Source organism: Larus michahellis, chromosome 13, assembly GCF_964199755.1.
Source record: "Larus michahellis chromosome 13, bLarMic1.1, whole genome shotgun sequence".
NCBI classification, from domain to species: Eukaryota; Metazoa; Chordata; class Aves; order Charadriiformes; family Laridae; genus Larus; species Larus michahellis.
The window spans coordinates 714,558-987,545 of record NC_133908.1 but is presented as its reverse complement, the minus strand read 5'-3'; the positions used below and the strand labels follow the sequence as shown (position 1 = coordinate 987,545).

At 58.8% G+C, this 272,988-nt stretch overlaps 10 protein-coding genes across 29 annotated transcripts in view; 7 read left to right on the top strand and 3 right to left on the bottom strand.

The window, feature by feature from the left end:
- The first annotated feature begins 37,038 nt into the window (after positions 1–37,038).
- PRODH (proline dehydrogenase 1) lies at positions 37,039–50,031 on the top strand. The gene is made up of 14 exons (XM_074606105.1): positions 37,039–37,354; positions 37,882–38,090; positions 44,233–44,267; positions 44,599–44,748; positions 44,892–44,956; positions 45,352–45,468; positions 45,621–45,700; positions 45,973–46,054; positions 46,357–46,449; positions 46,549–46,695; positions 46,854–47,029; positions 47,115–47,213; positions 47,609–47,697; positions 49,014–50,031. Exons 2-14 carry the CDS (start codon positions 37,933–37,935, stop codon positions 49,199–49,201), a joined length of 1,479 nt encoding a protein of 492 aa, XP_074462206.1. The 5' UTR covers positions 37,039–37,354; positions 37,882–37,932; the 3' UTR covers positions 49,202–50,031.
- Positions 50,032–55,186: 5,155 nt separating this feature from the next.
- Positions 55,187–76,790, top strand: SCARF2 (scavenger receptor class F member 2). Of its 3 annotated transcripts, XM_074606555.1 has the most exons (12): positions 55,194–55,395; positions 61,298–61,356; positions 62,462–62,504; positions 63,229–63,330; positions 63,643–64,162; positions 64,279–64,497; positions 64,903–65,031; positions 68,352–68,455; positions 68,538–68,655; positions 70,161–70,282; positions 74,246–74,398; positions 74,767–76,790. In XM_074606555.1, exons 5-12 carry the CDS (start codon positions 63,681–63,683, stop codon positions 75,972–75,974), a joined length of 2,535 nt encoding a protein of 844 aa, XP_074462656.1. In that variant the 5' UTR covers positions 55,194–55,395; positions 61,298–61,356; positions 62,462–62,504; positions 63,229–63,330; positions 63,643–63,680; the 3' UTR covers positions 75,975–76,790. The 3 variants fall into 3 exon arrangements, with proteins under 3 accessions (XP_074462655.1, XP_074462656.1, XP_074462657.1); XM_074606554.1 differs by lacking the exon at positions 62,462–62,504 and having other exon boundaries at positions 55,187–55,395; XM_074606556.1 differs by lacking the exons at positions 55,194–55,395; positions 61,298–61,356 and adding an exon at positions 62,143–62,217.
- An 11,942-nt stretch (positions 76,791–88,732) lies between these two features.
- On the top strand, positions 88,733–96,322 carry LOC141750872 (protein DGCR6). 7 transcript variants are annotated; one of them, XR_012589811.1, is made up of 6 exons: positions 88,733–88,895; positions 88,986–89,146; positions 89,841–89,941; positions 93,412–93,552; positions 93,644–95,020; positions 95,438–96,322. XR_012589811.1 is itself a non-coding variant. In XM_074606774.1 (5 exons), exons 1-5 carry the CDS (start codon positions 88,765–88,767, stop codon positions 95,519–95,521), a joined length of 618 nt encoding a protein of 205 aa, XP_074462875.1. In that variant the 5' UTR covers positions 88,733–88,764; the 3' UTR covers positions 95,522–96,322. The 7 variants fall into 7 exon arrangements, 5 of the variants coding, with proteins under 5 accessions (XP_074462875.1, XP_074462874.1, XP_074462878.1 ...); XR_012589810.1 differs by having other exon boundaries at positions 88,745–88,895; positions 88,986–89,158; XM_074606774.1 differs by lacking the exon at positions 93,644–95,020.
- A 3,542-nt stretch (positions 96,323–99,864) lies between these two features.
- SLC7A4 (solute carrier family 7 member 4) lies at positions 99,865–106,130 on the top strand. The gene is made up of 5 exons (XM_074606354.1): positions 99,865–99,996; positions 101,178–102,228; positions 102,338–103,014; positions 103,747–103,855; positions 104,379–106,130. The coding sequence occupies exons 2-5, from the start codon at positions 101,247–101,249 to the stop codon at positions 104,570–104,572; spliced, it is 1,962 nt and encodes a 653-aa protein (XP_074462455.1). The 5' UTR covers positions 99,865–99,996; positions 101,178–101,246; the 3' UTR covers positions 104,573–106,130.
- Positions 106,131–110,872: 4,742 nt separating this feature from the next.
- On the bottom strand, positions 110,873–123,522 carry LRRC74B (leucine rich repeat containing 74B). 4 transcript variants are annotated; one of them, XM_074606358.1, is made up of 10 exons: positions 123,430–123,522; positions 123,052–123,194; positions 121,471–121,603; positions 119,920–120,126; positions 117,794–117,903; positions 117,107–117,222; positions 116,268–116,346; positions 114,157–114,252; positions 112,882–113,025; positions 110,873–110,935 (listed from the first exon to the last, which is right to left on the bottom strand). In XM_074606358.1, exons 1-10 carry the CDS (start codon positions 123,488–123,490, stop codon positions 110,927–110,929), a joined length of 1,098 nt encoding a protein of 365 aa, XP_074462459.1. In that variant the 5' UTR covers positions 123,491–123,522; the 3' UTR covers positions 110,873–110,926. The 4 variants fall into 4 exon arrangements, with proteins under 4 accessions (XP_074462459.1, XP_074462457.1, XP_074462458.1 ...); XM_074606356.1 differs by lacking the exon at positions 110,873–110,935 and adding an exon at positions 110,976–112,680; XM_074606357.1 differs by lacking the exon at positions 110,873–110,935 and adding an exon at positions 111,250–111,765.
- A 777-nt stretch (positions 123,523–124,299) lies between these two features.
- On the top strand, positions 124,300–134,957 carry P2RX6 (purinergic receptor P2X 6). Of its 5 annotated transcripts, none has more exons than XR_012589764.1 (13): positions 124,304–124,479; positions 124,590–124,734; positions 124,931–125,002; positions 129,136–129,211; positions 129,913–130,006; positions 130,284–130,364; positions 131,140–131,281; positions 131,483–131,592; positions 132,083–132,176; positions 132,341–132,475; positions 133,197–133,262; positions 133,940–134,017; positions 134,528–134,957. XR_012589764.1 is itself a non-coding variant. In XM_074606367.1 (12 exons), exons 1-12 carry the CDS (start codon positions 124,343–124,345, stop codon positions 134,564–134,566), a joined length of 1,134 nt encoding a protein of 377 aa, XP_074462468.1. In that variant the 5' UTR covers positions 124,300–124,342; the 3' UTR covers positions 134,567–134,957. The 5 variants fall into 5 exon arrangements, 3 of the variants coding, with proteins under 3 accessions (XP_074462468.1, XP_074462467.1, XP_074462466.1); XR_012589763.1 differs by having other exon boundaries at positions 132,273–132,475; XM_074606367.1 differs by lacking the exon at positions 132,341–132,475 and having other exon boundaries at positions 124,300–124,479.
- A 5,453-nt stretch (positions 134,958–140,410) lies between these two features.
- AIFM3 (AIF family member 3) lies at positions 140,411–191,911 on the bottom strand. Of its 2 annotated transcripts, XM_074606802.1 has the most exons (21): positions 191,786–191,911; positions 179,758–179,904; positions 172,055–172,268; positions 166,860–166,969; positions 164,736–164,845; positions 163,326–163,370; positions 161,958–162,054; positions 159,716–159,828; positions 157,157–157,243; positions 156,511–156,602; positions 153,969–154,099; positions 152,793–152,908; positions 152,373–152,444; positions 151,995–152,058; positions 150,988–151,064; positions 150,123–150,240; positions 148,964–149,062; positions 148,484–148,559; positions 143,113–143,217; positions 142,283–142,303; positions 140,411–141,682 (listed from the first exon to the last, which is right to left on the bottom strand). In XM_074606802.1, the coding sequence occupies exons 2-21, from the start codon at positions 179,786–179,788 to the stop codon at positions 141,643–141,645; spliced, it is 1,818 nt and encodes a 605-aa protein (XP_074462903.1). In that variant the 5' UTR covers positions 179,789–179,904; positions 191,786–191,911; the 3' UTR covers positions 140,411–141,642. The 2 variants fall into 2 exon arrangements, with proteins under 2 accessions (XP_074462903.1, XP_074462904.1); XM_074606803.1 differs by lacking the exon at positions 142,283–142,303 and having other exon boundaries at positions 140,412–141,682.
- Positions 191,912–194,070: 2,159 nt separating this feature from the next.
- Positions 194,071–206,419, top strand: LOC141750804 (NACHT, LRR and PYD domains-containing protein 1a allele 5-like). Of its 3 annotated transcripts, none has more exons than XM_074606543.1 (10): positions 194,071–194,191; positions 194,477–194,531; positions 194,940–195,018; positions 195,929–195,990; positions 196,074–196,294; positions 197,606–197,865; positions 198,443–198,568; positions 200,608–200,752; positions 201,923–201,964; positions 202,470–203,569. In XM_074606543.1, the coding sequence occupies exons 1-10, from the start codon at positions 194,149–194,151 to the stop codon at positions 202,790–202,792; spliced, it is 1,356 nt and encodes a 451-aa protein (XP_074462644.1). In that variant the 5' UTR covers positions 194,071–194,148; the 3' UTR covers positions 202,793–203,569. The 3 variants fall into 3 exon arrangements, with proteins under 3 accessions (XP_074462644.1, XP_074462646.1, XP_074462645.1); XM_074606545.1 differs by lacking the exon at positions 202,470–203,569 and adding an exon at positions 203,591–206,419 and having other exon boundaries at positions 194,079–194,191; positions 194,477–194,526; positions 194,935–195,018; XM_074606544.1 differs by lacking the exon at positions 202,470–203,569 and adding an exon at positions 203,591–206,419 and having other exon boundaries at positions 194,080–194,191.
- A 660-nt stretch (positions 206,420–207,079) lies between these two features.
- Positions 207,080–242,080, top strand: POLE (DNA polymerase epsilon, catalytic subunit). Its single transcript, XM_074606883.1, has 49 exons — positions 207,080–207,175; positions 207,887–207,973; positions 208,320–208,400; positions 208,481–208,525; positions 208,675–208,767; positions 209,303–209,457; positions 210,376–210,517; positions 210,847–210,927; positions 211,177–211,284; positions 211,687–211,797; positions 212,071–212,156; positions 212,716–212,835; positions 213,623–213,755; positions 214,424–214,537; positions 215,466–215,678; positions 216,905–217,012; positions 217,781–217,909; positions 218,270–218,372; positions 219,308–219,454; positions 220,097–220,242; positions 221,142–221,290; positions 221,673–221,765; positions 222,024–222,168; positions 222,688–222,845; positions 224,341–224,536; positions 225,257–225,471; positions 225,764–225,866; positions 226,051–226,131; positions 226,205–226,327; positions 226,415–226,633; positions 226,958–227,167; positions 228,410–228,553; positions 228,913–229,053; positions 234,293–234,446; positions 234,533–234,639; positions 235,922–236,098; positions 236,482–236,705; positions 236,855–237,075; positions 237,615–237,819; positions 238,358–238,531; positions 238,818–238,943; positions 239,470–239,602; positions 239,715–239,898; positions 240,016–240,147; positions 240,255–240,448; positions 240,660–240,860; positions 241,148–241,273; positions 241,400–241,489; positions 241,702–242,080. Exons 1-49 carry the CDS (start codon positions 207,080–207,082, stop codon positions 241,813–241,815), a joined length of 6,837 nt encoding a protein of 2,278 aa, XP_074462984.1. The 3' UTR covers positions 241,816–242,080.
- Positions 242,081–265,581: 23,501 nt separating this feature from the next.
- The window catches only part of LOC141750813 (uncharacterized), a 13,487-nt gene continuing 6,080 nt past the window's right edge, over positions 265,582–272,988 (bottom strand). The window contains exons 5-11 of one of the 2 annotated variants that reach the window (XR_012589797.1): positions 272,524–272,555; positions 271,619–271,728; positions 269,364–269,418; positions 267,341–267,413; positions 266,785–266,929; positions 265,844–265,940; positions 265,582–265,704 (exon numbers count right to left, since the gene is read on the bottom strand). Coding sequence is in view for 1 of the 2 variants with exons in the window: in XM_074606557.1 (XP_074462658.1) it covers positions 265,895–265,940; positions 266,785–266,929; positions 267,341–267,413; positions 269,364–269,418; positions 271,619–271,728; positions 272,524–272,555 (461 nt within the window). In the remaining variant the exon portion in view is untranslated. Of the gene's footprint in view, positions 265,941–266,784; positions 266,930–267,340; positions 267,414–269,363; positions 269,419–271,618; positions 271,729–272,523; positions 272,556–272,988 lie in introns of both variants that reach the window. The other variant, XM_074606557.1, reaches the window with a different exon arrangement.

The window sequence follows — 272,988 nt, the reverse complement described above, 5'->3', positions numbered from 1 at the left end:
GTGGTTCTCTGCTAAGCTCTCCCCTGGGGGAGAGCATGGGCACTGCGCGGCCCGTGGAGCCCGTGCTGCTTCTCTCCTGAATGCAGTCACAGGTTTCCTCCCACCTTCCTGCGCCCTTCCCCGACAGATAACGAATTCACGCTCAGAGCAGTTATCGCCATCCTGTGTCTTTATTCAAAAGCAAAAGATCAAGAGAACATCTCATTGCCAGCGTGGAGAGATTAGTGCTGCCATGCTCTAAGCAAAGGCATTAGGCAATCAGTATGCTCCTACATAACAGGTGTCGTGAATTGGTTTTAATTTCTGTATTCACTTATTGTCATTTATTTCAGAAGGGAAATAATTGTGTTACTTGACTAGGGAGGCACAGGACAGCAAACCCATGCCTGCCATGACCATGAGACAGCCGTGGCACTGACAAGCAGTGCCTGATCCTAACTGCTTTTAACAAAGCTATTACTTTTAAAACTCAGCCAGCCTATTCATGTAATTCCCTATTATGCTCAAAGAGCTGACACTGTAAACACTTCCAGGCTTGGATGATGTCCACCTGCCTATTCAGCAATTGTTTTTTGCAATTATCGGGAGGATAGGAAAGTTTTGGTGTGGCCTTTGGGGTGAGCAGCTTGCCCTCCCCGCCTTCCCCAGACCCCTGGCATCAGGACCTCCGCGCCCAGGGACGTTCAGAGCAGTGATTCACCGCACGCTCTGGAGGTTTGTTCATTACCTTCTTCCAGCCCCTTGAATCACTTGTTCCCAGAAGGTCATTTTCCTGCTCTCAGTCTGTGGTTTTTAAACCAGAGGCAATGTTCATTGTGGACACAGAGATCCAGACAAGGGGCTCCAGTAGCCTTTTCTAGTCCGTGCCCTCCACAGTCTGCAGAAGAACCTCCATCTTCGCTCTCCACACAAACATCCCCACCACTGGGGTATGGCACAGAGCAGAGCAGAGCCAGCCCCGCTCCGCCAGCAGCTCCCTGCCGGCAGCCAACAGGCACAGCTTGGGGACGCTCGAAGGATGGCAGCTCTTGGAAGAAACTGGAGACAGGAGGAATGGCTTTTGTTGAGATGCAAGCAATTAGTCTAACCCCAAAGTCATTACCATGGCAGTCCTGGACGTGCAGGGTGGCGTTTGAAGGCTAGATCAGCCACATGGGAGAATAACTGCAAAAGAAAGGAATGGAAACTGCAAAAGAAAGGAAAGGAACTGCCTGTGCTTTAGCTTCAGAGAGACCTGGATCTGCAGAAGAGGTGGGCGTTTGCTACTTGGAAAAGATGCGGAATGTCCCTAAGAGAGGGACAGAGGCAGAGCCCGAACTAGAAAACACGTGGGACAGCCAAGCCGGGGTCGCAGAGTGGCAGAAGTAACCCCGTGAGCTGTGCACCCAAGCCAAGCCAGCTCCCACCTGCCCACAGCACCCTGCAGGATGGGTGCCCGCAGACAAGCACATGCCAAGCCCAGAGGATCCCTCATTCCAACGAAGCAGAACCAGGGCACATGGTGGAAACCAACCCCAGCCACGTCAGGGTTAGAAATGGGAGGCTTCAACAGAGGACTTCAGGAGCGCTGAGGCTCCAGCCCCAGCTGCATGCTGGACCCACGGGTAATTTGGAGGGGAGATGATGTGCCGGGCTCGTACACAATCATATGTCCTCCTCCTGCTACCCAAAGTCCCTGAACCTCTTCCACTAGCCCCATGAAGTGGACCATGTTGTCCTCGCCGCGCTGAAGGCTGTGCCATGCAGCTGAGTGTGGCCGAGGGGCTGCTAGCCGAACTTCTGACAAGTGATTTCTGCTGCTGCCCAATTCTTTCTCTGCCAGTGACCCCAACCTTCCTCCTCCCGCTTCCTTTTGGGCCGGTGAAATGGAGCTGCCCCACTGCCGTTTCTTTCTTTCTGCAGCTGGGTAATTGCCAACGACACTTTTTAAATCACTTCGGGGAGGTTTGATGAAACAAACTAGATGGAAATCAAATTTCAAGTAACTGGTAGGAAATTGAAAAGAAAAATGTTTATGGAACAATTTTCTTTGGTTCCTCGAATGGTGGAAATTGTTACTGTCACTCATAAATTATTAATTTCAATTTGCCCTGTTCTCTTTTCAGGGTTGCGGGCTCTCGAGGAGCAGGGGCTCTCGCTGGAGGCGTGCCCAGAAGTGCTCTGGCCTCCTGGAGATGGGCAGCAATTCTCCCCGGCACCAGCACAGGCTGCCTCTGCCTTTTGGAGGGGGTCAGTCCTTCCACGTCAGTCCCAAGGGGCTTTTATCTGGACATTGTGAGGTAGTCAGTCCTGCGAAAAGCAAACTGCATCTACTGATAGGAAAAACACATGCAAGGTGGGGACAGGTTGGTTGTGGGACCTGTAGTGATGGGAAATCCACCTCTGGAGTGGTTAACTTGGCTGGGAGGTACGCAGCAGGAAGGTGGTAGGGAAAGTAATTACCAGAGTGAAAGTGGCTCAAGGACTCCTGTAATTACCGTAATAGTAGAATTACTGGACACGGAGCTAGAAGGGACCCTGGAGAAGCAGAGAGACCCACGCTTCTCCCCAGTGCTGGGGCAGACAGAAGGACCCACAACCACAAGTGGATCGTCTGGTGTTACAGAAGGAGAACATCCCCAGCAGGGAGGTGAACTGCAAGAAGAAATGAGTGGGAAGGATGAAAAATTGACAGAAAAATGGGAGCAAAACCAGAGATTTTTTCCTTAGAGGGCAAGAGCCATAATTCCATAATCAAGTACGTAGACATGTTTGGCCAGCTGCCCATCCTCTTCAGTGATGAAGTGGAGGCAGCTATTAGAAATAAAAAAAAGCAATATATAACAAAATGGAGTGTAGAGGGGAAAATAGATAACCATTGATTTTGAATTAGAAGTTATGAAGTACAGAAAATTGATAAAAGAAGCTACACCCATCAGTTAAAAATGCATGGCTTAGGGAATGAATGGCAGTGAGAAGGCAATTGAAATGCTCTGTGAACAAAAAAAAAGTAATGCGGGGGTTTTCTTTATAGAGCTGACCAAACTCTTGATAGGGCAAAAATGCAATAAATGTTTCTGGGCTGCCTTTGTGTCAGTATCCCAAGAGGATGGTGAAAAACTCACCAGCATTTTTAAGATCAAGGATGGTGTTAAACAGCACGGAATGGGCAGGTCTGGAGAAGGTTGGTCAGGAGCATCGCCGGTTAACCCCGGAGCACTGGGGGAGCTGCAGCAGACCATCCCAAAGGAGAAAGCAGCCGGGTGAGTCTGAGCATCAGACATGGGCAAAGGCAGGGGAAAGCGATGCAGGAGCCAGTTGAAAGGAAGCTGGAGAATTAAGTCCAATCAATATGGTTTTATGGAAAACAGGTCTTGTCAGCCTTCATTTCATTCACAGAGGAGATTACATGTGTGGTTGATAAAAGCAACTGAATAGATGTGATATACTTCAGCTTGGGGAATGCGCCTGACTTAGTGCTGCACGGCTGATTAAAAATGAGCACTCGACTGCGTCAGGGAGAAACACGTGAGACAGACTGAGACTCGGTTAAGAGCTCAGACAGCAGTCGCTGATGGGGATCTGTCATTAAATCTGTGTTTCTCACAATGTTTTGTAGCAGCAGGCTTAAAGGAGTCAATATTTTCATCAATGATTCGAACATACATATTAAAAACTCATTCATAAAAAATTTGTGGCTGACGCAAAGAATGGCGAGATTGATAAATCACATCGGGCTCTCGGCAGGGTCGGAGAGAGACTGGGATCCTTCCCCATCAGAGTTGTGTTTATGGCCAAGTGCTTCGTTAAAGGGTTCTGCAGGTCTGCACACGGGGCTCTGCAGACCACCCGCGGGTCGCTGTGAGCGCCTGCAGGACCCTCCGTGCAGCTCTTGGCGGGGGCTGGGGGGCGGAGAGGGGAGGGCACTGATTTCACCCCTAAGCACAGCACAGGCAGAAGTGATGTGCATGCTGCATCCAGCCCGCCTGTGCAGACCGGAGGCTAGTCAGTGATGAGATGGATGGGGAAATGCAGGACTTGAAAGAGCTCAACACATCTGTCTTGACAAATAAGAAGTCTGCAGGCTGACTTAATCATCCCACATAAGCACCTTCCTGTGGAGAAAATACTTTGTGCTGGAAGGTGCTTTAACTAGCAGAGAAATGCCCTAGCGAGCGGGCAGGGGAGGCAGGCGGTGGGATCCCCACGGGGAACACTGCCTTCCTCAGGTCTACACGTCTCCTGGACCGGGATGCTGCCCTGAGGGTGCTGGAAATGACAACACTGGACTTCTCTCCGTACAAGGGCTGAGTGACTGAAATGTGATCAGCTGTGACGTGCTGGAGACTGGAGACCAGGTAGCCGCAAGGATCCGTGCTTGAACTTTTCCATCACTGGTTTCTTCTTCCCTGCTTGGAGCACCTGCTACAAGGATCTTCGCCCAGCAAAGCTTCCCCGCTCCTTGGGGAAGCCCTGACATCCCCTAAAGAAAGGATCTTTCATCACAGGATAGAGGCCAAAGGATTGTTGTTCATAATTACATCTTTCTCCGAGAAAACAAGACATCTTGTGCAGTGACACCCACTCAGGCAAATCTACCAGCGAGTAGATGCGCAGCCTCTTTCTTCGCTTGCTGAGGGCAGTGACAGCTGAGAAAGGAGCTGCTGCAGAGCAGAGGGTTTATCACCCCACACTCTCTCCCTACAGACGGGCTGGCCCCCTACTCAGAGCTTCTGAAGGTGGGAACTTGTCTCCAGAGCCTGCTGCAGCCCAGCTGCCACCAGAAACCTCAATCTATAAAATGCATTCACCAGAGTACAGCAAAACTTAATGTTCCCATCACTGGATGTGGCATCAGTGAGAAACCGCCTCTGGAGCCAGGCTGCAGATGAAAGGCTGGGTCAGGGACCTATCAGGTCAAAAGCGATACCTGGAGAGACTGGTCTGGAGAGCTCCAGAGCAGCAGGACTTCTGGGACCGGCACAGCTCTCTGCAAGCCACTCAACATCCTGCAGGTCCATCACATGAGACACCAGTTTGACTAACGGTAGGGCAGGAGAAACAGCCTGAGACAGGTGAGAGGGAGCATGGGATGTGCCTCTGGGAACAGCTCTTCCCACAGCTGGGCTGATGCTGGAGAAGAGTCATTTGAAGCAAAGCTTGAACAAGGAGTAGGGTAGACCTTAGGGGTCTCATAATGGGACATCAGCCTGGGTGCCCCCATGCTCTGCATGCCTTACCATGCCCTGGGCTCCTGGGCACCCCCCTGCTCCCAGAGCCCTCCTCCTTGACCAGCCTGGACCTCCACCACAGCAAACAGACACTGGTAGATGTCCCTGTCCCCAGAGAGACCATGAGGATAGTCCATGGGGCATTGCTGCATCCCAGCTCCTGCTTGTGCTCCTGGCCAGGAGGGTACAGGGAACTTTCCATCTCTTGTGATTGGCACTGCTGGGTCAGCCCCAGGCTGGGTCAAGACCAAAATGTATGTGAGCTGAGGAAATGAGCTTGCGATTGAAAACAGCTCCAGATGGAGATGACAAACAGAATTTCCCTGACAACCTGGAAAACAAACTCTCCATTGCGGACAGAGCACGCTGGTGGTCTCTGTTCAGAGGGAGTCAAATGCGCTCACCAAATATTTGCAGAAAGCACTGCTATCAGAGCGCTCGCGGCAGCCTTATCTCCCACAGCAAACAACGAGCATTCAGGAAAATAGCTCTGCTACAGCCTTTTCCAGATAACAGGCCCGGCGTGCAACAAGTCTCCCTGCCCTTCATGGACCCAGGTTTCCCAGTGAGGGTCCCCACCTCCCCATAAAGCAGCATGTCTGGCAGCATCCACCCTGGAGGTCTGTCCAGGGCCATCTCTAGCTTTTGTTCAACAGACCTCACCTGCTCACCAACCTCATCTGCTGGGAAAAATCCCTGTCCACGACCATCTCTGAATGTTGCACTGAAACCCTGGGTGAGGTTGACCCATAGAAGCAGACTCCAGGTTGACTTGGACAGGAGGAAATGACACAACAGATTTAGGCACACTCGGTGCTTGTATCACCTCTTGTGATGGCACACTGATGGAGTGGAAGAGATGTGTGGCCTTTAGACAAACGCATTCAGAAAGACGTCCTGTGGGAAGGGCACTTGCCATGATGGAAACCATACGTGATGCCCCTCCACAGTGTGATAGCAAATGTGGATGGTTGAAAATTTCAGTTTCTGCTGATGTCGTGGCTTAAACCAGGCAAATGGAGCCTCTAGAAGAAAGCGTTAGGGCTGAACTCCTCCTGGAGAAGGTCAGGCTGAGACAAGAGCAGGAGCCCAGCTGGAGCAGCTCAGCTGTGAAGAGAGGTCAGACAGCCTGGGGGTGCTTTTTCAGAGAAGGAACAGGTAAGAGGGGCACGATGATATGATAAATGATCTAGAAAAGAGCAATTGGCAGCATCTGTTCTCCCTGCCTCATAATCCAAGGACACCCAGTGGAACTGGAAAGCAGCAGCTCCCACGGGCAGAGGCACACCTTCTTGCAGGAGGTGCCTGTGGGCCTCCCCAGTACCAGAAGACAGTTTGGTCTTGGAATCTAGCAAGAGTGAAGCACGTCTTGTGCATTTACGCAGATAACGAGATTATTCACGTGCTGCTGAGCACAGCAGTGATTCTGGCAGAGCCTCTTTGGGAGGAAGCCAGTCTCTAGCTCTCAGAAACCAGAATTACCCCACACCTGCAACCCCTGGTGCTGGACCTTCTACTGCAACATCTAGTCGTGTCCCCACCAGCCCTGGAGCTGATGGGGCCTGGCAGGTCCATGCTCTGACACATGCAGTGACCTGCAGTCAACACGGTGACCACCTACCTACAGCATCTCCAGCATGGCGGGGGTCCTGTCTGCCATAGAGCACCCTGAGCCTGCCTCTGGGTCCAAGCTCACACCAGATTTTGGGCCAAAGGCTCCATCCAGGTGAAGGATTTGAGAGTAGAAACTTGGAAGTGAATGATGGAACTCGAACCTTTGGCAGTAAGAGAGCTGTGTGGCACCAGAGATGAACCCCTTGGTAGATGGCCTCTGCTCACAACGCCCAGCAGCTTCTGCTAAGGTCCCTTCAGCCCTGCAGCAGGACCACATGCCTCCCGCCTGCCTCACTGAGTGTCCCCATCACACATGAGCAATTTCTACCCTCTGACGGGAGATGTCCACCCCGGCAGCAGGACTGCTCCTGCCCTGGGAAGGCCCGTTTAATGAAGTGCTCCCTGTTCTAACTCTCCCCGCTGCTCCCTCCATGGCTTAGAAAGTGCCACTGGGATGCAAAAGTGCTTCTAGACATCAGAGTTTTGCAGAAAGCTGCCAACAAGTGCCCCTAATTAATTAATCACCCGCTAGGCCACCTTCCTAACATGCGTGTGGAGGACGGGCACTGCCAACCTGATCCCTCCCAAAGACGCAGTCCCCTGGGTCTGTCGCATCCCACCCACAGGCGCTGAGCCTCCAGGGTTTGCTCCGGGCTGGCCCGGAGAAGCAGGAGGAGCACGTAACCGTCAGCAGCATCTCCCGAGCGCTGGATCACGAGCACCACAGTGATTGCTCCCAGACTGTGACAAACAAGTCAATAAACTCAAATTAAATTACAAAGCCGTAACAAACGGCAGGGTCAGTGGCTCCTCTCACAGGCACTGGGCGAGTTAATGGAGGTTCCCCTCCCCGAGCCCTGCAGCGAGGAGACCTGCCACCAACCAGCATTACCTTTCAGAAAGAAAGGGGAGAGGCAAATCCAACGCACCACGGGCTGCAGCACAGGGCACTGAAATGTCCTTCAGGCTTCTGAGGGGCAGAGATGGCATTTGCAGGGGGGGGATGCTCGAAGCCTTGTCACACAGAGCAGGCTGGAGCTGGGGAGCACCTACAGTCCCCATAACCTCCCCTGCCAGGGCTGACCGCAGGCAGGGCATTGCCAAGAGCTCAGGGCACTCCAGAAGAGGGGATGGAGAACAGTCACCCTATTTCTGCTCCATTCCCGTCTCATCCGCAGAGACCAGGGAGGCTCTTGGGTAAAAAAACTTCTTTTCTGAGGAAATGGCACTTTACTGCTTCACCTGGACATTTTTTATTTTTTTTTTGGTAATCTTTGGCTTAAAGATTTGGTTTTCTGGTCACTTCTGGATAAAAAAGTTTGTTCTTGATCCTGAACAATCTCATTTTTCCCTGCTAGCGTTAAGCCCCCCAGCAGCAGTGGTCAGGTGGCCGCTGGTGATATCTGATTCCCCGCGTTGGTCTGTGCCCAAGGTTATATTTGTGCCTGCTGATGTCCAGTTTGAGGAGTTCCCGAGTCCAGTGGGGCTCCTGGGAATCAGCTGACCTGTGTCTGCACAGCCCCAGCTCCAAGGCAGGTTTCCCAGCCAGGCTGGACTGTGACAATCCAGAAGTCTCCAGCCCTGGGGGTGACCCCTTGGTGGGATGGTCCAGACCATCGCTGTGTCCAGTCCTATGGGACAAAGTGGCCATTTCATCAGTCTGTCTGCCTGTGGTTATGGCTCTCAGGGTCAGGTTTATCGAACACTTCAGGATCCTTGCCCCCTCCGCCTCCTATATGCGTTTCTCCTGCTCCTCCCTGGCCTCCAGCCCAGCTCCACCATCATCTTCAGCATCTCTGTCAGTCCCATTTTTGCCATCCTGTACTTTCTCCCTTTCTCACTCCTTTCTGCTCCTCATCTCTCACGTAGTTCTGGAGCTGCATTTAGGCAATCCAATGTCAGTAATCATCCTGGCCTGGCAGGTCACAGGTATACCACCGGAGCCAAACCCAGCACACCCAAAAGCTGTTGAGACCAAGGCGCACTCATGTGCTGTGCAACCTGCTCTCTCGGATTGTTGCTCAGACTCTCTTGGACTGCGGGTAGGTTTTGTTTCACAGTTCAGTACCATCTAATGCACATATCTTCTCCTCCCAGGTGTAACCTCATTGCCTGCTGCGTGGTAATTTCCAGGCCGATGCATGGGCACACACGTAGGTACCTCACGGCCTGCGACCCAGCTTTGGCCGTCAGGCATTTCGCTTGTGTCTCTCTGGTTCAAGAGCAAGGAGAGGAATTTTCTCCCAGGCTTGGGGCTAGTTTAAGCTACACCCTACTTGAGGCTGTGAAGTCCACACCATGCCTGCATCACACCTCTGCACCACGGACCTCCCGCACACCCCCCTCCTCACTGTGTGAATAATTCGTCACATGCACCAGTCCTCCTCTCCTTCTGTTCTCAAATTAGCTACAAGCAGATTGCGGCTTTCTTGAATGAATTTGTTACTTGAACAATTCTCAGGCTGTAGCTCCTTCGCAAGCAGTAAATAGCTACAAGCACGGCTGCCGCTTCGCTGGCCCCACCGCACTTGCTCCGGCTCCGAGGCTGCGGTGGAGGGGCATCACATCTTCCCACCCTTAGGATGCTGTCCCAGGAGATGCTGCTCCTGCTCCTGCCCCTCGGGCTCGGCGCGGTGCTGGGGACTCGCAGAGATGAACATCCCCCACAGTAACGCTGCGCTTTCAGTGGAAGGATCGCAGGCAGCGTAAACCCGCTAACGAGCCTCCAAACACTGTGCCAGTTTCACAGGCCTTCTCAGCCCACTCCCAGGCAGGCACCTTCAGGGAAAGGGCAAGGAATGAGGTGCCGGTGCATCCTGTGGGATGCAGAGCGATGGGAGAGGATGTCCAGAGGTGCTGCTCAACGGTGCTTCCCAGGCTTCCCTTGCCTGGGAAGTGCCTGAACACAGCAGACGTCATAAAAGATCTCAGGTAGGCTCATCGCTGGTGAAGTGGGGCTTCATTCTTTCCTCCCCGTGCACCAAGTAACAGCAGCTGCACCTTCTGCAAAAGTTGGGGGAAAAGGAATATCCACTTGCTCGCCCACATCCACCCATGCCTTTTCACAAGCAGGCTTTGCTGACCGCACCTGAGCCCCAGGCAATGGTGTCCTTCATGATGGCAGGCTGGAGGTGAAGCCACTCTGGAGAGCTGAGGACAAGAGGCTCCCAGGCTGTCTGCAGGCTGCTGCTGAGCACGATTTGTGGCTACGTACCCTCTGCTCCACCAGTGGGTGATAAAATTAATCTTTTCTTAATAAAACATGTTTTCTTCATGACTCACTAAAGGACCAAAACCCATCATCATAATAATGCACTAACCTGTATATTTATTTCCAATATCTGACCTATCAGGCAACTGCTGAATTACTTCTCTAATTAGTTTTCCCATTCGTGAAGGATATGACCTTCCTCCCCAGAGAGAAACATACAAATGAGAAACTATTTCTTGAAGGCAATACTATGAAAGCAGCAGTCATATCAAGGATAAGCAGGGATACAAAGTTCTGCTATTATAGCAGAAATGAAAACATTTTCCTTCAAGACTTAACAAATTTTCTCCATTTCCAAAATGGCAAAAGAATACGAATATAGTCCGCTCTTACTCCCAGTCTGGGTGGTGTGGTCAAGAGGGAGTATTTGACTTCAACTTCTTTTACAAATGTGGTTATTAACTCTTAAGAAATCCCCAAATCGAATGCCCCACTCATATCTTCCTGCTTGCAGAAGCTGTTCGTGCTCAGCCATGTGGCAGGGCCATGCCAGCACCAGCAGTTGTCCCCAGACCAACAGCCATCCTCCTCCTGCTGCTCCTGGCCACGCCACTTGCGGTGGTGGCTGCTGTGGCTGACCTTCAGGGACAACCAGAAAAGCCTCTCGAGGGCCAAGACTCACCCAGACTGCTTTTCTCTTCCTCAGCATTGAACGTCTTGCCTTCCAGGCCTGCTGAGCATCCATATCTTGTGTCACTAGGTCTTCTGCTCTGCAGACAGGCTGAAGCATCTCTTGTGCGTGAGGGAGACCTGGTTGACATCATTCCCTGGGTCCTGCACCAGCAGAGGTACCACATGTGACAAAGAAGAACTTCTTCCACCCCTTCCCTTGAACAATCCTCGTATGAGACATTTTGTGTAGGGTAGCAAAGCACTGTGGTGGGAATGGCTGTGCACCTGGGAGGATGGACACCAGGATACCACGTCTGTGTCCTATGAATATTCAGGTATTTGCTGCTTTTTCACGTAGCTTTATCTGAACAGACTCCATCCCATCTCTTACCCAAGCTGTCCTGTAGCACCGAGCATTCTTGAAACTGGGAGCAGGAAGCATTGCCCCCACAGCCCCCAGCTGCTGCCTGAGACCTGGTCTCACACAGCCCCAAGAGCTCAGGATGTTTCTAGAGGTACAAAAAGCCTCTGCTCCCACCAGAGGACATGGAGGGGACTGACTCAGCATTAGGAGGGGGGGCCGGAGTCTTCCGGGAGGGTGGCATGTCAATCTCCCTTCTCCACACTGAGGAAATAACCCCTTTGCTAAAAAGAGAGGAGAAAATCATTCTCCAAGAGGGTTGTCCCCTCACTCCTCCCAGCAAGGATGCCTGTGGCACCCATGGCCACCAGCAGCGAAAGGCATTCACTGCCAGCTTTGAGACACAGCCAGCACCGCTGTGGGGGTGAATCTGTGTTTCCATGGGAGCTGGACACCACAGGAAAACATCTCTGGAGAAGAGGCAGGAATAGGCTCTCCTCGGTTGCGCCTGACAGCAGGCTCATTGCCAAGGCATGGGGTCAATCAGTGGGGTGGGGGATTTAGCCTGCTTCTGCCCCAGATGAAGGGCTCCATCCCTTAATGGTGTAGGGAGATCTCGATGTCGTGCCTCTTCCAGGAAAGCCCCATGGGAGCACAGTGGATGCTCCCACCCAGGTCTGTCCATTTTGCTTTGCATTCCTTCTGCCAGCCAGGAAATTTCCCAGAAAGTGGATAGTCTCTTGCTGGGCCTTGCAGAGAAACAAAAAGCAACTTTTCCCAGATGCTTCTCAGGATGCAACGAGACACAGCTGGAACCAGCAGCCACGGCACTGCCGCAAGAGCCCCCAGCCCCTCTCTGTGGGCCATCCCCTGTGTCAAAGACACCCCCATCAGCTCACAGCCTGACACCCTCTGACAGCTCCAGCAGACAAACGTCACCAGCAGGGAAACGTGGCTTCAGCACAGCCCCACAGCAAGTCGTTCCGAAGGGGCTGAGGGTGCTGTAAGGACGTGGTCACCTGCCTTTATCTCTCCTGTGCCTGCCCAGTCCTATCCCTCGTGGCATGTGTGCTTACAGTGTTTAGATTCACCTTCCCGAGGGCCTGCAGGGATCTATGGAGGCACTTTGGTGGGAGGATGTTCTCCAGGTAAAGCCCCGCACTCAGCATAGTTGAAGAACCTCACACCTGCTCTCATCTCCTGCCCAGACGCGTGTCCAGGCATGCCTACATGTCTGATTCGTGCCGTGTCATGTCATGTCACGTGTCTCCCATGTCAAGAGCAAAGGTACCGAGACATCTGTCACTGGGACAACCTGCAGGGACTGCAGGAGACGAGGACCCTCTCCTACCTGGTGGCCATCATAGCAACGGTCCCAGGGCCCCTCACGGGTTCCCCAGGCTCCTTTACTCCCCTGGCATCCCAGTACCACCCAGCTCAGCACCTCTCCTCACCCCGCTGCCCACACCGCCACAAGCCCCTTCTGAAGGACCAGGATCCCATGCGTGAGACCAAGACCCAGAGAGCTGCCACGTCCCCGCTCCTCCTCCTGCCCAGCAATCTGCACGCCCCCGGGATCTGCCAGGAGTAGGGGCTGGCGGGATGCTCCGCACAGCTCCCCAGAGACCAAAACACCAGGTGTGGGCTGAGCACGGAGGGCACGGACCAGGAGTCTGACACGAAAGGGGGAGCAGTGGGGTGAGCAGATGGGCACCGTCAGCATGATGGAGGGCGGCTGGGCAGAGCGGAGGTGCAAAGGAGCCGGCCCCGCTCCGATCTGTGCAGCTCGCTGCGCCCACTGCTTTCATGAGCTCTGACATCACTCCTGGATAGCTTTTTATTAAGATGTAAATAAAACCATCCCTGCAGCCTGGAGACATGGTTGTTTTGATACCACCTTTGAACCTTTCTTAGTGGCATGGCCTGTTACTATTGGGAAGATATCGTGCAGACTGGAACATGTTCCAAGCACTGTAATTGCCCAATAAAACCATGTTTCTTCACCATCCAGTTGAATTAGTGTCTGCAATATGTTTGAAAGCTTTATAGCCCAGTTAATTGTAAGGCAGTAACAGGAAGGGGCATTATGGCTTTAGAGAACACAAGTTGCATCTGTATTTAATGATATTAAACCATAAGAAGCCTCCATTCGAATAAAGCAATGACTGCTGTAGTCCCCATAAAAGCGACGATCTCCGCATTCAGCAGAGACGTTGAGCCAGGGTGCAGCAGGAGTGGGGACACTGGTGCCTGGGGCAAGGACATCGTGCAGTTCCTGTGGCCATTCCCGGAGCGTGCGGCTGAGAGCACACCTCCCTGCGCCCCAAAGACCTACCGGGCGATGCTGCACCTCATGCCTGCTCCAGCAGCCTGTTTCACACACAGGCTGTTATCCCACGCTCCCCGAGCCAAAGGTGTCCCACGTCCCTTTGAAGGGAAGAACCACCACCCCCATCCTGGCCGCTAGAGAGGTCCCACCTTCCCTGCAGGTTCTCGCCGTCACCCTGCCCATCCAGGGAACTGGAACCTGCCCATCCAGGGACATCCTCTCACGTCCTGGTGTTGGTGGACAAGCTGCCCTGGCAGTGGGAACCAAGGCATGAGTATTCATGAGTGACATGTGTGCTCTTTGCTTTCGTTAGGAGGACACGGATTTAGGGCTGCAGAGGGTCCAGGACAGCAGAGTACAGCTCATGGTGTTTCTCATGGGCTCAGTAAGGTCCTTGCTCAGCACCTGCAGACAGTGCTTCTTGGAAACCTCTTCTTTCTCCAGTCACATTTCAGCTAAAGCCAGGAGGATCTGGGATAACCCCTGGATGAAGAAACTGGGGATCCCAGTTGGGGATGAAGAAACATCTTCTGAAGCCAGCATCAGAGAACATGAGGGTATTGAGGGGCAGGGGCTGCATGGCATCTCCCATACCTCAAAGGCTGTTTGGAGAAACTTCTCTGCTGGCAGGAGAGGATTTCAGTTGCATTGTGGATCCTTCCATGTCCTGGATCCCTGCCCCAGGGAGTTCAGTTCACCAGGGAGGTCCACTGACCCAGCATGGCTCCTGATGACAAGGACATCATCTGGATGTGGCACTTCATGGCATGCTGTAGTGGCAGAGATTGTAGGTTGTTTCGTTGGACTCGATGATCTCAAAGGTCCTTTCCAACCATGAAGATTCTGTGATTCTGTGACAGCCCTGGTCAGGGGCAGGTGGGGCGGAAGGACCCACCAAGCAGGGCAATAGTGGCTGTGGTTGATGGCAGACAAGCTGCGGTCACTTCATTGGGTCTTCACAGTCCATCCCACCCTTCTGTACGCTCCTGGGCATGTGCACCCACCTGTCCAGCCACTGTGCACCTCTGCACTTGGACATGCAGGGGTACCACCAGGGCAGGAGGGCCTGGAAGCTCACTAAGGACCAGTGCCGGCCATGGAGCTACAGCACCATGGTGAAGCACAGAAGAGAAATTCAGGGACACAGAGAAGGTCCTGGGCAGAGGCACTTCTTCCTTCCAACCAAGCAAAGAGCAATCCTGGTCCTTTAGAGGCTCGACCGTCCCTGGAGCAGGCATGAGGCCATGGACACCAGCAGGTTGCTGTGGTGGGACACCAGGTCCCAGAGACCCACACCCACTGACGGTGGCTGTTTGTGACAAGCCTGGAATGCCTGGCATGAATTATGAGCTTTCTTCCAACAGGGCTTCAACGAGCAGAGGACCAAGAGCCAAGGTCGGGACAGGAGCACTGGCTGAATGGAAACCCATGAAAGCACCAGCCCCTGCAGAGCAAGAGCATTGGCCCTTTTTTTGGGTGCAAAGGGTGAGGATTCAGCACTTGCATAAATGGGTGGCACGCAGGTGACAAGCCTGTGACCCCGTCAGCTTTTGTGTTTGCAAGGATGTCGACTGTTGAGATTAATTCAACGTGCAGGTAGGGAAGTGAGGTGCCAGGGACTTCGTTTAGAATTAGATATGCAATCAATGGAAAATTAATACAATTAAGTTTCAAATTGTCATTTAATAAAACACGTTTTTGCAAGCGGAATATTAAGTGGGAATAAAGGCTGAGACGCTGCTCGAATGTGCTGCTTTCAGCCTGGGAGGCGTTTGTGCCGGGAACCGTGCACGCACACACCCCCTCCGCCGCTGTAATTCGTTCGACAGACTCTAATTATATATTTATAGTTTACAGAAGTTTCAGCTAATTGCATGATGCCTCTCGGAAGCCTGCTGCAAGGCCTTGCTTGCTGTTAATGGGCCATTGGTTATTACCGAATTACTCGTAGCTGTGTTTCAGAGACCATTTAGTGGATCTGCTGAGGAGCACAAGCCTCAAATCTCCTCGCCTGACACGTTAATCGCACGCAGGGACGTTTCCAGTTACAGCGCAGCCAGAGAGCGGAATGGAAAAGACCCCGATTGCTGGTTCATGTCATGGATTTGGAGAGAAAGTGCTCTGGTTTTCCAAAGCGATGTGCACAGGCTGAGCCTGGAGCTCAGCCATGAGAGGACAGTGATGGGGACACCACCATCTGCTCCCAAAACAGCTACATGACCCATTCCCAGAGGGCTTCCTTGGGCCGTGGGGTGAGCGCTGGTATTTGGGGTGAGCAGGAGGTGCACGGGGGCATGCGGCTCCAAGGGGACAAGGACACAGGTGCAGGCAAGGGAAGGGGACGTGGAGGAACGGCTGCAGCCCCAGCAGTCCCAGCACACCCCAAACCTACAGGGTTTGTCTCAGACCATCTCTCAGCCTGTCTCCCCGCCGACCTGGAAGCACTGATGCAGCGGGGCAGAGACCCAAGGCTCCCTGGCAGCTCCCCGGGAGAAGATTGTCAGCGACACCAAAGCTGACAGATCCTTAGTTGAGCTGTTCATGCTCTTTTTTTTATTTCTGGTCTGACTCATCCTGGTGGCTGTTCCCACCCGCTGGCTCTTCTCCGCCTGCTGTCCTGCTCATCCCAATACCTGTCTCTTTCCAGCACCGTTCTCCCAAAGTGACGAGTTCTGCGCTGCAGGCAGGTCACCTTAGAATCACAGAATCGTAGAATTGCCTGGGCTGGAAGGGGCCTTTAGGATCACCAAGTCCAACCATCAACCTAACACTCACAAACCCACCACTGACCCATGTCCCTCAGCACCACGTCTGCCCGGCTTTTAAATACCTCCAGGGATGGTGACTCCACCACTGCCCTGGGCAGCCTGTTCCAATGATAACCCTTTCGTTGAACAAATTTTTCCTAATATCCATCCTAAACCTCCCCTGGGGCTACTTGAGGCCGTTTCCTCTTGTCGCATCATTGTTCCTTGGGAGAAGAGCCCGATCCCCCCTGGCTGCCCCCTCCTTTCAGGGAGCTGCAGAGAGCGAGAAGGTCTCCCCTCGGCCTCCCTTTCTCCAGACAAAGGTAGGACCTTGCGACTTGCCCCCTCACCTCCCAGGGTAATTAATACAATTAAGTTTCAAATTGTCATTTAATGAAACACGTTTTTTCAGGTGGAATATTAAGTGGGAATAAGCACGTTTTCCAGTCACTCTGCCCTTCCTGCAGCTCTTTTGCCATCATCTTCCAACTTGTCAACACCCGTGCCAAAGTGGGGGTGCCATCCGCGGCTGGAGGATCCAGTCGCCGACGCATTACAGCAGAGTACGGCCGCCCACGGTGACGGACTTTGCATGAAGCCGGACAGTTGCACCATGAGGAAGTGAAGTTAATGACCAGCAATCGCTCGCTTGGAAAAAACGCAATATTGAACATGAGTTGCGCAGGCTGCGCGCAGCCCTGAGCTGGCAGGAAGGCACCTTGGAGTGTGGGAGTGGGAGAATAAACCCACGCGGGTCCCGGCAGAGGGGGATCGGCACCGTAATGCATCTAGTGTTTCTGAGATCAGTGATTCAGAGCCTGGCTTGGAGCCCGTCTGTGCAACACACACCCCCGGCCCCGGTGCCTGCCGTGGGACACAACGGCAGCGGGACCCGGGCCCTCGGCACCTTCCAGAAAGGCAATAAAAATAGAACCTGAGACGCGGGGACGCATCACCGTTGCTGTGGGTTTATTGCACAAATCCCAGAAAGAGATGCAGATAAACACGTTATTAGGTTAAATAAAAATACAATGCATTCTAGAAAATGTTTTGAAGTTTATCGCATAATTAAGCTATTAATTTAATGGTCTTTATTATTTGTGTTGGAAACTCACGTGGGTCCTCATCTCATTCCCTTTACTGAACAACGAGCCCATCATACACAGTCATTATGCATTTTCATAAACATTTGATGAACAATAACTGTGAGAAACATAAAATATTGTTTTTGTCCTTCAACTGTAATGACCATATGGAGACGCGTTTTGCATTGGAGTCAGCAGTTGCGGTACATCCCCGTTAATAACAGCTCTTGCTATTTTTACGGTTTACAGCACAAATGCAGCCCTTTATGGGGGGGAAGAAGGATTTAATCCGCAGGGCCTTTGCGATGATTTGTAAGAGAGATGCTGTGCCCACATTCCTCTGTGATTCAGTGCGAGCTATAATTACTCAGTATTCTGGACAGCTCTCTTACAAGATGTCAATTTATGTGTAATTGGAGCGAACGCGGTGGCTGGGGACGTCTCAGGCCTCTCCCCCTGCACACACACGCACGCTTTCCTTAGGTTTGCAAAGAAAATATTTTACAAGGCGATGGAGCGAGGTCTCGCCCTGGAAGCAGGGCTGATGGAGGGCCGGTGGCCAAGCCAGCACGCGGCCTCGTTGGTGGCCGAGGCATCCTTGAGGCAAACTGCCAGCTTGCACGGGCACCTCGTCCTGCTTGTGCTCACCAGGATGGGGATGGAGCCATTCCCTTGGCCTCCCCTCACTTCAGCTGCCCCGTCTTTATTCTCCCTCCTCGGCTGATATGGAAAGGACCCTGATACTGCACCGGTGAGGACAGGAGCCTTGGTCATGGTGGGTGATTGCCTTCACGCAGCAAGGCTGATGCACATACAGGATGCTCGGGGATGGCTTTCGGCCGCCAGGGAGATGGCTGGCGGTGGTTTCTGCCGGCAGCAGGCTCAGCTCAGGGTCACACCGGGCTGAGCAGACCCACAGACGGCTGCTAGAGCCAGCGCCGGGGGCTGACAGGGTCCGTCCCCGCCCCTGCCGCCTCCTCCGCTCCACTGCTGCCGTTCAGCTCCCACTGCCCCGGGAGGTCCCAGCAGTGCCCAAGGACCGGAGCTGGGACACTGCTCTGCTGCTGTAGCACCCTCCCCTCAGGATGGATTTTACCGCAAGCCTGAAGCACAGAGCTGGGAGCCTTCTCCAGCGGGTTCCTATGGCAGCAGTGCCTGGACACTATCTGCAGAAGCACTGGTAGAGTGACCTCTCAGAGAGATCCCTCAAACCACAGCCATCTCGCAAAGGGGTTTTTCCCCGTGGTCCAGAGCATCCCAGGCTCTGAGGCAGAGCAGCTTCATCTAGGGGACAAGCGGTTCTGCACAGGAGACGAGGCTGGACCTAATTCCACCATTCCCTTCCCAGTCCCAGGAGGGACGCAGTTTGCACCAGGGCAGCTCCACAAAGCAGGGGAGGCAAGAGGGTAACTGAAATTACAGCAAAATGTGCCACTGCCTGTCCCCGCTCCCAAAAAAACACCCAGCTCTCCTGTGCAAAGAAGGTTCAGGAGCAGAAAATCACCTGGCAGGAGCGCCGGGCTGTGGCAGGAGCCGGCAGGAGAGCCTGCAAAATCCGGAGATGAATGTCCCAGGGCTTGGATGCGTCTGGTTCACCAAGCGAAGCATTAATAAAGTTTCTCCCAGGGCAAGACACAGATTCAGACACAACATTTCCCCTTCAGTGCCGAGTCCCAGGCCGGTGTCGGCCCCACGCGGATTTATGGCTCCCTGCGCTCGTAAATGTCGGCATGGCCGGTGATGGATGCAGGAGCTGGGAAGCGCTCCCCCCCAACTTCGGGAGATTTCTTTATTTTTCTCTGATCTTTTACAACAGCCATAAACCAACTGCTGATTAGTGACGGGTCTTAAAACTTTAGGCAAAAGCTGTTGAAATCAGCTTTAAGTGCTAAGCTTCTCCGCAAGCAGAGCGGCTTAGCGTTTCCCTTTTGAGGTCACATCTGTGACGTGTGGCTCTCCAAGCTGCGGACGTTCCAACGCGGCCCTCTGGGTCAAGGCAGCCCTCGCAGCCCCCCGGGTCAAGGACCGACCCTGCCCTGTGCTGTTCTCCCTGGTGGCACAAGCAGCAGATATCCCCAAACAGGGCCATGCCTGTGGCCCCGGGTCCCACATTGCCCGGACTGTGCCAGGCAAAGGGCAGAGCCCACGCTCCTTTCGGACCTGGGGAGAGATGTGAGGGGCAGGACAGCACGGATTGACGGGCATCACCACCTCTCCCAGGAGGGCAGAGGGTCACCCCGTCACTCTGGGCTGGCACGATCCCCGTGGAGACTGGACATTGTTCCCAGCCCTGATCCCAGATGATGGGCAGCATCAACAAGGATGTGGGGTGAAAAAGGAAGTGCTGGGAGGACCTTCCCATCAGGACAGTCCTCATTGCCCCAGGGATGTGGCAGGACTGGTGGTGGCTGTTGTTTCTCGCGAGTGGGCTACTCCCGTCGTGTTTCCTCATGAGTTGATTGAGTATTGTTGACTGCAGTCTTTGTTTTCTGTTGATGCAGAACATGGCTTCACATTTTGGGACAGGAAATTGTCTTCTGGTGCCTCTGACTCCTCACCATTCCTGGCTCCTTCCATCTTCCAGCCCCAGGGTGAGTCCATGTCCTTGTCCTTGTCCTTGTCCTTGTCCTTGTCCTCCATCCCAGCCTCCACTCACCAGTGCTGACCTTTTCCTGGCTGCTAGCATGGGGCTGCACCCAGCCTTGGCCAGGCTACCACAGCACCTTCAGACCTGCCTGGCTTTGGGCACCAAGGGGATTTTGCAGAATATATGGTCCCTTTTCCCACATCACATTGTTAAAGGTAGCAGATGCACGGCTGGATGAATGGGTGACGGACAGACAGAGGGAGTGTTGGAGGGATGGGTGGCCTGGTTTCAGCTGTTCTTTTGCTAGAGAGCAAGTGTGGCATTTTGGGCACATTTCCTCTAGGTGAAAACCGGTCTTCGACCCACCCACCTCTCTCGCATTTCCCGCGTCCCCTTCCCATCACGCTTTGGGGCTGAGCAGACCCCGGGGAAGGTGTCCGTGCTCAGAGCCGGCAGGTCCCACCAGCGGGGAGGAGGCTCCGTTCCTGCAGCATCGCTGCCGGGACCATCTGTCCCGCACCGGGGCCGGGCACGTTCCCTCCCTGTCTGCTGCTTCTCTCAGGAACAGAAGTTAGTGAAGATTTATCATAGCACTAAACCTCAAATTGAGCACATTTGAAAGAAGAACAATTTATTCATCAAAAATATAGCTTCATTTTATCTGCAATTATTCTCAAGTTAAGGCCTCATTCAGCAAGCAGTTGGCTGAATAAACAGCAACTTTTTATGTCTAAACCACCTCATTTTGACATTCCATCACAAAACAAATGCAGGAGGATGTAGCCTACCCGGACAATGTTTGGAAAGTTCCCTGGCCATTTTTTCTTTTCCAAAGTGCCGGGACTGGGGAGGTAGAGTGGGAGCAGCTCATCCCATCTTGCTTCTTGACCAGTATGGGAGGACCAGTTGGGCATCATGTGGGGGACAGCAATCACAAACAGCGTGGTTCGTTGCTTTTGACATTAAAAGAAAGAAAGCATCCAAAAAAAAAGAGAGTTGGCTGCACAAACATGAACTTAAGGAGCTCATGGGGGTGCTTTACCACCAGCAAGAGTCCCTCGGGAGGGCATCCGAAGGAGAAAAAGAAATACAGGACGGCGGGAAGTTACTAAAAGAGAGTATATTAGGTGCACAGCAGCTAAACATCCTGATGCAGAGGAACCACAGGACAACAGTAAAAGACCAATATTGCTGCATCAGGAGCACTTTAGTGTCCTGAAAATCAAAAAGGAATCCTATAAAAACAGGAATGAGGGTATAAGGATGCACGTAAAGGGAAAGTTCAAGCGCATGGGGGTAGAACGAGAAAGGCTAAGGAGCCAAGTGAGTTACAGCCAGCGAGGAGCATAAAAAGCAACAAAAGGAGGTCCAGAAATACATGGACGTTGTAACGGAGAGAAAAGAGTCGGCACTCGTGTCTTGTGATGGGGAGAAGCAGCGAAGAGTTTATAGAGAGAGGTAAACAACGCCTTCCTCACCGTGCTTTTCACAGTATAAGGCTGTAACCAGCACCCAGGGCAATTGCCGTCAGCAGGGGGATAGGAGCTGAGGTCAGCGTCAGGACGGAAGCCGTTACAGGATGCCGAGATAAGCTCAATGTATACGAGTCGTCAGGCATCAAGAGAAATTACCCTGGAGTTTTTAAGCAGTCTCTGAATGATTAGCAGTAGTTTGTGACAAATTTTAAAGGCTTGAAAGACCTCAGAGAGAGGCGCGGAAGTCTATCCGTAAAAAAGAAAAAAAAAAAAAGGAGATGAAGAAGTTGGGGAGTTAGAGATCATCCAGCCTGGCTTCAGTTCCTGGAAAAATTTTGGAGCAAATTATTGAATGATCCATTTGTAAACACCTAGAGGACAATAACGCGATAAAAATGAAGAATAAAAGCCAGCCAACATGGCTTTATTGAGAACGAATCGTGTCAGGGCGATCTAATTTCCCTCTTTGCCGGGGTAATTGGTCTCGTGGAGGCGGAGGCGGCAGTGGATGTGATACATCTTAGGCGAAGCCTCTGGTGCTGTCCTGCGTGGCCTTCTCATAAACCAGGCAGGGAAACACAATCTGAGTGAAAACCTGGGAGATGGGTAAAACCGATGGCGACCTGGTGCTCAAAGCGGAGCCAGCCGCGCTCGGCTGGGGTCCCTCCCGGGGCGGGCTGGGTGCCTTTCCTCTCCTGCAGCACGTCAAACGTGGGGGGAGACACCTGGGTGCGTCCCCAAAGCCACCGGGGATCCCCGGTGCCGCGGCAGACTCTCAGTGGCGACAAGTTTCCCCGGGGAAGGGGGACAGGGCCCGGGTGGGCAGCAGCAGTGGGGTGACGGCAAATCCTCCTGGCAGGCGGCTGATGGAGCCGCCGGCAAGGGCTGGGGTGGGACACCCACCGGCGGAGAGACCGGGGCTGGGGACACCCAGCACTGGATCTTTGGAGAGACGCAGCAAGCGGGAAAGTGCGGTGGAAGGTCCCGGGAGGGCTGCGACCGGCCCTGCTGTCTCCCGCTCAGCCCTGAGCGCCTCCCGTCTCTCCCGGCACCGAACCCCCTCGGGAGGGCGGACAGCCTCCTCCAGCCCCTTCAAAACGTCCGCAAACTGAAGCAATTCCTCTTAACTGGGCACGGCCAGCGGGGCAAGGAGGGGGTGCTGCCCCTTTGCGCCGCTCTGGGGAGTCCCCACCTGGAGTACAGCGTCCAGCTCTGGAGTCCTCGGCACAAGAAGGATGTGGAGCTGTTGGAGCGGGGCCAGAGGAGGCCCCGGAGATGCTGGGAGGGCTGGAGCCCCTCTGCTGGGAGGACAGGCTGAGAGAGCTGGGGGGGTTCAGCCTGGAGAAGAGAAGGCTCCGGGGAGACCTTCCAGCCCCTTCTAGTCCCTAAAGGGGCTCCGGGAAAGGTGGGGAGGGACTCTGGATCAGGGAGGGGAGCCACAGGATGAGGGCTAATGGTTTTAAACTGGAAGAGGGGAGACTGAGATGAGATGTGAGGAAGCAATTCTTTGCTGTGAGGGTGGTGAGCCCCTGGCGCAGGTTGCCCAGAGAAGCTGTGGCTGCCCCATCCCTGGAGGGGTTCAAGGCCAGGTTGGACGGGGCTTGGAGCGACCTGAGCTGGTGGGAGGTGTCCCTGCCCAGGGCAGGGGGGTGGAACGAGATGATCTTTAAGGTCCCTTCCAACCCAAACCATTCCATGATTCTATGATTTCAGGTGATGGGAAGTGCGTGGATTTGGGCAAAGCCCTGTTAAATATAGATAGAGATATGCACATATTCTGATTAAAAGGGTCTATTATTTTTTTTTAATTATGGTTCATGCACTAAATTAAAAATTCAATTCTTCCTCCAGCCCCACTCTTGAGCCTCCCAGCTTTTAAGCAACGAGCAGCGACAGCCCGGGCTCCGGCTGCCAGCTCAGCCCCCGGCAGCCCTGGTGCCGCAAGCCCCAGGGAGCCGCCACGCTGCAAAGCGGGGAGATGCCGCCTGACGGAGCTCCCAGTTTAAACCAGTCTGGCACAAAACAACAGGAAACCGTCCACCGCCCTGCAGAGCAGAGGGGTGAGCTCCAGCCCCACGTGGGCGAACAGCTTCCAGGCAGGGCCCCCAAAAACTCCTCTCTGGGCAGCCCTGACCAAGGAGAAGTGTTTGAGTCCACCCTGCGACCTCTGTTTCCCTCCACCGCCACTGAGACAGGAGAAAAAAAAAACAAAACCCGCGCTCAGAACGAAATATTGCAGAAAACCAAAACGCCACAATCCGGGAGTTCAGCGTCGCGCATGCAGCCCCGGCGCCTGGAGAGGCTTGGCGGTTTGGATCGGGAGGAAGGTGTGATGCTGCAGTGTTTCTTTGGGGGGGGGGGTGGAGAAAAGGAAAAAAAAAAAAGAAAAAAAGGACGGCTTTTATTTTTAGAAGTTTTAGCAGCCAAATTGTTGTCAGGCCGTCTGTGCTCTGCTGAGCAACACACAGCGTTGGGCACAGCCGAGAAGAGTTTTCTCACAGAGCAAAATGTCAGGTTAAAAACAGGTTTAATCAGAATCCCAGCACCCTTCACATTAAAAAAATGTCAAATTTTGGACAATTTGTGTATTGTTTGTCATCTTTTTTGTTACTGCAATCCAGTAACAGGTGGAGAAATGTGGCACTGGGTCTGAACTGTCGTTTTCTTTGGGAACATGCCACGCTCCCCATTGATACCCTCTGGTGATGCTGAACAGACAAAAAGAGGTCTGGGGTGAACTTCTTTTCCGTCCCCCACCACCACCCAGCTTGACCCTTCATTGCCGTCCACCCTCTGCAACTGGAGACGCTTCCAAAAAAAACCGAGGAAGGGTGTGGATTGTCTTCTTATTTCTCTTTGTTTCCTGGTCTTGGCTATTTGCCCCGACTTTCCAGGGCTCAACGATCTCATTACAAACTCACCGAACTGCTGAGGTTGGAGGAACGCCTGGAGATGGTCTAGTGCAACCCCCTGCCCGGGCAGGGTCACCTAGAGCAGGCTGCCCAGGGCCATCGGCCTGGTGGGTTTCAGATATCTCCGAGCATGGAGGGCACTGCTTCTCTCATGGCAAGATCCAATGGCTTAATCGTCTTCACAGCTCCTCGTTGGACTCGGTCCAGCACGCCAACCTCTGTCTTGTACTGGGAAGCCCACAGCTGGGCGCAGCAATCCAGATGCCGCCTCGCTTGTCTTTACGACAAAATTAGTTCTCCAATAATCGTTTGCCTGAGAGGGCCGGGCTGTGGGAGATGTGCCCGTCCTGGGGAGAAGCTCGTCACCACGGCTGTCCCTACCGCTGCCCGGCCGGGCTGGCGGGCTGGCACGCTGCAGCGTGGCGAGGGGACACTTGAGCCTGGGAAAGGGCAGCACCCTCAGCCCGGGACAAGCCCAAGGTGGCCCTGCGGGCACCGGGAGGGAGCGGGCAACAAGCACGGGCTCTGCAGCACCGGCTGGCCGCCGCCGTGGGGACACACGGGTGCCTGTGGAGGTTTTGCCAAGCCCGTCCTTGACACTGACTCCCAGGCATGTCCCAGGGAGAATTTATTGCTTCAGATCCCTCATGAATGCCGAGTCTGTGCGTGATGGATGGGCTGGGAGCTCCTCCCAGGATGTTCTCCGCAGCAGCTCCAGCGACTGTCCCCAGGAGTAGCAATAAAATGCCATTGCTGTTCTGAGCAGGGCAAGGCACACGGAGCAGGGCCTGGAAAGGGGCTTTTTGGGGGCAGCTCTGCATCAGCCGGGCACCCCGGAGCCAGAGCAGCACATCCCCAGGGACAGGGCTGAGAGACCCACCTTCGTCTTGCCGGGCATTGCTCCACACACGCACCCCCCTGCCTCCTCCAGCCCTCCGCCAGGCGTGCTCCCCGATAAACAGACATCATCTTGTGTGAGCATCCCTCACACACACACACTCTCACAGACACGCACACACACGCGTGTGTGTGACACACACGCTCCTGTGCACAGTCCTGTGCTCACACCTGCACCCCCCAGACCCCCACGCCTTCACCCCACGCCACGTAGAGGCACGGGTGGAGCTGGCTGACAAGGTGCTCGGGAGGAAGGCTTGTTCAGAGAGCTGCCACATCCCCTCTATGGGGACGGATCCAGGTGTCCTGAACCCCCCCGGCACTCGCCCAGCACCCTGCAGGAGCCCCGCATGCTGCCAGGCGGGGAAGAGCGGGTGGGGAGTAGATGCAGCCACCCAAGAGCACCCTGGCGTCTCAGTGCCACCTGGTACACCTACACCAGGGCTCCGCGGGGTGCTTGCCAAGTCCTTGCCATCCCACGATGGCAGGCTGGAGTGAAAGCAGAATTTTTGCCTACGGGAGGGCGGAACGCACCTTGCTCCCCCGCACCCCGCTGCCTGCAGGGCCCAGGCAGCCGGGCAGCGCGGTGTCTCAGGCTGGGGCACGGGGGACGGGGACACCTTGGCCGTTGCACAGCTGGAGCGCAGATAACTTGAGTTTTTGAAGAAAATTGAAGGGCCCGCGGTGCTGTGCTGGGGGAGGCCGGGGGAGGCCGGGCAGGGGCTGGGGGAGCCCGAGGGTCTGCGGCGGGATGGATTCAAGCCAGCAACCACTGCAAGAGCTGCCCAGCCCTTGGGCCGGGGCATGGAGGCAGCCAAGAGATGGTGGAAGGGAAAGCGGGACGAGCTCCTCGGTGGCCGCCGGAGCGCGGCATGGCAGCCGGTCCTTGCTGACCGAGCCCCAGCAGCCTCCCTCGGCGAAACCTCCCCAGCAAGGGCCGCCCTCCCGGCGGGGGTCAGCCGGCGGGGAAAGCGGAGAGGGACCGCAGAGCACCGGCGGCTGTGCGGGACCCTGCCCGGCTGCAGAGAGACGGGTGCTTGGGGGGGAGCCGGGCAGCGCTGCCGCAACCCCAGCCACCCCCCGGTGCTGGTACCGGTACCGGCACCACCGGCATCACCACCACCGGCATCACCACCACCGGCACCACCGGCACCGGCATCACCGGCACCGGCACCACCGGCATCAGCAGCCCCGGCCCCGGCCCCGGCGCGGGTGCGGCGGGCGGAGCCGCAGCGCCACCCAGCGGCGGCGAGGCGCTACCGCCGCCCCCCTCATCCTTCCCCGCTCCCGCCGGCACCCAGCACCCCTTGCCCAGCACCAGCACCCCCCTGCCTGCCCTCCTGCCTACCCCCTGCCTGCCCACTGCCTGCCCCCCTGTCTGCCCTCCTGCCTGCCCACTGCCTGCCCCCCTGCCTGCCCTCCTGCCTGACCCCTGCCTGACCACTGCCTGCCCCCCTCCCTGCCCCCCTGCCTGCCCCCCTACCTGACCACTGCCTGCCCCCCTCCCTGCCCCCCTGCCTGCCCCCCTACCTGACCACTGCCTGCCCCCCTCCCTGCCCCCCTGCCTGCTCCCTGCCTGCTCTCCTGCCTTCCCTCTGCCTGCCCTCCTGTCTACCCCCTGTCTGCCCCCTGCCTGCCCTCATGCCTGCTCCCTGCCTGCCCCCTGCCTGCTCCCTGCCTGCCCCCCGCCTGCCCCCTGCCTGCCCTCCTGCCTGCCCTCCTGCCTGCACCTCTGTCTGCCCTCTGCCTGCTCCCTGCCTGCCCCCCTGCCTGCCCCCTGCCTGCCCTCCTGCCTGCCCCCCTGCCTGCACCTCTGTCTGCCCTCTGCCTGCCCACTGCCTGCCCCCCTGTCTGCCCTCCTGCCTGCCCACTGCCTGCCCCCCTGCCTGCCCCCCTGCCTGACCACTGCCTGCCCCCCTCCCTGCCCCCCTGCCTGCTCCCTGCCTGCCCTCCTGCCTTCCCTCTGCCTGTCCCCCTGCCTGCCCACTGCCTGCACCCGTGCCTACCCCCCTGCCTGCACCCGTCTGCCCTCTGCCTGCTCCCTGCCTGCCCTCCTGCCTGCCCCCTGCTTGCCCTCTGCCTGCCCCCCTGCCTGCCCCCCTGCCTGCCCTCATGCCTGCTCCCTGCCTGCCCCCTGCCTGCTCCCTGCCTGCCCTCCTGCCTGCCCTCCTGCCTGCCCTCCTGCCTGCACCTCTGTCTGCCCTCTGCCTGCTCCCTGCCTGCCCCCCTGCCTGCCCCCCTGCCTGCTCCCTGCCTGCCCCCTCAATCCAGGAGCCCCGCCGGCTGGGAACCGCTGCCATCACTGTGTTCTACCCCAAAACTGTGTCCAAAGGGCGCTGCTGGTTCAGGTGGATGGTGTGACCCAAGGAGCGGCAGGAACACCTGAAGATCACCTCTGCATGGTGGTGGTCTGCCCTTCTCCGCGCCCTGGCGCAGGTGCATTCCCCTCCCGAGGGATGAGCAGCCCCTTCCCGACCCCTGCCCGGGTCCTGGTGCAGCTTTGGCCGCTGGTCATCCCCTGGATGAAAGAACCTGATCAGTGGAGGGGGCGACAAAAGACCTTCACGGGCACCAGCTCTCACAGCTAGGGTGCTTTGTTGGAACTATATTTCTGTTTCTGGGTAAGCAACACAAATCTGCTCTCCCAAAATGGAGGGGAAAAAAGGTGCCAGGGTGCTCCCTGGAGGGAAGGAGCCGAGAGCAATCCCACATGAGGTGCGGTGATGGCAACCCTGAACTCACCTCGGAGCAGGTTCATCTCTCACCTCCAGCCTCCTTTTTTCTCACCTTGAACTAGCTGTCTTGCACTTAAGGGAAAAAGAAAAAAACAAACAACATAAAGATACCTTTTTAGGAACGCAAAGAAGGTTGAAATGCTTGGCACGATTCAGATCCAGTTTCCCTGTAGAGCTCTTTGGGGGTGAATTTGGTCTCCTTTGGCCCCAGCCCCTGGGGGCTTCCTGGAGGAGTGACTCAGTCGCCGCGGAGTGCTGTGGGGTCCCTCCTGCTGCAGGGGAGCTCAGGACTCAGCACAGCCCATGAAGGTCCTTCTGCAGAGCTCCTCAAGCCTTGCAGGGGTGGGCTAACATCCTCCTGGCAAGACCCGACCGCAAGAATTCACAGGACGGAGATGGAGTCACACCAGTTTTCCCCCACGTTCCCTGTTAAAAGCAACCCGGGGGTTGGAGGTTGGCCTAGATGACCATTAAAGGTCCCTTCCAACCCAACACATTCTGTGATTCTATGATTCACGTGCATGCAAGAGCCAGCCTGCAATGCGCGGACGCGTTGAGTAGCAGTTTGCTTTTGGTCGCCCCTAACCAGAGCTTGCAATAAGATCCCAGCAGCTCATTTCCACCAGATGGTTTATCTGAGCCATGTTAGGGTCGTTCTGGTGTGGCCATGGATGCACAGCATCCGCTGTGCACAAGCTGCCAGAGGAGCAAAGCCCTCCGGCCACCGCCGGGCTGGCAAGGGAGCGGGATGGGGTGATGGGACAGCCACCCCCACAAGATGCGAGGCCACTGCAGTGTCTGCTTCCGGAATATCCACAACTCCAGAGACAAGAAAACTTGGGAAATCCCAGAGAAGGTCATCTGTCGTGGTGGTAACCTCATCTCTTACACCGGCAGAACATGACCGGGCTGGAGCAGAGCTGCAGAGTGGCTGTCGAAAGCACAAAAGCAAAAATGTCAGCAAGAGGAACAACCTTTGTTGGGTCTGTCTGCCAAGTTCTGCCTGGATTTTCTCCAACTTTACCCTTTCGGCTTGAAATTTTCCATCCCAGAATCTTTTTCTTTCCAAGTTTGAGTGCAAACAGTCACAGGCAGAGGGAGAAGGAGCGCTGCAGCTGGGGCAGCCAAACGCCCAGCGGTCTGCTGGGGGGGGACGGTGCCCTTCGTCGGAGCAGCAGATGAGCTTTCAGAGAGCGAGCTCACTTTTTCCAGCTGTATCAGCAGCTCTAATGAGAGAAAATGACTTTGTTTGGCCCGCATTAAGAGAAAAAAAAAAAAAAAAAAAGAAAAAAAAAAATCAGTCACTCCAGCGGAAAGCTGTCACATCGCCAGCTCGTGGAACAGGGACTTGGAGTGTTGCCTTCTCCTGTCCCCAGGAAAATCTGCAGAAATTTCTCTGGTGACGTTGACAAATGAGTTCTCATACAGTCAGGGCGTGAGTTTTGGTGGCGGCTGCCGGCGCCGCTGTCCCGCACCCGGCGTCCTCTCACTGTCCCCGGTAGGAGCACCCGTTCCTGGGGTCTCCCCGTCCTGGGCTCTCCCCCGTGGGCCCGGGGTGGCTGTCACCGCCCTGCGACAGCAGGAACGGGGCTCAGGGATGGCAGAGCCGTGGGGGACTCTGGCTTCTGCAGGTCAGGGCTCCCCCGTGGAGGAGCACTAGATCAAGCCGTGGCTTGAATCCCTCTGAGGAGGGATGTTCCCTTTGATACTTCCTCAGGAAAAGAATTAAGAAATTGCACATAAAAACCCAAGCAGAAGGAACTTTGAAGGTGCGAAATGAAGCTACGCAGCCACCAGAGTGAAAGATGGGATTCCGCCTTGAAAAAAATCAGAATTTATGGGCAGTAAAATGCATCTTGAAGTGACGCCGCTCACACGGTCTGTTTTTCGCAGGCCATCTTCATCACGCGGGACGGGGAGAGCTGGGGGACGTCAGGCTTGGGAGGAAGGATGCCACCACCTGCGTGCCCAGCTCCGTCTGGTGCCGAAACCCGAAGCGGGGCCGCGAGTGCTGCTGCGAGAGAAAGGGACAGTGAAATGTCACCCCTGAGCAACACCCCAGCTCTGCCCTCACTCTCCACGGGGCCGCGAAAGCGAATTGCAAAGCCCTCACCTGGGGAAAGGGGAATATGCCAGAAACGCCCGTGGGGAAGCAGAGAGCTGGTTTGGAGGGGTGGGGGGCACAGCTACACAGAAGGTATAAAGGCCAGGGGGGGGAAATAAGAGTAGTTCAGCAAAGATCTGCAGCCCGTGGGGTGAGTGAGGACGCGTGGGTTTGGAGGCGCAGCTCCTAATGCCTGGGGATGGTGGAGAGGCCAAAGTGGAAGAACCCTCTTTGTGCATCCCCGGGCCCCGCGGCGCCGGCTGGGATGGCAGGGCAGGGCCTGGGGGGAGACGGGGGAGGAGGGGGGGACGGATACGGCGCCTGGAGAGAGCAGATGGAGACGAGCGCGGTGCCCAGCTGAGCTGTCAGATGAGGGATGGCTCTCCTCTCACGCTGCCGCTGGCTGGGGCGGGAGGCAGGCACGGCCAGCGCTGGCAGCCAGCAGCCTCAGTCATTTTTCCCTTTTTCTCCTTAATTTGGCCCAGTCCTGCCCTTCTCGGGCTGTGCCTGGCTGTTGGAGAGGTCGCTGGTGGGAGGACGGGGGACAACAGGACCCTCGAGCAACCCCTTCTCCAGCTCCGGGACCTGGCAAGACACCTGCTCCCAGCACGGAAGGCTGAGCCCAAAGAGGTGAAACGACCCCAGAAAAGTCAATCTACTTTAAATTCTATTTTCTTTTTTTTTTTTTTTTCCTGTTTTCAGGCTTTGTGGGAACTTGCGCTTGGCGGGGAGCATCCAGCCCTTTCCCTGGGCGCTCTCCCTTTGGGGAGAAGCTCGGTGCTTCCCTGGGACAGGAGAATAAGGGAAAATCATGAAGTTTCCTACAAAGTATTTGCCTGTGAAAAGGAGGAAGGCGGGAAAACGACACAAAAAATACAGCAAACAAACCAGCTTTTCCCCTTTCCCTACGGACTTCTCAGGAGCGCAAGGGGAAAAGGGAACATTTTTTCCTTCCGTTTTGTCCCACTGGAAGAGAGTCCAAGTGCCGCTCAGTGCTACCCGCTCTCAATTAAATACAAGGCAAGTTAAGAAGCAAAAATAAGTGGCACTTGGGAACAGGCGAGTATCGATCGGCTGCCGCGAGCTGAGAATCAACCCGCACCCTCAACCAGACCAAACCACCCCCGCCGAGAGGAGCCGTCTCTGGGCAGTGGCCATTAGGGCTCTGCGACCAAAGGGGCCTTGCCGGGGCTGCACCAGCCCTCAAATGGACGAGGTTTTGCTGCGAGACATCCCTGCTTCCCCAGGCACAGTAATTAACAGCGTATTTTTAGAAAAATGAGCCACCGCATCAATCAATAGGGAACAGCCGGGTTCTCAAGGGTAAGGGTGGCTTGAGTTAATCTACAGCCTTGAGAGCGCCGCTCATCCCGAGCCCGACGGTGTCCCCGGATTGCTGCAGGGAGCCCTGCCCCGAGCCCCCGGCACGCCGGGCTCCTGCACCCGCACCTGGGGGGCGTTCTGTGTCTTGGCTGGGCACAGGGAGCCGCCGGGGGATGCTCATTGCAGGCGAGGGCTCCTTGGTAGCATGACCTGGGAGGAAGCTGGGAGATTTGGGAAGGCGCTTGCTGGCCAGCCGTCCTTGGAGGCAACTGGCCCCAGTGACTGCCAGCCCCAGGCACACACCTCGCTGGGTTCACCTCTCAGCAGCAGCTCCTGATGGGGGCAGGAGGGGGCACAGACAGCCCCCCGGCAAACCCTCCTGCTGTCCCTGCCCAGGGCTGGCCCCTTCCGCCTCCCGCCCACCTCCCAGGGACCCTCCGCCGGGGAAGCGGAGCCCGGCAGCCCCCTTCCCTCCGGCCAGCCCTGCCTCTGCCCCCAAGCTCTCCTCTCCCTCGCCTTCCCCTCCCCGCCGCTTTCCCGGGAATGCTCCCCCAGCACGAGGTGTTTAAACCATTCACGAAGGGCTGAAATAGAGCTGGCTCCCTTCCAGGTGCTCTGGCATCCAGGCTCCATAAACAACCCACCCGCCAAGGGAGTCAGCTTGGAAAAAAGGCTTTTTATGCCTATTCCCCAGACCCCACTTCCACAAAAACCTTCCAGCGGGATCCTTTCTCAGCTCTAAGTGCGGCAAAATTGTTTCAGGCATTCGCTGACCTTCCTTTTCCCCCAGGCAGACGCGTGGACATCCAGCACAACCCACTTCTACCTGCAGATGGAAAACCAGAGGGACCGTCAGCAAAAAAAACAACTCAATTGCCTGATGTGGGAAGTCTGATGCACCTTTCCCTGCCTTGGATATTTCCTAGGCGCCCTTTCAGAGGCAACTTCGTTTTACTTTTGTATAGCTTTGACCTTTCTGGAGATAGGAATTCACCCGGGTATCTTCTCGTGGCCACTGAGCCACACCAGACCCGCAGGAACTCAGAGGGAGAATCAAGAAAACGTTTGTTTCTTAGGCTGCAAATGACTCACCAAGAATCGTTGGGATGCACGTGGAAAATGCCAGGGATCGGAGACCAGCCCAGCTTCCCAAATCCCAACCGTGCTGGGGGAGCAAGGTTCAAGACGGCTGGGGGATCAGCTGCAAGAGGAGCCCCCCCAGCATCTCTTTCCACCGGCAGCATCTGTGGCAGCTCCCGGCTGCTCTCGCCGGGGCTCCTGACCCACAGAAACACCCCAGGAGCTGGATCCCCCACCCCGACTCCCCAGGTGACCGCCACCAAGTCCCCAAAACTCCCTCCTCCGGTCCCATAGAGGCAGGACCGGAGTGCTGCAGCCTCACCCTGCCTGGGCAGCGCGGGCATGGGGCTCACTGCTGCCCTCCGTTCAACGTCCAGGGGCCTCTTTAGCAGCAGGAGGAAGGGGATGGACACAGTTCCCTGCTCCCCCGGCTGCGGGAGGACGAGCTGCCGCCTCCACCCCACTGCCGTGCTCCATTTGCCACGGTCTGTGCTGCGGCCCGAGCCAGAGCCACCCCCAGGGAGGGTGACAGGGAGGGTGACAGGGCTGCTTGGAGGGGTCAAGGTGAACCAACTCATCATCTAAATACACCCTGTCCTAGCGCTGGGAGCCCCTGTGCACCCCGCAGGGGTTTTGTTCCCATCAGTGTGGATATTAGTGGGGCTGGGGGGCTCCCTGAAGAGCGGCGCGGCAGGAGGGGAAGAAAAATAACCCTCAACCAGACGATGCGCCACACGCCATTGCAAACTGGGGAGCGCCATCCCCACCGCCGCCTTCTCCGGGGTTTTGCCAGTGGGTCCAAGGCAGACAGTTGCCCCTGACCCGTGCCAGGGAAGGGCTGCAGCTTCTGGCCGCTCCACCACATCCTGCTCCATGGGGGACATTTAACGGAGCTAGATGCCGGCTGAGGATCCGCACTGTTCCCCACACCCCTGCCTGCTTGCTGACGGGGTGTAGATGTCCCTCCCGGCACGTTGGCCCCGGGTGGAAGCGGTTTGGCAGTGCTGGTGCTGGGCACGAGTCAGGCATGTGATCGGCGCAAGAAATACCCGGTGGAGGAGGATCTGAATCAGCATTCTCCAGGGAAACCGTAGAGGATGGATGCCGGGAGCACGGCGTGCCCAGCGCGGCCAGGAGCAGGCAGGGCTCGAGGGCTGGCAGAGCTACAAGACAGCCAGGATCGAGCCCCAGTCCCAAGGACGGGGCAGGATTGCCCCTACCCCAGCACTGGGCTGGAGGGAAGACGACGGTGAGGAAGGCTGACCCCTGCGCCCCGGCGATACGGCAGAGCTCGGCAGCCCCCTGGTCGTGCGCTCATGCCTGCTTTGGACGAAAGGCAGGAGGAGCGATTTTCACCCCACAGCTCTCTGGCCGGGTCCCCGAGCGGCCGCTGGTACTTGTTGCCAGCTGCTATTTTCGCGGTGTCAAAAACACCTCTGCCGAGCAGCGGCCCATGAAATACGCCTGCCATGGCCTCCTCCTTTCCAAACTGCCATCTCCTCCCACCTAAATCCCCTTCCTGCCTGTTTGTCTTGCATTCGCATTTGCTTCTTTACACCTTATGGCATCTCAAGGGATCAGTAGCGGCCTCTCCCCGGCTCAGTGCCGTCACTGGGGCAGCCGAAGGTGCGTGCTGAAGGACCCACGTGCGTGTTATCGGGCCTGGGGCGCGTTCCCCGTGCAGGACACGACAGCGTGGTCGCGTTCGTGATGTGGGTTCCTGTGCCGTGGGCTGGACCGGGCTTCCCACACCACACACGGGCCAGCTGCAGCCACCACGCCAGTGGGAGAGGGCTGGAGCGCGCACCGTCCCCCTCTGTGCCAGCAGCGTCTGCCTGGACACGGTGGGATATGGGGACAGTGGCCTGAAGGACATAAAGTCCCAGCTGAGGGGAGCCATGGGTCGGTGCTCTGCAGGGACATGGTGCGGTGACCCGCAGGGTCTTGGCACGGTCCCCACGGCAGCCTTGAGCATCCCTTGTCGGTCTCCCAGCCACCGGCCAGCTCAGGGATCCCCCCTGCTTCGGGAGCAGCCACCCCGAGATAAACACCATTGGGTTCCGCTTCCACCACAATGTGGCTTTTTTACATTTTACCTTTGTGTCTGGATCTGAGACTAAAGTTTCTCTGGAAACTCAGACCTGGTCGTGCACCATAAATCCCCCGCCCTGGCCTGGAAGCTCCGCCGACGCCGCCGGGCTGGCAGCTCTGCCGGCAAGCTCCCTGCCCCAGCAGGAGGGTCTGGTTGCGGCTGTTGGTCAACAGGGAGTCATGGCTCGGCCTGGCACCACTGAGGCTAGAAAAGGAGTAAAAATTATAGCTGATTACAAGTTTTTAATTGGAGCGGTAGTATCTGCTCCTCAGCCTTTAATGCAGCTTGGTGTAAACCAAGGGCTGCAGGGCTACCAAGATGCTGAGGGGACTGGAACATCTCTCTTGTGAAGAAAGGCTGAGGGATTTGGGTCTGTTTAGTCTGGAAAAAGGGCGACTGAGGGGGGACCTTATCAACGCTTATAAATACTGCAAGGGGGGGTGTCAGGAGGATGGGGCCAGGCTCTTCTCAGTGGTGCCTGGAGACAGGACAAGGGGTAACGGGCACAAACTTGACCATGGGAAGTTCCACCTAAACACGAGGAGGAACTTCTTTGCTGTGAGGGTGGCAGAGCCCTGGCACAGGCTGCCCAGAGAGGTGGGGGAGTCTCCGTCTCTGGAGACATTCCAGCCCCGCCTGGAGGCGTTCCTGTGCCACCTGCTGTGGGTGACCCTGCTCTGGCAGGGGTTTGGACTGGGTGATCTCCAGAGGCCCCTTCCAACCTCCATCATTCTGTGATTCTGCAATTCTGTGACTGTTGCTTTTTTTTTTTCTTCAACGGGAGTTTGAGCTGCAGCCTGAGACTTCACAGGCACAAGCTCGTCGCGGCAAGGAACTTCAGGTGAGTCATTTCGCTCTACATGGCACGAAAGAGTTAGGGCAGCACAGGAAATATTTGGAAAGAAATGAGCTCTTTTTCCCAGCTGGCTTTTCACCCAGCTCTGTTAGGGGGCAACGCCACTGTCTGGCTCCCACCATGGAAGGATGGGACATCCCAAAAGGAAACCTTGCAGATGAGCTGAAGGAACCTCCGTGGTTTCACTGCTAATTACAGCGATGCCAGTTCCGGGGCGTGAAGGAAAAAACATTTGCTGTAACTGATTTTTCCTGCCCGCGCTGGCCCTGGGGCAGCTGGGCCTCACCCAGACAGGGCCAGACTTTTACGGTGGTTTCAGTTTGCTGGGCTGGGGGGTGCTTTGGAAAAGAAAAGTTTTGCACCGCAGCTGCCAGAGCCTTCTCAAAGCATCGGGCTCTTCCTGTCAACCCCACGCAGGACGTGATTTCCCACCCTGGCAAACCTGACCGGCCTGCTGCTGCCCGCTCCTGCCCGCTCCTGCCTGCTCCTGCCTGCGCTGAGCATCCCCAGGCACAAGATGTCACCGAGGAGCTGGGTTTGGGCAGGTCTGCACAAGCCCGGAGTCATCCTCCTAGAGCCGCTGCGAAATTGGGGCTGGGAAAGTGGGCATGGAGAGGGGACACGACCACAGAGAGGGGACATGGGCACAGAGAGGGGACGCGGCTGCGATACTTGATGCTGTGAAACCTCCAAATGGAAGGGAGGTCCCTGCTCTCTGCTCTCCGGGCCAAGAGTCGGGAACGTATCTGGCCACAAGGGTGCCAGGAGGTGCTGGATGATCTCTGGAGTTCAGCACTGGGTGTGCCTGGCAGGAACAGCTCAGGAAAACGCCTGCCAGGAGCGGCAGGGACACTCAGCCCTGCCTTTGAACCTCCCAAGGCCCTGCCAGCTCTCTCCACGGTGGGGCTCCATGGGCCAGGCAAAGCCCAGCTGCCCCAGACCACGCCAAGGGAACGGTCTGCTGGCTCCAGCCACCCCAAGCACCGACCAAACCCCGACCAAATGAACGAGGATTCACCTGAAACCCACAAACTGTTCACGCACAGACCAGGAGGACCCAGCACAGGGGCTTGCAGTGACATCTTTCCCATGACGGGTCCCCTGGCTCTGAGATACCCTCCCCAAGGGCCTCCCAGCTGGACATGCTACAGCCAGCCCCAGGGCTTGCCATGAGGGGACAGGGACCCTTTTGGGGCACCCTTTGACCCTCCCTGGGGCTGCTCTAAGGAGTCAGCAGCCCCTTGGCCCTGCGGGGTTGGCCCCGGTGCTCCCCTCCGGTGGGATGGGGACCACTTCAGGGCTACCTTGGGACGACCAGAGCTCTCCCTGGGGCTCCTCCAAGGGCATGGGGCTCCCTTTGCCTCCCTGGGGCTCCTCAGAGGGGATGCGAGCCCCCCTCGGAGGAGGGGCTCCTCCTCCACCCCCTTTGCCCCCACCCCCGGCCCTCCCCAACGCTGCTCCAAGGGGACTGGCCTCCCTTCAGCCCCACCCGGGGCTCCCCTCGGGCCACCCCTGCCCTTCCACGCCCTCCCCGGTGCCCCTCGGAAGGGATGCGCCCCCGAGGGGCTGGGAACGGAGAAGGCACCGGGCAGGGCGGCTCCGGGGCGGAGGGGGGGGGGGGGGGGGGCGGCAGAGACGGGCGGCGGGGCGGAGCGGCGGCCCCGTCGGCGGGGAGCCCCGGGGGCGGCGCCGGGCGGGCGGTACTTAAGGCGGCGGCGCGGAGCGGGCGGCCCCGCCGTGCCCATGGCTCTGCCGCCCGCCGCCAGGGCGCTCTGCGCCACCGCCCCCCGCCTGGCCGCCCCCCGCCGGCCCCGCACCGCGCCCGCCGCCGCGCCCCGCGGGGCCGCTCCGCCGCCGGCTGCGGGCAGGGGGACCCGGCCGGTGCAGCAGCGGCAGCCGCCGCCGGCTGCCCCTCCGCGGGGCGGGGAGCGGGGGCCGCCGCCCGCCGTGGATTTCGGGGACGCGCGGGAGGCGTTCCGCAGCAAGAGCAGCGCGGAGCTGCTCCGCGGGCTGCTGGTGCTGGGGCTCTGCGCCGTCGAGCCGCTGGTGGAGCACAACCGGCAGGTGGGGGGGGGGGCTGCCGCTGCGGGGCGGGGTGCCGGTCCCGGGCAGGGGGGCTCCCACGGCGGGAGGGTGCAGGGCCTGGGGGGCTGCCCGCTCCGGGAGAGATGCCGGTATCCACCCGGGTTGCGGGGGGGGGGGGGGGCTGCCGGTTCTCGACTGGGGGGAGCTGCCTTCTCCGGGGGGGGGGTGCCCTCGTTCCTGGGGCGTGCCGGGGGGCGGGGAGGCTTGCCGGTCCCGGACCGGTGGGGGGCTGCCCGCTCCGGGGATTGCCTGTTCCTGGTCTGGGGGGATCTCCTTCTGGGGACGTGCCCGTTCCGGGAGGACGGTGCCGGGGATGGGAGCGGGGAGGGGGGCTGTCGGCTCTGAACCGAGGGGCACTGCCTGCCTCGGGGGTTGCCTGTCCCGGGTCTGGGGGGTTGCCGGTCCCCGGCCGGTTTGGGGCTGCCCCCTCCGGAGGGGTGGTGCCGATCCCGGCTCTGGGGGGGCTCTCGTTCCGGGGGGGACGCTGAGCTTCCGTTTTCCCGCAGCTGCTGCAGGTGTGCCAGCGGGTTCTGGGGCAGGCGCTGTTCGAGCGGCTGATGAAGATGACCTTCTACGGGCAGTTCGTGGCCGGGGAGGACCAGGAGGCCATCAAACCGCTCATCCGGCGGAACCAGGCCTTCGGCGTGGGCGCCGTGCTGGATTACAGCGTGGAGGAGGACCTGAGCTCCGAGGAAGCCGAGCGCAAGGAGCTGGAGTGAGTGCGGAGCGCGGCGGGGCCGTGCGGGGCCGGGGGCGGGGCGGGGAGGGGAGTGCGCCGGGCGCGGGACTTGGCCGCTCTGCTATTGGCTGCGCCCGCCCATCCCCCCCGCTCCCATTGGCTGCGGGGCCGGGGTTGCCGTGCGTCACGGCCCCGCCTCCCTCCCGCCCGGCCGCTGCCGCCGCCCCCCGCCAAGGCGCTGGGGTGCGGCCCCCCCGGACGCACAAGGGGGCTGCCGTCCCAACCCCCCCCACTGGGAGACAACCCCCCCCCGGACACACAAGGGTACAAGGGGGCTGCCATCCCGACCCCCCCCCGTACACACAAGGGGGCTGCCGTCCCAACCCCCCCCACTGGGAGACAACCACCCCCCGGACACACAAGGGCACAAGGGGGCTGCCGTCCCAACCCCCCCCCACTGGGAGACGACCCCCCCCCGGACACACAAGGGCACAAGGGGGCTGCCGTCCCAACCCCCCCACTGGGAGACACACCACCCCCCCTCACCCACCTGCATATACCAGGGGGGTGTCTGTCCCCCTCTACCCCCCATCCCTCTGCACCCATTGGGGCGCTGCCCCCCCCCATTCCTCCCCCACTGGGGTGGTGCTCCTCTGCCCCCCGGGCTGCTGCACCCCCTCTGTGCCCTTCTGTTCCCCCTGCACACACTGGGGTGCTGCTCTGCTTCGGCCCCCCACCCCCGGGGTGCTGTTCCCCCCCCGCCATCCTGCACACCCTGAGGTGCTCCCCGCCTATAGGGAATAGTCCCACCCCACCCTCTTTGGGGTGCTGCCCCCCCTCCACTCCCCCTCATACACCGGGGTTAGCCCCCCCATTCCCACTGGGGTGCTGCCCCCCACCGCTTCCACCCGCCTCAAACCTGGGGTGGTGGTGCCCCCCCCACCCTCCCCACCCACCAGGTCACACCCTCTTCCCGCAGTGCCCCCCCATCCCGGGCAGCATTCCCTGCCTCCCGCCCTCTGCCAAGGGCAGGCACCGGCCAAAAGCTGCTGGTAACTTTCCACTATTCGGGCTCCGGTTCCAGGCGGCTCCGCTCACCGGATCGATGGGCCCTGGCCGGCACCCCACGGTCACCGGGGGGGCAGCGGCCCCCTCACCCATGACAAGGGTGGCCGTGCCGGAGGGCGCAGGCTGGGGGTGCAGGGCGGGCTCCAAAAGCCCCCTGTCCCCCTTTGCAGCCGGGGACGCAGGCCAGCTGCCACACGGCGCTAAAAATACAGAGGAAACGGCTATTTGGGGGGGTTTCGGGTCGGGGCGGCGATGCAGGTGCTGCCGCTGGGCTCCTCCCCGCCGGCGCTGGGAGCCTTATCTCTGCTCCCCACCCGGGGTGCTGCTTATCGGGAACCCTCCTCCACTTGCCATGGGGGGGGGTGACACTGCCGTTGGCCACCATTGCCTAAAATTCCCATTGGTGCCAAGGTCCTGCGGCTTGTGAGGGCAGCGCTGGCGTGGGGGCTGCATGGGGGGGAGGCAGGGCTGTGCCCACCCCAGCCCGTTGCGGACTCAGCTGCAAACTGCATTTTTTTTTTTTTAATATATAAAACCTTCAAAATACCCTGAGCGGGGGGGGGAATGGCTCTTTTGAAGGCGCGGAGCCAGCGGTGTTTTCAGGGAGCGGCTGGTTTCTTCCCCAGGCACCCAGCCGTGGTCCGGGCACGTTGCTCAGCATCCCCATGGGGCCAGGCTGGCATCGCTGCCCTCCTGGCTCTGGCTGTGCCTGTGCCTGGCGCGTTCCTGCGGTTGCCCACCAAAGGCTTTGGCAGGCAGGCGCTGCCTGCACCTGTATCCCGCCTGCTCATGGCGGGGGGGGGCGGCGGCGGTGCTGTTTAAGCCATCTGTGCTGTGCTGGTCCCCATCCCCCCTGCCCGGAGCAGATTTGGGGGTTGCATGCGTGGATGAGCTCTGTGCTGCAAGGGTCGTTCCCACCCAAGTGAGCCCGGCAAAGCCGCATGCTGGACCCCATTCCCCGTGCCACCCCCCCACCCCGATGCCACCCTGCCTGAGCTCCAGCGGGATTTGCTCCCACGAATGGGCAGAGGTGGGGGAGAAAATGCCATCCTAGAGATCACCCAGGGATGTCACGGAGCAGGGACAAAGCCCAGGGGGAGCATCAGAAGGGCTGTGTCACACCCTGGCCCGTGCCAAGCACCGCTCCGGCTCAGTTCGGCGGCAAAACCCCAAATGACCAGTGTTTCTGCCAGGGATGGAGCCGAGCTGGGCTGTGTGGGGTTGAGAAGAGTGAGTGGTCCAGGGCTGCACTCGGGCGCCGCGTCCTTGCCTCCTGTGAGCACTTCAGGGCTTTGCCCCGCTGCCAGCCGGGAAGCAGAGCTACAAACCAGATGCAGCCAGCGGGTTTTTTTTGGCCTCCTGGTGCCATCTGCTGTTGTTTTCCCTGCCCCAGGCAGAGCTCCTGCAGGCAGAGCCGTGCTGGGCTTACCCGTGCAGCATGTTCTTCTGGAGCGAACTGGAGATAACAGCAGGAAAATGCCCTTTCCTCCCCAGCGATGGGCCCTGGCCGCTCCTTGTCACCCACTTGCTAGTTGGGAACACCCATGAACACAGGCAGGCACCGGCTTATCCTGCCGGCTGCGGGCTCTGCCCTGCCTGGGCTGGCATCCAGCACTCTGCCCGCTTGTCCCAGGAGTCCTTGGCCACATGCTGAAGGCTGCTGCCAGGTCACGGTGACATGGCTGGAGAAGGGTGTCCCTGCAGGGCGGGTGCTGCTCCGCTCCCAGGGCAGCACCTGGGCTGGGGGCTTCGGGATGGGTGGGTGGGGTGTGGAGAGACACCGCCGCGGCTGGGCAGGGGCTTCTGCTCCCTGAGGAGTGAAACAAGGCACCCCCCCGCCCCCATAGCGGAGGTGGTTGTGGTCCCCTTGCAGCCTTGGGGCCATTGCTGGCCCATGGGCATCCCAAGGCAGGAGATGGGTTGGGGTTGTGCTAACATGGGGAAGGACAATCCTGTCCCCGACACCCTGGACGGCTCTGACACGCAGCTCCTGGGCTTTGCTTCCTCTAGAGGCTTCTTGCATAGACACCCGATTCCTGCTGCAGCGTGGGATTACGACCCGGCCTGGCCAGTCAGCCCCCCAGAGCCACCTCCTCCCCTTCTCCTCCTGCTCCCGGTGCCGCTGCCACCCGTGCCCGGTGCTCTGCCTGGGGGTGCTGTGGGTCCCCGAGTTCACAGGGTGGTTTCTCTTTAGCTTGAAGCTGCACAAGCAGGTCCTGCCGTGGTCCTGGGCCGGTGCCTGACGGCAACTCGTGCATGGGGCAGGCTTGAGAGACTCTTCTGCCAAGAGCTTTGCTTTATTCCTACCTGCAGGGTTTTAAGCATCACCCTTAGCTACAGTTTGGGCTTCACGCGACCAGGAGTTTATCCTTGGACGTGGTAATTCAGGGACAACTTCTCCCTGGTGTTCCTTCATCCCCTTTGCCAGACCCATTTGCCGCCAAGCAAAGCGAATGTGCTGTGCTCGTGGCGCCCTCCTGATAACCCTCCGGGGCGAAATGGGTTATTGCCTACTTATTTCTTGACAAGGGGACCTTTGTGCTTCTCTCGAGACGGTTTATTTGAGCCTGATCAAAAACTTCCTGAGAGCCCGAGTCTGCTGTGCCAGCTGGATTACCCTTCCCAGCAACCCGGTGGGCTGCCTCGAGTCTTCGTAACCTGCTTTGCGGTGCTTGGAGGGGCTGGTTTGGGCACGCTTTGGGGGAGCGCGAACCCCCCCCGCCCCCCGGGGCCCTCAGCATGCCTCGCAGGTGGCTCCTTTCTGGTCACAGCTCGCCAGAAGCACTTGGGCGGCACCTGGAGATGTGTCCTGCCGGGGGAGACCTGCAGAAGGGATGGCCGGGTAGAAGCTGGGTTAAGTGGCACTTGGTTGGCGTAGGAACGGCTTTGCTGGCCAAGACTAATATTGCAAAGAAAGCAGATGATATGCAGGAAGAGCTATTTCTTCAGCGGGAAGGAGCTTCCTTTATTTTCCTTGATGCAGAACAACGAAGCGAGCGCCATGGCACCGCTTTGAATGCCCCCCTCGGGGAGGAAGGGCTGGGTGCAGTCACGCAGCAGGAACGCTGCCTGGAAAGGGTGTGTTTGTCTTCAGGAACACAAAACGCTTCCAATTCGAGGGTGCTGTTGGCTGATGGAGCTGTGTGCGTTCCCCCCTTGGTAGGCCAGGGGAGGCTTTGCGCCCTGCCGCTCGTCCCCGGCACCTCCCACGTCGGAGGCAGGTTGTGCTGGACCCATCTCTCCCAATGTGTCCTCAGGGTCCCAGCAGCGTCTCCAGCCTTCCCCTGTGCGGCGCTGCCTGCTCCGAGGGGACCTTCCAGCCACCGTGGGCTTTGCTGTCGCATCCCATCCCTGGGTGTGTGATGTCTCCTCCTTCCTTCCCTCTGCCCTCTGTAATCAGGAGCAGAAAACTTCTTGACCTGTCCTCAGGTTAGCAAAATCATAGAATTGCCTGGGTTGGAAGGGACCTTTCGCATCACCGAGTCCAGCCATCAACCGAACTCTGACAAAAACCCGTCACTAAACCGTCTCTCTAAGCACCACGTCTGCCCGTCTTCTAAATCCCCCCAGGGATGGAGACTCAGCCATCCTGGGCAGCCTGTTCCGATGATTGACAACCCTTTCGGTGAAGAAATTTTTCCTAATATCCATCCTAAACCTCCCCTGGGGCTACTTGAGGCCGTTTCCTCTTGTCCCATCGCCTGTTCCTTGGGAGAAGAGCCCAACCCCCCCTGGCTGCCCCCTCCTTTCAGGGAGCTGCAGAGAGCGAGGTGGTCTCCCCTCAGCCCCCTTTTCTCCAGGCTGAGCACCCCCAGCTCCCTCAGCCGCTCCTCACAGGACTTGTGCTCCAGACCCCTCACCAGCTCCATCGCCCTTCTCTGGACGCGCTCCAGCACCTCAATGTCTGTCTGGTAGCGAGGGGCCCCAAAACTGCACGCCGTATTCGAGGTGGGGCCTCACCAGTGCTCAGTACAGGGGCACCATTGCTGCCCCAGTCCCACGCGCCACGCTCACGGAGCAGAGCCCCCCAGAGGTGCCTGCTCCATGAGCTCCGGCGGCTCCTGCCCCGGTTCACACCAGGCTTTGCTGGGCTTTGAGCAACGCGGGGCTGGTGCTGGCGCCGGGACGCAGGAGGGAAGGGCTTGTCTCCGCTTGTTTATGCTTCCAGCAGCTCCTAATCCCTGTCACAGGGTTTCCGTGTGGGAGAATATGTTCTGGGACCATGCCACGTGCACCTCCGCTCTCTTGTGTGAGTCCTCTGGCTCTGTGCTGCTTGGCTGACCGCGTGCTTCCCCACTGCTGGGCACAGCCAGTTTTGGGACGGTGACTCCAAGGCAGATATCTCCTGGAGGAGATGACTCTGTTGTCACTCAGGGCTGCTCTCCAAGGACTGGCAGTGTTCCTGGGTGAGACCTTGGGTCTACGGGCTGGATTTAGGCTTCTTGAGCTTGAGGAGGATCTCATGACTTGGCCCGTGTCCGCCTGGGCTGTCACAGCCCTGTTATCTCTGTGGCAAAGAGCTTGGGATTGAAATTACATCTGAGGTCAGCGGGAGTTGAAGCTGAGACCTTGTTTGTGAGCTGTTGGCTAACGCCAAGGCGCAGAGGAGCACGGGGCAGCTGAGCAGTGTCCTGCTGCTTGATGCACCATGGGTCTGAAGGAGCTCCTCGCTTCACGGTCTGGCTGCTGGTGCCTGCAAGGTGGGGAGGCGTTGGGTTGAGGTTTGGTGCCACCAAAGTGAGGACCATGGGCTGGCATGGCTGGAGACAGGGGACCCAGCCCCACCAGGGCTGGCCTTGTCCTTGCCGTGGGGTGGGCTGGTCGAGAGCAGCTCTGGACCCTGGGGCAGAGCATCCTCCCTGTGCTGCCTCCAGGTAACGCTTGCTGGGACGTTGAAACCCCGTTGCCTTCCATGAGTGGGTTTGGGACGTCTGACCTGCCAGCGGAGCTCACGCTGAGCGGTTTGATCCGTTGGCCATGGGTTGGCGAGGGAAGAGCAGGGTCCGGCGCCAGGCTGGCAGCAGGGGAGCCTCAGAGCTGCCCCGACCATCAGCGGTGGGGTTTGGGGGGTTGCTGACCTGGCCCTTACCTTCCCTGTTTCTCTTCTTAGCTCCTGCACCTCCGCAGCCGAGAAGGAGACGGGAGGTGAGTGTCCCAGCCTCTCCTGCTGACAGGAGACAGCCTGAAGGTCCAGCTGATCTGGGCGCTGCGGGCCTGGCACGGGGGAAAGACGCAGCTCCCGCAGCCTCAAATCGTGAGCTGGATGATGACCGTCTCGGTTCTTGGCCACCCCTGCTTCTCTGCAAAGGCTCAGCCCCTGCTCGGGCGGCACAGCAGGCCGGGCGCGTTGCAGCCCTCGAGGGGCTCTTTTGAGGTCGAAGCCAGAGCCCCTCTCCCCTGCGCCCACGGCAGGAGCTCCCAGGGAGGTTGCGCTCAGCAGGGCTGCGTGGCCCATCTCCATCCTCTTCCACCCCAGGAGCAGAGCGAAGGGAGAAGCAATACCGAGCCCATCGGGGCTTTGGGGATCGCCGCGGCGGGGTCATCAGCGCCCGCACGTATTTCTATGCTGACGAGGCCAAGTGTGACCAGCACATGGAGACTTTCCTCCGCTGCATCGACGCCTCAAGTAAGCGCTCCACGTGTCCTGAGCAGCCCCACTGTGCCTGGGGCCTGCGGGGACCCTGCAGCCCCCCGCCATCTCTCGGGTATCTCCCTTCTACCCGAGCACCCTGCCTGTCAGGCCAGCTCTGTCTTTGTGGCTCCATCCAGGTGGCAGCTCGGTGGACGGCTTCTCGGCCATCAAGCTGACGGCGCTGGGCAGACCTCAGTTCCTGGTGAGTGCCAGGGCTGTGACCAGGGCAAGGTGGGTCAGAACCGGGGCCACGGATGATGCGTTTGAGGGGGCAGGTGCTTCGGGGTGCCAGGCTTGCTGCGGTGGCATCTCCGCTGACGGCAGAGAGGAGTGGGCGCCAACAGGCTGTCCCCTGTGTGCCCAGCGCCACCCTGGAGACCCTGCCTCAACTTCTGGGGGTAAACAAAGAGCTCAGTTTAGAGGTCCCAACATGGTGCGGGGGGGTCTGTACTTGGCCCCTGCTTGGCCACGGTCCTCTGCTAAAGGGTCAGAGTCTGCCACAGGCTGGGTGTGATCTTGCAAAGCCCTGCCATGACAGGAGGTTCCAAGCCGGCTGGACTCCAGCCTGGGTGTCTCACCTCGAACCTGTCCCCGCAGCTGCAGTTCTCGGAGGTGCTGGTGAAGTGGCGGAGATTCTTCAACCAAATGGCCGCGGAGCAGGGCCAGGCTGGGCGGGCAGCACTGGAGATGAAGCTGGAGGCGGAGAAGCTGCAGGTGAGGCGGGTGATGTCTGAGGGAAGAGGCTGCGCTGCCGGGGATGCGCTGCCGGAGGTGGCCGTGGAGGTCCCGGAGCAGCCCTGACCTGTGACACCTCTGAGCCTGGAGCGGGAAAACCCCCTTGGCACTGATGCTCCTTTTGGTGGCAGGAGGCCCTGGCCAACCTCGGCATCGCGACCAAGGCGGAGAGCCAGCACTGGTTCACGGGCGAGAACCTGGGTGTGAGCGGGTAAGCTGCCTGCGCCCCGGGGGGTGCTGCGGGATGGGGGCGCCCCTCTTCCTGGGGCAGTGGGGCGGCAGCAAGGGGAGGTCTCCAAAGGCCGGCACTGGCTCGGCACAGTGACCAAGCATAGAGGAGGTTTGGGTGGAGGTGACAAGACAGGTCGGGGTGGCACGTGCCGTGCACCTTGCGTGCTGGTGGGGATCAGGAAGCTGGCAGAGACACCCCCCCCCACCCCGCCCCTGCAAGACACCGGTAAGAACCTGGCTCTCCGCTCCCAGCACTGTGGACCTGCTGGACTGGAACAGCCTGATTGACAGCCGCACCAAGCTCTCCAAGCTGCTGCTCGTCCCCAACATGCAGGTGGGTACCCATCTGCGCTACCCCCGGAGCGACCCCACAGGGAGGGCACTGGGACTTTGCAGGAGCGGGGTGCGGGTCCGCTGCCCCCAGGCCCTGACCGGTAGCTCACTGGTGGCAGTGGTGCTGGCTGGCACCCGTGCTGTGATCCACCGTGTGCAGCCACCGCGCTGTGCTGGCCAGCGGGGGCTGGGAAGCTGGGGGTGGGCAGCAGCCCCTGGGGATGGGCTTCCCTCGGGAGTGTTTCTGTCTCCCGTGGGCAAGGGCTGGCCGCAGCAAGGTGCCACGAGCTGTTCTCGTTTCAGACTGGGCAGCTGGAGCCTCTGCTCTCGCGCTTCACTGAGGAGGAGGATCTGCAGATGAAGTGGATGCTGCAGCGGATGGACACCCTTGCCAAGGTGAGGAGCCATGGGAGCTGGGCACGGGTGCTGCTGCAGAGAGGGAGACGTGTAGCAGGAGGCCCCGTGAACCCAACTGGCATGTCATTCACCCCGCAGAGAGCCACGGAGAAGGGCGTGAGGCTGATGGTGGATGCAGAGCAGAGCTACTTCCAGCCGGCCATCAGCCGCCTCACCCTGGAGATGCAGCGCCGCTTCAACAGGGATCAGGCGATCATCTTCAACACCTACCAGTGCTACCTGAAGGTGAGGTCCGGCAGGAGGCTGGGCAGGAAGGACCTCCTGGAGCAGCTGGATGGAGACCTTGGCTCCTGAAGTGATGGCGATGCAACGGCACAACAAGGCCCAGGGCAGACGCAGCACTGGTGCGATGACCTTGTGCCATCTTTTCCATCTGGTACCAGGAGGCTTATGACAATGTGACGGTGGATGTGGAGCTGTCACGCCGGGAGGGCTGGCACTTTGGTGCTAAGCTGGTCCGTGGGGCCTACATGGAGCAGGAGAGAGAGAGGGCGGCCCAGATTGGCTATGAGGATCCCATCAACCCCACCTACGAGAAGACCAACGAGATGTACCACAGGTAGGGGACAGCCACGCTCCTCCCACCTGCCCCACTGGGCATGGGCTTGAGTGGCCTCACCACGCCACCCCGTGGTACCCTGCAGGTGCCTGGACTACATCCTGGAGGAGATCAAGCACAGCCGGAAAGCCAACGTGATGGTGGCGTCTCACAATGAGGACACGGTGAAGTTCACCCTGCGCAGGTGGGTGCTGGGGAGCCAGCGTGTCGTGGTAAGGACCGGGGGGCTTGAGGGATATGAGGGCCCAGCAGAGCTGCAGTGAGATGTGATGTGGCTTGTCAGGTCCTCGCTGCGCTCTGCCGGTGGGATCCTAGCACCGGATTCTGGTGCTCAGGTTGGGGCTTGGAGCTGGAGCGCAGCATGGTGGCTCACAGTGGCTGCCGAGCTGGCCCCATGGCCCAGCCCAGAGGCTGTTTTAAAAACAAATCCCTCGAGTCCTTGCATCCCAGCATCCCTCTGGGATGTGGTCAGTGCCCTGCTATCGTGCTTGGAGATGATCCCCACTCCTCTGGTGGGATGCGCTGCCCCTGTGTGTTCTGCTGTCTCCGCTCTTCCCTGATGCGAGGCTTGGTTTGCAGGATGATGGAGCTTGGGATCCATCCCTCGGAGAAGAAGGTGTGCTTTGGGCAGCTGCTGGGCATGTGTGACCAGATCACCTTCCCTCTGGGTGAGTGCTGGGAGCAGGGCGGATTGGCAGACGTGCTCCTGCCCTACCTTGACCCCTGAGGTCTCCCTGAGGAGCTGTTGTGGGGTCTGAAGCTGGTGGAGCTTCAGGGTGGAGCTGGGCTATGGGTCTGAGAGCAGGACGGGATGAGGACGACGGTGCCTTGTTGCCTCTTCCCCGTCTGTGTGGAGCGCTGTGACACCTGCATAGGGTTTGGGAAAGATGTAGGTGAGGATGTAGATGGAGAATCATATCTGTCTCCTGGAGGCCCCGTGAGACTGTGAAGGCTGGGCAAGGAGATTCCTGCTTTGGACTCCGAGTTGAGATCGGGGTACCCCTAGATGGGTCAGAGACAGGTCCTGGCCACAGCAAACCCCTCTTGTACCTCCTTGGTCTGGGAGTGTCACTTTGCTGGGCTGGAGGGACACCCCGAGCCCTGGGCTCTCCGCTAGCCGGCTGGCAACAGGCTCTTGCGTGACCTTGTCCTCTCCCCTGCTGCTGGCCCAGGCAGCGGAGCAGAACTCCCAGGGGCCCGGCCAGAGGGACATGCAAGGGGCCGGGCCAGCCCAGCAAGGGTCGGGGACTGAGCCCGCTGCCCACACCGGTGTCCGGAGCGGAGCCCCGAGGCCAGGAGAGCAGCGGGAGGCAGACCGGGCAGATGTCCAGCCTGGACGCTGCTCTGTCCTGGAGTTCCCCTCGCTAGCGGGGTTTGGCTGCCTGTCTGCAACCTCTTCTGGTCATGCTGGAAAAATGTGTTAACTTGATGTTTCTGGTTGAACGCTTCTTGAATTGGCCGGGCCCTGGCTGCCGACATTCCCAGGGCTCCCGGTGACCTTGGCCCGCTCCCCCCAGGCGCGTTCCCAAGCTCCCCGTGCTGAGCCGGGGAGGGATGTGCCGCCGCTCCCCCTGCCCGGTGCTCAACCCCAGCCTCCGGCCGCTGCACCCCTCCGACCCGCCATCCCTCACCCATGGGCACGGCAGAGCTGGGGGCTGAGGGAGGCTTTTCCTGTGCTCCTTTTTTTTTTCTCTTTCTCTCCTTTTTTTTTTCTCCTTTTCTCCTTTTTTTTCTCCTTTTCTCCTTTTTTTTCTCCTTTTCTCCTTTTTTTCTCTTTTCTCCTTTTTTCTTGTTTTATTCCTTTTTTTTTATTCATTTTTTTCTTGTTTTTTTCCTTGATGTTTTCCCCCCTCTTTCCCCCACCCTCTTTTTTTTTTTTTTTATTTCCCCCACCACGATTTTTCCTTTTTTTTTTTTTTTTTAATTTTTTTTCCTCTTTTTCTTGGTGCTTCCCTGACCAGCCTCTCTCCCTCTCTCCCTCCAGGTCAGGCCGGTTTCCCTGTCTACAAGTACGTGCCCTACGGCCCGGTGAACGAGGTGCTGCCCTACCTGTCCCGGCGGGCGCAGGAGAACAGGGGCTTCATGCAGAGGGCGAACCGGGAGCGGGACCTTCTCTGGAGGGAGTTCAAGAGGCGGCTCCTCGCGGGCAGCTTCTTCAGCCCCAACCACTAACCCCAACCGTGGCATCCAGCCCGGGCTCTCTTGTGCCTTCACCTGTAACCACTATTCCCCGCCCAAGTTCTGCTGCAGTTTTTCCCCCCCCCCGCCCCCGGCCAGCACCCTTTGCCCTGGGGAGGGGGGGGACGTGTCCTTGCTGCTTTTTGAACCACAGCCGCCTTCTGGAGGTCGCCGCTGTAGGGCTGCCCCCAGGGATGTCCCTCTGCCATCCCAGGGGGCTCTGGAGCTGCGCTTGCCTGGGCTGTCTCAGGGGAGACGTCAGCCCCCCTGCCTCGGTGAACGCTCCCCCGGGGTTTTCCCCTTTGGGGATTGCACAGGGAGTTTTGGCCGCCTGCTTCGTGCCACGGGCTCGGGTCCAGGGTGGGCTGGGTGGCTCGGGGACAAGCTGGCCTTGGCCAGGGGCTTGGTCTCTTCCAGCTCCCTGGAGGCAGATGCAGAAGCAGAGGGCAGAGCGAGCGGGGGCAGGAGAAGTCCCTGCTGCCTGTCCCAGGGCGGCCGCTACCTGGCTGCTCACCAGCTTTGCACAGACGGGGCAGGACCAGGTTCTCCCCCCCCACATCCCCCTGGGGCTGAGCAGAGCCAAGCCGGGGCTGGCCGGTCCTCAGGCCCACATCCAGCGGGGCAGGAGGGGCGAGGGGAGCTGGCTGGCCCATCCCTGCCCTGCTCTTGCCCTGCCTGCGGGCCCTGGCTCCCCAGCAGGACCGGGTCTGCGCGGTGGGCAGGGGTGGTGGCCCCGCGGGAGCCCCAGGAGCCGGCCTGCGGCTCAGCTCTGCCGTACACTGGATTTGCAGAGAATGGTGATGATTAAATCACGACTGTTCTTGCCCCTGTCTCTCTCTTGGAGTTACTTTGGGCAGCCATCTGTCCCCGGGCTCTGCTTGGTCTCAAAGCGGGGGTTACTGCCTTCTCAGCCCCCCCCCCACAGCTGCATGCCTTGGCCTGAGCCGGGAAAGGAGGGGGAGACGGGCTGTACTGAGTGAGGCCAAACTTCCCCGAGGATGGGAAGGGAGAAGTTTTGGAGCTGTCTGTGATGGGGCTGGGGGGGAGCTGGGAGCCCCGGAGCATCCTCCCACCTGTGGCGGGGGGATGGCGGCGGTGGCAGACCCTCTCCCCACCCTGAGCCTCCGCTTTTGGGGGAGAGAAGCATCCTTCAGGCTTCCACTGCCTCAAATTAAGGGTAGTTTTTCCTGGGCTCGTTTTGGGCTCTGTGGGACCACAAGCATCTCTGGGCTTCCCTGCCCAGCAGCTGAGGCAGCATCTCCTTTTTTCCCAAGGGTCAGTCCCTCTGCGTCTGGGGAGCCCGCCCCCAAGCCAAAGGGGTAAAGTTCAGGTTCTCCAGAGATGTTCACCTCTTGCTTTTTTTCCAGCTGAGACTCCCATGCCTTAAAAAACCTGGAGGAGCAGGGAGCATGGCTGGAGGCGGGGGCTGCTGGTATTTAAAAGCAGTGCTGGTGCAGGCAGTAGCTGGGCTCCTGGAATTTGGGGGAGGCGAGCAGATGTGCTCCCGGCAGCGGGCTGGCTCTCCGGCCCCGGGCGGGATGCTGCAGCGATGGCACGAACGGCACCATTGCCCCAGGAGCGGGTCTCTGCCAGTGCGGCTGGTCCCAGGTCTGGCTGGATGCCGGAGCGACTGTCACCCACCACAGGCTTCCTCAAAGACCCCCCCCCGGGCACCTGTAGGAGATGTCGCAGCCACTGTGCCAGCAGCTTCGTGCATCTGTATCTTGCCCCCTCTCTTTTGGAGGTAACCCCCTCCCCAGCCCTCTTTCCAAGACGGAAAGGACTGGAGCACCTCCAGGCGGCTCCGCAGCACAGCTCCGGGGGTGACGTGCCGGTGTTTGCAGGGGCTGGGTATGGCGTGAGGGTGCAGGGTGCTGCCTCCTGTCTACCCAAGGCACCCAATGCCCTTGAAACCCCCTCTCCTGCAAATCCCTGTGTTCCCAGCAACCTTTACCCGTGGCTCAGCCGGAAAACAGCAACCGCTCCTTTTATTTCTGGGACCGTTGACCCGACCAAACCCTCCCTGTATCTCAGGCTTTTCCCCACCCCGCTCAGTTTTAGCTCTTGCTGCTGGAAGCTGCTTTCTGCTTCTCCCGAAGGGAGAAGAGGCGTGAAACGGTGGCGGGTACGCCGGTAGCCCGTGCTGCGAGCGCGCCGGCTCGCGAGGATGCTGCCTACAGCGGCAGGGGGAGTTGCAAGGGGAAAGAACCCGTATCCTTGCAGCAACCATCTCGGCCGCCTCGCCGTGAGCAGCCGGAGCGCAGACGTGAGCGGGGGGCTCCTTCCAAGGAGCAGAGCCCGGCTGTGTCCCGACAGGACGGTGACGGGCGCCTCGTCTCGTGTGACTCCCTGCTGCCGACCGTCGGGCAGTCCTGCCCGCTGAAAGAGCCGCGGGGATTTTTGAACTGTCGACAAAACAACTTTTTTTTTTTTTTTTTTTTCCCTCCTTAGTTTTGCGTTCGGCAATACTATAGTGCCAGTGGTGGGTTTTTTGTTTTTTTTTTTTTTTTTTTTTTTCCTCTGACGTTTTCCAAAACACAGTTCAACAGGAGGCAAGCACCTGGCGGGGCGTTTCCAGCCTGAAGTCTGAAAAAGGAACTGCAAACGGCGTTGTAATGGAAAGCATCCAGGCGCGCTCGCGGGGCCCTGGCGCGGGCAGCAGCCTCACTGGGAGCAGAGGGAGAGGCCCCGGAGGGTGGCCGGTACCCCGGGGCCGTGCAATCCCCCAGCCCCGGCAGCACCGACCAGCCCAGACCATGCCACCCCCCTGAGCACCCGAAATCCTCCCTCCGCCTCCTCCCCGCAGCGTCCTCAGCAGCTTCTCCAGCCTCTGGCTACCAGCCGGCAGCATCTTCCAAGGGACCGGCTTATCTCCCCTGCCCCGGCACGGGTCAGATCTGGTGGAAACGGGGCACCACGGGATCTGCTGCCTGCAGGAAGAGAAGAGCGAGCTGTTCACTAAAGCCGGAAAACAGCCAAAATCAAACGCATCTTTGCCCAAAGCGACAGCGTGAGCCCACCCTGGCACAGCAGGGAGGTAGGTGATGGGAGAGGAGGTAGGAAGGGAATCCCGGTTATGGAAACAGCTGGAGTGAGGATGAAGCTCCAGGTGGACGGGGCTGCCAGGGGAGGCATGGGGGTGCGACTGCCGAGCCGGGCTCCCTGCCTAACGTCGGAGTTAACCCCTTCCCCAGCTCACTTTCCCGGACAGAAAGGGATGCTGAGCCCAACCCGGGGCTGAGTCATCCCGAGGGAACTCCTCGTGCCTCGACGCAGCCGGGTCACCACAGTCTTGGCATTCATGCCCTGGCCATGGGGGCCAAGCAGGACCGCCCGTGTGTTTCTGGGCACCCTCCAGACAGGTCCTGCGAGCAGAACTGGGAGACAGGGATGCGGAGGCAGGGGAAGCCAGGCAAGGGATGCTGTTTGCCGAATGTGTGGAAGGGGACTGCGGGCACGTGAAGGTGCTGGGGCTGCAGAGGGGAGGGAGGGGGGTACCCAACAGTCACAAACCCGTTTGAGAGCTCAGGGCTGGAAAGGAAAGTCGGTGGGTTATACTGGGTAAACCGTCAGACCTTTCTGCTGCACCGAGGATGCTGCCACAAGGATGTCGGCCACAACATGCCGATACACCCGTGGCACAGGGAATGGGGGAAGGGCAATCACAGGCATGGTCACTGCCATCCGAGTCCCAGCCGGTGGTCCGATGCCAGTGTCACTCAGTGGGAAGGAGGAACGTGCTCGGCTTTGCCTTCCCAGCTTCACGTCACGGAGGGTCGGGGCTGCTCCCTGCTGCGGCATCGCACACGCAAAGGCTGCGGGCGCCTGGGCTGGCTGCACTCTGCTAGACAAGGCGCCGGACCAAAATGTTACAAATCCAAAATCGCAGGTTCTCGATGGCTTCTGGGGCAGTCTCTGAAAGCCAATGCAAAGAACGGACGTTTGCAGGGGACAGTCCTGTAGATTTGAATCTGTCTGTGCACTTTGCACAAGCTACCGCCCGTGGCCGGGCGTTGGGAGGTCAGCGAGACTCTTGCAGGCACATTTATTGGCGCGTAACTGCAAAAAAGAATAATTCCCACCAGCAAGACCGCCAGAGACTTCCCCATTGGGAAGCTCTCGTCTGAGCGGGAGAGAAACCTTCCCCGCACATCAGCAGTACTGCAAACACCGAAGGACGGTGGTGGTGAGAACCCACCAAACTCATTTACTCTTTGCTCGGTGAAGGGACCCCAGGGCTGGGAAGGTGCTCAGGACACCACCAGGACTCCCTAATCCTCTCCAGAAGGATGCTGCCCAACTCATGCCTAGTGTGATGGAGGCTCCGCGTCCGCAGGACCCCCCCCCCTCCAGCACTCACACCCAGCTCTGCAGGAGATGCCCACTCTCCATAGACCCTTCCACAGCGCCTTGGATGCAGGCAGCACTCAGCAGGAGACGGATGGCTGCAGCTATTTAGCTGCATTTGTGCTACCACATGGGAGGTGGCTGGCGTGTCCTCCCTCCGTGCTTTCACCATACAGCTATCGGATGTCCCTGGATCTCGGACAAGCTTGAGCCGTCTCTTGCCGTGACCATTAAACTGAAAAGCCAGCTGGCTCGGGGCGGCGGCCAGGGGAGCCCCGGCTCATTCAGTGCTGCTGTGCTGTCAGGCTGAGGGAGCTTATTGAGCAGGCTGCCCCACCGGGCCAGGGGTGCCCAGTGTGTCCCCAAAATTCCCAGCTGTGTCCTTACGGTGGGTTAACCAGTGGCTCCCCTGGAGCCCTTCTGTCCCTGTTCAGGGCTGTGCTCCCTTGGCCCTGTCACTGCAGGCACCACTTGGCTCCCGCGGGTCCCTGCCTGGCTCCCAGCAGACTGGTCCAGGGGCTGTTGGACCCCCGGGACTGCCAGACACATGGAGATGCCAGACCACCAGGACAGCTGGACCACCAGGATAGCTAGACCCCGGGACTGGGGCTGTCGGACCCCCATGACAGACAGACCCCGGGGCTGTCAGGCACCTGGAGTTGCTGGATCCCCAGGTCACACGGATACTGGCACTGCCGGACCCCTAGGACAGCTGCATCCGTCATGTTGCACACCGGGGGCTGCCAGATCCCCAGGACAGATGGACCCTGGGGCTGTTGGGCACCTGAGGCTGCCAGACCCCTAGGACAGCTGGACCCCGGGGCTCTTGGGCACCCAGGGCTGTTGGATCCCTGGAGCTGCTGGATCCCCAGGTCAAACGGATCCCAGGGCTGTTGCGCATCTGGGGCTGCCAGATCCCAGGGACAGCTGGAACCTGGGGCTCCCGGACTCCCAGGGACTCCTGGGCACCTGGAGCTGCCAGACCATGAGGACAGCCGGACCCCGGGCTGTTGGCCGCAGGCCGCCGGACCCCTGGGACAGCCAGACCCCGGGGTTCTTGGACGCGCAGGGCTGTCGGACCCCTGGAGCTGCTGGATCCCCGGGACAGCCAGACCCCGGGGCTGCCAGATTCCCACGGGCTCCCGGGGACCTGGACCTGCCAAACCACCATGACAGCCGAACCCCGGTGCTGCCGGCCCCCGGAGCCACTGGACTCCCGGGAGCTACCGGCCCCCCGGGCTGAACTGGAAGCCAGGACTCCGCAACTTCTCCCCATCCTCGGGAAACCCGCCGGTTCCGCGGGGCTGCCCTACCGGGGAGAGACCCCGGGGACCGTCGGGGCGGCGCTGCCCCGCGGCTGGTGGCGGGGGCGGGGTCGGGGGGAGCGGCGGCCGGCGGCCCCCGGAGCCTGGCCCGCCGTCAGGGGAACCAATGCGGAATTTCCTGGCTGGCGGCGGGGCCCCTCCCGCCGCTGCCGAGAGGGGCGCGGGGGAGGCGGCGGCGGCGGCGGAGCAGCGCTCGCAACTGCGGCTTCCGCCCGCCGAGCGGCCGCCGGGGCAGGGCGGGTACCGGGCACGGCGGAGCCGGGGCGGGGGAGGGAGGGTGGGTGGGGGGGTGGGAGAGCGCCCGGCCCCGTATGGGATGGGCCGGGTCAAGCCGGGCCCCGCCGCTCCGACGGTCATGGCGGCCGGTGGGTTGCGACCGCCCCGCCGCGCCCGAGCCGGGGCCGCCGCGCTGCTGCCGCCGCTGCTGCCGCCGCTGCTGTTGCTGCTGTTGCTGTTGAGCCGCGGAGCCGCCCAGGAGCTGAGCCCCCGCGGCAGGAACGTCTGCAGGGCCGGCGGGTAGGAGCGGCGGGGCGGGCAGGTGTGGCGGGGTGTGCGGCGGGACCCCCGACCCGCGGCCCGGGGCTGGCGGGGGGGGGACGGACGGACGGACGGGGACCCGCCGCTCCCCTCCCCCGGGCCGGCCGCGGCGCTGGGCGCCTTCCAAGACAAAGTCCGGCTTATGCGGGGCTGGGGCGGGGGGAACCGGGCACCGGGGAAGGGGGCGAGGAGCTCAGCCCCGGCGGGGCCGGGAGCGGGGGGTGGGCGGTGCTGGTCCCCGGGAGTGCTGCGGGGAGCCGGTCCTGAGCGTCCCGGGGCCGGTCCTGCCTCCCCGTGGGTCCGTGCTGTTGTGGGGAGCTGGTCTTGGGTGCCTCTGGGGATCGAGTCGTGCTGGGAGGGCGGCGGGGGGCGGGGGGGGCGCAATCCTGCATCCCCGGGGCCGGTCCTGTTGTGGGGAGAGGGTCCTGGGTGCCTCCGGCGATTGGGTTGGACTGGGGGGGGGCCGGTCCTGCACCCCCCGGGACGGTCCCACTGCTGGCAGGATGCAGGATGCTCTGGGTGTCCTGGTGGAGCTGCCCTGGGCTGCTTGGGATGGTGGAGTTGGCAGTTCCAGGACCCTCGGGTTTGACTTTCGGGAAGTGGGTGCTGGCACTGCCTGGCTGTCCCCGGGGCTCGCATCCTGCCTGCCTGGCTGGCGGCAGGGGCCCAGGAGCTGGCACTGCCTTGTCCCCGCTCCCAGTGCTCTCCATGTGCCATGGGTCGCTTTGCAGAGCATCATCTCGGGCCAAGCTTCTCCGCAGCGCCCGGGCTTGGTGCTCTCCGGGCTCCTGGGTCAGGCTGGCCCCAAGCAAAGGAGGGGGAGCGCCCACAGCCGCTCCCTCCCAGCGGGGAGAGTAAGATCCCCTGCCCTTGATGGGGGGCCCGGGCCATAAATGCACCTTTACATCTCACCCGTGAGGTCAGACGAGTCCACAAGGAAAACATGTGCTGCCAGCGAGAGGGGCCGCATAATGGCTCCATTCAGCAGGGCCGCAGGGCGCTGGTGCCCCCTCCTCAAATTACAGCCTGAGTTTCCGAAGGAGGTATTTCAGGAGCCAGAGCGGCCGCAGCTCCGGGCCCTGTGCTGTTCCTCGGCAGGGGAGGATGCGGGGAGCCGTCCCTCCCTGCCTGCCCGGGACCTGCCCAGCTGATTCCCAGCAAAACTGCTACCGCATCCCGGGGGTGACAGAGGGAACGTGAGCAGGGCCACCCCCCTGGGGCCCCGTTCCTGGCATCCCACCCCACATGCTAGGGATGGGGTGCCTGGGTGGTCCCCCTTGCACAGGGACACACACACACACCCCCCAATCCCTGATGGACGGAGGTGGGGGAGGTGCTGCACCCAGCGCCGCAGGGCTCAGGCTCGCTCTCTGTGCACCCATGGGTGCCATGGAGTGCACAAGAGGCAACCGCTGGCGAGCAGGGGATGGGCAGGGGATGATGTCCGTCCTCCCATGGCAGATGGGGCCTGAAGGCAGCCTAGGAGCCAGACAAAGTGGGGAGGGGACAGTCCCTAGGAAGCTGAGATGATGTCTGCGTCATTTCCCACCCCTCACCCTTCTGCAAACCCTTCTTCCCTCCCCACCCACACACCTGGCACGCACACACACACACACACCCCCGACTTCACTGTGCTGCTCCCCTCCACATGGAGGACACCCCACGTGTCACCATCCAAACCCACCTTGGTGGCCCCAAGAACCCGAGGCAGGTCCTGCCCTGTGCCTGGGGCTGGTGGCAGCTGGGCTGGAGGTGGCTCGGGGAGGAGGTCCCGGCGTCCCCTGCCCGAGCGTGGTAAAGCTGCTGGTTGGACTCTTGGCCGCGTGGCTCTGCCGAGCACACCCAGGCATCCCTCGGAGATGCCGGCTGCGGGTTTCAGAGGATGATTCTGCTTCAGCCCCTCCCGTGACCTCCTGAGAGCCGGCCAGCGAGGAACTAGTTAGGGCAGCAGAAAAGGGCATATTTGGGAGCCATTTGGTGTTCAGGTTTTGTGTACTAGATGCAACTTGCTCCTGAATTTGAAGCTCTTTTATAATCAGCTACAAGTTGGCGCAACCCTCTCCGGAGCTGCCGTTTGGGATGCAGGCTGATGAGAGCCTGCGCGAGTGGGCATTGCTTTGTCCCCGGCCCGCTCTCGCTAACGCTCTCTTTTGGTAATCTTGGGGGTTTTTTTAACTTCTTTTTCTTTTCTTTCTCTGCCTTGAAGGGTTTCCCTTTGCGCACGGGGACCTACTCCTGCCTGCACCAGGGGGTCTGTCTGCCCGCGCCCCGAGGCTGGGTTCAGCTCGGGGGGGATGCTGCTGCCTGGGACGCAAGAGCCCTGTGTGCCGCACGGGGGGAGCTGGGTGGCACCGAGCGATGGGTGACATGGAGAAAGAAGGAGCTCAGCACCGGGGTGACGCTTGGGAGGAGGCGCGGGGTGGGAAGCACCGGGGGTGGCCACGTGGCTGGGGCAGGTGACAGCAACGCTGTGGGCTTTGGGGACACGCTGTGCGCCCTCAGGGCTCCTCTGCAGCTCTGCCTGGGGGGCTGAGAGCACGGGGGGGGTCTCGCGGGCGACCACGGGCAGCAGCTCCCACCTGAGCCCCCGGGTCTCTCTCCTGCTTCCAGGGGTGTGAGCCCACTCCTCATTCTTCGGGGGGGAAGGAGGGGCTGTGTTGGATAAGGAGCCGCCCCCCCTGCCTCAGGAGCCCTCTCCGTAGCCATAGGGAAAGGGGATATGCGGGATATTAATCCGCAAGGAAAATATTCTGCCTCTTTAGAAACTCCCGGAGCACTTGTGGACATCCCGCTGATGCTCGGCGTGAGCGGGACGTGGCCACGTTGCCAGGGCCAACGCTGGCATCGAGCGCTTGTCCCTGCAGGTCGCGGCTCCAGGTCTGCTCACATCCCCGCTCCTCCTCCTCCGCGCCAGCAAAGCTCCCGAGCCCCAGCAAAGTCTCAGAGGCTACTTTTCCTTCTTCTTTTTCCCGGCGTTTGTAAGTGCTTCGAAGAAAAGAAAAAAGGAATAGAAAACGTGTTTGTGCTGCGCACGTCTGCGGTGGCACGTCCACGTGCATCGGGAGCGAGCTTTTAAAACAGATCTCCCAGTTATCCCGGTTCCAGTGGTCACGGGGCACACAGAGCGAGCCCTTTTTGTAGGAGCTGAGACCACGGGAGGTGTTTCAGACCCGATGGGCGCCCGTCACCTCTGCAGCCAGCGCCGACCCTACCGGGGGCTCGCCGCGCTCGGGGACCAGTCCGTGTGCCCTACTGGGAGCACCAGTTACCCAGTGCCGCATCCCAGCTGCCTCTCCTTGCGACGGGAGCAAGTTCATTTGCTGTCAAAGCCGCTGATAAAGGAGGCGGGGGCTGAGCGGAGGGGCGTGGGACGCCATCGGTGGGCACGGGGAAGGAGAGATTAGCTATCAGTGGAAAGATAAGCCCGGATCCCGCGTCCGGCGAGGCGGTGGGTGGGCTGGGCTCCCTGCCGGTGGTGGTCGCGGTCAGGAGAAGGGGTTTTCCCTCCTGCCGCCGTGTTTCAGCAGGCGGTCGGCGTGGGGCTTTCGGCCACGGTTGATGCTTTTTGGCGCATCCCCCGCGATGCCCGTTTTGGTGGCCAGGCAGGCTCGAGGGAGGAGGTTTCCCAAGCGGAGGAGTTTCCCCTCGCAAACCTGCGACGGTTTCATCTAAAAACCCACCCAACACCGAATTGCGAAAGGGTGGAGCGGTGAAAGCGAGCCCAGGTGGGACGAGCGGGTACTTTGGCTGTGCCGCGGGACCGTGGGGTGGGGGGGTCAGGGCACTGCGGACCCTTCCCCGCCTGCGCCCGAGCATCCCGGCACAGCCGGTGAATCTTTTCAGGGAGGGCAGCCTGAAGCTTTTTGCAGGGAAGAACCGTTGTCTCCGGCCCAGCCGCTCCTCAGGGAGGTGGTTTGATGGTCGGCCCCCCCCTTGGCCATTAACACCCGGCATCCCCTTGCGTGCTTGGCGGGAGCAGAGCCCCCCACTCAAGCCCCGGGGTCCCCGCACCGGGCGGGGACGGGGGGGGGGGGTGGGTACGCGCCGGCTGCCGTCGCAGCGTCTTGCGAACGCTTCGGCAGGCTGAATAGATGGAGCTATTTTGGGCTCCAGCTGCAAGGCATTTTTTCCAGGCCTTGAATCATTTTTGTGGTTCTTTTCTGCCTCCTTTCCAATTTTTCACCGTCCGCCGCAAAAAAGGGGGACGCGATGCTCCCGGCTCGGCCATGCGGGTGCTGCCCGCCGAGGGGCCGGGGGTGGGAGCTGCGTCCAGCTGCGCGCCCCCCCCCCCATTCCCCCCCCCAGCGCCCGCGTTTGGCCGGGGGGGGGGCTGCTGGCAGCTCCCTCCCCGGCCCCAGGACAAGGCGGTCTGGCAGCCAGACGCGGTCCTGTGACTGCGCTGGGTTTCGAGCGAATACTTCCTCGCTGTCTCCTCCTCCTCTTCTGCATTTGTTACATAGAAAGAGGAAAAGGGAAAGAAAAAAAAGGAAAAAAAAAAAAAAAAAAAAAAAGGCAAAACGCATTCCAGGCTGCGCCGCCGGACCAGCCTGGGTGAAGTTTTCCTTGACTGCCGCGTCCACTCGGATCGTGTCTAACCCTCCAGCATCACTCCCGGTGCCGGTGGGGGCCAGGCGGTGCGGGGCACCCTGGGGATGAGCAGATTTCCCTGCCGGGGGGGGGGGTTCCTGCAGTGTCACGGTGCGGGGAGCTGGGTTGCAGCACCGTGAGCCCCCAGCCGTTCGCTTTTGGGGGGGGTGGGGGACATTGAAGTGTGGGTGAGGTGTCCCTGCTTGGTCCCCATGTCTCCCTGAGCCTCCCAGGGGGTCTGAGACCCCCCCCATCCTGGCGTTGGCCGGGGTCAAGCTTGTGCCAAAAACGCTTTGGCTGATGATCCCGGGCAGGGTGCTCCCCGCAGGTGGTGGCACTCCAGGACAGCCAAGGGCTCAGGGACACGTCCCAGCCGCCTGCGGTCGGCATCGCCCGGTTCGTACGTGGGGGACATGCCCTGGGAGCTGGTGGTGCTCCAGCCATCCTGGCAGGGAGGTGCCAGCCTGCCTTTGGGGTGCCGTCCCCCCCCGGCCACCGCGCAGTGAGCCTGGGGTTTAGGTCATGTTCGGTCTTTCTGCGGCAGCCAGTCAGCGCCGAGTGGAAATACGGGTCCCTTGAGCCCAGGGGGGACTTGCTGCCCCTGTGCCCGTGGCAGGGGGGGTTGCAGGGGTCCTTCCCGGTCTGCTCCTGGCCCCCGCGGGCTCCTGGCACAGAGGGTGCGGGCAGGCAGGGGAGGGCAGGGGGCTTCATGCAGGCAGGGGAGGGCAGGATGGGGACAGGCGCTGCTGACCCCCCGTCACCGCAGTGTCCTCCTGAGCCGGAGGATCCAGCACCCATGGGAGACGTGCCGGGTGTCTGGCTGCAGGTACCGAGCCGTCCCGTCCCGGGAGCAAGCTGCTTTGCCAGGCCTTCAGGGGCAGAGCCGTTGGTTTTCTCCTGGGACATTTAGAGCCGTCCCTTTTTTCCCCAGCTTTTGAGGGTCTTTGGGGTATTTTTTTTTTTTTTTACAGTAATGGTTGGAAACGCGGCTTTTGTTGTTTCATCGCTCCTGATTAATGGGAGGGACTGGTCCCGTCCTCGCTCCCGGCCTCAGCTCGGCTGGCTGGTGGGGCATCTCAAGCTGGCGCCCATGGGAGCCCCCCAGCAGATCCGTGCTCCCTGCGTGGTGGAGGAAGAGCCAACAGCTCTCCTTGGCCCCCAGGGGTGCAGCAACCACTCACTGGGGGTGGAACCTCTCACCATCATGGCGTTGATGCTCCCAGTGGATTTTTTGGGAAGGAGCAAGATGTTCTGAGGGTCGTAACCATTTGTGGTGCTTTTCTTTCTCCTGCAGCTCCTCGGTGCTCGTGTGCTGCCCGGGATGGAGGCAACAAGGAAGCGAGTGTTTAATAGGTAAGGACTGGCATTTTGCTTCGTTTGGGCGCTGCTCATCTGCCCATCCTTTGCTGAGCCCTCCTGGTCTCACCGTGGCTGTTCAGGGGACACCCTGCTGTGCCCCGTGGCGAGGGACCCCTGCCTGCAGCTGGGCTCCCCGGGGCTGCTGGAGGCTGCCCAGCCTCCCCGCCGCGCTCGGAGCCAGCAGCGCGTGGATGGAACGGGTGCTCAGCCCCGGTGCTGGTCACAGAGCCAGGCCCTGGGGTCCCCCCTGCCCCCACAGCGATGCCCTGAGGTGCCCCAGTCCCCAGTGGACTCCTCCGCAAGGAGCGTCACCTCCGCTCCCAGGCTGGGGGGTTTCCCTCCGTGCCGGCCAGCTTCAGGTCTAAGGACTTGGGGGAGCTGCTCTGGGACCCAAGGGACAGCGAGGTGTCCCCCGGGGTGAAGCGTGGGGACAGGGAAGGTGTGGCTGCAGGGATGGGACCCAGAGCAGTTCCACCGGTGCTGCAGCAGCGTGAGGAGCCGAGCTGGAGCCGCCGACGGAGGAGAAGCTGCCGCGGCCAGGCACGCGTCCATGGTGGCCCCGCTGGGGAGAGGCTGCCAGGGCAGGCAGGGCCACCAAGCCTGCAGGCAGGGCAACCCCAGCTGGGTCAGGCGTTACAGCTCTTAGCGGGGGCCATGGCGAGCTGGCACAGATGCTCAGCATGAAGCCCCGGGAGCTCTCACCCCCTGCACGATGCAGGCAGCTATTTTGGGGTTCCTGTGCTCCTCCCCGCAGTCTCAGCTGGCCGCGGGGCTCGCCTTGCCCCAGGAGAGCCGGAGGAAACCCTGCGCGCCAGCCCGGGCCGTCAGCGGTTTGCAGCCGGCGGCGAAGACCACGTAACCAACTAACCCACCGTGCATGAGCCCTCGTAACCGCTCGCTGCATGCGTTGGGTGTCCGTGCGCCGGGAACAGGACGCGGTCCCTTCGGCGTGCCGGCAGGGAGGGAGAAGGACAGGGTCTGCCAGGACAGTGGGGGGAGGATGGTCCCACCAGCGAGCTTGTCCCCATCTCCTCACCCCCCCAGCCTGCTCTAACCGTTAGACTCACTGCTCCTAACCTGTGTAATCTGTCTATTTTAGGGGTTTCTATAGTATCCATCACCGTAGGTCTAAGAACTCCCAGGTAAGGTGGATGGGATGGGTGGGCTGCTCTCCCTCTCCCGGTGGCTGCAGAGGCTTGTCCAGGGCCATGCGGGACCTGCCTGTGCCTCCCTGCACCGCGGTGCTGCCTGTCCCACGTCCTGCGCCCGCCCTGCTCCGGGCATCGGGCCCTGGCGCAAGGTCCCCTCGGCAGGAGAGGGGCTGGTGGCCCTGCGTGGGCAAGGTGGTGGTGGGGGTGGCAGTGACAGCGCTGCGGTCCGTAAGGAGTGCAGGGAAGGGGACAGGGGGACCGTGCTCGTGGCTGCCCGCAATCCCCCCACCCATGTCCCCGTTCTCCCGGCCGGCCATACGGAGCTGAGCGAGGGATGCTGCTGGTGGCTGCAGCCGGTGACAGGGACAGGGCTGGGCCGGGTGGCAGGAGGCTGGTGGTGGTGATGCTGTTGAGCTGGGTGGCAGGAGGCTGGTAGCCAGGACGGAGCTGAGCTGGGTGGCAGGAGGCTGGTGACAGGGACGGGGCTGAGCTGGGTGGCAGGAGGCTGGTGGCATTTTCCTGCTGAGGGTCCCATCCAGCCTGCCTGGCTGCTTGCCAGGACGGCCACAGTGCCACAGCTCAGCAGCAGCCAGAGTGCCACCGCGCACCCCTTCCCCTGCTCTGCAGGACCGGGGACCGGGGGGGGTTGGGGGAGCAGGGACGAGCCCGGTGGCACTCAGGCTCATGCCTGCTGTCTGTCTGTCCGTCCGTCCAGCCGTGTGCGAGGGGAACTTCACCTGCAAGGAGAACGAGGTGTGCGTCAGGCCTGGCGAGTGCCGCTGCCGCCACGGCTACTTCGGCGCCAACTGCGACACCAGTGAGTACCGGCGGGCGGCCACGTGTCCACGGCGGGGTTCACCGGGGTGGCCCTGGGGTCACTTTCCAGAGCGGAGCCATCGGGGTTGGGGCTGCGGATGCTCTTGCTCTGCCGTTGCCTGTCCCGCTGGCGTTGTCCCCAGGGTATATCGTCCCTTTGGAGGGGTCTCCTCTGAGATCCAGCACACGGGGAGGTTGCTGGGGCGGGGGGGGACTGTGGTCAAGAGTTCCTGTTGGGACTGGGGGTCTCCACTGGTGGCCTCTGGTGGGGTTGTCCCACGGGCAGCGCCAGGGCTGACGGCTCTGCCCGCAGAGTGTCCCCGGCAGTTCTGGGGTCCCGACTGCAAGGAGATGTGCAGCTGCCACCCCAACGGGCAGTGCGAGGACGTGACGGGCCAGTGCACCTGCAACCCCAACCGCTGGGGGCCCAAATGCGAGAACGTCTGCCTCTGCAAGCACGGCAAGTGCGACCAGAAGACGGGCAAATGCACCTGCGAGCCCAACTGGTGGGGACCCCAGTGCTCCAGCTCCTGCTATTGCAGCCACAACTCCCAGTGCGACCAGCAGACGGGCAACTGCCTGTGCCAGCCCGGCTGGTGGGGCCGCGGCTGCAACAACCAGTGCTCCTGCAACAACTCGCCCTGCGAGCAGTTCACGGGGCGCTGCCAGTGCCGGGAGCGGACCTTCGGGCCCCGCTGTGACCGCTACTGCCAGTGCTACAAGGGCAAGTGCAACCAGGTGGATGGGACCTGCACGTGCGAGCCGGGCTACCGGGGCAAGTACTGCCGCGAGCCGTGCCCAGCTGGCTTCTACGGCCAAGGCTGCAGGAGGCGGTGAGTGGCCGGACCCTGTTGGGCCTGAAGCGGCACCGTGGGCTCGGTGGGAGGTGGCAGCAGGAGGTTTTGGGGGATGCGGCGCCGGGTGATGGGTCCTTCCTCGGCTGTTGCAGGTGCGGGCAGTGCAAGAGCCTGCAGCCGTGCACGGTGGCGGACGGGCGCTGCCTGACCTGCGAGGCGGGCTGGAACGGCACCAAGTGCGACCAGCCCTGCTCGCCCGGCTTCTACGGAGAGGGCTGCGAGAAGCTCTGTCCCCCCTGCAAGGACGGCCACACCTGCAACCACATCAACGGCAAGTGCTCCCATTGCAACCCGGGCTGGATCGGAGACCGGTGAGTGCGGCTGGACGCGGAGTCGGGCCCCGGCGCAGCGACCCCCAGCCTTCCCTGCTGCTCCCTGCCCGGGGAGCGGGGGGTGACTGCGGGTTTCCACAGCCAGGAGGGGAGGGCAGGGGTGGGCTGAGCCCGCTGCCGCGGCCATGGGAGCAGAGGCAGGCTACGACACCCCCGCCCCACGGTCCCGGGTAATGGTGGGGCTCAGCTCTCACACCGGGGTGCTTTCCCGCCCCCTCTTGTGCCCAAGGTTGGGTGCGGGGCTTCGCAGCACCCAAATGGGGCTGACAATGCGCAGCCCCGTCTCCCTGCCCGCAGGCGGGAGGGCCCAGGGGCCGGGGGGGGGGATGCCAGAGGTCCCAGGAGCCGTGGGTGCTCCAGCCACCTGCCCTCATCCCTCCCCAGGTGCGAAACCAAGTGCCGGAACGGGACGTACGGGGAGAACTGCGCCTTCGTCTGCAGCGACTGCGTCAACGGCCAGTGCCACTTCGAGACCGGTCGGTGCCTCTGCCGCCCCGGCTCCCACGGCATCTAGTAAGTGAGGCGCGGTGGGCACGCTCCGGGCTGTGCCCCAGGGCACAGTTGGTTCTCGGGCACCTCTTGCCCCCTTGGGTCCTACGTTGTTCCCAGCCGAGAGGTTTGCTGTGGTGGAAGCGCTCGCGGGCAATAATTTGGATGATTTTTTTTGGAGCGGAAGGGAAAGGACAGGCTTGCGGAGCCGTTAGCTGCAAGGTAACACTGCCAGGGAGGGATTTTGCTTTAGGAAATGCCTATTTGGCGCAAAAACAAATGCCGTCGACAAAATGGTGGTTGGTTGTTTGTTTTGTTTTTAAGTCCAGGCTGGAATTTCTAGCCAAAAAGGGAGAGAAAACCACATCCCAGAATAGCAAATAGCCTCACGGGCATGGAATCCACGGGGTGCTGCTGCTGCAAGCTGCCGCTCCGGCCGGGGTCTTCCTCATCCCTGGGAAGAGCCCCCTGGCCCTCTCCCCTTCCCAAGGAAGGGGCACAAGGCATATCAGTCCCCCGGTGGTGTTTTTCCAGTGTGGGACTGAAATGCTGTTTGAAAAGGCGAGGAAAGCGTTTTTCCACCCGGCCGGGGCAAACCAGCTCCCCCCAGGTCCTGCCAGGTGTTGCTTGGATTTTCCCGGGAATTAACCGTGAGGCTGGCGGAGGCAGCAAGGATTTGGGAGCAGCATTCCGCCTGCGCTGGCATTTCTCTCTGGGTTTGGAAACAGGGAGCATTTGGATTTAGGGTGGGATTTTGGGGCTTCGCCGTCCGATTGTGCTGCGGGCAGAGCTGCGGAGGTGAGCAGGGAGGCAGCCTTGGCCGGGCACCGCTGCCAGCTCGGGATGCTCATCCCGGGCATCGCTGCCACCTTCGTTAGCAAAGGGGGGGCAGCGCGGGAATTACATTGTTCCGAGGCCCTGGCGCAGCACTGGGGATGTGGGGACCGGGGGTGCTCGGGATGCAGGGACTCGGGATGCGGGGACTGGGGCTGCTCGGGATGGAGGAATCGGGACTGCTCAGGATGCAGGGACTCAGGATGCAGGCACCGGAGGTGCTCGGGATGCGGGGACTGGGGATGCTCAGGATGCAGGGACTCGGGATGCAGGGACTGGGGATGCTCAGGATGCGGGGACCAGGGGTGCTCGGGATGCAGGGACTCAGGATGCGGGGACCGGGGCTGCTCGGGATGCGGGGACTGGGAGTGCTCGGGATGTGGGGACCAGGGATGCTTGGGATGCAGGGACTCGGGATGCGGGGACCGGGGGTGCTCGGGATGCAGGGGCTCAGAATGCGGGGACCAGGGATGCGGGGACGGGGGGTGCTTAGGATGCAGGGACCGGGGATGCGGGGACTGGGGATGCTTGGGATGCAGGGGCTCGGGATGGAGGGACGGGGGATGCTCAGGATGCAGGGACTCAGGATGCGGGGACCGAGGGTGCTCGGGATGCAGGGACTCAGGATGCGGGGACCGGGGGTGCTTGGGATGTGGGGACTGGGGATGGTCGGAATGCAGGGACTCGGGATGCAAGGACTGGGGATGCTCGGGATGTGGGGACCGGGGTGCTTGGGATGCAGGGACTCAGGATGTGGGGACTGGGGGTGCTTGGCATGCGGGCACTGGGGATGCTCAGGATGCAGGGACTCATGATGCAGGGACCGGGGATGCTCAGGATGCGGGGGACCGGGGATGCTCAGGATGCAGGGACTCGGAATGCAGGGACTGGGGATGCTCAGGATACAGGGACTGGGGGTGCTTGGGATGTGGGGACTGGGGATGCTCGGGATGCAGGGACTCAGGATGCGGGGACCAGGGGTGCTCGGGATGTGGGGACTGGCGTTGCTCGGGATGCAGCCCCAGCCGCAGCACCATCCCGGAGCTGTAACCGCGGGCTGAGCAGTGCCATACGGTGCACGCCGGGCAGGCTCAGGGACTTTCTTGGTGCTCAGGCGGATCCCTGTGACTATGTGCAAACTAGTGGTTTGGGCAGCAGCATATAATTTTGCTGAAAAGGGGATGATTTTTGCAAGGAAGGCAGAAAGGGATGTCCTTGTCATGCAGGGGTGTCCTCTCAGCTCTACGTTGTGAGGATGCTGAAGGAAAAGCTGCTAAAAGATTGGTGGTGTGCACAGAGCAGTTTATCTCCTCCACATCGTTCCCAGAGGCGTGGGGGGGAAAAAATCACCCTCCTGTGCTCTCCCAAAATCTCAGCCTGGGACAGAAATATGGGTCCAAGTGGTGGGGGGAGGGGTTTTGGGTTGCTGGGGAAATATCCCAGCCCCTGTCCTGCAGCCCTTGCTGACCCAGTGCAGCTGCTGGGAGCGGCCACGGGCGCTCAGCGCCCGTCCCGGCGTCAGCCGGCGCCTGGCGGGCACGAGGCTCGGCTGGGACGGTGCTTTGCAAGTGGTGGGAGCGTGAAATGGGCTGAGCCGCCTCCGGGCATGGCGCCCAGGGCCGGGGGGGCAGCTGCATCCCCCGGGGGAGCAGGTTTGGGCTGGAGCCCGCTGGCTCCTTACGGCTGCAGCAGCTCCAGCCCGGGACGCTGCCGCCACTGAGCAGCTGGCAGAGGGCTTGGTGCCCGGCAGCACCGCCGGCATAACCCGAATCCATCTGCGTCCTGCGCCACGGTGCCTGTCCCACCGCCGGGGTGGCAGCTGGTGTCAGTCCCGCTGACACCGGGAGCCCTGGGTGGCTTGGCGTGTGCCTGACGCACGTTTTCTGTGCTCAAGCCGTTGATGCTCGAGGGTCAGTGCCCGTTCGTGCGTGTCCCCATCACCTCGGTGACGCTGTCAGGGAGGTCGTTTTACCAGCGGTGGGGATTTGAGCCCCTGCTCAGCCGAACCGGGAGGGTCCACCCTGATGGAGCAGGCGCCTGAGGGCTGCTCAGTTGTTTTTTTTTCTTCTTGGAGGCCAAAAAAATAAAAACAAAATCAATCTGGGTGCTTTCCCGGCTCGTGGCCGCTGTGGCTCTGCCCATTTCGGTGTGGGGGAGTCCGGGGGTGCCACAGCCGCGTCACCACCGAGCTGAGCTGGAAACCCTGTGGGCGACGCCGGGTTGTCTTTAGCTGCGACTGCTGGGTGAGCAACCTTTCGTGATTGCTGTGCCGAATTGCGAAGCCCCGCGCAGGAGCAGCAAGGGTGACGAGCAAAGCCCCCGAGCGATGGGTGACGCCACTGGGTGGGCGATGGGCTCCTGCTCCTTGGGGGTTACGGGGCCGGGGGAGGGTGGGCTGTGCCGGAGCAGCCTGGAGAGGTGGCCCCTGCTTTTCCCCAGAGCAACGGAGGGTTTGGGGGGGAGGCGGCAGCCGGGGTGGCAATGGCTCTCACCCGACCCCTTCCCTCCAGCTGTAACCTGACTTGCCCACCCGGCCGCTACGGAGCCAACTGTGCTGAAGCCTGCAGCTGCCACGACGGCGCCTGCGACCCGCTGACGGGCGCCTGCCACATGGGTGAGTGCCGGGGGCACGGGCCGGGATGCCGGGCTCTGCCGCGGGGCCGTCACGGGGCTGAGCCGCCGGTTGTGTCTTGCAGAGGCCAACCAGCGGATGGGGGTGATCGGGGCAGGAGCCCTCCTGGCGCTGCTGCTCATCCTCCTGCTCTCCCTGCTCTGCTGCTGCTGCGTCTGCCGCAAGAAGGACGAAGCCCGCGGGTGAGTGTCGGGGCCGGGCGGGCTCTCGCCGGGTTCTGCCACGAAGCCTGAGCCCCCTGGGAGGAGGGGGGACCCACGGGTCTGGGGACGGCTGGGGGACATCGGTGCCCCGTGAGGGGCTGGGATGGGTGGGGGGGATGGCGGGGACCGCAGCGGAACAGCGGTGCTTGCAGGGAAACTGAGGCAGAGCAGCGCTGCCCGCCCAGCACCGTGCGCCCTGCGGGTCCTGAGCAGGTCCCGCTGCGTCCTCGCGGCAGGGGGGCTGATGGAGGGGTTCGGAGTGAGCCCTGCCTGGGGACCCCCTCCCTCCTCCCCCCCTCCTCACCTTCATTTCCCTCCCATCACTTCATGGAGACCCAGCGGGTCCCCTCCAGTCTCTGGGGGCTGGAGCTGCTCTGCAGAGGCAACCCTAAAATACAGCGAGGGCACCGGGTCACGGCCAGGACCCCCAAAACAACCCCCTGGGCCACGGGGTGAGCCCCGGGGGCGGGTGAGGGGCTGCCGCGCTGCCAGCTGTCCTGCGCGGGGATGGTCGGGCAGGGTGAGGTCCGTTCCCGCAGCGAGGTCAGGATGCCGGCGGGGTTTTGGCGGCACCGGAGGACGTCCCACCATAGGGACGGGGATGGGGACAGCCCCACTGCAGGGGGAGGAAGGCTTGTGCCGCTCAGCGAGGGGTGGGTGGGCGATGAACAGGCTGTGGGAGCTCCTTCGGCTGCAGAGAAAGCCTCCCCTTGTGCCACCGGCCGCTGTATGGGAATTTTCTGGAAGCCTCCCCTTGCAGCCCTGCCAGCTCAATCCCAGCCCGGCACATCTGGCTTGGAAAGCCTGGGGGCTGCCTGTATTTATCCCGCCGATAAAAGCGCAAACGCAGCCCTGCATGGTGAAGGATCGCGCAAGGAGGGGGGAAATGGCTCAAAACAGTTTCCTTTCTCCGGGGTGCCCGGACCCCCGCGACGTCCCCAAGCAGCTGGGTCCCCCGTGGCGCTGGCCCAGCAGCGGTCCCTCACCGGAGCATCCCGAGGGACCGCCGCGGTGCTGGGCATGTCGCAGGTTGCTTTGCGTCAACACATGCAGCCGCTCGCTCCTGCGGCTGCAGATAATTGCTTGAAACCTCAGCCCCAGGAGGCTTCAAAACCAGAGAGCAAATAAAGAGAAGCCAAGTGTTTGTTTTTTGGGTTGAGGCGATTTTTCATTTTTTCTAAAGATTCAGGGTCTCGGCCTGGCGTTGCGGGTGTTTTGGGGCCGGGCTGCCAACGGCCACGGCCGGATCTGGCCTTGCCACCGTCCCCTGGCGCTGCTCCGCATCCCGGCGCCGTGCGAGCTGGAGCCCCAGCAGGTCCCCGGCCCCCCTGTGCCCTGGGCACCCCCCTGCTTTGATCTGCCCCGTTCCCTTTCCCCAAACCCCTTTGCAATCGCAGCCTCCCTGAGCTCCTGACTCTCTCCACGGCCCCGTGAAGGCTGTCCCCGCTGCTCCTCTCTGATGGAGCCATCGCCTTCTCTTGCAGCTCCAGCCAGGACCCGGCAGCAGCCAAGAAGCCCCCGAGACGCTTGTGCGGGCGTTTCAGTCGGATCAGCATGAAGCTCCCCCGCATCCCCCTGCGCCGCCAAAAGTTACCCAAGGTCGTGGGTAAGGTGCTGGGGTTTGGGGAGGGGACAGAGAGCCAAACGCCGGGGGCTTTCCTGCTGGCTGTGCAGCGCCTGTGGCTCACAGCACCTTCTCTAGCCCCAAAGGCGGGGGGCAGCGAGCACAGGGGGAGTGGTGACAGGGACACGCGGGTCCCCGGGGCCATCCCCGTGCTTGGTGCGAGCTGCCTAGCTCGCAGGGACTCGGCCCTTTCTCAGTCTGCAGCTTCTGGATCTCAAAGCACAGCGTTTCGCTGTGCGGGGGGCGGATACCTGCCGCCTGGAGCTCGGCGGAGCTCTTTCGCGAGGTTTTTTTTTTTTTTGGTTGAGGAACGACACCCGTCGTGGCGGCAAAACGCCTCGTTTGCCTTTTGGGTTTTAATCCTGCCCCGGCTTCGCGCGGGGCCAAAGCCCAGCTGCTGCCCCGTGGAGGTGAGGACGGAGGCACGGGGGCTTGGGGCGACCTCTCCGTGCTGCCCGAGCGCGCAGTGGGCTGGTAGCGGGATGCTCGCACCCGGCAAAGCCCCTGACTTGGGCGTGTCGGGGGTGTCGGGGACCCTCTGCGTCCAGGGAAGGCTGGACCCCGCACGCCCTGAGAGCTCCCAGCGCGAGGAGCTGGGCGTCTGCTGAATAACCCAGGGGAGGGGGGGGGGTGAAGGCAGCGCTCCCCACCCTGCCCTGGCGTGGGGCTCAGCCCCCTGCCCCCCTCCCCGGCTGGGCAATGCTGCAGGGTGCTCCGAGCAGCCACGTGCCGCCACGCAGCGGCTCGGCGTGAGGCCAAATCCCCTGTCCTGGGCCGGGGAGCGGGGGGGACACATGGAGGTGACCCCAAATCCTGGCATGCCATGCCCAAGCTCCAGCGTCAAGGAAGTGGCGGGGGGGGGACGACTCCTCGCGGCGTGGGGCACGGCGAAGCCCTGCCCCGGAGCAGGGTGCGCCGGGGCCGGAGAAACATTCCCGCTGCAAGGATAACAGAGGATAACAGAGGCCGTGTTTGTGGAAGGGGCCGGGCAGGGCTCGGGGAGGACAGAGGGGTGCCTGTGTGCGGCGAGGGCGGGGGGGGCTCCAGGGGGGCTGCCTGCGCCTTCCCCGCGCCAGCCCGGAGGCTGCTGGCACCCACCCAGCCGCGCTGTGTAAACAGGGGCGGCAGCGGCCCCGGGATGCGGCGCCGGTGCCGGAGGGATGCTCGGGATGGTCTCAGGTCCCGGCAGGGCTGGGGTTATTCCCAGAGCCTTTTCCTGGGGTTGGGGGTTGTTATTTCGCTGAGGGGGAAATGCTTTGGTCGGGGCTTGCCTTGCGTTCGTGGCGTTATCCCGTGCGGCACGACGGAGCCAGCGTGGGCTTCCGCAGCTCCTGGTCCCTCTGGTGCGTGATCTGGTGATGCCTCCAGGTCCCGTTGAAGCTGGGGACCCCCCTGGCAAGGGAGACCTGATGTGACGGGAGACCCCTCCCTGTGATGCCCAGTGACCGTGGTGCCGTGTCAGTGCGTGGCTCCATCTGGAAGCCACGGTGGCCACTATGACGTGGCAGAGGCCGCCTCTTCCCCACCTTGTTCCTGCCCCGGCAGGAGGGAGCGGGGGCTGCTGGAATGACCCGTCCCAAGTGACAGGTCAGTGCTGGAAGCGCTCAGAACCCTGTGGAGATGTCATGGTGAAACCAGCGCTGGCCAAAGCGGAGGACACCGGGTAGATGGTCGGTCTGGGTCTGCTCCCATTGCTGCGGAGCCGCGGCCACAACTGGGCATTTGCTGGTGCCAGGCGGGTTTTCCCCTCTGGCTTCCAACATGATCGTGGCGCCACCACGCCACTGGTGAGCACAAGCCCACGTGTGGTAGAACCTCCCCAGGTGGGGCAGCGGGTTTTGAAGCCCCACTGAGGTTCACCGGGTGCCCGGAGTCCCGGGTGCCCCCTTGGAAAGCTGCTCCCCAGCCTCAGCGCCGGCTTCGGATCCGCAGCACCTCCCCGGCCGTGGGAGACGCTGGCCATGGAGAGCTGGGGATGAGCCAGAGTGGGTGGCCAGGAGGGCTCCCGCTTCGTCCCAGTCTTGAGACACGGTGGGCCACCGTGCAAGCAGGGCTGGGGTTGGCACCACCGTGCTGTGGCTCTGGCAGATTTCGGGGAGGAGCAGCAGGAGGAGGGGACCCAGGGAAAGCACCCGGATTTCTCCCGGCCCCATTGGCCCGTGGTACGTCAGCTGGCGGGGGGAGGGGGGGGATAAATCCCAGAGAACCACGCAGGAGCCCCCAAGCCCGGCTCCGGGTGCGCTGCACGTCCTCTTTTTATCCTTTATCCATATCCTGGGTCTCATCCGAGTCCTGGATGGGCCTCGTGGCCGTGAGTCCCAGCCACTCGTCACCCCCCCCCTCTCAGGAAGCAACTCCCTTCATCCGCTTCCAGCCGGCTGCTTTTAATTTTCCCTTTTTGGTTTTTATTACAAGGAAAAAGCCATGTTGAAACTGCCGCTTCCGCCTTTTCCCCTCTCCAGGCCCTTTGCTCTTTAAATATCGCTTTTTTTTTTTTTTTTCCTCCCCCCCCGCCCCCCCCGCCTCCTTCCTTTCTCCAAGAAGTCAAACTCTGCAGGGGCGAGCGTGCATCGCTGCCGTCATTATTTTAATGGCCCTGCATCTCCGAAGCCGGATTCCCTAATAAAGAATAAATGTTCCGGTGGGCATCCCAGTAACACTTAAGAGTTATCCTGTTGTAAAGCAAGAATCAAACAGTCCAAGCAGCAAATCGCAAAGCGACCGATGGTTGGGATGTGCGGGCAGAGGTTACAAATTACCCGGGAATGTGGACGTACGGCTGCTGCGCAGGGGGAGCCTGCCTGTGCAGGGCTGTGCCCGGGCTCGGGGACAGCTTGCCACCGCCCCAGGGGACAAAAGCCAGCGGGCAGGGGATGGGGACAAGAGCATCTGGTGCGTGCCGGCTCTCTGGAAGGGTCAGTCCCCTCCACGCAGGTCCTGGGGGTACCCCGAGGGCAACGCTGAAGCCGCAGGCACCCGGGGAAGCCCCGCGGGGTGGGCTGGGACGTGAACTTACCCGGCAAAAAAGCCTGAAAAAAAACGATCCGACAGAAAAACCAGTCCCCTCCCGGCCCAGAGAACTGCCACTGCTCAGCTTTTTAAATTTATTTTTTTTTTTTTTTTAACCGTTGAAACCAAAAATATTTTTAACATTAAGTTTTTCCTCTCTGGTGGATTTTCTCTTCTGCTCGGCTTCCCTGCAGGCGGAGGGGGCAGTGCCGGGGCGAGGTGGGGGGATGCTCTTCCTCAGCTTCGGGATGGGAGAAGCTGGCAACAGGGATTGAGAAGTGGCAGAATTGGGGGGGGAAAAAAAAAAAAAAAAAAAAAAAGCACTGCGCATCCCCCTGCTGCGGGCATCACTCCTTCTACCTCCTTTGGCAGAAGCAGAAGGAAAAGAAAAACGCAAATGGTGATGCTGACGTGGAAATTCACGTAATCAAAGCCAGCGTTTCATTCCCCGGAAGGGGATGGTTGAAACGCCAGGACTTTCTTTGCAGGGTACCCGTACCAGGTCGTGCAGCTCACGGGTGACTGCTGGGACGCTCGCCGGCTCTTTGTGGGACCCAGGGGTTTGGGTGGCTCATCCTTCCACCGCGTGCGTCCTCAATTTGGGCAGCTGGAGACCTGCCGTGGAGAGGCAGGGGGGGGGGAGATGGGAGGTGTAGGGCTTGCAACGGGCTCTGCTGTCCGCAGCCACTTGTCCCCAGGCATGGAGGATGCTGGTCACCACCATTGAGGCGTCACTGTGTGGGCACCTGGCTGGGGGAGCTGGTGGGGATGCGCGGCAAGAGCTGTCCCCACGCCTGGGATGCCACCGCGGTCCCCTAGACCCACCGGCGAGTTGAGCAGGGGTGGGGGCATTGCAGCGTCCCACCCTCCCAGCCAGCACGGGGGCTAGGAGGGTCCAGCAGGACGGGCACTGACAGCGGTTCCTTGCCCTCGCAGTGGCCCACCACGACCTGGAGAACACCCTGAACTGCAGCTTCATCGAGCCACCCTCCGTGGTGGAGCAGCCTTCGCCATCCTGGTCATCCCGCGGCTCCTTCTCCTCCTTCGACACCACGGACGAGGGGCCGGTGTACTGCGTCCCCCACGAAGGTGAGCAGGGGGACGGGGCACTTCCCCGGGGGGACTTCGGGGCCATTGCCAGGGGCCACCTCCTGCTCAGTGGCGGGGTGCAGGGGGGACCGTGTCACCCTGGCTCCTGGTGCCCTGGGAAGGGAGGCGGGTGCTGATGGTGCCTCTCGTGGGGTTTCAGAGCTCCCTCCGCCGGCATTTGCGGCTATCGGGTTCTTTTAAGAGCCTTCTCGTGCTGGGGTGCCTGTCCAGGAGGAGGGGACGGGGGGACCTTGGGGACACACCAGGGTGTGGGGACGAACCGGGTGGGATGCTGTCCCACCATGCTGCGGGAGCATCTCGGTCCTTCTCCTCTCTGGGCCTGACACCCTCGTGCTCTCCTCCCGCAGAGAGCGTGGGCGACAGCAGGGACAGGGGGACACCCGCCAGCCCCGGGGACAAGCTGGTGGCCTCAGCCGGCGGGGAGGAAGCAGGCGAATACACCTTCCTGAAGGAGACGGGCTCCGTCAGAGCTTTCCCGGCCGACAGCAGCGAAACGCCCCTGCTCAAGTCCTCGGACAGCGAGCGCTCCTCCTGCGGCTCGGGCTCGGCCGGCGCCGCGCTCTACGCCCGGGTCGCCCGCCTCTCCAAGCAGTCCAAGGAGGAGGAGGATGCCGTCGCGGAGCCCCGCAGCCCCGGGAAGCCACCATCTCCGGAGAGGACCAAGCCCCGTCCCCCGGACCCGGCCACGAAGCCCAAAGTCTCCTGGATCCACGGCAGGTACAGCTCCAGCCAGTCCAACTCGCTGCCGGCGCCCAGCCGGTCCCCGGAGCAAGCAGCCGCCCGCTCCGGCAGCCCCGAGCAAGGCCAGGGCTTGGCCAAGAGGAAGAGGAGCCCGAGCGAGACGTCGGCCAGCGTGCAGGGCAGAGCGGAGGAGAAGGGAGGCACGCGGGGCAAGGAGAAAGCGCAGAAGCAGCCGAAAGAGCCCGGCGTCCCTGAGGGCAAAGCCAGCCTGACCGGGGAGCCCCACTCACCCTCCAAGCCCAAGCAACGGAGCAAAGCCGTCTCGGAGCCGACGGAGAGCATCAACGGGGCGGTGCAGAATGCCTTCCGAAAGATGGGCGCCTTCCAGCCGGAGCGGCGGGCTGGGGACAGCAGGGATGCTCCTCGCAGCCCCAGCGCCAGCAAGCCCCGCTCCGAGCCCCTCCATCCCCAGCTGGCCTCCGAGCTGGCCGCCCAGCTGAAGGAAAAGACTCAGAGCCTCAACAAGGGGGACGGAAGCACCCGGGCGAACGGGGTGGGGGGTGCCCAGCGGGAGAAGCCCACCCCTCCGCAGAAAGCCAAGCGCTCGGCGGCCGCCGGCGGCCAGAAGACCAGCAAGCCCTTGCTGCCCACCTCTCCCCACCTGCAAAAACTGATCCCCGGGGCGGCCGAGCCGGCGGCCGGGGAGCCCAAGCGGGTGGAAAAGCCAAGCGCCGGCAGCAGCCAGGACCAGGCTCTCCCCAGCGAGCAAGTGGCCAAGAAAACCCCCATTAAAAAGCCTCCCAGGAAGAAGAGCCGAGAAGCCAGCCTGGAGCCACCCAGAGCAGCCGCTGCGCCCGCTCAGGCGGTGCAGTGACCGGGAGCCGGCACCGGCACCGCGCCGGCCGGCCACGCGCCGGGAGGAAGGACGTTTGCTGGCACGACCAGCGGACGTGGATGCCTGGACTGGGCAGGGGGCACTGGAAGAGCCTTGAGCCTCCGTTTCCCTCCCTCCATTTCCCTCATCCCTTTTTTTCCTTTACTCTCCCCTGCCCCAGGACCTGGTCCTCCCCATCCGCGCCCTGCTGCCGCCTCCCTGCCCGCGTCTGGCAGCTCGCCCTCCCCGCACGGGGCAGGACCGCAGGGAGCCGGCCCGGCCGTCAACCCAGGGGGATCCCTGCGTGGCATATCCCCCCGTCCCCCTTTTTTTTGTAGCAGTATTATCGATCGCATAAGCAGCGCTTGTTGTACTAGACGTACCCACGGTATATTCTGCAGTAACGGAGCCGCTCGCTTCCCGCGCCCCACTCTGGTCTGCCGGGCCCACGGCGCACGGGAGAGGGAGGGTGCTGCTGCTCGGCGCCCAGGGCATCGCCGGGGATGTGCCCCGCATCCATCACCGGCGGCAAACCCCTGCCCCCGGCACCCTGGGCTCCAGGCACGGCTCTCCATTGCCGGTCCCACCGTAGCCGTGCCGCGCTCGGTGTGGGGTCGAGCTGGTTTCGACCGATGCTTCCCTCCCGTCCACCCCTGGGGTCGCTGCCGGCCAGGAGCAAAGCACTATTTATGGCCGGAGCTGGGCACCCTTCGGGCTCCCGCGTCCCATCCAGCGGAGTTAGGGGGATTGGTTTGGTACGACAGAGCCTGGCACCTCTGCAGAGTGCTTTCCTAATAAAAATGTATTTCTTCTGTAGCCGGGTGCCGTGTCTCCATGCCCCACGCTCCCCGCGGGCAGGTGAGGTGCTGAGCCTCGCCTGGTCTGGCTCAGGTGCTCAGCCCGGTCCTGAGTGGGAGGCGGTGGGGGGGATGGATGACCTTGCGGCAGGTCTGGGCAGGAGGTGACAGGCTGGCAGGCAGCGTGGGGAGGCAGGTCCCTGCTGCTACCTGCTCGCCTGGCAGCAGAGACCAGCCGTAGGGGCAAGATTAGCAGCAGCCCCTTGTGCCCCCCCTCCCCCCCCCCGGTATCCAGCATCTTCCCCCAGCCTGGCAAGAGCCCCCGAGGGGGCAGACCGGCCTTGTGGTCATACCCTCTCCATCAGAGCCAGGATTGGACCCTGGGGCTCAAGAGAGCTCTGGCGTCTGGACAAAGCGGGTCCACCCCTGGCTGGGTGCATGGGGTGCTGGGACACAAACGCAGGGGGACACGGCGGGGCTGGCAGTGGGGTGCAGGGCTCTGACCCCAGCTTTGTAACCCCCCTGCCAAGGGACTACCAGCAGCTCTGCCCCTGCCAGGCTCCATCAGCCTCAACCGGAGCCTCTGGCAGCCCACGGAGCTGCAGCACCCACCGCTCTGGAAGAGCCGGAGCCGGAGCCGCTGCCGTGGGAAATGAAAACGGGGCTCACCGGAGCACCAGTGCCCGCTGTTGAGCCATCCTGAGCTCTGCCCACAGCGAGGGATGATGGCCCAGGAGAAGACTACCAGGCCAAAAGGCCAGCTGTGGGGCAATCTCAGAGGTGATGGGGCCAGCTGGTGGACACCAGAATGGGATGAGACCACCCGGAACCAGGACTGTGGCCAGCCCAACACGGCGCTCGGAGGGGCCGGGGCTCCGGCACGCTCCCTGGCACCACTCAGCATCACGGAGCCGGAGACGCCGCAGTATCTGTGACACTGGCTGGAGAAGCATCATCTCATAGCAAAAAGCTGAAGAACAAAGGGATGGGATGTCACGCAACTTGCTTACAAGGCTCCTGGCCACCTTTCAGAGTGCCTTCGCTCTCCCTCCCCTCTCGTGCAGGTTTTATTTGGGAAGATGAAGGACGGCAGCTGAAACTATTCCTGGCACATCACACGGCAGAGTAACGGGAGGTGACGAATCAGCTCAATGTCTCCAAAGCCAAAATAGACAAAAATCAATAGAAAAACGGATGCACTGAGCTTATGAGACCTGGAATGGCATTAGAGTCCCTCTCCCTCCGCCACAGAGGCCACTGGGGAAACAGAAGAGGCTTCCAGAAGGCTCAGAAAGGTCTGGGAGAAGGAAAGGAGTCGAACCCAGGCAATAAAAGTGCACAAATAGATACAATTGAAGAGGAAAGAAGCTGTCACAGACATCACACAGTCCTGGACCAACCATTTCACGTCAGCCCGAAAGAGCATCTGTGGGGAAGCAGCCATGGTGCTCACGATGGTGACCCAGCAAGGGGAATTTGGGACTAGCCCCAGCCTCCTCTCACTCCTGCAGGCAGCAAAGCTGGGGCTGGGCCCGGGGAGGTTGGACACTGTAAGCTCGCCCTGGTCCATAGGCTGTCCTGGGAGAGCACAGCTTCGCCCAGATCATGAGCCCACCCGTGGGCTCCGAGCACAGCCCCAGCAAGCCAGAGAAGAGCCTGCGAATGAGCCGCCTACAAGGTAAATGCAAAAATCCCACGTGACAGAGGCTGAAGGGCGTCCTGGCAGGTCACTGGAAGCTGCAGCACGACCAGGCAGCAATGCACCACATCAGGGCCACCATGGCATCGTCTGGCCAAGTCTTGGGAATCTCCAAGGATGGAGATCCCCCAGCTCCTGGTGATTGTCCCAGGGCTGCGCCACTCTCCTGGGGAAGAAATTTCTTCTGGCGTCCAACCTGTACCTCCCAACCTCCACCTGTACCAATCATGGACTGTTGTTTCCCATCATATCATCTGGAACCACCAAGAAGTATTTGACTCCATCATCTTAGTTGTTGGCTGCTCTCAGACCCCCTTCACCTCCTTGTGGCTGGGCTAACCCAGCCCAGACCCCTCCACCTCTCCTAGTGCAATGTGTGCCAGCTCCATGACCATGATGATAGCCCACCTCCAGGCCTCTCCAGTTTCTTTACGTCCCTCTTGAACTGGGAGGCCCACATCCTGACCCTAATGGGTGGAGAGACAGCAGCTTCCTTCAGGTGGCTGTCCATGCCTGTCCCAATGCATCCCACTATGGGCTTTGCCTTACTCTGGAGGAGAGCAACAACAAGTTGATGTTCAACCTGAGGTCCACTGTAGCCTCCAGGTTCTTTTCAGCAGGGTCCTTCCAGCTCATATGGGTCAGACGCTTCTCCAAGAACTGTCCTGTGATGCAACAGACCATGAAGGACATCACCATCGCAATGGATGAGGCATTGCCACACCTCAGCATCATGAAGGGCTGATGTATCTGTGTAATGTGACAGCGAATCTCTTTTCCGAGCATCCTATCAGGGCCTGCAGGCTTTCCGTCCACCACCACATTTTGGTTATCTCTAACTGACAGGACCCTGTGATAGACACCAGTGAGGGGACTTTGTTTAGGGATCCACAAATCAGCAGAGGCCAAAAACCATAAAACAATTTCCCCTGCAGCTGTGAGTCCCACCAGAAAGACCACATGTACCATAAATACACTTGCTTTTTCTTAGCCGCTTTCCACCGCTCTCTTGGACATGCAGAAACCTTTGACCTTGAGGAAAAAACAGGTGCACCCGATCACAGGAACAAGTCGTAATGTGGAGCAGATCCAGGTCTTCTGCTCACTCGAGATGGGGAAGAAGCCACTTTCTCCTGAAACCACCTTCAGGAGCCACCGTCCCTGAAGCCACCTTCCCTGACAGACAGATCAGAGGCTTTTGGTGACAATACGATGGCTCTAAGCACGTTGCATGGCCTCCCATGGCTGAGGAGAAGCAGTGGACGAGGCTGGCAGAAGATGCTGGGATGGAGCAGAACCTGCTCAGCGGCCACCAGCCACCAGCCCTCCTCTCCACCGGGACCTCAGCCAGGGGAAGCAGAGGAGGCCGGTGCCACTTGTGGCCTGTTCTCTCCTCCACCAACACTGGTCTTCACATTTCCTCCCAGTTTCCCAAACCGAAGAAGGAGCTGTTGGGTTGGACAACGGCACATTTGTTTTGGCTTGGCCGGCGAGCAGCAATAAGAGCGAGCCCGTTGCCAACCATTCAGTTCCTATTTCAGGCCCTACCAAAAATAAACCCGGAAGGGAAACTCCAACGAGAACAAAACACGCGTGAGACAACAGGCTTCTGAAATGATATAGGAAATGTCTCTCCCGGCGCTCGCTGTGGGGGGGGACGGCGGTGCCAGGGGTATTTTGTGCCGGAGGAGGGACTGTGAGGGGCTTGGGGAGCTCCATCAGCTCCACCAGTGACCCAGCACAAGCCAGGGTAAACTGATAGGGGTATAAATATGTATTCAGCCTACGCTGCATGAGGTGGCTTCGCATGGGTGCATGCTACACATGGGGAAAACGTGGATGTAATGGCCCCTGGTTGCCTTCCCTGGGACACTTATCTCCAGGGATGGCCAGGCTGGTGGCACTGGAATGTCCCCCAGCCGTGTTGGTGACATCCTCACGCAGCCAGCGTCCAGCTGGCCCAGGGCTGCCAGCAGCTGGGCTGAGCGGATCGCCCCGCAGGCTGGGACCCGCCGCAACGCCACCGAAATCATTTCACATCGGCCATCGGCGACCTCATCAGCGTCCCTGGGTGATTCGGGTGGCATTTGAGTGGCAATACAGCACAGCCTTTTTGCAGGCATCACCTCCTGCTTGCGTGTCCAGCCCCACAGCAGGGCTCGCCTGCTGCCAGCCCAAGGCATGAAGGAGCCCGCGGTGGCACGACCACAGGCACCGCGGTCCCCTGGGACGCTCAGCTCCGGCATCCGCCCCCAGCAGGGAGGAGAAAGCTCTGCCCGGTGCTCCGGGGTCCCCACCAACGGGGGCTGTGGCTCCAGGACCCCGTGCCACCAGCCACCGGAGCAGCACAGACACCTTGAACCAGCAGCTGCAGCTCTCCCTTGGGAGGACGGAGCCTTTCGGTGGCTGTTTGCAGCCTTTCCCCCCCGCGGAGGGCTGCTGGGGGGCAGGTTTCTTGCTGCAGCCTTTCCCCGTGCCTGAGAGGGGACGAGGACAGGACATTGATATAAATATATACTCCAGGAATATATATATATAAAAAATACACATATATGCTTATATACATATACACACACACAAACACATATATATATAAAAAAAAATATATTTACACTCTGATACACTCCAGGAGAAAAATTATTTTAGATGTGTGTATATATATGTGTATTTTCATATATATATATTTACACACGAACTCTCTTCTATATACTCCTGGTGTATATAGTATAGATACTTATAAATACATAAGTATACAATTATAGATATATACACTTATATACGTTATATATATACACTCATGTATTTTTACATTTTTTTATTTATTTTTATATACATATATGGAGAGATATATATATGTGTGTGTGTTTATATACACACTTATGTCTTTCTATAAGCTCCGGGATCCGAAGGCGAGCATGGCCGGCCGGGCTGAGCCTGCCTAGTCCCGGCCCCAGCAGCACCCAGGTGCCAGCCCTGCCGCCGCCAGCCCCGTGGCAGTGCCACCCGGGCACCTCCCGACACTGTGACGCAGAATCCCACGAACGCCGCGTTGGGCGTCTCCCCGAAGACCTGGGGTCCGGGGATCCACCGGGGCAGGGGTCTCCCAGCACGGACCCGTCAGGGGATCCGGGCAGCGGGGACTTTACCTCCCTGCAGCATCCCGGGCCCAGCGGCAGCTCCCAGCTCTGTGAGCGGGACCTGGCGCCTCCCTAAAGCCGTTTTGTCCCCGCTAACGGGCACCCAGGGCTGGGCGAAAGGCCACAATCACGGTCCTCTACCCCGTCCTCTGCTGCAGCGCCGATCCCAAGGGTGGGCTACACACTGGAGACGTGCCCCAGGCTCCGCAGCCCCCGACCCAAAGGATGGGGAGCACGTGAATGTGCCGTTCGGGGGCACCAAGCGGACCCACCAAGCAGACCCGCTTTGGCTCCATTTTGAGTCTCTCTGTCACCCCCGTGGAGCCTTGGAAGCATTTGCATGGGATCCAGGGCACCAATTAATCCCTGGCAACTGGGGGCACGGCTCAGCGGCTGCAGCGCTCCGGGCTGCAAACACGTTTCTAGCAGACGGAGCCATCCCTGAGAAGATCCAAGAGCCTGCGCCTTCATTCCAGCCTCTGGGAGCTCTGTCCGGCATCGTTTTGGAAAAGATCCCTATAGTCGCAGTATGGAAAGCCGGAGTGCGCTCGAATTCAAGCGGAGGAGGAAGAATAATTGGGCAGAAGTAAGGCAGAGGCACCCGCACCGCCGCTACCTGATTTACCCCCGCGTCTGCGCTGGCCCGGCCGCACGCCGTGACGCGGCCGGCCGTGTTTAGTCTGCGCGGGAGCACAAATCACGGCGCCATGTCATCGCTCTGCCAGCGTCTGGATTTCATTAGGAGCCGCGCGATGGGGCTGGGCTGCTGCTGGGGGCCGGCCACGCTCCCCCCCCGCCGAGCTGCGCGGGACACAGGGGCGACGGGACGGGGACGGGGCCGAATGCGGGGCTTGTCTGCAGGGGAGGAGCGGCAGCTGCCTCGGGGGGACGGGGGTTTGGTCCCCCCGGGGTGTTGAGACACCCTGAAAATATCCTTAAGGGAGGGGAGTGTGGCCTGGAGCTGTCTCCTGATAGTGCGGGGACCAGTGGGGCACAGATGGACCCCCCCCGGAGCACCCTTAGCCCCACGAATTTGGGTCACTGCCCCTTCCCCAAAAATCAAGCTGCTGAAATAGAGGGGCACCGTTGGCGACCGGGCAGCCAGGGGAGGGAAGGGGCTGGCTGCGGAGCCTGCTGCATCCCCTGCATCCCGCTGCAACCCTTCCATCCCCTGCATCCCGCTGCAGCCTTTCCGCCCCCTGCAGCCTCTTGCAACCCTTCCATCCCTGGCATTAATTGCAGCCCGCTGCATCCCTAGCATCCCCTGCATCCCTTGTATCCCCTGCATCCCTTGCATCCCCTGCATCCCTTGCATCCCCTGCAGCCCTTGCATCCCCTGCATCCCCTGCATCCCTTGTATCCACTGCAGCCCTTGCATCCCCTGCATCCCTTGCATCCCCTGCAGCCCTTGCATCCCCTGCAGCCCTTGCATCCACTGCATCCCTTGCATCCCCTAAATCCCTTGCATCCCCTGCAGCCCCTGCAGCCCCTGCATCCCTTGTATCCACTGCATCCCTTGTATCCGCTGCATCCCTTGTATCCACTGCATCCCTTGCATGCCCTGCAGCCCTTGCATCCCCTGCAGCCCTTGCATCTACGGCAGCTCTTGTACCCACTGCATCCCTTGTATCCACTGCATCCCTTGCATCCCCTGCAGCCCTTGCATCCCCTGCAGCCCTTGTACCCACTGCATCCCTTGCATTCCCTGCATCCCTTGTAGCAACTGCATCCCTTGCATCCACTGCATCCCTTGCATCCCCTGCAGCCCTTGCATCCACTGCATCCCTTGTTTCCGCTGCATCCACTGCAGCCCTTGCATCCCCTAAATCCCTTGCATCCCCTGCATCCCCTGCAGCCCTTGTACCCACTGCATCCCTTGCATCCACTGCATCCCTTGCATCCCCTAAATCCCTTGCATCCGCTGCAGCCCTTGTACCCACTGCATCCCTTGCATCCCTTGCATCTTTTACACCCCTCACACCCTGCGAATCCCTTGCAGCCCGCTGTATCCCTTGCATCCTCTGCACCCTTGCACCCCTTGCAGCCCGTGGGCCCCGTGCATATCTCCCACTTGCTTCTCTCTCTCGCCCCGTCTCCTCCTAGGTCTGAAGCACTGTGCCAAGACCCAAGACCACCTGCTCCGTGACCCAAGACCACCTGCTCCGTGACCCAAGACCGCCCGCGCCAGCCGGCGGGGAGCCCTCCAGCAGCGTGCGGGGGACACAGCCCCCATCCCTTGCCCAGAGCGAGCCTAGGCTCGGCCGCGCAGGCAGGACCGTGTTGTCCACAGGGTGCTACAGAGCTGTCACCCTGTGTCAAACACCCCCTCTGCTCTGCAGGGAGCGGAGACACGAGGAGCTCCTGGGCTGCTGAGCCACAACTAACACCAATTGGCCCCGGCTGAGCATCCGCGTCTCCTCGTGGTGGAGGATGTGCAGTCAGGACGCGTGCGAGCAGCATCTCCTCTGAGTCCCCGTGGATGCTCGGCCCGGACAACCGAAGTCCAGCCGTGTTTTCTGAGCCGTGTGTGCTCCTCCCGACAGGTCAAACCCAGCTTTTCCAGCCCAGCAGCCGGTCAGGAAGGGAGCGTGGAGCTTTCACCCGGCACCACCGAGACCCAGCGACCACCTCCACCCAGATCTTATTTTAACTGTGGCTCAGGGGTGAAATTCCCATTCAGATATTCAGCTCCAGAGGCCAGAGTGAGGGAAACACATTTACTCCACCATGTTTAAATTGGAATAAATCCGGTGAGCCCGAGGCCGTGAGGCTCTGGCAGTCCCGGCCACGAGCTCCCCTCACCCAGGGGACAAGAGTGCACAAGGCTGAGGTCAGACACAAGGTTCAAGTGCCCCAAAAAAGAAGGGGAGGGGCTGGGGACAGGTGATAAAGCCACCACAGTGGGTGAGCACATGGCCCAGTGCGGTGTGGGGTTGGGGGGCTGGTGCTGGACCCCCTTCCCCGGGGGTTCAGGGGGCTGGTGCGTCCGAGGTCCAGCTCTTAAAGGGTCCAAAGAGGAGACGGAGGAGACTTGGGGAAACCACCCAAACCCATCCAGGCGAGGAGGGCAGGATGCGGCCCCGAGGAGAGGAGCCACCCCAGACCCGGCTCTGCGGGGGGGTTTGCCTCTCCGGGGGCACCCTGGCCCCATCCCCGGCTCGGGTGTCAGCCGGGGACTAACCCAGCACCCCGCGGCCCGGGCAGAGCTGCTGTCGAATCACCGGCTTCGGCACAGCCGCCCCCATCCGTAGCCGTGCCGCGGAGAGCAGAGCCACCGGAGGGATGCTCGCCGTCTCCCGGCCCGAGCCCCAGGGGATGCTGCCCCGTCCCCCGCCCCACGGGGAAAGCAGTAAAGCCACGTTCGGTGCAAAAGCCGTGGGGCATCAGCCTCTCTCGGTGACGGCTGGCTGCCCGGTGAAACCGCGCTCGCCGAAGGCTGAGCGTCCGCGGGGGGAGCTCCCGGCTGCCGAGCGGTGACTCAGAGCCGCGGTGACGTGGCGGCTCTCCGGCGGGGACACCAGGGCTCGGGCAGCCGTCTCCTGCAGTTTGCGCTCTGGTTTCTCTGGAGGATTATTCCGAATTGCAATTTGCTCCGGTTGCAAAAACGAGCCGTCCTGCTCCCTGCACGCGGGCACCCCGCTCCTGCTGCCATCTCTGCTTGACTCAGGGCCCAGCAAGGCCACAAAAATGCCAGTTTCCAGCATTTCTGAGCTTGTAAACTTGCCCTTTGGGAAAGGTGACATCCAGACATCCCTGCCCTAAAAGGGCAGCAGGCACTTTTGGAAATCTCTCCATCCTGGGAGACGTTTTTCCTGCGGGTGAGTGCAAGAAGCCTGAACCCCACGGGGAAGTCTTCACCTGGGGGAGAGGCAAGTGGCTCTGGTGGGAAACAGAGTCCCTTTGGCCCTCTGGATGTCCCTGCACATCCCACGCCAGGGCAAAGGCTCCATCCCACGATGTGTGCTTGTCCCCCGGCTCCTCACCACCCACCTCTTCACCAGCAGTGCGAGGGGAGCCCTGCGCTTGGTGCGGGGGCTCGAGAAGAAGCAGCGGGCCAGGACCGGCCCCTGGCTCCCTCTGTGCTGGGACAAGGAGCACCCCGCTCCCCACCCCGTGCAGAGCCCCACGGCCGTGAGCACCCAAACGTGGGCTCATCCGGCCCAGCCGGGCACGTCGCTCCGTGCACATGGTGTGGTGGGACCACCTGCAGGTCCCATCGTGCTTCTCCCCAGCCCCTCTCACCCAGACAGGCTCACCACGGTTGGCGTGGCAGGGTGTGGAAGGACAGGAGGAGCTTTCTCACTCCTTTTGTCCCTCCATAGCTCAATCCAGGCTCTTCCTGGACCTCACAAGCCAACTGCGGGGCTGTTTCTGCTCTCAAGGCCCTGGGTCCAGCCGCCGTGATCTCCTCCTGGCTGCTGGCAGGGCCTGGGGAGCGTGGGAAGGGCCCGCGCTTTCTCCTCCCGGGCCGTGCCACCTGCTTGCGGTACCACTGCTGACACCATCACCTGGTCAGGGACCCCCCGACCCCGACTTGAGCCCGCACCCCAAGAGCCTCCTGCGCGTCCTGACACACCGTGACGTACTGCTCCCTGCCTGCACCTCCTGGGGCATACGGAGCACGGGACACCCCTGGGTCACCTGTGCTCTCCAGCCCCGGTCCCCACCCGCGCCACCCACCTGCCTGGGGCGGCAGATTGACCCCAGTGGGAGCCCCAGCTGTGCTCCAGCTCACTCAACTTCTTCCCTCGACTTGGAGCCCCGGGATGCCCATGGCGCCCCGAGAGCCCAGCCAGAGCCCTGACCCCCAGCTCCACCTCCACCCACCGCCACAAGCTCTCCCTGAATCACCGCCGGCATCCCACCATGTCCCGGCCCAGCACAAAGGCAGCACAAGCCCTACACAAACCGGGGCCAGTGACCCTCGTGGTGTGCCCGCTGGCTCGGATGCCTGCACCGGCTCCCCAAAAAGCCCGGCCTTTCAGGCCCCAGCTGGTCAGCCTGCAGAAGGCAGCGCCCAGAGCCTGCTGGGCTAACGAGAAGCGCATGGGACCCACATCTGGTAACGATTGAGCGCGGAGCAGCGCCGGGAAGGGAGGAAGCGCAGATTTCCTGCAGCACAAAGGAAGGGAGAGGAATGTTCGCGGTGGAGCAGAGGCCCCAGCGTCCCCCCTCCCTCCACCGGCTCAGCCGCCATGCCTGCGCCAGGGGTGCAAAGGCACCCGATTGCGCCTCGCTCCTTTGCCGGCACCACCGGAGCTTGTCGCTGGGATCATGCTCCCCACTTCCCTGGCTGAGCCCCTCTTCTCCCCAGCTGCCCCCTTTCCCGCTCGCGGGGGTGCACGGCTCCCTCAGCCATGCCAGCCCTCCGACCCACGTGTGTGGTCTCTCCCCTCCAGCCTGGTGCTGCTCAGGGTCAAGGTCAAGACCCTGCTCAGGATCTGGGGTCAAGACAACCCTCCCCACACCCAGACACCACCGGGCTTCACCTCGAAACAGCCTCGGGAAGAGAGCAGAAGCCCCAGCGAGACGGGGAAGGGGGCAAGATCAAGGCAGGGTCTGCTCCGTGCTGTGATGGTGGGGATGTGACGCTTGGGTGGGGACAAGGCTGGCTGCGTTTAGGTCCTCACCGGCGCAGGCAGCCGTGTCGGGGCCAGGCAGCCCGCCTGGTCCTGCGCTGGTGCCGGGTGAAGTCTTGGCCCGTCCCTGTCCCCGAGCATCCGCGGCTGGCAAAGGGATTTCAGGTCGTGTTGCCGGGGGCACGCCTTGGGCCAGCAAACCCCCGAGTTCAGGTGACACCAGGGAAGGCCATTTAGCAAAACCTGCCATCGAACCTCCATGAGGGAGGCCGGCAAAGTGTCGCGGGTGCTTTTATCCTGGTCTTTCGTATCGCCCCAGCCGGAGCTGAGCAGCACAGCTAATAGCTTTTAATTAAAAGCCCCTGTTTTCCCTTCCCCAGCAGCTCAGCGGGCTGCAGCCAGCCGGGCTTCGCGCGGCCACGGCAGCTCCAGCGCGGCAAAAACCTCCTGGCGGTTCTAGAGGATGGGGTCGGGGTGTTCAAAATACGGAGCAGCCATTCCAGGGGGACATCGCTGCCGCCCTGGGGGCCGAGCAGGCAGGGGCCGGGCAGGGCAGAGGGACAGGGCAGGGTTAAAGCGCACAAGGCAGCGGTCTGAGCAGCCCGGAGGCAGAGGGATCTGCGCCCAAGCCCACCCAGAGCCTCTCCGGGTCTTGGGATTTGGGGATCCTTGCGTGGAAATCTGAGGCAACGACTCGGGGGGGGGGGGGTGCCGGGAAAGAGCAATTTATATTCGAGATTTTAGGGATGCCCCGTTTCCCTGGGGTTGCTCCGTGTTCTTCCCTAACATGGGCGCTTCTCTTGCCCTCCAGCAGGCAGCACGGCGTTGGTGAGCTTTGAAGTCATGTTGAAAGCGCTACTTTTCAGGCATTTTTTTAATATATATATTATTTTTTTTTTTAATGCATTTCATTCCGCTAATTCAAGCCAGGACCCTTCCCCCCCCCACCCCGTGCGTGCCGCTGACGTTGAACTTGCAGCTGGGCCCGCGCCGAGCGCTGATCTCATTAACCTGCCCCAAAACGAGCCCTCGCCATCCCAGCGGCGTGTTTGAAGTCGAAACGCGCTTAACGAACGCCGGGTGTTGGAAGGGACCCCACCACCATGGGCGCAGCGGGTGCCTCAATGGCGCGAGGGGCTCAGCCCCTCGCGCCATTGAGGCACCCGCTGCGCACACGCAAACGGGTGCCAGGGGACGGCGGGGCGGGAGCGCCGGTTCCTACCGCTGCCGCCCCTCCGGCACCGGGACCGGCGGAGGATGCTCGGGCCGGGCACGGAGCTGAGGCCCGCAGGGAGCGGAAGGGCGCGGCGGCAGCGGGGAGGGCCAATGAAGGGGCGGGGTGATGGAGGGGCGGGGCGATAGCGGGGAGGACCAATGAAAGGGCGGGGAGAGGGGCGGGGCGGGCCAATGAAGAGGCGGGGTGGTGGAGGGGCGGGGCGATAGCGGGGAGGGCCAATGAAGGGGCCGGATGACGGCGGGGAGGGCCAATGGCGGGGGCAGGGCGAGGGCGGTGTCGGGCGGGGCGGGGGCGCGCATGCGCAGGGCGGGACGGAACAGGGGCGCGCACCGGGCGGGGCCATGGAGCGGTTCGGGGCCGGCGGGGCCGGGAGCGGGGGGTACGAGGCGGCGGCGGAGCACCTCTCCCGGCAGCAGGAGCGACATTACCGGCTGCTGTCGGAGCTACAGGCGCTTGTGAAGGCGCTGCCCAGGTGACCGGAGGGCGGCGGCGGCGGCGGGGGGGGCGGGCGGTGCCGTGGCCCGTGGCGGGGCTGACCCGGTGCCGTTGCCGGTGGCGGCAGCCCCTGCCAGCAGCGCCTCTCCTACACGACGCTGAGCGACCTGGCGCTGGCGCTGCTGGACGGGACCGTGTTCGAGATCGTGCAGGGCCTGCTGGAGATCCAGCACCTCACCGAGAAGAACCTCTACAGCCAGCGCCTGCAGCTGCACAGCGAGCACCGCGGTCCGCGGGGGGGTACCGGAGCCGGGGGGGAGCCCCGGGAGGGGGCGGGCACCGGCGGGGGGGTCTCTGGGGGAGCAGGCACCGGGGGGCGGTGGGGGGCACTGAGGGTGGGAGCAGGCCCGGGACACCGCGGGGCGGGGGGGGGGCATTGGGGACCATCCCGGGGCACATGGCAGGGGCGGGGGGGGGGGGGGTGGCATTGGGGGAAGGCGGTGGAGACAGTGTGGGGCGGCCTGTGACACTGAGGGGGGAGCAGGTGTGGGGCACTGGGACCGGGGGGGGGGGCACTGGAAAGGGGGATGGGGGACAGCGGGGTCACTGCAGGGAGGTGGTGGGGATGCTGCAGGGGGGAGGGAGGCCCGGGGTCCCTGGGAGGTTGGCGGGGTGCGGGGGGCAGGTTGTGGGGACGCTGAGGGGAGGCGTGGGGCATCGGGGGAAGATGGTGGGGACAGTGGGGGGAGGCCCGGGACACTGAGGGGGAGCAGGTGTGGGGGCACTGGGCCAGGATGGGGTGGGGGGGGACGATGACAGTGAGGAGACTGCAGGGAGGTGGTGGGGACGCCGCAGGGGGGAGGGAGTCCTGGGGCCTCTGGGAGGTTGTGGGGGCGTCGGAGGGGGTGGCGGTGGGGGGACAGGTGGCGGGGTGACAGGGGACATGGCGGCGCCGTGCCCTGACCGTGGCCGTCGGTGGCAGGGCTGAAGCAGGAGCTGTTCCACCGGCACAAGGAGGCCCAGCAGTGCTGCCGCCCCCACAACCTGCCGCTCCTCCGCGCCGCCCAGCAGCGAGAGATGGAGGTGAGAGGAGGCCTGGCCGGGCACAGCCCCCCTGTCCCCTCCCCGGGGCTTGTGGGGGGGGGGTCACAGCCCCTTTGCTGCAGGAGCATCCTGGCATCTCGTCGTGTGTCTGTGCCCCTCGCAGCCTTGGGGGCCGTCAGCCGCCGTGTCTGGCCTTGCTGGCACAGCCCGAGGTTCCCCACCCCATCCTGGGGGGTCCCCTCCTTGCGCTCTGCCCTTTGTCCCCCCAAGAGCGGGGGGGAGTCCAGGCTCTTCCCATGGAGGGTAGCCGCCGTCCGGGTGCGATCTGGGAATCGTGGGAGTTCGGGAGCCCCCTCCAAGAGAGCGATGCTCTCCACAACGCTGTAACGAGTCTCTGTTATAAGTCGGGCTGAAGCCCGTGTATGGATGGAGAGCGAGTTGATAGAAAACGCGGAGAAGGTGTGCGAAACCTGCTGTTATGTTGTAGCAAGTAGTAAGCAGAGACTACTCCCAAAAAAAAGAGAGAAAAAAAAAAATCACATTTTACTTAGTAGCACTGGTAAGGAGGAGCTGCGTTGAGATAATCTAAGCACCGAAATAGTTTCTGTGAGCGTCCCCAGGCATTTGGAGAATGGCACTTCGGCACTAGCAGTCGGTTCTGTCCCAAAGGCCTTATCTCTACGTTGGTGATAAGATAGAGGCAGTTTTATAAGATAAAAGGAGATTGTGAGTAGCTAGTTGTATTAGTCGATGGAGTTCAAGCATGCAGGGGAAGCTCCTTGATCCGCGTGAGGCAAACAGCGAACTGTTCAAATACAGGCTCTTTCCTGACCTTTGCCTGTGACGAGCGCTGCGTCAGCGCTCCCCGTTGGATCTCGATGTTTCCCCGTCCCTCGTTTCCTATCGAGGTGACTAAAGCCAGGCTGGACCTCTGTGAGGGCTTCCCGTTACTTCTGTCTCGGAGTAACTTAGACTTGCAACGAGTAATTAGCTATGTTACCTATTTTAAAGCGTTTCCGATGTCGTCTTCGCTCGTTAAGCAGCCCATATGTATGTCACTTCTCCTTGTCTTACGTGATGTGCGACTTCTTCCTGCATCCTTCCACCTTCCCTCCGCCTCTCTTCTGTTTTCTTCTGCCGGGTGTTGCTGGAGTTACTTCCCCTTTTTACGCTCTGATGCTGAGCTGCAGAACGTTGCGGGAACAGATCGACCATCTCGGTAACAATTGGTGTGTGTCTAATGTCGGAGCTGCCCTCCGTGGCTAAAGGAAGCCCGGCTCCCGTGAGATAGCTTGGGATTGGGCTCCCGGGAGGGGTAAACCATATGGTTTTTAGATGTTTGGCTTCCTAGTGGAACCCATAGCTTTTAAAAAAAAAAAAAAAAAAAAAAAAAAAAAAAAAAAAAAAGCTTTGCACATCATACAGAGTCACCAGCCACCAGAGCTGAAGGAAAAACTTGTGTTTAAGCCTTGCTTTTCTCTGGGACTTTAGCACTTTTCTGTAGCCCAGAGTCAGGTGCCGGCCCTAAACGGTCTGGAAGCACTTTAAGTTTGGTGTTTTTTTTCAAATCCAGAGAACGTCACTCCTCCGGCACAGTAAGCGGAGGAGATGATGGTGTGGTGCCTCTTCCCTCCCCCGAGGCGGCCAGGAGGAACGGAAGTCTTTGGGGAACAAGGGATTTGAATCCTTCGTATCTTCCACAAAGAGCATCAACCTCTAGACTGAAGAATGCGTAAGGGCAGAGCTTGCTTAGGTTCGTTAGCATCCCATTGCGAAGGAGGCAGTTAGCCTCCCTGACCTGCCTTTTTATTGAGGCTTGTCTTGAATTTATTCACATTGATTCTAATCAGATGCTGCCCCGAGTGTTTTCTGCGGAGCAGCTGACGTATGGTAATCTTTTGGTGGATCACAGTCCTGCGTCCTCCTAAGAGCGCGTAGTTCTGCAAAGCTTTCCCGAACCCACGGACATAATTAAAAATGTGAGCTGCTAATTGACTGCCGTTCACGCAAGAAGGGTTACGTGAGATAGCTCCTGCTCCATACGAGTAATAATTGCTCTTGGTTTCGTTCAGACCTTTCGCGGATAGCCCCTGGCGTCTCCGTGCTGTGGACAAACCTCGACTCTTTTCCACATTGTTCGGGACCGAGACCTCTGTCATTCAGATTCCTGATTTTCCCCGGGACTCGTAGCAGCGGCTTTTGGCTCCCCTCTGGGATGGATCTGACCGGGTCTCGTAAACCACCAGTCCCCGGTGGAGGAAATCCCAGGCCTTGTGACTTCTCCCTGGCTGTCAGCGAGGATAACTCTCCCCCTGCGAATATTGCCAGCGAAACGCCAGCCCCTCTTTCCCTGCCTTACAAAGGGGCAGCGTTGCACAAGTGAAATGTTGGAACTTGTGCCGTTTGTGTCTTGGAGGAGGACGACCTTGCCTTTGTATTTAGATGGGATTCAATGTTTCCTGCCTTCCCCTGTGTCCTGCTGAGGTTGCCTTCCTTCGCCCTCCGCACACGCGTGGCTCTTTGTTTGAGCTGGGCTCCCCTCGTCCCCTGCCGTCCTCCTGCCCTCTCCTCCCCTCTCCGGCAGATCCTGGTAGGTTGAGGTTACCTCCAGAGCTGTGTCCCTTTCCGCAGCCAGCAGAGCACGCGAGTGTTCCCGGAGCGTGCCCACCGCTCCTGACGGAGCAAACGCTCGCTGTGCTCCATGTCTTCTTCGGAGGCCACGCAGAGGTTTCTCTGTTGAGCTTTAGGCAGGTGTTGGCGAGGCAGGAGGGGCTGCCTTCTCCTCAGGGCCCTTACAAAGTCCTCCTTCGGTAATGTTCTCCGTCTGCCAACGGTAGAGCCCCAGCACACCGTAGTCCCGAGCGAGACTTCAGCTTGCTGTTGTCGTTACAAAATAAACGGCCTTTCCGGTGGCAGAGTCAGGTTTTGGAGAAGTTCGGCTCCTGTGGTGAATAAACGGGGTCCGGGTGTGGTTTGCAGCTCCGGCTCTGTGTGTTGGCGTCCGAGGAACGTGGTGGCTTAGGGAGGCGTCCGAGCTGGCACCTTGGTGAGCTTCAGTGGCCCGCGTCACTCCTCCAGGTCTTTCCTCAGCCCTGTGAGGGGGATGCAATTCTTGGGACTGCCGACTCCTTTGGAGCCCGCGCTGCCGGAGTGCTCAGCCATAGCCGGCCGCTCAGAGGTTGGCTTGTCAGGAGGAGTCATTCGGATATTAATCTGTTGCCCGTGGTCTTTCCTGGCCTCCACACAGACAGAAAACAGGCCGGTCCCGGCGCCTTCCCTGCGCTGTTTTGAGTGGGAGCTCGCCACAAGGGGTGGCAAGCGGAGGAGGTGGGATCTGGGGCTGTGCTTGCCGCCTTCTGCTGTCCTTGGGACTCCTCGGAGCAGGAGGGCTTTCGGGATCCGGTCGCTCTTTGGTTTCAGTAAAAGACTTAGAGGTGAGAAAAAGATAGGAGGAAGGCAGATATTTCACTTTTTGTTTTTTTTCCTCTGCTGACTGTTCTCTTTTTCAGGCTGTGGAGCAACGAATCCGAGAGGAACAGCGGATGATGGACGAGAAGATAGTCTTGGAACTGGACCAAAAAGTGATAGACCAGCAGAGCACTCTGGAGAAGGCCGGGGTGTCGGGCTTCTACATCACCACCAACCCACAGGTCAGTGTTTAGGCAGCGAGTGTAAGAGCTGCCAATACTCTTGTGTTAATATCTTTATTTAAAAAAAAAAAAAAAATCTTAATGAATTCAGAATCGTTGGGTCAGAAAGAAGGATCCGTCCCTTGGCTCGTGAGCTGATGGGCAACGTGCCCCGGGCCGACCTTGTACCAGGTTCACGGCAAGGGAGCGGACGCCCAGTAGGCAGGACACCGTCCCCAGCTTTCCGCGATGTTTTTCCCACTGTGGAGGGAAGAACCGCTGTGCCAACAGCCGGCAGTCCTGTGACTCCGGAACGGGGCTGAATCATCCTAACATACGTGGCTGCGTAGGTTTATCGCTTTTGTACCTAGCTGAGCTGTACAGATTGCTTGCGAGAATTCTTTTTATTAAGCATCTTGTTAATTTGTGCGTGTGACTTCCTAGAGGCGATGATCTCAGACTGGGATTAGAAAATTGCTCTTGGTTTTCCCCCGGTGCATCTGCTCGTAAAACTTGGGAGCGATCGCCTGGGTTTTTCTCTGCTGTCTTAATGCCACTGCAGGAATGAGAAAATAAAACTTCCAAAGCCTCATTGTATTGCCGCCGAAGTTTGCAGGGAATGCGGAAACGGGCTGTTCTTAACTCTTGTTTTTTCCAGCTGATTGAATTTCACTGCGATAAAGACCCGCTAGCGAGAACAGACTGCTTCAGCTAACTTAGTTAAACTGGCGTTCCCTAAAACCCACACGATTCCTGGTTCTGTAGCCTTGAACAAGCCTCTTATTTTTTTTCCCCGTGTTGCTCTTCCTCCTCTGTATAATGAAAGCAGCTCTTTCTCTCCCGCCCCTGCCTTTTATGTTATTTCAGTACGTAATAACTCTTAACGGGGCTCCTGTTTGCTGGCGTTTGGTTATATTTGCCTTTCCGAGAGCTGGCAAACCGGACCCAGCCCTTGGCTTGGGTACCTGTGAATGCCACCATCGTCTAAGAAACGGCTGCTCGAATCTGTTCTCCGCGCGTTTCTTGTCAGCCGATGTATTTCCTCTCAGTCCATTGCATGAAATGCCAGCTTTACGCAGTCGATAGAAGAATCTTATTTTTGTAAAAAACATTCCTGTAATGTTAACGTCTGCAAGCCTGAGTCACAGAACGGCGTTCACTGAATTAGCTCCTCCACCGGGCCGGCTCTGGGCTGAACGGCTTGAGAGCTAAACGTAACTAAAGAACAAGCAGATGGCACGGAAACCAAGGGGCTGAGGGTGGTGATTGCAGGAGGTGGTGGTCTCCGCTGGGTTGCAGTCATGGAAAAGGGAGTTTTTGAAGGGGAATGAACTACTTAGAGGGAATTCGATGCGCCAGGACAGCGGTCTGTCGTGCTTAGAGGGCGCCCGAAGCGATGCCTGCTGGGCTGGAAGAGGATGGGGGCGATGAAGATGCCGCTGAAGGTTGCGGGGAGGGAGCTGTGCCCACCCAGAGACCCCGCTCCGGGGTGCGTGTCTGCGCCTGTGCGACGGGGACGCTGCGGCCCGGCTCCGGGGGCTGGGGGGGGGGGGGGGGGGGGGCTGCTCCGGAAGGGAAAAACCTGCGGAACCGGCTGGCCCTCGCCGCATTTATGGCTAAATCGCGGTCAAGAAGAACGAACCTTTCTGAATCCTTAATGAATCGTAAAGCCCTGGGATTCCTAAGGCGGCTGCAGTTTGCGTCGGGTCTCACGGTACCGCTGCCCTGCAGTTGATAGGAATGCGTACGCACGGTGAAGGCTTTGTGTTGTACTTGCGCGTCGTTTTTCTTCTGTTCCCTGAAGCTGAGCAGCTCCCGAGCGGGTGGTACCAACCAGTCCTTGCTGCTCCCGCGGCCGGGAACGGGGTCGTCTTATTCTTGCGAAAACGTCTCTCTTCCTTTGCAGGAGCTGACGCTACAGATGAATTTACTGGAGCTGATTCGGAAGTTGCAACAGAAGGAATCTGAGTCCGAAGAGGCTTTTTCCTGAACAAGGCCGATCTGCTGTTTACTTCCCAGTTTTCTTCTGACTTCCCTCTAAACTGTAGGCTGTTAACGCGTTTGCTTTACCTTGTGTCAGGAAAAGGCTCCAGGCCGTAGCGGGCAGAGCTGAGGCCCTTGGGTAACCTCCGAGCAGAGCCCCGGCGTGGGGGGCGGCTGGGGAGCCCGGGGGGGTGGGGGTGGGGGGGGGGCCGCCTCTCCGCTCCGTCGAGCGAGGAGGTGCCAGATGTGCGGCACATCTGGCTGCGACGACGGAGGCGTTCATCTGTGGCGACGAGCCGGGGGAGACCGGGCCAGGCAGCGAACCCAGGCCAGCCGTAGGTGGGGGCCGCCTGCGTTGAGGTGAAGCAAGCCGAGCAGCGGGATCTCCGCACTGCCGTCTCCTCTTCCCATCCGAGGAGGAGGAGGAGGAGGAGCAAGTCTTCTCTGGCAGGGAACGGGAGAGGTGAGCAGCCGGTGTGTCAAGAGAGGGAAGCAAAGTGAGCTCGCCTCGCCGGGGGAGGTGGTTGGCAGCCGGGGGGGAAAACGTCCGAGGTTTATCCACGAGAAGATGCTTCTGCACGCGTTGAGGCGGAAACGGCCTCCTCAACGGGGAGACCCTTCCCAGAGGGACCTCCAGGCAGATGTCGGCGTCGGCTTGATGAAAGGAGGATTTTGTCGCTGGGCTGTGACGTTCGCAGTGTGTCGTTGTCCCCCCCCTGCCCCGCTCGGCGGAGAAGGCTTGAGAGCTCTTGCTTTGGTACTTTAAACCAGTTTCCAAATGGAGAGAAATAAAATGCTCCGTCCTGCCTTCTGGGGCTGCGGGTTTCTCAATGCCAGCGGTTGCCATTGCGTTCGTCCCGTCCCCGCTTGACGAGTGCGGGGTTTGGGGGGCAGCAGATTAAAGCTGGGGGGGCGGGCAGGGGGGAACCTCGAGTGTTTCTGAGGCCTTTCGGGGCTGAGGCGATGGCCCCAAGGGCACGAGTCGCGTCCCTGGGACTCGGTGCACGGCAGGAGTCAGGGCACTTGCTGAAAATCCGGTGAAAGATGGTGCAAGGGCGAGTCTGTGAGCGGTTCCGCTCTTCACGGCTGAAGTTCAAGTGGGAGAAGCCATTGGGGGTGGCTCAGAGGCCTGGGCCCTCGTGTGTCGGGGGGGCTTTGATTACACCTGAGTCACTGCCCAGGGGTTTCCTGGCGTTCCCAGAGCAAGCCTGGCATTTGGGAGGCATCTCCTTCGCGTTACTGTTCGCTCTGGCCTGCGCCCTCCGCTCTTACTGCAGCCGTCCCTCGGAAGACGGGGTTTGCCGTTAATTAGCGAGGCTGGGGAATGGGTGGGTACCCCCCGCCCGAGGTGTTGGGACCCCTGATGCTCCCGTGAGAGCCCCGGGCTGAAGCCGGAGCCAGCCGGAGAAGCAGCCGAGGTACGGAACCCTGCGAACGTGCCGGAAGAGTTTGCGGGTGCCTTTTGGAAGGGAGGGGCGGTGGCGGAGGGGGTTGCCCACTGGCTGCGGGTGAACACACCGAAGATCGGCGGCTACAAGCGCCAAGGAGACTTCTGCAAGTTCAGGGCTGAGACACCCCCCCCCGCCTCCCGTTTCCATCACGGGCGGGTGTTTGCTTCCTGCGGGAGCCTGCTCCCGTGGGTCGGCAGCCGGAGACACGAGGTACCGCTCTTTGCGGTGTGTGTGTGGGGGGGGGTGTCTGCACCTTCTGGGTGACAATCCCCAGCTGGAAAGTGGGCTGAGGGGGGACCGGTGGGATCCCCCCCGAACCACCTTGAACTGTGTTACCTCTCGACCCTCGGCTGGGAGCCCTGCTAAAACGGTGAGGAGCAGAGTGGGCAACGTTCCCCTCCGGAGACACCTTCATCCTGCCCGTGAGGACGCCCCCCCCCCCCCCCCCCCCCGAACGCGGCAGTCTCCGGTGCTGACCGGGCGAAGGCATCCCTGTTCCTCTGTGTGTGGCCAGAGCTGTTAGCAAGGAAATTGCTTCCCAAGGTGAGGATGAGGAAGGCAGGGATGAAGGATGGGCCCTATGGCAGGGAAGGGGACTGACTGCCTGGGTGCTGGGGGTAGCGCCGCCTCCCAGGAGGAACCCCCCGCACACACACCTCCTTTGACACGAGTGCTCTTGGAGAAGCTCGGGGGCCGCTAACGCAGCGGGTCGGGGTTGCTGCCAGGGGGTTCAGCCCCCCCCTTCCCTGCCCTGCGCCGCCAAGAGCGGAGCCCACCTTGGTCCGGAGCTGATCCCTGCCACCCCCACCGGTGCTGGAGACAGCTGGTGCCGGGGACCGTGCGGAGCTGCTCCGGCACTGCCATGACAACGGCAGCTCTCGGGCTGCTCGGCTCCCACCATCTGGTGGGGGACGGCTCTGCCAGGCAGCCCATCCAAGCTGAAATTTTCCATGCCCGTGGTCAGGTTGTGCTTCAGGAGGGCTTTCCCCGCGGGGTGGAGGGCGGCGGGTGGGGGGCAGACGTGGTTCATCGGGGGAAAAGGTTCTCTTAGGGGAATAAAGCGCTGGGACAGCCCGCGATCAGGGACTATTCCAGCGTAGGAAAGCTTGCTCAGCGCACACACAAAGCGTTGTACCACGATGAGGATACACGGATACTTTTCCAAGCAAGTGCCTTTGTGTCACTAGAGGGTGACACCTTCCCCCCGCACTGGCTGGGCACGTCAGTTATTGCCGGTGGTGGCTGGGCTGGGGTCGGACCTGGTTCGAATGGTCCGAAGGAGCTGGAAGCGCCGCGAGGGATGACTGGATTTTGGCTGTCTGGGCTCCTTGGATCAGCCGCCTGGGCGTCCCCCGAGCTTGCGACCGCTGCCCCAGGAACCACCCTTTGGTGGCTTCAGCCACCCACGGAGCAGGACCTTGAGTTCCTGCCCGAGTCTCCTTGTGTGCCAGAAGCAACGTGGAGGGGGGATGCACCAGAGGATGGAGTTCCCCGTTCTGGTGGGAGGTGACGGACGGGAGCTGCAGCTCCGTGCCAGCCCTGTGTTCGCCCAGGAGCTGGAGGAAGGCAAATGGTGGGTGGTAGGAAGGGACAAGTCCTGTTTCCTGCTGCCTTTTTCCATACTTGGGCTGATGAGGAGGACAGCGAGGTCCCCTCCACATAAGAAGGTCGATTCAGTGGGGAAAAGGGTGGGAATTTATGCAGGTGGGAGCCCTTAGTGTTGCACGGTGGGCTCTCGGTTGACCGTTACCACTCAGGAGTGACATTTGGGCTGATGGGACCAGGGAAACACCAGCTTTAGTGCTCGGTAGCCATCAGAAAATCAAACGAGGCGTTAGGAAGGGAGCAGAGAAGAAAAAGAAAAATATTTTGCTGCTGTGAAGTCGCTGGTGCACCAGCACCCAAGCACAGGTCCCTTCGTCCCAAGAAGGGCGCAGCAGAGCTGGAACGGGCTCTGCAAAGGCGCTGGGGACACCAGAGGTGTGGGCCACCTTCCAGCCAAGCCGGACTCCTCTAGCTGGAAAGAAGGTGCCCAAGAGGAGACAGGGTAGCAATAAAACCGCAGGTGACATGGAGAGGGACTTCACTCCCTTCAAATACAAGAGCCGGGGTGTTCCGTGAAGCCTGTAAAAGGCAGGTTTCGGTGGAACGGGCGACTGCTCGGGAAGCTCCTGGCCACGGAAGGCTGGAGAAGCAGGTGGTTTACGTTGGCTCAAGAGGAGGTGAAGAGCTTCTGGAAAAGAAACGCCTTTCGCCTTAGAGATGGGGAGAGGCGAGTCCCCTTCACCAAAGCTGCGGATACTTGGAGCCGGGTGGAAGCGCCACGCGCTTTTGCTCAGGTTTTGCGCCCTTGCCCAGGCACCGGCTTTCTTCACTCCTGGAGGGGTGGGGGGACACGGGATCACGAGCAGGATGGGCCTGTTCGAGAGCCCCCCGTCCACTGCCGCCCCTCCAGCCGCCTTCTCCTTCCCCTCCGCTCCTCGGCGACAAACACCCGAGGGCGGAGGAGGTCCCGGTCCTCCGGGCGGCGGCTCCGGAGCGCAGCGGGGCAGAGGCGGACTCCTGCTCGGAAGAGCCAAGGAGAAGAGCAGGGGCTCAGCCCTCCCCTCCAGCCGGAACGACGGCCGAGCTCTGGGATAACTGCTCCATCCTCGGCTGGTCCCCTCCGGGGCGGCTGGCTCAGGCTGCAGCGCCCATCCCACCCCCCCGGGGCTGGTGTGTCCGTCCCGTCCCGCCCCCCCCACCCCGCAGCGACCTTCTCGCTGCGCGGCCAGAAATTTGCCAGCGCCGCTGGGGGGGGGAGCGCTCCCCCGTCGTCACCCCAACCTCCGCTCCCGGCTCCGCTGGGGCTGCCCCGGCAGCATCCCCTCCCCTGCAGCTCCCCCGCAGCCGCCGCCGCCCCGGGCCCCCGCCCTTCCGCCGGGCCGGGGAGGCGGAGCCGGGGCGGAGGCGGCGGCGGCGGCGGCGCGGAGCAGGTGGGGGTCGGGGCCGCTGCGGAGCCGCGCGGTGCCCCCGGGCCGCGGCCGCGCAGGTGAGCGGGACCCAGCGGGGCCGGGAGCGGGTGGGGGGTGACGACCCCCTCCTCGGACCCCTCTCCTCACCCCCCCCCCGGCCCGCACCCAGCCCGGGGTCCCCTCCCCCTCCCCCGGCATCCCCCCCGGCCCCGAGCGAGGGATGCTGGCTTGCCCAGCGGGCATCGAGCTCGCCATCCTGCCCGGCCGCGGCTGGTGGGTGCCTTGGGGTCGGGCACCCCAGCGCTGCCAGCCCCTCACAGGGGCTCCGGGGGCAGGTGGCGAGCAGGGCTGGGGGGGGCGGTGGTGGTGGTGGTGTGTGTGTGGGGGGGTGTCTCAGCCAGCACGGGTGGGTGCCAACAGGCCTGGTGTCCCCACGCTGTCGGCTTGCGGTGGCCTTTATGGGACCTTTTGTGCTCCGAGACAGAGGGACCCCGGGGACCGGGCTGCACCGAGCGGCGTGAGCCCTCTGAGCGGGAGCCGTGGCTCGGGGCTGCAGGGGGACACGTATCCTGGCAGGGGGAGGAGGGCGGCTGGAAGGGGAGAGCATCCCCAAAATCACAGACCGCCTGGCGGAGCAGCCCTGAAGCGGCACCCGAAGGTCCCCGGGGCTTTGTCCTCCTGCTCTCCCGGGTGGCAGCTGCCAGCCGGGGCCGGTCCTTGGGCATTGGATGTGTTTCCTGGTCTGGCCGGGGACGCCCACGTCCTCGCTGGAGCTGCTCTGGGCTTCCTGCTGCACGCCTCCGCACCACGCCGGGGCTGTCCCTGGGGAGGCAGCGAGATGCTGGGAGCAGGGAGAGGCTGCAACGGCCCCTTGGTGGGCTCCTGGCATACCACGGAAAAGGTCAGGGAGATGTTGGATCAGGTGGAGGGAAAGCAGGAAAGAAACCTTCAGTGGGGCCAGAGCAGCCTGGTTTGGGTTTTAACGCAGCTGCGTTTTCAAAAGAAAAGCCGGGGAGATGCTGCCCTGGGGGTGCTGTGGTTTCCCTCCCACCTGGCACACAAGCACGGGTCCCTGCGCGGGGTGGCTGGCTGTCCTGTGCCACCGCCCTGGAGGAGGACGCGCTCTGGTGGTGAGCCCCACGCCGGCTGAGGCGCGAGGGACACCTTGAATGTGCCCCGGTCGCTTTTGCACCCTGTACCCACCACCCAGTGCCTCCCTGCGGGAGGGGGTCCTCACACCTTCCCGCTCCTCTGCCAGGTCTCCAGGCAGGGGCTCGCCGCTGTGGACCCCTCGCCCTGCCGGAGGGCAGGGCCTGCTACCGCCAGGATGGCGAGATGGCTGCCTCGCTCCACCGACGTGACCCGCTTCTGCCAGAAACTCAACCGGGTGAAGACCTTGGAGGATGACATGATGGAGACATCCTTCAACAGATGCCTTTCCACCATCGACTTGACGCTGCTGGGCATCGGGGGCATGGTGGGCTCTGGGCTGTATGTCCTCACAGGCACCGTGGCCAAGGAGATCGCCGGCCCCGCCGTCATTGTCTCCTTCATCATCGCCGGCTTTGCCTCGCTCCTGGCCGCTCTCTGCTATGCCGAGTTTGGAGCCCGGGTACCCAAGACAGGCTCTGCCTACATGTTCACCTACGTGTCCGTGGGTGAGATCTGGGCCTTCCTCATCGGCTGGAACGTGCTGCTGGAGTACATGATCGGCGGAGCGGCAGTGGCCAGGGCCTGGAGTGGCTACCTGGACTCCATCTTCAACCACAAGATAAAGAACTTCACCGAGACCCACGTGGGCGCCTGGCAGGTGCCGTTCCTGGCCCGCTACCCTGACTTTCTGGCCGCCGCCATCCTGCTGGTAGCCACCGCCTTCATCTCCTTCGGGGCCAAAGTGTCCTCCTGGCTCAACCACGTCTTCTCAGCCATCAGCATGGGTGTCATCCTCTTCATTCTCATCATGGGCTTCATCCTCGCGCAGCCCAAGAACTGGAGTGCCCAAGAGGGTGGCTTCGCCCCATACGGGGTGTCGGGCATCATGGCTGGCACGGCCACCTGCTTCTACGCCTTCGTGGGCTTCGACGTCATCGCGGCCTCCAGCGAAGAGGCCAGGAACCCGCAGCGGGCTGTCCCCAGGGCCATCGCTTTCTCCTTGGGGCTGGCCACCGGGGCCTACATCCTGGTGTCGGTGGTGCTGACGCTGATGGTGCCCTGGCACACGCTGGACCCTGACTCTGCCCTGGCGGATGCGTTTTACAGGAGGGGCTACGCCTGGGCAGGGTTCCTGGTGGCCGCTGGCTCCATCTGCGGTGAGTACAGGCAGCGGCGGTGGGAGCTGCCCAGCCGGCTCGCGATGGGGGCTGGGAACCGGGGCAGTTTGGGTCTGACGTGGTCCTCCTTCTTCTGCCCGTCCCTCAGCAATGAACACGGTCCTGCTGAGCAACCTCTTCTCCCTGCCGCGCATCGTCTATGCCATGGCCGAGGACGGGCTCTTCTTCCAGGTCTTCTCCCAAGTTCATCCCCGCACGCAGGTGCCCGTTGTCGGCATCGTGGTCTTTGGGCTGCTCATGGCCCTGTTGGCCCTCGTCTTTGACCTAGAGGCCCTGGTGCAGTTCCTGTCCATCGGCACGCTGCTGGCCTACACTTTCGTGGCCGCGAGCATCATTGTCCTGCGCTTCCAGCAGCAGAAGGTGGATGCCCCTGCACCGGCGGCTGGTGGCCGGCCCAGCCCCGAGCCCCGTGAGGGTCCTTCCGCTGGTGACCTGAAGGAGTACGAGTCCTTCTCCGACAAGCTCCAGCTGGTGGACAGGGACAAGAGCAAAGAGCACCGGGAGCCGGGGCAGCTGAAAGCGGCTTTCGAGCCCTACCTGGAGTTCCTCAGCGACTTCTACCCGGGTGAGGTGGTCACGGTGGCCGTGGTGACCCTGATGGTGTCTGCCATCTGCCTCTGCTCCATCTTGGTGTTCGGCAACACCCACCTCCACCTGCCCACCTGGAGCTACTCCCTGCTGCTGGTCCTCTTCAGCCTGGGCTTCCTGCTCAGCCTGCTCCTCATCTGGGCGCACGAGCAGCAGCGCAGCACCCAGACCTTCCAGGTACGCAGGGGCCCAGGCGGGATCCGTCCCTCTGCCGAGCTCGGCGGGGTGGGAGCAGCTCTGCGGGACCCACGGGAGGCCCGTGTCACCCTGGTCTGGCGAAAGCAGCGCAGCCGCCGCCGGAGGAGGCGGGAGAGGGTGTCGGCAAGCACCGGGTGTGGGGAGGTGCCGGCGCCTGCCGTGTCACTCGCCCTGCGTGGTCCCCAGTCCCCGCCAGGGGACATCCCCGGCAGCTCCATGCCCATCCCGCAGGATTGCTCCTGCCCACCCTGGGCTCCCTTGTCTGCATCCCCACAGCCCCCCGCCTCCGGCTCCCCTCCTGACCGTCACCTCTCCGGTTTCCAGCCCGTCTGGGCCCCCGGCGTGGTGCAGCCGCCGCGCGGAGGGTGTCACCGGTGCTAACACCACCTCCCTGCTACGCCCTGTCCCGGCTTCTCCAGCGAGGACCACGTTGGCTCTGGATTGTCCTGGGACCTTGTTTGGTCCTTGTGACGGTGCCTCCAGGCTGTTTCCAGAGCCCGTGCCCACCCCGCCAGCCTGGCGAGCAGCTTGTCCCCAGCTCCTGGCCGTTGTTCCTTTTGGCTTCCTTTCCCCCCCGCCAAAAAAAAAAAGTAATTTTCAGAAAGCCCAGGGCGAAAATCACTTTGTCCCCCCCACGTTTACCGGTGCTGGCTTTTGTCTCTATGGTTTTAAGGGTGGTCTCGCCACCCTCCGGCTCTGTTTCTTCCGCAGATTCCCCTGGTACCCCTCTCCCCAGCGCTGAGCATCGTCCTCAATATCTACCTGATGCTGAAGCTCAGCTACATGACGTGGCTCCGCTTCGCCGTCTGGCTGCTCTTAGGTGAGTGTTCCCGCGCTGGCACGTGTCCCGGGAAGGCAATGGCTGCTCGGGGGAGAGGGGAACTGGGCCCGTCTCGGCACCAGCCGGCAACTTCGGCAGCTATTTTTTTTCCCTGGTTGATGGGTTTATAAAGCACATCGTGCCCCTTTCCGCTTCCGATTCCCCTTCGGAGATGCGAGCCGAGGTCTCCCAGCGTCTCCCTGACCCTCTCTGGTTCCCAGAGCGTTACGGTTTGTTCCTGTTGAGGTTTGGATCCTCCTTCAGGCTCTGGAGCAGAACCACCCCTTGCTCCCGAGGCGGCTCCCTGGGGCTTGAGGACCCCCCCCACAGCAAGGGCCTTCCCCTCCCCGGGGACCGTTTGCTCTTAAAACGCCACAGGATCCTTTTCCACCTGCAAGCAGCTGGTTTAAGACCCCCCCCCGGCTTCACCCCCAGTGCGGTGGCTTGTGCCACTCTGCCGGGATGCCGGCCGCGTCCCTGCCAGCCTCTGCTGGAGCGGCCGCTCTCCCTGTCCCCGCTGCAGGCCTGCTCGTGTACTTTGGCTACGGCATCTGGCACAGCAAGGAGAACCTGCGGGAGCCCCGGCCGCAGCGTGTCAGCGCCCGCTACGTGGTGTTCCCCAGCGGCAGCCTGGAGGAGAGGGTGCAGGCCGTCCAGCCCAGCCCCCAGCCCGCCGCCGGGCTGCCGGACACCGACACCGAAGACGGCAAGAGATGACGTGCCAGGGATGGGGGCACCTGGCTATGGGAGCATCTGACCCCCTCCCCATGGCGAGGCCAGGGACCCCCCTCCTCCTCCTCCCAGTCCCTTTGGCAGCGGAGCCGCCGGGGCTGCCCCAGCCTTGGGGCTCCACGGGGAGATGTGGAGGATGCTCGCCCTTCCCCACCAGCTCCCTACGGAGCGTGGCGGGGGGTGGGCTCCCTCCCTCCCTCCCCATCCCCAGCGCTCAGGAACTGGGTCTCAGCTCCCCCTCCCCCAGCCCAGTGCCTGCCCTGCTCACGGGGAGCCATCTCCTCCCCACCCTCCCCTGAGCACACCCCGGGGGCTGCGGAGAAAATCTCCTTTCTGCTGGCCCATCCAGGCAGCCGGGGCTGCAGAGGGTCCCTGGGGACCAGGACTGGTCCCTCCCGGTCCCTGGGGACCTTGGGAACTGGGACTGTGCTGCCCATCCTGGGTCTCATCCGCGTGGGGTCTTGCTGCAGCCCCATGGAGCACCCCCCCGCCAGCTGAGCCCATCTGCAGGGGCCAAACGCGTTTCCCCAGCGCCATCCCCGTCCCCGCGGCCGCCCTCCTAAAATGCCGGGGTGCGAGAAGCAGCTGGGGACATGAGACGGAGAAAGGAGGTGGCCGGAGCGAGCGGCTGGGCAGGGAGCTGGGGGAGCCAGCGTGGGCGGGCACGGCAGGAGCCCGATTTGCACGGCTGGAAGCCCGGCTGGAAAACCCTGCTGCGGTCCTGCCTGGCCTCTTGCCCCAGTGCCACGCTGGGCGTGAGCGCTCAGGACCCCGGGTTTGTTGCCTTGTCCCCGGAGGTTCCCCAGCATCATCTCCGGGCTGGGCTGCCTGCCGTTGGCTCCCCGCTTCCCCTGCACCCCCCAGCACAGCCTGCGCTGCCCCCCCCCACCCGCCATGGGGGGCTCAGCCCCCCCGTGATGCCCCTGGCAGGCTCTGGGCGGCTCGGGCCGGGCTGTGTGGGTGCTTTTCAGTGTTGTCCCCTCCCCGGCGAGCATCCCCGTGCTCTGGGGCTCGCCCTGGCTGCCGGGGTGTCCCTTGGGTGGCGGGGGGGGGTGTGTGTGTTTCCCAGCAGCGCTGCCGCAGCCACCCCTGCCTGTTTTGCCCATGGTCAGCCTGGAGTGGAAGGGAAGGGGGTTTAGCACGTTTTTGGAGGAAATATGCGGAAGGACCATCGAGCACGAGGTCGCCGAACTGCCAGGGCTCGCAGCAGGACACGCTGCAGCCGTGCTGGACGGGCAACATCAGCTGCATCCCGCGAGGAGCCGGGGACAGCGGGCGAGCTCGTCCCATCGCTTCTCGCTGGCCGGTCCCCGGGGGGGGGACCTAGAGGGGCCGCAGGGTCTCCGCAGGATGCTCCGGCTCCCTGGTGGCCCCCGCTGTCTGCCGGCGCTGCTCCGTGTCCCCTCGCCCCTGCACTGCTGCCGTCGCTGCCGCCGCCAGAGCGGCGCGTCCCCGCCATGCTGTGGCCCCGCTTGGCACCTCCGCGTAGTGGCTTGTGAGCAACGGGCCGACTCGGTCACCCTCATAAATACTGGTTCCGCGATGGCTCTGCTCCTTTGTGCCGCGTGTGTCCCCTCAGAGAGTCCGCCCGGGGAAGCTGCTCCCCCTTCCCACGCTCAGGAAAGCGCCCCCCCCCCCCGAAAAAAAAAAAAGCCGGGGGAAAGGGAGGGTTTGATGCTGAGCAGCGCCGGGACGAGCCGAATGGATGGGCGAGCAAATAATGGGAATTAAAGTGGGAGTCACTTGAGATAAGCCATGGATACTCCCAGCCTCGGTGCTGCCATTCACCGGCGAAGGTTCTTCCCCGGGATAACAAAGCCCTTCTTTATCACAAGACTATTCCAACGGGTGTCCGGGGAGGCAGATACAGACTTAACTCTCCTCATCAGCTGACAGCTTTTAAACTCTGCTGTAAATCCATTGTCAGCGGGGGGGGGAAAAGGTGAGTAGAAAGAACGGCAGTGACGTATCAGGAGCAAGAGAGCCCAGCACGGGGCTGGGGAAGAGCAGCAGAAGCGGCACCCGAGCAGGACAGGCTGGGGCCCGAAACGCTTCTCTCTCCTCTTTTGGAGGCAAAAAATCGATAGAAGTCGCATCGCGAAACGCTCTCGGCGGGGCCTGGGCTCTCGGTCGGCTTTTTAAACCACCGGAGACCTACGAGCTGTCGAACAAGCCTCGTAACCATCGATATTTAATCAATTTTTAAACCATGAATTTGTAAAAAAACGCGGAGAAATTAACTGCCGGGCTGCGCCGTAAAAATCAAGAGTGGCTATGGGGTACCCCCCCCCCAGCCCCTAGCCCCCAGCACCGGCCGGGGAGGGCCGGGATGCGGCTGGCAGGGAATTAGAGGATTTGAAGGTAATTAAGGGCAGTTGGGAGGCGAGCGTGCCCTCTCGAGCACACTCGGGGGTTTTCTTCTAAATAGGATTACAAAATTGGGGGGGGGGGGGTTCCTCCACGCCACACACCACCCTGTTTGCAGTAACGAGCCCCGCGCAGGCGCGGAACGCGTATTAATTGATTTTAAATTGTCCACCCATTAAGGCACGCACCCAAAAAAAACAAAAAAAAAGGGGAAGGTTCGTCAGCAGCCGTTGCCACCAAGGGAGCGCTCCCAGAATTAGTCGTTCCTGCAAATTGTTATCTGCTGGGGGGGGGGGGGGGATAAAATAAAATAAAATAAAATAAAATAAAATAAAATAAAATAAAATAAAATCCAACCTGAACGCCATCAGCGGTGCTTTAAGACGGCAGCCTGTCTCCCCGCGGGAGGAAAACCAGCGGTTCCCCCCACCTGTACCCCCGGAATTTAAACGCAACCCACCCCCATGCGCAGCTCACAGACCATCCCCCCACCTCCCCCACCCCCCCGCCACCGCCGTCCCCGTTCCACGGAGCGCGGGCAGGCAGCAGCCTTCCCTGCGGCGGCTGTCGCGCCGGTTGCCGTGGGAGTATCCTTCCCCAACTGAGTTTAAAAAAAAATAAAATAAAAATAATAATAATAATAAAAAAAAAAATATCGTTATTTTCTGGGACTGGTGGAAATGGTCTGCTCGGCCCAGCTGGCCTGCGAGCAATCAATCTAATTAAAACGCCCGGGTGCGGTATGTAGGTCAGGGGTGTAATGGCCGGTGCTGGGGCTGCGGGAGCCTGGAAGGGCTTTAGGGGCCACGGGGCACGAGCAGCTCCGGCACACGTGCTCCCGGCCGGGCTAAGAGGGTTAACGCGATTCCCGGATCGCAATCCCTCGCTTGACACCGTGCCGGGGAGCGGGCAGCCGCCAGGCCCGGCTGAGCCCCAGCAGCAAGGCTGCGGGACTGGGAGGACTGGAAGAGGAGGTACCTCTGGTTTGGGGCGGGTTCCCACGAGGCGGGTGCGAGGGGACAAGGAGAAACAGGAATTCAGAGGGGGAATAACGCGGGATTTGTACTAGGGAGAAAAACCTGATGCTAGGGATGCTAACCCACCAGCGGTTTCAACGGTAGAGCTACCGAATCAGGCTGCGTCCCTCCTCCCCCGGCCCCGAAGCGCAGCCCGGGGTCCCCCCAGCCCAGCCCTGGAGGTGACCACGCGGGACTGAGCCGACCGGGAGCTCAGAGGCTCCAGGAAACAGGCCGGGGGCTGTCGCCCACCCAGCCCCGGCGACACGAGCTGGGGGAGCCCCTGAAGCGCCAGGGAGGGGGGTGGGTGGGGGGGTCGCAGGTGCATCCCGAGTCTGTTTCGGAGACAGCGCGATCACGGGTGCCGTGCTGAAATACGCAGGCACCGACCCAGTTGCACCCTTGAGCCCTGTTCACGCTCCCGGGAGGAAAAGGGGAGCCCCAAGCACTGGGGGGGGGGGGGGGGATGGGCTGGCGGCCGGGAGAGAGCAGCTCAACGTCCTAATTACAGCTCTTCCCAGCCTCGTGTTTCTAAATTATCCCTCCTCCTTGCCCCCCCCACCACCACCTCAGCTCCGAAAGCGGCACAGAGGAGCTGCAGGGCTCGATTAAGGCTGGCTGTAAGTAATCCTCTCCTTATCCCTGCGATCCACCCCTCCTCCCGCAGATCCAGCCCCAGGATGAGGTAAGCAGCGCGCTCCATCCCCGAGATGCTGGCGATGCTGTGTCTGCTCCTTCCGCCGGCCGGAGAACGGCGAGGCCCGCAAAAGACGGCACCAAGCCTGGCTCCTGTTGTCCCCTCGTCCCTCCAAGCCCTCCCAGCTGCCCGTGGGGGGTACCCAGAGCATCGCGGGAGCGCTCGTCTTCCTCTTTCAGAAGCATTTTGTGTCTCGGCGGTGCCTGCGACCTGCTCTGGGCCACGGCTCGTCCCTGCCTCGCCGGGCAGCGCAGACGTTTTCTAACGAGGTGTATAAGCCTACGCATGAACGACGCGGCCCCATCCCAACAGCAGAGGCTTCTTTCTGACAGCAGAACGGTCTCCAACCAGGCAGCCGCAAAAGGAGAGTAAATCTTCACCACGTGCACAGGAGACGAGGCAGGAAGCAACGGGCTTAAGCTGTCATGAGGGAGCTTTAGGCAAGAGACTAGAAATGCTCCCGCACGGCAATGACAGCTTTGCCCGCGAGGTTACGAAACGTGCGTTAGATGCTGTTGGGAATGGGCCGCAGTGAGCTGCTCCTTCTCCGGAGCGAGGAATAGCTGGTTTGTCACCGTCCCACCTGCCCGGGCTTCCCTCGCTAGACGGGAAGCATTTTAAGGCAGCATCGAACACCGTGGGCCCCAATCCTCGCAGGGACGAGAGGCGAGGCACCTTTGTGCGTGGCAGCACAACTCCACACCGGTGGGGGAGAAGCTCTGCATGCCCCGGCAACGTGCGCCGGCAGCCCAGAAACCCCCCCACAGCCTGGGCTGCATCCCCAGCAGCGTGGGCAGGGGGGTGAGGGGGGGATTCTGCCCCTCTGCTCCGCTCTGTGAGACCCCCCTGCAGTGCTGCCTCCAGCGCTGGGGCACCAACAGCAGAAGGACACGGAGCTGTTGGAGCGGGGCCAGAGGAGGCCCCGGAGATGCTGGGAGGGCTGGAGCCCCTCTGCTGTGGGGACAGGCTGAGAGAGCTGGGGGGGTTCAGCCTGGAGAAGAGAAGGCTCCGGGGAGACCTTGGAGCCCCTTCCAGTCCCTAAAGGGGCTCCGGGAAAGCTGGGGAGGGACTCTGGAGCAGGGAGGGGAGCCATGGGACGAGGGGGAAGGGGTTTAAACTGAAAGAGGGGAGATTGAGATGAGATATTGGGAAGAAATTCTTTGCTGTGAGGGGGGTGAGCCCCTGGCCCAGGTTGCCCAGAGAAGCTGTGGCTGCCCCATCCCTGGAGGGGTTCAAGGCCAGGCTGGATGGGGCTTGGAGCAACCTGGGCTGGTGGAGCACCCGGGGCAGGGGGTGGCACTGGATGGGCTTTAATGATTCTACGATTCTATGATAATATTGTATAGGAGATGAAAGCGTTCACGAAAAACTTCTCATTTGCGCTGGGGGAGAAGCGAGGAGTCATGGCGCGGGCTCCTCTGCCCCAGCCCTGCCTCCAAATGATGCTTATTAGCAGCTACTACAGCTAAACCTTTTGTGATTGCTACGGAACTTACACCAGAAGAGTTTCATGTGGAATTAGGCAGCGAGCTTCCCTGGGGCGTTAGTGCTCATTTTCCAGAAACAACCAGGCAGCTGGAGAAGTCCCAGAACACTGCAGGAAAACGCGCCGGCTGATCCTTCAAGAAGGCGAAGGGGTGCGAGGACATTCAAGGCCTCAAAAGGACGCTGATCAAAGTGAGAGCTGCCGAAGAATTAAAGAAAAAAAAAAAATATCATTAGCGGCAACTAATATGGATTTGTGTAAGCTCTGAGGCATAGCGATACCAGCTGGGGAGACTGCCCGGAGAATTGGGAATAACCGATATTTCAGTGTAACGGAAATAACAGCTCTCCGCAGGGCTCTCCATGTGTCAGCTCCTCACGACCTTCGGTAGCAGCTGCCAAAGCACAGCAAATCCCTACGACTTCACACACGCAGCCCCCTGCGGGCCAGCTCCGGCTGCCCGTTCCCCCCACCTCCCCGCAGCCCCCCGCCCCGGGAGGGCAAATCCTTCCCCCGCCATCCTGCCCGCGTCGGGAGCAGGGCTCCGTCTTCCCCAGCCGCCCCCCCTCGCTCCTCAAACCCGCAGGACAACTCGACATTCGACATCGACATCCCCACCCCGTTAGCCCGAAAGGCAGCGCTGGCTCACCTGGTGTTTTTAGGTTCCCAAATGGCACATTGGTAGATTTATTGAGCTTAAAAACACCCAGCTCTGACTCCGGCGACCAATGAATCGCTGAGTGTCAAGGCAGGGGCAAGTGGATCTTCTCTAGTTACACCAGCTGGTGAATAAGGACAGACTTGGCACGTAAAGTATTTTTTACCCACCTTATTTTTTAATACGATTTTCATTTGCGTCTCTGGAGAGCACAAGAAGGGCTAGGGGCAAAGGACATAACCGAAACAATGAATGGTGACTAAATATTTTAAAATATAAGTACTTAGGCCGATTTAGATCAATCCCTGTAACAGCTTCTGTGGTCGATACCCAAATTTTTCATCTAGAGACCGAGGGCGTGTCGGGACGGCTCTGAAATTTCTCGAAACAACCCAGACGGTTGAACGGGTTGAATGGTGTGAACAGACAGGTGTGAGTCCAAGGCACTGACAGTATTTATTAGACACGTAACTGTAAAATAATTTGCGCGTTTATAGGAGAGACTCCGTTAGGCAAGCCGTAACTGCGTAGAGTTCTTTGCAAACACAGAGGCCAAACCTCGTCTTCTGCTGAGAACTGACGCGAAGTGCAGTTTCCCTGGTAGGCACGTTGAGCAGGTAAATGAAACACAAAAGCGAGCGGGGGGACGGTAACGTTTCCGTTCCAGGGAAAAAAGCGTAAGGCAAAACGCAGGGCAGCGGCCAGCTACTCTGGAAGGAGACTGGCAGAAGCCGTTCTTGAAATCGTGGCCCCTGCCTTCGCAAGCTGCCTCCTCAGGGAGGTGTCAGCGCGAGCGCTGCCTGGCTGGCTGTCCCCCGACCCCCCCGTCGGTCGGTGTGTCAGCGAAAGAGGAAATCGAACCCAGCGCGCAGTGACGTGCCTGGGGCTCGCCTCGCCGGAGCCGCGGATAAAGCCAAGATTGTTGCAAGCGCTTGGTCAATGAGGTTGGCCAACCTTTGAGGGAACGGAAGGCAATTGTTTGTGCAGGGCCACAGCTAGGTTAAGGCAGCGCTGCGACGCCGCTGGGGTTTGCTGCCCCCCCGACTGCCCCCAGCCCGAGACAGACACCCAGAGCTGTTTGTGTGACCATCCTTGGCCCCTCTCCCAAACTGCAAGAAACTGCTGCCACAAACCACTTCTTCACAGAGACCAGGAGAGGGAGAGTTAAGCCGGGGAGCTGCGAGTGCAGACGTGGCTCCTGCACACTGCTCCTCAAGGAGCTCACAATTCCCCCCCTCTGCGAATCACGGTGCCCAGGCGTCCCAGAGACCGTAGCAAGGATCCAGTGGATTATACCGAGATCACAAGAAAACATCTCAGGGAGGGTAAAAGAGTTACAGCCCATATGCTGTTGTCACTGCTGAGCTACCACTGAGTGCCTGTCCTATTTCCAGACAACTTGCAGCATCCATCCTACGTCACGCTGACAAAAGCAAGAGCGCACATCAAGAAAATAACGCCTGTCATCACCCAGGACAGGGGGCCTACTCTGGAGAGCACGGGCTCCACCTAAAGATAAGAAACTGCAGTAGGAAGGAGCTAAAAATGAGTCACCAGCGCATCTGACAGGTAACTCCGCAAAGGCAATCCCGGCTGCGTAACACGGCCGGCGCGGAAAGCGCCTGTTCACAGCACATCTCTGGGTAGGACTTTCCTTCCGACAGAATAAGCGCATTGTCAGGCCGCACAGAGCCCCGCTGCGGTGGGCTATGAACTCAACCACCACCAGCAGCTACGGCACGTGATGTTCTGACAGACAAATGTCCCTACACACAAAGACGGTGATTAAAAAGGAGCCCCTCGACTCTCATCCATGAGGATGCTCTTGCACGTGCTGGAAGAGACTCAGAGCTGGTCGTAGCAGAAATCCTAAAGCGAAAAGACAGAAAAACTTGCAAGTACCAGCAATAAGGAAATGGCCAATATTTGCACAAATCCTGCCTTAGCACGGCCCTGGCAAGTCCTTGTGTCATGGGCTTGGTGAGTGGGACTGGGGTGTCAGGCAGACGTGCCGAAGAAGCAGCCCCAGAGAGACTCGCGTTAAGCTACTGCAGCCTGGGAATTACCCACCACTTTGGGCAGAGTCCGAAGCTCAGCCTTCAACTGGCTTTTCCTCCGCAACTCCGTGTTTCCACCATGTCTGAGAAGAAGATTTGGGAAAAGTCTTTTCACAGCATCGCACAGCTCTGCAAGCTCTTTGTCCACAGGGATGTCCTAGAGGGCAAAATCACTGCAGGTAAGTGAGCATTCACCATCCCTCTGAAAACTGCAACGTATTCTCTGCTCTCTCAACACAAACACAAAATCCTGACACCGGGTTGTGAGATCCGGGGGCTGTTAGCCAACACCAGCACATTACGGGTAGGTATGAGAGCCAACAAGCAGCAGCGTCCCACTCCCAGGGCAAGAAGCCGAAGAGCTAAAGCGATGGCGAAGCAGCACAGAAATCAAAGGACGACAGGGGTTTTCACGCAAGCTCCTCACTGCACTGCCAAAAACCAGTGAGCTGAAGCGGATAAAGGTGGAAAACAGCACGTCGAAAGCAAGCAAACAAACAAAGACCTGGAGAGAAAGTCAGGACAATGCCAGGATGGATAGTAAGCCCAAAAGAACGGTCCACAGGAAGAGAAGGTAAAGCAGCTGGAAAGGGGGAGGTACTGGACAGGCATTGAACGGCAGAGGAAAGTTCAACATTTGAGGGATCACCAGGTCTCTCTTTAAGGCAGAGGTCCGAATGGTTCATAGCAAAGGGTTACAAAGAATGAGATTCAGCTGATCAAAGGCTGGTGACTGCAAGGCAACTGTTTCCTCTGAGCTCAACATCACAGTCTCTCTGTGCGGTCCATGGTGACACAGTTAATACAGAGCTAAGCTGCAAGTGTCCCCATCCTCAAGCAGGCTTCCACACTTTGGTGTGTTAATTCTGCCTTAAATACCATTGATTAAATCTCCATCTTCTATGAACAGATCTTGTCTAATCATCTCAGACATAGTCACCGACCTTGTAAATGAGCTAGGCAAGGCAAATCCCTCCTCAATAAACAACGCAGTAATTGCCTTAGAATCATAGAAGGCGTTGGGTCGGAAGGGACCTCTAAAGGCCACCTAGTCCAACCCCCCTGCAGCAAGCAGGGACATCTTCAACTAGATCAGGTTGCTCAGAGCCTCATCCAGCCTGGCCGTACAGAACGTACAGACAAGTGGGGGGCCGTTCCCTCCATACACGGCCCTCACTGGGCAGCAGCAAGGCCAGGGCCAGAATCCCTCTGGCAGACCTTTGCTATGCATACACCACACGTTCAACCTCTTCCCTCCCTCCCCTCTTCGTTCTGGTCTAACACTTACCGGCAAGTCCAGGATCTCTACACCAGTGCCAGGATTTGCCCGTAGAGCTTTGAGGACCCCACAGCAGCCTTCACTCTGCATGGGATTTCTGGTCATCTGCAGGTAGGAAAGAAACAGCAGGAGGATACGTGACATGGGATTTTTTGTATCACAGAATCACAGAATGGTTGGGGTTGGCAGGGACCTCTGGAGATCACCCAGACCAACCCCCGGCCAGAACAGGGTCACCCACAGCAGGTGGCACAGGAACACGTCCAGGCGGGGTTGGAATGTCTCCAGAGACGGAGACTCCCCCACCTCTCTGGGCAGCCTGTGCCAGGGCTCTGCCACCCTCACAGCAAAGAAGTTCCTCCTCGTGTTTAGGTGGAACTTCCCATGTTCAAGTTTGTGCCCGTTACCCCTTGTCCTGTCCCCGGGCACCACTGAGAAGAGCCTGGCCCCATCCTCCTGACACCCCCCCTTTCAGTATTTATAAGCGTTGATAAGGTCCCCCCTCAGTCGTCTTTTTTCCAGACTAAACAGACCCAAATCCCTCAGCCTTTCTTCACAAGAGAGGTGTTCCAGTCCCCTCAGCATCTTGGTGTCCCTTTGCTGTCCCCTCTCCAGCAGTTCCCTGTCCCTCTTGAACCGGGGAGCCCAGAACTGGACCCAGCACTCCAGGTGCGGCCTCCCCAGGGCAGAGCAGAGGGGGAGGATGACCTCCCTCCACCTGCTGGCCACGCTCTTCTTGATGCCCCCCAGGATGCCATTGGCCTCCTTGGCCACCAGGGCCCACTGCTGGCTCATGGGCATCCCGTTGTCCCCCAGGACTCCCAGGTCTCTTTCCACAGAGCTGCTCTCCAGCAGGTCACCCCCACCCTGTCCTGGTGTGGGGGGTTATTCCTCCCCAGGTGCAGCACCCTGCACTTGCCCTGGTTGAATTTCCCCAGGTTTCTCTCCACCCAACTCTTCAGCCTGGCCAGGTCTCTCTGGATGGCGGCATGGCCTTCTGGGGTGTCAGCCACCCCCCCCAGCTTTGTGTCATCAGTGAACCTGCTGAGGGTGCGCTCTGTCCCTTCATCCAGGGCACTGATGAATGTATTGAAGAGGTCTGGCCCCAGCACTGACCCCTGGGGAACACCGCTCCTCACTGACCTCCAACCAGACTCCGTGCCCCTAATCGCGACCCCGAGCTCTGTCTTTCAACCAGTTTTCAATGCACCCCACTGTCCCTTCATCCAACCCACACTTCCTAAGCTTCCCCGTGAGGATGCTGTGGGACACCGTGTCGAACGCCTCGCTGGAGTCAAGGCAGACACCACCCACTGCCCGCCCCTCGTCTGTCCATCCAGCCACGCCGTCATAGAAGGCTGTCAGACTGGTCAGACGTGATTTCCCCTTGGTCAATCCATGTTGAGTACTTCTGATAGCTTTCTTTTCCTCCACCTGCTTTGAGATGATGCCCAGAACAATCTGTTCCATCATCTTTCCAGGGATGGAGGTGAGGCTGACCGGCCTGTAGTTTCCTGGGTCTTCCTTCTTGCCCTTTCTGAAGACTGGGGTGACACTGGCTTTCCTCCAGTCCTCAGGCACCTCGCCTGTTCTCCAGGACCTTTCAAAGATGATGGAGAGTGGCCCAGCAATGACTTCTGACAGCTACCTCAGCACGCGCGGGTGCATCCCCCCAGGACCCTTGATCAGTATGATCCTCGACAGTACCAGTGGTGCCCAGCGGGTGAGACACCATCCGGATTTACTTCAAGCGCCAGTAACAGCGGGCCGAGGGTGCTCCAGCAGCGATCCCAGTGCCACCCACCGTGCCGAGCTGGACACCGCTGCTGCAGAAATCGGGTGCTATCCATGCTGCAAGACACAGCAGGAAAGGCTGCAGTTCACCCAGTGGTGGGCTCACAGAAATCTCTGTTCATCAAGGAAACTGCTGGATACAAGCCCTCTGTCCTAATGAGAGCATGCTCCAACCAGGGAAGCATGGGAAGAGACAGGCTGGGGCAAGCAGCTCCCTGATTTTGCTGTGGCCGTGTTCTAAGGGGTTCCAATCCGGGACATATACGCATCAGTGATATTTGAATATGCCTAAGAGGCTCCAATACCTTCCTCGGAAACTTACTCACGTTCAGTTTTTTCAGAGTCTTGTTTTCTTTCAGGCCAGCTGCAATGTGCAGAGCTCCTTCCACCGAAATACGGTTGTTTCTAAAAACAGACAAAAGGCACGCTTCAGGCACCGCGCTGCAGGTTTTCCGTATCCGCATCGCTCAGGCGAAGGATGCGCAACCTCCGGCTTCATGAAAACATGTTATATCCCAAGGGAATTCAGGGCCGCTACTTCTACAGCTACACGAAATGAGGTCGTAGCGAGGTGGGGGTTGGTCTCCTCTCCCGAGTAACAGGTCCCTTCCAACCTAGATGATTCTATGATGGTAACTAAACAACTGTATTTGGGAGGCTGGAAGCGGTGAGGAGTTGCCAAACCCCACAGGCGGACAGAGGTGAGGCTGACACAGCTCCATGCCCCGGTACGTGAGGCTGCCCGTGTGCTTCCAGTCGGCGCAGACACAACCGTAGGCAACACACGCGCAGGGCTGGCCACACAGATCGACACAGCCTGAAACACCCAACGTTCACACCTCGTCCCTTCTCTATTCCCATGCTTGTTACTCCCCAGAGCTCCTGGATCCCTTCCCTCGCCCTTGGTTCCTCCCCTAAACGTCCCCTCACGGGCCTCGTGCAATCCCCCAGACGCTGTTCCCCTGCGTCCCGGAACACATCCCACAGCGCCTTGGCAGCGACCCCAAGTTTAAGGAGAGGAACTGGGATTTGGGACGAGACCAGCAGCCTTCTGCCTGGGGCACCTACTGCTCTCGGCAGGTAGGCGATCCAAACGGCTGCCGCAGGCTTTGCCCACCTCTGCAAAACGGGAGCAAACGCGCAGCGAGACCAGAGCCTGCCTCACCTCACGTTGAGCTCTTCCAGCACGTTGTTGACTCGAAGAGCCTCCCCCAAGGCAGCCGCCCCACTGTTGCCAAAGCCGTTGTAGGAAACATCCAGCACTTTGAGGAACACGTTTGCCTGCGGTATGACAGAAAACGCACAACCAAAAATCTCCCTGTCAGTTGACACAACCTTGTAGAAATCCCCTCTCTACGGACTGCTGTCCTTTCTACCCTCCAAAAAGCGGCTGGAGGCTTGCTGCGCTAATGCTAGGACGGCACGTGCAATTTGCGTTGCACAAGAGGTGAAATTAAATTACTTCGGTGGCTCCCTTCGGCCTACGAGGCTGGAAGAACTGTTCCTTATTTTAAAGAGAAACAATTTGCTTTCAGTACAGAAATAACTGTACATGGAATACAAAACAATTTCTGTATTGATTTCTGAATCAGAAGCGAAACAATTCAGAACGTTCATTGTGACTCTAACAAGGGAAAGAACTAGAAATAGAGAAATGAAAATATATGCAATCCATCGATAGACAATGGATGATTTTACTGTCTTAGTTCCAAGATCTATGTGATCCCGGCTGGACAAGCAAGGGCACAAGGCGAACAGCACATCATGGCGTTCAGGCTCGTTTAAACTGATACAGCTTCAAGTGAGTTTGCAGAATTTAAACCAGGAGAATTTAAAACGGACAAATTCCTACCCCCAAGCCTTTGGCCAAGGCAGCTGCCCCTTGGCTATGGAAATGGTTCCAGCTGATTTTAAATTCTTTTAATCCAATGTTTTCTGCTATCGCCATTCCAAGAATTTCACCTTAAAAAAAAAAATACATGAAGCCAGTTTAAGAGCTAAAAGGATTAAGTTTAGGAGTTAAAAGGAAGCTTGGGTTAGTTGAGGTATTTCCCTGCAACGGTCTGTATGACCTCCGGGCAGGCAATTAAAACCACAACATATTATTTTCTTTTATACCGCATTCACCAGAAGGTGTTGGACAATGCAGCACACGTGTTCTCTGACCACGGGTTGCAAACGCAGCAAAGAGGAAGAGAAAATCCAATCACCGTATCACAAAGCCCGGCCCTGCTGCGCACGCGTGGAGACCCGACTGCACAGGCTCCTTCTCCGGCCAGACGGGAGTCTGGAAGCTGACACCGAGCAACCAAGTACCTTCCCGCAGTCCCTCACCCTTCCCCAGCGCTGGCCTCCGGCCACCTGAAGCCTGCTGGGCTGTTCTCCTGGCACAGACGCCAGTTCCGCTCTCCTTAAGCCCTCCCAGAGCTCCTGCGCCATTAGAAAATCCGAAGAGGTTTCCTCAGCAAGCATTCTGCAAGTTTCCAGCAGGGCAGGAAAGAAATGAGGTTGTCAACCAGCACAGAAGAAAAGGAAGCCATCGCCACGCTTGAAGGCCAGAAGACTGGGGCGAGCTGTTTGACTGTAAAGGCAGCAGGAGGTGAGCAGGGTAGGGGCCGGGGGCGGGGGGAGAGAAGCAGCCATCGCGGCCTTCAAAAGCGAAAACAAGGGAAAAGTGGAACAGCTCTGGGAAGGAACCAAGTGAACGGCTGGTGTGTTCCTGGTGGCCAGAAGAGGTGAGGATTATGGTTGTTTCCTCCCCTGCGAGCCAGAGAAGCCCGTGGAGGATCTTCAAAGGGGAGGCTACAGCAGGTGAGACGGGCGGTAGATTAAGGGTTGTAAGGCAGCAGACGGAGAGAAGGTGGTGGATTTTTCATGAAAGACACAACCAGGGGAGAACGCGGATCTGACAGACAGAATGGGACGCGGCACAGGAGAGGAAAAATTCAGTATCTCCCTTTTGGAGTACGTACCCATCACAGACCGTGTTGGAAGTAGAGGGATTTGGAGCGCGGTTGTAGGGTGAGACCAGGAGCAGGGAGAAGATTAGTGAACCTTCAGCCTGGAGATAGTAGCAGAACCCATGGCTGGGGCCGCCCAAGGACAGCCACAGGCGGAGAAGATGAAGCATGTGCCAGTGAGGTGCAAAAAGGAGATAAGCATAAAGGTTGAAAAATCCGGGATTAACAATGAGGATGATTAACATCACGAGCGTTCTGCAGGAGCGGACGGTCAGGAAGAATGGGTGGGGGAGTTCAGCTCGGCACAAGTGTGCCTGGTGAAACCAGCACAGGCTAAGGCCCGGAGAGCAATAATGAGGTTTCATCACATCACACAGCATCACAGGAGCGCTGTGAATGCAAGGATGTCACAATTAAATAACAGCGTGCTTAAAAATCGAGAGCCAAGAAAAAAGCAACGTGCATTAACGAGGTCGAGACCAATAAGGACATGGAAATGACGCGGCCAAAGCAACCAGCAAAGGAAGTCTCCAAACCGCAAGCTGTCAAGGGTGGCAAAGTATCAGGGAAGCACAACCGCCTGCTTGTTCCACTCTCACGCTCTCCCCTCGGCAACTGCCGTCAGCTCTCGGTGACAGGGAGACGGACAGAAGGACTACTGGCAAACTCTGTCCCACTGGGGTTTTCCCGCTCTTATTAAGCATTTGACGCACCCGTGGAAGCTGAAATAACGATCAAGAAAAAAAGCAAATGATAGCTCAGTGAAAGGAAGGCCATCAGAACTTGGGAACGAGGGAGAACAGCGGAAAGAGATAGATGTAAAGCTTGCGGTGCTGTAAGGCACAGAATGAAGATGAATAGCTCGAGAGTGGTTTTGCCTAAAAAGAGCCAAAAAGATTTTTGGGGAAACCGAAAATATTAACCGACCCTGCTCTCCAAGGGTCTGCGGCTGGCAAGCAACTCGTTAAGCCACATTGCTAACTGCCGTGGCACCCAAGGAGCAGAGACAGCGCTTTACCTGCTTTGTCACCAAACAGATTGTAACTCAGATCCAGAGTTTCCACTTTGCTGTTTGCTGCAATGGCATCCGCTAAATACTTTGCTGCGTGATCATCAAGTTCATTTCCTGAGAGCTGGAGGGACACAAGCGTAGTATTTTCGAGAAGCATAGCGGAAAAGGCCTTAGCTCCTTCAACACCCAGTTTGTTATCAGACACATCAACAGCTGAGGAAAGAAAAAACATTATCAGGTCATCAAATCCCATCGTATCGGCACCTGACCTCTACACTGCAGTGGCAGAAGCACTGCCAGGCTCGTAAAATAAGAACGATGAACCCAGTCTAACGCAGTTATTTTAGCAGAAACGATAGAACGTAATGTTTGAATTCACAGCCTGTCCCCAGGATAGGCTCATTCACATTTTGCCCCATGAATATGGGACATGAAAGTGCTCCTTGTACATCCGTGCTTCCCGCTCCAGGCACAACCTACGCTCAGCTAAGTTATACCGGGACAGGGAGAGGCCGGGAAGTGGCCTCTCAGCTCCAAGCCAGGGGAGATTCGAGCAGTAGAAAGCCATGACGGCCCGAGAAATGTCTGTGCTTGACCACTCGTCGATTTTGGAAAAACTGAAGGAGTATAAGGCGTGTCCTACTCCGCCGGGAATGGTCTGGGCCCACGATAATTGGCATAATCCAGATGCAGTGGCAAGTCGTATTACTACCCTCGCGAAGGAGCGAAAGTTGCGGTTCGGTAAAGGAAAAGCGATAGTGTGTGCGGTATTAGGGGCAGCACCGACTGCAGCCCAGGAGGACAGACACTTGACCAGGAAAACAAGAAGGAGAGAAAATAAAATCCTTGCAAGAGCAAATTGAAATTTCGCAAAGTCAGTTAGCCGCTGAGCGTAACACCACTCAGCAACGCCGCGCGGCTCTGTCGGACGCCCTGGACCGAGAACAAAATCTTACGGTCCGAACTAGAGGAGAGTAAACAAGAAACCCATGACCAGACAGATCTTAACCCTTTCCTGGATAATGAACCAGGATTTACAAGTCTGGCAAAATTGGCCAATAGACCTTTGTATCCAACAAAGGAGTTAGAAATGAGCCGGAAGATTTTTTTATCCTGAAAATGAGGAGGCATCGTTGAGACCTCTGATTAAGACAGAGACTACCGATAATGGTCAGGCAGGGGGCGGTCCCGCAAGTTACCACCCGAACGATACCATATTCAGTGACTGCGTTATCCAAGATTCAGGAAAAATACACCCGCCTAGCAAAAGAGACTGAGACAGAGTATGCGCGGAGGGTGTCACTGACCGGCGGAGACCGGATTTTATTGTCAGAAGAGGAGGCACAGGGGTACTGGGGGCCGGGGGTATTTTTGACCCCTGACGACCCGAGACAACCAGGGTCCTTAACCCCACGAGCTGGGTATTGGGCAGGGGGGTTAAATCCCGTGGAAGGAACGAGGTGACCCAGGACTGGTTAAATCCCCAAAGAAGGCAGCACAATTTCCTCCTCTACAGCAACGCGCCTACCAGAGGAGGGCAGACAAAAGGAAGCAAACCTGAAATGCAGCAGTTTTCTTTCAGCATCTCCGCAACTGCAGCCGCCCCTTCTCCCTGCAGCCAGTTGTCACTGAGGTCTAACGCGAGGACAGAGGTATCGACCATCAAGGAAAGAGCTAAAGCCTTGGCACCCTGCAACAACAAAAAAACCAAAACAAAACAACACACAAACAAGCCAAGACCTCAAAACGGGTCATTTACAGTTCCACTGGGTTCACAAAGCTCTTGTGAATGTTTCTGTTTCAGCTCCCCTTAGTCTGGCAGGGCACCGGCGGGGTGGGGGGAGGTTCACAAAGCCATCAGCAGAATGGTGCAAAAACAACCCCCTTCCAAAATCATTTAAAGCTGGGCTGGGAAAGCAAACACTGGACACGGTTTAAGGACATTTCATTTCCGTTATTAAGAAATAAATTTCTCCTTCCATAAAAAATGACGACGAATACTTCTAACTGCCAATGTTCACGTGGCAGAGGAAGAGGAAAAGGAAAAGGTTCTGGCCCGCTGCGCCTTGACGATGGACCTCTCTGGACATGGCTTCTAGCTGGCAGTCTGTGAGCACAGCCACGGTAAGCGCCCCTTTAGTTTGCTGCTCTGAATCCCGGCCTCGACATTTAAGAGGCCTGTGTTGCGCCAGTATCCCGCTCCTTGTCAGCGGGGATTCTGAATTTCAAAAATATTTACAATTAAACAGAAGTATGGCAGTGACCTTGCGAGTATTCAACAGATACTGCAAAATCAAATTATTTTCGCCAGCCTCGGGGATCAGACATGGGAAAACAAACTGGAAGGGGACCTCGGAGAACTATTCCAGACAAAATAAACTCAACAGAACAAAAAGGTTTATCACCAAAAATTACTATGAGAAGCTGCACCCTTTTCGTGGTCCAAACTACACATTTCCAAAATGCCATGCCCCGTGAAAGCAGCTTTCATGGGTGCGACTACCTGACACGAACCACTGAGTGCATGTACAAAAGGTTCGTCATTTCTCCCTAAAAATATTAATTTAAAAAATCTGCCATACCCCAGGGGAGACAACACACTCTCAGGAAAAACGCTCAGCCCGAGAGGGAAAGAGGGTAACGACACACCCGCACATCCCACCCTCCCACCTCCCATCCCGTGTCTGGGGAAGGAGACGGCTCCCGCTCCCGAGCCCGCGGCTGAGCGATGGCAGCGCCGTCGCCAGAGGGAGGGACGCCCGCCCCGGGGTGTCAGGGGGGGCTGCAGACCCCTCCGACACCCTGCCGGCAGACCCCTGCCGCTCGCCGAGCCCCAGACCTCCTGTGGCCTTAACGCTGGCCCCTAACTGGTGTCTGAACCGCCAGCCAGGCGGGCAGAAAAGGGTCCTCGACACGTTCTTGACGTAGAAGTCGGGTTGCTCTGACACCCAAAGGAGTTACAACAACGTTTTCCTGAGCGGGAAAGACAAAACCGCCAGTGCCCAGCTTGGGGTGTCTGCGCTGGTTTCTGGTTCTGGCGAGGGACCACAGCGCGGCGTGCCGGCGGGGGGTCTGCAGCCCCTCCGACACCCCGGGGCGGGCGTCCCTTCCTCGGGCGATGGTGCTGCCGTCGCTCACCCGCGGGCCCAGGCCACGGTGCCGCAGGCTGAGCGTGGGGCCTGATCTGCGCCGCAGGAGGCCACGCGCCGGGGTCACGCCGCAGGCCCGGCACGCAGCCAGGTACCGGCTCTCTCCTGCCAGGCCGCCAGCGTCTTCCTCGCCTGCGGGGAAAGAGCGTGGGGGAGCGTTTCACCGAGTGTCCCACAAAGCCCCAGCACCCACCGCCTTGTCGCTGCTCCTCCACCGCCACCGCGGGGACACGGCCTAGGCCAGGCGCTGACCCCCGGGCCCAGCGGGACAAGCCCGGCGTCACCCTGCACCCACCCCGGGGACACCGCCCGCAGAGCCGGGCAAGAGACCCCCCCACCCAGCCGGCGGGGCCACCCCAGGCCGCACCCGAGCTCGCCCCGTCCGCGCCGCTCCCGCTGCCCCCCGCCGCCGCCGCCGCCATCTCCATCCCTGGCCCCGGCTCGCCGCGCTGCTGCCATGGCGACGGAGCGCGGAGCGGACACGGGGCGGGGGGGGGATGCCGAGCGGGGGAGGGTGGGGCTTCACCGGGGAGGGGCGGGGCTTCACCGCGGAGGGGCGTGGTTTGGGAGCGGAGGGGCGGGGCTTGATCGCGACTGGGCGTCGTTTGGGCCAGAGGGGTGTGGCTTAACCGCCGAGGGGCGTGGTTTGGGTGCGGTGGCATGGTTTGACCGCGGAGGGGCGGGGCTTAACCAGGGAGCGGTGTGGCATGTGGGGGCGGGGCTTCGGTGCAAGAGGGGCCGGGCTTGTGGGGGAGGGGTTTTTGTGTGGGGGCGGGGCATCACTGCAAGGGGGCGGAGTTTGTGGGGGTGGGGGGTGTGCGTGGAGGGGCGTGGCTTGAGAGCTGAGGGGCGGGGCTTGACAGCAGAGAGGCGTGGTTTGTGGGGGCGGGGCTTGTGCGCTGGTGGGCGGGGCTTGTGCGTGGGGGCGGGGGCTTGTGCCTGGAGGGTCGTGGTTTAACAATGGAGGGGCGGGGCTTGTGGGGGGGCGGGGTTTAGCAGCGGAGTGGCGTGGTTTGGGCGAGGGGCGTGGTTTGGGCGTGGGGGCGTGGTTTTGCAGCGGAGGGGCGGGGCTTGTGACCTGAGGGGCTGGGATCAGTAGCGAGGGGGGCGTGGTTTGTTTGGGGGCGGGGTTTGTGACTGAGGGGCGGGGCTTCGCCGCGGAGGGGCGCGGCTTGTGGGGGACTGGGCTTGACGCAGGGGGGCGTGGTTTTGGCGCGGAGGGGCGGGGCTTGTGCGCAGAGGGGCGGGGCGCGGCGCCGTTCCCGCAGTCCCCGGCTGCCATGGCGGGCGCGGCGGCGGGCGGTCCCTGTGACGGGCTGCTCGACTACAAGACGGCGAAGTTCGCCCTGACGCGGAACCGGCGGATCGGGCTGCTGCACCGCCTGCTCCAGCTCGGCGTGCTGGGCTACCTCTTCGGGTAGGGCGCTCCCCTCCCGCGGCCGCCGCCCGCTGGGGCCCGGCCCTCCCGGGAACGGCGGGGCGGGCCGGGGTGCCTTCAGCGCCTCTCGCCCCGCTGCCCCTCCGCAGGTGGGTGCTGCTGGTGCGGAAGGGCTACCAGGAGAGCGACCGCGCTCCCCGCGCCGCCGTGGTCACCAAGCTGAAGGGGGCGGCGGCGGCGGGGGGCGCGGGCCGGCGGCTGTGGGACGCAGCGGAGCTCGGCCGGCCCCCCCAGGTACGGCCCGGCCCCGGGGGTGGGGTGGGGGGGAGGGTGTGTGCAAAGCCCTGTGGTAAAACCCTTGGGAAAGGCCAGGCGAGGTTAGCGTTGTCCGTTATAACGCCTTAAAAAAAGGCAATTCCTGTGTTGTTTCGCTGCTGGGGGGTGCAACGGCGTCAGTCCCCCCCCCTGAAGGCGCCTTCTCGCTTCCCAGGGAGAAAACGTGCTGTTTCTGGTGACCAACTTCATCGCCACAGCAGAGCAAGCCCAGGGCAAGTGTCCCGAGGTGAGTTGGCTGCGCTGGTCCGTAGCCCGGCGCTTGGGGCGGGGGGGGGGGGTTCGGTTCGTAACCCCTGTCAGCACCGTTGTGTTGGAACCCAGCGAAACCCCGTGCAAGGCCTGACAGAAAGGAAAAAAAAAAACACCTATTTATTCCCAGCAAAACTCATTCCCTCATTCGCATGGCTCTGGAGATCTTCCCGGCTCGCTTGCTTTTGCTCCGTCACACCGGCACCGACCAAGGTGTGTGTCCCAGCAGGCCGGCCAGGGTCTTGTGGTGACCAGGAGGAGGGGGACACGGCCCGTTGGGTCTCCTCACCAGCCCTCTGGGCTTCTTGAGGGGTGGGGACGCTCTGCGACCTTTGCAGGCTTTGCCCTGCCTTTGGACGAGGCACGGGCCGAGCTGTGTTGCCCCGTTGCGGTACTGCCATCCCCGGGTGACACGTGTTAACCGTGTTCCTTCTCCAGTCTCACGTATATTCCTGGTTTCTCGGCTTGCCGCTCCGTTCTCTTACCTCTCTTCTGCCATTTTTCATGCTGCTTTTCCACGCGCTCCGTGGATACCCCTGCCTTGTTTCCTTTGTAACGCCCTGCTGCGGGGCTAGTGTCCTCTCCATCTTAGCGTCCTATTTTTAGGAGGAATGGAGCACAAGTGCAAGGTGGCTTCCCAGCGCTTAGCAGTACGTGTTCTCGGGGAGAAGTCTTCCCTTGAAGGCTGGATTCAGGCCAGCCCCTCGACTGGACCCTGCTTGGCAGGCAGGAGCAAATGTCTTTTAAGCAAAGTCACGGCTGGCACCTCGTGCCCGAGCCAAGCACTGCTTGTCCTAATGGTCCCTTTGGCTTTTGCGGTGCCCAGCCTCCTCCAGTTCAGCCCGTGCCCCAGGCTGCCGGGCTGGGCTGCTCTCCAAACCCCGCAGACTGTGCAAGAGGAGGGGGCGACCCCAGGGTTTGGGTCGGGGAAAACGGTGCTGATGATCCTTCTTGAAAATGTTGAGAACTCCTAAAGCACGGATGGCCAGGAGGATGTGCCAGAGAGCGCTCCCGGGCTCTCTCCCAGGCAGCCGTGGGCGTCTCTGGATGCTTATTTTTGTATTGTGCAAGGCAAGGGTACAGAGAGAACAGAGCATTTCATCCCGCTACGGTGCCGTGGGCGTCCGCGTGCCCGTCACAGCCTTCACCCCGTGCTGCTCTCCAGCAGCCTCTCAGCTCCTGGCTTTGGAGCTGGCAGCTGATATTCGTGTTTGGAAAGCTTTGAAGATTTAGCAGTGACAGCTTTTGACTTCGCAGGAAGTTCTGAGTATTCTCCGTTAACCAAAATATTCTGTCCCTGGCAGACCAGGGAAAAGTCCGGCTGGGGCCAGAGGCAGCACCCGAGCAGAGGTCGGGTTGTTTTAGCAGGTGAGGTCTGTGTTGAGCTGTGACTTACCTCTTAGGGAGACCTTTCGGTGTTGACCTCAAATGCTTTCAGTGGTTGGAAACCCTCTGCCTCTAATTTGCAGGTTAATGAAGATGAAGAAAATAGACTTAAAGCTTGGGAGGCATTAGTCGTACAGTGCATCCGCTCCGTCCGGGTGCAAGCTCTGGGGCTAAGGGGCCATTTCACTTAAATCATGGTCCTTGGCACATCCAGCTGTGCTCAGCTCTTACGGGTCCAGATGCCGCTGACGGATGCGCTCATGAGCAGTGCTGGTCCCGGCCCCGAGCAGCGCAGGACCGCGTCCTAAGGGGACGAGAGAGGTGATGGATTTTTGGGAGGAGAAGCCTCATCCTTCTTTGCTCACGTGTGATGCTGCTGGTGGTTTGCTCTCCGAGAAGGTTCGCTTTGCTTCCCGGCCCCTGGCACGTGGCTGCACAGCTGTTGAGGGCCGTGAATCGGCAATTGTTTCTGCTAAGATTAACAATCAAGTCATTCTGTACCCACGTATTTGTGACTACAGAAAGTAAATTCAAACCTTTCAGCCCTGAGGTCCCACGCGTTTAGGCACAGATCTCTGCGGGTAGTACAGGCCCGTCTTTGCTGCCCCTGTCTGAAATCGCCCCTGTCCCAGGAACACAAGTGCACTGAACCCGGAGCAGCCTCGGAGCTCTGCGGTGAGCACCCTGGGGGATGTCTTCTGAAAAACGTGTACCCGGTCGCCTGCCTGTCAGGAAGCCTGCACTGAATTCCTGTCGTGTCCCAAACCTGCCGTTCTTGGGCAGGTTCCTAGAAAAAAAAAAAAACTTGTTACTCCCGATTTTTCCCGAGCTTTTAGACCCTTACACAGCCAAGATGCGGTGATGGTTTCGAGAGCTTTAGGAGCACAGATCCAGGTCCCCATGAGGGCTTTTAACCGAGTCTAGATCTCTCCGCTTCTCTCACAATGCACTGGTGGCACATGGAACCTGGTTTGGATCATCCCTGTGGAAAATGCCGGCACCCACAGTATTTTTTTTTTTTTTTTTTTTTCCAAGGCTCAATTCCACGAAAAATTGGGTACAGGAGGCTGAAAGCTTCTTGGTCAGGTTTTAGGTTTTCTGTAACACCATCAGAGACTTCAGTACCTGAATTTCTCCCGAGGTTCGCAGCTTGCATGCCCTGAACGCCCAGAGGTGTCTGTCTGCCCAGTGGCACTTGGCGTGTGTCTTGTTACCTGGACTTGGGACGGGACTGACACACTCGCCAGCAAAGATCTGTTGTCCGGGTCCTTCTGGAGGCTGAATCCGTGACATCTGATTTGAATCCAGGACGACAAAGCGCTCTCGCGAGTGCTTATTACAGCATTGCAGGCGAGTCCTGCAAGCTACAAGTGGGCCATCGGTGGGGCTGAGGGGCATGAATCCAGTAGCCACCCCTCTCCAGCAGTCAGACGGGACTCCCCGCTCCCTCCGGTAGCTCCGTGGGCTTGCCCTTAGGCATCCCCCCCTTACTCCCGGGCCCCTTCACCTCCTCGCTGGCTTGTCCGGCCCCATGTTGGCTGAGAATCCCTCCTGCGCTTGCTGGAGCTGGTGGCACCCAGGGGCATGGACCTCTGCCACCAGTGGTCCCACTCCAGCTTGTGGCACTTAGACCTCCACGTGCACGTGCGGAATAGAGCCCCTCGGCCAGGAAAATAGTTAGGAATGGAGTTGGTCCGAGGACAGGGTAGGCTGTGCTGGTGATGTTCGGGGCAGCTCTTTACCTGCAGCCAGTCCTTTGCAGCCTTTTAGCCCTCTATTTTCCGATGTTTGTTCCTCCTTGGCTCACCTAGATCCCTCCCTTTCCCTGCCTTTTCTTCCTCCCCTAAACATCTCATCCCCTAAATATCCTGTGCAATCCAAAAATGCTCTTCTCCTGCATCCCATAATGATTCCCATACCGCTAGGCTCTGTGTGTGTGTGTGTGTCCCCGGCCCAAAAGTGCTTCAGGGAGCAGTTCCTCTCAGCTCATTACGGTGGCTTTCGCACCTGGAACTGGTGTGAAACTGGAACTGGTTTCACTCCTGGGACAGCTCTGGGGGGCCCTGGCAGAGCCCCGCTTCTTCGGACTCCGTAACTGGGGTTTCTCCACCTGCCTTTGGGCCTCCGTGTCCCTCCGGGCTTGGGGAGGTGGGTTTCCAAGGGGCTGGTGACTCCTGCCGTGGCTCGGGAGTACCTGGGAAAGGTGTTATTCCCATTCCCCCACTTGCCGTCGTCTCTCTGGGTTTGAAGAGGAGCTTTTTGCTGCTCCTGGCCGGAGTGAGGGTGAAGCTTTCCACACCTCTTGTAAAACTTGTGTTACGCTGTATTTAGGGTCTCTTCAGTCCTTTCCCGGGCGGAATCGTGGTGGTGATTTACAAAGCGCTTGATGGGCTCTGCCGTTAAGGCCCTCCCAAACCCAACGGTGCTTGTTCCCAATCCCAGCCGAGGGGTCCGAGCTATCTCCTGAGGCTTCCTTTGCCGCCGGGGCAGAGGAGGTGAGTGCCCCAGGGAGCGGAGGGACCGGCGGGAAGGATTGTCCCTGGAGATGCCTCTCTCCTCGCTGGCTGGGGGCTGCCCGGCTTCTGGACGTGGCGGGTGGCTTCTGTAAGCGCTGGGGACGTGCTGGGAGAAGCAGGAGCGGCAGCGCGGAAGTGGGAGTGAGTGACGGCGTGGCCCGGGGCGGCCGGGCAGCAGGGTGAGAGCGCTTCTCTCCGTCTCTCTCAGAGCCCCTCTGTTCTCGACGCGGCGTGCGGGGAAGATGCGGACTGTCCCACGGGAACCCCAGTGCTTCGTGGCAACGGTACGCGGTGTTTTGCAAAAAAAAAAACAACCACAAAACCCATAAAGTCATTTAATTCCTCGTGCTTGGTGGCAAACGGATCCACAAAGCGCTTGGTGAAGTGCTCTCCAGCCGTTTATTCTTGGCAGAACCTTCGAGCGCCGTGTGGCGGCCGGGCGGGCAGGCGCTGCGGGCACAAGGCGCTGCCGCGGCAAACCCGGGGTCGCTTTGGTTGCGGTGCTGGGACGGGAACCGGTGTGCCGTGTGATGGGCGGGTTTTCCTTTCGTAACAAAACCCGGCTTTTATTTCACGCTCAGGAATATTAGCAGCCCCCACGTGAGTTCAGCTGGCAAAGGGTATTTATTGCAGCTCTGGGAGGTCGGTTGCCAAAGCTTTGGCCGGGGTTGGCGGGGGGGGGATTGTCCCAGCCGGTTCTGTTCCCACCTGGGGAGCCACGGGGCAGGAGAGGCTGCGGCTGGACGGACAGGCGCCGACAACGCTTGTCTTTGGAAAACAGCTCCTTGCCCTTCGGCCTCAAGGGAAGGTTTCACAGGGAAGCTGTTGGGTGGGGAAAACACCGAAGACGATTCCAGCGTCATCTTTGTGGCTCAGGTTGTGAGAAGGCCAGAACAAGCCAGTGGCCGCTATCCCGGCAGGGGAGCTGCAGAGAAGACGTTTTGAAAACTCACAGTAAATGATATATACCTTGTCTTGTTTCTAGGGATAAAAACTGGGAAGTGCGTGATGTTCAACGCCACCCATTCCACCTGCGAGATCTACGGCTGGTGTCCTGTGGAGAACAACACCCTGCCCAGGTGAGGCGCGGGGCGAGGGGACGGCGGGCGTTGGGAGCTCTGGCGCCGTCCTTCTGTGTAACCAGGGGCCTGATCACACTCGCCCGAGGGGCAGCCGGGCTCAGGGAGGTCTTTGACGTTGGTCTGCTGGCCGGAGAACTTCACGCAAGAGCATTTCTTGCAACTGTCCGTTGTAGCCAAAGTCCCAGGATGGTGGAAGCGACTGCCGAGCGAGGGGGGACGGGGATGTGCCTTGGCCGCTGTGCAAAACTTGAGTTTGTTGGTGGTTGTTTTCCAGGAAACCTCTTCTGGCTGAGGCGGAGAATTCCACTCTCTTTATAAAAAGTACTGTCCACTTCACCAAGTTTAACTTCTCCAAGTAAGTGTGGCGCTCCTCCAGCCGGACCGTGCCCGCAGCCTGGTCCAGCCCGCGCGCTGAGCTTCTCTGCCGAGGGGCCAAGCAGCCATGAGCCGCCCAGGCTGGGCGGTGGCTCGGGCAGTTGCCGTTCAGGGTAGGGTTTTCAGGAGAGCGCCGGTCGCTTCGGCGGTACCTGTGTTTGCAGATGTAAGAGCAGTGGGATGGGGAGCCCTTGGAGAGAGAGATCGGTGTCCGTCTCCCTGCCTCGAGCACGGCAGACGGAGCTGGACGAGGCCAGTCGTTCCCAAGGGCTCACTTTACCCCGTATATTTTTGCATTTTAGTCCCTGCAAAATGGTTTCCGAGGCCCAGTGAAGGGCTGCACTGGCCTCCCAGCCCTGGGCATGCTGATGGCGCTGCCTTAGCCTGGCGGAGACGTGGCCTGGGGCGGCCCCTGGAGCAGTAACTCAAGCTGGGTCGTTGTGTCTCCCGGCGGTGGGAGCCGGGTGCCGGGAGAAGAAAGGAGAAGCGCAAAGGCAGAGGTGGAGGAGAGGAGCTGGGCGGGGAAGGACCATGGCGGGTGCTGTAAAGGATGATAACTCCACGTGGGGTTTCGCTGGGCCGGTTTCCTTCCCCCCTCTCTCCAACTGAGGCCTTAGGAGAGGCAATGACCGTATCCCCCCCCGAAGCGGGAGCGTTAGCGGTCCCACAGCAGCAGGAGAGTGTCCTTTTCGGGGCTCCCTGACCTCCCCCACCCCCCTCCACCCGTGACAGCTCCCCCTCTCCCTCCGTTTCAGGTGCAACACTTTGCAAACCGATGACCCCACCTATTTCAAGAGCTGCACGTACCATCCATTCTTCAAACCTTTCTGCCCCGTCTTCCGTGTCCGTGACATGGTGGAGGCAGCTGGAGAGACCTTTGGAGACCTCGCTCTGCTGGTACTTTTTTTTTTTTTTTTTTAATTAAAAAAGTATGGAAGATGACTCCAAATTCCCCAAGGATGTGGGGCAAGGGGCGGGGGACGGGACTGCCCCCTGAAATGCGAAGGGGATGTGTGACCTGTGAACATCTGAACAGTAAAGAACTCGGCAAATCTCTGATCCCTGGAATTTCTCTTGGAATAAAATGTGTTTTTTCAGGGGGGGAGCATCGGAGTTCGCATCGAGTGGGACTGCAACCTGGATCGCCCCGCTGCCGAGTGCCAGCCGCGGTACTCCTTCAGCCTGCAGGACAGGGGGTACAATTTCAGGTGAGGGTGCTGGGACGGTGGCCACCACGGGCCTGCGCGTTGAGCACGCGGCAATTGTTCGGATCCCTTTCGATGCTCTGAAAGGAGCAGCGGGGGGCCATCGGGACATGGTAACTCGGCGCAGGGTCTGTCGGTCCCGGGGTGCCGTGGTAGTTCCCACACCTTGTAGCTCTGCTCTGTTTGGAGCTGCAGAGCCTGAGGGCAGGGACATGCGGCTGTCCTGCCCGCGCTGACCCCGAACTGGGCGCACTGGGTGCTCCCAGTGACCCCGGCTGGGTGCCGAGTGGCTGCCGATGCCCGGCTGCTGATGCCGAGCTGGTGAGTCGTGGTGGCACGTGCATCATCGCCCACGTCCCAGCCCGTTGGACACAAGGTGTGCGCAGGCACACGGTAGCCCCAGGAATCGCCCGCGGTGCTGGCAGCCCTGTTCCCTCGCTGCCTGCGCGGGGCCACCGTGGCTTTCTGAGCCGCGTCCGATCTCTTCCCGCAGAACCGCCTCCTACTTCTGGGACTCCCAGCGACGGCTCTACCGGAACCTGCTGAAGCTCTACGGCATCCGCTTCGACATCTCCGTGCTCGGCCAGGTACCAGCTCCTCTGCAGACCCCGCGTGTGCAGTCCTGGCAGCCTCCTCACCGGGGCTGACACCTCGCACCGCTTCCCTGCTGCTCTCTCCTGCAGCCAGCCCCGTGGCTTCCCGCTGCCGTCGCTTCTCCCCCGCCCTGGCTGAGCTCTTCACCTCTTCCCAGGGTTTTCCAAGCAGAGCAGGGAAAAATGGTCTCTCCCATTTGAAGAGAAGCTTCTTGGTAGTTCCCTGAGCAGGGAGGCTTCCCTCGCTGAGGATCTGACACGGGTGTTGTGACGTGCTGGACCCTGTAGGCGAGGTGAGCTTGCCTGGGCAGAGGGCCTCTGGGCGTCCCCGTGGGTCTCGTGGTGGGAGCACCCTGCAAAAACACGGACAATTAATCCCTTCTTGATTAATTGTAACCTCGGAGAGAAAAGGCACGGGCATGACTGATGCCGCTCCGCGCAGCGTCACTGACAAACTCGGTTCTCAGCTGTGCAAGATGGAGCCTGTGCTGAGGGGACTTGTCACCCCAAGAGATGTCCCCAGCTGGCCTGTCCTGCTTAGCAGTGGCCTTTTCCCCTGAAGAGGGCAAAGCACGCGGTGCAGGACAGGGGACACCACTGCTGGGTAGCGAGACCAGGCCCGGGAGGTGAGGAGCAGAAGGGGACAGCCAGGAGAGAGACAGGAACCGAAAACTCTCTCTGCCCAGAGATATCAGACTCATTTGGGCAGAGGGACGTGTCACACCGGGGCCGTGTCTGGTGCTCGCTGGGATGTAGCTCTGTGGGCGGCAGCCGCTGAGGTCCTGCGGCAGGAGGGGTCACAGAAACCTCAGCTGCCTCAGCCCCTTCTTTGGCAGCCGCAGGGGTTTTGGGTCAAGGCCATAGCAGTCAGGTTCCTACAGCTGAGCACGGAGAAACGGTCCCGGTTTCCTCCGGCACCTCCCTGGCTTTGAGCACGCTGCCCGGCAGGGCTGGTCCCACCGCCCGCGCCGCCTTCCACCCACTCTCTTCCCCCTCCACCCGCTTTCTCACCAGGCCGGGAAGTTCAGCATCGTTCCTGCTGCCGTGAGCTTCGGCACCAGCATCGCCTTCTTTGGTGCCGTGAGTATTCCAGATACGCTCTTTTTCTCTGCTCCGTGGGTTGGGATTTGCCACTCATCCGTTGTTTCTCCGGAGTGCCTGTCAGCCTGGGAAGGAGAGGGGGGTTGTCTGGCGGGGTGTTACCTCCCGTTTTCCTGTTTGCTATCGTAATGACGCTGCTGTATCAAGGATCCTGAGCGCTCTCCCGGGCACATCTCCTGGAAGCCGGGTGTTTGTGTGACCCCGGGAAGGCGCGTTGCTGGCTGGTCCGTTCCAGCTGCCTCGTCCCGCAGGAGAGAGCGTCCCCTCCGGGTGTTTCTCCCTGACTGTAAGGGGAGCCGGCATCTGGCCGCAGCAGGGACAATGGCGCTGTGGCCATCAAGATGGGGCGGCCCCTTGTTAGGGCGCTTCTGCGGCTCTTCCCTTTCGGCAGAACAGGGGGGAGCCTGGGCCCCCCACCCGCCCCCTCCTTCCTCCCAGCCCCTGGCCCTGCGCCCGTGCGTGGCAACCTGGATGGCCACTAGCCTCCTGGGCAGCTGACGGAGCAGGCTGGGCCAGGGAGACCCGCCAGAGCTGCCTGGGTGGCCGGGGGCAGGTCAGGCTCGCTGGCTGCGGGGCTGGGTGGGAGCCGGGGCAGAGGGGGCCGGTGCTGCGGCAGGAGGTGTCGCCGCCGGCTGCCCCGCTCTGTCTGTCTCCAGGCCACCGTGGTCTGTGACCTGGTTCTGCTCTACCTGGATGCGAAGGCTGACTTCTACTGGAAGGAGAAGTTCGAGGAGGTAAGGATGGGGCCGCTTCGGAGAGATGAGGTTGGCGTGAAGTTTTGCAAGCGGGTTTAGTGATTTTTCTGCCCTTGGGTTAAAGCTCGGTTCCCCAGATGTGGGAAAACCCCGGCGGAGCAGTTCTTAGTCTTCGCCTCTTGGGCCTGGTCTGAATCGAACCTCGGAGAGATTAAACTCGCACAAGTTTCATGGCAACGGGCTGCAGAGGCGGAGGGAGGGACCCAGCTGGTGCGGGGAGAGCCGTGCCACCACCTCAGCGCCCATCTTAGAAACCTCCGAGGACGAGAGCTCCCCCAGCTCCCCTTGAACTGGGGCTGCACCGTCCTACTGTGGGGGGACTGGGGGCGGGAAGGTTGTTCCTAATGATCGATCTCAAATCGCGAGTGGAGTTGGAGGCCTCCAACAAGGCATCTGGTGGTGTGGGGCTGAGCAGGGCGGCGCAGGACCCACCCCCCTGGGCTGCCCCCTTGTCTCTAGGATGCTAAGATGCCCCTCTTCGTTTCGCAGGCAAAACCCCCCAAAGGTGAGAGGGAGCCCGCGGCCTAGGGACAGCGGGGACCGCGCCACCACGAGCATCCTTCGCTCTGGAGCGACCTCCAGGTAGATGCGACGGGGGCCACGGCTGCGGCCCCTGTGGAGGCGGCCCGGTTCTCCTGAGCCCAGCGTGCGCTGCTGGGGGTTAGGGTCTGCGTGTCCTGGAGGAACAGCAGCGGAATTTCTTGGCTCCTGGGGCGCAAAGCCATCCCCTGACCGGCCGGGGAGCCAGCAGAGCCCTGCCGCGGAGCTGCTGGGGGAACCAAGCGCTTGCTGAGAAGCAACCGGCCCCAGCTCGCCCCGGGAGGCTTAAAGCACTTGGCGCTTCGTGTTCTAGGTGGCCCTGGGTCTTATTTCCCGTGAAAAACGGGGGGTGCAAGGAAATAAAGCTGTTGAGAAAGCAGGGGGGGGGCTCTGCTCTGTCTCTAGCCCTGCGGGGAGGGGGTGGGCGAAGGTTTTGTGGTGCCGCTGTTGCAACTCGCAGCACCCTGCGTGCTTCCAGCTGGGGTGGCCTCACACCACCCCCCCCCCCCCCCCCCCCCCCGCCATGCTGGGGGGAGCTCCCCGGGGAGCCCCAGGGAGGGTTCAAGAGCTGAGCCCTGGGCGGCTGCTTGATGGGGGGGCTCCTGCACCCCCCCCATTCCTGCCTCCTGATCCTCAGCAAGGACAAGCGCATCCCCCGCGTGAGCCTGAGTGTTTTGGGGGTGCTGAGCCCTGTGTTCCCGCCTGCTCCGGCCTGGTGTGGGGCGAGGACCGGCCACGTCCGTGCCCGCGGGGTGCTCTGGGAACCCCCACAAGGCCTTGAGCCCCCCGGCTCAAAAACACCGCGTGTGCAGGCGAGCGGGGCTGGGTCCGAGCATCGTTTATTGCTCCCTGCTGGGACGGCGTGGGACGGAGGGGTCCCACAGCATCGCCCCCTCCTCGGCTGCCTGCCCCCCTGTCCGCCCCTGTCCCCTGCCGTCCTCCTTGAGCTGCCGCAGGTAGAACTGTGCCGCCAGCTGCTTGGTCATGGTCTTCAGCGCGAGGAAGGCGGCCGGGATCTCGGCGAGGAGGAAGGCCAGGAAAAGGCTGTGCACGGCCATCTCCAGGGGCAGGCGGATGACGTGGCTGTCGCTCAGCAGGAAGAGCAGGAGGGGGAGCTGGATCAGGAAGGAGAGGAGGAGGAACCCGGCCAGCTCGGGCACCTGTGGGAAGCCATGGGTAGGTGGGGGGACACCCTCTGCCCCAGGAGCTCCCCGCGTCAGCCGCTCTGCTGGCCTCAGGGCCGGGGACGTCCCTGCCACACGGAGCTGTGCCTGGACGTGGTCAGATGCTGTCGCGCCTGGCTCTGGACCGTCCCACCCACAGCACAGTGAGGGGATACGGCAGGAGAGCGAGTGGGTCCCCTTCGTCCCCCTGCGTCCCCGTCCTGCCCGCACCCGCGATTCCCTCCCAGGACCGCTCCAGGAGGAATGGGCAGTGATGGGCACTCGGGTCCTGAGCGAAGGGACGTCCAGCGGAGTCACGGCATCCCCCAGCAGGGCTCTCACGGAGCGCAGGGGACGTGGGGCCGGGGCAGAGAGAGGGCACTCACCTTCTCCTGCAGGTTCCCCACGTAGCCCAGGTAGAGACGGGAGCCCTCGGCCAGCGAGAGGATGAGGAAGGCAGCGACCAGCAGGAACTGGTAGTGCCGAGGCAGCAGCTGGTACTGTAATGGGAGCACAGCCCCAGCTGCTGCGCACCGGGCCGGGCTCTCCACGGCCACTTTCCCCTCCCCTGTGCTCCATACCCAGCTCCCCGTGCCCACCTACCCCATCTCCATTGCCCAATGCCCAGCTCCCCCCACCCCCCCCGTGCTGGTGCCCAGCCCTGCCCACTCTGCCCTCCCAGTTTAACCTTCCCTGCTTGGAAAGTCCGGGGGTTGTTCTCACAATTTCCATGGCGGGGAGCCGGAGGCGAGCCATCGTTGTCTTGTGTGGGACAGGGCATTTTGCTCGTGTGGGGGGGGTGTGTGTGTGTGTACCCATTAATTTAGAAGAGGCTCCCCTCTCCTCTGCCCATGCACACCCGCGGCGGGGGGGGATCGGGCAGCAGCGGGGTGACCCCCCCACCACCACCATGTGCCCCATGGGATGGTACCTTCAGCTGCAGCATCATCCCCTCGGCCAGGAACCAGACCGGGAAGTAGTAGACATTGAAGTAGAGCATCATCTGGAGGGGCAGGCTGGCCAGCACCTCGTGGGCTAGGCAGGGGTAGGCAGGGGTAGGCAGGGCTGCCCGCAGGGACCCTCTGCCTCGCAGCCCAGGGAGGGGGGTGGCTGGGTAGCAAGAATGGCTGTTTGCAGCAAATGCGCTCGGTTTTGCTCCCCCTCATCGGTGGGTGGGTGCAGGGACCCCTCGGGTGCTCCCGGCTCGGAGGGGCCCGGGCGGGCTGGTGATGTGCTGCGTGGGCTCGCAGGGATGAAACAACAGCAAACACACACACACACACCCCCCCAACCCCCGGGCGGCCGAGAGTCCCCCTGCCTGTACCTGGGGGGTAGGAGCGGGCAGCGCCACTGTCCCGTGTCTTGTTGTTGATGAAGAGGGAGCCACTGAAGGCCGCCAAGCCCCGGCGGAGGTTGGGGGGCAGAGGGGTGTGCGCAGCCATGGCCGGCAGCCGAGCCCCGCTCGCCCCAGCCCGGCTCAGCCGCGATTAGCCAGAAGGTAATTAATGGGATGACATGTCAGGCTAATGCGCGGGGCCACCCGGCCATTGGCTCCCCCGGGGACGGGGCTGCTGAGCTGGGAGGAGGACGTGGGGAAGGAAAATTCCCTCCCGGGACACCGAGCCCACGCGGGAGCCACGGGGACGCGGAGCGTCTCCCCTCCACAGCAGCCTGGGGGGGATGAGCAGCAGGTTGTGCCCATCACCGTGATGGGGACGCGGCGGTGTCCCCAGGCTGGGCGCCCCACGGGCAGCGCTCTCCTCCTCCGCACCCTCTCCCAGACGGCTTGTATCGATGGAATTGTTCAGAACCCCCTGACAGATGAGGACGCCCAGGGAGGGGATGATGCTCTTTGCCAGAAACGCTTCTTCAAAGCCTCCAGGCTCAGCACCGTGAGCTCCCCTGCCAACGGGCTGCCCCCGGGGGGTCTCCACGCTGCTCAGCATCCCCAAGCTCCATCCAGGCTTGGGGGTTCTGGGGAGGGCAGGGCTGGGGGGACAACGGTGTGTGCCAAAGGGTGGTTGAGCCAGAGGGGAATGGCAGGGAAAGGGGATGGTGCTTCGGGGCCGTCACGGTTAGCCCGACCCAACAGGCCTGGGCTCATCTCGTGGGCTTCAGCCTCCAACCCACCCCAGAAGGGGCGTCGGAGAAGCTGCTGCAAATATCGGGCGAGAGCATTGTAAATTTGGTCCTTAAGGGCCGGGTGCTGGCAAGGGACACGAGAAACTAAATAAAAAGAGGATTTTTCTATTTGATAAAGCCAAAATGAAGCTGCAGAGCTCATTGCCGTATGCTGCCAAAAACCACCCCGGCTGGGGCTGGAAGCCTGCTTAGAGCGACGCGTGGCTGGCTGAAGTCCGTCGGGGGCTTCTGCGCACAAGGACCAGGCTCTCAGGGCAGGTCCATGCTGTGAGCACAGCTCAGGGCGCCTGTCCTTTCTCCAGCTCTTCTGAGCAGCTCTGACACCGCAGTGTGGCCCCGTGGCCCAGCTCGGGGCAGCTGCTCCCCTGTCCTCGCGTTACTGGGAAAAAATAAAAAAAGAAAAGGAAACCTATGCAAAGTGGATTTCAGAGAAAAAATCTAACCAAGTACGGAAAAAAATACACCCTGCTATAAGCGTCGGCCTGTTCTTAGAGAAGGAAACTGAGGCTAAGGGAGGACAATGGCTGAGCAGAAAGGCCCATGAGGTCCTTCTGGTCTGTTTGGCCGTGCCTGGACAAGACACCTGAAGATGCCACTGGTGAGAAGACAGTCTCTGCTGCCTCGGGGAGGGTGTTTAACCACAGCCTGTAACACCAAACACCTCCCAGCCTCAGAAGCGACACTGGGAAGGCTTGCCTGGAGATGGTTGGCCACCACCCATTCAGCTCAGACCAGCTCGAGGGCAGCCGGCCTGTGGGACAGGGGGACGAGCGTGTCACTGTGGGAAAGGAAGGCGGCAAAGCTATTTGTGTTGCCATGACCTCCTTAGGGGTTGTAAGACAGAGCAAAAAGAGTAAATCCCAGTATATGAAGAGGCAGCGTTCACCTGAGCAACGTGCAAGGTGCAAAGGCAAGGGCAGAGATGGCCAGCCGAAGGGTGAGGCCATACTTACTGTCTGGGAAACCACCTTGTGAGGAGCAGTGATTTATTTTTTTTTTTTTTTTAAATGAAGGCTTAGGGCATGAGAGAACTAAAAATAAACCTGGTGCGATGCTGCAGCGGGATGCCCAGAGGGGTTCTCGGGTGCGTGGGGAGGGAAGATGGGCTATGCCCAACGCATGGATCCCGACAGGGGATAAGATGCAGGCAGGGCGACAGGCAAAGCCCAGCATCTGAGGAGCAGGAGCTGGTGGAGAGAGAGCTCAGGGTCTGGGGGCATCAGGTCCGCGTGGCCGACCCAGGTGAGCAACCTAGAAGACACCTGGGCAATCTGGTGAAGCGAAACGCGATGGGGGCAGCGCAGCCGGGGGATCACAAACGAGCTGCCTGCTCCCCAGCCGGGGTCAGCTCACAGTGCTCATTCCCGATGGGAACAGGCAGTTTCTTAAGAAGAGCTGGACACTTTCTGTCCTGGCTGGGAGGTTGCAAGATGTTCCCGGAGAGGTGGCGGCAGGGACGAGCCAGCCTTGCCCAGCTCCAGGACGCGCTCACCACCGGCCAGCATTTGCCAAGGGGCTGGAGGAGGGGTCCTGGGTCCGATACCGTCCCGCACCGGTGCGGCAGAGCGATGTCCGCAGGTCGGTGGCAGGATGGCAGCCCTGCCCGTGACCTGGCACGTGTCTTGAGGAAAGCCCTGTGGTGCCTGGGGTTTCTTGCGTCACAGGGTGATGTTCCCAGCCCTGGCTGAAACAGATCCTCGGTGGAAAGGGAGAACGGGACTTGTTCCCCAGGCTGAAGCCATAAGCTGGGGCAGAAGGTCCTTCCTCAGCCCCTGCACGGTCGTCAGCCCCGTGAACGTGGGGGTGGAGGCCCGCTGTGCACAGCTCATGCCCGACACTGGATGAGGCTCCAGCAGAGGTAAAGGAGTCAAAGGACACCTTCCTGAAAAACGAGACGCCCTGCCGATCTGCCCTGGGCTCCGGAGGATGCCAAGCCTTTGGGTGAGCAGGAAGACCGGAGGCCTCGGAAAAGCTCAGCCGGGCTGTGCTGGGGGAGCACGTGGGGCGTGGGAGCTGCCCGTCTCCCCCCGCTTGGAAGATGTGCCAGAGAGCTGGGAGCGGGGGGGAAATCACAGAGCTGCGGGGGGTGCCACCATGTCCCCAGGCACGAGCCCTGCCCTCAGAGAACACCCTCACCCCGCGCCGCACTGGGAATGGGGACATCGACAGCTGCCTTTTGGCACCTAAAATGAGACTTGCAAGTTCCCATCCCTTCGTGGAGCCAGCCGATAACGGTCCAGAAGAGGAGCCCGTTCACGGCTGTGTGCTGGAGCGCTCGCGTCCCTGTCTACCGTCCCCTCCGGTCACGCTGCCTGGGAAAAACCTTGCAGTGAAACCAGAAGAGACCAACCGGAGACGTGACAGACGGCTGGTGACATTCCCAACCCAGCAACGACCAGAAAGTCTGGAAATAAACACGGGTGAGCTGTACGCAAGTGGGAAGCCTCCACAGAGGAGGTGCTTGCACCACCCGGCCGACCTGCAGAGGGGACCCGAGGCCTTGGAAGGAATCGGAGATGATCCAGAGCCCGAGGATAGTACTGCTTTAATTCACAGGGGGGGAATCAAATTAAAAATATAAATCCTCTTGCTTTGGATTCCGAGTAAAACACTGATTTGGGGGGAAGAAACCTCCCCCAGGACAGAACACTGGAGACTCTCCAAGGAGGGGGGGTCTCTCTCTTCCTCCAGCTCTGCTGGGCTGATGGACATGGGGCTGTGGGCCGGCCAGGTCCACTCCTGAGCTGGAGATAAGGCTCTCCGTCCAGCAAGAGCAGAAAACACAGCAGCAGAGCGCCGACCTAGAAAGCCGAGGTGAGATATGCTGCCTTGCCGCTAAGTGACAGGAGGAATGAGCCAGAAACGCTCCACTGGCTGCCTTTTTCCTTGAGCAACATCTCCGCAGCAGCGCTAATCCTGCGACAATCGTTAAGGAGGGAGACATCCCCAGGCTGGCTGGAAGGATGGCCACCAAGCCCAGGGGCTGCAGTCCGGCTGTCTCACCTCCCCAGGCAGCCCCGCTCCGCACCCCCGGCACTGACCGAGAGCTGCCCCAGCCCAAACTGAGCCCCGAGAACCGGGGAGCAGCGCCCCAGCCCCTCGTCTGCTCCGGGGCGGGGAGATGCTGCGGGGGCTGGGACAGGGACCCATGAGCTCCAGAGCCCTTGGTTTGGGCGGGGACCCACCTCTGCTGGGGGGGCTGGATGGGGGGACAGGCACGGGCTGTACAGAGATCCCGTCTCCTTGCCCCCCTCCGGGTGTTCCCCGGGGCGGGTGGGCACAGGGAGAGCCACGGAAAGCGCTGCAGCCGTGTGGAGAGGGAGCGGATGTCAGGGGATGGGCGTTGGGAAAAGGGCGACATGCTTGGAAGCGCAGGGAGTAACGGAAGGCTCTCGCCCTGTGTACGGGGGCCAGGGATGTGCTCGGAGCAGCCCCGTCTGGGGAACCCCCACCCCCCCCAGCCCCGCCAGCCGGCAGCATCCGCGGCCACGCGGCGCCCATGCCCGCGGGCAGTGCCGAACACCGCTCTCTCCAGGGGCTGCTTTTCCGGCATCCCGCGGGAATTTGCAGCAGCAGAGCCCCAGCGCGGTGGGCAGCGGAGCAGAGGAGGTGTCGGTGGTCTGCGGGGAAGGGAAGCGCGGGTTCATCCAAGTCTCAAAGGGAAGTGACTCAGCCACAGTGTCCCTGCCTGTCCGTGGAGCTGCAATCCCGTCTCCCCACAGCCAGCGCAGCATCAGGAGGGCGCAGCCGCCAGCGGCGTTAGGAGCCTTTCCCGGTTAGCCAGGACATATCTCCGGTTCTAAAAAAAGAGAAAAAAACCAGCAGGGCTGTGAGACGTTTCCCAGCGAGCGCAAGCAAATGGCGCTGAGGGTGCTTGGGTGCTGCCCGCGGCGCTGGGCCGGTCATCGGTCACGGGTCCCCGTGCTGCTCCGCGCAGGGACGTGGCCAGCCCAGGCAGGACGGCAGCGTCCCTTCCTCCGCCCTCACTCACATGTCGCTACCCAGAAACTCACTGGCAGATCCTCAATCCCACGTAAAACGGCATTCAAACAGTTTTAACTTAAAGCAAGCCATCCCGGCATTCAGATGAAAATTCACGGAAAGCCACTGAGCAGCAGGTTCCAGCCAAAAGGCTGCTCCTGGCAGAGCTGCGCGCCAGCGCCCTGCAAAGGGGACGTAGCAGCCGTGCCCACCCCCGGCGCGGCTCCCGCCACCCCCAGCCCCCACCAGCACAGCGGCGTGTGTGTCCCCCCCCCCTGCAGTGGGGCTGCATAACAAGGATGCAGCCGTAAGCAGTGTCCCCGCACAGGAATTAGGGACGCGGCCCAAGCAGGGGGCTGGCTGTCCCTCCTGCCAGCCCTTCGTCCCCAGCACACCCCGGACCCCAAACCGAACGTACTTGCCGTGACAGACAAACAGCCTAAAAGGCGCGAAAGCAGCAGAGACGGAGAGAGAAAAGACATTCAGGTTTAGGCAGTCCGGCTCCCTCCCGGGTTCCCCGAGCCCCACCGCAGGGGCCAGCAGCTCCCCCGGCCGATGAGATGCCCACGAGATGCCACCTCCCTCCCAGTTGCAAACGGGGCAACCGGCAACCAGTACCGGAGCTGATGGGCACAACCCTGCCCCGGTCACTGGTGGCCAGCTGGACCCTCGCCATGCTCCTGTCTCAGGGGCGCCCGGAGCATCTGAGCTGGTTGCCCGGGGGCTGGGAACGCTTCTAACCCCAAGCTTTTGAAAGTCTGCTTTTATTCCAGATGTGGAAACACCCCAGGGACAGGGACCCACATTCCCCCCTCAGCTCTGATTCCCACTCTCAAGGCTCCTTCCCGGCTGTTATCACCTCCCCGGCGTTTGCCTTCCAGCGCAGCGTGTTCCGCGCCCACCCTCTGCATGCGGGAGCCCCCTCTTGCCCGTGCAGAGTCTTCAAAGCAAAGCGAAGGGAGAAAAATGCACTTTGCCTACAAGTTACGCCCCAAGATGCTGAGAGACAAACCTCCTGCGTGGGGGATGCCAGACCCGGGGCCGGACGGGAGGCAGCATCGGGGGGGACGGAGTCAGTGGGGCGGGAAGGGAGATGCGAGAAGGGAACGGAGCGGGGAGCGTCGGGAAAGAGCTGCCCGGTGCCTGTGGGGGTGCTGCCTCGGGGGGGGGCTTAGCCCTGCCCTGCACCCCACAGCTGTGCTCGGCCCCTGGCCTGGCGCGGCCGGCTCCCGCAGCACTTCTACTTACTCCACATCGCGCTTTCGGATGGTCCTGCCGGCAGACAGGACCTCAGCCACCTTGGACACGATAGGGTCGTAGTTCATGCTGGCCACAGCCACCACCTCGTCGCTCCTAGGGCCGAGCAGAGCAGTTAGGGCAGCCCCGGGTGGCCACGGCTCCATCACCCAAAAAGCAACATGCTGGAGAGAAGCGTCAAGCAAAAAGAAACACCCACTGCAGGGTTAGGACCCGTCCCAATGCGTGAGCACCACGGGGGCCGTGCTGGCAGCGCAGGACAAGGGACAGGAGAGGGCTCAGAGCTGGCACTGCAGGCTGGCCCCACTGTGGTCTCACCGATGCTCACTCGCTGGCGTGGTGAGCATCCCTAGGGTGCCCAGGGGATGGAGACAGCTCTGGGCACCCTGGCGTCTGTGGGAAAACACCAGCAAAGGTTGATCTGACGGTGGATAAAACCCCGGACATCAGCAAGGATCCCGGTGGTTGCTGCCACCTGGGCAGGTGATCCCTGCGCTGCTGCCCAGTACCAAGGGAGCGGATAAGCGGGTGGTCAGGATTTCCCTGTGGGACACTTGGTTGTGTTGCTCCACATCCCCTTCCTGATCCCCACCTGCAAGTGGGCAGAGTTCCCACCTCCGAGGCGCTCCACAAGCGTGCTCCTCCCAAAGCACTGGGTGTCTGACGCCAGGGTCCCACCAGTGACAAAACCCCTATGTACATGGGATGTCCAGCAGCAGGTCCCAGACTGGCTGGCCGTCACCCACCAGCATGCCAATGGCTCTCACGCCACCAAGGTCTCATGCCAATGCTGGTGGCACAAGGCAACCTCAAAGGCCGAACGGGAATCAAATGAAGCGGAAGGGAAGAGGATGTAAAACGCTGGAGGAGCTTTGGCTGAAGGTCCCAAGGCAAACAAGAAGGGCTCTTCTGCTTTGAGGTTTGCAGAGGTCAACCTGAGTGTAAGCCTTCAAAGACTGGATCCAGGAGCTGACTCATAAAGAGGTGACTGAATAGACAAACAATGCACAGACCAGAGAAGGTGCGTGGGTAAGATATTAAACACTGGTGGTATTGTTGAGTAAGCTGAAGGGTACAGCAAATCAAGATCTGCTCTTCAATTCACTGCCAAAGAGCTCCGTGACCAACAGAGCAAAGAGCAGCTGGGGGTGGGGGGGAACACGTGCCTGATTCCTGGGAGAAGGAGAGCAGAAGCCGTGTTTCAGAGGACACTTCATCGCTGTGGAGCCATGCTAGTTGAAGTCACCTCTCACAGCTGTCCCACAAAGCCACGGGGCAGCTCCGTCACAGAAGACTATCCGTTTCAAAAGGCTGCTCCCATTCCTAAATAACTCACTACAAACGAAGGAGAGCAAGTCATCAGCAGAGCAGGGGTCTGGCTTCCTTATCCCATGGGTCAGCACGGGAGTGCAGAGCAGACCCAGAGCCCAGAGCCCAGAATCTTATCTGGAGCCACTGGAGCTTGTCCACAACTTAGTCCACACCAGCCAGACCCAGAGACGGACCAAGACCAGCCAGGCTCCAGCACAGGGCGCTGCTCCACAGGAGCGGTTGCGGGAAGGGGGAGCTGCTGCATTGCCAGGAGCTCTAGAACAAGACTTGGATGCCATTGGAAATCCCATCTGGAGCATCCTCAGGTCACTGCAGAGGTGTGTACCTACAGCAGAGGGGACGTCTGACAGCCTGCGGCCCTTCCATCCAGCAGACCAGGTGAGAACAAGGATTTGATGAGCAACACATTCACACCGGAAAATAGGTGTCCACTGAAGGCAGCGAGGACACAAAGCACATGTGTGTTCAGCTGGACCGCCTGCTAGGCTGTCACCTTCGAGGGCTGCTGCGGTGATTTAGAGGAGCTCTTCCCTTTCTGAGCCTGCGTCTTCTCTGTTGTGATGTTTGACGTCCTGCCTGATGTAAACGAGGTCCTCCACAGGACCCCATTCCCTAGGGATATAACTCCAATTATATGTGCAGGATCTCACGGGTTTTCTTTAAAGAAGACGGCCAGTCTCCTTCCAAGATGCTTGCAGCAGTGCCTGGTGGCACTGCAGCACAGATTCCCTCTTCTCCTGTTGTCCCAAGTTCAGAAACACAAACCGCCAATGAGGACCTCAGCCCACCACGAAACACGGCCTGGGATGACCCTACAAGATGGTTGTTTCCATCACACAGGGCTTCAGCCTTGGCTGCTTCACCATTGCTTGACGCCTCTGGTGCTCAGCACACAACGGGGGCTGGGCCTTCAGGACCCCAGGGAGGCTCTGCACGACCTTCACACCACACCACACGGCCTTGAAGCTTCAGTGGTCTCCTCTACTTTTGGTTTCCTGAGCAGGGCCAGCTCCCAGCTGGGAAACACAAAGTGATTGGAGAGACCTATCCATCAAAACCAGGGGGAACGTGCTGTTGCAAGGGAACCTAACTTAGTTAAGGTGGGCAAGGGAAAGGAACGGAAGACGTAATGCCACCAGTCACCCACCAGCTCAGCCTCAAGCCCAGTCAGCCGGTGCCTGACACAACCAACCAGGAAGGTGGCTGCAGCCCAAACACTTCCGTCAGCAAGACACGGGGTAGCTGGGCCTTTTGTGAAATAACTCACGGGGCGCTGGTGAGCTGGAGCATCCCACATCAGCCGTGGCTTTTTAACATTTTGTCTGACAGGTGGGGGAATCCCTCTTTTCCAAAAGGTCTCTAGAGGCAACAAGAGTGCCCTTCTTGAACCTGGGATTTGGAGCAATCAAAGGGCTTGGCGTAAAGGTTGAGGGAAGAGGAAGCGCTGTGGATGAGCACCGTCTCTACACGGTCTTCGCTTCCTCTGCAGGGCTCAACACAATGGAAGTGGGGAACGGAACCATGAAGAAGACAAGCGCAGCAATTCCCTGGATCTCCCAAGATCTCTGAGGTCTTAGGGCTGGGATGCCATCAGTCTGTTCTGGCTGAGGTGCTGAGCTGAATGCAGTGTCCCATGGGGACATCTGCAGGGCACCATCCTGTATCCCCGGCCCAGGGCCTCACGCTGACCCCTCCACAGCTCACACAGCTCCCAACAGGGATAAGTAAACAGCTTTGGTCTTCAAACTCTGGGGAAAAAGAGCCTTGTTGTGAAAGCTGGTGCTGAGGACAGGCTCCAGGAGTGGGAACCACCAGTGCTTCATGCAACAACCAAGCACGCACCAGGAGAAGAGTCCACACCATCAGGTGGGCACGGCAGAAGGAAGCAGGAGGGGATGGTCGATCTGGGACAGTGTCCTCAGTCTGAAAGCATTAGCACCAACCCGAAGAACTATCGCCAAAGGAGAAAAAGAGGAAGAAATGTTCCCGGTGGCTTCTCACCGAAGCAGAGACGGGGACTTGATCACAGCCCAGCAAAGCAGGAGATGCACTGGCCAGCCCGCACCCCCGCCAGCCAGTGCTCCCCCAGTACGTCCGGCTCTCAGTGCAGGATGCCATCCTGGTACCCAAAAGCCATCTCCGGGAGCCCCTCCTGGGTGGCAGAACAACACGGCGCTTAGCAGCGGACCCCCGCCGGAGAGCTGCCCCCCACCGGGCCCGGCGCTCCTGCGTGCCGCAGGGTCTGCCCAGTCTCCCTCGCCCCCCTGGCAGCCACGCCGAGCCCGGGACCGCTGCAGCGAGCAGGGATTATGTGCCGTGCTTTGGGGCTTTCCTTTTGAACCAGCTCTGCAGATGTCTAATTAAAGCCATCTGACATTTCCCTTCTAATTAGGGTTGGGAGAAATAGCTAAATGCTCTGATATGGAAAGGAGGAATACAGGTTTCAAAGAAGATTATATGCTGGAAAGAAATGTGTGTCAGCGCAGCCCGCGGATGCCTGGCCCCGTGATGCTGCGTTTGCTGCAGGCGGGGACGGCCCGCGGGGCCGGGGCAGAGCAAGGGCTGCGGAGCGGCTTCGCGGGGGGCTGCAGCGGCACAAGTACACGCAGCTCCGCGAACTGCCGCAGCAAAAACGCCGAAAACCGGGGTTTTATCTTCCCCTGGCTCACACTCACTGAGCAAACTGCATTTTACAATGCTGCCTTCGGCAGTTCCGTGATTTAAACGCGCTTCAAAGCATCGAGAGGGTGGGGAGTGACAGCCCTGTGGCCGTGGCCACGTCCCCTTGCAGCACGTCCCCCCAGCACAGGTGGTGCCTTGGCACAAACCCACCCTTTTAGGCAATTTTTGCCAAGGTGCCCGCCAGCTCAGAGGTGCCTCCGCGCGCAAAGGGCCCCCGGGTGCTGGTGGGTGCCGGGGGCCCCATCGCCCGCAGCAGGTTTTTATCCAAGGCGCACAGGCAGCAGGAGGAAGAGGAGGGCGAGCATCGGGGAGCCGGCCGGCTCGTGCCACGGGGTGATGGAGCGAGCCCTGTGCCTCTCCAAGCCCGAGGGACACATCCAACTGCCAGGCTCCATCCTGGAGCGATGGGGGCAAGCGGCCACCCTCGGGGAGGGGGATGCGGAGGGCGGGCAGGGGACAGGGGGGCAGCAAGCCCTGGTGAGATGATCTCTGCAGAGCAGGAGCCGGCTCCTGCCCAGAGGTCCCTCCCGGTCCCTGCCCGAATGCTGCTGCCGAGCAGTTTGATTGCTGGGCCGGGCAGACCTTCGCTTCCCTGGTTTCACTCTCCCCATCCTTAATATCGGAAAGCACTTGCAGAAATCTGCTCCGTCTCCAGGCATGAGGAGGCTCTGGGGCCATCGATCTCGGATCGCGACAGGACAAAGGCAATACAAGAATATAAACGGGGGCAAATATTTTGGGGATAAATTCATCGTGCACGGTCTCGCCACTCCAAACGGCCCGCATGGCTCAAGAACAGCAGAGGCAACGCATCCCAGCTGTCGACACTTCTCAGGACAATATTCCCAGCCAGGCTCCCGGCCTGGGGAGACCTGGGTTTCGCTACAGGTGTAGTGAAAGCTCCTGAACCCTTCCTAACCTTCTCAGCTCGTTAATGGACAGAAGGGGTTTTGAGGCGCTAATTTGTCGAACTCGAAGCAGAAACAGTGGTGCCTGTGGTCCCAGTCCAGCCCTGGTCACAAACCGTTAATGCAGTGATGAGATGGGAAGGAAATCTTTGATGGGAATCACCAGCAACAAATTAATAGAAGCCGTTATCTGCTCTCAGATATTACACGAACAGGCAAAGTGCTTACACCTGCCAGAAACATTAGATCCAAAGACCAGTCTAACTTGCTTTACGCTTAGCACATCATTTCTCTAGGGCCTTTTATTAATGTCTTGCGACCTCAGTGTCCAGAGATGAGCCAAACCGACTGACAGAAGCCCCAGCAAAAATATTTTCCAGGCTAGCAGAGCAAGCTTAGAGGAATGCCTGTGTAGGAATGTGGAGAAGAGAAACGCTTACTTGGTATAAAATGCCACAAACTTCAGTTCGTCTAAATCTCCCTGAATGACGACATCATCGAATCCTTCCCCATGGCCTGGAAGGCAGAGAAGAAGCGACGGGTTCAGCAACAATTCCCCTCGATCCAGCTCTAGCCCCTAAGACAGAGTGTTTCGGTCCAGAGCTACGCGAAGAGCATCCTGCAGTCACCAGAGAGCAGCACTGAAAGATGGGGGTACCAAGAAGCACCCCTTCCTTCAGAGAAGTGCCAGTCCAGGCAGACGGTCTCTGGTCACGCTGGGCCACCCCCGCTGACCACAGCCGTCACCCTCTGGCCCTGCACCCCACGGGTGTCGGAGGAGACACCAAAACCCTCCAGAGCCAGGAAGGGAAGCAGAGGTTGGCGTGGAGGGGCCACAGCAAGGGAGGTGGCCGTGGCTTCTCTATCCCAGGACACCTCCACCAGCACAAACGCTACAGCAGCCTTGGGAAGCCCCTTACCCGCGTATCGGATACTCTTCCCGAACATAGCAGTCCACAAATACGGGACGGTGCTGATCTCCATGCCATGGGCCAGCATGTTCAGCGCAGCTATACGGCCTGGAAGAGAGAAGCGGCAGAATCAGCGAGGAAGCTCCGTGCCGGGGCAAGCGTTGTGGTCTGCCCTCAGGTCACAGCACAGCATCGACAGCTCCGGTCCCAGAGCCCAGGGAAACCAAGACCTTCTGCTGAGGCTAATAAAAACCCACACAGCAACAAGCACCGCCAAGGAAGCACATCGCGTCGTCCAAGGCTGGGCTCGGACTCCTCCCCGGCAGTGCAGCTTCTCGTCACCTCCGCCGGCATGACCAACGTGCTCATGAGCTCGTTTCAACCCAGCTTCTGCAAGAGTGACAGGTCTGAGAGCTTGCTGAGCTCCCACCACAAACGGGGATGGGATGGGATGGGATGGGATGGGATGGGATCGGATGGGATCGGATGGGATGGGATGGGATGGATAAACCCCCTGTGGGCATGGAGACTCTTAGCAGAGTCCCTGCCACGGAGGCAAGGCTGGGCCGGCACTAAAGGGGGTCTGTGTCCAAAGGCTAACTTTGGAGATGCGCTTCCAACACCTCCCACCCACAGCACCCACCCAGAGGTCAACCTCCCCATGTGGTTGTGGCCTTGAAAAGCTCAAGGGCAGCCTGTCCTGCCAGAGTTTCCAGGCTTGCTGGCATGGAGGGGAGAAAGGTCTCAGCTCTGCAGGGTGCTCCTGGGCCCAGCCGGCGTCGTGGGCAGCCCAGCTGGGGATGTGAGCCCGAGCTAACGTTAGGATGTGAGCTCCTAAGTGTCCCGCAGCAAGGAGAAGATCAGGCTCCTCCAGCGACTGCAGATGCCAGGGAGCACACAGGGTATGGGAAAGCCTGTCCCTGGGCACCTCTTTATTTGTAACGAGGCATCGTTAGGCAATGCACGCCAAGAAGGCTGACAAATGAAGGCGTATGGGACAAGATAAAATACGCACGCTTCAAAATGTTTACTACAACTGCCCGGTTTCCCTGTTGGCAGTTGTCTCGTTCTCTCACTAGAGGGCTTGGAAATTTCCCGGGCATCTGGAAAAGGCTCTTCTCCCTAAGCAATTTGCTGTCGCAAAGCGAAGGGACTGAAAAGCACCTACCATGCATATGGGCCATCTGCCAGTGAGGGACGTTCACCTTCTTATTATTCCTCAAGGCCAGGGGGAACGTGACAGCGTCACCGGCTGCGAAGACTCCGGGGATGTTGGTTTGCATCATCTGCAGCGGGGAAGCAGAAGTGCACGTCGGTGGGGTTTGGACCTTACGGCAAACGGGGACCTGCCTGAGAGCCACCACGGTCCCCAAGGCCATGAGGACAACCTCTGCTCGGCCATGGGACCCCTGGGAGGGATTCAATTTAGCGTTCTTCACTTTCAAAGTGCACCATGCAGGCAGGAACCTACAGCATCCATCTGCCACTGGGGTAGCCCAGTAAAATCAGACATGGACTGGTGTCCTGGAGCCGCTCTTAGAAGATTAGGGTCTGCTGGCATTTGCAAACAGAGCCCGGCTCGTTGCACACATGAGCAGTAAGCGCAGGGGTGGGTGGCAATGAGCCCTAGGAGTAGAGGTGCTGGCACGCTCCCCATTCGCGGCACACACCACCCATCAGCACCAACACCGCTCCCATCGCAGCCACTGCTCAGGGGGAGGAAAGATGAGATCCTTCGGGAGCCTTGAAAAGGTGGATCTTCCTCCATTTCTTTCCCTGCAAAATATCCCCACCACTCCAGGAGAGCTCGGAGCCGGCCCCGAGCCACAGCATCCAGGGCTGGGATTTGCAAACCCCTCCCTTGCAGGGGGTCTCAGGCATTCCAGCGTGACGTCCCCAGCATCCCGGCGGAGGAACCCCCGCCCTGCGACAGCAGCTCGGAGCCCCCGGGGAAGCTCGGCTCGGAGGCGCCCGAGCGACAGACTCAGCTCCTCCTCCTCTCCCCCCCGGTTTGGAGCATCCCCCAGGCTCACCTTGTTGACCGCGATGAAGCCTTTGGAGTCGATGTTGATGCCACTCTGCTTGAGAAAGCCCGTCGCTGGGACTGCGCCTGTGGGAGAAGGCAAGGGCTGCCGGCATGGTGGCCAGGCGTCCCCGCAGCCCTGGGGAGGAACATCTCCCCCCAGCCCGGACACCCGTCTGCCCCCCGGGAAAGGCAGCGGGGCTGCTCCGGGAGCGGGGAGCAGGCGCCCTACAGAGCCCCCACTGCATCACCCTCCGCACCCCCCCGCCCGGGGTCCCTGCCGCTCCCGAAGCCATTGGTGCACCGCTGTAACCCGACCACCACCTTCTTCTAACGCGTGAAGGTAATTTTCAATCCACTTCTCTCTTATAGACGTTTTGAAAAAAAAAATATATATGTAAAAGGGAGCCCTTGGGTTTCCAGACTGCCTCCCCGCAATCTCTACCTTTTCTTCAGGTTTCCTTTTCCTTTTTTGATATTTTTTTCTCCTCTAGCTATCACAACTTGGAGTAGTCAATAAAACAACAAAAGCAGAATTAAACTAATTCTGTGATTCTTCCAGTCCACAACATTTTGAAAAGTTGCAGAGTGAGAAAGGGATTTCCCCCCCCCCGACCCCCCACCGAAGTGTAAAGGATGCACCCTCTTCTATGGCCGTGGCAGCAATAAAAAAAAAAATAAAAAAAAAATCCATTTGAGGAGGCTTTAAAAAAACAACTTCAGAGGATGAAACTGGTTTGAATGGTGGGGTTTTTTTCTAGAAAAAAAAGAAACCATTACTATTTTCTAAATACGTTTTCAGTTGCGTTCTGAGGCGGAGGCTCTAGAAAGGCCTTTTTCAGCTTTGCTGCGCAGGCGGCTGCGTGGCAGCCCAGCGGGGCTGGCACACCACCCCCAGCACCCCCAGCACCCCGGCCCCAGGGACCCATCGCTGCCACGTCCCCTTCCAGCTCCTCCTCTGCCGAGCAAAGCCCCCGCCAGCCCGCCGGGCTCCGCGCCCGCGGCGACAGCCCTTACCGACACCAACCACGCACACGTCGGCGCGCAGGACCTTCCCGCTCTTCAGCACGACCTCCTTCAGCTTCACGAGACCCAGCGGGGCACCGCAGTTATTTTAGGGACAAAAAGAGACAAAAAAACCCGCAGCAGCAGTAAGCCAAGCTGGCAGCTGGCTTCATTTCTGACGCGCGAGTTGACCGGAATTCCCTATAACGGCAGCAGGAAGAGGGTGGGAGCAATGAAACCACCCCATGGCTGGAGTACGTTCGCTCCTGGGGGCTAAATGCAGGAATATGAATTTCAGGGGCTAGAAAAGAGTAGAGGGCAAAACCCCAGCAGTGAAGGGAATGGGAACACTGCGGCGCTGCCCCCGGGGAGCCCCTGCCCGCCCCGTACCTTGCCCTCCTGCTCCCGCAGCTCCGACACCTCTGTCTGCATGTAGAACTTCACCCTGTTGCTCTCGAACATCTGGAAGGGGGACACGGGGCAGAGCAGGGGACATCAGGACCCCGAACCACCCCTGCTCCCAGTGTCCCTGTGCCCCCTGCCCTGCCCTGCCCACCCTCCCGCTCATCTCCACCCACATTTCAAAGGGGGTCGGCACCACCTCCGTCCCCAACATGTGTCCAGAAGAAGGTGCTCTACAGCGCCTGGACCATGAGAGGGAAGGCGCAGCCCGTTCTTTCTTTCTAGTGACTGCGACCACCACAGATTAATCAATAAATGTCAAATAACAAATTAATTAGTGCAGTAAGTAAAACAAGCAGAACTCTCTTTGTCACCAAAACCACCCCCGGGATGGGAAAGCGAGGTCACCTTCATGACAGCGCGGCCAACCCTCTCCCCAAAGAACTTCTTGAAGGGGACTTCCTCCAGCTCCACCAGGGACACCGAGTGGGCCCTCTCCGCGAGGTAGGCGGCCACCTCCATCCCTGGGGAACAGAAGCAGGTCTGAGCAGCCACGGGAACCCCCTCGGTGCTGGCCGCAGCAGAGGAGCAGCCTTCCCCGCTCCTGGATGGGGAGGTCGGAGCTGCTCCGCTGGCAGATCTGGGGTGCCACCAGAGCTGGCGGCCACAAGAGGCCACACCATTTCAGTTGAGATTTCTGATTTATGGCAATTGTTCTTAGATGCGGGTTTCAAAGACCAAAGGGAGGAACCGGCCATGATGAAGGCCCAAAGTGCCCCGGGAAGCCGTAGCACTTGAAGCGATGGTCATCAGATGAGGGAAACCTTCGGCGGGCTGAAAAAAGCCCTTGAGACCAGCCGCTTTCTCCGATCACAACGGGATGATTTTGGTGCTGGCAATTGCATGGGAACCTTCACCAAGACATTTTCTATCTATGGGGTTTTTTTTGGGAACAGATCTTTTCGATGACCTGCAGTTTGCAATTGGGCCCCCACAGCACGTGCTTTTCTGTAGATGGGATTGATTAAACCATTAAAACAGGAGTCCTTTTTTAAAAATAAGAGAAACAATTAAAAAACATTTTATAATAAATTCCCTGACTAATAACCATTTGTGCTTAAGGCTTGCAGGACCCACCGTGATTTTGTTAGAACCACATCAAGCAAAAACAAAGCAACTATAAGATTCTTCCCGTGTATTTCAAACATTCGCCACCCTGCTAAAAAAGGAAAAGAGAAATAAACCCACAGGCTTTCACCTATGAACAAGACCCTCCCAACTGAAGCCAAATCTAGACGTGCCGGGTTTGAAACCACCCGAGCACCAGTACTGGACTTGCCATATGCTTTTCAGATTGGGGCAGCAATATCCCTGTCCATGCAAGCTGAACGGCCCAGCTCGTCAGTAATATCAATTTCTTCACCAAGGAGATGTCCCTACCACCCACCTGAAGCTGGAGGTTGGACCACCACAAGGTCTGGTCTGGGGGAAAGAGGGGTTTACCCTGTGTGACAAGTGACAAACCGGGCGAGGGACTGGGACCATCTGCAGGAAGCCGTGGACAGCCGCAAAGCGAGCGCTCACCCAGGAAGGATGCTCCCACGATAACCACATTCTTGCTCGTGGCCAGCTTCACGACACGGTTGGCATCTTCGGGTGTGCGGATGTTGAAAACGTTTTCCACCTCCTTGCCCTTGCAGCTGAGAGCTTTGGGCCTGAAAAACAGACATTGAGGGTGATACAGGTGCTTTTCTTAGAATCATAGAATCTTCATGGTTGGAAAGGACCTTTGAGATCATCGAGTCCAACCATACACACACACAAAAAACCCCCCACAACCTCTGCCACTAGAGCATGCCCTGAAGTACCAAATCTAAATGTTTCTCAAACACCTCTAGGGATGGCGACTCAACCCCCTCCCTGGGCAGGCTGTTCCAGTGCCTGACCACTCTTTCAGTAAAGGAATTCTTCCTAATATCTACTCTAAACCTCCCCTGCCGCAGCTTCAGAGCATTTCCTCTGGTCCTGTCATTATTCACCTGAGAGAAGAGGCCAACCCCCACCTCTCTGCACCCTCCTTTCAGGGAGTTGTAGAGGGCAATGAGGTCTCCCCTCAGCCTCCTCTTCTCCAAGCTGAACATGCCCAGCTCCCTCAGCCTCTCCTCATATGACCTGGTCTCCAGACCCCTCACCAGCCTGGTAGCTCTCCTCTGGACACGTTCATCTTGACCCCACGGTGGCAACCGGGACTGCAAACCCCCTTTCCAGGGCTCCAGCAGCATCTCAGTCTTGCCTTTTTTCACATTTCTCCGGGATGGAGACATAACACAGAAAAATCCAAATGCCGGTGGACAACGGCCAGAGCACGACCGCGAAGGCCGGTGCAGCTGGTGCTGCTCGGTGGCCGCAGCTGACCCCATCCGTGCCCCAGTGGTACCCGCAGGGCTGGGGTGAGCTCCCTCCCGGGGCGATGCAGCACAGCGCAGGATGGGTACTGCTCTACAAGCTTGAGCTCAACTCCTGGCACGCTGTTAAAATTTTCAGAAGCTTAATGGGACACGGAAAACTCACTCTGTCCTCCAGCAGACGCTTTGGAGACAGGTATTGAAAGTTTCATAAGCCTCTGCGGAGGCAAGTTCCACTACCCGTTCCTCTGGGCACGCTGCTGACGCTGTAGCAGTTCAATCGTGTCCTCCCCATGCACTTACTAGAGCCCGTCTATTTTTAAATGTCTGGCCCCTGCCTACCCGACTCTCCTCTGGAAATGGGACAGGCGACCGTAAATAATTTAGGTCCCTCAAAAACATTTACCCGTTGTACCTGGAGCTTGTGCATAAGGATTTCGAAATTATTGCCAAAGGCTTAATCCTCTTTTGAGCCTAATTAGGTGGCCGGTGCAGCCGGGGTTTTGGCTGGGGCACTGCGCGAACACTCAGTGGGGCCTTCGCTGTCACCGGTGGCACACAGGGCTGCAGCGGGACTCCCTGCTCCGGCTGTTCCGCAGCATCCCTTCCCTGGGCAATGAATTTTCCAGGGGCTGCATTTCTCCTCCTTCGTTTTGCGCCTTAGGAGCAGGAGGAGAGGGAGCCAGGATGCCGCATTTTCACCCTGAAGTGCCATTTTTGACAACTCCCCTATTGAAAACAAACCGACCCGCTACTTCCAGGGCGCTAGGGATGGGGCCGGTCTCAGGCGATGCTCTGCACCCCATCCGCAGCCTTGCAGAGCAGGACAGGGACACGACTCCTGCCTTTCCCCGCAGCCCCACCGGGTTTCAGTCCGGAAAACTCCCCTCCTAGGGGCAAGGCTCACAAAGGGCTCTGTTAGGCAGAAGCGACGCCTCGCTACGGCTGGGAAAGAGAAGCATTAAGCTTTCCTTGTCGAGAAAGATCTTAAAGGTTGGCAGGAAACGAAAGACGGAAATTGAGATGGATGAATTACCTGATTGTCAGGGTCGAGGGTTACTGAGGGGCGAAAAGAAGAGCAACGTGGCAAAAATGACCACCAAAAAAAATAATATCAGGATACTTCCATTTTAGAGGCTTTTATTAAAGAAAATATGTTCAAGGTCACGGGCATTAACTTCAATATTCTAAGATGATGAATTCAGTGGGAATTGCCTGAGTCTCTCCCATACATTCTCAAGCCGGCCCCCAAGGAACAGCACGGCATGCGGCTGACAAATTCCTCCACCTTTTCAAACCCCAGTTTTCTATCAGTTTCTTTAACATCAGCCGACCCAGGCACCCTGACTGCTTCAGGGGGGTACTTTGTGTTAACACCCTTTTGACCTTGACGCTGGCCGTCAAACGCCCCTATTAGCAAATCCTGCAGCCGCCCCGCCACGTCTGCTGGTCACCGGCTTTTTGGGCGACTCTTGGGTGACACAGAGGCTTTTCAGCTATGGCCGAGCCGTCATACCCAGCACAGCTTGACAGCGATAGAAATGTAGATATATATGATATAGATATATACAGACATGCCCAATAGGTGTTTCTCGCCTTTTCTGCAAACAAATTCAGTGTCCGAATCCAGCCACCACAGCTGACCTCTTATCCCCAGCCACAAGCTCATTCTCAGGTACAACAGTTTCTCCTGAGCTTTAAAATGTTTGTTCGCAGCTTACGTGTTTCCAGTCGCTATCAGCAGCTTGTTGTATTCCATCTTAAATCCATCCTTGAACACGGCTGTCTTGTTCTTGATATCCACAGCGGCAACCTGAAATCATTCCTAAATAATGTTAAGAGACGAAATCCCAGACTTTCACTGGGCTCCCAGCCCAACCAACGTGTCTGTTAGGTTTCGGTCCCCTGTGTTCTTGTCCACAGCTTAGCCAACCCAGACCTTGACTATTCCTAGTTGCCCATTCACAAATCCTTGAAGATCTCCCAGTATAAATAAAATATTGGGGAGAAATGTTTAAACCATCACTGCCCGCACTGCTTGCAGGCTGATTGTCCTAATCAGAGGCCAGCTGGGTCACCAGGTGAGGATGCTCACAAATGGCAGATGTAAGAAATGATGGTCACCACGGAGTTTGCATGGGGTGTCCTTCCTGTCACAGGAGGAACGCATGAACTGCGGTTTTGAACAACCACAGGCAACCCGTGCTCCGGGGCCTAAAACAGGGGGGAGCTGGGGGAGACCCAACGCTTCTGCAATGGCATCCAGTGAGCCAAGAGCAGAGACAGCCACCACGTTGCCTAATCACAGACTTTGGGTACCAGCACTTGCAGGAGACAGCCTGCAGGTACACACAGGACCCTCCTTACGTGCATTTCAGTCAGGACTTCAATGTCGTAGGTGCGGAAGAACTCCTTGGGGCGCAGGGCAATCTGCTCTGGGTGGGAATCCATCGACTGCAAAACAAACAAAAAAAAAAAGGCATTTTTCTGTCAACCGCCGTGGGTTGAACAGGCGAGTGGAGAAATGCCTGTTACCAGACCAAGTCAGCGGTAGTCTGAAGTCAGTCCTTATGGCATGGGTTAAAAGAGTTGCTCTACCAGGGCTGGAATCAAAGCCTGGTCAAGTAAAAGTCATCACACGATGCTGGACTGGGCTCTGGTTCCTTCTCCGCCTGCTCGGCGCAGGGGTGGCACTGGCCGGCAAAGGCAGGACCAGAGCAAGTGCTTCTGAGGGTCTGCAACGCAGCTCTAACTGCAGATCCTCAGCACACACACAAGTTCACAGGAGGAAAAGAAAAGCCCCGTTATTTGGAAAACGACCGGTTGCCAGGGGAAACGGAAGCTAAAAGAGCGATAAGAACAATCAGTGCTAACGCCGCAAGGGCAACACTTTCAAAAGTACCCAAGTTATGCAGCGCGAGTTGCCTCAAAAGCTGAAGCAAGGGTATGTGGCCCACATCTGCTCGTCTTTAGCTGCAAGATAAAGGTTCCTGCTCTTCCCAGCCTTCCCTGGTCACTTGGGCGAGTCCTACATCATCTTTACATGCAGGGTTGAGCTCACATTTGAGCTCGCGTTCATCCGTCCTCCCAACTCCGTGGACGCAAGCTCAGACATAGGCTGAGGACAAGCTGAGCCCCAGGTGACCTGTGCGCAGGCTGCTCCACGCTCCAGCGTGCACCTCCCTGCCTGCAGCACCGTGGGGACAGGCATGGCCATGTAGGTGCCACGGTCAAGCCCTGCAACATCACACGGAGCCGAGCAGCAGCATCATCTACCCGTGCCACACAGGCATGACATTTGGGCTCCACCCAGGAGGGACAGGGGATGCAGGAATCAAGGGCTTCACCATCTGCCCCCAGGGATGGCTCTGCAAGGTCTTTCTCCCCGGAGGTGGCTCAGCTGGGGGCTGGGATGAGCCCTGCAGGACACTCCCGTACCGCTGTGCTCAGAAGAGACCCGGATCTTATGACTTGAGGCAGGTGCAGGGTGACACAGGTTTTACCGCAAATTCTTTAAACACCCAACGTTTACAGAGAGGAACGTCTGACTCCACGGCTCGGGAGTGGTGGCCCCCACACCGGTGTGCGGGAGGGTGGCGCACAACCACCACGGGTTTTGCTGCTGCTCAGTGCTCCGGAGACGGTAACGGGGACGTTGCAGCACACCAGGGAGCAGGTCGTGGTCCAAAGGGGACGAAGAAGAACAGGCTGGCGGGACCCCAGGGCAGACCGATAACGCGTTCAGCAAGGCAGGGGAAGGGCGAGGCTGCAGTTTCAGGAGGCAAGAAGTCGGCTCCTTACAGCTTTACGTGCTCCTCCTCTAATGACTCTTTCCAGGGTCAGTCCCACTCACAACAGGATTAAGAAAAATCCCCTTTTTTTTCTAGCCTGTTCCCAAAAATTCTGCCTCTCTTCCAGGGGCTTTGTGCACCTTCCAAAAGCAACTGCAGCCAGAGGTGGGAAGTTTAACAAACCACGCATAACATCTCTGGCATGTGAGATGTTATTACTATTTAAGAGAGAGTGGGAAAAGCAGTCCAAGACTCACACGGCGGGGATAAGTGTTTCGGAGAGCTGCCTGGCTGGGACAGGGACCGCGAGCTTCCCCGAGCTCCCCAGCACAACCTCAGCGACTCTTCGATGCAGGGTTCAGCCGGCTGCTCCTCACCCCAAGTAGGTCTTGTCCAAGCACAGAAATGGCTTGAACGCTATCAAAAAAGCCACGCGCCTATTTGTCTTCCTTTGGAAATCACTTTGCCTTGGGGCTGGGAGCAGAGTTAGATGCTGTGATTGTAGAGTACCAGCCCCCACAGAGAAGCATCTCTGACATAAAGGAGAATACACACAGCGCCTGTTCCTGTGTTATCTCCAAGCTTCAAGATCAAATGCCACCTGATATCAAGTAAGGCTCAGGAATCAGTAATAAAAAACGTGATTAGAAGATCATCCCGTGTCTACAAATGGGAATGCAAAACGGGAGGTGTGCCAGAAAAAGTGATCTTTGCACTGCGATCAAGTTACCAAGTTGTGATGACGACCGATGATCACAATAATTATGGCACGGAGCATCGCTGGGCGGTAAGAACCACGCGCCGACAAAAAACCTGGCAGACAGCATGATTTTTTCACGTGCCCCATTTCATTGCCCTAAAGATTTTGATCCGGATACGTAATAAGAAGATCCATCCAGGTACAAGCTGGGCAAGACAGCTATTGCTGAACGCCCTTGTTTCCGTGCTGGAGTACTCTTAGTGCAGAGTCGGAACAACTCCCCTTTCACGTTTCCTATTTCAGTCGACGACAGAAAAGAAAATTCAAAGGGAAAGAGACAGGACGAATAAGAATGCAATGAAGAACGGCGGGGAAAGATCCTAGGGCAAATTTTCAAACTGGGGGGGGATGTGACATACCCAGAGCGATACAAACCTTACTGAGCTTGGGTCTGTCGTAGGGCAAGTGTCTGTCCATCGTGCACATCACAATCCTGTCTGAGAAACCCTCCTGGCGCAAGGTCTCCGCACAGACCAGTCCAGCAGCCCCTGAGGGAGAAGGAAGACCGGTGGCAGCCGTGAGTATGGGGCATTTGAAGGTCTGAACCCTTTGCTCCTAAACCCCACCGGGGATGACTCCAAAATCGCCATCTCCACTAGCCCTGGTCTGACTTCGTGGCCCTTCCCAAGTCAAACAGCTTCCAGGCGAAGCCGGTCCGGGTGGATGCATCAGGCGGGAGGGACCCTCCGTCTGTGGAGCATGACCGTAATCCTCCGCGGGACTTGTCCGTCCCTAAACTCGCACAAACCCACAAAGAGCACGCCAAAGGAGTGCTGCCAGTGTCCCCACACCTCTCACAAGCTCAGGGGCATGGGTGGCCGCTCAGACCCTTGTCCTCCCCTTGTCAGGGAAGGGCCTGGGCACTCAGCTCCTGGTGAATCTACAGCCACACACGGAGGGCAGGGAGTCCTCCCTCCTTCGCGGCCGAAGCGTTGGTGGCGTGTAGAGGATTTTGCGTGCAATTTTTTGAGGGTTTTTTTTTTTGTTTGCTTGTTTTTAAACCTAGAAAAAAAGGCTATATCCAACAAAAAGCTGCCTTGGGATGTGCTGTCCCCCCGCAGCCAGGCAGCCTGGTGGGCATGTCCCTTCTTCTGTGGCCAAACTGGTGAGACTTGAGAGCTCAAGTGAGAAGTCCCAAGTCTCTTCACAACCAAGGAAGCCTCGCTCAATGATGAGTGTTGTAAGGGCCACAGTTTCTGTAATACCAATGAAAGAAGATGGACCTGGACAGTATCACGGTTTGTTCCATCAACAAAATGCTCCTCTTGATGGAGGTGAGGGACAGTGGAAGAAGAGACAGGTGGGTGGACATCCCATGGACGCTGCCTGGAACATGCTGAGCCAGGACTGATGCTGCACTGATGCCAGGATGATCCTCACATGAGCAAGGGGCCACAGTCGCTTGCCCTCAGCTCTGTTGGGCATGGCTGGATCTTGGTCCTGGATGCAGGGCTGGATAGGTAGTCTCTTCCCAACACTTCTTCCTCACGACCCTAGCTTTGAAATCTCCTTTCCCACCCACCAAAACAGACCTTCGTCTTTAGAAGACCTGTAAATTTAGCTGGTTAAGCCTGAGAAAGTTCCTTCAGCAAAGGCTAACGTTGCCTGTGGAGTGCCCTGGCTGATGATTTTGATGACTGTCCAGCCCTGACACCAGGACAGCCCAACTGACCTCGGGGAGCAGCAGTGTCCCACCTCGGCTTTCAGCCAATGAAAAACAGGGGCACAAGGAAGGGAAAAATGTTACCCAGCAACAAGGGAAAAGCCAGCCAGGCTGGTTTTCCCCTCTGCTCAGGCCGTGAGCTGCAACTTATACAGCAGGAGCAGGAGATTGCAGCATGCTCCCCATCTCCACAGCTTGGATCTCGTGACCTGGGGGTTGTAATCAAGTAAGAGCAACCCATGTGCCAGGAGCAGCCATTCCCTCCCAGCCCCAGGTCCAACACTGGACAGCTTGTGTCCTCCTCCCACCCTCCATTTCACCACGACGTGGTCCAGCCTAGCATCCAGCCCATTCCAGAAACAGGCAGACTCGGTAGGTGGGGTTCACTCCATCAGGCTTTCTACAAAAATCGCATTACAGAAATGGAGCTGGGACAAGAGATAAGAAAAGATAGCTTGGCAGTTTTGCTGTTTTGTGCAGGGATTTGATATTTTCTGGGAAGACAGAGGAATTTGTCTTCAGAGAAGATCCTTGAGGTGAGAGCTTTGGAGCTGCAGGCAGCCGCAATGGGATGAGACAGAGACGTGCAGGCTCCAAGAGGAAAACCTGTATCCATTTCACAGGAACACCCGAGAGGACTTCACACTTATCAGTTGTGGAAATCAGGGGTTGCTGGTATATCCGGGGAGGGCATAGAGGGAAGAGGGTTCAGGACACCCACTACAAAGGACTGTGACAGGGAACTACAAAGCTCCACAGACCAGAGGCACAGGGCATCTTTGGACCATTAGTGTGTAGGACAAAGAGGCTCAGGAAGACCCTCTGGTCTGACCCGTTGCACAGGGAGGGACACAGGAGGGGTGGCAGAAGGTGCACGGTGCACAGACACCCTGCTCTCTGCACACCCGCCCGGGACGGGACACGCATGTGGTCCCAGCGCACGCCACCCGATACCTGCACCGATGATCAACACGTTGGTACTGCTCAGGTTATAGTTGCTCAAGGAGATGCACTTTGCCATCATCTTTGTCCTCCTCTGTGTCTGAAGAGCCTATGCCACCAACAAGAAGAAGAAAAGTCTTTTCTCAGCTTTAACCCGGGTATCCAGGCAGGAAAGGGGACAATTATTGTCATAAAACAGCTTGGATAGAAAGGGAGCAACGGCACCCTCTTAGCCAATGAGGACTCCAAACCCATGCTCATCCAAATACCTTTCCACCATTCAGTGCACTACACCCTTACAAGGTACAAAAGAAAAATAAAACCATTGTCTTCTGCGAGTTCATCCAGGTACACAGTTGGGGGAAAAAAAAAATAGAAAAAGCAGCCCAGGTGTGTCATTGTGCAATTCTGCAACCAACAGGTGAGATGGAAATGCAGAAGTTCTATCAGGAACTTTATCCTGCACCTGAGTGGAGCTTGTGTACCTCTGATATCCAAAGAAGCTGATGGACTTGCCCAACCTAACAGAGCACACCCGAGGACACTGTGGCCCTGCTGCACAGACCCCTTGTTGCCAGCCAGTGGAGGCCAAAACACGTTTCTGGTAGAGGGTATGGGCTCAGCCTTCCTCGTCACATCCCCCCTGAACCAGCTGGAGTAGAAGTGCTGCCATTCAGGTGGCCTCCCTGGATCCAACCTAAGTGCTGTAAGGGTCCGGCTGGTTTTGGGCGACGGGATTCACGGGTGCCTATGTGCAAACGTGCATCAGAAGGTGGCTTTTCATGGAAAGAAAGATGGCAGTGGCCTGAACAGGCTTCATTCTGCATCCTGTCTGGGGGGACAAGAGCCCTCCCTTCCCACACACCAGGTTCCTCTCCAGCAAAAGAAGCTGATGTCTGGGCTCAAGAGGGAGCGCAGATGACTTCTGTCACCGCCGTGCCACATTCAGACCCAGCAGACAAGGCCAAAAAGCTAGCGGAAGAGGCCTGTTTCCATGGGCCAACTAAATTAAAAGTTTCTATGAGCTTAAGGAAACATAGGACAAGTTCAGGACAAACACCTAGTAAGACCTCCTGAATTCAGGTGTCTGGCAGCTGCAGGGAGGCTGGGGGAGCACCGGCAGGACAGGAGGGGGACACAACACCTCTGCCTTGCTCCACTCCTGCCTCCATATGAACTTCAGGCTGTTGCTTGAGACAGGACCGGGCCAGGTGGACCTTTCTTTGGTTTACCCCTGTTGGACGCTCACGCATCCTTCTGTTCAGGCACTGCTTCCCCTGCCGTAGAGCCCAAAGAAAAGCATTTCCCCCCCAGCCCCACACACACAGAGTGAAAAGCAAAAGCATGGGCCTTGATTTTGGGATGCCAGTGGCCCCTCACCTGCTTGCTTGCTCGGATGTACACCTTCTCCTTCTCAATCTTCACCTGAGGGTGACAAAACAGCAGCGGTTTGCAGGACAGCGAGTGCCTCCGGCATGAAGAGGGCGATTACTCCCTCTGTGCAACAACTAACGAACAGAGCAGCGATGTCACCATGTCTCCTGAGGGAGTGGCTCGGGCCATGGCAGGGTTCATCCCAGCTCAAGGCTGTGGGATGTCTCCTGTCTCTTACCAACTATGTGCCGACGGTCAGTGTAAAATCTGGTCTCTGTCTCAGGCTTACGGCTGGTTTCTCAGTCCCACCCCACTCCTGCTCAAGGAACCTCCCGACTGTGCACCTCCACCCCCAGGTCCCCAAGAGGTGTCCGATGCCTGTGGATGGATGCAAGGGGAGCTGCAGGGAGGAAGGAGAGCTGGGTGAGGTGCTGCTCTCCACTGGCCATCCCAGCATGCGCTTGGAAAATGTTTGCTCCATGCCTTCAAAGACCATGCTTATCCCAATGCAAATAGTTATTTTGCAGATGACACCAAGCCAAGTGGTGCAGTTGATACTCTAGAGGGAAGGGATGCCATCCAGAGGGGCCCGGACAAGCTCAAGAACTGGGAGCATGTGAATCTCATGAAGTTCAACCCAGCCAAGTGCAGGGTCCTGCACCTGGGCTGGGGCAACCCCTGGTATCAATACAGGCTGGGGATGGATGGATTGAGAGCAGCACTGAGGAGAAAGGCTTGGGGGTGCTGGTGGATGACACGCACCGGCAATGTGTACTCACAGCCCAGAAAGCCACCCGCACCCTGGGCGGCATCCCCAGCCGGCCAAGGGAGAGGATTCTGCCCCTCTACTCTGCTCTGGTGAGACCCCAACCTGAAGTCCAGCTCTGGGGCTCCCAGCAGCGGCAGGACGTGGATCTGCTGGAGCGAGTCCAGAGGAGGCCACAAAAAAGATCAGAGGGCTGGAGCCCCTCTGCTGTGAGGACAGGCTGAGCGAGCTGGGGGGGTTCAGCCTGGAGAAGAGAAGGCTCCGGGGAGACCTTCCAGCCTCTTCCAGTCTCTAAAGGGGGCCTACAGGAAAGATGGAGACAGCCCTTTTAGCAAGGCCTGTTGTGATAGGACAAGGGGTAATTGTTTTAAACCAAAAGAGGGTAAATTTAGACTGGGCATAAGGAAGAAATTTTTCACTCTGAGGGTGGCGAGACACTGGCCCAGGGTGCCTAGAGAAGCTGTGGATGCTCCATCCCTGGAAACGTTCAAGGTCAGGTTGGACGGGGCTTTGAGCAATGTGATCTGGAGAAAGATGTCCCTGCTTACTGCAGGAGGGTTTGGACTAGGTGCTCTTCAAGGGCGCCTTCCAACCCAAACCATGCGGTGATTCTGTGATTTCCTCTGCTGCTGCAAGAACGAAGGTCTTACCTGGAACCGGGGTAAACTGTCCAAACCAGGAAAGTCCTCTATGTCTCCTGTGCTGATGTTGAAGCAAGCTCCGTGCCAGGGACAGCGGACTCTTCCTTTGGACAAAACCCCTGCAGGAAAACATGGCAGAGCAGAGTTGGTGCTGCCCTGCAGCTCCCTCCCGTCCCTGCCTGCAGCCCGCCCAGACCCAGCTGCCGTGACCTGGCCAGGGCAGGGATGGCAGAGGCCAGGTCTCCCTCCTGCTGTCCCGGTGATGGTGGACTCCTCAGCTTCTTCACAATGTGAATGCCGCTGCTGAGCGAAGATGACCTCCTGAAGGCTGAAGATTGTTGCCCAGGACCTGTGCTGCTCCACGCAGAGCAGCTTCAATGTTCAGACTCTGTGAGCCGTGACACTCCTTTACCCAGAGGCGTCACCTCTCCTACAGAACATGTGGCAGCTGTTGTGGACCTGGATGGTCAATAACATCTTGGCTACTTGATGCGGAGTTCTCTTAACTTGCGCGTGGGACCAGACCAGCCATTTGGGACAGATGGTGAACACAGTTCCCAACTGGGATCCGCTGCGAGGGATCCCATCTAAAATGCCATCGCCAACAGTGCCCTTCCAGCGCCTCTGAGCACAGCTCCAAAGCTGTCTGCTCTGCCGGGGACATAATCTCGTGCCCCAGCAGGGCCTGGGGCTGCAGTCCCCGGCGTCTTGCTGTCACCTCCGCGTGCCCCCGTAGCCCCCGGTGCAAGCAGTGCCTCCAGCAGAGCGTCACTGATTTAGAGCAGGCGTGTTCCAGAGTGGATCCTGACGCAGCAAGGAGCCTGCACACCGCCAGGAAAGCACGGGGCAGGCCTAAAGCCACAAGTTCATCCCTCCCAAGTGTTTGCTCGGAGGCTGCTACCTTGGACTTTGGTTTTTCCTGCTTGGAAGAGCCAGCTCACCGTACCAGGGCAGTGCGAATGCCTGCCGTTTGGCCATGCCGGACTGGCGCTGAGCTTGCGCCGTCGCTTGCCGAGGCACAGCAGTGGCACATCTCGGCACCCACCACGCCCGGGGAGGCAGGGGCAGCCCCCGCACTTACTCCTGCAGCAAATCCTCTATTCCCAGCAAGTCCCCCGTGCAAGCGGCCGCTCCACGGGATGCGCCCGCAGGTCTCCGAAAGGCAGGTGCGCTCCCACCTCCGTCGGCCACCGGAGCAGCGCGGGGCTCTTCTGCCCCGCTCAGTGGGCTGCCAGCCCCAGGCGAGGGGCTGAGAGCAAGGCTGCCCGCGCCCAGCAGAACCCAGAGGGCACTCAGCAGGATGCTCTGTGTCTTCCCCAGGATCCCACCTCCGGCAAAGTGCCCCCCTGCCCCCAGTTTGGGTGACACTTCTCCAGCACGCAGCCAGGCCAATGCTGCCCGCTGCCATTACTCAGACTCCGGGTAGGGACCCGCCTGAAGCCCGTGCCGAGAAAATGCCAGGACACATCTTTTTTCAGTGCCAAGATGGGAAACCACTGTACCTCATCCCACTTCAATCAATAACACCAGCAACTTAATTTTGTTTTGCTACTGAAAGGTCCCCATCAGCCCAAGGAGCTTCTGCCTGCCCTCGCAAACAGGATTTTGATTTACAGGGAGCTCTGGTTTTGTGGGTTTTTTTAAGACTGAGTGGCCCGAAAAATCATAGGGTGATTTTATTTTTCCCTTTAAGACACTTTAACTCCTCAGTGGCTGGGAACCCGTAAACAGAACAGTATGAAACCGGGCTTTGCATGGGGACAGTGAGCTGCAGCTGTTTCTTACCATCAAAGAGAGGTTCAGCTCCAGCTGAGGAATGAAGCAGAAGGCGAATTACCGGTGCCCGTGCTGTTTTGTTCTTCAGAGTCACCCAAAGCAGCCCCAGCCCTGTGACCAGCAGGGGCAAGGTGGGGTCACCAGCAAACCAGAGCTGTGGCGAAGTGCTCCCAGGAGGTTTGTGCACCCCCAGCTTTCTGCCCATGCCTTCCCCCAGGGAGAAGACGCCAAGATGGTGCTGAGTGTGTGGCACGGCACTGCCCCGTGCCCAGCAGCACAGCCAGGTGAACACTGGGACATCTTTTGCCAACACTTTGATGCCCTTGGTTAGTCTCCTAGGATGTGACACAGACTGACCTTTCACCAGTGGAGCCCCATAATGGGGACACTTGTGTCCCACGGCGTGGAACTCGCCGCTCTCCTTGATGAGCAGAGCCTTCCCACAGCCCAGGTCCACTTCCCGCATCCTGGGGAGGAGGAGCACGGAAAACACATGGCAGAGCATCCGCCTGGCAGGGCACACCACCCCTTCACCCCGTACCCCAGCCCTGGTCCCCCCAGGGCTTCTCGCCTCCTTCTACTCGCTCACCACCAGCTCCAGGTGACTTACAGAAGTGGGTCACTCCTGTCACCAAGATGGCTTTGGAGGCGGCTCTGCTGCTCCCAGCCTGGGGCACATCCAAGCTGGGCCATCAAGTGGCAGCTTCTTCATCCATCACTGTGCCAAGAGGTGACCCAAAGCACCTCCCCAGCTGCTTGGGAAGCGGATGGTGGTCTTCACCCAAGTCCAGGGGATCAGAATAAAGCTTTTCAGCTTGCAGTGGCAGCAAGAAACCAAACTGGTTCTACTGTGACACCACCTCCCTTCCTGGCCCCAGCAGCTCAGCAGGTCCCTGCCAGGCTTGTGTTCCCTCACTCGAAGCAAACACAACATTTCTGAGACTTGAATACCAGGAGGGGTGACCCTGACCCTTTGCATACTCCGGCCTTGGGGTCTGCCTCCCTGCGCCGCAGGGGGTTGTGTTCTGGTCCTGGCCACGTCCCAGGGTCAGCAACGCGGGTCACCTTTTCCCGATAAAACCCGCAGGACAGCAGACACCTAAGGTGTGATCTCCTTGCTGTTTCCCTCGGCTGTTTTCGCAGAGCAGAGCTCACACCGCGATCTGCCCGCCTGCTCGGGGCTGCTGGCCCCAGCTCTGCACCGCCGAGGAGCTTTGCCTCCCTGGTGCGGCTGGCACTCGGCCCGGCGTTGGCACAGGAGCCGGCTCAACCCTACAGCCGTTCCCCAGGGAGACTCAGGTACTATTTGAAAGACCACAGTTGCTGGTGTGGTACCCTGGACAAAAGCGCCGTTAGCACGGCAGGAATCCTTTACACACAAAGCTTTGCCATTTTTAGGCTCTCTGGGTCGTACCGCCCCGGCTGCAGCCACTGGTCCTTCACCAGCCAAGCCAGGCTGAGGCTCCAGCCACCCCTGCCCTGGCCAAAAGCATCTCTTTGCCGATCATGCACCTTGTCTGCAAAGACAGAAAGAGCTATTGAGCATCCCCATCTGCTGGATGAGTGATTCATGATGCCGTTAGTGCTGGAAAGGCAGCATTTTAGAAAATCCTTTCTAACTCCCTTGCCTTGACGGGGGGCTGACCTGCAGCCCCCGGCTCAGCAGGGCCATGCTGAGCGATGCCCACCTCTGCACCGGCTGCGGTGCGGGTGCCGTGCCCCTGAATAGTGGGTGCCTTCGCCCACAGCAGCCGGTCTCCCCGGGACTGGCGTGCCTCCTCCCCAGTGGCCACCGGCACCCAGCCGGCCGTGCCACGTCGCTCGGCATGCTCAACCGGCCGGGCACGGGTTTTGCAATGCAGCTGCGACATGTGCTTTCCTTTGCAAGAGTTTCCAAGCCCTGCAGACCACATACAGAACTGGGTCGCATTCAGGCAGTTGCATCACGCTGGGCAGTTGCACTATCCGCTGAAATATGAGTCTTTCAACCGTTCCTCATTTCCAGGAGGCTGCCCTGCAGAGTCTGGAGACTGGGGTGCAGGAGGCTCCAGCACTGAGACTCCCCCATCTGCCCAGATCTTTGCCAAGGGGATTTCTGCGGCTTCCCAGCCATAGGGGCAGTGCCGGCTGGCCCAGCATCATTGAGTGAGACTGATCTTGCTCTGAACTGAGTAAATCTCTGCCCTCTCACTACGTCTCCACCAGATCCTCATCCCAACGTGTGCTGTCCTCACCTCCCTTTCTCTTCTCACCACTCAGGTGTACAATCCATGGCTCTGTGTGAGGCACTGAACTTCTTCCCAAAGCAATTGTCAGCAGCTGCTTCCCTACGGCAGAGCCTTCCAGCTAACCATGGAGGAAAGCGGAGAGAGGGGGAGCAAGCCCTTGTTTTGCAGGGAGCCGGGCACGGAGTGCAGAGCTGCTCTTCCCTGGAAACTTCCCCTCTGCCAGCCAGAAAGCCTGTCCCCGCACAACTTGATGTTTATCGGGAAATCCTGGTTGTTCCCATCGCACAAAGTGGACAGTCTCTACGGCAAGCCTGGCGCGTTGAATTTGGTGCACCGAATACACCACTGTGCCCACAGCAAACCCCATGTGATCAAGAAAGCTACTGGCCATGTGTGATCCCTGAATGCTGCTCATGCACAAGAGGTCCCAGGCTCTCAGAAGAATGGGACTCACTTTGCCTGCTCCTTCCTCTTTGGGCAACACCCCAACTCTATCCCGTCACTTGCACCCAGGCTACAAAGACACTTGTCCCGCTCTCTGCTTCACAGCCATGGAGATGAGACCAGGGGTCAGTCCACCAGCACCCCCGTAACACCTTCAAACCCACCTTGGACAAGTCTTCGTGCAGGCGCCTGCTCCATCTGCATCAACTGTCCCACTAGATTAACGACAAATGCTCAATTTCCTTGCCGCCTCAGGTGAAAACAGCAGCAGAGCTCGTCATGCCTGCCCTTGGCAACCGTTTTGTCCCAGTAAATTGGCAGCCCCACTCCTGAGCGATGCAGCTCTGCTCCCTCCCCATGTAGGACACTTGGAGGTTCTTCCATGGGTACGAGGGGAATAGAGCAGTACAAGTCTTACTGCATTCCTCAGCTGTGCAGTACTCCAGATAAAACCCTTGGTTAAATGACAACCCATAACTCTATGGGAAGATAAGATAAGATAAGATGAGTGAAAGAGTTTACAACTTACCCAAGGAACTGTGTGTTCTGAGAGAGTCAAAAACAAGACCTGGTGTCTTCAAGGCAGCACACAGCCACCTGTGAGGGTCCCCATCCCACACTCACTCCAGAGCGAGCGAGAGCATGATTTATGCTGCACTGCTCCCCACGGAGCTATTTACTCAGTTGGGAATTTGTCCTGTTGCCCAACTCCTCTCCCCACTTGGGAAGCACCGGCCAAAACTCAGCTTTGGTCTGCAAAGGACCTTTGCTCAGGAGCTGAGGGAGCATTGGGGAGGGTTTTCTGTCTTGCAGCTCATCGACCTCCCCCCGTTAGGCTGATGGGAGGCTGGCTGGGTCCAGCTGGGTACAGCAGCACCAGGGTTTATCCTCCAGTACCTTTTACTGGTTCTGCTGGGACCGTCTGGGTACCAGAAAGATAGAAAGGGTGGGCAGAAAGAGCACCCTGTCCTCGCAGAACCTACTAACACAACGTAGAGGTGCCCGAACCCTTACGCCAGTGCCCCGCACCGCTGATGTGCCCATGCATGGCCCTTCCCAGCAGACGCCTTGAGAGAAACATCCTGGAAAACCTCTCAGGGACTCCTTTGGTCTGGCCTGTTGCCTACGCGAGCCACAGGACCTTCTCACAGCACCTCTCTTTTGAGCTAGACTCAGGCTGCTAGAGAAAAAGTGCTTCTCAACTTAAAATGTCCAGTGACGGCAAGTCTGCTGCCGCGCTTGGGAGTGTGTTTCAGTAGCCGAACGCACACACAAATGAAGCGTGAGCCCAGTTTCCAGCTCGATGCAAGTTTCCAGCCCTGGCTTTAGCTGAGGAGCTCCCTGCTACAGCCGCCTGTGGCCAGGTTTGTTCCCACAGCCGGCACCCAGCTCCCTCCTCACCTTCCCCACGACCGGCGGAGAATCTTTTCACCTGCCGTACTGCGTGCTTTCCAGTCAATGCATCTATTGCAGCCCGAATTTTCCAACGTCCTTCTTGCACCGGGGCACTAAAGCAGAGCACACTTTTTTAGTAACGCCCCAAACATGAAGTCGGCAGAAGCTGCCTCCTAAACCCAACCTTGGTGTTTAGCCATTGGGCTACATCTTGACACTGGAACGGGACTCTCCCTATGCAACCAGGATTTCCCAGGGTAGTCTTCCCTTTTTGCTCCAGCTTCAAGGCAATCCCGGTCACCGCCTGTGCTCTGCCCCAGGTCCCCTCTTCCCCAGCCTTGTGCGGGGGGCGATGGGTGGCCCGTCACCTCCCAGAGCAGCCCTGCAGCCCCTGCACTTGCCTTCCAGTCCGGTGCCTCTCTATGGACTCCTCGCCCCCACCGTTCGCTGGAGAATGCCGTTTGCCTCCAGGTCCCCATGGCCCTCCAGCACTCCTCGAGCCGCCGCAGAGCTCGCAGTGCCAGCCACACCTCACCACGCGCAGGTTTAATCCGACAGCGCCCAACGCATCCCTCTGCAGAACAGTCTAATACATAAATTCCCATCACGATGGAAAAGAGCTTATTCTTGGATGAACTTACCTCACGAGAAGAATTTATAGCCCATGAAGCCCCTTAAGTTTAGCACAAAGTACATGGATTATTCTAGAATGCCATCACAAGCAATAGTTCAATTTAAAGCAACAAGCTGTCAGACCCCTGCTGTGTCCCACACACCTGATATCACTCTCTCACTGGAATAAAAACTCTTTCAAACTACGTTTTCTTTCCCAGAAGGACAGAGCCCGCTGAGACGTTGGCCATCAGACTAACAGAACACGATGCAGAAAAGGCACGTCTACCCCAGAAAAGGAACACCAGCCCGTACCGCACAGCGACCAGGACAGGCACTTTTTAGCCGTCAGAAAAATCTTAAATCAGGGCAGTGAAACTGTACACAGCCGAAGTGTGTCGCCATTAGCAAAAGATTTGGAAAACCGCACCCTGGGTGAGACAGCAAATCGAAAGAGATGAGTTCGGCCAGAGGAGCGAGGCCCTGCAGAAGCCACGGAGCTCGCGATCTGCCCCACCAGCTCCACCCATGCGCCACTCACGCTGCTTTGTATAAAACTACTAAGGCTATAAATTTATAAAAAAATTGCCAGGGTTGTCTAACGCAAGCTGAGCAGACCCTGCTGAGAAATTCTGCTCCAGAACGTCGCAGTTTTCTAAGACAAGCCCCAGGGCAAACCGCGCAGGGAACAGCAGACCTCCTGGTAAAAATCAGGTGTCACTTTTACGTGATGTAATTTTTTAAGGTGAAATAAAAAATATTATTTTACCAAGTTAAACTACCATTTCCAGAAACTCTAAAGAAGGCGGCAAGGGCTTTGGTTTGGGTTGTAAGGTCTCTCAAGTTTTACCTGCAAAAATCTGCGGCACTTACTGTCCGTTCTCCAGGTCCTTCACGTGGCACACGGATGCTTCCACCACATCCTTTGGGTTGTGGTAGGGGTTGCTGGCAATGGGGTGCTCCTCGAGGTGATAGTGCCGGGCAGTCCCATTGACTTTGTAGATCAGGGGGCTGGCTTTTCCGTTGGGCGACATCTCCTCCTTGCTTCTCTCCTTCTCGGGTATCACAACTTCAATTTTCACTTCAACTGCAGAAACAAAGAGAAATCTTCATTGAAACGAAGCTGGAGGTTTTGCTGCCGTTCTGCCTCTCCCTCCTTCCCTGGACTCCAAAAGGGGCTGACAGACATCACAACAGACATTTTTTGTTGGCTTGCTTGGGAAGATAAAACATTTAATACCAAACTCAGTTTGATTACCCAAGCCCACTATTCTACTGCTCTTTCCCGAGCGGGCACCTTTGCATGCATAAAAGACATATTCTTGCAAGCAGACATTAGTCATGGGTGCAAAACAACCTCTCAGTCCACAGTTTGAGTGGAAAACAGCTTCAGGCAGCCAAATGTGAGGCATGCCAAGATCTCTAGGGTTCAGACAGCCTTCAAAAAACCCTTTAATTTTTGTAGATAACGTTAACTGAGAGAGAAAGCCACCGCTGCGTGGTGTATAAAGCTGCTTCATTAGATGGAGACCAATTAATAAGGAACTACAAATATCCAAAATTATTTCTGCATGGGGTTTTCGGCGTAGAGGGAATCTTGAGCGCTACGTGAGAGAAGCACGGATTGTCTGTTTTACACAGGTGTACGCCATCGACCAGGTTTGACAGTAAAAGCATCCCCTGCCCGGGGACCGGGGAGATGCTTGTGCCAGCACGGCGCATCCCCCCCAGCCATCAGAGAGGACACCGGAGCCAGCGGGTGCCCTTGGCTCATCCCCACCCTGGGTGCTGTCGTGACGGAGCAGAGCAGCCCTGGCACGGCACGGCACGGCCGGGGGGCTGCCCCTCGTGTCCCCCTGCCCCACCAGCTGCTGGCCCCCCCTTCCCCATGCCGTGTTGGAGGGGGAGCGGAGGGGGCTCTCCTCGGCCACCCCGGTGGCGACGCACCAACGTCCATCCCAGCTCCCCGAAGGGCAGCGCTCACCCAGCCTCGCCGTCCCCCGTGCCCAGGGGAGCAGGATGGGCGCAGGAGCATCAGAGGAAGCCAGTGATGAGCTCGCACATCATAAAGTGAAAAACAACCCTTTAGCTCCTAGGGACTTCATAAAACTAAAGCCATTAATATTTATAATAAACCCCGGGGGAGTTCTATAGCGAGCCAGGGGGGAAGCGCCAGAGACTGAAGAAGAGTCTCAAGCACATGGGAGACCGCTCAGCTTTCCCTCCCTTGTAAATGTCACGAACAGGAAAAAGCTGCGCAGAAGATAAAAATTAAAGCCCACAAGCTGAACGGGCTAAGGAAAAGGTACAAAGTACAAAGAGAGGGGAACAACGTGCCCCAGAAGAGAGGGACGAGCCCTGCAGCAAGAGAAGGGAGCTGGGTCTTCCCGGCTTCACCCATTGCCCCGCACCATTTGCCGCAAGTCCGTTGGGAGGACAACGGAAGAAAAGCCCAGGGGAAGGTCCTTCCTGTAGGAAGGGAGAAAAGCAAGTGGCCGTGGCCATCCAGGCACCGGGGGCAGGTGATCGTTTCAAGAGTCCTACGAGTTTCTGCTTTTTGTGCCAGCTCGGCAGGGCAGGGGAAGGGGCGGCTTTTTGCCGAAGTGCCGAATCCTGGCACCCACCGGGGGCAGGATTTGCTGGGGGCTCCGGCAGACACATCCCGTAAAGCAATTTTCTGCGTCTTCACGATGAACCAACAGAAAATGTGAACTTCTGTCGCGTTATTGCCAGCTGCAGGAGCTACTGCAAACTAATAGGCCCAGCACCACGCGTTAAAAAAAAAACCAAACAAAAAACTGTTTATGAGCAAATTTGTTCCTGGGGCTCTACAGAAACAGCCCGGCTCCCTGCAGGCACCCAGCAAAGAGGCTGCTTTCTATAAGCACCCTTTTCCTATCACGTTTGGAAAAGCAGACACAGATTTTCCAGGACAGAGTTAGGAAATATAATGAACATCCATTTATGCCGGGCGATCGGACATTTATTTATCTGGAGCGAAGGCATCCTCGCAGCCAGACCCCGGGGCTGCTGCTGCTGCTGCCGGCCGTGGCGCAGGTGGAGAGCGGGCTGGCACCAGCAAAGCCGGCGGCTCCGAGCCCTCACAGTGACGTTGATGCCGTTCCCCCATCTCTCACTTGGCCCCACACCCCCCAGAGCTTTGTTTTCCAGAGTGCTCGCATATGAAGACAGAAATTTAACTCTGAAGCTCTTCACTTCTTTCCTGGTCAGAAAAACACATGCGAAAAGCAGCAGGTCCCTGGCACCGGTACGTGACAGTGTTCCCAGCCATCCCTGCTCGGCACTCACCGACACAGCTGGAAAAATGTCCAGACGAAAAGAAAAGGAGGTACAAAGTCTTCCCCCCTCCTATTTCGGGCCCCACATTTCACCATTTGCCTCTGTGGGGGGCAACTCCCCCTCACCTCTCCCCAGCCCTTTATCCCCCCTTCTCCTCCTCCTCCTCCTCCTCGTCCCCCCCTGGCCCTGCATGGGGTGTCCCTCTGGCCAGAGAGCTGCATTCCTGAGGGATGATCCCTCCAGGAATCCGGGGCTCAGCGGCACCTGAGCCAATCCTGCCAACCGCTTCAATTGCCATCAGGGAAAATGACATTTAAATGAAATATTTATAAATCCAAGTTTAATTCTGAAATCCGATTGGCACAGTGTTGGCTGGGTCCAACGCGCTCCATCCCTTTGACAGTCGTTTTCTGCAACTGCTAGAAGAGGTTCCTGACCTTAAAGCAAACGGTTTGGAAAGTTTGAGGCACGCGCCCACAAACCTGCGTGGCGGCCGACTCCTCGGGGACCAGCCAAGGCCACCGCTGCCACGCAGCAGCTCTGCCCCTGCCACGGCTGGTGGGGACGAGGGTGACGGCTGTAGCTCCCGGGGCAGAGCAACGGCTGCTCTCCAAGCATGTAGATGGAGATGGAGATGGAGAGATACAGCCGTCTAGAGATATCTAGAGATAGACAGAGGTCTACATCTGTCTGGAGGCAGAGCCACAGCTATGCCTGCTGCCCGGCACCGCCAGCACCACTTATATATATATATGTATGTGGATGGGTTTGTGTGTTCAGGTACTTTTTTAATATATATGTATTTTTAAGCTCTATATATACACACACACACATATACACGAAGGATTTTATAAGAATATACAAGAAAAGCAGACGAAGCAGCTGAGCGTTAGCCGGTGCTACCGCCTCACATCCCCATACACCTCAGCACTGCCAGCTCTAAATATTTAAAAATCCTGAGTCAGCTCCCCGAGATCACAGAATTGCTTAAAATACGGAATCTTGACAAGACTATTAATTTTGACCCCTTTTTTTTTTATTATTTTTTTATTTTATTTTTCCCCTCCCAGGTTTTCAGCCCCTGGGTTGGAGCACTTGCCAGGACCCATATGTGCACACCCAGGAACCGCGTCCCAACCCCATTTATCGTCCCAACCCCATTTACCACGGCTGGCTCAGGGCTGTTTTTTTTTTTCACCCTGTGGCCGCGATGTTCTTATGCTTTGCCTCAAGCCATTAACACCCGCCAGTCAGTCGTTAATACCCCGTTCTACCTCCTGTAAGTTTTTCAGTTCCCCCAAGACATCTCCCGTAATTTCATCACTGTTCCCAGCCTTGTGGGACAAGTCAAAGCCTTCTGCCCGCTTTTAGGCGGGCACCCCAGACACGAGGCTGGAAATATTGGCATCGACGCCTGGGCAGGGTGTTGGTAGGTGGAAGGGCTAAAAAATTGGGGCAATTATATGACCCAAGACTTCTTTACCACAGGCTTGGTTCCCTTCTAGAGACTAAATTTAAACTACAGGTATCCGGTCGTGTAAAGTTCGTCATACTCGAAATGGTAGAAACAAGGAAATTACGAAGTTAATACCGCAGTTCAGGGGAAGAGAGAACCGGCCGGAGCCAAGAGCTGGCTTGAATCCGGGGGAGCCCGGGGGAGGTGAAGATGCCATGGGGGATGGAGACACTGGGCCGGTGGAGGGGAGAGCCGTGTGTCTCCTTCCCCAGCCGCACACCCCGGCCGTGCCGCAGGGTTTGCTGCTCAGGGGCTGCAGCACGGGGCAAATGAGCTCCGCGGGCGGCGAACAGCCTTGGACGGGCTGCGCGGTGCCGTCAGCTCCGAGAGCAGTGGGAACTGGGAATGCGTCAAGGGTAGCGATGACGGAGGGACCGGCCGGGTACGGTGGGCACAGCCAGAAAGCCCAGTTTACCCTGGAAAGCCCAGTTTACCCCGGCGGGGTTTGTTTTGCCGCAGCCAGCACGGAGTAAATCCACCGCCGCCGGCCACGTTTGGGTCTCACTCTGCCCTCCAGAGCTGCACTCTGCAGGCACCCCCCGGCTCGCCCGCGGCCTCTTCCCCGCACACGGCGGTGACGACGACTAGAGGAGGTCCCAAAGAGGCTCCGAACGATTTCTACTAAGAATGACAGAGAGTTGAGGCAGGGGAGGTTTAGATTAGATATTAGGAGGAATTCCTTTACTGCAAGAGTGGTCAGGCACTGGAACAGCCTGCCCAGGGAGGGGGTTGAGTCGCCATCCCTAGAGGTATTTGAGAAACATTTACATTTGGTACTTCAGGGCATGCTCTAGTGGCAGAGATTTTTTTTTGCGTGTGTGTTTGGTTGGACTCGATGATCTCAAAGGTCCTTTCCAGCCATGAAGATTCTATGATTCTAATGACAAACCCATCACGTCAAACATGCGCGGCTGTGCCCTCCCCTCTCCAGACGCCCTGTTCTGCAGACACCATGCTCCCAAAAAACAGGAGGTCGGACTTGCCAGCCAAGCCCGGGGGGGCCTCTGAGCCCTCCAGAGGGCTCTCAGAGCCAAGCTCAGAGGGACACGCAGCCCACGGCACCCCCCAGCCGAGGGGACACGTTCCCTGCTCAGAGCCAAATCTGCGTGCGAGGGCACGGCTCACCCGCAGACACGCCGTGTTGCGCCGGAGCCGCTGCCCTGCCCCACCATCAAGCGCTGAGCCCAGCAGGGAGCGCAAAGAAAAATCATCACGACTTCATCGGTTTCGCGAGCCGCGCTCCCACGCCCGGGTGCAGAGAGGGTGCTGCCGCAGCTCCCACCCAACAGTCGCCGGCGCACGATGGTTTCCCTTCACCCGCCCATCCTGACCCAGCTGCCGCTCCCGAGCGGCGCTGGCATCCCACACAGGCTGCCAGCTGGCAGCTCATCGCCTATGCACCATGCACCCGGAGGAAAAAAAAAAAAATTATGCGGAGATTGAGAACTGGGCCTTCAGAAGAGGATCCGGCATCACAGGATTGCAGCACTAGAGATAACGGAAGATTGCTTCGCCGCTTGAACATAAGCTCTTAATTAAGCACTTAAAAATCAGGATGGGGTCGGGCGCCGCAGCAGCCGCCAGACTTCAGGGCTGGCCTCTGGCACAGCCAGCACAGTTATTTACCGCTGCAGGACTCCACTCCCCAAAGCTCTCGTACGGGGGATCTGGTCACTGAAAGGTCTTTCTGGCACACAGACACGAGTGCGCAGCCCCAGGGGTACCCCGAGAAACGCTGACGGTGCTCAGGGGGACGGAGGGTCTCTGTGGGAGGGGGCAGATAAGGACATCTTTCGTGCGCATCTTTCAAAAGCGTCTAGAGAAGTTCTGTTGACATCAGGCTGCATCTGAAATATTCCCTTTGTGTCAAAACAGCACCGAGGGAGAAAATAGCTGTTCCGTCCCTGCGTGATTCGCCTCTCATTCGCACAGGGGACAGGCGAATTTTTAGAAACAGGAAAGTCCAGTACTTAGCTCTGACGCCGCACAGTCCCCACGAGAATCGGGAATGACAAATATCATAAAAAGGCTGCGAAACCCCTCCGCCAGAACAGTCAGGATTTGCAAATGTTTCCCTCGCTGCATCTGCCGGTCTTATGATCACCGCGCCGAAGCGCTGCAGTCAGCGGCGCGCTAATCGGGGGTGGGGGGGGGGAAAGGCTCGTCAAAAAGCTTTTGAAGACCCCTGATCGGAGCCGCAGAGCGCGGCATGGCACAGGACGGCGTTTCCAGTCACTCGGCCCTGCTATGCAAATACAGCCCTACACGAAAATCTGCAGTTCAGGAAATATGCCTGCGGAGCGCTTTTATTCCTTCACCGCTCCAAGATGAAACACGATTTTGCTGATGGTATACAAAAATCAAGTGGAACTGCCAGCAGAGTTTGTTACAAGTTCCGTCAACAAAAGCACTTATTCCTGGACGTGTTTTCACTCCTTAAACATTTCAAGGAAGGAGACAAACAGCGTGGGTTTTCACGAAGGAAAACTTACCGCTCACAGTGCCCAATGCCACGTTACTGCGGCACTGCGGTGACCTGTAAAATAATCACAGCACGGGTCAGGGCCAGAAAACCGCCTTTATTTTCTCCTGGTGCCTTGCAAAGCAAAGGGTAGGTGGGTGGAAGCTCGGGGTAGGTCGCAGACACAACTTGAATCTCCCCTCTGACCTTCCCAGTCCTTCGACCTGAAATCCCCCCTGCCTGAGGCAATGAAGACAAATTGCCAATAAAAGGTCCCCGAAAGACATTTTTCCACACACAAAGGCTAAGTGTGAATGCTGCCTGATCTCCCAGATCAGGGCGACTGATTCTCCTTGCCCTTGGGCACCAGCAGGCACAAGGACAGGCTCCTCCTTCAGCTCCCTCTTGGGTGGCCAACACAAGCTGCGGGATGGGACCTCTCCTTGAAGGCCCTGGGCAACCACACTCAGGACCAAGGCTTAAGCTTAACATTTCCACACCAGACCTCCCTCGACCAGCCGGTTTGCCTATGCAGCCCCTGCCTCTCCTACGCACGCCCACCTTCACCCGACCACAAAGAGCAGGGAGCCCACCCAGGCAAGCCGCGCAGGAGCGTGCGGGGCAAGGGGAGCATCCTCGATACCCAGGTGCCTACAGCTGCTTGCCCCTCCGGAGGCAGTGTGCATAGACAAGCTTCGCCAAGAAAATTGAAATCCAGAGAGTGGAGCAGCCCCAGGAACTGGCCTGGGTGGTGGGACTGAGAAAGCACCAAGAAAATCAAGCAGTAGGTGGTCCTGCTCCTTCCCTGGTCATTCTCTTTCAGCAGGGACAAAAGGAAGGGATGGCCAGTGAGTGGCAAAGCCATGGCAGCAAGGAAGGTGCTGGAGCCACACGTCCATACCGGAACGGTGTCACTCAAAGCCACCCCGGGGCTCGAGGGGACGGTTCAGCCCCCCAGTGCTGCGGGAAGGCATAGGCAGGGAGGGCGGTGGGGGCACAAGGATTCGGGACGGGGAAGAGCTGGCAGCGGGTGTTTGGATGGGGTCTCAGGGTGGGGGCTGAGCTCTCCTCCCACCCGCCCACCGCCCCCGGCGCCGCTGCAGCCCCCGCACAGCTCCCTGCCCGGGAGCCCGAGCACCGAGGAATCTGGGGGGATTAACAGGCCAGTAATCCTCCCTGCGGGAGCCGAGAATTAACATTCCCCCGGCCAACATCCGCCACCGCTGACCTACTTCTCCCCACGGGGCTGGCGGGATGGGGGCATGGTGCCATGGGGGCATGGCGCCGGAGGGCAGTCACCTGGTTTGGGCTTGGAGAAGCATCCTCCCATGGCGCCGGCCGGGACAGGCTGCGGGGACGGCGGGCAGGTCAGCGAGGGCGCGGGCACATCCTCGCATGATAAACCCACTGCTGGCGCCGTCCCGGGCTCCAGGCGTTGTTCACAACCTGTGTTGGGCAGAAAAGCGCGGTGAGAGGTGGCACCGGGTGCCGCAGGGAGGGGAAGGACAGGCGGCGAGCAGCGCTGCTGCCTGCGCCACCGCCGTGGGCAGGAGCCGGTAGCAGGAGCACGAGGGGGGCACAGAGCGCGGGGGCAAGTCACACCCAGCCCCACGCAGCCCCGGTGACCCCAGTGACAGGGGGAAAACGTGACGCCGGGGTCACTGTGCTGGGGAGTCGCGGTAAATTCAGCTTAGAAATTCAATCATCCTTTCAATGTTTAAAATCGCAAACCCCCCCAATATCATTTATGTTGAATAACTTACTCAAGCCCTGCCTTTGGGAATTAAATCAGTAAGCACACAGGTCCCAGCCCAAATACCATGATTAAACCATAAATACGTTTCAGTCAGGTTTTGCTCTTTTACTATTAGGTGGCGGAAAAAAAGAAATCTACTTTATTGCCCAGTCCTGTAAGTTCCCGCTTTCCAGTAATGCTCAGTCCTGCAGAAATCCCGTTCGCTTTGGAACAATTATTTATTGAGAAATGGCCTGATATTTTGATATCAGGCCATTTTGCACCAAACCCTACTTTTTTATACTGTTAAGACAAGATGGTTTTTGTGTTGAAGTGGGACAGGCAAACAGTCCACTTCAAGTTGTGTTTCTCTCATTAGCTTTGACCGACAGTGTGCTCAGATTTGGTACAGACTAACAATTAGGATAAACATTTTCGGTTATATGACTTGACTGAAAACAGAAAAGATTCGTACAACACAACTGGTAATAAAATAAAACACTTAATTGATTTTACTCATCATACCTGTACTTGAACGGATTTACTATGGTTTTACCATATATTTTTCACAAAGCCTTCCAATCCGTGCAGGAAATAAAAACCGTTTCCAAAGGATATTTTAACACAGGCAAAGTAGCTTAGAAAGCACCTCAAGACCCTTCCAATGAGGAGAAAATATGGAAGCGCCAGGAGACCGACGTCAAGCACTGCAATTTCTCTCCTTTACTTAAGCACAAACTCAAAATATATGGACTTAGTCCTCTGTTTTCAGCTCTGTCCCTCCAAAACAGGCAAAATCCTTCCCCCACGCCTTCAAACTCCCCTTCTGCCGTGCATGGCATGACCTCCACCAAGGCCTCAGTGCGTTGCAGGAACACCTTCAAAGCCTGAAGCACGCTGAAGAAATAATCCAGGCTGTAGAGGAACACGAGACCGGTGCCTCGCCAGGTGGCACGAAGCGGACACGTGCCGTTGGACACTGGGCACTGAGGGTACCAGCTCGGGAGAGACCATTACCAGGACAAAGCCCACACAAGCTGGCCTGCAGACCACAAAGAGCAGACGCCTGTGGAGACGCCGAACCAGCTCATTTGCAAAGGGGAAACATTACATGGAGCAGGGAAGAGCCAAGAGCTCGGCTCGCAAGAGCGAAAGCATCCAAGGAAAGCAGCACGCCAATATTTATGCAAGGACAAATGGGAAAAAATACCATGTAAGAAGGTGCACGAACGCAGAGGAAGATTTGGGAGTGCCTGGGAAAACCGCAGCGGAGAAGTCACATGGAGTAACTGCTGAATGTCCCGCCGCCAAAACTGGCAGGAAGAAAGGGAAAATGGCCTTGTATCAGAGAAACAGAGTCTCAAGCCATTGATGTATCAGCGATACAGGACAATAATTTAGAGTAAAACATATAATAAAATACCATGCAAAGGGTGGCAAAGAAAGGAGGTGGGAGGTGAGTGCCAAGGAGGAGCAGGTGACGGGGGATGAGCTGGGGGGGGCTTCAAGGACATCCTCAGCATAGAATCATGGAATGGTTTGGGTTGGAAGGGACCTTAAAGCCCATCCAGTGCCACCCCCTGCCCTGGGCAGGGACACCTCCCACCAGCCCAGGTTGCTCCAAGCCCCGTCCAACCTGGCCTTGAACCCCTCCAGGGATGGGGCAGCCACAGCTTCTCTGGGCAACCTGGGCCAGGGGCTCACCCCCCTCACAGCCAAGAATTTCTTCACAATATCTCATCTCAATCTCCCCTCTTCCAGTTTAAAGCCATTCCCGCTCATCCCATGGCTCCCCTCCTGGCTCCAGAGTCCCTCCCCAGCTTTCCTGGAGCCCCTTTAGGGACTGGAAGGGGCTGGAAGGTCTCCCCGGAGCCTTCTCTTCTCCAGGCTGAACCCCCCCAGCTCTCTCAGCCTGTCCTCCCAGCAGAGGGGCTCCAGCCCTCCCAGCATCTCCGGGGCCTCCTCTGGCCCCGCTCCAACAGCTCCGTGTCCTTCCTGTGCTGGAATCATCAAGCCAGAAGGGAAAGTAAAACCTCACCTAAGCAAGTTCAAACCAAAATGAGATGCCGCTGTGAGCAGAAGGTGCCAATGAGACAACGTGAGGCACGCAAGGGAGAGCAAAGAGAAAGCTGAAATGATACTGTCATTTCATATCATTTGATATCATACATATCAAAAAGATACTGTCACCGACACAGAGGCCGGGCTTTCTTCTGGAAGGTGACCAGCTGCTCTGAGGTCTGCGATAGCCCATTCCCGCAGCCTACTCATGAGCAAGCCAAACCCGCTACTAACCCGGAGTGGCGTTTGCTGCAGGTTTCCTGCAGCAGAACATGGATGCTCTGGCAGCAGGACGGAGCTACGGTCCAGGCAGGCCGTGCCCAGGCAGCATCGGAGCAATCCCTCAGGATGCTGCACACGTGGGGGACACAGCAGGGGCCCCCAGCCACCCAGGCAGGGGGTGGGGTGGAAGGCAGAAGGGCGATTCCCAAATGTTCCTCACCAGAGGATGCCTCCATCTTCTTCAAACCCCTCAGAGATGCTGACGCGCAGTCCCATGGCGGTGGGACTGGTTTCCAGCTGGTCTGGCTGGTTTTACGAGGGCCTTTGTGGGTGATGTCAGAGCTCCTGTCCCTGAGTATCAGCAATTTATCTGAGATGCCTTTGCTTTGTTTGGACCTTAAAGATGGCAATCTGAAGCCATTCCCTCAGGCCCACTTCGCATCTCCTAATTTCCCCACTGATGGTCCCCCTGGGCCCTTGGGAGGCACAGGCTGTGCTCCAGCTGCCTGAAACACCCACAACATCCTAGAGAAGGTCAGAGCAGAGCATGGTGTACGTTTCTGGGTGTCCCTCCTCCACTACTGGAGCCAAACAGGCAAAAGCAATATGGTTCTCGGTAGGATTTCAGCTGACGCTACTGGAGGAGAAGCCCTCTGGTTGCCCACAGCCCCAGTCCCAGCAAGCACACAGAGACATTTCAGAAAGTCAGCTGAGACCCAGATGGTTGTGGAAAGGCCCCAGCCTGCCCTGCCAGACCCATGGAGAGACACAACGGGATCGTGTCACCAGTGGCACCCAGAGGTACCGATCCCGAGCTGGATCCTGCAGGAGTCGTGGCCAAGGTCTCCCCTCTGTTAGGAAAGCTCAATATACAACGCGATGTGACTGAACCCGGGGTCACCCGTAAAACCTTACTAGCTCCTGGAGGGTAACGCACTGACCTGCACCAGGTCAGGCAGCTGATGGCCGTGCCTCAGTAACCCGGCTCATAATCTGCTCCCCCAACAAAGCAACGCCCTGAGCTTCACAGCTGCACAGGGACACCTTCAGCATCTGCTCGGAGAGGGCACCAAGGAGTGGGTTATCGAAATAGGATTCAACTGTTGCGGTGCCAAGGAACATACTGCCCCATCTCCAAAAACTCCGGACCGAATGGGGAATTGGCCCCGCAACAGGCTGCCTGCAAACCAGGACTCCAGCGTCACCCCCCGCCCCCCCCGAGAGCGCTGCCCGAGAGCACACCCCCAGAGAAACCCCCCTGCTGCCAAACACAGGAAACACGGAAAACAATCCAACGGAAGAAACGCGGAAAACAAGCCAGTGCTGCTGACCCAATCACTGCCACCGGCACGGCGGTAAAACTGCCATATCTCCACGCCGAGTTTTCACTGCAGGTAAGGGATATAAAACCAGGAGGAGGACCTCAGCCCCCGCGTCCTCCTCTGACGGTGGCCAACAGCGCTTAACGTGCCACGAGCAGGCAAGAACAAGGCAGGCACATGGCAACACTCCAGCCCACCTCCCCGGCGGGTTCAGCAGCCCACGCACACATCGGGAGCCAGAGGTCGCACCACTTTTGGGAGACGGCACAGTGCTGGCGGTGCTATTGTTAGCGCTGCATTTGCCTCTCCGCTGGCCGCTGAGCCCCAGGCTCCTCTTTTAATTGAATGCTCCGCTGTGACTCCAAAATCTTTTCCAAATGGTAATATCAGCATATAGTACGTTGTAGGTATAATTACTATTTTCCCCCTGAGCATTATTTTGTGTTTATTGTGTCATTTTATCACCTGGCCACCAAGGTCCATCCTATCCAGCTGCAACGTTTCACAGTCAGCATCTGTTTTGCTGCTGTGAATAAGTCTGTATTGCCTGCCTAGAAATCCGGCACGCCCGAGCACTGAGCCATGCCCAGTGACGTGGGCATCTCCCAGACGTACCAGCCTGCAATCCAAGCTAGCTCCAGCTGGGGAGCTCAGCTGGAGACGTCTCCACGTGGAGCACTGAGCACAGACGCACTCATGACGCTCTTCACGGCAGCCCCTCAGCCACGATTCACCTGCTGTGGAAGGGGGCCCTGGTGCCCGTGGACACCAGCTGCCCCTATGGCCTCTCCTGGTTCTTCCAGATCCCCTCACTGAGCTTCTGGCTGTGGCCTCATCTTTTTATGGACTTGGTCCGGACCCTGCCCCTTGCCTGGTGGCCCTGGCCAAGTCAACCCTGGGTGCCACCAGAGGGAGAAGGTGGGAGAGAGGGCTGCCTCTCGTCCCCTTCCCACTTGCCCAGCACAAGTCCCTACCCCTGGCCCTTTGCTGTCCCCCTCAGCCAGACCATCTTGAGACAGGGGGTCCTGCCACCTCCCAGGTCAGCTCTGTCCTCTCCCCACCCCACTGAACCCCTCCTCTCAAGGATTGGGATGGAGGATGGAGAAGACAAAGATGCTGGAGCAGCTGCCAACTCCTGAGGATCTTGGTTGTGGCTACCAGAACAAGAAACACCTCGACTTCTGGGTCTTACAATGCCAGATCCTCAAGGTTTTGCAGGTACGCAGTCCCTGGTCCTCCCACAGCTGCACCTCCTCCACTGCCGTGTCCTCTTCTTGGGATAGGACTCAAACCAGCCCTGGGGCTACTGGGGACACAGTTCAGGTTCCCAAGGTCTAAGGGCTCAAGACTATGACCATCAGTCCAAGGTAACCAGCCAACAATGGGAGCATCCAGGAACCACCGGCACTACCAGAAACCAGCCTCCAGTCTCCCAGGCAGTTCAGGAGCTCCGAGCGCTCAGCCAGCCTCCCTGCTCCCTTGATTTCTTCTGGGAACAGGTTCACCAGGCACCACCGCCTGGACTTGCTCCCTTCCACAGCTGGAAATGCCTGCATGATCTCTAGCATGGGTCCAGCAAACCAGGCTCCAAGGCCTGTGTGCTGGCAGGGAACAGCAGGCTTGTCCTCTCCATACAGATCTCCACCACAGTTGAACTTGCAGTGCTCTGCAGGAAGCTCTGAAGGAAAGCTGGGGGGAACCCTATGAAGAAAGTTGGGAGAGCACCAGGAAGATCTTTGAGGAGGTTTCTGAGGTGCCACTGGAATTCACGGTGACCACGTGGGACATCTGGGACCTGCTCTGTTTCCAAGGACATGACTTCTGTCTCTTCGTTGACACCACCTGTCTGGAGGAAAAGGGCTGCATGTTCATGGAAAGCCAGGGTCCACATGAGTGAGGATGAGGAAGATCTCTTCTAGGACACGCATCAGGATCTCAAAGCAGAGATCAGCAGGAGATACCTCCTAAGAAGCTATTCCCTTGGGATGAGGGAGAAAGCTTCCCCAAGGTCAAGGAAGAACTTCTCAGTTTGGAGGACTGAAGAAAACCACAACTGAGAAGGCAGGCAGAACAGGTCCCTGAGATGCCTGTTTCTCAAGAAGAGTGGGATAAAGGGTCTATCAAAGGGACGTGATACCACTCAGCAGCTTTTAATGCAGGCAGGGCAACATGGCAGCCCTGATGCAGTTGTGATTGTGACTGTGACCATGCTGGCCATCAGGATGGCACCTCTTGCTCTGCACCTTCTGCCCAGGCAACTCCTCTGCCATTCAAAGGTCTCCTCCTTGCCGCACACACTGCATGTCCAGCATTCACCCCAAGGGCACCAAGACTCTTGGGAGAGGTCGAGAGGCTGATGGCAGCCTCGTGTGCCTGCAGCAGGAGGTCCCACAGGCGTTAGTAATGGGCATCACAGGCTGCACTTCAGCCTTGCAGGCACCAGGCTGAATCCCACGCCTGAGCACTGCACTGAAGAGCTATTGTGTAGCCACAGGATCACAGAAGAATTTAGGTCTCTGTTGGTCATCTGATCCGGTTCCAGCTCTCAGCAAGGCGAGATACCAACCTTGATCTAACCTTAATCCTGCTTTAAGCTTGGAGAATGGACCTGATGCCATTCGTAACATGAGAAGACCCACTAACATCTGGGGGTTCCCAAGGGTACCGGGCCTTTCAAATGGGTATCAGTGGAAAAGGCTGGGACTCAATGGTCTACAAAGAGCAAGAAAATCCATTCTTGGCAGTTGGAGACCACCCCAGAGCTCCCCATCCACACCTCTTCCATTGCTGGATGCAGCATCCATTAGAAACGTGAAGTGGAGATGTTCAAAGATGTTCACTTCCTCAACACTTTGGAGCACCCAATGGTCTCCTGCAGGGACTGAGAATCGCAGCTTTTCTCCCAGGCCTAGCACTTCTGGAGTATTTTGTCATGCTTGTAAAGCCCCTGAGATGCCTCCAGGGCAGAAGGGGTCGGGCAGTGCTGGTGTCCCCTGGAGCCAGGGCAGCCCCGGGGGGACGGGCGGCAGCTCTTGCTCACATGCTCCGGGAGCAGCTGATCGCCGGTTCTGGGCTCAGGAAGGAATTTCTTCCCCCGGGCCGACCGGCACACGGCCCCGGGGGTCTTTTGCCTCCTCTGCAGCACTGAGCACGGCCCCTCGCCAGGGCTCCTGGCGGCCATTTCTGGACAGCCCTTCCCTGCTTGTGCAGGACCAGGAGCCCAGCTGTGTCCGTGGCCTCTCCACCTCTCTGTGGCAGCTTTGTTTTTCTAGTTTTCAGTCATTTGCAGCGTAGGTCTTCTAAGGCAACGTCCTACAGCTCCACACTCAACAGGAGGTGATGTTTTAACTGCCCTTGCATACAATAAAATATTCTTTTGATTGCATCTCAGTTCTGTCATCTGCAAATATAGGCCTATTTCTGCCTGAAGGACTTTGTCCTTCAGAAGCATTATCAGTTACTGCAGATAATTTTTGGACTCACAGCTACGGTATTACCATTTGAAGAACTCCGCACTTTCCTCTCAGGGCATCCTTCGTGGATGTCTGAGGAGTCCATATCAGAGCAGGCCACAGTCCTTTCTTTCCTGCTCAGTATCAGGGCTGCTAAAACAGGTCTCACTAACACCCTTGTGCTCTGCACGCCTAGACCTCACCGGCTGTCACAACGCACCCGGGTCTGAGAGAAGGCCCTATGGCCAGGATAAGAAAGTCAACGGAGGCACCTCTACTTGGGGATCCCGTCCCAACAGCCACGTGGAGTTTTAGGAAGGTCCTTGATGTCTACCAACAGCAGCCTTTTTCTACCATACTTACTGCTCAGATGAGGGATTCTGGCCAGTAGTTGTACACGGCTGGTTTTCCATCTAAACTCTATTCTGGACAGAATCGATCTTCAAAAACAAGAAAGCAAAACTTTCCTACCTATAAGCCTGGACACACACTGTCCTGTGTTCCTCAGCTCCTCACCTACGAGCAGGCGGTGCCATGCACGCCCCAGGGACCAGTGGGCGCGTGGCAGCTGCCCACCTCCTGGCAGACTCGCTCGTCTGCTCGCCCTGCCTTGCCTGCTCCGCAGAGCAGGGAGGACCAGCGAGATCTGGCTCCCGGGGCTCAGAGCATCTGGTGGCACTCTCCACACTCGCAGGAAGAGCTGGCTCTGCCTCCGGTCCCCGCTGTGGAAAAAAAACAACCCTTGATACCAAACCATCCCCTATCTACCGCAGAGCCGCCTCCTTGCCAATTCTCCGGACATGCACAATATTGTCTTTAACACGAGGCCCAGCGGGGGCCGTGGAGCAGTCCCAGCAGCAGACCCGTTTCAGACACACCCTACAAACAAAGCCAAGCACAGACCTCGCTGCGGCCCCTCCGGCGCATCCAGCAAAGCACAGCCCGTCCCGCGGGCAGCCCAGGCTCCAGGAGTTCTTGGGTGCAGGGCACCTCCCCAGGCCACTGAGTCCTGAACTTCACCAGGACCCACAGCCCTCCTTTCCCACCCACCTCCTCACCCTGCGCAATGGCCCCCAGCAGCGGACCCCATCTCCCAACCCCACCATCGCACCATGCATGGCCTTGTGTGGCTCCAGCCAGCCGGGTACTTACCCACCCTGACCCACCACATACCCACCCCCCTCACCAGAATCACACTCCCGGTGTCCTCCTAAGACAAGGGCTTCCCATTTCTCTTACTTTTCTGGAGATCTGCTCTAGTTTGACTCCCATGGTGACTGCCAGAACTATGCGGTGGGCCACCACCCTCCACCAAGTCCTCCCACGCCTGGTGCAGCAACATTAGAAAGGTTGGAGTGGTGACTCCACGTCCCTCCATCCCTGATGACTACACCCAGACTGTCCTCCTCCATCATCTCCTTAAGGTCAGCTCCTGTTTCACTCTTGGCGCCCCTGTTCACGCCCTGTGCGCAGCCCCACTTCTCCCCCCTATCTGCTCGGTGGGGCAACTCCCGACACTGGTGACGCTTCTCACCTCTAACCTCCTCATCTGCTGCTTTGTGGGCAGAGGCCGTTAATAAAAATATATAAGGTGGATCCCAAGAGCCGCTGCAGCAAGGCCTGCCTCTGCTCCAGTACCCCCTGGCTCCCAGGAACCGCGGCATGACCCCCAGTACCCTGCCATGGATCAAGGCTTCAGCCCAGAGGCCCCACAGCACCCTCCTGCAGCTGACCTCCTTCCCTCCCCAAGAGCAGCTCCATGGGCCACCGATTTGGAGCAGTCCCGGTCCATCCTAGCACAGCCTGGCAGAGCCGGGGCCGGCACAGACCGCGCTCCCCACGGCGCAGAGCAGGGGGTGGTGAGACGGCATTTGGGCTCTGACGGTTGTCCGAGCACGGCCGCACCTACGCTGTCGTGCAGCCCACAGGCACCTTCCTGCCACCTCCACCGCCCTGCGGAGAGCGACTCCACCGACAGCACAAAGTCCTGCTGCCTGCAGCCTCCCTCGCTGCCCACCCCGGGGTCCATCTGCCACCCACTGCACCACCCAAGCTGCCACGGCCCACAACCACAAGGCGAAACTCCCCGAGTTCAGCATCAGGAGCTCCAGTTCCCTGAAAGGTCTGGATGAGCAGAGCTGAGCTGCCCCGTCTCCAGGACAAGCTGGGCTCTGCTGCCAAGGAAAGCGGGTCCCTCCCCTGGACGCGAGACTCTTGAGCACAGCCCAGGCGTGGCGGGAGCATCGGGGGTCCCCAGGTTTGTGTGTCCCCCCGCCAAGGACCACGCTGCGCACTCTGCGTTATCAAGGACGTGCACGGCAGCCCCGCTCTGACCCCGGGGGGGTGCACAGGGCTCGCCCGCCAGGAGAAAAGTCTGGGAAGAGCCAGTGGGAAGAAACCAAGTCACACAAAGGGAGCGCGACAGGGGATGATGTTTTTAGGGCAGAGAAAACTTGTATTTTTTCAATGATTTGAGGGTGAAAATAGGTGTCCATCCTGAAGTGGAGGTATCACTTTTTTCGGGAATTGCACTACAAAGGGTGCACACAGGGCTCCCGCAAACCCCCTCCCCCGCCCAGCCCCGGCTCCTGGCGCTTGCACGGATCAGCTCCCAACACAGGCTGCCTAACTGGGGGGAAAAAGCCCCCTCGTTAGCGTAACGAGGGTGCTGCACCCGCGACACCCGTCACACCCCGTCACGCCGCTCATAGAGACATGCCGGGTACCGCTGCCACAGATGAGCCAAACTCAAGGGGGCTGGCGCACAGGAACCCCTGGAACCCCTTTCTCCCCTCCCTCCGGCATCCCAACCTCCCCTTTACCTCTCCAGCTCTTCGTCCCCCTTTCTTCCCCCCAGACAGCTCTCCAGCCAGTTCCCCCTCCTCATTTTCTTGCCATTTCCATACCCATCCCGACGCTGCTGCCTGGCCCCCACTCCGGGCTTCCCCTGGCTGCTGGCCCCCAGCAACTCTGACACCATCAGAGCCCCACTGGTCCCCTCCTTCTGCTCCTGCTCCTTCCACCACCTGCCTCCCTGGGACCCCCCAGCCCGTACCCACTCATCGGCACATCCCTCCCCACAAACCTTTACCGCTCTGGCTGTGACCGAGATTTGCAGCGCACCTCCCTGGAGCAAACGGCGGGTTTGGCTTTGCCAGGCGAAGGGCTTTCGGATGGCCCCAAAGAAAGAGAAGCCAAACTCACGCTGCAAAAGGCCGAGAGCAGCCCCCAGCACCCGCCGGTGGCCTCCACGGCCTCGTCTTCCCGAGGACGGGGAGGGAACGCGTCCCGGCACATCTCACCTTGTCACCAGGAGTTTGTGGCAGCGGCAGCACCGAGAGCTACGAAGCTGCCATTTAACGTGCCCCGCCGGCTCCCAAAGCAGCGCGGCAGGAACACTGTGTCAGGCTACAATTAGCCACAATTGTTTTACCGGCTGCTGCTTCAGCAATTTATAGGCTCCAGGTCGGAGGCTCATTCAGCCTCCCCCCCTTCAAACACATCCTCTGCAAGCTGGATTGGAAACGTTCTGAAATTAATAATTAAACACGAGATCGGGTACGCCAATAAAAAGCGCAAAGGCTGAAAATTCTCCCCGCGGTGCCGACTGCTTGATGCAAAAATCGAACCGTTTCACAGCCCCAAAGAGTTTTCGCTCCCGCTCTGTTTCAGGCAGCCGAGCCCTGCTCCTGCTGCCGATCGCTGCGGGCTCACAACCGCACAAGACAAAAAACTCCGCTCCCTGCAGAAGCTGCGAGCAGCGCCAGAGGAGTTTATCACGGCAACGTTTTTCCAAAGACTAACGCCTAAAGCGCACCGCCGCCGAATTTCGGCTTAAATCCACCGCACTGGGAATTGGATGCTCCCTCCCAAAGGAGACGGTGCAGTTGCCGCACTTTCGCTAACACCGTTTCCCCCCCCACACCCCCCGCACTCCCGCAAAGGCAGATTCGCACCTGCGGGTATCGCCTGGACGCTCCGCATCCCGCCGGCCCCCCACCGCCGGGCCGGGAAACCCGGGGCTGTGCGCCCGGGAGGGGTTACGGTCCCCCCAAAACCAGGGACGAACAAACTTGGAGGACACGGTGGGTTTGGGGGGGGGGGCGGGACAAAGAGACCCCCAAAACCGGGGACTTGGGGAGAAACGCGGCTTTTCCCCGGCAGCAATCGCAACCCGGGCTTTGGGGGTTGGTTTTTGGGGTTTTTTTTCGCTGCTTCGGTTTCTTAAGCAACTGCCGCATCTCCAGAGAGATGCGAAAACAAGCGGCGCTCCCGCACCGCTGCGGCGGCCGCCTCTCCCCGGCCGAGGAGCCTCCGGGTCCGGCGCTGCGCCCCGCCGCCTCCGTCCCCCGCCGCCCCCGCGCCTGGGACCCCCCCCCCCAACCTTGGTCTCCCACCCCCCGGTCCCCACGGCCGGAGCCGCGTCCCGACAAGCCGCGGGCAGCAGCCCCGCACCGGGACCCCTCCACACTCCACCACCCCCCCCCCATCCGGGATGAGCCCCGGGACGGAGCCCCGCCGCCCCCCGCGCTTACCTGGGCAGCGGCGGCGGCGGCTGCCGGCGCGGCGGGCCGGGGCGGGGAGGGGCGGGCCGGGGCGGGGAGGGTCCGGGCCGGGCGCCCGCCCCCACGGGACACGGCGCCGGCAGCGGCGAGCGGAGCGCGGTGTCCCCGTGGCCCGGGTGGCCACTCCGGCCCCGGGCATGCAAAGAGGCGGTTTGGCTCCCGCTGGGTCAAGCAGGGACCGGGCAGCGCCGCCTGCAGCCCGGGTCATCCCCGCTCCCTTGGAAACATCCTGTCCCCTCCTTTCCCAGGTCACTTGTTTTACATTTTCCTTCTGGATTCACGTTTCTCTGCTCTGCCCTTGGAGACGGGGATCTCTGCCCCCATCCCACCTGCCTGGCACGCTTCTGTTCTCCCCAGTGAACTATTTTCCTTCTTCATCATACCCCGTTTGGCAGAGTGTCAGCATCTCTGTGTGCCTTTTCTTATTGCGTGCCCCAAATACGTCCTTTATTTTCCCTCTATGACTTTTGAGACCACCCTGGATACAGAGGAAGGTTTTTCCTCCCCCAGATACAGAATGTCTTGTGTCACTGCTGTCTTAACGACTCCCGGAGGTTGTCCAGGTGGTTCGCTGCCCTCTGATGCACGGCTTTAGTTCCTTGCTCCCTGCTCGGAATGAGACAAGAGGCTTAACTGGGCTGTTCAGCTGCAGTTTGCACTGCTGTTAAAGAAACCACCTGTGGATAGAGCCTGCAGAGGTGGGAGCTCCAGGGAGCCACATACCTCCACAGCTCTGCGAGAGAAACTGTGGATCCTCATGGAGCTGCCTCAGTTTTAAGGCAGGAGAAATGACACCGGGTGCGCTGGGTACGTCTGCAGGCAGCGGAGCAGGAGCACTCCCGCACGTGGTGCTGTGCCCGGCTGGGGCATGGAGCAGAGCTCATCCCATGGGACACGGTACTGCTGACAGCGGGGACCCATGGCAGCCGACGGCCTCTTCTGTTTCCCTATCCACAGGATTTTTGACCTCTGGTGTGGAAAACCGCTCCCACGCAGCTGCCAAGCAAGCAGCAAGGGCTGGACCGGGGGAAGGAGTCGATAAATCGCTTTACAGGGAATTATCGCAAGAGCGAGCTCCATCAGTGCGCCGCAGGCGGTACAAGCACACAAGATTTGGGTCTGTTTTCGCTGCACCTCGCAGGGCTGAGCGCGTCGCTCCAGGGGAGGGACAGAGAGACACCGTCAGCACTGCGGGGCTGAGCTGCCCAGGGAACAGCGGGAGACGGAGCTCTGCCCGCGGTGGGGTGACCTGGGCTAGGGCAGGGACCCGCCACGGCAGGGCGTGCGGGCAGCCCCATAAATACCCATAAATACCACAGAGCTGCTGGGCAGCGCGTGCCCCCGTCGTCACCGTGCAGCCCTGGGCTACGGGCACTGACTCCATCACCCTGACGCTACTCCCACGTTGGGCACGGCCCGGACCACAGGGGCGGTCGCTGAAATGTCCTCATTCGCCCTGTGCCAGGGCAAGAGGGAGCCCTGAATGTCGCCAGCAGATCCTGCCCCTCCTGCCCGGCTCCTGGGCTGCCCTGGGGTGTGTGGCAGCGTGCTCAGCCGTCCTGGGGCTGCCGGTGGGGCTGGTGGGTGCTGTGGGGCAGGGCCTGTGGGGCCGTGACAGCAGGGGCAGGCAGCTGCCCGCCACGCTGCCTCCCCCTGCCAGCTCTGCAGGGGGCAGGAAGGTGACAACACACAGCCCTGCAGCTCCCGCCACCCCCAAATTACCCCCCCCCCCCCCACGCCACTGCCGCAGGGACGGGGCCGCGCTGGCCCCCCGTGCAGCCTGGGGCAGGCAGAGCCATCCTGCCCAGCCGGGCACTCGCAGCGCTGCCAGGAAAGGGGGGGCAGGGATGTGCTGGGGAGAGGGCGAAGGGCAGGCGCTGGGGTGACCCTGTAACCCGGCGTGGGACGCGCTGGCACCCCCAGACCTGCTTTCCGGGCTGGATCCAAGCCTCCGCCGCACCATTCCCTTGGGGAAAAAAAGCACTGCCCTTGCCTGCACAGCCCTGCCCTGCCTTCCCCGGGGAAGGGAATCCTGGAAAAGGAGCTGGGTTGGGGAAAGGGGGAAAGGGAAAGTAACAAGGGAGGGAGGTTGTGCGAACCGAGCAGCCCAGGGGACACGAGGGGCCGGGCGCGGGCAGGGAGGGAGGAGCGGTGCGGGCAGGGAGGGGCCGGGCGCGGGCAGGGAGGGGCCGGGCGCGGGCAGGAGCGCGCAGCCAGGAGCGAGGGCGCTCTGATTGGCGGGACGGCCCTGACGTCACCCCCGGTGCTTTCGGTTTCTCGGGAAGTGCCGGAGCCGAAGCCCCGGATGTTCTGAGGCGGCCGAAGGAGCCGAGATGGCGGCGCGTTCGGGGGTCGGTCCCGTACCTGAGTCTTCAGGTAAGGCCGTGTCCTGGTCCTCGCTGACCACCTGGTGCAGTGAGGCTGGTGGAGCTGCGCGGTGGCGAGTGTGGGACCTCAGCTCGCTGCCCGGTGGTGAGCGCGTCCCTGCCGCGGTTCATGGAGGCGGATGTGGAAGTTGCGGTGTGGGAGGATGTGGTAGTACACGGGGGGACCAGGGCTGCCAATGGGATTGGGAAGGTTGGGTGAAGGCTGCCTGAGGATGGCTCCTTCTCTCAAACACGAGGCAGAAATGACGATGTCTTCCAACTTTTCCACTCGCAGGCTTAGCCCTAAGGGAGCTGGTGCCAGACAAGGCCTCGACGAGCGCGGAGGTGAGGTCTCGCAGGACGTGATGCCTGAGGCTGGGGTGCCTGAGTGAGGAGGAGCAGCATGGGACTGGGGAGGAAGGCACGGCTGCAGCGCGCGGGCTCACAGCCAGCCCGGCAGACGGGGGGAGGTCCAGCACTGCCTGGTGCCACCACAGCACCAGGCTGGGTGGCAGGAGCTGCTGCCCCCGTGCCCAGGAGAGGACCTCACCCCGCCAGCAGGCCAGGCGGGCACAGCTCCCATGCCGGCCTGTTTCCTCCCTGCAGGAGCGGGGAGCAGGGCCAGCACTGCACTGATGCAGGAGATGTTGCTCGTGCTCTCAGAAGACCTCTCCTGCTGCCTCCAGCAGGCAGGCACGGCTGGAGGGGAGAAAGACAGCTTGTGAGCGCTTTCCCCTATGTTCTCCTCTGCAGGTGAGCTATGATTTTGGACAATTCCATAGCAGTCTAAACATGGACTCACCATGGAAGGGAAACTGCCAGGACTGCGTGAGGGAGGTAAGGGCTTTGCCGGTCCTGGCAGGGCACTGTTGCACCCAAAGGAAATGGCACACCAGGGAGCCTGGGACTGACCCTGGCTGTCACCTGGGACGTTGGGTGAGCCTTCAAAAGCTGTTATTCACAGCAATTCTTCACCTGCCAGAAAAGTCCGGTCCATTTTGCTATGCTAACTCAGCACGGGCTGCCCTAGCTTCCGAGTTCATGGGAAGACAAATTCCACTTGCTCACATCCCAGATTTATTCTCGCTGCTAAACATTTTGTCTGCCTGTGGCCACTGTCCTGTCTGCTGATACCCCATGGCAGAGAGGGAGAAGCCCAGGCTTTACTCCCAAGAAAGTCAGCAGCCAACACTTTCTGTCTTGGGAAACAGAAACTTTCCTATCTGGAATTCCCATTTGCAAAATTCATCCTAAAAGTCAGTGGGTGAAACACGTAGTTTGGAGCTCTGGGAGCTGCTCTGCATGTCCAACATGCACGTCCATCTTTCCTACTGATGCATGGGGGACGTGTGGACTAACCGATGCCTTCCTTACCCCAGTGGTGTCTGCCCGAGTGGGGTGAGCGTTCCGTCCTCCTTGCTGTGCCTGCACGCGGGATTTCTCTTGGGCACCACTACAGGCATCCGCATTAAAGGGGTCGTGAGCCTCAGATGTGGCCGGTGCTTCTTTTGGCTCCCAGGGCAGAGGAGTTGCCAGGCAATGACTCTTCTGGCCTCTTCGCTGGTGAGAGTGGTGCCTTTCTGGGCACCAGGCAGCAGCTGCTGATCCCCTGCTGCTGCTTGCGAGGCTCCAAACTCCCACGCCAAGCTGCATCGTGCTTCACTGTAAATCCCAGCACTCCTCCTGCAAGCAGCACCCAGTGCACAACATGCCGTTCAGTCCCAAACTGGCCACGCTTGTGTTGCAGGATCTTCCAGAAGTGACACCGAGGAGAATCCGTGACTTCCTGGGACACCACACTGCGTACCGGTAAGAGCTGTTGGGTGAAGCAGGAGCACCTTCCAAAAGCCCCATCCCAGGTGGCATGAGCCTGTCGTCCCTCCCACCTGCAGAGCTCACCTCCCTGGTGCAGGCATCTTCCGGTGCTCCATCACAGGCCTCGGCTTCGAGGTGAAGTCGGCAGTGACCGTCACCTACAGATACGACACCTGGACCACGCACCTGAGCGAGGCTGACCAGGAAATGTGGATGCCTGCCGGACCCCTCTTCCACATCGAGGTGCAGCCCGGGTTTGTGCAGGCAGTGTGTCTCCCCCACTTCATCTGCCTGGCAGGTACGGCAGCCACAGGGACCTGGGTCTCCCGAGCCACCATCCCTCAGCCCGTCCGCCCCCAGCGACATCTCTGGCTCCTTGGAGACCTCTCTCTCCAGACAGAGCCAAATTCTCCCTTCCCTCCAAGGTCCTGTGTACCCCCTTGTATTCCTCCGCTTTGCTTTAGCGTCCTTCATCCTTCCCTCGCGTTCTATCAAGCCTTCAGCGGTCCCTTCCCCAGCTCCCGCTCCACACCACCAGCCTCTCCTTGCCCACCCTCTCCTCCCTGCTGCCGCGGTGACCCCTGGGCACTACCCCAGCCCAGCTGCACACCAGCTGTCGGGCTCCCCCGCAGAGCTTCTCAGCTCTTTGCACCTCTGGCAGCTGTGGATGGCGACGGCTGTCCCCGCTCTGCCCCAGCGGGACGGGAGCCGACCAGCTGCACCCACCCGCAGGCTGGACCACCACCCATGCAGTGGGTTGGAGGTGGCCTGGGCAGAAGAGTAAGTGGAACAAAATAGTCCATTTTCACCCAGGCAACACGAGGAGCCACAAGGCTTGGCTCTGAGCCCTCTCTCTTAGTGACCCACTGTTAATGAGCAGAGAAAGAGCATCAGCACCCGCAGCTGGGCTGCAGAGCATGCAAAGGAGTCCCAGTCCCCCGTGCGGGGATGCCCTGATGCAGGCACTGGGTGTGCTGGCCGAGGGACTCTTCCTGGCAAGTCTGCAACAGAGCGCGCTGCGAAAGGAGTTTCTTGTTGGGTGGCTCCACCTCCCGCCCAGAGCCCAGCAAGCGCAGTCGTGTCAGCTGAACCGTGGTTCTGTGCACTCTTCACTGGCACGGCTGCGCTAAGCAACGTGCTGCGATTGTATCAGTCTGTCGGGTGAACAGCAAAGTGTGCTCCAGAGATAACCCGGGTGACTGGACGTCAGCAGAGCTCTCTGACCCAGTAACCCCTAGGGATGTCACCGCGGGATGTTCAGGCTGCCCTGGTGATGAAAAACCATCACGCAGCGACTGCCTCCCCGGTACGCGGTGGTGTGGCGCTTGTACGCAGGATGCTGCACGGGTGCAGTCTGACAATTTTCACAGTCCCAAGCTGCCACCTTGAGATTTGCAGTTTCCTGAACCCGCAGGAGGGCTGCCAAAGGCCTGCCACTCCCTGCTGAACCCCAAAAGCTCGGGGCACACATGGGACCTAAAGCAGAGCATGTCATCGTGTGGGGGCACACGTCTCCTTTCTGCTGCTGAAGCCTTCAAGAGAAGGAGGCGGCCTGAGAGGGTGCCAGGAAGAACAAACAGAACCTTGTTGCCTTTGCCGTCTCTTGCAGAAGACGTAAATACCAGCCTGTGCTCCATTGCCCACTTTGAGTCTGGGAAGATGACCCTGGAGAGTCCGACCAGACTGATGGCTTTCTCTGCTGTCCTGGAGAATCCCAGCTTCTCAGCGCTCGGGGTGCTTTGGAGGAAGATACGTTCAGCCTTCTGTTCACTCCCTGTGCACTCTTTGGTGTTGATCTTCCAGCAGCTCAGTGCTGCAAGTACAACTCTTCACCTCTACCTGATCCCAGATGACAAGTCCGTGAAGCGGGTAAGGTGGAGGGAGCTTGACCAGGTTAAAAAAGGACGACATCTGGGGCGGCTGCAGTAGCAGGGCCTGGATTTGATAAGCAGAGATGCCTCCCAGTTTTTCTGCCACCAGCCTCTGACTCACACGCAGTCCTGTGCCCCCATCTCCCGCCGCATCTCCCCCACTCTCCTCTTTCCCAGATGCCTCCAGGAATTGTGTTTCTGGCTGGCGCAGCGTGTCCTAGCGCGAGCGAAGCCATGGCACAGGGTGCTCTGCCACACGGAGCAGGTGTAGGACTTGCTGGCCACTGCCGGTGCAGCAGTCGGTGGCTGCATGCCAGCCGTTCTCCCGAGGGGTGCGAGCCCTTCCCCCTTTCTCAGAGGGACAGGGCACCACCCTGCCCCGGTTCCTGCCTGCACACGGGAGGTTCCTGCCTGTGCCGAGCGGGAGCTGCCTGCCTGCAGCACTGCCTGCAGTCCACCCAGCGGTCTCTCCTGACTGCGTCGGTCTCTTCTCTTCTTGACTTTCCAAGGGCTACCTCCAGTTCACAGCTCTTGGGTTTTTTTCCTCTCTCAAAAGCAATGCTTGATGTTTACAGGCCATTGAAGAACAAGAAGTGAATTGGAATTCAAAGCTTATTCCCAAGCCTCCTCCATTCAGAACTCTGTTCTTGGGCCGCAATTACCGTGTGACCAGTACAAAGCAGGCAGAGATAACACCTGAAGTAAGTGGAATTGTTCCTTTTTTTTTTTTTTTTTTTTTTCACTGAAATAGAAAATACAAGAAGTCTCTGTCTTCAGCCGTATTCTGCTACCAGAACGTGTCTTACTGGGTCTCAGAGCCAGAGGTGCAGGGAGCTGTACTGGGTACAAGTGGCAAAGGTATTTCATGACGCACATCCCCAGGAGGAGCATGGAGCCCACCCCAAAGCCGCAAAGGGGCTGTGTTTGTTTGTCCTTATGGCAGAAATCACAACGTGGGACTTGTTGGACTTACCGTAGCTGCATAGCAAGAAGGGATTTCAGAGCTGTTGGCTCAGGTGTGGTCCCAAGTCCTTAATCCTCATCTCCTCTGCAGTGACTTTCCTTCAGCTTAGGAGTGGGACTGGAGAGAGACTTTCTCTCTATGCCATGATGTGACATAACTTCTTTCTCTATGGAAAATCCATTTGGGAATTTCTGATTTTGAGCACCGTGCCCTGTGGCAATTGAATTGCAATGTCTGGGAAAATCTGGGAAGGTTTGGCCATTTAGTCCTTGTGGTTACTTGCTTTGTACAGGAGTTTGTGACATCCTGGGAGCAGCTGATGGCAGTCCAACAGCGCGTTCGTGGCTGGTTACAAAAATCTCCTTTCGTGGGTCTGCACTGCACCATAATAATGAAATGGGAGCCAGAGAAGCTTAGGTTGGATGGGGTCTCAGGAGGTCTCTGGTCAAAGCATGTGAGTTTTGAAGTTTGATCAAAGTGCTCAGGGCCGTGTCCGGTCAAGGTTGAATATCTCCAAGGATGGAGACACCACAGCCTCTCTGGGTCTCTAGTCCCCTGTTGTAGCGCCCTCATTGTGATCCCCCCCTCCCTTATCTGTTATCTAATCGCAGTTTCTGTTGCTGCAGCCTGTGCCTCTTGCCTCTCATCTCATCGCTGTGCACCTCCAGGAGGCTGGCTCTGTCTTTTCTTTAGTCCCCCTTTGTGTAGTTAAAGACAGTGATTAGTTCTCCCCGTTACTTTCTCTTCCTCTGCCTCTGCGTATCGTGCACGCCAGCCTGGAGCTCCAGGATGTCCACATCTTTCTTGTACTGGAAAGCCCCAAACTGGACCCAGTGCCCAAATGCGGCCTCGCCAGTGCTGAGCAGGGGGAAGGAATCCCTGACCTCACTGTTTTGGCTGTGGTCTTGCTAATACAGACAGGGACGTGGCCAGCTTTGCTCCCCGGGCACAGCGCTGACTCCTGTTCGACTTGCATGCCCACCAGGGCTCCCGAGTCCTTCCCTGTGAAGCTGATTTCTGTGTCCACCCAGTGCCCGGGCTCCCGTCTGATGTGGGGCTATTCCATCCCAGATGCAGGACTCTACATTTGCCTTTGCCAAATTGCATGAGCTTCCTGCCAGCAAGTTCTCCAGCCTTTCCGGGTTGGCATCCCTCCCCTCCAGCTTATTCATCATCTCCCCTTCCAGCTACAACCCTGTTACCGAGCTGAGCGCAGCCCCAGACAGCCAGGACCTTCAGCTTAATTGAGACACAGTCTTAAACCCATGAATCACGAGGAAGGATTTGGTTTTCCCGCTTCCTGGAATGGCCAGGGAGTAACTGGGCCCTCTGCCTTGAAGAGTGGTTGTAAAGATGACGGAGCCAAGCTCCCGGCCGTGTCAGGTAAAAGAGGTAAAAGCCGTAAGCTGCAAACTGAGAAGTTCGGGCCAAACGTTAGGAAAAACTTCATCACTCGGTGGAGATGCAGCCATCAGAGAGGGCCAGAAGGTGGTGAATCTCTGCTGAAAATGGAGGTTTTCGGTACCCAGCTGGACAAAGCCCCAGCTGAGCAGATCTAGACTTGATGTTGGTCCATCTTTGAGAGGTAGGTCAGATGAGACACTCCAGAGGTCCCTTCCAACCAAAATTTGGTTGGTGCAGTGCAGCAGAGCCCTGATGTGCATCTTCCCTTGTCTTTCCTCTTGCTGGTACGGCCAGGAAACGCAGGATGAAGCACGGGAATTCACTGCAGCTCCCCACGGTGACAGAGACTCAACTTGCTTCCTACCTTTGCAGGAACAGTTGCCACTTTGCCACAAGAATCTGAACGAACAGCAGCCCTTTGTCGAGATTTACATCGCGGACATGGGAGGGGGAACTGGGCTCCATATGACAGACACGCGCGATGGCACTGAGGTCTGGAAGGCATCACTGAGATCAGGTAGGAGCAGCAGGTCCATCTGGGTCTCATTCACCTTAGCAAAAGCGGAGGGGCACCACCGAAGCAGGTCTCGCACATTTTGTGGTCGCAGTCGTCCGTGCATCCTGCAGGGAAAGCAAACCTGCGTGGGCAGCAGTTGGCCGCTGAAGAACAGGGACCTGAAAGGACACCCCGATGGCAGTAGAGCAGAGCTTCAGATTTAACGTGGAGTTTCAGATGCTGGGGTTTAAGAGAGCGTGACGGAGCTATTGGTGTCTCTCTGCTCTCTTGACTACTGTTTGCATAGAAATCTTACTTATTTGTAAAAGTCCGTTAACCCCCACGGCCGTGCTAGTGCAAGCACTGTGCGATGCAGAGGAGGTAAGGAGAATGCCACGATTTTAGTGAAAATCAACATCTTAAAAAACCGACGTGTTCCAGCCAGCACTAACTGTTCCAGGTCTGCTGGTGCGACACCAACGTGCGAAGCAAGACCCAGAGCCACAGGATGGGGGTGAGGCCAGGTGGACCAGAGCCTGCCTTCACCACAGGCCTCTGCTCACGGCGGCGTCACAAAGGTGGCACGCAGCAAGCCTGCTGGTGGCGTGGGGACTGCTCTGGTGGCATCAAGAGACCGTGGCTTACAACTGCTCTGCTTTAGGGCTGACTGTACTGACCTGAGTCCCGTGCAGAACTTCGGCCGGGACAGCGGGTGGTGGAGGCAGAAGGAGCGGGGTTAGCAATGGCGGGTGCCAAGACTCGTGTTCGCGTGTCCTCTGGCAGGACAGAGGCGCACCCAGCTCCAGAGCGGCAGGTTCCTAATCTCCTTGCCTCTGCCCAGCTGCTGCCGGGCCAGCTCAGCAGCCACCACACGTGCCACTAACGTCACGTAGCAGCACCCACCTGTGGGGAAGCTTGGCAGAGGAGCTGCGGGCAGCAGCATCCCGCAGGCGTGGGGTACGGTACCGCTCTGTGGGCCTCGGCACCCCGTCTCTGTTAGTCTAATGTGGCACCTCCTAAAAGTAACCCCTGCCGCCGTGCAGAGCCCAGGACCTTGGCCGAGTTCAGAGATGGGCAGGAGCGGGTGACGGCTTCGTGGAGGATTAGGTACCTGGGGAAGATCTTGTGGAAGATTAGGCACCATCATTTCGGTGATGGCACCTGCGGTGATCTCTCTCCTTTCTCTTTCAGGTGATATTGACCACTCTGCCCGTGTCTTCAAGGCCTCGTCAGGTCAGTACCGTGTTTCGGAGCTGCGCCTCTGGAGTCTGAATCTCTTTCTTTGGAGCTCTCTGTCCTCTGGTTTATCAGCCTCTTTTCCCAGCCTTATGATAGTTTCTAGACAAAAAGCCGTAAAGCTGCAGCCTCAAACTTCTATTCCCGCCCTGTCGACAGCACGTTCTGTGCCGCGCTGGTGGGTAAAGTGGCGTAGAGCAGGTGACCCTCCTAACTGGTTTGCCTTTTCTGGGGCCAGACATGCTGCTGTGACGGAGAATGAGCTGCAGCTAGTAAAGTTCCCGGTCCGTAGCTAACGTTCCACTGGAGTTGCAGTGAATGGTCCAGCTGCCGCGTCCCATACAGCCAGCTTGGGGGCTGGCAGCCCCTGTGCCAAACGGGAGTGTTTTCCATGAGAGCCGTGCCTCTGGGGAGGAGCCCGCGGCCGGGCGTTGGCAGAGGGGACAGCAGGGCCGGGAGTTTCTGACCAAGGGGCTTTGCTTTCCACTTGCTTCAAATACAGTGACAACAACCTGCTGCCCAGCGGTTTTCAACATATTGTCCCAGCCGAATCTCTCCAGGGCCACAACACTTCATCATCGCCTCTTGCATCTCGTCTTGCTGACAAAAGGCCAGATCCAAGAGGACACCCAGGCACCTCAGCCACAGGTTGAAGCAGATAGGCCTGGCTTGCTTAGACACAAATTTGGAAATTTCAGCTTTATTCTTTTTCCTTGCCACGCGTGTGGAATCACCACGCTGGCCTACAGCCTGCCCAAGAGTACCAGGAGAGGGGGGTGGCAGACAAAAGCAAGGACAAGTCACGGGGCAACAGCTCTCAACTGAGAGAGGGCAGGTTTAGGTTGGACATGAGGAAGAAATTTTTCACTCTGAGCGGGGTGAGCCCCTGGCCCAGGTTGCCCAGAGAAGCTGTGGCTGCCCCATCCCTGGAGGGGTTCAAGGCCAGGTTGGACGGGGCTTGGGGCAACCTGGGCTGGTGGGAGGTGTCCCTGCCCAGGGCAGGGGGTGGCACTGGGGGGGCTTTAAGGTGCCTTCAACCCAAACCATCCTGTGATTCTACAAGGAGACGCCCGTCTGGGTGCACACCTCAGCCTCACGTAGGAGGGCTGGGTGGAGCTTGGGAGCAGAAGCCGGGCAGCGCTGCCCACCGCGCTGACCCGCGGCTTGCTCAGCACTCCGCTGGCATCGGCTGCCTTTCCAGGCTCTGTTTCTTTACAAACCACTTGGAATCCTCTGAGAGCTCAGAGCTTTGAGGGACCTGTGCTCTGAGTTAGGAGGTCCTCACCTTGCAGGGCAGGGGATAGGATGGCAACTTCGTGCCCAGACGCTGTAGGAATCCCAGAGGGGACAGTTGCTGGCAGCTGATGGGGGCTACCACCGACCTCACCTCCCCCAGCTCTGGCTTCGCATTCCTGCCCCCTTCCTTGCCCTGCCTCCAGTGCTCCCACCGCTGGTGCACAGGGGGCCCATCCTTTTTGGTGGAGGGGTGGAGACACGTGGCTGTGGGACAGAGTGCGTAGCCGTGGTGTCCGCTGGCTTAGGGTGCCACGTACCACAGCGTGGCACTCGCCTGCGGTTGCCTGGCCACAAGCAGCACAGTAACGTGGGCTTGGTGTCTGCTAGGTGCAGCCTTCCTGATGGAGTACAAAACCGCACTTTGCTCCAGGATGAGGCAGCTCCCCACCATTCTGCTGCACTTACGGGATGCAGATGTCATCAACAGCGACGAAGAGGAGGAGGTGCTAGGTCAAGGTACAAGTAAAAAGAAGAATCGAGTTTTGCTGGAGCTAGTTAAGAAGAAAGGGGTGCGGGCCCAGGAGCAGCTCTACCAGATCCTCCAGGTGGTAGACCCATACCTCATGGAAGACCTGGAGTTCAGCTAGGCCGGGGAAAGCGGTCTGCGTTTGCTCCTGTTACTCAGCTTACGGGAGTAAGTTTACCACTGGTAAGTTTACCAGTGCCTGAATTCTGACCTCTCGATGCCAAATCCATGGTGCAAATCAGCAATAAGCCTTCTGAACCACCCCGTCTCAGGCCTGCCTTGCTGGGCTGACTTGGTTGCCACTGGTGGGAAGCTGCTGGAACAAGAGACCTTGGTTCCCGATGCAGTGCCAATATCTCGGCCCTGCCCGCCTCCCTGCCACAGGCAGCTGTTGGCAGAGGACCTCCCCTCAAAACAGGTGCCTCAAGCTCAACCTCCCCACCCTCAGTGTCCGTGGGCGCTTCTCACAGCTGGAAGGGGGGAGCCGCTTTTCCCCGTAGCGCTGTCTGCAAAGGCTGGTTCTCGCACGCGAGCCGCGGCAAGCCAGAGATGGTGATAGGAACCCGTATCAACATCAAACTCCAGCCCAGTTTACCCAAATGACCCAAATTCACTGAAGGAGCAAACGAGCATCCTGACCCCAGCAGCAGTGGGTGAGGGACATCCCCCCACCCAAAGAAGCCATGGAAAACAGCAAGATGAGAGATACAGGTTCACGCAACCTCAGGGAAGGTCCGCCTCTATAGCAGCTCCTTTACGCTCAAAAGAAAGCCAGCGGACCGTTTTTAAATCACATCCGTAGCGTCCATAACGTCAGTTCCTTTCTGGGTCGTGTGGATGCCTTCACTGGTGGTGTCCTCCTGCTGCTGAACACGCCGCTCAGGGCAGGAGCAGTCTGCTCTGGTGTCCAGTGGCTAAGAAGAGATTTTTTGGGTGTGTGTGTCAAGCTCAGGTGAAATTCAGCCTTGCCAGAGTGGAGAGAGCAACTTCTGGAAGCTCAAAGGAGCTTCCAGGGAGTGTTGAGTGGAACAGTCCCACCACACGCTCTGGGGCTTTGTGGGGTGGAAATGAGACTGCTGTCTCCAGTATTGCTTTGTATTTATTCCTTCTCGTAAACGCCTGGAGAACATGTCGCTGCTGGAACGTGCGATTGGAGCGTGTCTCTGCTCCGCTGAGGGTTGAGGACCTTCAGTGCAGTCAGGGACAGTACGAAGGGGAGCCAGGAGGAACAAAGGGGAGGCAGAAAGCGGGGTAAAAGGGGCCACTCAAGTATAAACTGGGGCCAGTGTGGCCGAGCCCTGCGCCTGGCCGCTACGCTCTGTCCTATCTCTTTAAATATATTATATATATATGTGCTTATATTATATATATGTAATATATATTTATATTGTGGAGGAAAAGAAAGCTATCAGAAGTACTCAACATGGATTGACCAAGGGGAAATCACGTCTGACCAGTCTGACAGCCTTCTATGACGGCGTGGCTGGATGGACAGACGAGGGGGGGGCAGTGGGTGGTGTCTGCCTTGACTTCAGCGAGGCGTTCGACACGGTGTCCCACAGCATCCTCACGGGGAAGCTTAGGAAGTGTGGGTTGGATGAAGGGACAGTGGGGTGCATTGAAAACTGGTTGAAAGACAGAGCTCAGGGGGTCGCGATTAGGGGCACGGAGTCTGGTTGGAGGTCAGTGAGGAGCGGTGTTCCCCAGGGGTCAGTGCTGGGGCCAGACCTCTTCAATACATTCATCAGTGCCCTGGATGAAGGGACAGAGCACACCCTCAGCAGGTTCACTGATGACACAAAGCTGGGGGGGGTGGCTGACACCCCAGAAGGCCGTGCCGCCATCCAGAGAGACCTGGCCAGGCTGGAGAGTTGGGCGGAGAGAAACCTGGGGAAATTCAACCAGGGCAAGTGCAGGGTGCTGCACCTGGGGAGGAATAACCCCCTGCACCAGGACAGGGTGGGGGTGACCTGCTGGAGGGCAGCTCTGTGGAAAGAGACATGGGAGTCCTGGGGGACAACAGGATGCCCATGAGCCAGCAGTGGGCCCTGGTGGCCAAGGAGGCCAATGGCGTCCTGGGGGGCATCAAGAAGAGCGTGGCCAGCAGGTGGAGGGAGGTCATCCTCCCCCTCTGCTCTGCCCTGGGGAGGTCGCACCTGGAGTGCTGGGTCCAGTTCTGGGCTCCCCGGTTCCAGAGGGACAGGGAACTGCTGGAGAGGGGACAGCAAAGGGCTACCGAGATGCTGAGGGGACTGGAGCATCTCTCTTGTGAAGAAAGGCTGAGGGATTTGGGTCTCTTGAGTCTGGAAAAAAGGCGACTGAGGGGGGACCTTATCAACGCTTATAAATACTTCCAAGGTGGGTGTCAGGAGGATGGGCCAGGCTCTTCTCAGTGGTGCCCAGGGACAGGACAAGGGGTAACGGGCACAAACTTGACCATAGGAAGTTCCATCCCAACACGAGGAGGAACTTCTTTGCTGTGAGGGTGGCAGAGCCCTGGCACAGGCTGCCCAGAGAGGTGGGGGAGTCTCCGTCTCTGGAGACATTCCAACCCCGCCTGGACGCATTCCTGTGCCACCTGCTCTGGGTGACCCTGCTCTGGCCGGGAGCTGGACCGGGTGATCTCCAGAGGTCCCTGCCGACCCCAACCATTCTGTGATTCTGTGTGATTAAATATTTTTGTAACTATTCCTCTGCGTCGTCTCACTCTGCCCCGGGTGAGCGTGTGCTGCAAGGACCAAGTGCCGGCTACTGGTGGGACCTGCGTGTTCGTCAAGGGATTTGGCGTCACCTCCTGGAGTGAGTGGGGGTCTCTAACCTCCAGCCACGGGGTGGGAACGGTGTCCCCAGAACTAGCTGCTGGGGGGGGCGGTGTGAGGCGAACGAGGGGCTCCGTGTGTCACAGCCTGTGACGGGTGGGGGTGGGGGCTGTGCCTCTGCGTTCGCCAGCCTGGGCCTGCTGGTGAGCCGAGGGCCCACGGCGTGGGGCTGGGGGCTGGGGACCGGGCAGGGAGCTGGGGGGACGGAGGGGCCGTGCCGGTGCTCGGGGCCCCCGCGAGTGTGTGTGCGGCTGTGACCCCCGGGGGTGCATGTGCTGCACGAGTGACCACCAGCCCCGAGGAGGGGGGACGGGGCTGGTGGGGGAGGGGGGTCCGGTGTGTGGGCGCTGCTGCTGTGGGTCCTGTGGTGGTGTGATGGTGTGGGTCCTGTGATGGTGTGACGGTGTGGGTCCGTGATGGTGTGGGTCCTGTGGTGGTGTGACGGTGTGGGTCCGTGATGGTGTGCATCCTGTGATGGTGTAGGTCCGTGATGGTGTGGTGGTGTGGGTTGTGTGATGGTGTGGGTCCATGATGGTGTGGGTCCTGTGGTGGTGTGATGGTGTGGGTCCTGTGATGGTGTGGGTCCCGTGCGCGGGCGCTGATGACGGCAGCGCCTCTCCAGTGCCGGTCTGTCTGTGCGCCCCGTGTCTGTGTGTCCACCCCGGGACACGTCCCTGGGACCCTGGGACACGTGCGCAGCTTCGCTGCTGGTTGAACCCACAAGGGGAAAGGGGCAGACGCATCCCCCGGCCCGGGCAGGGACCCCGGCTCCCTGGGCTCCCGCGGCCGGGCGGGGGGGTCCCGGCGGGGGGGTGTGGGAGGCGGCCCGTTCTGTCCCCGCGCACCCACCGGCGGTGCGGGGCTGCTCTTCCGCCCCTCGGGCTGCGGGAGGAACCCTCCGTCACGCCTCAGCCCACCGAGGCCCTTCAGTTTTGCGGCCGGGAGCCACCGCTCCGCCCCAGCCCCCCCCGACCGCCGCCCGGACCCGCGGAGGGCAGCGCCGGGGGCGGGCGCTGCACCCGGTATTGGTGGGCGGGGCCCGGGGAGGCGGGCCCGCTCTCTGATTGGTGCTCTCGCCGCGGGATGGGGCGGGGCCTCCCGCTCTCGCGGGAACCGGGCGCAGCGCGGGAAATTCCTCCCGCGGCGGGTCGGGCCGGGATGGGGCTGAGGGGCGGCGGGCGGCGCGCCGAGCCCGGCAGCGGCGGGGGCCCCGAGGGAGCGCGGCGGGGGCGGGGGGCCGTCGGGCCCCGACTGCCGGCGGCGGGGGCTGAGGGCGCGGCGGCTGGCAGGGACGATGGCCCCGCGCTGTCCGCGCTCAAGCGCCTTGAGCGATCGCAGCGCACGGACCGGCTGGACGCGCTCTTCGGCTTCGAGCGGCCGGCGGAGCCCGGCGAGCGGACGGGCTGGCTCATCAACATGCACCCGGTACGGAGCGGCGGGGCGAGGGGCGAGCGGCCAACCGGGGGGACACGGGGAGGGGATGTCCCACGGGGAGATCCCGGGGGGTGGCGGTGTCTCACGGGGGAGGCCCCCGGTAGGGCCCGGGGTGGGGGGGCGGTGTCTCACGGGGAGGCCCCCGGTAGGGCCCGGGGTGGGGGGGGGCGGTGTCTCACGGGGAGGCCCCCGGTAGGGCCTGGGGTGGTGGGGGGGGGCGGTGTCTCACGGGGAGGCCCCCGGTAGGCCCCGGGGAGGTGTCCCATGGAGGGGCCCCGGTAGGCCCGAGGCGGGTCTCACGGAGGGACCCCACTGAGTCCACGGTGCCCGTGGACAGACGGAGGTGCTGGACGAGGACCGGCGGTCGGTGAGCGCTGTGGACTACTACTTCATCCAGGAGGATGGGAGCCGCTTCAAGGTGGGTCCCTGGGGGGGCCCTGTGGGGCGCAGGGTCCCACCAGGGGACCCCGCTGCCATCACTCATCTGCTCGCTCCTAGGTGGCCCTGCCCTACAAGCCCTACTTCTACATCGCCACCCAGAAGGTGAGGAGGGGACCGCGGGAGGGTTGAGGTCCCCGGGGAAGGGGACAGCCGGTCCCTGGGGCACTGGAGACCTCCCGGGCATCCTGCTTTGGGACGGTCTTCTCCCAAGGGACAGAGCCACGCCGCTCAGCCCCAGGGTCTCTCGGCAGGGCTGCGAGCGAGAAGTGTCCTCCTTCCTCTCCAAGAAGTTCCAAGGGAAGATTGCAAAGCTGGAAACTGTCCCCAAAGAAGATTTGGACCTGGTCTGTATTCCTCTGCGCTCTTGAGTAGCGTTTATTTTTTTCTGGACCTTGCACGGCTCTAGCAGAGCAGGAAGGGGCAGAGTAGGGAAGGGGAACACGCTTGCCTTCAGTCTCCCGGTGCTGCTCACGGTGCCTATCAGAAATGGGTTAGTTATGGCTAATTGCTTATCAGTAGTGTTTCCTTTCCTCTCCAGCTGCTTCACGGTGTGTTCAAGACGTTTAATTGCAGGAATTACAGAAGGAGTGGAGAAGGGGAGGGCACTGCGGGAGGGGGGATGCTGCTCATTCTTGACCTGCTCTTCCTCTTCCCTGGGGGAATGCCGCTCGCCGGGCCCTTGCTGTGAACCAGCACAGCTCTTGCGCTGATGTGCCCACCAGAGTCTCTTCTCAGTGCTTGACTCTCCCGCCCATTGGCACCTCTTTTTTGGCCAATTCTGCCGCCTGCACCAGTCGAGTCTGCCTTCCCCAGCCTCTTCTGGTGGCCATCCCTTAGGACTCATCCCTCCTGAGCTGGCCTTGTCTTGCTGCTTTGTAGCCAAATCACTTGGTGGGCCTGAAGAGGAACTACATCAAGCTGTCCTTCAACACGGTGGATGACTTGGTGAAGGTGCGGAAGGAGATCTCTCCTGCCGTGAGGAAAAACAGAGAGCGAGACCAAGCGAGCGATGTCTACACAGCCATGCTGGCGAGGTGGGAGCTCCTCTCGGGGGCAGCCCGTCGGTCCCCCCACCTTCCTCCTTAGACTCCCTGGGGTGTTTCTCAGCTGTCCTCGGAGAGGGCTTGTCCTGCCTAGGGTCTGACCCCAGCTATGCCTCCCTGTCACCCGTCCCTGAGGTGGTTCTTCCCGCTCGGTGCTGCACAGTGAGAGGCCCCAGAGCCTCTGGGACATGGTGTTTGGTGGTGGTACCTCTTGCCCACCGGTCAAATACGTTTCCTGTTCTCTGAGAAAGGATACTGGGAGGCACTGGGCACCCTTACTGTGACTAAAGGGGGAAAAAAACCCACCCAACGTTTCCTATGAATAAAAAGCCAGACAGGTGTTCACAAGATTGGAAACGGGTACAGGCAGAAAAAAAAAGCAGAGAAACTCTAGTTTTTAACTCAACCAGAACATACACGTGAAAAACCAGCCCCTCCCTCTGCTTTCCCGGGCACGAAGTCTGATTTTAGTCAAAACCCGAGGAAGAAGAATCAGGCAAGACGAGCGCTCCCGCGCTCACCTGGGAGGCGCGCTGTCCCTGTTCAAAGCGCTCCCCAGGTTGCCTCGCTGCCCCCAGGCTTGTTACCAGACTTCTCAGCGCGATGCCGTAGGAACCGTTGGCTACAGAGGCAGGTGTGGGTCGTGTCTGCGGTACCTCTGAGCAGACGCAGCTCCCAGACAGGGGAAAAGGGGACTTTAGACGGGAGCGAGGGGACCGCGCGTGCTGCCCTGCCCGGGGATGCCTCTGCGAGCAGGGGGCAGCTGCGTGGCGGGGAAGCGTTTCCCCTTCTCCCCTCTCCCGTCACGGCTCCTGCTGCCGGGCGTCCCTGGCGCCGGCGGCTGTCCCTCGCGGCCGCGCCGGCGGAGGCGTGCGCTGGGGTAAGGGCTGCTGGGCTCCACTCCCACAGCGCCCTGAGCGGAGGCAGCCTGAGCACGGATGAGGAAGGGGCCTCCAGAAAGGCTGCCAACCAGATGGACAACATCGTGGATATGCGGGAGTACGACGTACCCTACCACGTTCGCCTCTCCATTGACCTGAAGATCCACGTGGTGAGTAAGGACGAGGGAGGCTGGAAGAGCTTTGCTTTGCTGCTGCTGCGCTCCTGAAGCGCGGGCGCCGGGGGGAAGCCCTTTCTCTCCGGGACCTCTGCAGAGGTTTCCGTGACGATGAGTTCCTCTTTAAAGCGTAGTCCCAAACCGCCGGGCCTTCTCCTGGGTAACGGCCCGCAGCGTAGCGAACTGCTGGACGCGCAGCCACAGTTCGAGCCCTTCTTCGGGGCTGCGTTTACCCGGCGCCGCTCTGGCCCCAGCGGCCGAACAGAAGGGGCGCCAGGAGCCGGCCCCGCAGCGAGGCGCTGCCCGCCCTCTTCTCTCCGCAGGCTCACTGGTACAACGTGCGGTACCGGGGCAGCACCCACCCCCCTGAAATCACCCGCCGAGACGACCTGGTGGAGCGGCCGGTGAGCGTTGGTCGGGCAGGTGTGGGTCTGGGGGTGCGCGGCTGGCGCGTCCCCCCCGAGGAGCCGCCGGTGTCCCGCGGTGTGCACAGGGGGAAAGCTGTTCCTGGGCTTGGGTAGCGATTTTGGGGTTGATGAAACGGTAAAATGATTACTGGGGAGGGTCTGGTTCTCTCGCTGCGCTTAGTGGGAATCGCTCTTTAACTTCAAGGCAACTGCGGACTGTTTTCTAACGGATTTGGTCCTGCTCAGGATCCCGTCGTTCTCGCCTTTGACATTGAAACGACCAAACTCCCTTTGAAGTTCCCTGACGCGGAGACAGACCAGATCATGATGATCTCCTACATGGTCGACGGGCAGGTAAAGGACAGCAGCGTAGGTTCCCGCCTGCCCCAGCCGTGAAGCCGGGGGCAGGCCAACGTTCCGCCTCCAGACTTGCCTTGCTGCTGGGGGGGGCTGGGGAAATAAAACTCAAGCCCGAATGACGCATGAGATACTTGGTTTGATGGTGCCCAGCTCGGGTTCCCGGTGCTCCCGCAAGGGAGCCGTAGTAACCCGGAGAGCACCGGGACGACTCTGCTGTCCCACGTTGACGCCCCGTGGCCTCCTTAGCCGATAGCCAGTGGTGGTTCAGCAGACGGCTCCCAAACGCCCTTGGCGGAAGCGCTGGCTTTCAAGAGGAAAGCGTCCCATCATTTGGACGGCGTTTTCAGGTTGCCTGCAAGCCACCTCCTCCCCACTGACTCCTTGTCACCTCCCCAGGGCTACCTGATCACAAACAGGGAGATCGTCTCTGAGGACATCGAAGACTTTGAGTTTACTCCCAAGCCTGAGTACGAGGGTCCGTTTTGTGTCTTTAATGAACCAGATGAAGTAAGTCAGTTCTGCCCAGCAGACTTTTTACCTGCCGGGGGCCCTCGTTGGCCAAAGGGATCTAAAAGCTTGGTAGGCGCCTTGCTGGGGAAGGTGGTGGGTCTGGCAGGGCTGCTCCTGCTTTCGTTTCTTGGCCGTAAGGTAAGAGAGGTCAGGTGTGGGCCAGGTGGGGAGGGGAGGGGAAGGGTGGCGTAAGCTGCATGGTGTCCACCATACAGGAGATCAAGTTGCTTTATATATGTACATCTTTCCGGCTCTTCTGTTTCATCCCAGGCTCATTTGATCCAGAGGTGGTTTGAACATGTCCAGGAGACCAAACCCACCATCATCGTCACGTACAACGGAGACTTCTTTGACTGGTAAGGTCAGGATGAAAACCGAGCTGGCGAGGTGTCGCCTGAGCTGTACCAGCCTCGGCGTCCTTCCGTAGCTCACGCCGTGGTGGCAGCGTGTGGTCCATGCCAACTCTGGCCAGCTTGAGCACCTCGCCAAATCCTGTACTCACTGGCTTGGAAGTATGAGCTTCTGTAGAGTCGCAGCCGCTTGGCTGAGCGGCTTTAAAGCCCTGTCAACGCGGCAACGTTGGCGTACGGGTGAGCGCAGCCTTGGGGAGCGGGGAGAGGGTCAAAAGAGAGCTGGCAGATGATCAGGGAGAGGGGTGCAGGCGAGCCTTCGGGAAGCGAGGGGAGAGGGATGGCGTGCTTCCCCCCCCGGCGCAGGGGGTAAGCGAGCACCTTCGCCTCTCGGGTCGTGCTGCCGCTCTGTCCTGCACGAAGTCTTCCCCGTGGGCCGATGTCACAGAGAAACTGCCAGAAAAATTCGTCGGGTAGTTTGTAGCGAAGCGGCTGTGAGACCGTTGTGGGAGATGAAGGGAAATGGCTGTTCCGTCCCTTCTCCTCTCGTCGCCTCTTTCCCCAGGCCCTTTGTGGAAGCAAGAGCAGCAGCTCACGGCATCGATATGTATCAGGAAATTGGGTTTCAGAAGGACAGCCAGGGAGAGTACAAAGCATCCCAGTGCATCCACATGGACTGCCTAAGGTAGGAAATGCTGCCCCTCTCCCACGTCACCGCATCTTTCTCTCTTGAGTTTACGTAAAACACCCACAGTTGTATTTGAATACTGTCCTCCTCCTGGCTGTTGGGAGCCTTCACGTGTCGCACCTCCCTCGGCCGGCGTGACAGTCCCTTTGTTTGACGGGCTGCTTCCCCTCGGCACTTTGCCTACGGCAGAAGCTGCCAGCCCGGCCCCGTGAAGGGCTCTCAGGGCCGTCTCTCTCCCTGCTGGTGGCTCTCCTCAGGTGTCTGAGCTCCGACTTGGAGAGCGGAGAAAGGCCGGGCCAAGGTCGGGCCATTGGGGTGGGGGAGGGACCATAGCCTAACCCAAGGGCCCCCTGGCACACCCAGAAGAGGAGAGGACACGCTGTGCGTGCACGAGAGAGAGAGAATTCGGGGCTTTTGGGTGGGTTTCCTCCACTGGAGCGGCGTCTGGACTTTTGAGAGCCCTTGCAGTCCTGGTGGTGTCTCCTCTGGGGGTTAAACGTGTATCTTAAAGCCGCTGAGGGCGTTGGAAGGTGGAAGTCCTGAGCAGCGGTGATGGTTTGGATAGCGGGGCTTGTCCCGATGGGGATTTCAGCGCGTTGGTAGAGATGCGGAACAGCTAAAGCTGGGCAGCCTCTTACTGCACTGTGCGTGGATGCTCAGCTCTTGGCTGCCCTCAGGGAGAGGTGCCCTTTGCGATCGAGGTCCCGTTTGCAAGTCGGAGCCCCTTTTCGAAAAGCGGGGCTGGTTTCTCTGCGCAAACCGGTATTTCCATGATTTTTCCCAGGTGGGTGAAGAGAGACAGCTACCTCCCAGTGGGAAGTCACAACCTGAAAGCGGCAGCTAAAGCAAAACTGGGTTACGATCCAGTGGAGCTGGACCCTGAAGAGATGTGCCGGATGGCTACGGAGGAGCCTCAGGTATTGCCTCCCCGCACGGTGTCTCCTCAGAGCAATTGCAAACCAAGCCCAGAGCAGCTGCGCTACGACCGAACATTTAGCTTGAAGCGTTACAAAATGGTTTTGCTTAACGCGGTGGGTTTGGAGACGCTAACTCGATCTGCCTCCCCAAATTGCCGGTGCCTTAGAAGCACGTGAGCTTGTGGGAAGGAAGAGCAGGATTTCTTTGGAGCGGTTCTAGCGCTGGCATCGCGCTGGGCGTTGGCTGTATGTGTCGCTGTCAGCGGGAGGTGGCAGGCACCACCTAAACCAGCAGCACCACAAAGACCCGTGATTCGCTGGAGGGACAAGAAACAGGCTTAGTGTCCAGGTGTCGCAGGCAGGGGGATTCTCCTGAAGTCCTGGAGCAGCCTCCTGATTCCCGGGCGGGGTGACATCTGGGCCGTGAGCTCATCATCCCTATTTCTTCTCGTTCAAAGCTGAGGCATCGCTGTGCAATTAGAGCCGGAGCACGATGTGCTCAGAAGCAAACAGGTTGCTCTTTACAACCTGGGATATGGAGAAATACACCCTTCCCTTCTTCCCGCTGCTAGGAGTGTGCCCAGCAGGAATCGATGAAAGATTGTTGTCATTGAGCTGCTCTGTCACGTGTGATTGGGATTAATTTGCCTCTCGCCCTTCCTCGCCAGACCCTGGCCACCTATTCGGTGTCCGACGCCGTTGCTACCTATTACATGTACATGAAGTACGTGCATCCTTTCATTTTCGCCTTGTGCACCATCATTCCCATGGAGCCTGATGAGGTGAGCGCGCTCCTGAAACAACGATTCCTTTGCCGGGCGAAGAGCCACGTCTCCCACGCCGCAGGGACACCTCGGCCGCGGACCTGAGTCCCGCTGCCCGGGCACTTTACCGTCCGTCAGGGGAGGGGGGAGGATGGATTTGGAGGCTTCTCCTTTCTCTCCACAGCCCTGGGGTGTTTGGAGAGAGGTGCTGAAGGACGAGAGACCCGAGGGTTGGCACTATGGGGCTGGTGCAAGGAAGCGTGGCTGGTGCTCCGTGCTCAGCCAAGTTTACTTGCGCTTGTGGTCACGCAAAGCTGGGTCTCCTGGTGGCTGCTGTCAGCTGGAGGGAGGGTGGTTAGGAAGCTGTCCGTGCCAAGCACGGAGGAAACGTCCCTCTGTCCCCACCTGGTTTTGCTTACAAAGGTGCTTGACAATGGAGTGGCGTCGGGAGATGATGGCAGCCGAGGGCTGTGGGTCTTTGCGCTGTCTGTAGCTTGCTTTCCTCCTGCCCAACACGAAGGAGTCGGTGTTGGTTTCTCGCTTGTTCCCATCACCCCCGCTGTGGGCTGTGGCACTGCCCGCTGCCTGGTTGCACGTGTGTCACCAGCTGACGCGTCCGGCTCGCTGATGCGGCTGTAAGGCCAGTCGGGTCCCACCAGCACTGGCACAGCGCTTCTTGCTGAATCACAGGATGGTTTGGGTTGAAAGGGACCTTCAAAATCATCTAGTCCAACCGCCCCTGCCCTGGGCAGGGACACCTCCCACCAGCCCAGGTTGCTCAAAGCTGTGTCCATCCCGACCTTGAACCCCTCCAGGGATGGGGCAGCCACAGCTTCTCTGGGCAACCTGGGCCAGGGGCTCACCCCCCTTATAGAATTTTTTCCTGATATCTAATGTAAGTCTATTCTTTTTGAGTATAAAACCAGCTTTGACGTCTCTCCTGCAGGTGTTAAGAAAAGGATCTGGGACATTGTGTGAGGCGCTGCTGATGGTTCAGGCCTATCATGCCAACATCATCTTCCCCAACAAGCAGGAGCAGGAATACAACAAACTTACGGAAGATGGCCACGTGCTGGACTCGGAGACGTACGTGGGAGGCCATGTGGAAGCGCTGGAATCTGGCGTCTTCCGCAGTGACATCCCCTGCCGCTTCAAAATGGTAAGAGGCCGCGCAGCCAACCCCTGTCCTCAGTGTGATGGTGAGCAATAACCCTCGGCTGGTGTTAAGGTCTCCTCCGAGTCCCTGCCGGGCTTGGGCAGGAGCTGTCATCCTTCAGGAGACCTTGAGCACCTGGATCTGCACGGAGCTTGGTTGGGAAGGGATGGGAGGAGGCTCCAAGGGCCCATCTGTGCTTCACTGGGAGGGCAAGTGACGAAAGAAGGCTTAGGGGAGACCTTACCCCCACGCTCCAGTATTTAAGGGAGAAGATGGAGCCTCCCTTTTTACAAGGAGTCACGTGGAAAAGACGAGGGGTAATGGGTACAAGTTACTCCTGGGGAGATTCCGATTGGACGCAAGAGGGAAGTTTTTCACAGCGAGAACAATCAGCCGTTGGAATGCGCTCCCGAGGGAAGTGGGTGTCCCCGTCGTTGGGACACTTCTAAGACTCAGCTGGGCAGGGCTCTGGGCCGTCTTCTCTAGACCGTGCTTGTGCCAATAAAGGCAATAGTCCCCGGGGTCCCCTCCAGCCTGGTGTTCCATGATATGTGTCACAGGCCGGAAGCAAGCCGGGCCTTGGTGACAGCAAGGGAGAGTGCTGACGTGGGGGTTTGGGTCTGGTTTTAAGCCAGGGGGTTTTGGAAGATGATACACCTCCGTCCCCTCGGGGTTCTGTCCTCCCTCTGTCCTTCTCCCACCCAAAGGAAGTTCTGAACCCTTCCTGGGCGTCTTTCCCCTGTTTCTGGTTCACGTTGCTGTCTCCATCACCCTCCCCTTGCCCTGCTTCGCGCCTGCGTTGTGCTCTGAAGTTTTCAGAGGTGGCTTCACCCTTTGCTGTGCAACGCGCCGCCCTCGGCGCAGGACATTTTGGTGGGTATCATCTAGCGAACGCTCATGGGGGAGCACGCGCTGGGCGCATAAAAGGACCTGGACTGAGTCGGAATCGCTGCACCCTTGTGCCAACCGGCGTGCGGCCGCGAGAGGTGCTGCACTACCAAACCCGAACGCAACCAGCTGCTCATTAGCTGCCCTTGTCTCTTCCTTTCATTGCTTTATTTTTTGACCCGGTGTCAGTGGTCCAGACCCTGCCGGTGCCTCAGCGTGCCGCCGGGCCGTGCTCAGAGCTCCCCAACTCAGGCAGGGACATGGCAGCGGGGCAGGAGCTGCCAGCCTGCAGCCGGGGGGTGGCAGCCCGTGGTCCCAGCGCTGTCCCCACACCCCCGCAGAATCCTGCTGCCTTTGACTTCCTGGTGCAGCACGTGGAGAAGACGCTGCGGCACGCCATTGAGGAGGAGGAGGGTTTGCCGTTGGATCAAGTCACCAACTTCCAGGAGGTACGTCGCCCGCGGCGCGGCTGGGCTTGGCGGGGAGGGCTGGGGTGCCAGGCTGGGGCTGCAGCTTTAAAGTGGCTGTTAAGCTTCATTTTGTGCTCTGTGGAGAAAGACCAAGCAGCCCATCAGTGGGCACCTGCAGAGCAGACGCTGTTGGGGGATGTTAAGCAGCCGCCGCCTCTGTCAGCCCCGGCCAGGACCCCTCTGCCCGGCTGCTGGAGCCCAGCCCGGGGATCCAGGTCTCTGCCCTGGCCGAGGGACGCGGTTCCTGCCGTCCCCTTTGCAGGTTCAACCAGGAGCAAAGCTCTGCACGAGCTGGGAAGGGATTTAGCGAGAAGACAGGCCCCTCAGATATCCCAAATGCTCGCGTTCCTCTTGTTCCCTGCTTATGGTTACGAAGTGCAGGTTGCCCCCCTCCAAAGCCGAGTCCGGCGTTTCTTGGAGGGCACCATCAGTTAGTGACTGGGGACCTCTGGTCTTTGCTGTTGTCCACATTAACCCATTTGCGCTGAAGAGGTCTTTGAGTAACCTTTAGGAAGTAGCTGCTCTCACCTCCCATGTACCCCGACAGATAAAGCCTACCTTGGAGGTCCAAACCAAAACCGGGACGGTGGTCAAGGGGCCCCTAGTGCTGCTCCGTTGGTCCTTTAGGTCCTTCCCCAGAGTCAGGGGCGGGTGTCCCCGCCCAGGAGTTACAGGACTGGATTCGACAAGTATTTCATTCATTAACTCCCTCCTGCCTGAGTTTCACTTCTTTTTGTCTTGCCACAGGTTTGTGATGAAATCAAGGTCAAACTGAATTCCCTGAAGGATGTTCCGAACAGAATCGAGTGTCCCCTTATCTACCATCTAGATGTGGGGGCCATGTACCCCAACATCATTCTGACCAACAGGTTGCAGGTGGGTGACGTCAGCCTTGTCTCACCCGATTTCTCTTTCGGATGACCTTGGTGGTCCCTCTGATTGGATCCCCTGAGCTTTCTGCTCAGGGCAGGGGGAGGTGTGAAACTTGGTCACGCTGCCGTGGATGCCAGGCCTGCCAAGGCTGAGCTACAACTTTAGCCAGGGCTCTTCCCAAAAAAACGGCTATTGGTTTTGCGGCTTTTGTGCTCCCAAAAGGCTCTGGAAAGGAGAACTCATTGAGTACCATCTCTGATGTTCACACCTGTGCTCTTCTGGCACCCAGCGCCTGTTCTGGCGGGAGTCGTCGTGTGAAGAGCCGACCCCTCTAACGCCTGTGTGTCTCTTACTTGCGTTCAGCCCTCAGCCATGGTGGACGAGGCCACATGTGCTGCCTGCGACTTCAACAAGCCGGGTGCCAACTGTCAGCGCCGCATGACTTGGCAGTGGCGAGGAGAGTTCAGTAAGTAGTTCCGGAAGGCTGTGCCACCATCCAGAGAGACCTGGCCAGGCTGGAGAGTTGGGCGGAGAGAAACCTTGGGAAATTCAACCAGGGCAAGTGCAGGGTGCTGCACCTGGGGAGGAATAACCCCCCGCACCAGGACAGGGTGGGGGTGACCCACTAGAGAGCAGCTCTGTGGAAAGAGACCTGGGAGTCCTGGGGGACAACAGGATGCCCATAAGCCAGCAGTGGGCCCTGGTGGTCAAGAAGTCCAATGGCGTCCTGGGGGGCATCAAGAAGAGCGTGGCCAGCAGGTGGAGGGAGGTCATCCTCCCCCTCTGCTCTGCCCTGGGGAGGCCGCACCTGGAGCGCTGTGTCCAGTTCTGGGCTCCCCGGTTCCAGAGGGACAGGGAACTGCTGGAGAGGGGACAGCAAAGGGCTACCGAGATGCTGAGGGGACTGGAGCATCTCTCTTGTGACGAAAGGCTGAGGGATTTGGGTCTGTTTAGTCTGGAAAAAAGGCGACTGAGGGGGGACCTTATCAACGCTTATAAATACTGAAAGGGGGGGTGTCAGGAGGATGGGGCCAGGCTCTTCTCAGTGGTGCCCGGGGACAGGACAAGGGGTAACGGGCACAAACTTGACCATGGGAAGTTCCATCCCAACACGAGGAGGAACTTCTTTGCTGTGAGGGTGGCAGAGCCCTGGCACAGGCTGCCCAGAGAGGTGGGGGAGTCTCCGTCTCTGGAGACATTCCAACCCCGCCTGGACGCGTTCCTGTGCCACCTGCTCTGGGTGACCCTGCTCTGGCCGGGGGTTGGTCTGGGTGATCTCCAGAGGGCCCTGCCAACCCTATGATTCTATGAGTACCGTAAGGACCATTCAGTCCAACCCACAGAGATGGAGACGAATTCCTGCTTCTCCCCTGGGAAACTGCTAACTGCCCTCCTCCGCAGTGCCGGCCAGCCGCAGCGAGTATCACCGCATCCAGCAGCAGCTGGAGTCAGAGAAGTTCCCTCCCCTGTCCCCCGAGGGAGTCCCCCGCGCCTTCCACGAGCTCTCCCGGGAAGAACAAGCCAAGTATGAGAAAAAGCGTCTGGCAGGTAAAAAAAAAAAAAAAAAAAAAAAAAGAAGTCACCATCATGCTCTGGCGCCGTGTTTTGCAACCTAGACTGTCAGCGGTGCTCCCCGTTAGTTACCTCGTCCAGCTGCGGGTTAGTTCAGATGGGGTCTGGTCTCAGCCCACGCTTTGGCAGACCTTCTCCAGGATCCCAGCAGGCTCCCGTGGGCTTCCCGAAGAGGGGCCGGGCACCGGTGCCTGCGTCAGTGTTTCTCCTTTTGTCTGTTGGGAGCCAGGGATTTGAGCTGAAACGTGAATGGCTACGTTTTTTCGAAGGCTGCTAATTAAAGCCTGTTAATGAAAGGGAAACATAACATGATCCGCTCACCTGGAGTGACAGTGCTCAGCAGAACCCCCCACCTGGCCGGGGGCAGGGGCTGGGTGTGTGGATGGGCCATATACGCGTCATGAGTTCCTTTTCCCCGCCTGCCCCTACCTCTCCACAGCGAGGTGCTGCTTCTCTCCACGCTGGTGTCCTCCTTCCCCTCCCTTTGCACTAGGGCTGGCCCCCCCGCTCACCCGTCCCGATGCTTGGATCTCTCCCTCTCCATACTGTGCCCACCCCTCTGTCCGTAGCGGGGCACCCAGCCCTCAGAAGCTCCCTGCACTTCTTCCCTTGACTTAGATTACTGCCGCAAGGCGTACAAGAAGATCCACGTCACCAAGGTGGAGGAACGAGTCACCACCATCTGCCAGCGGGAGAACTCTTTCTATGTGGACACTGTGCGAGCTTTCAGGGACCGCCGCTATGAGTTCAAGGGGCTGCACAAGGTACTGAGCTCAACCTCTGGTTTAACTTGTCTTGCCAAAAAGCCTGAGCCCTAAAGGGTTGCTCTGTTCAGCCTTAGTGGTGGGAAGGATGTGGTGGGGCTCTTGACAGCTGTGGTTCCTCGCTGCCGAATCTTCAACGGCTGCTGCCACAGCATTTACTGCCTCTGTGGGGCTGTTGGAAACGAAGCTGCATCTTCACTTTTCACTGGGGTCAGCAAATCCTCAGCTGGTCTCTGCTCTGATATATCTGCTCCGTCCGGGTTCAGTCTGGGGCATTCTCCGTACTTGGAGGAAAGAGACAAGCTGAGAAGCAAAGTCTGGACCTCGGGTTAACCAACGGTTGAGTCCAGGAGGACGTTCTAGTTCTCTGCTGGTTGAGGGTTGTGCGAGAAGAGACCAGGGCGTGTTATTCTTGGATGGTGTTGAAGGCAACGAGGAGCCCCTGGGACTCTGCCTCTGGCGGAGTTAATTAACGAGCAGTTTGCTTTGTGGTTACTCCCAGGTGCGTTTTCTGCTGCGGAGCAGGAGCTGGCCGAGAGGCGGTTCTGCTCTTTGGCCAGCCATCGGCGATTGCTGCCGGCCGTGTATTCGGTTCCTGCCTGCGCACACGTGGCGCGGCACAGGTGATGCGGGCGGGCAGCACTGCCGGCGCTGGTTGCATTCTGACTGTCGCTGTCAGAGTTACGGTCAGTGCTGCAGGTCCCTCCTGCCGCGTGGCAAAGTGGCTCTGGCCAACGCCTCTGCTGCAAAAGAAAAAGGAAATGTTCAGCTCGCGCTACTGCTCTTTGGCAAAGCTGCTGTTCTAGAGTCGTAACGCTCTGCTGGGACCGAGGGGCAGCCAGCTGGGTACCACCAGTCGTGACGTGTGGGATCATCCTGACGCTGCCCGTGCCTTGCAGGTGTGGAAGAAGAAGCTCTCTGCAGCGGTGGAGACAGGAGATGCCTCTGAAGTGAAGCGCTGCAAGAACATGGAAATCCTGTATGACTCCCTGCAGCTGGCCCACAAGTGCATCCTCAACTCTTTCTACGGCTACGTCATGCGGAAAGGGTGAGTCTCCCCCCCGGGGTGACGCTGGGGTCCTCCAGAGAGTACCCTTGGAAACCGGGACTGTCCTAGGGAGGCTGTCACTTGCTTCACCTGCTTCTGAAGCACCAGAATGAAACTGTAACACTCTCCTCTTGCTTCTGCCGATGACTTCTCATCCTGGAGGCTCTTGCCAGACATTAAGTGTTGGGCATAAGTGATGGCAATCCTGTCCGCTAGTGGGTTTCCAGCTTTTCTGAAGCATTGTAGCTAGGGCGAGGAGAACAATCTGCCAAGTGTTGATGTGTTTCTTGTCCTTTGTCCTCTGGAGGTCCTCCTGCCCTTTCCCCAGCTGGGTTTGAGAGGGAGCACTTCATGCTCTTCACTTTGACTCCTCTACTCGCAGGGCTCGCTGGTACTCCATGGAAATGGCTGGCATCGTCTGCTTCACGGGAGCGAATATCATCACCCAGGCCAGGGAACTGATCGAGCAGATTGGGTGAGTACGTGCTGGCCTGGGGAAGAAAGGTCCGTTTGCATCCGGGACACGTTAAACACCTGAGCTTTCGGCAGTTAATGTTGAAAATTCAGATCTCCGGCACTGCTGTGGTGATTCGGTTGTATTATGAGGGTTTGCTTTGCTGAAGGGACCAGAGAGTGGGTGCAACAGGCTGCCTCTGCCTTTATGGGGGACACAGAGCTGAGCCTCACCTGTCGTCCACTCTCCTCCTGACAGTGACCATCCTTTCTTCCTCAGGAGACCTCTGGAACTGGATACCGATGGGATTTGGTGTGTCCTCCCCAACAGCTTCCCGGAGAACTTTGTCATCAAGTCAACCAATGCCAAGAAGCCGAAGGTGACAATCTCCTACCCAGGTGCCATGCTGAACATCCTGGTGAAGGTGAGTCTTGCGCCCATCCAGGCCAGCTCTGCAGGCTGGGGAAAAGGAGGTGGAGGACTCACGAGGGAGGAGGGTCTCTCTTCCATCTCCACTCCCCACGTGGCAAGGGGGACGTTGGGGCTGATGGCCCTGCTTGTCCCACAGCTGCTCTCTGCCCTGGAGAGCATCTCAGCGGAGGGAGCGGCTCCGATATCCCCGCAGCAGAGAGGGTGGTGGGTAAGGGGCCGGGGTTGGGGTCTGCTCACCTGTGCAGGCTGGAAGTCCAGGCTGGAGCAAGGTCCAAACCCATCCTCTGCTTGCTCCAGCTTCTGTAAGACAAAAGAATATAACCTTAGGGGCCAAAGCATTTTTATTCTCAACAGGCAGGTCAGATGTTTTGATTTTTTGAGTCCTAAATTGTGCTGTAGCTTTCAGAGGGGTGCTCAGGGATCCCTTTGGGCAGGGTGTGCCTGAGGGGCACCCCCTGGTGTACCCATCCCGGCTGTTGGGTGAAGCTGTTCTCTGGGGCTTTGCCCGTAGGAAGGTTTCACGAATGATCAGTACCAGGAACTGCAGGATCCAGCCTCTCTCACCTACGTCACGCGCTCGGAGAACAGCATCTTTTTTGAAGTGGATGGACCGTACCTGGCCATGATCCTCCCAGCTTCCAAGGAGGAGGGCAAGAAGCTGAAGAAAAGGTGAGATTTCAAAGCTCAAACTAGTATCACTTCCCCCAGGTAACGGACTGAGGGCCTCTCTCCCTTCGTGCGTGTGGGGCACGTTGGTCCTTGCCCCTGGAGCTGGCAGTGTGCTTGATTCCCTGGCTTTAAATGGTTCCTTACACCTGATCACCTTGGAACCCATGAATGCACTTGCCTCCAGTGCCATACTATGGCAGTAAATTTTAGAAGATAACAGCAACACAACTTTCTCCAAGTGGGTGGTGACCAGATACGATCTTGTTTGGCTGCGAGGTGTGGAGAGCTTTGACTTTCCTTCTGAGGAGTTCTTGTATTGCTTATATTCAACCCAATCTGTTTAAACTCACCGGTTCCTGCCTTCCCATCTCTCAGGAGTTCACAGACCTCTGGCAATGCTTCTTCATAGACGTTTCCCCTTCCTTCTCCATCTGGAAGAAGGAACAGGTCCTGCCATTACTGTCACGTTATAGGATAGTTGTGCTCAAACTTCACGGATTTCTCTGGAGCCTCCTAAATAGGAGGGTGAGCTCGAGCAGTAGCAGCCACTTGCTAGAGGGGTGCCCACAGACCTGGGTCTGGCTCCAAGAAATGCTGGCGCTGCCCTCCAGCACCCTCTGTCCTTACAGCTCTGGGCTTCTTTGGGCTTAATGTCCCATCGGACGAGCTCCGGCATCCACCGTCTGTGTCAGAGCCTTTCTGCAAGCGACGAGTCCCTACCACAGGGGTTGAGGTGATGCCAAGCACTGAGCGGGCTCTGCTCGCAGGACTCTTAATCTCGGGCCCTCTTGGTTTCTTGAAGTTTGGGGATGTTAGCAAGTGCATTTATTTCTTGGTCGCTTTCCAACCAAACCAGCCTGGAGGTGGCTGGCAGGCACCAGCGGTGGTGGTGGTGGAAGAGAAGGTTGTGCCCACGGGAACACGGTCAGGTGGGAAAAGGGCTGGCGAGACAACGTAGGTTTGAGGATCCCCTCTCTTCCCTTAGCTGATGCGCCTCTAAGGTTTTTCTTGAGACACACGCATAATTGGCAGGGCTGTGAAATGCAAAAAAAATGCGAGAGAAAAGGGGAGATGGGCGAGTGTTCTTATAGTTGTGTCATGGCTACGTCCAGTTTCCTCTGAACCCCTTTGCCGAGCATCTGAGCTGACAAGTTTCCTTCTCTCTAAACCTCTACTAATAAACCTAATATCTTCCTCCGTTCTCCCACCCGGGCTCTCACCTCCTGCCCTTTACTTGTGTGCAATTAAGATCGTTCCCCGGGTCGGGATGGAGGAGCCGGGGCACGAGCTGACGTGCTTTTGCAGACCAAGTGGAGACAGTTGGTAGAGCAGCTGTAGATATTCCAAGATCATCCCAGTGCCGAGCACCACGGCTCCGTTGACCACGTTGGATGGCGCCATGGGGAGAAGCGCCCTGGCAGGAGGGACACCAGCGGGATCCTGGAGAACGCGTCCCTCGATGCCGGCCAGGTTTTGCCCAGGCTGTGTCTCCTAGGTACGCAGTATTCAACGAGGACGGGTCCCTGGCTGAGCTGAAGGGATTTGAGGTGAAGCGCCGAGGAGAGCTGCAGCTGGTGAAGATATTCCAGTCTTCCGTGTTTGAAGCCTTTCTGAAAGGTAGCACCCTGGAGGAGGTCTACGCTTCTGTGGCCAAGGTGGCTGATTACTGGCTGGATGTCCTCTACAGCAAGGTAAGCACGGGTCAGCACGTCTGTGCTCCCAAGGTGGAGCCGGAGAAGAAGTGTCGGAGCCAGTCAGGCACTGTGGGGAGGGTGGACTTCACTTGGACAGAGTAGGTGGTCCGCTCTGATGGTCGCTTCCATCTGATTTTTGCTGCTTTGGTTCTCTAGGGCTGCTGCTTAGTGCCTTTTAGTGCGAAGGCTCTTCATTCAGCTGTGGCGGTGGGTGGGTGGTGTCCTTCTCCAGCCATCTCCATCGTGAAGCTGGTCTGGTGGCCCTCGTTCCCCGAGGACGTTGTCTAAGGGCATTCACCGAGGCAGAAAATGAGGGAGCCGCTTGCCTGCGGAGGGCTTTAGGAGGAGCACAGAGGCGTCAGCTACGCAATAACTGGGGAGAGTAGGGAAAATTGCAAGAAACTGTGGGGGTGAGAGGGACTGAGAGCTTCCCGTTTCGCAATGACCCTTGTCCGACAAATCCTTGGTGAGCCCGGCTACTTTGCGTGAGCATCACAAAGCAGTGCTGCCACAGCCCATCCACAGGATAAACCAATGCAGGCTTCAGAGCCACGCTCTCTCTTTCCAATACGTCACATGGGCAGCTGCGACGGGGAGAAATTCACGGTCTTCCTGTAGAGACCCACAGCAGTGGATGTAGGCGCTCCCTGTATCTGCCAGCAGCAAGGTTAGATCATTACGTTCTTGCTAGCTTTGGGGATTTTTCCTCCCTTGCAGGCTGCCAACATGCCTGATTCAGAGCTGTTTGAGCTGATCTCCGAGAACCGCTCCATGTCGCGCAAGCTGGAGGACTATGGGGAGCAGAAGTCCACCTCCATCAGCACTGCCAAGCGCCTGGCAGAGTTCCTGGGGGACCAGATGGTGAAGGATGCAGGGCTGAGCTGCCGGTTCATCATTTCCAAGAAACCAGAAGGGTCTCCAGTCACTGAGAGGTAACCCCCATCTTGAGGGGCCAGGGCTTTTGCCAGCGCGGGGGCAACCAAGAGGGGAAGGGCAGGGTAGCAGGAGGTGAGCAAGCTGGCGCGGTGTGGCCAAGTGATCAGCCATCTGCTGGCTCAGACCATGAGCAAGATGAGCAATGGGTAATGCCGGCTAACCACTGCATGGTGGCTTCCCAGGGGTGGGAGGAAAAGCCTGGAAGCTTTCTGCAGGCTGGGAGAGGGGGTCGTGTGGTGCCGGGACCTTGCTTCAAGCAGGTAATAAGTGCTTCCCTGCCTTCCCCAGGGCCATCCCCCTCGCCATCTTCCAAGCCGAGCCCAGCGTGCGCAAACACTACCTCCGAAAATGGCTGAAGAGCCCCTCGCTGCAGGACTTCAACATCCGTGCGGTGAGCGGAGCATCCCTGCTCCGGGACGAGGGCTCGTCCCTTCGGAAGCATGACCTGGGCGGTGGCTACTTGTGCTTACGAAGCTGGGTGCTGGGGGTGGGGGTCCCGGTGAGGCGCTTGATCCCGCATCTGGTTGTCTTCTACGCGGCTTTCTTTGCTACCCACTGCTCTGCCCTCTTCACAGATCCTGGACTGGGACTACTACATCGAGAGACTGGGCAGCACCATCCAGAAAATCATCACCATTCCTGCAGCCCTGCAGCAGGTACTGGGCGGTGGTGGGGCAGGAGGAGGGCTTTGGTCGGGGGAACTCAGCGTGATTTGGAGATGTTCTCCAGGTAAAGAACCCAGTGCCACGGGTCCGGCACCCAGATTGGCTCCACAAGAAACTCCTGGAGAAGAACGATGTGTACAAACAGAAAAAAATCAACGAGCTCTTCACTTCGGAAGGCAAGAGACAGGTAAAGAGGGTGAGGGAAAGGTGCTGGCTGTGCTGGTGGGGCTCCTCTTCTGCAACCCGTGTCCTCCTGCTGTCCTTGTGTCCTCAGGTCCTCGCCAACCAGCCCCCAGAGGGGACACCCAACTCACAGATTGGCGACATAGAGGACTTTGGGGCAGCCAAGGCCCTTCAGCCACTGGTTCCCATCACAAATAAGCGGAAGCGCGTCCCTGCAGCAGAGGAAAGCCAGCAGACGTCCCAGGACCTGGAGCTCTCCCAGTCCTGGCGAGAGATCCTGGGTCCACCTCCGCCCCTGGGCACCACCAAGGTAGGTTGAAGCAGACTGGGCAGAAGATGCCCTGGGGCTGTGCTCACCCACCCGAGCAGCTTGGGTGCTGCCATGAGCAAGCTGTGGGGTCTCCTGAAACCCTCCGCACATCCATGGCTCAGGGCTCCAAGGAGAAATACAACCAGGAGATGGAGAAATACAACCACTGTTTGGGAAAAGGGGGTGGTGGTGTCTTCACAGCTGGGTCAGGAATGTGATGTGGGGCTGGGGGCTGGGGGGCTTGGCTTTGCGGAGCAGTGTTGGGGGGCTGGGAAGCCTGTGCTGGTTTCTGGCTCGGCTCATGCGTGCTGTCTGGCTCCTCAGGAAGAGCGGCTGGTCTGGCTGCGCTACCACCAGAAGAAGTGGGAGCTGCAGGCTCGGCAGCGGCGGGAGCGGCGGAAGAGGCGGCGTCTGGAGGACGGTGGGGAGACAGCAGGTGGAGGAGTGGTGCGCGATGCCCTCTCCAAGGGGCTGAGCAGCTACCTGCGCAGGACAGCACGCAGCATCCTCGACTTGCCCTGGCAGATCGTGCAGGTACTGGGGAGGGAACCGGCCCTAGTGGGCAGCCCGAGGCGTAAGCCTTGCGTTTACACCGTCTGTGGTCACGGACTGCTGACCCCAACACCACTGGTGTTCGCCCTGGGGAGGCCAGGTGGGGCTGCGAAGCCTCACGCTCACGCACATCTGCGTGGAAACAGGAGCCCACGTGGTCATTCTTGGTGGTGAATCTGGGACGTGCGTGTCGATCTGCCAGTGGGGCAGGTCCAGGTCGGCCCATGGGCAGCACGGGGCAGCGGTCACAGAACCACAAAAACACCGTCAGATGTTGGAGGCAGCTCTGGGGTCTGTCTGGTCTAACCCCCTCCTCAAGCAGGGCCACCCAGAGCCAGTTGCCTCGGACAGTGTCCGCATGGCGTTTTGAGTATGTCCAAGGTTGGGAGACTCCACAACCCCCCTGGACACCCTGTGGCAGGCCTCAGTCACCCTCACAGTGAAAAAGTGTTTCCTGATGTTCAGAGGGAACCTCCCGTGTTCTGGTTTGTGCCCACGGCCTCGTGTCCTGCCACTGGACACCGCTGGGAAGAGCCAGGCTCTGTGCTCTTTGTGCTTCCCTTCAGATATTTGAATACATTGACAAGATTCCTCCTGAGCTTCCCCTGCTCCAGGCTGGGCAGTCCCAGCTCTCACGGCCTTCCCTCATGGGAAAAATGCTCCAGTCCCCCCTTCATCCTTGTGGCCCTTCATTGGACTCTCTCCAGTACGTCCATGTCTCTCCTGTACTGGGGAGCTCAGCGTGCCTGTGACGGACACAGGATTCCAGCGCTGCCTGGAAGCAGACAGCAGACAAATGCAGAGGCAGGGTGGTGCCATCATTTGGGCTTTTCACAAATCCTCGTTACGCGCGGCCGTCTGAGCCTAGCCCCTTGCCACCCACTTCATCTTCCAGAAAGGCCGTCAGAGCTGCCGGCAGCCCTTGTGCAAGCACGAGCTTGGGGCGGGACGGCTGGTCCGGGCCGTCAGAGTGACCTGGCTGTCATTAAGGGTCAGCTCGAATGGGTTGGCCAGCCTTAGCCAGTTTTCTCCGTGGTGCCCTGGGACAGTAGCAGGACATGGGGACTCTTAAAGATGACTCTTTAGGCCCTCTGTTCTCTTTGTGGCCACGAACTGGCCGTATAGATCCACAAAGTGCTCTGCAGCTTAGACATAAGCACTGGAGCGTGTCGGTGTTAGAGCCGTTAGGGTACAACGCTAACTTTGTACCCCCGTGACCCGCAGATCGCCGAGACCGGCCAGCCTGGGCTGTTCAGGCTGTGGGCGGTGATCGGGAGCGACCTGCACTGCATCAGGCTGAGCATCCCCCGGGTCTTCTACGTCAACCAGCGCGTCCCGAAGCCAGAGGAGGGAACAGCCTACAGGAAGGTGAGGATCTGCCCCTTCTGGAAGGGGAGACAGCTGCTTGTGGTGAGATAAGGTGCTTCACCTCCGCCGCAAGCAGATATTACAAGCATCTGCCTTGCAGGCTCGCACTCTCCCAGTCCACGGATGTACCTCATCCGGTCCCTGGTCCCTCTGCTATAATCCCTGCCTGCCCAGAAGGCAGGTTCTCTGTTACGGGAATTAGTAACAAGCACGAGCATAAACCACCGATTTCCTTATGAGAGAGGAGCACCGGGAGCTGGGCTGGCTCAGACCCCAGCTCTCGCAGCCCTTCGATGTGCCCGGTCTCCTGGCAGCGGTGGTACGATGTGCCCCGCTAAGCGTGTCCCTTGCCTTCACAGGTGAACAGGATCCTGCCCCGCTCAAACTTGGTTTACAACCTGTATGAATACTCCGTTTCCGAAGACATGTACCAAGAGCACATCAACGAGATCAATGCGGACCTCTCTGCTCCAGACATCGAGGGAGTGTATGAGACGCAGGTAACGCCCCCGGGCGCGCACTGGGAAGGGTCGCTGAGGGGTAGCTGGGTACCCAGTGGCACAGAAGGGCACCCGGCGCTTAAAAAGTCAGCAACTTGGTGAGACATCAAAAATCAGAAGCCCCGCACACCAGAGGACCGGGGAATGTACCCGCCTTCGCGTGGGCAGAGATAGTGAGTATCAGCACGTGGTTCGAGGCACGTCAGGGAAAGGAGGTTTGGTTTATTTGAAGTTAGGAAACTTTTGGGGAAAGAAGGCGCTTAAGCAGAAGGGGCGATCTTCCTCAAAACCAAACCAGAGCGAGCCTGCTGATGTTTGAAGCAGAACAGATACGGGGTAGTTAGAGTAAAGACAGGGGAAAACCCAACACGCGGGGAGTCGCACTGGGTGCCCTGTCCTCTAAAAGGAGGTTATAAACGCTTTAGAAAGAAGAATAGGATACAACTTGAAAGTTTGGGAAGAGCAAGAACAACCTAAAGAAAGTTCAGTACAAAGCAATCGAGTCAAAATGAAGTTTACCGGCGCTATCAATGCTGAAAGCCTGAAAATGAAGACGGGAAACGGGGACGCCGGCTTCTAATGGGGACACTGGTTTGTTCAGCAGCTCAAAACCTGGTGACAGGAATTTAATCAAGATGTTGTAGTGCCAGGACCTGACCTCTACGGAAGTGGCAGAGTGGGCTGCACCGTTGTAAGCGTGGGGCTCCATGTTAAAGAAGGCAGAGAGAGCAGTGAATTTGCTACTAAAATGCAAGGTAGAATTATTACGGATCAAAAGTCTTTGCCTAAGTAGCAGAAGCTTGGTGGGAGCAGCGGTGCCATTGGCTACAAAATGCAAGAGGCTGCGAGGGCAAAAGGAGCCTCAGCAACCTGGGAGACTTCAGCTACCAAAGTTATTGGTGTAGCCTGGAAAGTGTTACGGTGGGGCAGGAGGAAATAAACCATTTTTAGCCGCCTTAAATTCCTGCTTTCAGAAAATTTGGGATGAAGGTCGCACAAGGCAAGGCACAACTCTTAGTTTAGTAAGCAGCGCCTAAAACTTCTTTCAAATGACTCCGCCAAAGCGACTGGCATGGACACAAATTCATCGTAGCTGTAAGAGACTTTCTGGTAGCAAACCTGAGTCCTCTCCACTGCCATAGCATTTAACAAGTGGGACTTGGTAAAATCAAGAAGCAGAGGAAATTAAAATTCGCAACTGAAGTAACACCAGGGTCACGGAGGTGTTTTAAAGATCTAGAAGGAAGTGAGATGATCAAGGGGTTGCAGCATCTGTTGTGCAAGGGGAGGCTGGGCGAGCTGGGACTGTTCAGCCTGGAGCAGAGGAGGCTCCGGGGACCTTCTCGATGGGAGGACTAAAGGAGAGGAGCCAGGCTCTTCTCAGTGGTGCCCAGGGAGAGAGCGGGAGGCAGCAGGCACAAAGTGGAACGTGGGAAATTCCGTGTTAACATCAGAGAAAACTTCTGCAAAGGTCACATTCGCAGGCCCTGGTCCTCATGGGGGACTTCAACCACCCCGATATCTATTGGAGGGACAACACAGCAGGGCACCAGCAATCCAGGAAGTCCTTGGAATGCATCGATGGCAACTTCCTTCTCCAAGTGGCAGAGGAGCCAACGAGGAGAGGAGCCGTGCTGGACCTTGTCCTTACCAACAAGGAGGGGCTGGTGAGGAGCGTCAAGCTCAAGGGTAGCCGTGGCTGCAGTGACCATGAGATGGTAGAAGTCAAGATCCTTCGGGCAGCGAGGAGGGTGCACAGCAAGCTCACTACCCTGAACTTCAGGAGAGCAGACTTTGGCCTCTTGAGGGACCTGCTTGGCAGGGTTCCATGAGACAAAGCCCCGGAGCAGGGAGAGGCCCAAGGAAGCTGGCTAGTATTCAAGGATCACCTCCTCCAAGCTCAGGAGCGATGTATCCCAACAAAGAAGTCGTCAGGCAAAAAGCCAGGAGGCCTGCATGGATGAACAAGGAGCTCCTGGACAAGCTCCAAAGCAAAATGGAGGCCTGGAGAGGGTGGAAGCAAGGACAGGTAGCCTGGGTGGAATACAGAGAAACTGTCTGAGCAGCCAGGGATCGGGCTAGGGAAGCTAAAGCCCAGATAGAGTTAAATCTGACCAGGGACATCAAGGGCAACAAGAAGAGCTTCTGTAAGTATGTCAGTGATAAAAGGAAGACTAGGGAAGATGTGGGCCCTCTCCAGAAGGAAAGGGGAGGCCTGGTCACCCGGGACATGGACAAGGCTGAGGTACTCAATGACTTTTTTTGCCTCGGTCTTCACCGGCAAGGGCTCTAACCACACGCCCAAGTTGCAGAAGGCAAAGGCAGGGACTATGAAAATGAAGAATCACCCACTGTAGGAGAAGGTTCAAAACCATCTGAGGAACCTGAAGGTGCATAAGTCCATGGCACCTCATGAGATTCATCCATGGGTCCTGAGGGAACTGGTGGATGAAGTTGCTAAGCTGCTTTCCATTATATTTGAGAACTCATGGCAGTTCCTGCTGACTGGAAAAGGGGAAACGTAACCCCCATTTTCAAAAAGGGAAAAAAGGAAGACCCAGGGAACTACAGGCCGGTCAGTCTCACCTCTGTGCCTGGCGAGATCATGCAGCAGATCCTCCTGGAAACTGCTAAGGCACATGGAAAATAAGGAGGTGATTGGTGGCAGCCAACGTGGCTTCACCAAGGGCAAGTCATGCCTGACAAATGTGGTGACTTTCTATGACGGGGCTACAGCATTGGTGGATAAGGGAAGAGCGACTGACATCATCTACCTGGAGTTGTGCAAAGCATTTGACACTGTCCCGCACAACATCCTGGTCTCTAAATTGGAAAGAGATGGGTTTGATGGATGGACCACTCGGTGGATAAGGAACTGGCTGGGTGGCCACACTCAAAGCCTTGCAGTCAACGGCTTGATGTCCCAGTGGTCATCAGTGACAAATGGTGTTCCTCAGGGGTCAGTACTGGGACCAGTGCTGTTTAATGGCTTTGTTGGCGACATGGACAGTGGGATCGAGTGCACCCTCCGCAAGTTTGCCGATGACACTAAGGTGTGTGGCACGGTCGGCGTGCTGGAGGGAAGGGATGCCATCCAGAGGGACCTGGACAGGCTGGAGAGGTGGGTCTGAGCCAACTTCATGAAGTTCAACCAGGCCGAGTGCAGGGTCCTGCGCACCTGGGTCATGGCAATCCCAAGCACAAATCCAGGCTGGGCAGAGAAAGGACTGAGAGCAGCCCTGAGGAGAAGGACTTGGGGGTGTGGGCGGATGAGAAGCTCAACACGACCCGGCAACGTGCACTGGCAGCCCAGAAAGCCAACCGCATCCTGGGCTGCATCAAAAGAAGCGTGGCCAGCGGGGGTGATTCTGCCCCTCTGCTGTGGTGAGACCCCCCCTGCAGTGCTGTGTCCAGCGCTGGAGTCCTCAGCACAAGAAGGACATGGACCTGTTGGAGCAGGTCTGGAGGAAGGCCACAAAGGTGACGAGAGGGCTGGAGCGGCCTTCCAGTATCTGAAAGCTGGAGAGGGATTTTTCACAAGGGCATGCAGCGATAGGGCGAGGGGAGATCTAGGTTAGATAAGAGGAAGGAATTTTTCACTCTGAGCGGGGTGAGCCCCTGGCCCAGGTTGCCCAGAGAAGCTGTGGTTGCCCCATCCCTGGAGGGGTTCAAGGCCAGGTTGGACGGGGCTTGGAGCAACCTGGGCTGGTGGGGGGTGTCCCTGCCCAGGGCAGGGGGGTGGAACGAGATGCTCTTTAAGGTCCCTTCCAACCCAAACCATTCTGTGATTCTATAAGGTGGTCGAGCGGTTTGCCCAGAGGGTTGTGGGGTTTCCGTCCTCAGAGATACAGAGAACCCAGCTGGACACAGTCCTGGGCAAGGAAAAATCCATCTTGATCTTTAAACGCCTGCAGTGCACTTGTGAGCATGGCCTCCAACAGCCTGTAGCAGGACAACGCAGGAGAATAACGAGGGGGATGCGAGGGAGGGAACGGTTTCCTCGAAGGGATGGGACTTAAGGACGTGGGAATGCTGATGTACTTTAAGAAGGTAGAATGTACTTTTAAAAAGGTAAAATATATTTTAGGAGGTAGAATCTCTCATTGAGTAAGAATAAAGAGCTGTAAAAGGTCACAAGGCCCTGTGAAACCAGACACTTGGTACAAACAATGAATGCCTGACTATTGAATATACCCTTGAAGAAGAACAGAAGGCTGATAACGAGGAACATCCCACCCCAGGAGGTGCCAGAACCGGCTGAAAACCAGACGGCTGCTGGATAAGGCATAAAGTCAACAAAAATTTGCAGGATCTGGGGGAAAGGCAAAGGTGGCAGTGGGAGATCGTACCCACCAACTCGACTGGAGACCGAGTTGGACTACCTCAGTCCGTGGAGCACGCGCACGTCCATTAAAGGACCTTGTAGCTTTAAATGACAGCTTTTAGGGGGACTGTACTAGCCACTGGAAAGGGTTAAGATAAGGTACTGACCAATAGTTGTCACTAAGGGTGTGCATTTCTGTGGTTTGGACAGTATGAATATTCCCAAGGGTTTCTCGGCCGGTGTGCTAGCTTTGTGGATTACCACCTGCGAGAGGCTGGAACTTTAAAATAGCTGTCTCCAAGCTTGCTTAAGCTTCTGCAACCCGCGGGCAGGCCTGCAGGCCGAGGGGGAGCGTGTCGTGGCTGTCCGGCACCTTCTGCAGACCCTCCTCTTGCTCACCAGCCACCCCCCAAGACTGCCGTAGGTCGGGCACGTTGCCCCCCGTGGAAAGGGGGCAGGCCTTTGGCTCTCGGAGTGGCCGGACCCTGCCTCCCCTGGGGAGCCGCCCCGACGCCTCCCGTTAACCCCAAACCTGCCGAGGCACGAGGACTGTGCTGAGCCCAGCGCCGCCCCAGCAGCGGGGGGCAGGGGAAGCCTGCGTCCCGAGGTAGCACCAACCCGTAAGTTGCAGAGCTGCAAGATCGCCCGGATACCGCTCCGCGCATCTTCCCAAGCGCCTGCCGCTGCCCTTGATAGTCGGGTCTGGGGCTCGGTGGGGACACCTGTGAATTAAAAATTCAGATACCTGTTCCGTTTCTCCAGCACTGGCAAGGGTGATAATTCCCAACTCATGCCAGAGGCACCCCCGGTATGTCCTGCCTGTGGTTTTTAAGCCAGGTTGTTCTAGGTCTGAAACCCCCAAGAGGAGCTTAGTTGTGGCAAGTTCTTCCAGCCCGTCTCTCCCCATCGTTACAGGTGCCGCTCCTCCTCCGTGCCCTGATCCACCTGGGCTGCGTGTGCATGGTCAGCAGGCAGCTCGTCAGGCACCTGGCAGGGCGAGAGGCCGAAACCTTTGACATCGACCACCTGGAGATGCGCTCGCTGGCCCAGTACACTTACCTGGAGCCAGGTGAGGCACCTGGGAGAGGGGCCGGTGGGGCAGCCGGGACCTGGCCCCCGCGGGTACCGCTGATGCTCTGTGCTCTGTGTCCCTAGGAAGTATTCGCCACATCTACCTCTACCACAGCTCCCAGGGCAGCAAGGCGCTCTTGGGCCTCTTCATCCCCTCGCAGCGCAAAGCTGCCGTCTTCGTGCTGGACAAGGTAAGGTGGGACTTTGGAGACTGGGGGGTTGGGAGTACTGGGGGGTGAAAAGTTGGACGTAACCCAGCAACGTGCGCTGGCAGCCCAGAAACCCCCCCACGGCCCGGGCTGCATCCCCAGCAGCGTGGGCAGGGGGGCGAGGGGGGGGATTCTGCCCCTCTGCTCTGCTTTGGGGAGACCCCCCTGCAGCGCTGCCTCCAGCGCTGGGGCACCAACAGCAGAAGGACACGGAGCTGTTGGAGCGGGGCCGGAGGAGGCCCCGGAGATGCTGGGAGGGCTGGAGCCCCTCTGCTGTGGGGACAGGCTGAGAGAGCTGGGGGGGTTCAGCCTGGAGAAGAGAAGGCTCCGGGGAGACCTTATTGTGGCCTTTCAATACTTAGAGGAGGCTTTTAAGAAAGACGGGGATATACTTTTTAGTAGAGCCTGTAGCAATAGGACAAGAGGCGACAGTTTGAAACTAAAAGAGGGCAGATTTAGACTCAATATAAGGAAGAAATGTTTTACGATTAGGGCAACGGAGCTGGTGAGGGGTCTGGAGCACAAGTCCTGTGAGGAGCGGCTGAGGGAGCTGGGGGTGCTCAGCCTGGAGAAAAGGAGACCGAGGGGAGACCTTCTCGCTCTCTGCAGCTCCCTGAAAGGAGGGGGCAGCCAGGGGGGGTTGGGCTCTTCTCCCAAGGAACAGGCGATGGAACAAGAGGAAACGGCCTCAAGTAGCCCCAGGGGAGGTTTAGGATGGATATTAGGAAAAATTTCTTCACCAAAAGGGTTGTCAAGCATCGGAACAGGCTGCCCAGGACGGCTGAGTCTCCATCCCTGGGGGGATTTAGAAGACGGGCAGACGTGGTGCTTAGAGAGACGGTTTAGTGACGGGTTTTTGTCAGAGTTCGGTTGATGGCTGGACTCGGTGGTGCGAAAGGTCCCTTCCAACCCAGGCAATTCTGTCATTCTGTGATCCCATGGTGAGACACTGGGCCAGGTTGCCCAGAGAGGTGGGGGATGCCCCATCCCTGGAAACATTCCAGGTCAGGGGGGACGGGGCTCTGAGCAACCTGATCTAGTTGAAGACGTCCCTGCTGATGGCGGCGGGGGTTGGACTAGGTGGCCTCTAAAGGTCCCTTCCAACCCAAACATATATGATGATATGAATGGGGGTCAAGCAGCAGGAGGTTTCTCCACATGTTGCACATCCCATCTTGTGATGGACAGAGGGGAGAGACCCCCGGGACCAGGCAGCCCGGGGTCCCTCTCCCGACTGCTCCAACCCGGTCCCCCTTGGGCGCAGGTACGCAGCAACCAGATGCCGAATCTCACCACCCTCTTCTCGGTGGAGCGCAGTGCGCTGCTGGAAAAGGCGGGTGAAGAACTGCTGCCCCCGGACAAGCACACCTTCGAAGTGCGCGCCGAGACCGACCCCAAGGCCATCTACAGAGCCATCCAGCGGCTACTGCTGGGCTACAAGGTGAGACGAAGGTGTGAGGAAGGTCCCTGCGGGACTCTGTTGATGCCGGCACGTGGGAAGGGGAGGGTGCTGTGGAAAGCACTGGTGCACCAGTTCCGACAGCGCCTGCATGTATCTGCTGGCCCGAAGGTCAAGGGTGGAAGTGGGTGTTGCTCAAGGGCTTTGTCTTGCTCGGGGTGGTGTGCAGAGGGCAGCGCCAGCAGCAAGGCCACCTCAGTGTCTCCCCCAGCCAGCTGGAGGGTGCTTCAGGCACGCTGGGGCGTGCTGCCCGCCCCGTGGGGACCTGCGGCGGGGACGGGGCATCCGGCACTGCCGGTTTCCCGCTGAGCAGAGGCGCTCGCTGGAGCGGTGCACCGGGACACGTCCTCCTCTTCTTCGTGCAGGACGAGCGCCGGGGCCCCACACTGGTTGCTGTGCAGTCGAACTGGGACCTGAAGCGTCTGGCAAGCGGGATCCCCATCATTGAGGAGTTCCCCTTGGTCCCCATCCGGCTGGTAGATGACATCAGCTACTCGGTCCTGGACTGGCAGCGCCACGCTGCCCGCCGCATGATCCGCCACTACCTCAACCTGGACACCTGCCTCTCCCAGGCTTTCGAGATGAGCAGGTGCCTGGGGCGGCCGCGTTCCCCTGGGGCTGCTGTGCCCTTGATGGCACCACGGGAGCCTGCCTTGTCCCTTGAGGGGACAAGCAGGGGTCCCTGTCTTCTCTGCAGTGGCGCTCACCCCACTGACCGTTCACCTCCCTGTGCCCCAGGTACTACCACATCCCCATTGGGAACCTCCCTGATGACATCTCCACCTTTGGCTCTGACCTGTTCTTCTCGCGCCACCTCCGTCGTCACAACCACTTGCTGTGGCTCTCGCCCACGGCCCGCCCGGACCTGGGGGGGAAGGAGGCTGACGACAACCGCCTGGTGATGGAGTTTGACGAGAGAGCCTCGGTGGAGATAAACAACCCCGGCTGCTACTCGACAGGTGAGGAGGGAGTTGGGGTCGTAGTGCTGAGTTGGGGCAGACCCGGGTCCTGCTTTGCAAGCCCTGCAGAAGGATGGACGTGGTCTCCAAAGAGCCTCTGTGTTGGCAGTAGTCAGCAGCAGCTTTGGTGTTTCAGCGGTGATCCGGGCAAGGCGCATGCAAGGGGCATGTCCCTGGGGCAGGGAGGTCTCGCCCGCAATGCGTGCGGGCATCCGAATGCAGACTCTTTCCCAATTCATGGCCACCAACAGCAGCACTCGGAAGCAGCTTGAGTGGCGCTCAGTTCTTCTGAGCTCCTCTGCTGCGGCTTCCAGAAAATAAATGCTGTTGCCCAGAGGGTTAGTAGGGCCAAGGCTTGTTGGAAGCCAAGTCTCGGTCAAGACAGTCATGGCTGTGAAAGCCTCTCCCCACCCGGTGGGGCAACAGCTATAGATCACCCTTAGAACTGTGACGAGCGCTTCTGGCAGAGGGGGGCAGGGAGGGTGTCCTCGGTGGTCCTTTGCCCCGCCTGCCTGCTGAGAGGTCGTGTCTGCTCTTAGTGTGTCTGGAGCTGGACATCCAGAGCCTGGCTGTAAACACGGTGTTGCAGTCCCACCACATAAACGACATGGAAGGAGGCTCCAGCATGAGCATCAGCTTTGACGTGATTCAGCAGGCGTCCCTAGAAGACATGGTGACGGGGAACCAAGCCGCCAACATCCCGGCCAGCTATGATGAAACTGCCCTCTGCTCCAACACTTTCAGGTATGGCCCTAGGAGGCAGCAGGAGGTGGAGCGTCTGGTCTCCATCCTGGCAGGTCCCACTGGGGGTCCTGCCTCTCATTCCCTCCTGGCTTTAGCCTTTCCCAGACTTGTGCCAGCAATGGGGCTTGTGGGGTGCTCTGAATATAAATTCAGGTCTCGAGGGCAGGGCAGGCATCTTCTCCAAGAGACTCTTGAAGATCCTGAGCTCAGAACTTCCTGGTGGCTCAGTCAGTAGATACCTGGGGATGTTGGTGAACCATAGAATTGCCTGGGTCGGAAGGGACCTTTCAGATCACATAGTCCAACCATAAAGACTTTGAAGACTTTACCCTTTCCTGTTTCTCCTTTCTTCGTGCTCCGCCAGGTTCTAGAGGCACATATTTACCCTGGGGATCACGTGCCAAGGGCTCACACATCTCTGCGTTGGCAGAGTTCCCGCTCTAAATTCTCCAGCGTATCCGAAAACATGTCCCTGTCTGGAAGGGGGAAGGGGTCGCTCATGGCTGGTGGGGTGATGCTGGTCTCTGTTCCCTGGCAGGATCCTGAAGAGCATGGTGGTGAGCTGGGTGAAGGAGATCACGCAGTATCACAACGTCTACGCAGACAACCAAGTCATTCACTTCTACCGCTGGCTCCGCTCTCCTTCCTCCCTGCTCTATGACCCGGCACTGCACCGCACGCTCCACAACATGATGAAGAAGCTTTTCCTGCAGTAAGTGAGACCTGGAGCACACCAGGCTGGTGAACGGGGAAGGCACAGGCATGGTGTTGGTGACAAGGATGCTGCTGGCACCCACAGTCACTCCTCTCTGCCACAGCCTCCAGAGAGGTGGGCAGTAGGTTGGACCTCCTGTACCAGTAGGGTGAGCTCCCTTGCGTGGCGTCACCAACGTGCTGGACTCTTGACTGCTGGATCAGCGTGTCCTCCACGGGTTGCATCCGCTCCCGGGGCTTTGCCTTCCTGCCCGCTGACTCCCGCTCCTGTGCCCTCCCTTCAGGCTGGTGGCTGAGTTCAAGCGGCTGGGCTCCTCGGTGGTTTACGCCAACTTCAACCGGATCATTCTGTGCACCAAGAAGCGGCGCATCGAGGACGCCATCAGCTACATGGAGTACATCATCAACAGGTAGAGTGCCAAGCCAGGACGGGAGGTGAGGCTCCCGGATGATGGAGCTGAGGCAGGGCTCAAGGGCAGGGAGGATGCTGATTTTTTTTGCCTTTTGCAAGGCCTTAGCACTGTATTCCTTGGGTTTTTGGGGTTTTTTTGGCAAAGCTCCTGAAGGGACTGGTTCTCTTGCTGTCATGCCTGGAGCAGGGATCTGTCCCTTGGCTGTCCTCTGTGGGTAATGTTCCAAGAACACTCATAGGATTCAACCCAGAAGAGACCTTCAGGAGAACTTGAGGTGCCCAGCTCCTCATCCCCTGGCTGGCTCTCAGCATCCCAGCCACAGCGTACCGGCACGGCAACGCAAGCACAGGGAGGCGACTCCTCGGGCATGGCGTCTCCTGGGGTCCCTGCCAGTGGTGGGGTGGGAGAAGGGAACCCTCTCTCTCCTCGCCAGCATCACCTCCTCCCCACGGCGTCCCACGGAGAAGGCTCTGAACTGGGGACGATGTCAACACTGTGGGTGACTGCAGTCTTTTCTCTCCAGCATCCACTCCAAGGAGATCTTCCACTCGCTGACCATCTCCTTCTCCCGCTGCTGGGAGTTCCTGCTCTGGATGGATCCAGCAAATTATGGAGGTATCAAGGGAAAAGTGGATCCTCACATCCATTATGGGGAGGTAAGAAATGGGAAGGGCTCAGAGGAGCAGCAGGGTGCTGGGGGTCGAGCTGAGCAGGGAGGTGTTGGCTGGGCACGAGGAACTGCTGCGATACCATTGCCTCCTCCGGAAGGATACCAGCAAGAGGCAAGCGTTGGAGGAGGAGGACAGCGAGGAAGAGGAGGTGGTGGGGGAAGAAGAGGAGGAGGAGGAAGGGGAGCCGAACGTGGAGGAGCTGCTGGAGAACAGCTGGAACATAGCGCAGTTCCTGCCCCAGGCTGCATCCTGCCAGAGCTACTTCCTGATGATCGTGTCAGGTGAGCTGTCCCAGGGATGGGACGAGGTCACTTGTGCCTCCCTGGTGCCAGAGCGACCCTGCAGCGGGGCGGCCGCTGGCGCTGGCTGGAGCTGGAGCCTGGCCTGTGTCTCCCCAGCCTACATTGTGGCCGTGTACCACAGCATGAAGGAGGAGCTGCGGCGCAATGCCCCTGGGAGCACTCCCGTCAAGAGGAGGAGTACCAGCCAGGTGTCCCAGGAGGCTCTGGGGGAGACGGGGGCCATGCCTGGTGAGTGCGGAGCCACGGGGCAGCCCTGGGGCAGGCAGAGCGCCACCCCCCTCGCTGTCCCCATATGCCACCGTACGGCTCAAGCGCTCTCTGCTCCGTCTCTCTAGGCATGATCACCTTCTCACAGGATTACGTGGCCAATGAGCTCACCCAGAGCTTCTTCACCATCACCCAGAAGATCCAGAAGAAGATGGCTGGTTCTCGTAATGCCACTGAGCCCTCAGACCTGTTCCCAGTGCTGCCTGGCTCCTACCTGCCGCTCAACAACCCGGCTCTGGAGTTCATCAAATACGTTTGCAAGGTCAGCGGGGTGGGCCAGGCCCCTTTTCTGAAGGTTTGCAGTCAGGGCTCAAATTCTGGTCCTCGTCCATGGCTCGGATTTGCTGCAGGAGTGCTCGGCAAACAGTTTGTCTTGCCCTGCATCCGTATGAGATCATGAGGATGTGAGCTGTCCTGGTGAGGACGCTCTCTTCTTCTCTGCTGGTGGGCTCACCTGGTTCTTTTTCTTGTAGGTCCTCTCCCTGGATGCCAACATAACCAACCAGGTGAACAAGCTGCGCCGGGACCTGCTGCGCCTCATCGAGGTGGGCGAGTTCTCAGAAGAAGCCCAGTTTCGGGACCCCTGCCGCTCCTACGTGCTCCCTGAAGTCATCTGCAGGAATTGCAACTTCTGCAGGGACCTGGACCTGTGCAAGGACCCTGCCCTCTCCCAGGTGCAGCCTCTTCCCTGGGGCCACCAGAGGTCCCAGCATGGCAATGCCAGAGGCCGGTCCATCGCATTACTCGCCTCGTCTCCCAGCCCCTTTGCTTTGCGGCTCTGCTTGCTGCCGGTGCTCAACCTCACCTAAAGGCCATGTTCTGTTCACCTCCTTTTCTAGCTGCTTGGGACAGGTCTGAGCATCCCTTGCCTTTGGCCGATGCTCTGCCCTCTCCAGAAACCGGTTCCATCATCCCAGCGCTCGGGATTCTTGGTGCTCACCTCCCTCCCCTTTGCCCCTAGGATGGGTCGGTTCTGCCCGGCTGGGTCTGCGCCAACTGCCAGGCGCAGTACGACTCCGCTGCCATTGAAACGGCGCTGGTGGAAGCCCTGCAGAAGAAGCTGATGGCCTTCGTGCTGCAGGACCTGGTGAGTGTGGGGCTGCCCCGCTCTGGCCTGTCCCCCTGGCCACCTGAGGCCCGACACCTTCACTCTGCCCCAGGCAGAGGGGCTTGGCCTCGCCTCCTGGCCCACCTAAAACTCCTTGGCCTCCAGGTGTGCAAGAAGTGTCACGGTGTGAAGGAGACGCACATGCCCGTGTACTGCAGCTGTGCTGGAGACTTCGCCCTCACCATCTCTTCCCAGGTACGCCTGCACCCTCCTGCCTTGCCCAGCCCCGTGGCAGCAGCTCCCAGAGGGACAGCAAGGAGCCTGGCCGTGCCCTGTCGCTCCTCTGCCTCTTTAACTGCTTGTCCCCTGGGACCTGCTGTGCTCTGCCCCACCAGCCCTCCCTGGCCACCCCCCTGCCCCCAGGGGTGCTGGGCAGCCTCCTTCCCTCCCTGCATCCTTCTCCCCAGACCTTTGTGGAGCATGTCAACGTCTTCCAGAACATCGCCCGGCATTACAGCATGGCCTACTTGCTGGAAACCATCGAGTGGCTGCTGCGCGCCAACCCCCAGCTCCAGCAATGAGTTGGTGGCTGCTCCTCCTGCCTGCACCGCGCTGCTCGGGACACAGGGCTGGGCTCTCACGGCTGCACCCCCTTGGCCACGCGCCAGACCCCAGAGAAGCTGGGCAGCCCTCCTGGGGCCAGGGAGGGAAGGCAGGAGCCCGGCCGGCGACGGGGCTGTCCTGCCCCCAGCTGCCTGGCGTGAGGGTCTGGGGGCACCAAGGGCTGGAGCTGTGCTCCAGAAGTCTGTGCTGGCCCCCAGCTCTGGTTTTAATGTTCGATTTCTATAAATAAATGGATTGTAGAGGGCAGGTGTAATTCTTGGGGAGGGGGGAAGCAGGGGCTGTAGCCCTGTGGGGGGTTGAGCTGTGTCCTCACTGGGCAGGAAGGACCAAGGACCTGTCCCCGTCGGATCCCTGCCTGCCTGGGGGCAGGAAGGCTGCAGCCGGGCAGTGCCCCCCACATTGCCCCCTCCAGCTCCAGGGGAAGGGGCTGCCAGCAGCAGAGAGGCAGTGCTGGCCCGTGGTGCTCCCTGCCATCGCGGGCCGTCGGTGCCTGGCTCTGCCCCACCGGGCAGAGACCCCAGGGCTGCAGCTCCCCTGCGTCCCAGAGGCTTGGCTCTGCTCTGGGACAAGGGCGGGGATGGTGCCCGCAGGGGGCTGGGGGGACCCTGTCCTGTTCCCACATCCCTGCAGTGGGGCGAGCGGCCCCAGGTCCCTCCAGCTCCCAGCGAGGGTGGGACAGGAGGGCTCGAGGAGGGGGAGGCAGCCACCAGCTGTGACACCCGTGTCCCCTCCATGTCACACGCAGCGAGCAGCCCCAGGCAGGGATGCCGATACTGAGGTGCACTGACAGGCCCGGGACTGGCACCAGCGACACGTGGCTGTAGGACACGTCCCAGCCATCCGTGGGCACGACTCGCCATGGGGACAGCAGGTCCCTCAGAGATGGGGGGAACTCGGACCGTCTCCCGCAGAGCAAGCGTTATCCCACCTGCCCCTACGGCCCTTTCCAGCTCTGGCAGTACCTGGGGAGGGACAGGGTGGGCTGGCCTGAGGCTGGAGCACTCCAGGGCCATGGGCCCCTACCACAGACCATCAGAGGAGACCAACGGGCGCCGTGGTGATGGGGAGACAGGGCTGGAGACGGACACAAGGCCGTGGGGCCGGGGCAGGGCCAGGGCCATCACCTGTAGTTGTAGCCGGGGGAAGCCAAAGTCCTGTCGGGGCAGAGGCGGTGGAAGGAGCAGCGGGGGTTGCGCTCGCTGGTGGACAGGTCGAGGTTGCGGTTCCAGCTGATGGTCACCCCGATCACCCCACCCTGCAGCAGGGACGGGCAGACCTCGCACAGCACCAGCACGCCCCGGGCACAGCATCCCCATGGGCACGGCACCACTGTGGTCACAGCATCCCCACGGGCACGGCATCTCCACGGGCACGGCATCCCCATGGGGGCAGCACCCCAGTGAGCGCAGCACCCTTGCAGGCCCAGAATCTCCACAGACACGGCAATCCCAGAAGGACAGCATCTCTGCGGGCACCCAGATGGGCATGGAAACCCCACGGGCATGGCACCCCGGGGGGCACAGCACCTCCACGGGCACGGCGTCCCTGCGGCACGGCGTCCGCCACGGGCACAGCACTCCCCAACCCCCACTGCTCTCGCCCAGCCACGAGCACAGCCCCATCCTCAACCCCCCCCATCAGCACGGGGCTGAGTCGCCATCAGTGTGGGGCCACAGGCCCTCGCCGGGGACGCCGTGGGCACGAGCGCGGGCTCGGAGACCTCCTGCCCAGGGCCTGCCCGTGCGGAGCGGGACGAGGAGCTGCAGCGCCCGGTGCGCGGGGCCCAGGGGCCGGTTCCTCCCGCGGGAAGCGTTGGTTTTGCAAGGGAGAAAAGCCGTTTTCCGTCAGAGGTGACACGGGAACGGAATGAGGAGACACAGGGGCTCCAGCAAAGGCTCCTGGAACAGCTCTTCTGGCACAGACAAAAGGACGAACTGATTCCCAGCGGATCAGTGCCCAGAGGGGTGGGCACACGTTTAACCAGGGCTAATGACATTGAGCCATTTCACCAGAAAAGGAACCAAATAAACAGCTCAGCCGCGCCCTCCACGTGGAGAAGGAGAAGAGAAGGAAAGAGCGGCGGGACATCGGGAAGGGTTTGAGGCGCTGGGACAGGCCGTGAGCCCTGGAGCACCGAACCGAGGGGAAAGGGGAGGGGAAATTGGGCCGGGATCAGGGGATAGAAAGGTGTGCTTCAGGCACCAGAAGTGGGCCTGCTTGCTAGGCCGCCCGCTCGTGCAAGAACGTGAACAAAAGCGTGCTTCACAGAGGATTCTGCCCGAGCCCATTTTATTCGGACCGAAACGCATTTCTCCCACCGCCATCACACGGCGCCCGCGGGCCCCGGCTCGGCTGGGTTCGGCTGGGCTCGGCTCGGCTCGGCTGGGCTCGGCTGGGCTCGGCTCAACTCGTCTCGTCTCGGCTGGGCTCGGCTCCGCTCGGCTGCGAGCCCTGCGGGCCGGGCTGGGCCGGGCCGTGCGGCGGGAGGCCCGGGGAGCGGCGGGGCAGGTCTGGGCGCGGAGGGGGCCGGGGGGTCCCGGTGGATGCGGGCGGGGGCTGCGGGCAGCGGGCGAGTGGGCCTTGCTGGGCGGAGGCCGAGGAGGCGGCGGCGGGGCCCGAGGGCGGGAGCACCGCGGCTCCCCGCGGGAGCAGGCGGAGGCGCAGGCCGAGGCCGGGCCGGCGGGTGCCCCCGGGTGCGGGGCCGGGCCCGAGCGCTCTCCCGGGGGGCAGCTCCTCCTGCCGCCGCCGGCCCCGACCGGCCCTGCGGGCTGGGCCGGAGCGCGGCCGCGGCAGAGCCTGCCGCCGCCCGGGGGAAGGGGCCGGGTGCGGGCCAGGCTGGGGGCAGCGGTGCTCCCCCCGCTCCCCGCAGCCCCTGCGGAGCCCCGCGCGCGGCCCTGCCCCCGCCCGCCGCTGCTGGGGCCGGGCTCTGGCAGGGCGGCAGGCAGCGGGCTGCCGGCTGGGCAGGGGGGGTGCGGAGAGGGGCCGGGCTCTGGCGACAGGCCAGACAGCAGGGAAGGGCTGTCCAGAAATGGCCGCCAGGAGCCCTGGCGAGGGGCCGTGCTCAGTGCTGCAGAGGAGGCAAAAGACCCCCGGGGCCGTGTGCCGGTCGGCCCGGGGGAAGAAATTCCTTCCTGAGCCCAGAACCGGCGACCGGCTGCTCCCGGAGCGTGTGAGCGAGAGCTGCCGCCCGTCCCCCCGGGGCTGCCCTGGCTCCAGGGGACACCAGCACTGCCCGACGCCTTCCCTCCTTCCGCTGGAGGCATCTCGGGGGCTTCCCAGCAAGGACACCTCAGACGGGTTTCTGCCTCTGCCGGCTCTCTCTCATCCCAGATGGCTACCAAGAGCTCCTGCCAGGCAGCGATGGGAGCTGCTGGGCGTCCTTGCAAGGAAAGCGTCCTCCAGGATCTACGCGAAACTCCTGCCAGGGATGCCCCAGAGTGTTTTGGCCTGGGTAGCAGCCCCAGACTCCTCCGAGAAAGCATCCTTACCTGGTGGTTTTTTGTGGGGGAAACTCTGTCCTCCGGGATCTACCCAAAAGCTCTGCGGTGCATCTTTCAGAGTCTTCTAAACTCTGGATTCGGGACGTGAGATCCCGGGAAGCAGCCCCAGACTCCTCCAGGGAAGCTTCCCGAGGGGTTTCTTCTCTTTTAGGAAAACTTTGTCCTCCGGGATCCACCTGAGACTCCTCCCAGGCATCTCCCAGAGTCTTTTGACCCCTGTTTTCGGGATGTAAGATCCCGGGAAGCAGCCCCAGACTCCTCCAGGGAAGCTTCCCGAGATACTGTTTCTCTTTTACTGGAAGACTCTCTCCTCTCGGATGTACTAGAGACTCCTCCAGAAATTCCTACCAAGATGTTTTTTCTCTATTCAGATTCTAGGATCCAGCAATGGCTTTTCCCAGGCATTTCATGGATTCTTCTCTGCTCTTCTTTAGGAAACGGAGATACTGGGTAGCAGCCCCAGACTCTTCCACGTAAGCGTCCCAAGGTGTTCCTTGTTTTTTAGGAAAACTCTGTCCTCCGGGATCCAACTGAGACTCCTCCCAGGCATCTCCCAGAGTCTTTTGACCCCTCTTTTTTTCGGACGTGAGATCCGGGGAAGCAGCCCCAGACTCCTCCAGGGAAGCTTCCCGAGGGGTATCTTCTTTCTTAGGGAAACTCTGTCCTCCGGGATCTCCTTGTGGCTCCTTCCAGGCATCTTCCGGAGTCTTTTGACCCCTGATTTCGGGATGTGAGATCCCGGGAAGCAGCCCCAGACTCCTCCAGGGAAGCTTCCCGAGGGGTTTCTTCTTTTTTAGGGAAACTCTGTTCTCTGGGATCCACCTGAGACTCCTCCCAGGCATCTCCCAGAGTCTTTTGACCCCTGTTTTCGGGATGTGAGATCCCGGGAAGCAGCCCCAGACTCCTCCAGGGAAGCTTCCCGAGGGGTTTCTTCTTTTTTAGGGGAATACTGTCCTCCTGAATTCCGCTGTGGCTCCTCCCAGGCATCTCCCAGAGTCTTTTGACCCCTTTTTCCGGGAGCTGAGATCCCGGGAAGCAGCCCCAGACTCCTCCAGGGAAGCTTCCCGAGGGGTTTCTTCTTTTTTAGGAAAACTCTCTCCTCCAGGATCCTCGTGAAACTCCTCCCAGGCATCTCCCAAAGTCTTTTGACCCTGTTTTCGGAATGTGAGATCCCGGGAAGCAGCCCCAGACTCCTCCAGGGAAGCTTCCCAAGCGGTTTTTGTATTTTTTGGGACAACTCTCTCCTCCGGGATCCACCCGAGACTTCTCCCAGGCATCTCCCAGAGTCTTTTGACCCGTCTTTTAGGGAGCTGAGATCCCGGGAAGCAGCCCCAGACTCCTCCAGGGAAGCTTCCCGTGGTTTTTTCTTCTTTTTTAGGAAAACTCTGTCCTCTGGGATCCTCGTAAAACTCCTTCCAGGCATCTCCCAAAGTCTTTTGACCCTGTTTTAGGAATGTGAGATCCCGGGAAGCAGCCCCAGACTCCTCCAGGGAAGCTTCCCGAGGGGTTTTTGTATTTTTTGGGAAAACTCTTTCGTCTGGGATGCACCTGAGACTCCTCCCAGGCATCTCCCAGAGTCTTTTGATCCCTCTTTTAGGGAGCTGAGGTCCCGGGAAGCAGCCCCAGACTCCTCCAGGGAAGCTTCCCGAGGGGTTTTATTTCTTTTTTGGGAAAACTCTGTCCTCTGGGATCCACCTGAGACTCCTCCCAGGCATCTTCCGAAGTCTTTTGACCCCTGTTTCCGGGAGCTGGGATCCCGGGAAGCAGCCCCAGACTCCTCCAGGGAAGCTTCCCGTGGTTTTTTCTTCTTTTTCAGGGAAACTCTGTCCTCCGGGATCCTCGTGAAACTCCTCCCAGGCATCTCCCAAAGGCTTTTGACCCTGTTTTCGGGATGTGAGATTGCGGGAAGCAGCCCCAGACTCCTCCAGGGAAGCTTCCCGTGGTTTTTTTTCTTTTTTAGGGAAACTCTATTCTCTGGGATCCACCTGAGACTCCTCCCAGGCATCTCCCAGAGTCTTTTGACCCCTGGTTTCGGCATGTGAGATCCCGGGAAGCAGCCCCGGACTCCTCCAGGGAAGCTTCCCGAGTGGTTTTTCTCTTTTCTAGGAAAAATCTGTCCTCCGGGATCCACCTGAGACTCCTCCCAGGCATCTCCCAGAGTCCTTTGACCCCTGTTTTTCGGGATGTGAGATCCCAGGAAGCAGCCCCAGACTCCTCCAGGGAAGCTTCCTGAGGGGTTTCTTCTTTTTTAGGGGAATACTGTTCTCCGGAATTCCGCTGTGGCTCCTCCCAGGCATCTCCCAGAGTCTTTTGACCCCTGTTTTCGGGATGTGAGATCCCGGGAAGCAGCCCCAGACTCCTCCAGGGAAGCTTCCCGAGGGGTTTCTTCTTTCTTAGGGAAACTCTGTCCTCCGGGATCTCCCTGTGGCTCCTCCCAGGCATCTCCCAGAGTCTTTTGATCCCTCTTTTAGGGAGCTGAGGTCCCGGGAAGCAGCCCCAGACTCCTCCAGGGAAGCTTCCCGAGGGGTTTCTTCTTTCTTAGGGAAACTCTGTCCTCCGGGATCTCCTTGTGGCTCCTTTCAGGCATCTCCCAGAGTATTTTGACCCCTGTTATCGGGATGTGAGATCCCGGGAAGCAGCCCCAGACTCCTCCAGGGAAGCTTCCCGAGGGGTTTTTGTCTTTTTTGGGACAACTGTCTCCTCCGAGATCCACCTGAGACTCCTCCCAGGCATCTCCCAGAGTCTTTTGACCCCTGTTTTTGGGATGTGAGATCCCGGGAAGCAGCCCCAGACTCCTCCAGGGAAGCTTCCCGTGGTTTTTTCTTCTTTTTTAGGAAAACTCTGTCCTCCGGGATCCTCGTGAAACTCCTCCCAGGCATCTCCCAAAGGCTTTTGACCCTGTTTTTGGGATGTGAGATCGTGGGAAGCAGCCCCAGACTCCTCCAGGGAAGCTTCCGGAGGGGTTTCTTCTTTTTTAGGGAAATATTGTGCTCCGAAATTTCCATGTGGCTCCTCCCAGGCATCTCCCACAGTCTTTTGACCCCTGTTTTCGGGATGTGAGATCCCAGGAAGCAGCCCCAGACTCCTCCAGGGAATCTTCCCGAGGGGTTTCTTCTTTTTTAGGAAAACTCTGTCCTCTGGGATCCACCTGAGACTTCTCCCAGGCATCTCCCAGAGTCTTTTCCCCTCCGGTTTTGGGATGTGAGATCCCGGGAAGCAGCCCCAGACTCCTCCAGGGAAGCTTCCCGGGGGGTTTTTTCTTTTTTGGGAAAACTCTTTCCTCCGGGATCCACCCGAGACTCCTCCCAGGCATCTCCCAGAGTCTTTTCCCCTCCGGTTTCGGGATGTGAGATCCCGGGAAGCTGCCCCAGACTTCTCCAGGGAAGCTTCCCGAGGGGTTTCTTCTTTTTTGGGGAAATACTGTCCTCCAGAATTCCTCTTTGGCTCCTTCCAGGCATCTTCCAGAGTCTTTTGACCCCTGTTTTATGGAGCTGAGATGCCGGGAAGCAGCCCCAGACTCCTCCAGGGAAGCTTCCCGAGGGTTTTCTTCTTTTTTAGGGAAATACTGTGTCCTGGAATTCCGCTGTGGCTCCTCCCAGGCATCTCCCAGAGTCTTTTGACCCCTGTTTTATGGAGCTGAGATCCCGGGAAGCAGCCCCAGACTCCTCCAGGGAAGCTTCCCGTGGGTTTTTTCTCTTTTTTAGGAAAACTCTGTCCTCCGGGATCTCTTTGTGGCTCCTTCCAGGCATCTTCCGGAGTCTTTTGACCCCTGATTTCGGGATGTAAGATATCGGGAAGCAGCCCCAGACTCCTCCAGGGAAGCTTCCCGAGGTTTTTTTTTTTTTTAGGGAAATACTGTGTTCTGGAATTCCGCTGTGGCTCCTCCCAGGCATCTTCCAGAGTCTTTTGACCCCTGTTTTTAGGGAGCTGAGATCCCGGGAAACAGCCCCAGACTCCTCCAGGGAAGCTTCCCGAGGGGTTTCTTCTTTTTTCGGGAAATACTGTGCTCCGGAATTCCGCTGCGGCTCCTGCCAGGCATCTTCCAGAGTCTTTTGACCCCTGTTTTTGGGATGTGAGATCCCGGGAATCAGCCCCAGACTCCTCCAAGGAAGCTTCCCGAGGGGTTTCTTCTTTTTTAGGGAAACTCTGTCCTCCGGGATATCCTTGTGGCTCCTCCCAGGCATCTCCCAGAGTCTTTTGACCCCTGATTTCGGGATGTGAGGTCCCGGGAAGCAGCCCCAGACTCCTCCAGGGAAGCTTCCCGAGGGGTTTCTTCTTTTTTCGGGAAATACTGTCCTCCAGAATTCCTCTTTATCTCCTTCCAGGCATCTCCCAGAGTCTTTTGACCCCTGTTTTATGGAGCTGAGATCCCGGGAAGCAGCCCCAGACTCCCGCAGGGAAGCTTCCCAAGTGTTTTTTGTCTTTTTTAGGAAAACTCTGTCCTCCGGGATCTCCTTGTGGCTCCTCCCAGGCATCTCCCAGACTATTTTGACCCCTGTTTTTGGGATGTGAGATCCCGGGAAGCAGCCCCAGACTCCTCCAGGGAAGCTTCCCGAGGGCTTTCTTCTTTTTTAGGGAAACTCTGACCTCCGGGATCCACCTGAGACTCCTCCCAGGCATCTCCCAGAGTCTTTTCCCCTCCGGTTTCGGGATGTGAGATCCCGGGAAGCAGCCCCAGACTCCTCCAGGGAAGATTCCCGAGGGGTTTCTTCTTTTTTAGGGAAATACTGTGTCCTGGAATTCCACTGTGGCTCCTTCCAGGCATCTCCCAGAGTCTTTTGACCCCTGTTTTATGGAGCTGAGATCCCGGGAAGCAGCCCCAGACTCCTCCAGGGAAGCTTCCTGAGGGGTTTCTTTTTTGGGGAAACTCTGTCCCCCGGGATCCACCTGAGACTCCTCCCAGGCATCTCCCAGAGTCTTTTGACCCCTGTTTTCGGGATGTGAGATCCCGGAAAGCAGCCCCAGACTCCTCCAGGGAAGCTTCCCGAGGGGTTTCTTCTTTTTTAGGGAAACTCTGTCCTCCGGGATCTCCTTGTGGCTCCTTCCAGGCATCTCCCAGAGTCTTTTGTCGCCTGTTTTTGGGATGTGAGATCCCGGGAAGCAGCCCCAGACTCCTCCAGGAAGCTTCCCGTGGTTTTTTTTCTTTTTTAGGAAAACTCTGTCCTCCGGGGTCCACCTGAGACTCCTCCCAGGCATCTCCCAGAGTCTTTTCCCCTCCGGTTTCGGGATGTGAGATCGCGGGAAGCAGCCCCAGACTCCTCCAGGGAAGCTTCCCGAGGGGTTTCTTCTTTTTCAGGGAAATACTGTGTTCTGGAATTCCGCTGTGCGCTCCTTCCAGGCATCTCCCAGAGTCTTTTGTTGCCTGTTTTCGGGATGTGAGATCCCGGGAAGCAGCCCCAGACTCCTCCAGGGAAGCTTCCTAGGGGTTTCTTCTTTTTTAGGGAAACTCCGTCCTCCGGGATCTCCTTGTGGCTCCTTCCAGGCATCTTCCGGAGTCTTTTGACCCCTGATTTCGGTATGTAAGGTCTCGGGAAGCAGCACCGGACTCCTCCAGGGAAGCTTCCCGAGGGGTTTTTCTCTTTTTTAGGAAAAATCTGTCCTCCGGGGTCCACCTGAGACTCCTCCCAGGCATCTCCCAGAGTCTTTTGTCCCCTGTTTTTAGGGAGCTGAGATCCCGGGAAGCAGCCCCAGACTCCTCCAGGGAAGCTTCCCGTGGGTTTTTTTTCTTTTTTAGGAAAACTCTGTCCTCCGGGATCCACCTGAGACTCCTCCCAGGCATCTCCCAGAGTCTTTTGTCGCCTGTTTTCGGGATGTGAGATCCCGGGAAGCAGCCCCAGACTCCTCCAGGGAAGCTTCCCGAGGGTTTCCTTCTTTTTTAGGGAAACTCTGTCGTCCAGAATCTCCTTGTGGCTCCTTCCAAGCATCTTCCAGAGTCTTTTCACTCCTGTTTTCGGGATGTGAGATCCCGGGAAGCAGCCCCAGACTCCTCCAGGGAAGCTTCCCATAGTTTTTTTTTCTTTTTCAGGAAAACGCTGTCCTCCGGGATCTCCTTGTGGCTCTTTCCAGGCATCTTCCGGAGTCTTTTGACCCCTGTTTTCGGGATGTGAGATCCCGGGAAGCAGCCCCAGACTCCTCCAGGGAAGCTTCCCGAGGGGTTTCTTTTCTTTTTTAGGGAAACTCTGTCCTCCGGGATCTCCTTGTGGCTCCTTCCAGGCATCTTCCGGAGTCTTTTCACCCCTGTTTTTGGGATGTGAGATCCCGGGAAGCAGCCCCAGACTCCTCCAGGGAAGCTTCCCGAGGGGTTTCTTCTTTTTTAGGGGAATACTGTGTCCTGGAATTCCGCTGTGGCTCCTTCCAGGCATCTTCCGGAGTCTTTTGACCCCTGTTTTCGGGATGTGAGATCCCGGGAAGCAGCCCCAGACTCCTCCAGGGAAGCTTCCCGAGGGCTTTCTTCTTTTTTAGGGAAACTCTGTCCTCCGGGATCCACCTGAGACTCCTCCCAGGCATCTCCCAGAGTCTTTTCCCCTCCGGTTTCGGGATGTGAGATCCCGGGAAGCAGCCCCAGACTCCTCCAGGGAAGGTTCCCGAGGGGTTTCTTCTTTTTTATGGAAATACTGTGTCCTGGAATTCCGCGGTGGCTCCTCCCAGGCATCTCCCAGAGTCTTTTGACCCCTGTTTTTGGGATGTGAGATCCCGGGAAGGAGCCCCAGACTCCTCCAGGGAAGCTTCCCGAGGGGTTTCTTCTTTTTTAGGGACATACTTTCCTCCAGAATTCCTCTTTGGCTCCTCCCAGGCATCTCCCAGAGTCTTTTGACCCCTGTTTTATGGAGCTGAGATCCCGGGAAGCAGCCCCAGACTCCTCCAGGGAAGCTTCCCGAGGGGTTTTTTATTTTTTAGGGAAACTGTGTCCTCCGGGATCCACCCGAGACTCCTCCCAGGCATCTCCCAGAGTCTTTTCCCCTCCGGTTTCGGGATGTGAGATCCCGGGAAGCAGCCCCAGACTCCTCCAGGGAAGGTTCCTAGGGGGTTTTTTGTTTTTTGGGAAAACTCTTCCCTCTGGGATCCACCTGAGACTCCTCCCAGGCATCTCCCAGAGTGTTTTGACCCCTGTTTTTGGGATGTGAGATCCCGGGAAGCAGCCCCAGACTCCTCCAGGGAAGCTTCCCGAGGGGTTTCTTCTTTTTTAGGGAAACTCTGTCCTCTGGGATCTTCCTGAGACTCCTCCCAGGCATCTCCCAGAGTCTTTTGACCCCTGTTTTTGGGATGTGAGATCCCGGGAAGCAACCCCGGACTCCTCCAGGGAAGCTTCCTGAGGGGTTTCTTCTTTTTTAGGGAACTACTTTCCTCCAGAATTCCTCTTTGGCTCCTCCCAGGCATCTCCCAGAGTCTTTTGACCCCTGTTTTATGGAGCTGAGATCCCGGGAAGCAGCCCCAGACTCCTCCAGGGAAGCTTCCTGAGGGGTTTCTTCTTTTTTAGGGAAACTCTGTCCTCCGGGATCTCCTTGTGGCTCCTTCCAGGCCTCTCCCAGAGTCTTTTGTCGCCTGTTTTCGGGATGTGAGATCCCGGGAAGGAGCCCCAGACTCCTCCAGGGAAGCTTCCCGAGGGGTTTCTTCTTTTTTAGGGGAATACTGTGTCCCGGAATTCCGCTGTGGCTCCTTCCAGGCATCTTCCGGAGTCTTTTGACCCCTGTTTTCGGGATGTGAGATCCCGGGAAGCAGCCCCAGACTCCTCCAGGGAAGCTTCCTGAGAGCTTTCTTCTTTTTTAGGGAAACTCTGTCCTCTGGGATCTCCTTGTGACTGCTTCCAGGCATCATCGGGAGTCTTTTGACCCCTGATTTCGGGATGTAAGATCTCGGGAAGCAGCCCCAGACTCCTCCAGGGAATCTTCCCGAGGGGTTTTTGTCTTTTGTTGGAAAATTCTGTCCTCCAGTATCCACCTCAGACTCCTCCCAGGCATCTCCCAGAGTCTTTTCCCCTCCGGTTTCAGGATGTGAAATCCCGGGAAGCAGCCCCAGACTCCTCCAGGGAAGATTCTCGTGGGTTTTTTTTTTTTTAGGAAAACTCTGTCCTCCGGGATCCACCTGAGACTCCTCCCAGGCATCTCCCAGAGTCTTTTCCCCTCCGGTTTCAGGATGTGAAATCCCGGGAAGCAGCCCCAGACTCCTCCAGGGAAGCTTCCCAAGGGGTTTCTTCTTTTTTATGGAAATACTGTGTCCTGGAATTCCGCGGTGGCTCCTCCCAGGCATCTCCCAGAGTCTTTTGACCCCTGTTTTTGGGATGTGAAATCCCGGGAAGGAGCCCCAGACTCCTCCAGGGAAGCTTCCCGAGGGGTTTCTTCTTTTTTAGGGACATACTTTCCTCCAGAATTCCTCTTTGGCTCCTCCCAGGCATCTCCCAGAGTCTTTTGACCCCTGTTTTATGGAGCTGAGATCCCGGGAAGCAGCCCCAGACTCCTCCAGGGAAGCTTCCCGAGGGGTTTCTTCTTTTTCAGGGAAATACTTTGCTCTGGAATCTCCATGTGGCTTCTCCCAGGCATCTCCCAGAGTCTTTTGACCCCTGTTTTAGGGATCTCAGGTCCAGGGAAGCAGCCCCAGACTCCTCCAGGAAGCTTCCCGTGGGTTTTTTTTCTTTTTTAGGAAAACTCTGTCCTCCGGGGTCCACCTGAGACTCCTCCCAGGCATCTTCCAGAGTCTTTTCCCCTCCGGTTTCGGGATGTGAGAATCCGGAAAGCAGCCCCAGACTCCTCCAGGAAAGCTTCCCGCGGGGATTCTTCTTTTTTAGGAAAACTCTACCCTCCGGGATCCACCTGAGACTCCTCCCAGGCATCTCCCAGAGTCTTGTGACCCCTGTTTTCGGGATGTGAGATCCTGGAAAGCAGCCCCAGACTCTTCCAGGGAATCTTCCCAAGGGGTTTCTTCTTTTTTAGGGAAACTCTGTCCTCTGGGATCCACCTGAGACTCCTCCCAGGCATCTCCCAGAGTCTTTTGACCCCTGTTTTTGGGATGTGACATCCCGGGAAGCAGCCCCAGACTCCTCCAGGGAAGCTTCCCAAGGGGTTTCTTCTTTTTTCGGGAAATACTGTCCTCCAGAATTCCTCTTTGTCTCCTTCCAGGCATCTCCCAGAGTCTTTTGACCCCTGTTTTATGGAGCTGAGATCCCGGGAAGCAGCCCCAGACTCCTCCAGGGAAGCTTCCCGAGGGGTTTCTTCTCTTTTAGGGAAACTCTGTCCTCCGGGATCCACCTGAGACTCCTCCCAGGCATCTCCCAGAGTCTTTTCCCCTCCGGTTTCGGGATGTGAGATCCCGGGAAGCAGCCCCAGACTCCTCCAGGGAAGGTTCCCAGGGGGTTTTTTCTTTTTTGGTAAAACTCTTCCCTCCGGGATCCACCTGAGACTCCTCCCAGGCATCTCCCAGAGTCTTTTCCCCTCCGGTTTCGGGATGTGAGATCCCGGGAAGCAGCCCCAGACTCTTCCAGGGAAGGTTCCCAGGGGGTTTTTTCTTTTTTGGGAAAACTCTGTTCTCCGGGATCCACCTGAGACTCCTCCCAGGCATCTCCCAGAGTCTTTTGACCCCTGTTTTTGGGATGTGAGATCCCGGGAAGCAACCCCAGACTCCTACAGGGAAGCTTCCCGAGGGGTTTCTTCTTTTTTAGGGAAACTCTGTCCTCCGGGATCCACCTGAGACTCCTCCCAGGCATCTCCCAGAGTCTTTTCCCCTCCGGTTTCGGGATGTGAGATCCCGGGAAGCAGCCCCAGACTCCTCCAGGGAAGCTTCCCGAGGGGTTTCTTTTTTTTAGGGAAATACTGTGTCCTGGAATTCCGCTGTGGCTCCTTCCAGGCATCTCCCAGATTCTTTTGACCCCTGTTTTATGGAGCTGAGATCCCGGGAAGCAGCCCCAGACTCCTGCAGGGAAGCTTCCCGAGGGGTTTCTTCTTTTTTAGGGAAACTCTGTCCTCCGGGATCTCCTTGTGGCTCCTTCCAGGCATCTCCCAGAGTCTTTTGTCGCCTGTTTTCGGGATGTGAGATCCCGGGAAGCAGCCCTAGACTTCTGCAGGGAAGCTTCCCGAGGGGTTTCTTCTTTTTTAGGGAAACTCTGTCCTCCAGAATTCCCCTTTGGCTCCTTCCAGGCATGTCCCAGAGTCTTTTCCCCTCCGGTTTCGGGATGTGAGATCCCGGGAAGCAGCCCCAGACTCCTCCAGGGAAGCTTCCCGATGGGTTTCTTCTTTTTTAGGGGAATACTGTGTCCTGGAATTCCGCTGTGGCTCCTTCCAGGCATCTTCGGGAGTCTTTTGACCCCTGTTTCGGGATGTGAGATCCCGGGAAGCAGCCCCAGACTCCTCCAGGGAATCTTCCCGAGGGGTTTTTGTCTTTTGTTGGAAAATTCTGTCCTCCAGGATCCACCTGAGACTCCTCCCAGGCATCTCCCAGAGTCTTTTGTCGCCTGTTTTCGGGATGTGAGATCCCGGGAAGCAGCCCCAGACTCCTCCAGGGAAGCTTCTCGTGGGTTTTTTTCTTTTTTAGGAAAACTCTGTCCTCCGGGATCCACCTGAGACTCCTCCCAGGCATCTCCCAGAGTCTTTTCCCCTCCGGTTTCAGGATGTGAAATCCCGGGAAGCAGCCCCAGACTCCTCCAGGGAAGCTTCCCAAGGGGTTTCTTCTTTTTTATGGAAATACTGTGTCCTGGAATTCCGCGGTGGCTCCTCCCAGGCATGTCCCAGAGTCTTTTGACCCCTGTTTTTGGGATGTGAGATCCCGGGAAGGAGCCCCAGACTCCTGCAGGGAAGCTTCCCGAGGGGTTTCTTCTTTTTTAGGGACATACTTTCCTCCAGAATTCCTCTTTGGTTCCTCCCAGGCATCTCCCAGAGTCTTTTGACCCCTGTTTTATGGAGCTGAGATCCCGGGAAGCAGCCCCAGACTCCTCCAGGGAAGCTTCTCGTGGGTTTTTTTCTTTTTTAGGAAAAATCTGTCCTCCGGGATCCACCTGAGACTCCTCCCAGGCATCTCCCAGAGTCTTTTCCCCTCCGGTTTCGGGATGTGAGATCCCGGGAAGCAGCCCCAGACTCCTCCAGGGAAGCTTCCCGAAGGGTTTCTTCTTTTTTAGGAAAACTCTACCCTCCGGGATCCACCTGAGACTCCTCCCAGGCATCTCCCAGAGTCTTGTGACCCCTGTTTTTGGGATGTGAGATCCCGGGAAGCAGCCCCAGACTCCTCCAGGGAAGCTTCCGGAGGGGTTTCTTCTTTTTTAGGGAAACTCTGTCCTCTGGGATCCACCTGAGACTCCTCCCAGGCATCTCCCAGAGTCTTTTGACCCCTGTTTTAGGGATCTCAGGTGCAGGGAAGCAGCCCCAGATTCCTCCAGGGAAGCTTCCCGAGGGGTTTCTTTTTTAGGAAAACTCTGTCCACCGGGATCCACCTGAGACTCCTGCCAGGCATCTCCCAGACTATTTTGACCCCTGTTTTTGGGATGTGAGATCCCGGGAAGCAGCCCCAGACTCCTCTAGGGAAGCTTCCTGAGGGGTTTCTTCTTTTTTAGGGAAACTCTGTCCTCCGGGATCTCCTTGTGGCTCCTCCCAGGCATCTCCCAGAGTCTTTTCCCCTCCGGTTTCGGGATGTGAGATCCCGGGAAGCAGCCCCAGACTCCTCCAAGGAAGCTTCCCGAGGGGTTTCTTCTTCTTTAGGGAAGTACTGTGTCTTGGAATTCCGCTATGGCTCCTCCCAGGCATCTCCCAGAGTTTTTTGACCCCTGTTTTCAGGATGTGAGATCCTGGAAAGCAGCCCCAGACTCCTCCAGGGAAGCTTCCTGAGAGGTTTCTTTTTTTTTAGGGAAACTCTGTCCTCTGGGATCTGCTTGTGACTCCTTCCAGGCATCTTCGGGAGTCTTTTGACCCCTGATTTCGGGACGTGAGATCCCGGGAAGCGACCCCAGACTCCTCCAGGGAATCTTCCTGAGGGGTTTCTTCTTTTTTAGGGAAACTCTGTCCTCCGGGATCCACCTGAGACTCCTCCCAGGCATCTCCCAGAGTCTTTTCCCGTCCGGTTTCGGGATGTGAGATCCTGGGAAGCAGCCCCAGACTCCTCCAGGGAAGGTTCCCAGGGTTTTTTTTTTGTTTTTTGGGAAAACTCTTCCCTCTGGGATCCACCTGAGACTCCTCCCAGGCATCTCCCAGAGTGTTTTGACCCCTGTTTTCGGGATGTGAGATCCCGGGAAGCAGCCCCGGACTCCTCCAGGGAATCTTCCCAAGGGGTTGCTTCTCTTTTAGGAAAACTCTGTACTCTGGGATCCACCTGAGACTCCTCCCAGGCATCTCCCAGAGTCTTTTGACCCCTGTTTTCGGGATGTGAGATCCCGGGAAGCAGCCCCAGACTCCTCCAGGGAAGCTTCCCGAGGGGTTTCTTCTTTTTTAGGGAAACTCTGTCCTCCGGGATCCACCTGAGACTCCTCCCAGGCATCTCCCAGAGTCTTTTCCCCTCCGGTTTCGGGATGTGAGATCCCGGGAAGCAGCCCCAGACTCCTCCAGGGAAGCTTCCCGAGGGGTTTCTTCGTTTTTAGGGAAATACTGTGTCCTGGAATTCCGCTGTGGCTCCTTCCAGGCATCTCCCAGATTCTTTTGACCCCTGTTTTATGGAGCTGAGATCCCATGAAGCAGCCCCAGACTCCTCCAGGGAAGCTTCCCGAGGGGTTTCTTCTTTTTTAGGAAAACTCTGTCCTCCTTGGTCCACCTGAGACTCCTCCCAGGCATCTTCCAGAGTTTTTTGACCCCTGTTTTTGGGATGTGAGATCCCGGAAAGCAGCCCCAGACTCCTCCAGGGAAGCTTCCTGAGGGGTTTCTTCTTTCTTAGGGAAACTCTGTCCTCCGGGATCTCCTTGTGGCTCCTTCCAGGCATCTCCCAGAGTCTTTTTCGCCTGTTTTCGGGATGTGAGATCCCGGGAAGCAGCCCTAGACTTCTCCAGGGAAGCTTCCCGAGGGGTTTCTTCTTTTTTCGGGAAATACTGTCCTCCAGAATTCCTCTTTCGCTCCTTCCAGGCATCATCCGGAGTCTTTTGACCCCTGTTTTTGGGATGTGAGATCCCGGGAAGCAGCCCCAGACTCCTCCAGGGAAGCTTCCCGAGGGGTTTCTTCTTCTTTAGGAAAACTCTGTCCTCTGGGATCTTCTTCTGGCTCCTCCCAGGCATCTTCCAGAGTCTTTTGACCCCTGTTTTTAGGGAGCTGAGATCCCGGGAAGCAGCCCCAGACTCCTCCAGGGAAGCTTCCCGAGGGGTTTCTTCTTTTTTAGGGAATCTCTGTCCTCCGGGATCTTCTTCTGGCTCCTTCCAGGCATCTTCCAGAGTCTTTTGACCCCTGTTTTATGGAGCTGAGATCCCGGGAAGCAGCCCCAGACTCCTCCAGGGAAGCTTCCTGAGGGGTTTCTTCTTTTTTAGGGAAACTCTGTCCTCCGGGGTCCACCTGAGACTCCTCCCAGGCATCTCCCAGAGTCTTTTGACCCCTGTTTTAGGGATCTCAGGTCCAGGGAAGCAGCCCCAGACTCCTCCAGGGAAGCTTCCCGAGGGGTTTCTTCTTTTTTAGGAAAACTCTGTCCTCCGGGGTCCACCTGAGACTCCTCCCAGGCATCTTCCAGAGTTTTTTGACCCCTATTTTAGGGAGCCGAGATCCTGGGAAGCAGCCCCAGACTCCTCCAGGGAAGCTTCCCGAGGGGTTTCTTCTTTTTTAGGGGAATACTGTGTCCTGGAATTCCGATGTGGCTCCTTCCAGGCATCTCCCAGAGTCTTTTCCCCTCCGGTTTCGGGATGTAAGATCCCGGGAAGGAGCCCCAGACTCCTCCAGGGAAGCTTCCCGTGGGTTTTTTTTCTTTTTTAGGAAAACTCTGTCCTCCGGGATCCACCTGAGAGTCCTCCCAGGCATCTCCCAGAGTCTTTTGACCCCTGTTTTCGGGATGTGAGATCCCGGGAAGCAGCCCCAGACTCCTCCAGGGAAGATTCCCAATGGGTTTCTTCTTTTTTCGGGAAGGTCTGTCCTCCGGGATCTTCTTCTGGCTCCTTCCAGGCATCTTCCGGAGTCTTTTGACCCCTGTTTTTGGGATGTGAGATCCCGGGAAGCAGCCCCAGACTCCTCCAGGGAAGCTTCCCGAGGGGTTTCTTCTTTTTTAGGAAAACTCTGTCCTCTGGGATCCACCTGAGACTCCTCCCAGGCATCCCCCAGAGTCTTTTGACCCCTGTTTTCGGGATGTGAGATCCCGGAACGCAGCCCCAGACTCCTCCAGGGAAGCTTCCCGAAGGGTTTCTTCTTTTTTAGGGAAACTCTGTCCTCTGCAATTCCTGTTTGGCTCCTCCCAGGCATCTTCCAGAGTCTTTTGACCCCTGTTTTTAGGGAGCTGAGATCCCGGGAAGCAGCCCCAGACTCCTCCAGGGAAGATTCCCAAGGGGTTTCTTCTTTTTTAGGGAAACTCTGTCCTCCGGGATCTCCTTGTGGCTCCTTCCAGGCATCTTCCGGAGTTTTTTGACCCCTGATTTCGGGATGTGAGATCCCGGGAAGCAGCCCCAGACTCCTCCAGGGAAGCTTCCCGCGGGGTTTCTTCTTTTTTAGGAAAACTGTACCCTCCGAGATCCACCTGAGACTCCTCCCAGGCATCTCCCAGAGTCTTTTGACCCCTGTTTTCGGGATGTGAGATCCTGGAAAGCAGCCCCAGACTCCTCCAGGGAAGCTTCCTGAGGGGTTTTTTCTTTTTTCGGAAAACTCTGTCCTCCGGGGTCCACCTGAGACTCCTCCCAGGCATCTCCCAGAGTTTTTTGACCCCTGTTTTAGGGAGCCGAGATCCTGGGAAGCAGCCCCAGACTCCTCCAGGGAAGCTTCCCGAGGGGTTTCTTTTTTAGGGAAACTCTCTCCTCCGGGATCTCCTTGTGGCTCCTTCCAGGCATCTCCCAGAGTCTTTTTCGCCTGTTTTCGGGATGTGAGATCCCGGGAAGCAGCCCTAGACTTCTCCAGGGAAGCTTCCCGAGGGGTTTCTTCTTTTTTCGGGAAATACTGTCCTCCAGAATTCCTCTTTCGCTCCTTCCAGGCATCTTCCGGAGTCTTTTGACCCCTGTTTTTGGGATGTGAGATCCCGGGAATCAGCCCCAGACTCCTCCAGGGAAGCTTCCCGAGGGATTTCTTCTTTTTTAGGGAAATACTGTCCTCCAGAATTACTCTTTGTCTCCTTCCAGGCATCTCCCAGAGTCTTTTGACCCCTGTTTTATGGAGCTGAGATCCCGGGAAGCAGCCCCAGACTCCTCCAGGGAAGCTTCCCGAGGGGTTTCTTCTTTTTTAGGGAAACTGTACCCTCCGGGATCCACCTGAGACTCCTCCCAGGCATCTCCCAGAGTCTTTTGACCCCTGTTTTCGGGATGTGAGATCCCGGGAAGCAACCCCAGACTCCTCCAGGGAAGCTTCCCGAGGGTTTTCTTCTTTTTTAGGGAAACTCTGTCCTCCGAGATCCACCTGAGACTCCTCCCAGGCATCTCCCAGAGTCTTTTGACCCCTGTTTTAGGGATCTCAGGTCCAGGGAAGCAGCCCCAGACTCCTCCAGGGAAGCTTCCCGAGGGCTTTCTTCTTTTTTAGGGAAACTCTGTCCTCCGGGATCCACCTGAGACTCCTCCCAGGCATCTCCCAGAGTCTTTTGACCCCTGTTTTAGGGATCTCAGGTCCAGGGAAGCAGCCCCAGACTCCTCCAGGGAAGCTTCCCAAGGGGTTTCTTCTTTTTTAGGAAAACTCTGTCCTCTGGGATCCACCTGAGACTCCTCCCAGGCATCTCCCAGAGTCTTTTGTTCCCTGTTTTAGGTGAGCTGAGATCCCGGGAATCAGCCCCAGAGTCCTCCAGGGAAGCTTCACGAGGGGTTTTTCTCTTTTTCGGGAAAACTCTGTTCTCCGGGATCCACCTGAGACTCCTCCCAGGCATCTCCCAGAGTCTTTTGAGCCCTGGTTTTGGGATGTGAGATTCCGGGGAGCAGCCCCAGCCTCCTCCAAGGGAGATACACAATATTTTTTTTCTTTTTTCAGAGAGATCCTTACTCCAGAATCTGGCTGAAACTCTTCCCAGCTATGTCTTGGAGTCTCACGAACTCTTCTTTAGGAACCTGAGATTACGGGTACCAGCCCCAGACTGCTTCAAGGAATATATCCATGACGATTTTTTTTTTTTCCTGTTACGTCTGTGGTCTCCGTCTACCTGTGAATCCTCCCAGTATCTCCCACAGTGTTTTGGCCTTTTATTCTGGGCCCTGAGATTCAAGGTAGAAGCCCCAGACTCCTCCAAGGGAGCTACTTGAGATGATTTTTCTTTTTGTACAATTGTTAATCCTCCAGGATCCACCTTGGCCTTGTCTCAGGCACGTCCCAGGTTCTCCTGACCTCTGCTTTAGGGACCTGAAATCCGAGATAGCAGCCCTGGACTCCTTCAGAGAATCTTCCTGAGATTTTGTTTCCTCTTTTTTACCAGGGAAGGTACCCCAGGGGATTTTTATTCTTTAGAGGAAAACTCCCTCCTCTGGGATCCACCCGAGACTCCTCCCAGGCATCTCCTGGAGTCTTTTGATCTCGTTTTAGGGACCTGAGATCCCGGTTACAGCCCCAGATGCCTCCAAGTGAGACACCCGATATGTTTTTCCTCCTTTTAAGACAATGCTCTCTGCTCCGGGACCCACCCTTGACTCCTCCCAGGCATCTCTCGGACCCCAGACTCTCCAAGGCACCTTCCTTCTCTTTTGCAGAGTGATGTGTGCTTCAGGACCCACCGACCCTCCCATTTGGGGTACGTCAGGGTTTGAGTTCTCTTCTGTGAGTTCACAAACCCACAGCTCCAGGGACACAGGGGCTGGGAAAGGCATTCCACGTGGAGCAAGCCCTGCACCAGCATTGCTCCCTCCATACTTTTGTCACCTGGGCCACCCATGGTCTTGAGGAGCTCCTCCTCAGCCCACACCTCCCGTTACGGTTAGGGTTAGGGTTCCGAGAGCACAAATCCTACAGCTCCAGGGATTCTGGGCCTGGAAAAGCCATGCCAAGGAGGGCAAGGACCTCACCAACATTGCTCCCTCCACACCTTTCTCATCCGGGCCACCCATGGTCCTGGGGACCTCAGCCTCCGCCCAAGCTGCCATCACTGCCTGTCACAGCGCTGCTGCGGGATCGTGAAGGCAAGAGCAGCTCCCAGTCCTGGCACCTTTAGTGTAGGAGCAGGCGCTGGATGGTTTCGATTTTGGACCTTGACTCCGCTGAGAACGACAGAGAGCGTTGGGACCGTTGCAAGCGCAGCTCCTCAGTGTTAGTGAGCCTGTTAAAGCGCTGCCAAGGGATAATGGGGGCAAGGAGCCCCTTTCAGTCATCTTCCGTGTGGGAGCAATCGCTGGACATTTTTGATTTTGGAGCTGGGCAAGAGTGGGAGAGGGCGAGGGGACCGTTACGTGGCAAGGAAAGCGCAGAGCCCCGGTGTCGGTGGGGCTGTGAAAGCGCTGCCACGGGACAGTGAGGACAAGCAATTTAATGTGACCAATTTGAATGGAACAGTCCAGGAATTCCTTACTTACGGAAACTCACTTGGTTACAGCCCACGCTAAGGGACGCTGGAATAAACTCACACTCCTTTTCTTTGGAGGAATTCTGAAAGGAAAAGGAACCAAAGAACTGTTACACCGTGTAGAATTCTGTTGTACAGGAGATGTTTATTTGTTTGCTTGCTCTAAGAACTAAAGGTGGTTTCAAAACCCCAAAACGCAAGATAACCAAAGTACAGAACAGGACACTAGAGCTAAAACAAAGACATCTGTCTCGTCTGTACTATTGAGAGAAACCCTTGTCCAAGTCTGAGGCTAAGACCCCATCCAGCCACGCCTGGGCTCCATAAGGAGTTTAGAAAGCAAGGGGACCCACTCTGAACCTCGTGACTCAATGGGAGGCGCTTCCTCACTCTTTGGCTGTCCAGTCTCTGTAAGAATCAGTCTAACTTGATTCTGACTGAATTTTCCTTTGTCTGTTTCTTCCATGCAGTAATTAATCATAGAACGGTTCTGGTTGGAAGGGCCCTTTAGAGGCCATCTAGTGCAGCCCCCCTGCAATGAGCTGGGACATCTTCAACTAGATCAGGTTGCTCAGAGCCCCGTCCCACCTGACCTGGAATGTTTCCAGGGATGGGGCAGCCCCCACCTCTCTGGGCAACCTGGCCCAGTGTCTCGCCACCCTCAGCATAAAAAAAAAAGAAATCTTCCCAGATGCCCCATCCCTGCTCATCTCAGGGGGTTTGGACTAGATGGCCTCCAAAGGTCCCTTCCAACCCAAACTCTTCTGTGACTTCACTGATGGTTCCCTGTTGGCTCCTATGACCTCAGCAGCCCCGGCTCATCTCCATAGGGCTCCAAGTGCGCTGCACCCAGCACGTCTCGGAGCAACAGGCTGAGGGCCCTCGCTGGCACCCCGTCCCTCTACCCGTAGCACGTTCCCACAGCTCGTCATGGGCAAGCCTGATACTGTCCCCCTCCCGCTTCAAGCCCAGTTTAAAGCTCTGGCAACGGGCCCTGACAGCTTGTGAGCAAAGACCCTCTTCCCCCGTTCAGAAAGGGGAATCCCAGCTGACACCAGCAAGCCTGGCACAGTGTAGGCCAACCCATTTGCAAAAAAACCCAAAATTGCGGTGGTGACACCAGCCTTGGAGCCATGTATTGCTAGACTGGGACTGCCTCTTTCTTCTAATGTTGCTGCGCGCAGCTGGAAGGAGACAGGGAAAAATAACCCGTGCTCCAGATTCCCTTACCAACCGCCCCAGGGCCCTGAAGCCTCTTCTGGTTGCCCTTGGACTGCGCATTGTGGCTTCACGGCCACCCACATGGAAGGGCAGTAATAGGCACTAGTCCCAGGGCCGAACCAGGCTGGGAAGTTTCCTAGAGGTGTCCTTAGCCCGGGCCCCAGGGAGGCAGCAGCCTTCCCTGAGAGGAGGGCCTGTCCGGCGTGTTGGACCCTCTGCTCTCCTTAGAAGGGCCTGGCCTACAACTGTCACCCGTCTCTTCTTCCTCCCAGAGGTGGTTGCGGCAGGGGGACAGGCCTTTCTGACCTTGGCAACACCTCTGGTGTAGATGGCTCCTCATCCACATCACCCACGGACTGGCCTCCCACATGCGGAGTGGAGCGCGGAGGACGTGCCTTTGTGGCGGGCGGGTCCCACAGCTGAGCTCCTCCGGCGAGGGTGGCGGCCACCGGCCGGACTCCCCTCTGGAGCCTCGCCAGGCCAAGGGCCGCGCCGCGCTCCGTGTGCCCGCTCCGCTCGCGGCGCTGCTGCTCGCTGGCACTCCCCGTGCTGCTTCGGAGAGGGGCGGAGGGTGGCCGAGACCCGCCGGGCCGCGGCCCGGCCCAGCCCGGCCCCGGAGCGGCTCCCTCGGCGACCGGCCGCTGCCGCCGGTACCGCGCGTTTGAGCCTCCCGCCGTTGCCCCGGCAACGCCCAGACCTCGCCAACGGCTCTCGCGAGATCTGAGCGGCTCCCGCTCGGCTGTGTTCGGCCCCGCTCGGTTCCTCTCGGCTCTGCTCGGCCCCGCTCGTTCCTCTCGGCTCTCTTCGGCCGCGTTCGTCTCCGCTCTATCTCGCTCCGTTCCTCTCGGCTCTGCTCGGTCCCGCTCGCTTCCTCTCCGATCCGCTCGGCTCTATTCGGAAACGCTCGGCTCTGTTCGGAAAGCCTCGGCTCGGCTCGGCTCGGCTCGGCCGGAGCAGCGGCAGAGCCGGCGGCAGGACAAGCGGCACCGGGCAGATGGGCTCCCCCCTTCTGGGGGGGCAGGAGCACAAAAACGTCCTGCGCTAAGAGGAGAAGCGGAGACGCCTCTTCCCATCCCGACTTCTCTCGCCAAGGAGCTCTCTGCCCCCATCGCGCTGACTGCAGCAGCCGGGAGCATCGGGCTCCAGAGCCACCAGTGCCACCAGTACGGCACCAGTGCCGCCAGCCGCCGGGAGGGTCTGGCTTTTCCAGCCCTGACGGGATGCCAAGGAGAAGAGAGGGAAGAGTTCCCCCGGGAAACAGCCCGGCTTGCTCGTTTCTGCTCCTCCTTTCCCAAGTACCTTTCCCTTTCCTTTTAGAAGGCGGCCAAATCTGCCCCAGTCTTCACCTTTTTAGTGCTGTGAAGCAGAGTCCCGGCTAATACTGGAAACCTCTGCTGCTTCCTGGGGGGAAAGCGTGTTTTCTGCCAGGGGAAGGCTCAGTAAAGTAACACGCAGTTCCGAGTCGATGCTTGTTTTATTAGAACCTCATCTAAGAACTTTTCCACGTGACATTCCCGATGTATGACACTCGAGGATCACAATCTTAAAGCTTGTTGCTCTTTTTCCAAAAACTCTAGGCTCTGAAGAAAAGGACATTCTAACCCAACATCTTCAGGATGTTGAGTTGAGAAGGTGAACAAAACAGACTTTCCGTTAAAGCGTTTAATAGGTAAGACAAGCAATGTGAAAAGCTGAATTACACGAGAAACAATACCACCTGACGCTCACGCTACAAGGTGACCTTTCCACCACAATCAGGACTTCCAGGTCAGTTCTTCCCACCAAAAAGATGCTGTAGTGGCGAAAAGATCATGCTGGGGAAGCAACAACAACAACAAGAGCACGTTATACTTCAAAGGCTTCTCTGAGAGTTGTACTAACAAGGTCATTTCTGTCCACCAGAAAGACACAGCCCCAGCGCAAAAGAAATCAGAGGAAGACTGAAAAAATAGAGGAAACATAAAGAATAACTTGGCCACAAGGGTCTGGGCTCAGCAGTCAAAGGGACTGGCTACATTAGGATTAAGAAGGACTTTTATTCCTTCCGAAACTAAGTCACCTATCAGTCACTGCCGATGGTCCACGTGTGCTGCACAGGGAACGGACCGCTCCCGCGGGATACAGCTCCACGGCTTCAGAGCGCTCCTTTGGCCAGCAGCGCCCAGCAACGCTTTGCGCCGTTACTTTAGTTTGGGTTTCAAACGGTGTCTTTGAGAGTCAAGGTGGCCAAAGCCACAGTTGCTGAGCGGCCAAATAAAGGTCCTGCTTTATTTGGACCTGAAGGTCCATCCCGGGAAGGCCCTGTTAGAAGGGGGAGCGTTGAAGTCCTTTAGGAATGGGGCTGGAGATGGCTCTCCTCAGCTGATGAAAGCCCCGTTGGGTGGGGGCTGGGACTGGGGGCAGGAACCCTCCCGTGGCGGGGGGGGTGGTTCCCAAAGACCGCTCAGAAGAGGAACATTGACTGGGAACGTTGCCCCTGACCACAGGACATCCCTGAATGTTTCGTTGCCCTGGGAGACTTTGGTTTAACCCCAGAAAAGGCGTCTCCGTTCTTCAGGATCCCGCAGAATCGCCTGAACCGCCCCAATCAGGCCCAGCCTCCCCCACAGGCTCGGACACAGCCAGGCCTGCACCTGCTCAGAGCTGCGGTGTTAGTACCTTCTCCAGAACGTTGAGACACCTTTTCCTTTGGACTCCGCGCTTCCCTTGTTCGCCGTTGGGTCCGTTGGCTGCAGCAGCTGCACTGTGCCTTCAGCCTGACTGGCTGCTGTTCTTCGTTCGAGGTCAGATTCCCCAGATCCCCCTGCAAGGAACGGCAGAAGAACGAACCACAAGCTGGCTCTCTCCACACTCCCTGCGTACCAACGGCACACCCCGATACTGAGGGGGGGGTCTGGGCTCCGATGGCCGTGACGTTGGAAGGTGTCACGGCCATCCCCATGCAGAATGGCTTGGAGGTGGGCTCCCATCTCCCAGCCCGGCTCCCAAAGAGCCGCGTGGCCTCGCTCCGTGGCTGGGAGCGTGTTCCGCGGGGAGGGAGTCTCAGCCAAAATCCCTGCTGACCTACCGCTTCACAGTGGGTCTAATGCCTCATCTCGCCTGCTGGAAAATGCCAAACGTGCTTTTTAAAGGAAAACTCACACCAACGTAATCCTCGCAGCTTTGGAGGGAATCGGCCGGTTTGAATGGGACAATGCAAAAACTCCTTACTTACAGAAAAGCGCTTGGTTACAGCCCACGCCAAGGGATGCTGGACTAAACTCACGCTCCTTTGCTTTGGAGGAATTCTGAAAGGAAAAGGAACCCAAGAACCATTACACCATGTCAAATTCCATCGGGCAGGAGATTTTTGCTTGTTCGCTCGCTGTAAGAACTAAAAGGCAAGGTCTACGCTCTTGTTCTGCCATTTGAATTTCTTTTCCTGCCACTACGAGGACTTTCTTCACCTATATATTTCCGCCTCTCCCTCCTCAGGACATTCGCACGCCCAACCTAAAGCTGTAACTCATTGAGTGGACTTTAACACAGCAGACAGGGAAAGAATAACAGCAGCTGTGGCACAGGCAGAGATTTTTAAAAAAGCACGAAGAGAGGTGCTGTGGGAAATAACAGCCACTGGACAATACAGGCCCCTGAACATCAGGCCTGCGAAGACACAGTCATAGGAAACAGAGTAACAGGGAAGGGACAAAAGCAAACAGCCACGGAAGCACGAGGTGAGCCAGGAATACCCAGGAGGAAGGCTATCAGCGAGACGAAGGAGCACAGACAACAAAATCAGCACGTAAGCTTCTTGAGGAGAGGATAAACCAGCTTTGTCGAGAGGAGAGGAGAGGGAGAGGGAGAGGGAGAGGGAGAGGGAGAGGGAGAGGGAGAGGGAGAGGGAGAGGGAGAGGGAGAGGGAGAGGGAGAGGGAGAGGGAGAGGAGAGGAGAGGAGAGGAGAGGAGAGGAGAGGAGAGGAGAGGAGAGGAGAGGAGAGGAGAGGAGAGGAGAGATCCGCTCCCCGATGGCGTTTCTCTTGCAGTCAGCTCAGGCTGATGCAAAATTCCAAACTGTAGGTGGCCTGAGGTCTTTGCAGTTCAGTCTCGGAGCATTAACTAAGTCAGGAAAATTATCTGCAGTGACAGTCCGAGCGTCTCTCAGTTCTCTTTTCTCCTCCTTTGGCTGCTGGTGCACGCGCTAAGTGGAAAGCTGCGCAGGCTCAGCACCACGCATCCTGACCAAACAGCCTGCTGGCGAGATCGCAGGCCGAGAAGGTATTTGGATGGGAGCTGGAAATGCCATCTCTGTCCCAGCCGTGTGACGGCGGCACTTCCACGCTCCTCCTTCTGGATCGAGTGCCCGTCTTGTAACATCAGTCCTATGGGCACTAAGTAGACGGATTTCCTTCCTGTGTAACGAGACCCTTCCCTTTTTGAGATGCGTTCTGAAGCACCAGGTGGATCTGGATCCAAGGCCATGCGCTGCTGATAAAGGGAACAAGAGCCATAGAGGAATGATCAGAAGAAGCCTGGGGAAGTACAGGGGCTACGGATACGTTTTTTCCTAAGCCTAATTTTTCTTCTGATCCTGAATACCAAAAGAAAGCAAATGGAACGCAAATCAAATGGAAAGCAGGTCACAGAAGCACCTGGCGCTGATCTCCTAAAAAAACGCACTGAGGGAGAGACCATCTGCCCGTGATTTCAGGCGATGCTCGTGACACCTGCTCTGGTATTCATAAACACAACAGCTGGTGTCCGGACGTCCCTCTCAGTGCAACAGTGCTCTGACTCGTGCAGATTCCAGGTGCGAGTCGTGGTGGCACAAGCACCCGTTCCAGAGAAGGTTCTTCTCACCTGAATTGGTATTTGCTGAGATGATGAGTCATTCCTCATGTCCTGGTTCCGACGGGGATAGGGTTAATTCTCCCCGGGCTCCGGCAGGGACACAGGTGTTCCATCCCATGGGAGCCATGCCCAGTCTGCAGCCAGCAGCTGCCGGGGAGGGGGCGGGAAGTCGCCGCTTGGGAGCGGGCTGGGGTGTCCCGGGACCGGTCGGTGAGCGGTGGAAAAGCTTATGTCATCTCCCGGGAAAACTCATCACTTGGCCAAGACTGACGAGCAGGAATCACAAATGCCTCAATACAGGTGAAAAGGGAAAAACAAACTACCCGAAGGCATTTTTATACTTGCCACTTTAAGAATCTAGGACTAAACAGATGCTGTTGTCTCGCTCTGAATATTCCGTCGCTTACCGTTTCACATCCCTGCTTTGCTTTACTCCGACAGTCACCGTGCCTGGCTCCAGTCCTAAAAAGAAGTCAAAGGAGGAAGAACTGAGGTTACAAAATGTCACAAAAAGGAAGCAAACTTGTCAATGGCTACTCCAACTATTTAATTAGAAATCAGGGTTTTGGTACCTCTAGACAAGAAGACAGATACCCTTAATCTGTCTTGGTCCTCATGCTTCAAAGGCTCCTTTCAAAAATGAAACTAGGCACTCCTTCCAGTGTCAGGCTTTCTGCTTTTCTAGTAAAACCAACGAGCAGTTCAAGAGGAAAAAGAAGCGTTACATGACATGGAGAGTGGGATGAGCAGCAGGTTGAGAAAGGCCGCAAATCCTACAAGGTTACTGACACCAAGAGAAGGGCAGGGAGCAGAGAACCGCAGAAGCTCGTACAAGACTCGGTCACGGAGCAATGAGATGGCAGCGGAAACTCTGTGCAGAGAGGTACCAAGTGACGCACGTGGGGAAAACCAGCCCTGGATTCACACACAACATTGTGCCGATCGGTATCACCGGGGAGGGACACCTGGAGATTCTGAGAGCTCGACGCTCAATAGCACCCCAGGAAAACTCAAATACAAATCCCCCGTGAGGAATTATGAGCAAAAAACCTTGTCCAAACCAAAAAAAAAGACCAAGAGGTGGCCTGAGTAAAGCAGGCAAACTCCTTCCCAGGGCGACTGCTGAGACTGAACGAGCTCTTCAGTCTAACAGAGCGACTGGAAAAAAGCGATAGAGGGCTGGAAGCTGATGCCTCACCTCGCCAATTTAATTATGAAATCAAGAATACACTTTCAAATGATTTACTGGAATACGTAACTTCAGGGGCAAGACTCAGGACTAAGAGAGAGCTGCCAGACCGCATCACGACAGAGCCCTTTCTGGCCTCGTATTTTACGCATCTACAACTCACGTCTTGGCTAAAAGAGATCAGAATGTATTCTGGATCCTGATCTCATTCTTCACTCATTTCCAGCGGTTTTATTGTGACTAGGAACTGATGGGGGGGAGGGAAACTAAAGGACTACATTTATACGAGCAGGAAAAGAACCGGCTTCGGACTTCTCCCGTTATAATCTCGACATGAAATCCATCTGGGGAGCGGGTAGAATCTAAGGCAAAAAAGGAGATGATCTGACATGGTCTGTACATCGCCACGGAAGGGGAAGGTGAGCATCGACACCTCCGATCACAATGCTGCATCTGGGACTCTCTGCAGATACCTGCGAACACTGAGTACAGACACAAATTGTCTTTTTGTCAAACGCGACACTCTACGAAAGAAAGAAGGCGGCCAGACTATAACTAACAACGGCCTGCCTTGGAAAGGGAATCAAGAACGAAGCGTGAAGGGAGCCGCCATAACCAGCACTGCACCCTCGCGCTGAAGGCGGCCAACAGGCCCCTGAGGTGCATTAGGAGGCGTTTTGCCAGCAGCTCAAGGGAGGTGATCCTTCCCCTCTGCTCAGGGCTGCTGAGGGCTGGGTGCTCCGTCCAGACTGGGCTCCCTGGGACAAGACGGGGACTCGCCGGGGGGAGCCCAGCAAAGGGCCACAAAGATGATGAAGGGACTGGAGCACTGTTCCGATGTGGAGAGGCTGGGAGAGCTGGGACTGTTCAGCCTGGAGATGGCTCAGGGGGGCTCTTACCAACGCACACCTGATGGGAGGAAAGGAAGAAGAGGGAGCCGCGCTGTCCACCTGAGGGGGACACGTCCTGGGCAACCTGCTCTGGGTGACCCGGCCTGAGCAGGAGGGGTTGGACTCAGTGATATCAAAGGTGCCGTGCAACCTCAACGATTCTGTGAAAGCCACAGAGAGGGATCTCGGCCTCAAGACGAGCGGCAGCATTCACCAGCCGACCCAGAGGAACAGGCTGGTGTGCAGCTAGAAAGCTGCTCCCAGCCCTTCCCGTCCACCCCGGGCTCAGGTGTGCAACCCTGCTTTGTCTCGCTGCTGAGGTCCCAGCCCGCTGCGACTCTCCAGAGAATGTGGACACACAGGAGATAAACGGGGAGACCTCTAGTTAATGGCACGGGAACCCGAAAGCATAGGATAACTTTCTGCAAACATGGGCGACGCTGCTTAGGTTCTGTCACCTACGGAAGAGAAGGAAGAAGACAAATGGGGCAAAGGATTATATAGGGATGAAATTGGAGGAAGGTACAAGAGACGTTAAAAACACTGGTATGTGCCCTGGAGGACTATTTGGTAGTCAACTCACCTGTCCGTACCCAACGGTGGGCGTGAGGTCTCTGCTCCGACTTCCACTCTCCTCCTCTTCACCGCTTCTTCCGCTGCAGGACTTTCGGACGCTTCATTGCTTCTCTTGACCTTCAAAACATTGCAAACTTCGTATTGATAAAATTCGATTTTGACTTTTCTATTTTAGAACAAAATTCAGAGTTAATATACATTCATCTTTTGCAAAATCGTTTGTCTTTATACAACAAAAACCGAAAAACGCTTGAGGAAGAAGAGATCAGCTGCCTTATTCAAACAGAAGACGAGCACTGAGAGGCCATCCAGAGAATTATGCTCAACCGTTTTCACCACGAAATACTGCTTGCCATCTTCAGAGGAGGGCCAGGGAATGCCATTAGCAGGAATGTAATGCTGGCAGAGAGAGCGGGAGTTTCTTCCGGGCCATTTGGACAGGAACCCTTCACTAATTCGCTCCGGTTTTAGTCACTTACCCGTATCGAAAACAAACCTACCCCGAGCTCTCATTCAACAAAAACTTTCCAAAGAAGCTTAACTTTGTTGTTTACGACACACACAGCACCTCGGAAACTACTTCCTGATTCAGCCATATTGACCCCATCCTACAGACTCTCCCGCTGAAGAAACCGGTTGACAGCTCAGCTCAGACTTGTAGAAAACACACTGAACCAAAGCCAGCAGGGCTCCTCAGGCAGGACTCCGTTCAAAGGCCGATGGAACCAACAGGACGATTTCTCCCAGCTTGGGTGGTTACGGGGGAGAATTCAGTGCCACCTTACGGTGCCTGATGGACAGCCAGAAACAGGAGAACTACAGCATTGCCGAGAGCTATGTTCTGCTTCTTCACACTATTTAGTATATAACTTAAACCACAAACAACAAACCAAAAACAGGTACAAAACTTACAAGCGCATCACTGCCCTCGTTTCCTTCTTTACCTGTAACAGACGTATCACAAAATTTGGTGAATACTTGGTGACTGGACTGTCTTTAACCAGCTTAAAAGTACATTTTTGCATTGCACCTCACTTCCGGAGAACAAGACAAACTCCTCAGAAACCATGTTGGACTTGCATATGATACGTTGAAACCGAAAAACGGCAAACGCAGCTCTTTCAGAACTAGAATTCCTGCTAGGAATACCCGTGTCGATGGGATGGGGACAACTACTTCTCTTGAAGAGTCAAAGGAGTCTTCAGAAGAGAAGAGGGAACATTTGCCAATCACACAAGAGACGTTATTACCAGAATTACTGTAATTATTTAGAAAAACAAATGCATTCTTTCTTTAGGACCACAGAAACAAAGAGTGTGGAGTTCAATGTCAACAAACGTCATCAAGCACAAGGAGGCAAAACACAGGTTCCATCTA

Coding starts and splice junctions, on each gene's coding strand:
- LOC141750872 (XM_074606773.1), top strand. CDS start 88,765: ATGGAGCGGTTCGGGGCCGGCGGGGCCGGGAGCGGGGGGTACGAGGCG. Junction 89,159..89,840: donor GCACCGCGGTCCGCGGGGGG/GTACCGGAGCCG, acceptor CGTCGGTGGCAG/GGCTGAAGCAGGAGCTGTTC. Junction 93,553..95,437: donor ACATCACCACCAACCCACAG/GTCAGTGTTTAG, acceptor CTTCCTTTGCAG/GAGCTGACGCTACAGATGAA.
- PRODH (XM_074606105.1), top strand. CDS start 37,933: ATGAAGATGACCTTCTACGGGCAGTTCGTGGCCGGGGAGGACCAGGAG. Junction 46,450..46,548: donor GGATGGACACCCTTGCCAAG/GTGAGGAGCCAT, acceptor TTCACCCCGCAG/AGAGCCACGGAGAAGGGCGT. Junction 47,698..49,013: donor CCAGATCACCTTCCCTCTGG/GTGAGTGCTGGG, acceptor CTCTCCCTCCAG/GTCAGGCCGGTTTCCCTGTC.
- POLE (XM_074606883.1), top strand. CDS start 207,080: ATGGTGTGGGTCCTGTGGTGGTGTGATGGTGTGGGTCCTGTGATGGTG. Junction 212,157..212,715: donor AACGGAGACTTCTTTGACTG/GTAAGGTCAGGA, acceptor CTCTTTCCCCAG/GCCCTTTGTGGAAGCAAGAG. Junction 237,820..238,357: donor CTCTGCTCCAACACTTTCAG/GTATGGCCCTAG, acceptor GTTCCCTGGCAG/GATCCTGAAGAGCATGGTGG.
- LOC141750804 (XM_074606543.1), top strand. CDS start 194,149: ATGGCGGCGCGTTCGGGGGTCGGTCCCGTACCTGAGTCTTCAG. Junction 194,532..194,939: donor TCGACGAGCGCGGAGGTGAG/GTCTCGCAGGAC, acceptor TCTGCAGGTGAG/CTATGATTTTGGACAATTCC. Junction 201,965..202,469: donor TGTCTTCAAGGCCTCGTCAG/GTCAGTACCGTG, acceptor CTTCAAATACAG/TGACAACAACCTGCTGCCCA.
- SLC7A4 (XM_074606354.1), top strand. CDS start 101,247: ATGGCGAGATGGCTGCCTCGCTCCACCGACGTGACCCGCTTCTGCCAG. Junction 102,229..102,337: donor GGCCGCTGGCTCCATCTGCG/GTGAGTACAGGC, acceptor CCCGTCCCTCAG/CAATGAACACGGTCCTGCTG. Junction 103,015..103,746: donor GCAGCACCCAGACCTTCCAG/GTACGCAGGGGC, acceptor TTTCTTCCGCAG/ATTCCCCTGGTACCCCTCTC.
- LRRC74B (XM_074606355.1), bottom strand. CDS start 123,490: ATGGAGATGGCGGCGGCGGCGGCGGGGGGCAGCGGGAGCGGCGCGGAC. Junction 121,604..123,051: donor ACCGTGGCCTGGGCCCGCGG/GTGAGCGACGGC, acceptor TTGTTGTTGCAG/GGTGCCAAGGCTTTAGCTCT. Junction 113,026..114,156: donor TAGAGATCCTGGACTTGCCG/GTAAGTGTTAGA, acceptor TTTGCCCTCTAG/GACATCCCTGTGGACAAAGA.
- SCARF2 (XM_074606554.1), top strand. CDS start 55,196: ATGGGCCGGGTCAAGCCGGGCCCCGCCGCTCCGACGGTCATGGCGGCC. Junction 55,396..61,297: donor AACGTCTGCAGGGCCGGCGG/GTAGGAGCGGCG, acceptor TTTCTCCTGCAG/CTCCTCGGTGCTCGTGTGCT. Junction 74,399..74,766: donor GTACTGCGTCCCCCACGAAG/GTGAGCAGGGGG, acceptor CTCCTCCCGCAG/AGAGCGTGGGCGACAGCAGG.
- AIFM3 (XM_074606802.1), bottom strand. CDS start 179,788: ATGGGAGGATGCTTCTCCAAGCCCAAACCAG. Junction 152,909..153,968: donor CGTGGGAGCATCCTTCCTGG/GTGAGCGCTCGC, acceptor TCTGTTCCCCAG/GGATGGAGGTGGCCGCCTAC. Junction 152,059..152,372: donor TGCGGGAGCAGGAGGGCAAG/GTACGGGGCGGG, acceptor GGTCTCGTGAAG/CTGAAGGAGGTCGTGCTGAA.
- P2RX6 (XM_074606365.1), top strand. CDS start 124,343: ATGGCGGGCGCGGCGGCGGGCGGTCCCTGTGACGGGCTGCTCGACTAC. Junction 124,735..124,930: donor AGCTCGGCCGGCCCCCCCAG/GTACGGCCCGGC, acceptor CTCGCTTCCCAG/GGAGAAAACGTGCTGTTTCT. Junction 130,365..131,139: donor ACCAAGTTTAACTTCTCCAA/GTAAGTGTGGCG, acceptor CCTCCGTTTCAG/GTGCAACACTTTGCAAACCG.